Genomic DNA, 288,358 nt, shown 5'->3' with positions numbered 1-288,358 from the left:
ACCAGGCAGGATCCTGATCCACTGTGAAAACCCCATACACACCTGGCAGGATCCTGATACACTGTGAAAACCCCATACACACCTGGCAGGATCCTCATAAACTGTGAAACACCCATACACACCTGGCAGGATCCTGATCCACTGTGAAAACCCCATACACACCTGGCAGGATTCTGATCCAATGTGAAAACCCCATACACACCTGGCAGGATCCTGATACACTGTGAAAACCCCATACACACCTGGCAGGATCCTGATAAACTGTGAAAACCCCATGCACACCTAGCAGGATCCTGATACTCTGTGAAAACTCCCAGACACACCTGGCAGATCCTGATATACTGTGAAAACACCATACACACCTGGCATGATCCTGATACACTGTGAAAAGCCTATACAGACCTGGCAGGATCCTTATCCAGTGTGAAAACCCCATACACACCTGGCAGGATCCTGATCCGCTGTGAAACCCCCAGAAACTCCTGGCAGGTTCCTGATACACTTTGAAAACCCCATACACTCCTGGCAGGATGCTGATACACTGCGAAAACCCCATACACACCTGGCAGGACCCTGAGACACTGTGAAAAACCCCAACACGCTTGGCAGGTTCCTGATACACTGTGAAAACCCCAAACACACCTGGCAGGATCCTGATACACTGTGAAAATCCCATACACACCTGGCAGGATTCTGATAAACTATGAAACCCCCATACACACCTGGCAGGATCCTGATAATCTATGAATCCCCCATACACACCTGGCAGGATCCTGATCCACTGTGAAAACCCCATACACACCTGGCAGGATCCTGACAAACTGTGAAGACCCCAAACACACCTGGCAGGATCCTGATACACCGTGAAACCCCATACACACCTGGCAGGATCCTGATAAACTATGAAACCCCCATACACACCTGGCAGGATCCTGATAAAGTTTGAAACCCCCATACACACCTTGCAGGATCCTGATCCACTGTGAAACCCCATACACACCTGGCAGGATCCTGATAAACTGTGAAAAACCCATGCACACCTGGCAGGATCCTGATAAACTGTGAAACCTTCATGCACACCTGGAAGGAACCTGATAAACAATGAACCCCCATACACACCTGGCAGGACCCTGATACACTGTGAAAACCCCATACACAACTGGCAGGATCCTGATCCACTGTGAAAACCCCATACACACCTGGCAGTATCCTGATACACTGTGAAAACCCCAGACACACCTGGCAGGATCCTGATAAACTGTGAAACCCCCATACACACCTGGCAGGATCCTGATAAACTGTGAAACCCACATACACACCTGGCAGGATCCTGATCCACTGTGAAAACCCCAAACACACCAGGCAGGATCCTGATACACTGTGAAACCCCATACACACCTGGCAGGATCCTGATCCACTGTGAAAACCCCATACACACCTGGCAGGATACTGATCCACTGTGAAAGCTCCATACACACCTGGCAGGATCCTGATACACTGTGAAAACCCCATACACACCTGGCAGGATCCTGATAAACTGTGAAAACCCCATGCACACCAAGCAGGATCCTGATGCTCTGTGAAAACTCCCAGACACACCTGGCAGATCCTGATATACTGTGAAAACACCATACACACCTGGCATGATCCTGATACACTGTGAAAAGCCTATACAGACCTGGCAGGATCCTGATCCAGTTTGAAAACCCCATACACACCTGGCAGGATCCTGATCCGCTGTGAAACCCCTAAGAACTCCTGGCAGGTTCCTGATACACTGTGAAAACCCCATACACACCTGGCAGGATGCTGATACACTGCGAAAACCCCATACACACCTGGCAGGACCCTGAGACACTGTGAAAAACCCATACACGCCTGGCAGGTTCCTGATACACTGTGAAAACCCCAAACACACCTGGCAGGATCCTGATACACTGTGAAAACCCCATACACACCTGGCAGGATCCTGAAAAACTATGAAACCCCCCTACACACCTGGCAGGATCCTGATAAACTATGAAACCCCCATACACACCTGGCAGGATCCTGATCCACTGTGAAAACCCCATACACACCTGGCAGGATCCTGATACACTGTGAAGACCCCAAGCACACCTGGCAGGATCCTGATGCACCTTGAAAACCCCATACACACCTGGTAGGCTCCTGATAAACTATGAAACCCCCATACACACCTGACAGGATCCTGATAAAGTTTGAATCCACCATACACACCTGGCAGGATCCTGATCCCCTGTGAAAACCCCATACACACCTGGCAGGATCCTGATAAACTGTGAAAAACCCATACACACCTGGCAGGATCCTGATAAACAATGAAACCTTCGTACACACCTGGCAGGAACCTGATAAACTATGAAACCGCCAAACACACCTGGCAGGACCCTGATACACTGTGAAAACCCCATACACACCTGGCAGGATACTGATACACTGTGAAAACCCCATACACACCTGGCAGGATCCTGATACACTGTGAAAACCCCATACACACCTGGCAGGATACTGATAAACAGTGAAACCCCCATACACACCTGGCAGGATCCTGATAAACTGTGAAACCCTCATACACACCTGGCAGGATCCTGATCCACTGTGAAAACCCCATACACACCTGGCAGGATCCTGATCCACTGTGAAAACCCCATACACACCTGGCAGGAACCTGATACACTGTCAAAACCCCATACACACCTGGCAGGATCCTGATAAACTATGAAACCCCCATACACACCTGGCAGGATCCTGATATACTATGAAACCCCCATACACACCTGGCAGGATCCTGATAAACTATGAAACCCCCATACACACCTGGCAGGACCCTGATAAACTGTGAAACCCCCAGACACACCTGGCAGGATCCTGATAAAATGTGAAACCCCCATACAAACCTGGCAGAATCCAGATCCACTGTGAAAACCCCATAAACACCTGGCAGGATCCTGATACACTGTGAAACCCCATACACACCTGGCAGGATCCTGATCCACTGTGAAAACCCCATACACACCTGGCAGGATACTGATAAACTGTGAAAACCCCATACACACCTGGCAGCATCCTGATCCACTGTGAAAACCCCATACACATCTGGAAGGATCCTGATGTACTGTGAAAAACCCATACACACCCGGCAGGATCTTGATAAACTGTGAAACCCCCATACACACCTGGCAGGATCCTGATAAACTATGAAACCCCCATACACAACTGGTAGGTTCCTGATAAACTATGTAACCCACATACACACCTGGCAGGATCCTGATAAACTGTGAAGAACCCAAACACACCTGGCAGGATCCTGATCCACTGTGAAAACCCCATACACATCTGGCAAAAGCCTGATAAACTGTGAAACCCCATACACACCTGGCAGGATCCTGATCCACTGTGAAAACCCCATACACACCTGGCAGGATCCTGATAAAATGTGAAAACCCCATACACCCCTGGCAGGATCCTGATGCACTGTGAAAACCCCAAACACACGTGGCAGGATCCTGATAAACTATGAAACCCCCATACGCACCTGACAGGATCCTGTTAAACTATGAAACCCCCATACACAGCTGGCAAGATCCTGAGAAACTGTGAAACCCCCATACACACCTGGCAGGTTCCTGATAATCTTTGAAACCCCCAAACACACCTGGCAGGATGCTGATCCACTGGGAAAACCCCATACGCACCTGGCAGGATCCTGATACACTGTGAAACCCCATATACAGCTGGCAGGATGCTGATACACTGTGAAAACCCCATGCACACCTTGCAGGATCCTGATATACTGTGAATCCCCCATACACACCTGGCAGGATCCTGATACACTGTGAAATCCGCATATACACCTGGCAGCATCCTGATCCACTGTGAGAACCCCATACACACCTGGCAGAATCCCGATAAACTGTGAAAACCCCATGCACACCTGGCAGGATCCTGATACACTGATCCACTGTGAGAACCCCATACACACCTGGCAGAATCCCGATAAAATGTGAAAACCCCATGCACACCTGGCAGGATCCTGATACTCTGTGAAAACCCCATACGCACCTGGCAGCATCCTGATCCACTGTGAAAGCCCCATACACACCTGGCAGGATACTGATAAACTGTGAAAACCCCATGCACACCTGGCAGGATCCTGATTCTCTGTGAAAACCCCCATACACAACTGGCAGATCCTGATCCGCTGTGAAACCCCCAAACACACCTGGCAGGATCCTGATACACTGCGAAAAACCCATACACACCTGGCAGGATCCGGATACACTGTTAAAACCCCATACACGCCTGGCAGGATCCTCATACACTGTGAAAACCCCAAACACACCTGGCAGGATCCTGATACACTCCGAAAACCCCATGCACACCTGGCAGGAGCCTGATAAACTATGAAACCCCCAGACACACCTGGCAGGTTCCTGATAAACTATGAAACCCCCATGCACACCTGGCAGGATCCTGATCCACTGTGAAAACCCCGTACACACCTGGCAGGATCCTGATACACTGTGAAAACCCCAAACACACCTGACAGGATCCTGATACACTGTGAAATCCCCATACACACCAGGCAGGATCCTGATAAACTATGAAAACCCCACACACACCTGGCAGGATCCTGATAAGCTATGAAACCCCCATGCATACCTGGCAGGATACTGATCCACTGTGAAGACCCCATACACACCTGGCAGGATGCTGATACAATGTGAAAAACCCATACACACATGGCAGGATCCTGATAAACTATGAAACCTTCATACACACCTGGCAGGATCCTGATAAACTATGAAAACCCCATACACACCTGGCAGGATCCTGATCCACTGTGAAAACCCCATACACACCTGGCAGTATCCTGATCCACTGTGAAACCCCCATACACACCAGGCAGGATCCTGATAAACTATGAAACCCCCATACACACCTGGCAGGATCCTGATAAACTGTGAAAACCCCATATACACCTGGCAGGATCCTGATAAACCGTGAAACCCCCATACACACCTGGCAGGATCCTGATCCACTGTGAAAATCCCTTACACACCTGGCAGGATCCTGATACACTCTGAAACCCCATACACACCTGGCAGGATCCTGATTCACTGTGAAAACCCCATACACACCTGTCAGGATCCTAATCCACTGTGAATACCCCATGCACACCTGGCAGGATCCTGATACACTGTGAAAACCCCATACACACCTGGCAGGATCCTGATACACTGTGAAAAACCCATATACACCTGGCAGGAAACTGATAAACTATGAAACACCCATACACACCTGGCAGGATCCTGATAAACTATGAAACCCCATACACACCTGGTAGGATCCTCATAAACTATGAAACCCCCATACACACCTGGCAGGATCCTGATAAACTGTGAAACCCCCATACACACCAGGCAGGATGCTGATAAACTATGAAACCCCCATACACACCTGGCAGATCCTGATAAACTGTGAAAACCCCATATACACCTGGCAGGATCCTGATAAACCGTGAAACCCCCATACACACCTGGCAGGATCCTGATCCACTGTGAAAATCCCTTACACACCTGGCAGGATCCTGATACACTGTGAAACCCCATACACACCTGGCAGGATACTGATCCACTATGAGAACCCCATACACACCTGGCAGAATCCCGATAAACTGTGAAAACCCCATGCACACCTGGCAGGATCCTGATACACTGATCCACTGTGAGAACCCCATACACACCTGGCAGAATCCCGATAAAATGTGAAAACCCCATGCACACCTGGCAGGATCCTGATACACTGTGAAAACCCCATACGCACCTGGCAGCATCCTGATCCACTGTGAAAGCCCCATACACACCTGGCAGGATACTGATAAACTGTGAAAACCCCATGCACACCTGGCAGGATCCTGATTCTCTGTGAAAACCCCCATACACAACTGGCAGATCCTGATCCGCTGTGAAACCCCCAAACACACCTGGCAGGATCCTGATACACTGCGAAAAACCCATACACACCTGGCAGGATCCGGATACACTGTTAAAACCCCATACACGCCTGGCAGGATCCTCATACACTGTGAAAACCCCAAACACACCTGGCAGGATCCTGATACACTCCGAAAACCCCATGCACACCTGGCAGGAGCCTGATAAACTATGAAACCCCCAGACACACCTGGCAGGTTCCTGATAAACTATGAAACCCCCATGCACACCTGGCAGGATCCTGATCCACTGTGAAAACCCCGTACACACCTGGCAGGATCCTGATACACTGTGAAAACCCCAAACACACCTGACAGGATCCTGATACACTGTGAAATCCCCATACACACCAGGCAGGATCCTGATAAACTATGAAAACCCCATACACACCTGGCAGGATCCTGATAAGCTATGAAACCCCCATACATACCTGGCAGGATACTGATCCACTGTGAAGACCCCATACACACCTGGCAGGATGCTGATACACTGTGAAAAACCCATACACACATGGCAGGATCCTGATAAACTATGAAACCTTCATACACACCTGGCAGGATCCTGATAAACTATGAAAACCCCATACACACCTGGCAGGATCCTGATCCACTGTGAAAACCCCATACACACCTGGCAGTATCCTGATCCACTGTGAAACCCCCATACACACCAGGCAGGATCCTGATAAACTATGAAACCCCCATGCACACCTGGCAGGATCCTGATAAACTGTGAAAACCCCATATACACCTGGCAGGATCCTGATAAACCGTGAAACCCCCAGACACACCTGGCAGGATCCTGATCCACTGTGAAAATCCCTTACACACCTGGCAGGATCCTGATACACTGTGAAAACCCATACACACCTGGCAGGATCCTGATCCACTGTGAAAACCCCATACACACCTGGCAGGATCCTATTCCACTGTGAATACCCCATACACACCTGGCAGGATCCTGATACACTGTGAAAACCCCATACACACCTGGCAGGATCCTGATACACTGTGAAAAACCCATATACACCTGGCAGGAAACTGATAAACTATGAAACACCCATACACACCTGGCAGGATCCTGATAAACTATGAAACCCCATACACACCTGGTAGGATCCTCATAAACTATGAAACCCCCATACACACCTGGCAGGATCCTGATAAACTGTGAAACCCCCATACACACCAGGCAGGATGCTGATAAACTATGAAACCCCCATACACACCTGGCAGATCCTGATAAACTGTGAAAACCCCATATACACCTGGCAGGATCCTGATAAACCGTGAAACCCCCATACACACCTGGCAGGATCCTGATCCACTGTGAAAATCCCTTACACACCTGGCAGGATCCTGATACACTGTGAAACCCCATACACACCTGGCAGGATCCTGATCCACTGTGAAAACCCCATACACACCTGGCAGGATCCTAATCCACTGTGAAAACCCCATACACACCTGGCAGGATCCTGATACACTATGAAAACCCCATACACACCTGGCAGGAAACTGATAAAATATGACACACCCATACACACATGGCAGGATCCTGATAAATAATGAAACCCCATACACACCTGGTAGGATCCTCATAAACTATGAAACCCCCATACACACCTTGCAGGATCCTGATAAAATGTGAAACCCCCATACACACCAGGCAGGATCCTGATAAACTATGAAACCCCCATACAGACCTGGCAGGATCCTGATAAACTGTGAAAACCCCATATACACCTGGCAGGATCCTGATAAACCGTGAAACCCCCATACACACCTGGCAGGATCCTGATCCACTGTGAAAATCCCTTACACACCTGGCAGGATCCTGATACACTGTGAAACCCCATACACACCTGGCAGGATCCTGATCCACTGTGAAAACCCCACACACACCTGGCTGGATCCTAATCCACTGTGAAAACCCCATACACACCTGGCAGGATCCTGATAAACTGTGAAAACCCCATACACACCTGGCAGGATCCTGATACACTGTGAAAACCCCATACACACCTGGCAGCAAACTGATAAACTATGAAACACCCATACACACCTGGCAGGATCCTGATAAACTACGGAACCCCATACACACCTGGTAGGATCCTCATAAACTATGAAACCCCCATACACACCTGGCAGGATCCTGATAAACTGTGAAAACCCCATACACACCTGGCAGGATCCTGATACACTTTGAAAAACCCCATACACACCTGGCAGGATCCTGATAAACTGTGAAAACCCCAGACACACCTGGCAGGATCCTGATAAACTATGAAACCCCCATACACACCTGGCAGGATCCTGATAAACTATGAAACCCCCATACACACCTGGCAGGATCCGGATAAACTGTGAAATCCCCATACACATCTGGCAGTATCCTGATCCACTGTGAAAACCCCATGCACACCTGGGAGAATCCTGACACGCTGTGAAAACCCCATACACACCTGGCAGGATACTGATAAACTATGAAACCCCCATACACACCTGGCAGGATCCTGATAAACTGTGAAAACCCCATACACACCTGGCAGTATCCTGATACATTGAGAAAACCCCATGCACACCTGGCAGGAGCTTGATACACTGTGAAAACCCCAGACACACCTGGGAGAATCCTGATAAACTGTGAAAACCCCATACACACCTGGCAGGATACTGATAAACTATGAAACCCCCATACACACCTGGCAGGATCCTGATAAACTGTGAAAACCCCATACACACCTGGCAGGATCCTGATAAACTGTGAAAACCCCATACACACCTGGCAGGATCCTGATAAACTATGAGACCCCCATACACACCTGGCAGTCTCCTGATAAACTGTGAAAAACCCTAACACACCTGGCAGGATCCTGATCCACTGTGAAAACTCCATACACAACTGGCAGGATCCTGATACACTGTGAAAACCCCATACACACCTGGCAGGATCCTGATAAACTGTGAAACCCCCATAAACACCTGGCAGGATCTTGATAAAATGTGAAAAACCCATACACACCTGGCAGATTCCTGATAAACTGTGAAACCCCCAAACACACCTGGCAGGGTCCTGATAAACTGTGAAAACCCCATGCACACCTGGCAGGATCTTGATACACTGTGAAAACCCCAGACACACCTGGCAGGATCCTGATAAACTGTGAAAACCCCATACACACCTGGCAGGAGCCTGATAAACTGTGAAACCCCCATACACACCTGGCAGCATCCTGATAAACTTTGAAACCCCATACACACCTGGCAGGTTCCTGATACACTGTGAAACCCCCATACACACCTGGCAGGATTTTGATACAATGTGAAAACCCCATACACACCTGGCAGCATCCTGATCCACTGTGAATACCCAATACACACGTGGCAGGATCCTGAAAATCTGTGAAATACCCATGCACACCTGGCAGGATCCTGATACTCTGTGAAAACCCCCATACACACCTGGCAGATCCTGATATACTGTGAAAACCCCATGCACACCTGGCAGGAACCTGATACACTGTGGAAACCCTAGACACACCGGGCAGGATCCTGATCCACTTGGAAAACCCCATACACACCTGGCAGGATACTGATCCGCTGTGAAAACCCCCATAAACACCTGGCAGGATCCTGATAAAGTGTGAAAACCCCAGACACACCTGGCAGGATCCTGATAAACAATGAAACCCCCATACACACCTGGCAGGTTCCTGATCCACTGTGAAAACCTCATACACACCTGGCAGGATCCTGATGCACTGTGAAAATCCCATACACACCTGGCAGGATCCTGATAAACTATGAAAACTTCATGCACACCTGGCAGGATCCTGATAAACTATGAAACCCCCATACACACCTGGCAGGATCCTGATAATCTGTGAAAACCCCATACACACCTGGCAGGATCCTGATAAACTGTGAAAACCCCATACACACCTGGCAGGATCCTGATAAAATGTGAAACACCCATACACGCCTGGCAGGATCCTGATAAACTGTGAAAACCCATACACACCTGGCAGGATCCTGATAAACTGTGAAATCCCCAAAATAACCTGGCAGGATCCTGATAAACTGTGAAAACCCCATACACACCTGGCAGGTTACTGATAAACTGTGAAACCCCCATACACATCTGGCAGGATCCTGATAAACTGTGAAACCCCATACACACCTGCCAGGATACTAATCCACTGTGAAAATCCCATACACAACTGGCAGGATCCTGAGACACTGTGAAAACCCCATACACACCTGGCAGGGTCCTGATAAACTGTGAAACCCCCAAACACACCTGGCAGGATCCTGATAAACTGTGAAAACCCCATACACACCTGGCAGGATCCTGATAAAATGTGAAACACCCATACACGCCTGGCAGGATCCTGATAAACTGTGAAAACCCATACACACCTGGCAGGATCCTGATAAACTGTGAAATCCCCAAAATAACCTGGCAGGATCCTGATAAACTGTGAAAACCCCATACACGCCTGGCAGGATCCTGATAAAATGTGAAATCCTCATACACACCTGGCAGGATCCTGATCAACTGCGAAACACCCATAAACACCTGGCAGAATCCTGATAAACTGTGAAAACCCCATACTCACCTGGCAGGACACTGATACACTGTGAAAACCCCATACACACCTGGCAGGTTACTGATAAACTGTGAAACCCCCATACACATCTGGCAGGATCCTGATAAACTGTGAAAACCCCATACACACCTGCCAGGATACTAATCCACTGTGAAAATCCCATACACAACTGGCAGGATCCTGAGACACTGTGAAAACCCCATACACACCTGGCAGGGTCCTGATAAACTGTGAAACCCCCAAACACACCTGGCAGGATCCTGATAAACTGTGAAAACCCCATACACACCTGGCAGGATCTTGATGCACTGTGAAAACCCCAGACACACCTGGCAGGATCCTGATAAACTGTGAAACCCCCATACACACCTGGCAGGAGCCTGATAAACTTTGAAACTCCATACACACCTGAGAGGATCCTGATAAACTGTGAAACACCCATACAAACCTGGCAGGATGCTGATAAAATGTAAAATCCCCATACTCACCTGGCAGGATCTTGATACACTGTGAAAACCCCATACACACCTGGCAGCATCCTGATCCACTGTGAAAACCCCATACACACGTGGCAGGATCCTGAAAATATGTGAAATCCCCATGCACACCTGGCAGGATCCTGATACTCTGTGAAAACCCCCATACACACCTGGCAGATCCTGATATACTGTGAAAACCCCATGCACACCTGGCAGGAACCTGATACACTGTGGAAACCCTATACACACCGGGCAGGATCCCGATCCACTGTGAAAACCCCATACACACCTGGCAGGATACTGATCCGCTGTGAAAACCCCCATACACACCTGGCAGGATCCTGATAAAGTGTGAAAACCCCAGACACACCTGGCAGGATCCTGATAAACTATGAAACCCCCATACACACCTGGCAGGTTCCTGATCCACTGTCAAAACCACATACACACCTGGCAGGATCCTGATGCACTGTGAAATCCCCATGCACACCTGTCATGATCCTGATACTCTGTGAAAACCCCCATACACACCTGGCAGATCCTGATATACTGTGAAAACCCCATGCACACCTGGCAGGAACCTGATACACTGTGGAAACCCTAGACACACCGGGCAGGATCCTGATCCACTGTGAAAACACCATACACACCTGGCAGGATACTGATCCGCTGTGAAAACCCCCATACACACCTGGCAGGATCCTGATAAACTGTGAAAACCCCAGACACACCTGGCAGGATCCTGATAAACAATGAAACCCCCATACACACCTGGCAGGTTCCTGATCCACTGTGAAAACATCATACACACCTGGCAGGATCCTGATGCACTGTGAAAATCCCATACACACCTGGCAGGATCCTGATAAACTATGAAAACTTCATGCACACCTGGCAGGATCCTGATAAACTATGAAACCCCCATACACACCTGGCAGGATCCTGATAATCTGTGAAAACCCCATACACACCTGGCAGGATCCTGATAAACTGTGAAAACCCCATACACACCTGGCAATATCCTGATAAACTGTGAAACACCCATACACGCCTGGCAGGATCCTGATAAACTGTGAAAACCCCATACACACCTGGCAGGATCCGGATAAACTGTGAAATCCCCATACACATCTGGCAGTATCCTGATCCACTGTGAAAACCCCATGCACACCTGGGAGAATCCTGACACGCTGTGAAAACCCCATACACACCTGGCAGGATACTGATAAACTATGAAAACCCCATACACACCTGGCAGGATCCTGATAAACTGTGAAAACCCCATACACACCTGGCAGTATCCTGATACATTGAGAAAACCCCATGCACACCTGGCAGGAGCTTGATACACTGTGAAAACCCCAGACACACCTGGGAGAATCCTGATAAGCTGTGAAAACCCCATACACACCTGGCAGGATACTGATAAACTATGAAACCCCCATACACACCTGGCAGGATCCTGATAAACTGTGAAAACCCCATACACACCTGGCAGGATCCTGATAAACTGTGAAAACCCCATACACACCTGGCAGGATCCTGATAAACTATGAGACCCCCATACACACCTGGCAGTCTCCTGATAAACTGTGAAAAACCCTAACACACCTGGCAGGATCCTGATCCACTGTGAAAACTCCATACACAACTGGCAGGATCCTGATACACTGTGAAAACCCCATACACACCTGGCAGGATTCTGATAAACTGTGAAACCCCCATAAACACCTGGCAGGATCTTGATAAAATGTGAAAAACCCATACACACCTGGCAGATTCCTGATAAACTGTGAAACCCCCAAACACACCTGGCAGGATCTTGATACACTGTGAAAACCCCTGACACACCTGGCAGGATCCTGATAAACTGTGAAAACCCCATACACACCTGGCAGGAGCCTGATAAACTGTGAAACCCCCATACACACCTGGCAGCATCCTGATAAACTTTGAAACCCCATACACACCTGGCAGGTTCCTGATACACTGTGAAACCCCCATACACACCTGGCAGGATTTTGATACAATGTGAAAACCCCATACACACCTGGCAGCATCCTGATCCACTGTGAATACCCAATACACACGTGGCAGGATCCTGAAAATCTGTGAAATACCCATGCACACCTGGCAGGATCCTGATACTCTGTGAAAACCCCCATACACACCTGGCAGATCCTGATATACTGTGAAAACCCCATGCACACCTGGCAGGAACCTGATACACTGTGGAAACCCTAGACACACCGGGCAGGATCCTGATCCACTTGGAAAACCCCATACACACCTGGCAGGATACTGATCCGCTGTGAAAACCCCCATAAACACCTGGCAGGATCCTGATAAAGTGTGAAAACCCCAGACACACCTGGCAGTATCCTGATAAACAATGAAACCCCCATACACACCTGGCAGGTTCCTGATCCACTGTCAAAACCTCATACACACCTGGCAGGATCCTGATGCACTGTGAAAATCCCATACACACCTGGCAGGATCCTGATAAAATGTGAAACACCCATACACGCCTGGCAGGATCCTGATAAACTGTGAAAACCCATACACACCTGGCAGGATCCTGATACTCTGTGAAAACCCCCATACACACCTGGCAGATCCTGATATACTGTGAAAACCCCATGCACACCTGGCAGGAACCTGATACACTGTGGAAACCCTAGACACACCGGGCAGGATCCTGATCCACTGTGAAAACACCATACACACCTGGCAGGATACTGATCCGCTGTGAAAACCCCCATACACACCTGGCAGGATCCTGATAAACTGTGAAAACCCCAGACACACCTGGCAGGATCCTGATAAACAATGAAACCCCCATACACACCTGGCAGGTTCCTGATCCACTGTGAAAACCTCATACACACCTGGCAGGATCCTGATGCACTGTGAAAATCCCATACACACCTGGCAGGATCCTGATAAACTATGAAAACTTCATGCACACCTGGCAGGATCCTGATAAACTATGAAACCCCCATACACACCTGGCAGGATCCTGATAATCTGTGAAAACCCCATACACACCTGGCAGGATCCTGATAAACTGTGAAAACCCCATACACACCTGGCAATATCCTGATAAACTGTGAAACACCCATACACGCCTGGCAGGATCCTGATAAACTGTGAAAACCCCATACACACCTGGCAGGATCCGGATAAACTGTGAAATCCCCATACACATCTGGCAGTATCCTGATCCACTGTGAAAACCCCATGCACACCTGGGAGAATCCTGACACGCTGTGAAAACCCCATACACACCTGGCAGGATACTGATAAACTATGAAACCCCCATACACACCTGGCAGGATCCTGATAAACTGTGAAAACCCCATACACACCTGGCAGTATCCTGATACATTGAGAAAACCCCATGCACACCTGGCAGGAGCTTGATACACTGTGAAAACCCCAGACACACCTGGGAGAATCCTGATAAGCTGTGAAAACCCCATACACATCTGGCAGGATACTGATAAACTATGAAACCCCCATACACACCTGGCAGGATCCTGATAAACTGTGAAAACCCCATACACACCTGGCAGGATCCTGATAAACTGTGAAAACCCCATACACACCTGGCAGGATCCTGATAAACTATGAGACCCCCATACACACCTGGCAGTCTCCTGATAAACTGTGAAAAACCCTAACACACCTGGCAGGATCCTGATCCACTGTGAAAACTCCATACACAACTGGCAGGATCCTGATACACTGTGAAAACCCCATACACACCTGGCAGGATCCTGATAAACTGTGAAACCCCCATAAACACCTGGCAGGATCTTGATAAAATGTGAAAAACCCATACACACCTGGCAGATTCCTGATAAACTGTGAAACCCCCAAACACACCTGGCAGGGTCCTGATAAACTGTGAAAACCCCATGCACACCTGGCAGGATCTTGATACACTGTGAAAACCCCAGACACACCTGGCAGGATCCTGATAAACTGTGAAAACCCCATACACACCTGGCAGGAGCCTGATAAACTGTGAAACCCCCATACACACCTGGCAGCATCCTGATAAACTTTGAAACCCCATACACACCTGGCAGGTTCCTGATACACTGTGAAACCCCCATACACACCTGGCAGGATTTTGATACAATGTGAAAACCCCATACACACCTGGCAGCATCCTGATCCACTGTGAATACCCAATACACACGTGGCAGGATCCTGAAAATCTGTGAAATACCCATGCACACCTGGCAGGATCCTGATACTCTGTGAAAACCCCCATACACACCTGGCAGATCCTGATATACTGTGAAAACCCCATGCACACCTGGCAGGAACCTGATACACTGTGGAAACCCTAGACACACCGGGCAGGATCCTGATCCACTTGGAAAACCCCATACACACCTGGCAGGATACTGATCCGCTGTGAAAACCCCCATAAACAGCTGGCAGGATCCTGATAAAGTGTGAAAACCCCAGACACACCTGGCAGTATCCTGATAAACAATGAAACCCCCATACACACCTGGCAGGTTCCTGATCCACTGTCAAAACCTCATACACACCTGGCAGGATCCTGATGCACTGTGAAAATCCCATACACACCTGGCAGGATCCTGATAAAATGTGAAACACCCATACACGCCTGGCAGGATCCTGATAAACTGTGAAAACCCATACACACCTGGCAGGATCCTGATAAACTGTGAAATCCCCAAAATAACCTGGCAGGATCCTGATAAACTGTGAAAACCCCATACACGCCTGGCAGGATCCTGATAAACTGTGAAACCCTCATATACACCTGGCAGGATCCTGATCAACTGCGAAACACCCATAAACACCTGGCAGAATACTGATAAACTGTGAAAACCCCATACTCACCTGGCAGGACACTGATACACTGTGAAAACCCCATACACACCTGGCAGGTTACTGATAAACTGTGAAACCCCCATACACATCTGGCAGGATCCTGATAAACTGTGAAAACCCCATACACACCTGCCAGGATACTAATCCACTGTGAAAATCCCATACACAACTGGCAGGATCCTGAGACACTGTGAAAACCCCATACACACCTGGCAGGGTCCTGATAAACTGTGAAACCCCCAAACACACCTGGCAGGATCCTGATAAACTGTGAAAACCCCATACACACCTGGCAGGATCTTGATGCACTGTGAAAACCCCAGACACACCTGGCAGGATCCTGATAAACTGTGAAACCCCCATACACACCTGGCAGGAGCCTGATAAACTTTGAAACTCCATACACCCCTGAGAGGATCCTGATAAACTGTGAAACACTCATACAAACCTGGCAGGATGCTGATAAAATGTAAAATCCCCATACTCACCTGGCAGGATCTTGATACACTGTGAAAACCCCATACACACCTGGCAGCATCCTGATCCACTGTGAAAACCCCATACACACGTGGCAGGATCCTGAAAATCTGTGAAATCCCCATGCACACCTGGCAGGATCCTGATACTCTGTGAAAACCCCCATACACACCTGGCAGATCCTGATATACTGTGAAAACCCCATGCACACCTGGCAGGAACCTGATACACTGTGGAAACCCTATACACACCGGGCAGGATCCCGATCCACTGTGAAAACCCCATACACACCTGGCAGGATCCTGATCCGCTGTGAAAACCCCCATAGACACCTGGCAGGATCCTGATAAAGTGTGAAAACCCCAGACACACCTGGCAGGATCCTGATAAACTATGAAACCCCCATACACACCTGGCAGGTTCCTGATCCACTGTCAAAACCACATACACACCTGGCAGGATCCTGATGCACTGTGAAATCCCCATGCACACCTGTCATGATCCTGATACTCTGTGAAAACCCCCATACACACCTGGCAGATCCTGATATACTGTGAAAACCCCATGCACACCTGGCAGGAACCTGATACACTGTGGAAACCCTAGACACACCGGGCAGGATCCTGATCCACTGTGAAAACACCATACACACCTGGCAGGATACTGATCCGCTGTGAAAACCCCCATACACACCTGGCAGGATCCTGATAAACTGTGAAAACCCCAGACACACCTGGCAGGATCCTGATAAACAATGAAACCCCCATACACACCTGGCAGGTTCCTGATCCACTGTGAAAACCTCATACACACCTGGCAGGATTCTGATGCACTGTGAAAATCCCATACACACCTGGCAGGATCCTGATAAACTATGAAAACTTCATGCACACCTGGCAGGATCCTGATAAACTATGAAACCCCCATACACACCTGGCAGGATCCTGAAAATCTGTGAAAACCCCATACACACCTGGCAGGATCCTGATAAACTGTGAAAACCCCATACACACCTGGCAATATCCTGATAAACTGTGAAACACCCATACACGCCTGGCAGGATCCTGATAAACTGTGAAAACCCATACACACCTGGCAGGATCCTGATAAACTGTGAAATCCCCAAAAACACCTGGCAGGATCCTGATAAACTGTGAAAACCCCATACACGCCTGGCAGGATCCTGATAAACTGTGAAACCCTCATACACACCTGGCAGGATCCTGATCAACTGCGAAACCCCCATAAACACCTGGCAGGATCCTGATAAACTGTGAAAACCCCATACTCACCTGGCAGGACACTGATGCACTGTGAAAACCCCATACACACCTGCCAGGATCCTGATAAACTGTGAAAACCCCATACACACCTGCCAGGATCCTAATCCACTGTGAAAACCCCATACACAACTGGCAGGATCCTGAGACACTGTGAAAACCCCATACACACCTGGCAGGATCCTGATAAACTGTGAAACCCTCAAACACACCTGGCAGGATACTGATAAACTGTGAAAACCCCATGCACACCTGGCAGGATCTTGAACACTGTGAAAACCCCAGACACACCTGGCAGGATCCTGATAAACTGTGAAACCTCCATTCACACCTGGCAGGAGCCTGATAAACTTTGAAACTCCATAAAAACCTGAGAGGATCCTGATAAACTGTGAAACACCCATACAAACCTGGCAGGATGCTGATAAAATGTAAAATCCCCATACTCACCTGGCAGGATCTTGATACACTGTGAAAACCCCATACACACCTGGCAGCATCCTGATCCACTGTGAAAACCCCATACACACGTGGCAGGATCCTGAAAATCTGTGAAATCCCCATGCACACCTGGCAGGATCCTGATACTCTGTGAAAACCCCCATACACACCTGGCAGATCCTGATATACTGTGAAAACCCCATGCACACCTGGCAGGAACCTGATACACTGTGGAAACCCTATACACACCGGGCAGGATCCCGATCCACTGTGAAAACCCCATACACACCTGGCAGGATACTGATCCGCTGTGAAAACCCCCATACACACCTGGCAGGATCCTGATAAACTGTGAAAACCCCAGACACACCTGGCAGGATCCTGATAAACTATGAAACCCCCATACACACCTGGCAGGTTCCTGATCCACTGTCAAAACCCCATACACACCTGGCAGGATCCTGATGCACTGTGAAAATCCCATACACACCTGGCAGGATCCTGATAAACTATGAAAACTTCATGCACACCTGGCAGGATCCTGATAAACTATGAAACCCCCAAACACACTTGGCAGGATCCTGATAAACTGTGAAACCCCCATACACACCTGGCTGCATCCTGATAAACTGTGAAACCCCATACACACCTGGCAGGATCCTGATACAATGTGAAACCCCCATACACACCTGGAGGGATCTTGATACACTGTGAAAACCCCATACACACCTGGCAGGATCTTGATCCACTGTGAAAACCCCATACACACGTGGCAGGATCCTGAAAATCTGTGAAATCCCCATGCACACCTGGCAGGATCCTGATACTCTGTGAAAACACCCATACACACCTGGCAGATCCTGATATACTGTGAAAACCCCATGCACACCTGGCAGGAACCTGATACACTGTGAAAACCCCATACACACCTGGCAGGATCCTGATAAACTATGAGACCCCCATACACACCTGGCAGTCTCCTGATAAACTGTGAAAAACCCTAACACACCTGGCAGGATCCTGATCCACTGTGAAAACTCCATACACAACTGGCAGGATCCTGATACACTGTGAAAACCCCATACACACCTGGCAGGATCCTGATAAACTGTGAAACCCCCATAAACACCTGGCAGGATCTTGATAAAATGTGAAAAACCCATACACACCTGGCAGATTCCTGATAAACTGTGAAACCCCCAAACACACCTGGCAGGGTCCTGATAAACTGTGAAAACCCCATGCACACCTGGCAGGATCTTGATACACTGTGAAAACCCCAGACACACCTGGCAGGATCCTGATAAACTGTGAAAACCCCATACACACCTGGCAGGAGCCTGATAAACTGTGAAACCCCCATACACACCTGGCAGCATCCTGATAAACTTTGAAACCCCATACACACCTGGCAGGTTCCTGATACACTGTGAAACCCCCATACACACCTGGCAGGATTTTGATACAATGTGAAAACCCCATACACACCTGGCAGCATCCTGATCCACTGTGAATACCCAATACACACGTGGCAGGATCCTGAAAATCTGTGAAATACCCATGCACACCTGGCAGGATCCTGATACTCTGTGAAAACCCCCATACACACCTGGCAGATCCTGATATACTGTGAAAACCCCATGCACACCTGGCAGGAACCTGATACACTGTGGAAACCCTAGACACACCGGGCAGGATCCTGATCCACTTGGAAAACCCCATACACACCTGGCAGGATACTGATCCGCTGTGAAAACCCCCATAAACACCTGGCAGGATCCTGATAAAGTGTGAAAACCCCAGACACACCTGGCAGGATCCTGATAAACAATGAAACCCCCATACACACCTGGCAGGTTCCTGATCCACTGTGAAAACCTCATACACACCTGGCAGGATCCTGATGCACTGTGAAAATCCCATACACACCTGGCAGGATCCTGATAAACTATGAAAACTTCATGCACACCTGGCAGGATCCTGATAAACTATGAAACCCCCATACACACCTGGCAGGATCCTGATAATCTGTGAAAACCCCATACACACCTGGCAGGATCCTGATAAACTGTGAAAACCCCATACACACCTGGCAGGATCCTGATAAAATGTGAAACACCCATACACGCCTGGCAGGATCCTGATAAACTGTGAAAACCCATACACACCTGGCAGGATCCTGATAAACTGTGAAATCCCCAAAATAACCTGGCAGGATCCTGATAAACTGTGAAAACCCCATACACACCTGGCAGGTTACTGATAAACTGTGAAACCCCCATACACATCTGGCAGGATCCTGATAAACTGTGAAACCCCATACACACCTGCCAGGATACTAATCCACTGTGAAAATCCCATACACAACTGGCAGGATCCTGAGACACTGTGAAAACCCCATACACACCTGGCAGGGTCCTGATAAACTGTGAAACCCCCAAACACACCTGGCAGGATCCTGATAAACTGTGAAAACCCCATACACACCTGGCAGGATCCTGATAAAATGTGAAACACCCATACACGCCTGGCAGGATCCTGATAAACTGTGAAAACCCATACACACCTGGCAGGATCCTGATAAACTGTGAAATCCCCAAAATAACCTGGCAGGATCCTGATAAACTGTGAAAACCCCATACGCGCCTGGCAGGATCCTGATAAAATGTGAAACCCTCATACACACCTGGCAGGATCCTGATCAACTGCGAAACACCCATAAACACCTGGCAGAATCCTGATAAACTGTGAAAACCCCATACTCACCTGGCAGGACACTGATACACTGTGAAAACCCCATACACACCTGGCAGGTTACTGATAAACTGTGAAACCCCCATACACATCTGGCAGGATCCTGATAAACTGTGAAAACCCCATACACACCTGCCAGGATACTAATCCACTGTGAAAATCCCATACACAACTGGCAGGATCCTGAGACACTGTGAAAACCCCATACACACCTGGCAGGGTCCTGATAAACTGTGAAACCCCCAAACACACCTGGCAGGATCCTGATAAACTGTGAAAACCCCATACACACCTGGCAGGATCTTGATGCACTGTGAAAACCCCAGACACACCTGGCAGGATCCTGATAAACTGTGAAACCCCCATACACACCTGGCAGGAGCCTGATAAACTTTGAAACTCCATACACACCTGAGAGGATCCTGATAAACTGTGAAACACCCATACAAACCTGGCAGGATGCTGATAAAATGTAAAATCCCCATACTCACCTGGCAGGATCTTGATACACTGTGAAAACCCCATACACAACTGGCAGCATCCTGATCCACTGTGAAAACCCCATACACACGTGGCAGGATCCTGAAAATCTGTGAAATCCCCATGCACACCTGGCAGGATCCTGATACTCTGTGAAAACCCCCATACACACCTGGCAGATCCTGATATACTGTGAAAACCCCATGCACACCTGGCAGGAACCTGATACACTGTGGAAACCCTATACACACCGGGCAGGATCCCGATCCACTGTGAAAACCCCATACACACCTGGCAGGATACTGATCCGCTGTGAAAACCCCCATACACACCTGGCAGGATCCTGATAAAGTGTGAAAACCCCAGACACACCTGGCAGGATCCTGATAAACTATGAAACCCCCATACACACCTGGCAGGTTCCTGATCCACTGTCAAAACCACATACACACCTGGCAGGATCCTGATGCACTGTGAAATCCCCATGCACACCTGTCATGATCCTGATACTCTGTGAAAACCCCCATACACACCTGGCAGATCCTGATATACTGTGAAAACCCCATGCACACCTGGCAGGAACCTGATACACTGTGGAAACCCTAGACACACGGGGCAGGATCCTGATCCATTGTGAAAACACCATACACACCTGGCAGGATACTGATCCGCTGTGAAAACCCCCATACACACCTGGCAGGATCCTGATAAACTGTGAAAACCCCAGACACACCTGGCAGGATCCTGATAAACAATGAAACCCCCATACACACCTGGCAGGTTCCTGATCCACTGTGAAAACATCATACACACCTGGCAGGATCCTGATGCACTGTGAAAATCCCATACACACCTGGCAGGATCCTGATAAACTATGAAAACTTCATGCACACCTGGCAGGATCCTGATAAACTATGAAACCCCCATACACACCTGGCAGGATCCTGATAATCTGTGAAAACCCCATACACACCTGGCAGGATCCTGATAAACAGTGAAAACCCCATACACACCTGGCAATATCCTGATAAACTGTGAAACACCCATACACGCCTGGCAGGATCCTGATAAACTGTGAAAACCCCATACACACCTGGCAGGATCCGGATAAACTGTGAAATCCCCATACACATCTGGCAGTATCCTGATCCACTGTGAAAACCCCATGCACACCTGGGAGAATCCTGACACGCTGTGAAAACCCCATACACACCTGGCAGGATACTGATAAACTATGAAAACCCCATACACACCTGGCAGGATCCTGATAAACTGTGAAAACCCCATACACACCTGGCAGTATCCTGATACATTGAGAAAACCCCATGCACACCTGGCAGGAGCTTGATACACTGTGAAAACCCCAGACACACCTGGGAGAATCCTGATAAGCTGTGAAAACCCCATACACACCTGGCAGGATACTGATAAACTATGAAACCCCCATACACACCTGGCAGGATCCTGATAAACTGTGAAAACCCCATACACACCTGGCAGGATCTTGATAAACTGTGAAAACCCCATACACACCTGGCAGGATCCTGATAAACTATGAGACCCCCATACACACCTGGCAGTCTCCTGATAAACTGTGAAAAACCCTAACACACCTGGCAGGATCCTGATCCACTGTGAAAACTCCATACACAACTGGCAGGATCCTGATACACTGTGAAAACCCCATACACACCTGGCAGGATCCTGATAAACTGTGAAACCCCCATAAACACCTGGCAGGATCTTGATAAAATGTGAAAAACCCATACACACCTGGCAGATTCCTGATAAACTGTGAAACCCCCAAACACACCTGGCAGGATCTTGATACACTGTGAAAACCCCTGACACACCTGGCAGGATCCTGATAAACTGTGAAAACCCCATACACACCTGGCAGGAGCCTGATAAACTGTGAAACCCCCATACACACCTGGCAGCATCCTGATAAACTTTGAAACCCCATACACACCTGGCAGGTTCCTGATACACTGTGAAACCCCCATACACACCTGGCAGGATTTTGATACAATGTGAAAACCCCATACACACCTGGCAGCATCCTGATCCACTGTGAATACCCAATACACACGTGGCAGGATCCTGAAAATCTGTGAAATACCCATGCACACCTGGCAGGATCCTGATACTCTGTGAAAACCCCCATACACACCTGGCAGATCCTGATATACTGTGAAAACCCCATGCACACCTGGCAGGAACCTGATACACTGTGGAAACCCTAGACACACCGGGCAGGATCCTGATCCACTTGGAAAACCCCATACACACCTGGCAGGATACTGATCCGCTGTGAAAACCCCCATAAACACCTGGCAGGATCCTGATAAAGTGTGAAAACCCCAGACACACCTGGCAGTATCCTGATAAACAATGAAACCCCCATACACACCTGGCAGGTTCCTGATCCACTGTCAAAACCTCATACACACCTGGCAGGATCCTGATGCACTGTGAAAATCCCATACACACCTGGCAGGATCCTGATAAAATGTGAAACACCCATACACGCCTGGCAGGATCCTGATAAACTGTGAAAACCCATACACACCTTGCAGGATCCTGATACTCTGTGAAAACCCCCATACACACCTGGCAGATCCTGATATACTGTGAAAACCCCATGCACACCTGGCAGGAACCTGATACACTGTGGAAACCCTAGACACACCGGGCAGGATCCTGATCCACTGTGAAAACACCATACACACCTGGCAGGATACTGATCCGCTGTGAAAACCCCCATACACACCTGGCAGGATCCTGATAAACTGTGAAAACCCCAGACACACCTGGCAGGATCCTGATAAACAATGAAACCCCCATACACACCTGGCAGGTTCCTGATCCACTGTGAAAACCTCATACACACCTGGCAGGATCCTGATGCACTGTGAAAATCCCATACACACCTGGCAGGATCCTGATAAACTATGAAAACTTCATGCACACCTGGCAGGATCCTGATAAACTATGAAACCCCCATACACACCTGGCAGGATCCTGATAATCTGTGAAAACCCCATACACACCTGGCAGGATCCTGATAAACTGTGAAAACCCCATACACACCTGGCAATATCCTGATAAACTGTGAAACACCCATACACGCCTGGCAGGATCCTGATAAACTGTGAAAACCCCAAACACACCTGGCAGGATCCGGATAAACTGTGAAATCCCCATAAACATTTGGCAGTATCCTGATCCACTGTGAAAACCCCATGCACACCTGGGAGAATCCTGACACGCTGTGAAAACCCCATACACACCTGGCAGGATACTGATAAACTATGAAACCCCCATACACACCTGGCAGGATCCTGATAAACTGTGAAAACCCCATACACACCTGGCAGTATCCTGATACATTGAGAAAACCCCATGCACACCTGGCAGGAGCTTGATACACTGTGAAAACCCCAGACACACCTGGGAGAATCCTGATAAGCTGTGAAAACCCCATACACATCTGGCAGGATACTGATAAACTATGAAACCCCCATACACACCTGGCAGGATCCTGATAAACTGTGAAAACCCCATACACACCTGGCAGGATCCTGATAAACTGTGAAAACCCCATACACACCTGGCAGGATCCTGATAAACTATGAGACCCCCATACACACCTGGCAGTCTCCTGATAAACTGTGAAAAACCCTAACACACCTGGCAGGATCCTGATCCACTGTGAAAACTCCATACACAACTGGCAGGATCCTGATACACTGTGAAAACCCCATACACACCTGGCAGGATCCTGATAAACTGTGAAACCCCCATAAACACCTGGCAGGATCTTGATAAAATGTGAAAAACCCATACACACCTGGCAGATTCCTGATAAACTGTGAAACCCCCAAACACACCTGGCAGGGTCCTGATAAACTGTGAAAACCCCATGCACACCTGGCAGGATCTTGATACACTGTGAAAACCCCAGACACACCTGGCAGGATCCTGATAAACTGTGAAAACCCCATACACACCTGGCAGGAGCCTGATAAACTGTGAAACCCCCATACACACCTGGCAGCATCCTGATAAACTTTGAAACCCCATACACACCTGGCAGGTTCCTGATACACTGTGAAACCCCCATACACACCTGGCAGGATTTTGATACAATGTGAAAACCCCATACACACCTGGCAGCATCCTGATCCACTGTGAATACCCAATACACACGTGGCAGGATCCTGAAAATCTGTGAAATACCCATGCACACCTGGCAGGATCCTGATACTCTGTGAAAACCCCCATACACACCTGGCAGATCCTGATATACTGTGAAAACCCCATGCACACCTGGCAGGAACCTGATACACTGTGGAAACCCTAGACACACCGGGCAGGATCCTGATCCACTTGGAAAACCCCATACACACCTGGCAGGATACTGATCCGCTGTGAAAACCCCCATAAACACTTGGCAGGATCCTGATAAAGTGTGAAAACCCCAGACACACCTGGCAGTATCCTGATAAACAATGAAACCCCCATACACACCTGGCAGGTTCCTGATCCACTGTCAAAACCTCATACACACCTGGCAGGATCCTGATGCACTGTGAAAATCCCATACACACCTGGCAGGATCCTGATAAAATGTGAAACACCCATACACGCCTGGCAGGATCCTGATAAACTGTGAAAACCCATACACACCTGGCAGGATCCTGATAAACTGTGAAATCCCCAAAATAACCTGGCAGGATCCTGATAAACTGTGAAAACCCCATACACGCCTGGCAGGATCCTGATAAACTGTGAAACCCTCATATACACCTGGCAGGATCCTGATCAACTGCGAAACACCCATAAACACCTGGCAGAATACTGATAAACTGTGAAAACCCCATACTCACCTGGCAGGAGACTGATACACTGTGAAAACCCCATACACACCTGGCAGGTTACTGATAAACTGTGAAACCCCCATACACATCTGGCAGGATCCTGATAAACTGTGAAAACCCCATACACACCTGCCAGGATACTAATCCACTGTGAAAATCCCATACACAACTGGCAGGATCCTGAGACACTGTGAAAACCCCATACACACCTGGCAGGGTCCTGATAAACTGTGAAACCCCCAAACACACCTGGCAGGATCCTGATAAACTGTGAAAACCCCATACACACCTGGCAGGATCTTGATGCACTGTGAAAACCCCAGACACACCTGGCAGGATCCTGATAAACTGTGAAACCCCCATACACACCTGGCAGGAGCCTGATAAACTTTGAAACTCCATACACACCTGAGAGGATCCTGATAAACTGTGAAACACCCATACAAACCTGGCAGGATGCTGATAAAATGTAAAATCCCCATACTCACCTGGCAGGATCTTGATACACTGTGAAAACCCCATACACACCTGGCAGCATCCTGATCCACTGTGAAAACCCCATACACACGTGGCAGGATCCTGAAAATCTGTGAAATCCCCATGCACACCTGGCAGGATCCTGATACTCTGTGAAAACCCCCATACACACCTGGCAGATCCTGATATACTGTGAAAACCCCATGCACACCTGGCAGGAACCTGATACACTGTGGAAACCCTATACACACCGGGCAGGATCCCGATCCACTGTGAAAACCCCATACACACCTGGCAGGATACTGATCCGCTGTGAAAACCCCCATAGACACCTGGCAGGATCCTGATAAAGTGTGAAAACCCCAGACACACCTGGCAGGATCCTGATAAACTATGAAACCCCCATACACACCTGGCAGGTTCCTGATCCACTGTCAAAACCACATACACACCTGGCAGGATCCTGATGCACTGTGAAATCCCCATGCACACCTGTCATGATCCTGATACTCTGTGAAAACCCCCATACACACCTGGCAGATCCTGATATACTGTGAAAACCCCATGCACACCTGGCAGGAACCTGATACACTGTGGAAACCCTAGACACACCGGGCAGGATCCTGATCCACTGTGAAAACACCATACACACCTGGCAGGATACTGATCCGCTGTGAAAACCCCCATACACACCTGGCAGGATCCTGATAAACTGTGAAAACCCCAGACACACCTGGCAGGATCCTGATAAACAATGAAACCCCCATACACACCTGGCAGGTTCCTGATCCACTGTGAAAACCTCATACACACCTGGCAGGATTCTGATGCACTGTGAAAATCCCATACACACCTGGCAGGATCCTGATAAACTATGAAAACTTCATGCACACCTGGCAGGATCCTGATAAACTATGAAACCCCCATACACACCTGGCAGGATCCTGAAAATCTGTGAAAACCCCATACACACCTGGCAGGATCCTGATAAACTGTGAAAACCCCATACACACCTGGCAATATCCTGATAAACTGTGAAACACCCATACACGCCTGGCAGGATCCTGATAAACTGTGAAAACCCATACACACCTGGCAGGATCCTGATAAACTGTGAAATCCCCAAAAACACCTGGCAGGATCCTGATAAACTGTGAAAACCCCATACACGCCTGGCAGGATCCTGATAAACTGTGAAACCCTCATACACACCTGGCAGGATCCTGATCAACTGCGAAACCCCCATAAACACCTGGCAGGATCCTGATAAACTGTGAAAACCCCATACTCACCTGGCAGGACACTGATGCACTGTGAAAACCCCATACACACCTGGCAGGTTACTGATAAACTGTGAAACCCCCATACACACCTGGCAGGATCCTGATAAACTGTGAAAACCCCATACACACCTGCCAGGATCCTAATCCACTGTGAAAACCCCATACACAACTGGCAGGATCCTGAGACACTGTGAAAACCCCATACACACCTGGCAGGATCCTGATAAACTGTGAAACCCTCAAACACACCTGGCAGGATACTGATAAACTGTGAAAACCCCATGCACACCTGGCAGGATCTTGAACACTGTGAAAACCCCAGACACACCTGGCAGGATCCTGATAAACTGTGAAACCTCCATACACACCTGGCAGGAGCCTGATAAACTTTGAAACTCCATAAAAACCTGAGAGGATCCTGATAAACTGTGAAACACCCATACAAACCTGGCAGGATGCTGATAAAATGTAAAATCCCCATACTCACCTGGCAGGATCTTGATACACTGTGAAAACCCCATACACACCTGGCAGCATCCTGATCCACTGTGAAAACCCCATACACACGTGGCAGGATCCTGAAAATCTGTGAAATCCCCATGCACACCTGGCAGGATCCTGATACTCTGTGAAAACCCCCATACACACCTGGCAGATCCTGATATACTGTGAAAACCCCATGCACACCTGGCAGGAACCTGATACACTGTGGAAACCCTATACACACCGGGCAGGATCCCGATCCACTGTGAAAACCCCATACACACCTGGCAGGATACTGATCCGCTGTGAAAACCCCCATACACACCTGGCAGGATCCTGATAAACTGTGAAAACCCCAGACACACCTGGCAGGATCCTGATAAACTATGAAACCCCCATACACACCTGGCAGGTTCCTGATCCACTGTCAAAACCCCATACACACCTGGCAGGATCCTGATGCACTGTGAAAATCCCATACACACCTGGCAGGATCCTGATAAACTATGAAAACTTCATGCACACCTGGCAGGATCCTGATAAACTATGAAACCCCCAAACACACTTGGCAGGATCCTGATAAACTGTGAAACCCCCATACACACCTGGCTGCATCCTGATAAACTGTGAAACCCCATACACACCTGGCAGGATCCTGATACAATGTGAAACCCCCATACACACCTGGAGGGATCTTGATACACTGTGAAAACCCCATACACACCTGGCAGGATCTTGATCCACTGTGAAAACCCCATACACACGTGGCAGGATCCTGAAAATCTGTGAAATCCCCATGCACACCTGGCAGGATCCTGATACTCTGTGAAAACACCCATACACACCTGGCAGATCCTGATATACTGTGAAAACCCCATGCACACCTGGCAGGAACCTGATACACTGTGGAAACCCTATCCACACCGGGCAGGATCCTGATCCACTGTGAAAACCCCATACACACCCGGCAGGATACTGATCCGCTGTGAAAACCCCCATACACACCTGGCAGGATCCTGATAAACTGTGAAAACCCCAGACACACCTGGCAGGATCCTGATAAACTATGAAACCCCCATAAACACCTGGCAGGTTCCTGATCCACTGTCAAAACCCCATACACACCTGGCAGGATCCTGATGCACTGTGAAAATCCCATACACACCTGGCAGGATCCTGATAAACTATGAAAACTTCATGCACACCTGGCAGGATGCTGATAAACTATGAAACCCCCATACACACCTGGAAGGATCCTGATAAACTGTGAAAACCCCATACACGCCTGGAAGTATCCTGATGCACTGTGAAAACCCCATGCACACCTGGGAGGATCCTGATACGCTGTGAAAACCCAATACACACCTGGCAGGATACTGATAAACTATGAAACCCCCATACACACCTGGCAGGATCCTGATAAACTGTGAAAACCCCATACACACCTGGCAGGATCCTGATAAACTGTGAAAACCCCATACACACCTGGCAGGATCTTGATACAATGTGAAAACCCAATACACACCTGGCAGGATCCTGATAAACTTTGAAACCCCCATACACACCTGGCAGGATCCTGATAAACTGTGAAAACCCATACACACCTAGCAGGATCCTGATAAACTATGAAACCTTCATACACACCGGGCAGTTTTCTGATAAACTATGAAACCAACATACACACCTGGCAGGATCCTGATAAACTGTGAAAACCCCATACACACCTGGCAGGATCCTGATCCAATGTGAAAACCCCATGCACTCCAGGCAGGACACTTATACACTGTGAAATCCCCATACACAACTGTCATGATCTTGATACAATGTGAAAGCCCAATACACACCTGGCAGGATCCTGATAAACTGTGAAACCCCCATACACACCTGGCAGGATCCTGATAAACTGTGAAAACCCATACACACCTGGCAGTATCCTGATAAACTGTGAAATCCCCAGAAACACCTGGCAGGATCCTGATAAACTGTGAAACCCTCATATACACCTGGCAGGATCCTGATGAACTGCGAAACCCCCATAAACACCTGGCAGAATCCTGATAAACTGTGAAAACCCCATACTCACCTGGCAGGATCCTGATACACTGTGAAAAACCCATACTAACCTGGCAGGATCCTGATACATTGTGAAACCCCCATACACACCTGGCAGGACACTGATACACTGTGAAAACCCCATACAGACCTGGCAGGATCCTGATAAACTGTGAAACCCCCATACACACCTGGCAGGATCCTGATAAACTGTGAAAACCCCATACACACCTGCCAGTATCCTGATCCACTGTGAAAACCCCATACACACCTGGCAGGATCCTGGCAGGTGTGTATGGGGTTTTCACAGTTTATCAGGATCCTGCCAGGTGTGTATGGGGGTTTCACAGTTTATCAGGATCCTGCCAGGTGTGTATGGGGTTTTCACAGTGTATCAGTGTCCTGCCAGGTGTGTATGCGGGTTTCACAATGTATCAGGATCCTGCCAGGTGAGTATGGGGTTTTCACAGTGTATCAGGATCCTGCCAGGTGAGTATGGGGTTTTCACAGTTTATCAGGATTCTGCCATCCCCATACACACCTGGCAGGATCCTGATAAACTGTGAAACACCATACACACCTGGCAGGATCCTGATAAACTGTGAAACACCCATACACAGCTGGAAGGCTCCTGATAAAATGTGAAATCCCCATACACACCTGGCAGTATCTTGATGCACTGCGAAATCCCCATACACACCTGGCAGGAACCTGATACACTGTGAAAACCCTATACACACCGGGCAGGATGTTGATCCGCTGTGAAACCCCCATACACACCTGGCAGGATCCTGATACAATGTGAAAAGCCCAGACACACCCGGCAGGATCCTGATAAACTATGAAAACCCCATACACACCTGGCAGGTTCCTGATCCACTGTGAAAACCCCATACACACCTGGCAGGATCCTGATACACTGTGAAAATCCCATACACACCTAGCAGGATCCTGATAAACTATAAAACCTTCATACACACCTGGCAGTTTCCTGATAAACTATGAAACAACCATGCACACCTGGCAGGATCCTGATAAACTGTGAAAACCCCATACACACCTGGCAGGATCCTGATCCAATGTGAAAACCCCATACACAACTGGCAGGACACTTATACACTGTGAAATCCCCATACACAACTGGCAGGATCCTGATAAACTATGAAACCCCCATCCACAACTGGCAGGATCCTGATAAACTGTGAAAACCCCAGACACACCTGGCAGGATACTGATAAACTGTGAAAACACCATACACACCTGGCAGGATCTTGATACACTGTGAAAACCCCATACACACATGGCAGGATCCTGATAAACTGTGAAACCCCCATACACACTTGGCAGGATCCTGATAAACTGTGAAACACCCATACAAACCTGGCAGGATGCTGATAAAATGTAAAATCCCCATACTCACCTGGCAGGATCTTGATACACTGTGAAAACCCCATACACACCTGGCAGGATCCTGATCAACTGTGAAACCCCCATACACACTTGGCAGGATCCTGATAAACTGTGAAACCCCCATACACACCTGGCAGCATCCTGATAAACTGTGAAACCCCATACACACCTGGCAGGATCCTGATACACTGTGAAACCCCCATGCACACCTGGCAGGATCTTGATACACTGTGAAAAACCCATACACACCTGGCAGCATCCTGATCCACTGTGAAAACCCCATACACACGTGGCAGGATCCTGAAAATCTGTGAAATCCCCATGCACACCTGGCAGGATGCTGATATACTGTGAAAACCCCATACACACGTGGCAGGATCCTGATACTCTGTGAAAACCCCCATACACACCTGGCAGATACTGATATACTGTGAAAACCCCATGCACACCTGGCAGGAACCTGATACACTGTGGAAACCCTAGACACACCGGGCAGGATCCTGATCCACTGTGAAAACCCCATACACACCTGGCAGGATACTGATCCGCTGTGAAAACCCCCATACACACCTGGCAGGATCCTGATAAACTGTGAAAACCCCAGACACACCTGGCATGATCCTGATAAACTATGAAACCCCCATAAACACCTGGCAGGTTCCTGATCCACTGTCAAAACCCCATACACACCTGGCAAAAGCCTGATGCACTGTGAAAATCCCATACACACCTGGCAGGATCCTGATAAACTATGAAAACTTCATGCACACCTGGCAGGATCCTGATAAACTATGAAACCCCCATACACACCTGGAAGGATCCTGATAAACTGTGAAAACCCCATACACACCAGGCAGTATCCTGATCCACTGTGAAAACCCCATGCACACCTGGGAGGATCCTGATACGCTGTGAAAACCCCATACACACCTGGCAGGATACTGATAAACTATGAAACCCCCATACACACCTGGCAGGATCCTGATAAACTGTGAAAACCCCATACACACCTGGCAGGATCCTGATAACCTGTGAAAACCCCATACACACCTGGCAGGATCTTGATACAATGTGAAAACCCAATACACACCTGGCAGGATCCTGATAAACTGTGAAACCCCCATACACACCTGGCAGGATCCTGATAAACTGTGAAAACCCATACACACCTGGCAGGATCCTGATAAACTGTGAAATCCCCAGAAACACCTGGCAGGATCCTGATAAACTGTGAAAACCCCATACACACCTGGCAGGATCCTGATAAACTGTGAAACCCTCATATACACCTGGCAGGATCCTGATCAACTGCGAAACCCCCATAAACACCTGGCAGAATCCTGATAAACTGTGAAAACCCCATACTCACCTGGCAGCATCCAGACACACTGTGAAAACCCCATACTCACCTGGCAGGATCCTGATACATTGTGAAACCCCCATACACACCTGGCAGGACACTGATACACTGTGAAAACCCCATACACACCTGGCAGGATCCTGATAAACTGTGAAACCCCCATACACACCTGGCAGGATCCTGATAAACTGTGAAAACCCCATTCACACCTGCCAAATTTCCTGATCCACTGTGAAAACCCCATACACACCTGGCAGGATCCTGAGACACTGTGAAAACCCCATACACACCTGGCAGGATCCTGATAAACTGTGAAACACCATACACACCTGGCAGGATACTGATAAACTGTGAAACACCCATACACACCTGGCAGGCTCCTGATAAAATGTGAAATCCCCATACACACCTGGCAGGATCTTGATACACTGTGAAAACCCCATACACACCTGGCAGGATCCTGATAAACTGTGAAACACCCATACACACCTGGCAAGATCCTGATAAACTGTGAAAGCCCTATACACACCTGGCAGCATCCTGATAAACTGTGAAACCCCATACACACCTGGCAGGATACTGATACTCTGTGAAACCCCCCAAACAGACCTGGAAGAACCTGATATACTGCGAAAACCCCATACACACCTGGCAGGATCCTGATCAACTGTGAAAACACCATACACACCTGGCAGGATGTTGATCCGCTGTGAAACCCCCATACACACCTGGCAGGATCCTGATGCAATGTGAAAACACCAGACACACCTGGCAGGATCCTGATAAACTATGAAAACCCCATAAACACCTGGCAGGTTCCTGATCCACTGTGAAAACCCCATGCACACCTGGGAGAATCCTGATACGCTGTGAAAACCCCATACACACCTGGCAGGATACTGATAAACTGTGAAACCCCCATACACACCTGGCAGGATCCTGATAAACTGTGAAAACCCATACACACCTGGCAGGATCCTGATAAACTGTGAAATCCCCAGAAACACCTGGCAGGATCATGATCAACTGTGAAAACCCCATACACACCTGGCAGGATCCTGATAAACTGTGAAAACCCATACACACCTGGCAGGATCCTGATAAACTGTGAAATCCCCTGGAACACCTGGCAGGATCCTGATAAACTGTGAAAACCCCATAAACAACTGGCAGGATCCTGATAAACTGTGAAACCCTCATATACAACTGGCAGGATCCTGATCAACTGCGAAACCCCCATAAACACCTGGCAGGATCCTGATACACTGTGAAAAAACCATGCTCACCTGGCAGGATCCTGATACATTGTGAAATCCCCATACACAACTGGCAGGACACTGATACACTGTGAAAACCCCATACACACCTGGCAGGATCCTGATAAACTGTGAAACCCCCATACACACCTGGGAGGATCCTGATAAACTGTGAAAACCCCATACACACCTGCCAGGATCCTGATCCACTGTGAAAACCCCATACACACCTGGCAGTATCCTGAGACACTGCGAAAACCCCATACACACCTGGCAGGATCCTGATAAACTGTGAAACACCATACACACCTGGCAGGATCCTGATAAACTGTGAAACACCCATACACACCTGACAGGCTCCTGATAAAATGTGAAATCCCCATACACACCTGGCAGGATCTTGATACACTGTGAAAACCCCATACACACCTGGCAGGATCCTGATAAACTGTGAAACACCCATACACACCTGGCAAGATCCTGATAAAATGTGAAAGCCCTATACACACCTGGCAGCATCCTGATAAACTGTGAAACCCCATACACACCTGGCAGGATACTGATACTCTGTGAAACCCCCCAAACGGACCTGGCAGAACCTGATATACTGCGAAAACCCCATACACACCTGGCAGGATACTGATACACTGTGAAAACCCTATACACACCGGACAGGATCCTGATCCACTGTGAAAACCCCATACACACCTGGCAGGATGTTGATCCGCTGTGAAACACCCATACACACCTGGCAGGATCCTGATGCAATGTGAAAACCCCAGACACACCTGGCAGGATCCTGATAAACTATGAAAACCCCATACAAACCTGGCAGGTTCCTGATCCACTGTGAAAACCCCATGCACACCTGGCAGGATCCTGATACACTATGAAAATCCCATACACACCTAGCAGGATCCTGATAAACTATGAAACCTTCAAACAAACCTGGCAGTTTCCTGATAAACTATGAAACCACCAGACACACCTGGCAGGATCCTGATAAACTGTAAAAACCCCATACACACCTGGCAGGCTCCTGAAAAACTGTGAATACCCATACACACCTGGCAGGATCCTGATAAACTGTTAAATCCCCATAAACACCTGGCAGGATCCTGATAAACTGGGAAACCCCATACACACCTGGCAGGATCCTGATATACTGTGAAACCCCCATACACACCTGGCAGGATCCTGATACACTGTGAAACCCACATACACACCTGGCAGGACCTTGATACACTGTGAAAACCCCATACACACCTGGTAGCACCCTGATCTACTGTGAAAACTCCATACACACCTGGCAGGATCCTGAAAAATTGTGAAAACCCCATGCACACCTGGCAGGATCCTGATACTCTGTGAAAACCCCATACACACCTGGCAGGATCCTGATACACTGTGAAAACCCTAAACACACCTGGCAGGATACTGATCCACTGTGAAAACCCCATACACACCTGGCAGTATGTTGATCCGCTGTGAAACGCCCATACACACCTGGCAGGATCCTGATCCACTGTGAAAACCCCATACACACCTGGCAGGATCCTGAGACACTGTGAAAACCCCATACACACCTGGCAGGATCCTGATAAACTGTGAAACACCATACACACCTGGCAGGATCCTGATAAACTGTGAAACACCCATACACACCTGGCAGGGTCCTGATAAAATGTGAAATCCCCATACACACCTGGCAGGATCTTGATACACTGTGAAAACCCCATACACACCTGGCAGGATCCTGATAAACTGTGAAACACCCATACACACCTGGCAAGATCCTGATAAACTGTGAAAGCCCTATACACACCTGGCAGCATCCTGATAAACTGTGAAACCCCATACACACCTGGCAGGATCCTGATATACTGTGAAACCCCCATACACACCTAGCAGGAACCTGATACACAGTGAAACCCCCATACACACCTGGCAGGACCTTGATACACTGTGAAAACCCGATACACACCTGGCAGCACCCTGATCTACTGTGAAAACTCCATACACACCTGGCAGGATCCTGAAAAATTGTGAAAACCCCATGCACACCTGGCAGGATCCTGATACTCTGTGAAAACCCCATACACACCTGGCAGGATCCTGATACACTGTGAAAACCCTAAACACACCTGGCAGGATACTGATCCACTGTGAAAACCCCATACACACCTGGCAGTATGTTGATCCGCTGTGAAACCCCCATACACACCTGGCAGGATCATGATCCACTGTGAAAACCCCATACACACCTGGCAGGATCCTGAGACACTGTGAAAACCCCATACACACCTGGCAGGATCCTGATAAACTGTGAAACACCATACACACCTGGCAGGATCCTGATAAACTGTGAAACACCCATACACACCTGGCAGGCTCCTGATAAAATGTGAAATCCCCATACACACCTGGCAGGATCTTGATACACTGCGAAAACCCCATACTCACCTGGCAGGATCCTGATAAACTGTGAAACACCCATACACACCTGGCAAGATACTGATAAACTGTGAAAGCCCTATACACACCTGGCAGCATCCTGATAAACTGTGAAACCCCATACACACCTGGCAGGATACTGATACTCTGTGAAACCCCCCAAACAGACCTGGCAGAACCTGATATACAGCGAAAACCCCATACACACCTGGCAGGATCCTGATACACTGTGAAAACCCTATACACACCGGGCAGGATCCTGATCAACTGTGAAAACACCATACACACCTGGCAGGATGATGATCCGCTGTGAAACCCCCATACACACCTGGCAGGATCCTGATAAACTATGAAAACCCCATAAACACCTGGCAGGTTCCTGATCAACTGTGAAAACCCCATGCACACCTGGGAGAATCCTGATACGCTGTGAAAACCCCATACACACCTGGCAGGATACTGATAAACTGTGAAACCCCCATACACACCTGGCAGGATCCTGATAAACTATGAAAACCCATACACACCTGGCAGGATCCTGATAAACTGTGAAATCCCCAGAAACACCTGGCAGGATCCTGATAAACTGTGAAAACCCCATACACACCTGGCAGGATCCTGATAAACTGTGAAAACCCATACACACCTGGCAGGATCCTGATAAACTGTGAAATCCCCAGAAACACCTGGCAGGATCCTGATAAACTGTGAAAACCCCATACACACCTGGCAGGATCCTGATAAACTGTGAAAACCTCATAGACACCTGGCAGGATCCTGATACATTGTGAAACCTCCATACACACCTGGCAGGACACTGATACACTGTGAAAACCCCATACACACCTGGCAGGATCCTGATAAACTGTGAAACCCCCATACAAACCTGGGAGGATCCTGATAAACTGTGAAAACCCCATACACACCTGCCAGGATCCTGATCCACTGTGAAAACCCCATACACACCTGGCAGGATCCTGAGACACTGCGAAAACCCCATACACACCTGGCAGGATCCTGATAAACTGTGAAACACCATACACACCTGGCAGGATCCTGATAAACTGTGAAACACCCATACACACCTGGCAGGCTCCTGATAAAATGTGAAATCCCCATACACACCTGGCAGGATCTTGATACACTGTGAAAACCCCATACACACCTGGCAGGATCCTGATAAACTGTGAAACACCCATACAAACCTGGCAAGATCCTGATAAACTGTGAAAGCCCTATGCACACCTGGCAGCATCCTGATAAACTGTGAAACCCCATACACACCTGGCAGGATACTGATACTCTGTGAAACCCCCCAAACAGACCTGGCAGAACCTGATATACTGCGAAAACCCCATACACACCTGGCAGGATCCTGATACACTGTGAAAACCCTATACACACCGGACAGGATCCGGATCCACTGTGAAAACCCCATACACACCTGGCAGGATGTTGATCCGCTGTGAAACCCCCATACACACCTGGCAGGATCCTGATGCAATGTGAAAACCCCAGACACACCTGGCAGGATCCTGATAAACTATGAAAACCCCATACACACCTGGCAGGTTCCTGATCCACTGTGAAAACCCCATACACACCTGGCAGGATCCTGATACACTGTGAAAATCCCATACACACCTAGCAGGATCCTGATAAACTATGAAACCTTCATACACACCTGGCAGTTTCCTGATAAACTATGAAACCACCATACACACCTGGCAGGATCCTGATAAACTGTAAAAACCCCATACACACCTGGCAGGAACCTGTCCAATGTGAAAACCCCATACACAACTGGCAGGACACTTATACACTGTGAAATTCCCATACACAACTGGCAGGATCCTGATAAACTATGAAACCCCCATACACACCTGGCAGGATCTTGATAAACTGTGAAAACCCCAGACACAACTGGCAGGATCCTGATAAACTGTGAAAACCCCATACACACCTGGCAGGATCTTGATACACTGTGAAAACCCCATACACACCTGGCAGGATCCTGATAAACTGTGAAACCCCCATGCACACCTGGCAGGATCCCGATAAACTGTGAAAACCCATACACACCTGGCAGGATCCTGAAAAACTGTGAAATCCCCATACACACCTGGCAGGAACCTGATAAACTGTGAAACCCCCATACACACCTGGCAGGATCCTGATAAACTGTGAAACCCCCATACACACCTGGCAGGATCCTGATAAACTGTGAAAACCCCATACTCACCAGGCAGGACCCTGATACACTGTGAAAACCCCTTACTCACCTGGCAGGATCCTGATACATTGTGAAACCCCCATACACACCTGGCAGGACACTGATACACTGTGAAAACCCCATACACACCTGGCAGGATCCTGATAAACTGTGAAACCCCCATACACACCTGGGAGGATCCTGATAAACTGTGAAAACCCCATACACACCTGCCAGGATCCTGATACACTGTGAAAACCCCATACACACCTGGCAGGATCCTGAGACACTGCGAAAACCCCATACACACCTGGCAGGATCCTGATAAACTGTGAAACACCATACACACCTGGCAGGATCCTGATAAACTGTGAAACACCCATACACACCTGGCAGGCTCCTGATAAAATGTGAAATCCCCATACACACCTGGCAGGATCTTGATACACTGTGAAAACCCCATACACACCTGGCAGGATCCTGATAAACTGTGAAACACCCATACAAACCTGGCAAGATCCTGATAAACTGTGAAAGCCCTATACACACCTGGCAGAATCCTGATAAATTGTGAACCGCATACACACCTGGCAGGATACTGATACTCTGTGAAACCCCCCAAACAGACCTGGCAGAACCTGATATACTGCTAAAACCCCATACACACCTGGCAGGATCCTGATACACTGTGAAAACCCTATACACACCGGACAGGATCCTGATCCACTGTGAAAACCCCATACACACCTGGCAGGATGTTGATCCGCTGTGAAACCCCCATACACACCTGGCAGGATCCTGATGCAATGTGAAAACCCCAGACACACCTGGCAGGATCCTGATAAACTATGAAAACCCCATACACACCTGGCAGGTTCCTGATCCACTGTGAAAACCCCATACACACCTGGCAGGATCCTGATACACTGTGAAAATCCCATACAAACCTAGCAGGATCCTGATAAACTATGAAACCATCATACACACCTGGCAGTTTCCTGATAAACTATGAAACCACCATACACACCTGGCAGGATCCTGATAAACTGTAAAAACCCCATACACACCTGGCAGGATCCTGTCCAATGTGAAAACCACATACACAACTGGCAGGACACTTATACACTGTGAAATTCCCATACACAACTGGCAGGATCCTGATAAACTATGAAACCCCCATACACACCTGGCAGGATCTTGATAAACTGTGAAAACCCCAGACACAACTGGCAGGATGCTGATAAACTGTGAAAACCCCATACACACCTGGCAGGATCTTGATACACTGTGAAAACCCCATACACACCTGGCAGGATCCTGATAAACTGTGAAACCCCCATGCACACCTGGCAGGATCCCGATAAACTGTGAAAAGCCATACACACCTGGCAGGATCCTGAAAAACTGTGAAATCCCCATACACACCTGGCAGGAACCTGATAAACTGTGAAACCCCCATACACACCTGGCAGGATCCTGATAAACTGTGAAACCCCCATACACACCTGGCAGGATCCTGATAAACTGTGAAAACCCCATACTCACCAGGCAGGACCCTGATACACTGTGAAAACCCCTTACTCACCTGGCAGGATCCTGATACATTGTGAAACCCCCATACACACCTGGCAGGACACTGATACACTGTGAAAACCCCATACACACCTGGCAGGATCCTGATAAACTGTGAAACCCCCATACACACCTGGGAGGATCCTGATAAACTGTGAAAACCCCATACACACCTGCCAGGATCCTGATAAACTGTGAAACACCATACACACCTGGCAGGATCCTGATAAACTGTGAAACACCCATACACACCTGGCAGGCTCCTGATAAAATGTGAAATCCCCATACACACCTGGCAGGATCTTGATACACTGTGAAAACCCCATACACACCTGGCAGGATCCTGATAAACTGTGAAACACCCATACAAACCTGGCAAGATCCTGATAAACTGTGAAAGCCCTATACACACCTGGCAGCATCCTGATAAATTGTGAAACCCCATACACACCTGGCAGGATACTGATACTCTGTGAAACCCCCCAAACAGACCTGGCAGAACCTGATATACTGCTAAAACCCCATACACACCTGGCAGGATCCTGATACACTGTGAAAACCCTATACACACCGGACAGGATCCTGATCCACTGTGAAAACCCCATACACACCTGGCAGGATGTTGATCCGCTGTGAAACCCCCATACACACCTGGCAGGATCCTGATGCAATGTGAAAACCCCAGACACACCTGGCAGGATCCTGATAAACTATGAAAACCCCATACACACCTGGCAGGTTCCTGATCCACTGTGAAAACCCCATACACACCTGGCAGGATCCTGATACACTGTGAAAATCCCATACACACCTAGCAGGATCCTGATAAACTATGAAACATTCATACACACCTGGCAGTTTCCTGATAAACTATGAAACCACCATGCACACCTGGCAGGATCCTGATAAACTGTAAAAACCCCATACACACCTGGCAGGATCCTGTCCAATGTGAAAACCCCATACACACCTGGCAGGACACTTATACACTGTGAAATCCCCATACACAACTGGCAGGACGCTTATACACTGTGAAATTCCCATGCACACCTGGCAGGATCCTGATAAAATATGAAACCCCCATACACACCTGGCAGGATCCTGATAAACTGTGAAAACCCCATACACGCCTGGCAGGATCCTGATACGCTGTGAAAATCCCATACACACCTGGCAGGATACTGATATACTATGAAACCCCCATACACACCTGGCAGGATCCTGATAAACAGTGACAACCCCATACACACCTGGCAGGATCCTGATAAACTGTGAAAACCCCATACACACCTGGCAGGATGTTGATACACTGTGAAAAACCCAAACACACCTGGCAGATTCCTGATAAACTGTGAAACCCCCATACACACCTGGCAGATTCCTGATAAACTGTGAAAACCCCATGCACACCTGGCAGGATCTTGATACACTGTGAAAACCCCAGACACACCTGGCAGGTTCCTGATAATCTGTGAATCCCCCATACACACCTGGCAGGAGCCTGATAAACTGTGAAACGCCATACACACCTGGCAGGATCCTGATAAACTGTGAAATACCCACACAAACCTGGCAGGATCCTGATAAAATGTAAAATCCCCATACACACCTGGCAAGATCTTGATAAACTGTGAAAACCCCATGCAAACCTGGCAGGATCCTGATAAACTGTGAAACCCCCATACACACCTGGCAGCATCCTGATGAACTGTGAAACCCCATACACACCTGGCCGGATCCTGATACACTGTGAAACCCCCAAACACTCCTGGCAGGATCTTGATACACTGTGAAAACCCCATACACACCTGGCAGCATCCTGATCCACTGTGAAAACCCCAAACACACGTGGCAGGATCCTGAAAATCTGTGAAATCCCCATGCACACCTGGCATGATCCTGATACACTGTGAAATGTCCCATACACACCTGGCAGATCCTGATATACTGTGAAAACCCCATACACACCTGGCAGGAACCTGATACACTGTGAAACCCCTATACACACCGGGCAGGATCCTGATCCACTGTGAAAACCCCATACAAACCTGGCAGGATACTGATCCGCTGTGAAACCCCCATACACACCTGGCAGGATCCTGATACACTGTGAAAAACCCATACACACCTGGCAGGATCCTGATACACTTTGAAAACCCCCATACACACCTGGCAGGATCCTGATGAACTGTGAAAACCCCAGACACACCTGGCAGGATCCTGATAAACTATGAAACCCCCATGCACACCTGGCAGGTTCCTGATCCACTGTGAGAACCGCATACACACCTGGCAGGATCCTGATGCACTGTGAAAATCCCATACACACCTGGCAGGATCCTGACAAACTATGAAACCTTCATACACACCTGGCAGGATCCTGATAAACTATGAAAACCCCATACACATCTGGCAGTATACTGATCCACTGTGAAAACCCCATGCACACCTGGGAGAATCCTGATACGCTGTGAAAACCCCATACACACCTGGCAGGATACTAATAAACTATGAAACCCCCTTACACACCTGGCAGGATCCTGATAAACTGTGAAAACCCCATACACACCTGGCAGGATCCTGATAAACTGTGAAAAACCCATGCACACCTGGCAGGAGCTTGATACACTGTGAAAACCCCATACACACCTGGCAGGATCCTGAAAAACTGTGAAACCCCCATACACACCTGGCAGGATCCTGATAAACTGTGAAAACCCATACACACCTGGCAGGATCCTGATAAACTGTGAAATCCCCATAAACACCTGGCAGGATCCTGATACACTGTGAAAATCCCAGACACACCTGGCAGGATCCTGATAAACTGTGAAAACCCCAAACACACCTGGCAGGATCCTGATAAACTGTGAAACCCCCATACACTCCTGGCAGCATCCTGATAAACTGTGAAACCCCATTCACACCTGGCAGGATCCTGATATACTGTGAAACCCCCATACACACCTGGCAGGATCCTGATACACTGTGAAACCCCCATACACACCTGGCAGGATCTTGATACACTGTGAAAACCCCATACACACCTGGCAGCATCCTGATAAACTGTGAAAACCCCATGCGCACCTGGCAGGATCCTGATACTCTGTGAAAACCCCATACACACCTGGCAGGATCCTGATACACTGTGAAAACATTATACACACCTGGCAGGATACTGATCCACTGTGAAAACCCCATACACACCTGGCAGGATATTGATCCGCTGTGAAACCCCCATACACACCTGGCAGGATCCTGATGCACTGTGAAAACCCCATACACACCTGGCAGTATCCTGATACACTGTGAAAACCCCCATACAGACCTGGCAGGATCCTGATAAACTGTGAAAACCCCAGACACACCTGTCAGGATCCTGATAAAATATGAATCCCCCATACACACCTGGCAGGATCCTGATGAACTATGAAAACCCCATACACACCTGGCAGGATCCTGATAAACTGTGAAAACCCCAAACACACCTGGCAGGATCTTGATACACTGTGAAATCCCAATACACTCCTGGCAGGATCCTGAAACACTGTGAAACCGCCATAGACACCTGGCAGGATCCTGATAAAATGTGAAAACCCCATACACACCTGGCAGGATCCTGATAATCTGTGAAACCCCCATACACACCTGGCAGGATCCTGATAAACTGTGAAAACCCCATACACACCTGGCAGGATCTTGATACACTGTGAAAACGCCATACACACCCGGCAGGATCCTGATAAACTATGAAACCCCCATTCACAGCTGGCAGGATTCTGATAAACTATGAAACCCTAATACACACCTGGCAGTATCCTGAAACACTGTGAAAACCCCATACTCACCTGGAAGGTTCCTGATCCAATGTGAAAACCCCATACACATCTGGCAGGATCCTGATACACTGTGAAAATCCCATACACACCTGGCAGGATCCTGATAGACTATGAAATCTTCATACAAACCTGGCAGGATCCTGATAAACTATGAAACCCCATACACACCTGGCAGATTCCTGATAAACTGTGAAACCCCCATACACACCTGGCAGATTCCTGATAAACTGTGAAAACCCCATGCACACCTGGCAGGATCTTGATACACTGTGAAAACCCCAGACACACCTGGCAGTTTCCTGATAATCTGTGAATCCCCCATACACACCTGGCAGTATCCTGAAAATCTGTGAAATCCCCATGCACACCTGGCAGGATCCTGATACACTGTGAAAAGCCCCATACACACCTGGCAGATCATGATATACTGTGAAAACCCCATACACACCTGGCAGGAACCTGATACACTGTGAAACCCCTATACACACCGGGCAGGATCCTGATCCACTGTGAAAACCCCATACAAACCTGGCAGGATACTGATCCGCTGTGAAACCCCCATACACACCTGGCAGGATCCTGATACACTGTGTAAAACCAATACACACCTGGCAGCATCCTGATACACTTTGAAAACCCCCATACACACCTGGCAGGATCCTGATAAACTATGAAACCCCCATGCACACCTGGCAGGTTCCTGATCCACTGTGAGAACCCCATACACACCTGGCAGGATCCTGATAAACTACGAAACCTTCATACACACCTGGCAGGATACTGATAAACTATGAAACCCCCATACACACCTGGCAGGATCCTGATAAACTGTGAAATACCCACACAAACCTGGCAGGATCCTGATAAAATGTAAAATCCCCATACACACCTGGCAAGATCTTGATAAACTGTGAAAACCCCATGCAAACCTGGCAGGATCCTGATAAACTGTGAAACCCCCATACACACCTGGCAGCATCCTGATGAACTGTGAAACCCCATACACACCTGGCCGGATCCTGATACACTGTGAAACCCCCAAACACTCCTGGCAGGATCTTGATACACTGTGAAAACCCCATACACACCTGGCAGCATCCTGATCCACTGTGAAAACCCCAAACACACGTGGCAGGATCCTGAAAATCTGTGAAATCCCCATGCACACCTGGCATGATCCTGATACACTGTGAAATGTCCCATACACACCTGGCAGATCCTGATATACTGTGAAAACCCCATACACACCTGGCAGGAACCTGATACACTGTGAAACCCCTATACACACCGGGTAGGATCCTGATCCACTGTGAAAACCCCATACAAACCTGGCAGGATACTGATCCGCTGTGAAACCCCCATACACACCTGGCAGGATCCTGATACACTGTGAAAAACCCATACACACCTGGCAGGATCCTGATACACTTTGAAAACCCCCATACACACCTGGCAGGATCCTGATGAACTGTGAAAACCCCAGACACACCTGGCAGGATCCTGATAAACTATGAAACCCCCATGCACACCTGGCAGGTTCCTGATCCACTGTGAGAACCGCATACACACCTGGCAGGATCCTGATGCACTGTGAAAATCCCATACACACCTGGCAGGATCCTGACAAACTATGAAACCTTCATACACACCTGGCAGGATCCTGATAAACTATGAAAACCCCATACACATCTGGCAGTATACTGATCCACTGTGAAAACCCCATGCACACCTGGGAGAATCCTGATACGCTGTGAAAACCCCATACACACCTGGCAGGATACTAATAAACTATGAAACCCCCTTACACACCTGGCAGGATCCTGATAAACTGTGAAAACCCCATACACACCTGGCAGGATCCTGATAAACTGTGAAAAACCCATGCACACCTGGCAGGAGCTTGATACACTGTGAAAACCCCATACACACCTGGCAGGATCCTGAAAAACTGTGAAACCCCCATACACACCTGGCAGGATCCTGATAAACTGTGAAAACCCATACACACCTGGCAGGATCCTGATAAACTGTGAAATCCCCATAAACACCTGGCAGGATCCTGATACACTGTGAAAATCCCAGACACACCTGGCAGGATCCTGATAAACTGTGAAAACCCCAAACACACCTGGCAGGATCCTGATAAACTGTGAAACCCCCATACACTCCTGGCAGCATCCTGATAAACTGTGAAACCCCATTCACACCTGGCAGGATCCTGATATACTGTGAAACCCCCATACACACCTGGCAGGATCCTGATACACTGTGAAACCCCCATACACACCTGGCAGGATCTTGATACACTGTGAAATCCCCATACACACCTGGCAGCATCCTGATAAACTGTGAAAACCCCATGCGCACCTGGCAGGATCCTGATACTCTGTGAAAACCCCATACACACCTGGCAGGATCCTGATACACTGTGAAAACATTATACACACCTGGCAGGATACTGATCCACTGTGAAAACCCCATACACACCTGGCAGGATATTGATCCGCTGTGAAACCCCCATACACACCTGGCAGGATCCTGATGCACTGTGAAAACCCCATACACACCTGGCAGTATCCTGATACACTGTGAAAACCCCCATACAGACCTGGCAGGATCCTGATAAACTGTGAAAACCCCAGACACACCTGTCAGGATCCTGATAAAATATGAATCCCCCATACACACGTGGCAGGATCCTGATGAACTATGAAAACCCCATACACACCTGGCAGGATCCTGATAAACTGTGAAAACCCCAAACACACCTGGCAGGATCTTGATACACTGTGAAATCCCAATACACTCCTGGCAGGATCCTGAAACACTGTGAAACCGCCATAGACACCTGGCAGGATCCTGATAAAATGTGAAAACCCCATACACACCTGGCAGGATCCTGATAATCTGTGAAACCCCCATACACACCTGGCAGGATCCTGATAAACTGTGAAAACCCCATACACACCTGGCAGGATCTTGATACACTGTGAAAACGCCATACACACCCGGCAGGATCCTGATAAACTATGAAACCCCCATTCACAGCTGGCAGGATTCTGATAAACTATGAAACCCTAATACACACCTGGCAGTATCCTGAAACACTGTGAAAACCCCATACTCACCTGGAAGGTTCCTGATCCAATGTGAAAACCCCATACACATCTGGCAGGATCCTGATACACTGTGAAAATCCCATACACACCTGGCAGGATCCTGATAGACTATGAAATCTTCATACAAACCTGGCAGGATCCTGATAAACTATGAAACCCCATACACACCTGGCAGATTCCTGATAAACTGTGAAACCCCCATACACACCTGGCAGATTCCTGATAAACTGTGAAAACCCCATGCACACCTGGCAGGATCTTGATACACTGTGAAAACCCCAGACACACCTGGCAGTTTCCTGATAATCTGTGAATCCCCCATACACACCTGGCAGGATCCTGAAAATCTGTGAAATCCCCATGCACACCTGGCAGGATCCTGATACACTGTGAAAAGCCCCATACACACCTGGCAGATCATGATATACTGTGAAAACCCCATACACACCTGGCAGGAACCTGATACACTGTGAAACCCCTATACACACCGGGCAGGATCCTGATCCACTGTGAAAACCCCATACAAACCTGGCAGGATACTGATCCGCTGTGAAACCCCCATACACACCTGGCAGGATCCTGATACACTGTGTAAAACCAATACACACCTGGCAGCATCCTGATACACTTTGAAAACCCCCATACACACCTGGCAGGATCCTGATAAACTATGAAACCCCCATGCACACCTGGCAGGTTCCTGATCCACTGTGAGAACCCCATACACACCTGGCAGGATCCTGATAAACTACGAAACCTTCATACACACCTGGCAGGATACTGATAAACTATGAAACCCCCATACACACCTGGCAGGATCCTGATAAACTGTGAAAACCACATACACATCTGGCAGTATCCTGATCCACTGTGAAAACCCCATGCACACCTGGGAGAATCCTGATACGCTGTGAAAACCCCATACACACCTGGCAGGATACTAATAAACTATGAAACCCCCTTACACAACTGGCAGGATCCTGATAAACAGTGAAAACCCCATACATACCTGGCAGGATCCTGATAAACTGTGAAAAACCCATGCACACCTGGCAGGAGCTTGATACACTGTGAAAACCCCATACACACCTGGCAGGATCCTGAAAAACTGTGAAACCCCCATACACACCTGGCAGGATCCTGATAAACTGTGAAATCCCATACACACCTGGCAGGATCCTGATAAACTGTGAAATCCCCATAAACACCTGGCAGGATCCTGATACACTGTGAAAATCCCAGACACACCCGGCAGGATCCTGATAAACTGTGAAAACCCCAAACACACCTGGCAGGATCCTGATAAACTGTGAAACCCCCATACACTCCTGGCAGCATCCTGATAAACTGTGAAACCCCATTCACATCTGGCAGGATCCTGATATACTGTGAAACCCCCATGCACACCTGGCATTATCCTGATACACTGTGAAACCCCCATACACACCTGGCAGGATCTTGATACACTGTGAAAACCCCATACACACCTGGCAGCATCCTGAAAAACTGTGAAAACCCCATGCACACCTGGCAGGATCCTGATACTCTGTGAAAACCCCATACACACCTGGCAGGATACTGATCCACTGTGAAAACCCCATACACACCTGGCAGGATATTGATCCGCTGTGAAACCCCCATACACACCTGGCAGGATCCTGATGCACTGTGAAAACCCCATACACACCTGGCAGTATCTTGATACACTGTGAAAACCCCCATTCAGAACTGGCAGGATCCTGATAAACTGTGAAAACCCCAGACACACCTGGCAGGATCCTGATAAAATATGAATCCCCCATACACACCTTGCAGGATCCTGATAAACTATGAAAACCCCATACACACCTGGCAGGATCCTGATAAACTGTGAAAACCCCAAACACACCTGGCAGAATCATGATACACTGTGAAAACCCAATACACACCTGGCAGGATCCTGAAACACTGTGAAAACCCCATACTCACCTGGCAGGATCCTGATAAACTGTGAAACCGCCATACACACCTGGCAGGATCCTGATAAAATGTGAAAACCCCATACACACCTGGCAGGATCCTGATAATCTGTGAAACCCCCATACACACCTGGCAGGATCCTGATAAACTGTGAAAACCCCATACACACCTGGCAGGATCTTGATACACTGTGAAAACCCCATACACACACGGCAGGATCCTGATAAACTATGAAACCCCCATACACAGCTGGCAGGATTCTGATAAACTATGAAATCCTAATAAACACCTGGCAGTATCCTGAAACACTGTGAAAACCCCATACTCACCTGGCAGGTTCCTGATCCAATGTGAAAACCCCATACACACCTGGCAGGATCCTGATACACTGTGAAAATCCCATACACACCTGGCAGGATCCTGATAGACTATGAAATCTTCATACAAACCTGGCAGGATCCTGATAAACTATGAAACCCCATACACACCTGGCAGGATCCTGATAAACTGTGAAAACCCCATACACACCTGGCAGGATCCTGATCCACTGTGAAAACACCAGACACACCTGGCAGGATCCTGAGACACAGTGAAAACCCCATACACACCTGGCAGGATCCTGATAAACTATGAAACCCCCATACACACCTGGCAGGATCCTGATGAACTGTGAAAACCCCATACACACCTGGCAGTATCCTGATCCACTGTGAAAACCCCATGCACACCTGGGAGAATCCTGATACGCTGTGAAAACCCCATACACACCTGGCAGGATACTAATAAACTATGAAACCCCCTTACACACCTGGCAGGATCCTGATAAACTGTGAAAACCCCATACACACCTGGCAGGATCCTGATAAACTGTGAAAAACCCATGCACACCTGGCAGGAGCTTGATACACTGTGAAAACCCCATACACACCTGGCAGGATCCTGAAAAACTGTGAAACCCCCATACACACCTGGCAGGATCCTGATAAACTGTGAAAACCCATACACACCTGGCAGGATCCTGATAAACTGTGAAATCCCCATAAACACATGGCAGGATCCTGATACACTGTGAAAATCCCAGACACACCTGGCAGGATCCTGATAAACTGTGAAAACCCCAAACACACCTGGCAGGATCCTGATAAACTGTGAAACCCCCATACACTCCTGGCAGCATCCTGATAAACTGTGAAACCCCATTCACACCTGGCAGGATCCTGATATACTGTGAAACCCCCATACACACCTGGCAGGATCTTGATACACTGTGAAAACGCCATACACACCTGGCAGCATCCTGATAAACTGTGAAAACCCCATGCACACCTGGCAGGATCCTGATACTCTGTGAAAACCCCATACACACCTGGCAGGATCCTGATACACTGTGAAAACCCTATACACACCTGGCAGGATACTGATCCACTGTGAAAACCCCAAACACACCTGGCAGGATCTTGATACACTGTGAAAACCCCATACACACCTGGCAGGATCCTGAAACTCTGTGAAAACACCATACTCACCTGGCAGGATCCTGATAAACTGTGAAACCGCCATACACACCTGGCAGGATCCTGATAAAATGTGAAACCACCATACACACCTGGCAGGATCCTGATAATCTGTGAAACCCCCATACACACCTGGCAGAATCCTGATAAACTGTGAAAACCCCATACACACCTGGCAGGATCTTGATACACTGTGAAAACCCCATGCACACCTGGCAGGATCCTGATACTCTGTGAAAACCCCATACACACCTGGCAGGATCCTGATACACTGTGAAAACCCTATACACACCTGGCAGGATACTGATCCACTGTGAAAACCCCAAACACACCTGGCAGGATCTTGATACACTGTGAAAACCCCATTCACACCTGGCAGGATCCTAAAACACTGTGAAAACCCCATACTCACCTGGCAGGATCCTGATAAACTGTGAAACCGCCATACACACCTGGCAGGATCCTGATAAAATGTGAAACCCCCATACACACCTGGCAGGATCCTGATAATCTGTGAAACCCCCATACACACCTGGCAGGATCCTGATAAACTGTGAAAACCCCATACACACCTGGCAGGATCTTGATACACTGTGAAAACCCCATACACAGCTGGCAGGATTCTGATAAACTATGAAACCACCATACACACCTGGCAGTATCCTGATAAACTGTGAAAAACCCATACACAACTGGCAGGATCCTGATACACTGTGAAAACCCCATACACACCTGGCAGGATCCTGATAAACTGTGAAACCCCCATACACACCTGGCAGGATCCTGATAAAATGTGAATAACCCATACACACCTGGCAGATTCCTGATAAGCTGTGAAACCCCCAAACACACCTGTTAGGATCCTGATCAACTGTGAAAACCTCATGCACACCTGGCAGGATCTTGATACACTGTGAAAACCCCAGATACACCTGGCAGGATCCTGATAAATTGTGAAACCCCCATACACACATGGCAGGAGGCTGATAAACTGTGAAACCCCATGCACACCTGGCAAGATGCTGATAAACTGTGAAACACCCATACTCACCTGGCAGGTTGCTGATAAAATGTAAAATCATTATACTCACCTGGCAGGATCTTGATACACTGTGAAAACCCCATACACAGCTGGCAGGATCCTGATAAACTGTGAAACCCCCATACACACTTGGCAGGATCCTGATAAACTGTGAAACCCCCATACACACCTGGCAGCATCCTGATAAACTGTGAAACCCCATACACACCTGGCAGGATCCTGATACACTGTGAAACCCCCATACACACCTGGCAGGATCTTGATCCACTGTGAAAACCCCATACACACGTTGCAGGATCCTGAAAATCTGTGAAATCCCCATGCACACCTGGCAGGATCCTGATCCACTGTGAAAACCCCATACACACCTTGCAGGATACTGATCCACTGTGAAAACCCCCATACACACCTGGCAGGATCCTGATAAACTATGAAAGCCCCATACACACCTGGCAGGTTCCTGATCCACTGTCAAAACCCCATACACACCTGGCAGGATCCTGATGCACTGTGAAAATCCCATACACACCTGGCAGGATCCTGATAAACTATGAAAAATTCATGCACACCTGGCATGATCCTGATAAACTATGAAACGCCCATACACACCTGGGAGGATCCTGATACGCTGTGAAAACCCCATACACACCTGGGAGGATCCTGATACGCTGTGAAAACCCCATACACACCTGGCAGGATACTGATAAACTATGAAACCCCATACACACCTGGCAGGATCCTGATAAACTGTGAAAACCCCATACACACCTGACAGGATCCTGATAAACTGTGAAAATCCCATACACACCTGGCAGGATCTTGATACAATGCGAAAACCCAATACACACCCGGCAGGATCCTGATAAACCATGAAAACCCCATACACAGCTGGCAGGATTCTGATAAACTATGAAACCCCCATACACACCTGGCAGAATCCTGATAAACTGCGAAAAACCCTATCACACCTGGCAGGATCCTGATCCACTGTGAAAACCCCACACAACTGGCAGGATCCTGATACACTATGAAAACCCCATACACACCTGGCAGGATCCTGAAACACTGTGAAAACCCCATACTCACCTGGCAGGATCCTGATAAACTGTGAAACCGCCATACACACCTGGCAGGATCCTGATAAAATGTGAAACCCCCATACACACCTGGCAGGATCCTGATAATCTGTGAAACCCCCAAACACACTTGGCAGGATCCTGATAAACTATGAAAACCCCATACACACCTGGCAGTTTCTTGATACACTGTGAAAACCCCATACACAGCTGGCAGGATTCTGATAAACTATGAAACCCCCATACACACCTGGCAGTATCCTGATAAACTGTGAATAACCCATACACAACTGGCAGGAACCTGATACACTGTGAAAACCCCATACACACCTGGCAGGATCCTGATAAACTGTGAAACCCCCATACACACCTGGCAGGAACCTGATAAACTGTGAAAACCCTATACACACCTGGCAGAATCCTGATCCACAGTGAAAACCCCATACACACCTGGCAGGATACTGATCCACTGTGAAAACCCCCATACACACCTGGCAGGATCCTGATAAACTATGAAACACCCATACACACCTGGCAGGTTCCTGATCCACTGTCAAAACCCCATACACACCTGGCAGGATTCTGATGCACTGTGAAAATCCCATACACACCTGGCAGGATCCTGATAAACTATGAAAACTTCATGCACACCTGGCAGGATCCTGATAAACTATGAAACGCCCATACACAGCTGGCAGGATCCTGATAAACTGTGAAAACCCCATACACACCTGGCAGTATCCTGATCCACTGTGAAAACCCCTTGCACACCTGGGAGGATCCTGATACTCTGAGAAAACCCCATACACACCTGGCAGGATACTGATAAACTATGAAACCCCCATACACACCTGGCAGGATCCTGATAAACTGTGAAAACCCCATACACAACTGACAGGATCCTGATAAACTGTGAAAATCCCATACACACCTGGCAGGATCTTGATACAATGCGAAAACCCAATACACACCCGGCAGGATCCTGATAAACTATGAAAACCCCATACACAGCTGGCAGGATTCTGATAAACTATGAAACCCCCATACACACCTGGCAGAATCGTGATAAACTGCGAAAAACCCTATCACACCTGGCAGGATCCTGATCCACTGTGAAAACCCCACACAACTGGCAGGATCCTGATACACTGTGAAAACCCCATACACACCTGGCAGGATCCTGATAATCTTTGAAACCCCCATACACACCTGGCAGGATCCTGATAAAATGTGAAAAACCCATACACACCTGGCAGATTCCTGATGAACTGTGAAACCCCCAAACACACCTGGCAGGATCCTGATAAACTGTGAAAACCCCATGCACACCTGGCAGGATCTTGATACACTGTGAAAACCCCAGACACACCTGGCAGGATCCTGATTAACTGTGAAACCCCCATACACACATGGCAGGAGCCTGATAAACTGTGAAACCCCATACACACCTGGCAGGATCCTGATAAACTGTGAAACACCCATACAAACCTGGCAGGATGCTGATAAAATGTAAAATCCCCATACTCACCTGGCAGGATCTTGATACACTGTGAAACACCATACACACCTGGCAGGACCCTGATAAACTGTGAAACCCCCATACACACTTGGCAGGATCCTGATAAACTGTGAAACCCCCATACACACCTGGCAGCATCCTGATAAACTGTGAAACCCCGTACACAACTGGCAGGATCCTGATCCACTGTGAAAACCCCATACACACCTGGCAGGATCTTGATCCACTGTGAAAACCCCATACACACGTGGCAGGATCCTGAAAATCTGTGAAATCCCCATGCACACCTGGCAGGATCCTGATACTCTGTGAAAACCCCCATACACACCTGGCATATCCTGATATACCGTGAAAACCCCATGCACACCTGGCAGGAACCTCATACACTGTGAAAACCCGACACACACCGGGCAGGATCCTGATCCACTGTGAAAACCCCCATACACACCTGGCAGGATCCTGATAAACTGTGAAAACCCCAGACACACCTGGCAGGATCCTGATAAACTATGAAACCCCCATACACACCTGGCAGGTTCCTGATCCACTGCCAAAAGCCCATACACACCTGGCAGGATCCTGATGCACTGTGAAAATCCCATACACACCTGGCAGGATCCTGATAAACTATGAAAACTTCATGCACACCTGGCAGGATCCTGATAAACTATGAAATCCCCATACACACCTGGCAGGATCCTGATACACTGTGAAAACCCCATACACACCTGGCATTATCCTGATCCACTGTGAAAACCCCATGCACACCTGGGAGGATCCTGATACGCTGTGAAAACCCCACACACACCTGGCAGGATGCTGATAAACTATGAAACCCCCGTACACACCTGGCAGGATCCTGATAAACTGTTAAAACCCCATACACACCTGGCAGGATCCTGATAAACTGTGAAAACCCCATACACACCTGGCAGGATCTTGATACAATGTGAAAAACCAATACACACCTGGCAGGATCCTGATAAACTGTGATACCCCCATACACACCTGGCAGGATCCTGATAAACTGTGAAAACCATACACACCTGGCAGGATCCTGATAAACTGTGAAATCCCCATACACACCTGGCAGGATCCTGATTAGCTGTGAAACCCTCATACACACCTGGCAGGATCCTGATAAACTGCCAAACCCCCATAAACACCTGGCAGAATCCTGATAAACTGTGAAAACCCCATACTCACCTGGCAGGATCCTGATACACTGTGAAAACCCCATACACACCTGGCAGGATCCTGATAAACTGTGAAAACCCCATACACACCTGGCAGGATCCTGATCCACTGTGAAAACCCCATACACACCTGGCAGGATCCTGAGACACTGTGAAAACCCCATACACACCTGGCAGGATCCTGATAAACTGTGAAACACCATACACACCTGGCAGGATCCTGATAATCTGTGAAACACCCATACACACCTGGCAGGCTCCTGATAAAATGTGAAATCCCCATGCACACCTGGCAGGATCTTGATACACTATGAAAACCCCATACACACCTGGCAGGATCCTGATAAACTGTGAAACACCCATACACACCTGGCAGGAATCTGATAAACTGTGAAAGCCCTATACACACCTGGCAGCATCCTGATAAACTGTGAAACCCACAAACACACCTGGCAGGATCCTGATCAACTGTGAAAACCCCATGCACACCTGGCAGGATCTTGATCCACTGTGAAAACCCCACACAACTGGCAGGATCCTGATACACTGTGAAAACCCCATACACACCTGGCAGGATCCTGATCATCTGTGAAACCCCCATACACACCTGGCAGGATCCTGATAAAATGTGAAAAACCCATGCACACCTGGCAGATTCCTGATAAACTGTGAAACGCCCAAACACACTTGGCAGGATCCTGAGAAACTGTGAAACCCCCATACACATATGGCAGCATCCTGATAAATTGTGAAACCCCATACACACCTGGCAGGATCCTGATACACTGTGAAACCCTCATACAGACCTGGCAGGATCTTGATTGACTGTGAAAACCCCATACACACGTTGCAGGATCCTGAAAATCTGTGAAATCCCCATGCACACCTGGCAGGATCCTGATACTCTGTGAAAACCCCCATACACACCTGGCAGATCCTGATATACTGTGAAAACCCCATGCACACCTGGCAGGAACCTGATACACTGTGAAAACCCTATACACACCTGGCAGGATCCTGATCCACTGTGAAAACCCCATACACACCTGGCAGGATACTGATCCACTGTGAAACCCCCATACACACCTGGCAGTATCCTGATACACTGTGAAAACCCCATGCATACCTGGCAGGATCCTGATACGCTGTGAAACCCCCATACACACCTGGCAGGATACTGATAAACTATGAAACCCCCATACACACCTGGCAGGATCCTGATAAACTGTGAAAACCCCATACACACCTGGCAGGAACCTGATATACTGTGAAAACCCTATACACACCTGGCAGAATCCTGATCCACAGTGAAAACCCCATACACACCTGGCAGGATACTGATCCACTGTGAAAACCCCCATACACACCTGGCAGGATCCTGATAAACTATGAAACACCCATACACACCTGGCAGGTTCCTGATCCACTGTCAAAACCCCATACACACCTGGCAGGATTCTGATGCACTGTGAAAATCCCATACACACCTGGCAGGATCCTGATAAACTATGAAAACTTCATGCACACCTGGCAGGATCCTGATAAACTATGAAACGCCCATACACACCTGGCAGGATCCTGATAAACTGTGAAAACCCCATACACACCTGGCAGTATCCTGATCCACTGTGAAAACCCCTTGCACACCTGGGAGGATCCTGATACTCTGAGAAAACCCCATACACACCTGGCAGGATACTGATAAACTATGAAACCCCCATACACACCTGGCAGGATCCTGATAAACTGTGAAAACCCCATACACAACTGACAGGATCCTGATAAACTGTGAAAATCCCATACACACCTGGCAGGATCTTGATACAATGCGAAAACCCAATACACACCCGGCAGGATCCTGATAAACTATGAAAACCCCATACACAGCTGGCAGGATTCTGATAAACTATGAAACCCCCATACACACCTGGCAGAATCGTGATAAACTGCGAAAAACCCTATCACACCTGGCAGGATCCTGATCCACTGTGAAAACCCCACACAACTGGCAGGATCCTGATACACTGTGAAAACCCCATACACACCTGGCAGGATCCTGATAATCTTTGAAACCCCCATACACACCTGGCAGGATCCTGATAAAATGTGAAAAACCCATACACACCTGGCAGATTCCTGATGAACTGTGAAACCCCCAAACACACCTGGCAGGATCCTGATAAACTGTGAAAACCCCATGCACACCTGGCAGGATCTTGATACACTGTGAAAACCCCAGACACACCTGGCAGGATCCTGATTAACTGTGAAACCCCCATACACACATGGCAGGAGCCTGATAAACTGTGAAACCCCATACACACCTGGCAGGATCCTGATAAACTGTGAAACACCCATACAAACCTGGCAGGATGCTGATAAAATGTAAAATCCCCATACTCACCTGGCAGGATCTTGATACACTGTGAAACACCATACACACCTGGCAGGACCCTGATAAACTGTGAAACCCCCATACACACTTGGCAGGATCCTGATAAACTGTGAAACCCCCATACACACCTGGCAGCATCCTGATAAACTGTGAAACCCCGTACACAACTGGCAGGATCCTGATCCACTGTGAAACCCCCATACACACCTGGCAGGATCTTGATCCACTGTGAAAACCCCATACACACGTGGCAGGATCCTGAAAATCTGTGAAATCCCCATGCACACCTGGCAGGATCCTGATACTCTGTGAAAACCCCCATACACACCTGGCATATCCTGATATACCGTGAAAACCCCATGCACACCTGGCAGGAACCTCATACACTGTGAAAACCCGACACACACCGGGCAGGATCCTGATCCACTGTGAAAAACCCATACACACATGGCAGGATACTGATCCGCTGTGAAAACCCCCATACACACCTGGCAGGATCCTGATAAACTGTGAAAACCCCAGACACACCTGGCAGGATCCTGATAAACTATGAAACCCCCATACACACCTGGCAGGTTCCTGATCCACTGCCAAAAGCCCATACACACCTGGCAGGATACTGATGCACTGTGAAAATCCCATACACACCTGGCAGGATCCTGATAAACTATGAAAACTTCATGCACACCTGGCAGGATCCTGATAAACTATGAAATCCCCATACACACCTGGCAGGATCCTGATAAACTGTGAAAACCCCATACACACCTGGCAGGATCCTGATTAGCTGTGAAACCCTCATACACACCTGGCAGGATCCTGATAAACTGCCAAACCCCCATAAACACCTGGCAGAATCCTGATAAACTGTGAAAACCCCATACTCACCTGGCAGGATCCTGATACACTGTGAAAACCCCATACACACCTGGCAGGATCCTGATAAACTGTGAAAAACCCATACACACCTGGCAGGATCCTGATCCACTGTGAAAACCCCATACACACCTGGCAGGATCTAGAGACACTGTGAAAATCTCATACACACCTGGCAGGATCCTGATAAACTGTGAAACACCATACACACCTGGCAGGATCCTGATAATCTGTGAAACACCCATACACACCTGGCAGGCTCCTGATAAAATGTGAAATCCCCATGCACACCTGGCAGGATCTTGATACACTATGAAAACCCCATACACACCTGGCAGGATCCTGATAAACTGTGAAACACCCATACACACCTGGCAGGAATCTGATAAACTGTGAAAGCCCTATACACACCTGGCAGCATCCTGATAAACTGTGAAACCCACAAACACACCTGGCAGGATCCTGATCAACTGTGAAAACCCCATGCACACCTGGCAGGATCTTGATCCACTGTGAAAACCCCACACAACTGGCAGGATCCTGATACACTGTGAAAACCCCATACACACCTGGCAGGATCCTGATCATCTGTGAAACCCCCATACACACCTGGCAGGATCCTGATAAAATGTGAAAAACCCATGCACACCTGGCAGATTCCTGATAAACTGTGAAACGCCCAAACACACTTGGCAGGATCCTGAGAAACTGTGAAACCCCCATACACACCTGGCAGCATCCTGATAAATTGTGAAACCCCATACACACCTGGCAGGATCCTGATACACTGTGAAACCCTCATACAGACCTGGCAGGAACTTGATCGACTGTGAAAACCCCATACACACGTTGCAGGATCCTGAAAATCTGTGAAATCCCCATGCACACCTGGCAGGATCCTGATACTCTGTGAAAACCCCCATACACACCTGGCAGATCCTGATATACTGTGAAAACCCCATGCACACCTGGCAGGAACCTGATACACTGTGAAAACCCTATACACACCTGGCAGGATCCTGATCCACTGTGAAAACCCCATACACACCTGGCAGGATACTGATCCACTGTGAAACCCCCATACACACCTGGCAGGATCCTGATAAAATATGAAACCCCCATAAACACCTGGCAGGTTCCTGATCCACTGTCAAACCCCCATACACACCTGGCAGGATCCTGATGCACTGTGAAAATCCCATACACACCTGGCAGGATCCTGATAAACTATGAAAACTTCATGCACACCTGGCAGGATCCTGATAAACTATGAAACGCCCATACACACCTGGCAGGATCCTGATAAACTGTGAAAACCCCATACACACCTGGCAGTACCCTGATACACTGTGAAAACCCCATGCATACCTGGCAGGATCCTGATACGCTGTGAAACCCCCATACACACCTGGCAGGATACTGATAAACTATGAAACCCCCATACACACCTGGCAGGATCCTGATAAACTGTGAAAACCCCATACACACGTGACAGGATCCTAATAAACTGTGAAAATCCCATACACACCTGGCAGGATCCTGATAAACTGTGAAATCCCCATAAACACATGGCAGGATCCTGATACACTGTGAAAATCCCAGACACACCTGGCAGGATCCGGATAAACTGTGAAAACCCCAAACACACCTGGCAGGATCCTGATAAACTGTGAAACCCCCATACACTCCTGGCAGCATCCTGATAAACTGTGAAACCCCATTCACACCTGGCAGGATCCTGATATACTGTGAAACCCCCATACACACCTGGCAGGATCTTGATACACTGTGAAAACGCCATACACACCTGGCAGCATCCTGATAAACTGTGAAAACCCCATGCACACCTGGCAGGATCCTGATACTCTGTGAAAACCCCATACACACCTGGCAGGATCCTGATACACTGTGAAAACCCTATACACATCTGGCAGGATACTGATCCACTGTGAAAACCCCAAACACACCTGGCAGGATCATGATACAATGCGAAAACCCAATACAGACCCGGCAGTATCCTGATAAACTATGAAACCCCCATACACAGCTGGCAGGATTCTGATAAACTATGAAACCCCCATACACACCTGGCAGTATCCTGATAAACTGCGAAAAACCCTATCACACCTGGCAGGATCCTGATCCACTGTGAAAACCCCACACAACTGGCAGGATCCTGATACACTGTGAAAACCCCATACATACCTGGCAGGATCCTGATACGCTGTGAAACCCCCATACACACCTGGCAGGATACTGATAAACTATGAAACCCCCATACACACCTGGCAGGATCCTGATAAACTGTGAAAACCCCATACACACGTGACAGGATCCCGATAAACTGTGAAAATCCCATACACACCTGGCAGGATCCTGATAAACTGTGAAATCCCCATAAACACATGGCAGGATCCTGATACACTGTGAAAATCCCAGACACACCTGGCAGGATCCGGATAAACTGTGAAAACCCCAAACACACCTGGCAGGATCCTGATAAACTGTGAAACCCCCATACACTCCTGGCAGCATCCTGATAAACTGTGAAACCCCATTCACACCTGGCAGGATCCTGATATATTGTGAAACCCCCATATACACATGGCAGGAGGCTGATAAACTGTGAAACCCCCATATACACATGGCAGGAGGCTGATAAACTGTGAAACCCCATGCACACCTGGCAGGATCTTGATACACTGTGAAAACCCCATACACACCTGGCAGGATCCTGATAAACTGTGAAACACCCATACACACCTGGCAGGAATCTGATAAACTGTGAAAGCCCTATACACACCTGGCAGCATCCTGATAAACTGTGAAACCCCCAAACACACCTGGCAGGATCCTGATCAACTGTGAAAACCCCATGCACTCCTGGCAGGATCTTGATACACTGTGAAAACCCCAGACACACCTGGCAGGATCCTGATAAACTGTGAAACCCCCATATACACATGGCAGGAGGCTGATAAACTGTGAAACCCCATGCACACCTGGCAGGACCTGATAAACTGTGAAACACCCATACAAACCTGGCAGGATGCTGATAAAATGTAAAATCCCCATACTCACCTGGCAGGATCTTGAGACACTGTGAAAACCCCATACACACCTGGCAGGATCCTGATAAACTGTGAAACCCCCATACACACTTGGCAGGATCCTGATAAACTGTGAAACCCCCATGCACACCTGGCAGCATCCTGATAAACTGCTAAACCCCATACACACCTGGCAGGATCCTGATACACTGTGAAACCCCCATACACACCTGGCAGGATCTTGATCCACTGTGAAAACCCCATACACACGTTGCAGGATCCTGAAAATCTGTGAAATCCCCATGCACACCTGGCAGGATCCTGATACTCTGTGAAAACCCCCATACACACCTGGCAGATCCTGATATACTGTGAAAACCCCATGCACACCTGGCAGGAACCTGATACACTGTGAAAACCCTATACACACCTGGCAGGATCCTGATCCACTGTGAAAACCCCATACACACCTGGCAGGATACTGATCCACTGTGAAAACCCCCATACACACCTGGCAGGATCCTGATAAACTGTGAAAACCCCAGACACACCTGGCAGGATCCTGATAAACTATGAAACCCCCATACACACCTGGCAGGTTCCTGATCCACTGTCAAAACCCCATACACACCTGGCAGGATACTGATGCACTGTGAAAATCCCATACACACCTGGCAGGATCCTGATAAACTATGAAAACTTCATGCACACCTGGCAGGATCCTGATAAACTATGAAACGCCCATACACACCTGGCAGGATCCTGATAAAATGTGAAAACCCCATGCACACCTGGCAGTATCCTGATCCACTGTGAAAACCCCATGCACACCTGGGAGGATCCTGATACGCTGTGAAAACCCCATACACACCTGGCAGGATACTGATAAACTATGAAACCCCCATACACACCTGGCAGGATCCTGATAAACTGTGAAAACCCCATACACCACTGACAGGATCCTGATAAACTGTGAAAATCCCATACACACCTGGCAGGATCTTGATACAATGTGAAAACCCAATACACACCCGGCAGGATCCTGATAAACTAAGAAATCCCCATACACAGCTGGCAGGATTCTGATAATCTATGAAACCCCCATACACACCTGGCAGTATCCTGATAAACTGTGAAAAACCCTATCACACCTGGCAGGATCCTGATCCACTGTGAAAACCCCACACAACTGGCAGGATCCTGATACACTGTGAAAACCCCATACACACCTGGCAGGATCCTGATAAACTGTGAAACCCCCATACACACCTGGCAGGATCCTGATAAAATGTGAAAAACCCATACACACCTGGCAGATTCCTGATAAACTGTGAAACCCCCAAACACACCTGGCAGGATCCTGATAAACTGTGAAAACCCCATGCACACCTGGCAGGATCTTGATACACTGTGAAAACCCCAGACACACCTGGCAGGATCATGATAAACTGTGAAACCCCCATACACACATGGCAGGAGCCTGATAAACTGTGAAACCCCATACACACCTGGCAGGATCCTGATAAACTGTGAAACACCCATACAAACCTGGCAGGATCCTGATCAACTGTGAAACCCCCATACACACTTGGCAGGATCCTGATAAACTGTGAAACCCCCATACACACCTGGCAGCATCCTGATAAACTGTGAAACCCCATACACAACTGGCAGGATCCTGATACACTGTGAAAACCCCATACACACCTGGCAGGATCCTGATACACTGTGAAAACCCCATACACACCTGCCAGGATCCTGATCCACTGTGAAAACCCCATACACACCTGGCAGGATCCTGAGACACAGTGAAAAACCCCATACACACCTGGCAGGATCCTGATAAACTGTGAAACACCATACACACCTGGCAGGATCCTGATAAACTGTGAAAAACCCATACACACCTGGCAGGCTCATGATAAAATGTGAAATCCCCATGCACACCTGGCAGGATCTTGATACACTGTGAAAACCCCATACACACCTGGCAGGATCCTGATAAACTGTGAAACACCCATACACACCTGGCAGGAATCTGATAAACTGTGAAAGCCCTATACACACCTGGCAGCATCCTGATAAACTGTGAAACCCCCAAACACACCTGGCAGGATCCTGATCAACTGTGAAAACCCCATGCACTCCTGGCAGGATCTTGATACACTGTGAAAACCCCAGACACACCTGGCAGGATCCTGATAAACTGTGAAACCCCCATATACACATGGCAGGAGGCTGATAAACTGTGAAACCCCATGCACACCTAGCAGGACCTGATAAACTGTGAAACACCCATACAAACCTGGCAGGATGCTGATAAAATGTAAAATCCCCATACTCACCTGGCAGGATCTTGAGACACTGTGAAAACCCCATACACACCTGGCAGGATCCTGATAAACTGTGAAACCCCCATACACACTTGGCAGGATCCTGATAAACTGTGAAACCCCCATGCACACCTGGCAGCATCCTGATAAACTGTTAAACCCCATACACACCTGGCAGGATCCTGATACACTGTGAAACCCCCATACACACCTGGCAGGATCTTGATCCACTGTGAAAACCCCATACACACGTTGCAGGATCCTGAAAATCTGTGAAATCCCCATGCACACCTGGCAGGATCCTGATACTCTGTGAAAACCCCCATACACACCTGGCAGATCCTGATATACTGTGTAAACCCCATGCACACCTGGCAGGAACATGATACACTGTGAAAACCATATACACACCTGGCAGGATCCTGATCCACTGTGAAAACCCCATACACACCTGGCAGGATACTGATCCGCTGTGAAAACCCCCATACACACCTGGCAGGATCCTGATAAACTGTGAAAACCCCAGACACACCTGGCAGGATCCTGATAAACTATGAAACCCCCATACACACCTGGCAGGTTCCTGATCCACTGTCAAAACCCCATACACACCTGGCAGGATCCTGATGCACTGTGAAAATCCCATACACACTTGGCAGGATCCTGATAAACTATGAAAACTTCATGCACACCTGGCAGGATCCTGATAAACTATGAAACGCCCATACACACCTGGCAGGATCCTGATAAAATGTGAAAACCCCATGCACACCTGGCAGTATCCTGATCCACTGTGAAAACCCCATGCACACCTGGGAGGATCCTGATACGCTGTGAAAACCCCATACACACCTGGCAGGATACTGATAAACTATGAAACCCCCATACACACCTGGCAGGATCCTGATAAACTGTGAAAACCCCATACACAACTGACAGGATCCTGATAAACTGTGAAAATCCCATACACACCTGGCAGGATCTTGATACAATGTGAAAACCCAATACACACCCGGCAGGATCCTGATAAACTAAGAAATCCCCATACACAGCTGACAGGATTCTGATAATCTATGAAACCCCCATACACACCTGGCAGTATCCTGATAAACTGTGAAAAACCCTATCACACCTGGCAGGATCCTGATCCACTGTGAAAACCCCACACAACTGGCAGGATCCTGATACATTGTGAAAACCCCATACACACCTGGCAGGATCCTGATAAACTGTGAAACCCCCATACACACCTGGCAGGATCCTGATAAAATGTGAAAAACCCATACACACCTGGCAGATTCCTGATAAACTGTGAAACCCCCAAACACACCTGGCAGGATCCTGATAAACTGTGAAAACCCCATGCACACCTGGCAGGATCTTGATACACTGTGAAAACCCCAGACACACCTGGCAGGATCATGATAAACTGTGAAACCCCCATACACACATGGCAGGAGCCTGATAAACTGTGAAACCCCATACACACCTGGCAGGATCCTGATAAACTGTGAAACACCCATACAAACCTGGCAGGATGCTGATAAAATGTAAAATCGCCAAACACACTTGGCAGGATCCTGACAAACTGTGAAAACCCCATACACACCTGGCAGGATCCTGATCAACTGTGAAACCCCCATACACACTTGGCAGGATCCTGATAAACTGTGAAACCCCATACACAACTGGCAGGATCCTGATACACTGTGAAACCCCCATACACACCTGGCAGGATCTTGATCCACTGTGAAAACCCCATGCACACGTGGCAGGATCCTGAAAATCTGTGAAAACCCCCATACACACCTGGCATATCCTGATATACTGTGAAAACCCCATGCACACCAGGCAGGAACCTGATACACTGTGAAAACCCGACACACACCGGGCAGGATCCTGATCCACTGTGAAAAACCCATACACACGTGGCAGGATACTGATCCGCTGTGAAAACCCCCATACACACCTGGCAGGATCCTGATAAACTGTGAAAACCCCAGACACACCTGGCAGGATCCTGATAAACTATGAAACCCCTATACACACCTGGAAGGTTCCTGATCCACTGTCAAAACCCCATACACACCTGGCAGGATCCTGATGCACTGTGAAAATCCCCATACACACCTGGCAGGATCCTGATAAACTGTGAAGACCCCATACACACCTGGCATTATCCTGATCCACTGTGAAAACACCATGCACACCTGGGAGGATCCTGATACGCTGTGAAAACCCCATACACACCTGGCAGGATACTGATAAACTATGAAACCCCCATACACACCTGGCAGGATCCTGATAAACTGTGAAAACCCCATACACACCTGGCAGGATCCTGATAAACTGTGAAAACCCCATACACACCTGGCAGGATCTTGATACAATGTGATACCCCCATACACACCTGGCAGGATCCTGATAAACTGTGAAAACCCATACACACCTGGCAGGATCCTGATAAACTGTGAAATCCCCATACACACCTGGCAGGATCCTGATTAGCTGTGAAACCCTCACACACACCTGGCAGGATCCTGATAAACTGCGAAACCCCCATAAACACCTGGCAGAATCCTGATAAACTGTGAAAACCCCATACTCACCTGGCAGGATCCTGATACACTGTGAAAACCCCATACTCACCTGGCAGGATCCTAATACACTGTGAAACCCCCATACACACCTGGCAGGACACTGATACACTGTGAAAACCCCATACACACCTGGCAGGATCCTGATAAACTGTGAAACCCCCATACACACCTGGCAGGATCCTTATAAACTGTGAAAACCCCATATACACCTGCCAGGATCCTGATCCACTGTGAAAACCCCATACACACCTGGCAGGATCCTGAGACACTGTGAAAACCCCATACACACCTGGCAGGATCCTGATAAACTGTGAAACACCATACACACCTGGCAGGATCCTGATAAACTGTGAAACACCCATACACACCTGGCAGGCTCCTGATAAAATGTGAAATCCCCATGCACACCTGGCAGGATCTTGATACACTGTGAAAACCCCATACACACCTGGCAGGATCCTGATAAACTGTGAAACACCCATACACACCTGGCAGGAATCTGATAAACTGTGAAAGCCCTATACACACCTGGCAGCATCCTGATAAACTGTGAAACCCCATACACACCTGGCAGGATACTGATACTCTGTGAAACCCCCCAAACAGACCTGGCAGAACCTGATGTACTGCGAAAACCCCATACACACCTGGCAGGATCCTGATACACTGTGAAAACCCTATACACACCGGGCAGGATCCTGATCCACTGTGAAAACCCCATGCACACCTGGCAGGATGTTGATCCGCTGTGAAACCCCCATACACACCTGGCAGGATCCTGATACAATGTGAAAAGCCCACACACACCTGGCAGGATCGTGATACACTGTGAAAACCCCCATACACACCTGGCAGTATCCTGATAAACTGTGAAAAAGTCAGACACACCTGGCAGGATCCTGATAAACTATGAAAACCCCATACACACCTTGCAGGTTCCAGTTCCACTGTGAAAACCCCATACACACCTGGCAGGATCCTGATGCACTGTGAAAAACCCATACACACCTGGCAGGATCCTGATAAACTATGAAAACTTCATGCACACCTGGCAGGATCCTGATAAACTATGAAATCCCCATACACACCTGGCAGGATCCTGATAAACTATGAAACCCCCATACACACCTGGCAGGTTCCTGATCCACTGTCAAAACCCCATACACACCTGGCAGGATCCTGATGCACTGTGAAAATCCCATACACACCTGGCAGGATCCTGATAAACTATGAAAACTTCATGCACACCTGGCAGGATCCTGATAAACTATGAAACGCCCATACACACCTGGCAGGATCCTGATAAAATGTGAAAACCCCATGCACACCTGGCAGTATCCTGATCCACTGTGAAAACCCCATGCACACCTGGGAGGATCCTGATACGCTGTGAAAACCCCATACACACCTGGCAGGATACTGATAAACTATGAAACCCCCATACACACCTGGCAGGATCCTGATAAACTGTGAAAACCCCATACACAACTGACAGGATCCTGATAAACTGTGAAAATCCCATACACACCTGGCAGGATCTTGATACAATGTGAAAACCCAATACACACCCGGCAGGATCCTGATAAACTAAGAAATCCCCATACACAGCTGACAGGATTCTGATAATCTATGAAACCCCCATACACACCTGGCAGTATCCTGATAAACTGTGAAAAACCCTATCACACCTGGCAGGATCCTGATCCACTGTGAAAACCCCACACAACTGGCAGGATCCTGATACACTGTGAAAACCCCATACACACCTGGCAGGATCCTGATAAACTGTGAAACCCCCATACACACCTGGCAGGATCCTGATAAAATGTGAAAAACCCATACACACCTGGCAGATTCCTGATAAACTGTGAAACCCCCAAACACACCTGGCAGGATCCTGATAAACTGTGAAAACCCCATGCACACCTGGCAGGATCTTGATACACTGTGAAAACCCCAGACACACCTGGCAGGATCATGATAAACTGTGAAACCCCCATACACACATGGCAGGAGCCTGATAAACTGTGAAACCCCATACACACCTGGCAGGATCCTGATAAACTGTGAAACACCCATACAAACCTGGCAGGATGCTGATAAAATGTAAAATCGCCAAACACACTTGGCAGGATCCTGATAAACTGTGAAAACCCCATACACACCTGGCAGGATCCTGATCAACTGTGAAACCCCCATACACACTTGGCAGGATCCTGATAAACTGTGAAACCCCATACACAACTGGCAGGATCCTGATACACTGTGAAACCCCCATACACACCTGGCAGGATCTTGATCCACTGTGAAAACCCCATGCACACGTGGCAGGATCCTGAAAATCTGTGAAAACCCCCATACACACCTGGCATATCCTGATATACTGTGAAAACCCCATGCACACCAGGCAGGAACCTGATACACTGTGAAAACCCGACACACACCGGGCAGGATCCTGATCCACTGTGAAAAACCCATACACACGTGGCAGGATACTGATCCGCTGTGAAAACCCCCATACACACCTGGCAGGATCCTGATAAACTGTGAAAACCCCAGACACACCTGGCAGGATCCTGATAAACTATGAAACCCCTATACACACCTGGAAGGTTCCTGATCCACTGTCAAAACCCCATACACACCTGGCAGGATCCTGATGCACTGTGAAAATCCCCATACACACCTGGCAGGATCCTGATAAACTGTGAAGACCCCATACACACCTGGCATTATCCTGATCCACTGTGAAAACACCATGCACACCTGGGAGGATCCTGATACGCTGTGAAAACCCCATACACACCTGGCAGGATACTGATAAACTATGAAACCCCCATACACACCTGGCAGGATCCTGATAAACTGTGAAAACCCCATACACACCTGGCAGGATCCTGATAAACTGTGAAAACCCCATACACACCTGGCAGGATCTTGATACAATGTGATACCCCCATACACACCTGGCAGGATCCTGATAAACTGTGAAAACCCATACACACCTGGCAGGATCCTGATAAACTGTGAAATCCCCATACACACCTGGCAGGATCCTGATTAGCTGTGAAACCCTCACACACACCTGGCAGGATCCTGATAAACTGCGAAACCCCCATAAACACCTGGCAGAATCCTGATAAACTGTGAAAACCCCATACTCACCTGGCAGGATCCTGATACACTGTGAAAACCCCATACTCACCTGGCAGGATCCTAATACACTGTGAAACCCCCATACACACCTGGCAGGACACTGATACACTGTGAAAACCCCATACACACCTGGCAGGATCCTGATAAACTGTGAAACCCCCATACACACCTGGCAGGATCCTTATAAACTGTGAAAACCCCATATACACCTGCCAGGATCCTGATCCACTGTGAAAACCCCATACACACCTGGCAGGATCCTGAGACACTGTGAAAACCCCATACACACCTGGCAGGATCCTGATAAACTGTGAAACACCATACACACCTGGCAGGATCCTGATAAACTGTGAAACACCCATACACACCTGGCAGGCTCCTGATAAAATGTGAAATCCCCATGCACACCTGGCAGGATCTTGATACACTGTGAAAACCCCATACACACCTGGCAGGATCCTGATAAACTGTGAAACACCCATACACACCTGGCAGGAATCTGATAAACTGTGAAAGCCCTATACACACCTGGCAGCATCCTGATAAACTGTGAAACCCCATACACACCTGGCAGGATACTGATACTCTGTGAAACCCCCCAAACAGACCTGGCAGAACCTGATATACTGCGAAAACCCCATACACACCTGGCAGGATCCTGATACACTGTGAAAACCCTATACACACCGGGCAGGATCCTGATCCACTGTGAAAACCCCATGCACACCTGGCAGGATGTTGATCCGCTGTGAAACCCCCATACACACCTGGCAGGATCCTGATACAATGTGAAAAGCCCACACACACCTGGCAGGATCGTGATACACTGTGAAAACCCCCATACACACCTGGCAGTATCCTGATAAACTGTGAAAAAGTCAGACACACCTGGCAGGATCCTGATAAACTATGAAAACCCCATACACACCTTGCAGGTTCCAGTTCCACTGTGAAAACCCCATACACACCTGGCAGGATCCTGATGCACTGTGAAAAACCCATACACACCTGGCAGGATCCTGATAAACTATGAAAACTTCATGCACACCTGGCAGGATCCTGATAAACTATGAAATCCCCATACACACCTGGCAGGATCCTGATAAACTGTGAAGACCCCATACACACCTGGCATTATCCTGATCCACTGTGAAAACACCATGCACACCTGGGAGGATCCTGATACGCTGTGAAAACCCCATACAAACCTGGCAGGATACTGATAAACTATGAAACCCCCATACACACCTGGCAGGATCCTGATAAACTGTGAAAACCCCATACACACCTGGCAGGATCCTGATAAACTGTGAAAACCCCATACACACCTGGCAGGATCTTGATACAATGTGATACCCCCATACACACCTGGCAGGATCCTGATAAACTGTGAAAACCCATACACACCTGGCAGGATCCTGATAAACTGTGAAATCCCCATACACACCTGGCAGGATCCTGATTAGCTGTGAAACCCTCACACACACCTGGCAGGATCCTGATAAACTGCGAAACCCCCAGAAACACCTGGCAGAATCCTGATAAACTGTGAAAACCCCATACTCACCTGGCAGGATCCTGATACACTGTGAAAACCCCATACTCACCTGGCAGGATCCTGATACTCTTTGAAACCCCCATACACACCTGGCAGGACACTGATACACTGTGAAAACCCCGTACACACCTGGCAGGATCCTGATAAACTGTGAAACCCCCATACACACCTGGCAGGATCCTTATAAACTGTGAAAACCCCATACACACCTGCCAGGATCCTGATCCACTGTGAAAACCCCATACACACCTGGCAGGATCCTGAGACACTGTGAAAACCCCATACACACCTGGCAGGACACTGATACGCTGTGAAAACCCCGTACACACCTGGCAGGATCCTGATAAACTGTGAAACCCCCATACACACCTGGCAGGACACTGATACACTGTGAAAACCCCGTACACACCTGGCAGGATCCTGATAAACTGTGAAACCCCCATACGCACCTGGCAGGATCCTTATAAACTGTGAAAACCCCATACACACCTGCCAGGATCCTGATCCACTGTGAAAACCCCATACACACCTGGCAGGATCCTGAGACACTGTGAAAACCCCATACACACCTGGCAGGATCCTGATAAACTGTGAAACACCATACACACCTGGCAGGATCCTGATAAACTGTGAAACACCCATACACACCTGGCAGGCTCCTGATAAAATGTGAAATCCCCATGCACACCTGGCAGGATCTTGATACACTGTGAAAACCCCATACACACCTGGCAGGATCCTGATAAACTGTGAAATCCCCATACACACCTGGCAGGATCCTGATTAGCTGTGAAACCCTCACACACACCTGGCAGGATCCTGATAAACTGCGAAACCCCCATAAACACCTGGCAGAATCCTGATAAACTGTGAAAACCCCATACTCACCTGGCAGGAATCTGATAAACTGTGAAAGCCCTATACACACCTGGCAGCATCCTGATAAACTGTGAAACCCCATACACACCTGGCAGGATCCTGATACACTGTGAAAACCCTATACACACAGGGCAGGATCCTGATACACTGTGAAAACGCTATACACACAGGGCAGGATCCTGATCCACTGTGAAAACCCCATGCACACCTGGCAGGATGTTGATCCGCTGTGAAACCCCCATACACACCTGGCAGGATCCTGATACAATGTGAAAAGCCCACACACACCTGGCAGGATCCTGATACACTGTGAAAACCCCCATACACACCTGGCAGTATCCTGATAAACTGTGAAAAAGTCAGACACACCTGGCAGGATCCTGATAAACTATGAAAACCCCATACACACCTGGCAGGTTCTAGATCCACTGTGAAAACCCCATACACACCTGGCAGGATCCTGATACACTATGAAAATCCCATACACACCTAGCAGAATCCTGATAAACTATGAAACCTTCATACACACCTGGCAGTTTCCTGATAAACTATGAAACACCCAGACACACCTGGCAGGATCCTGATAAACTGTGAAAACCCCATACACACCTGGCAGGATCCTGATCCAATGTGAAAACCCCATACACACCTGGCAGGACACTTATACACTCTGAAATCGCCATACACAACTGGCAGTATCCTGATAAAATATGAAACCCCCATACACACCTGGCAGGATCCTGATAGACTGTGAAAACCCCAGACACACCTGGCACTATCCTGATAAATTGTGAAAACCCCATACACACCTGGCAGGATCTTGATACACTGTGAAAACCCCATACACACCTGGCAGGATGCTGATAAACTGTGAAACCCCCATGCATACCTGGCAGGATCCTGATAAACTGTGAAAACCCATACACACCTGGCAGGATCCTGAAAAACAGTGAAAACCCCATACACACCTGGCAGGATCCTGATAAACTGTGAAAACCCCATACACACCTGGCAGGATCCTGATAAACTGTGAAACCCCCATACACACCTGGCAGGATCCTGATAAACTGTGAAAACCCCATACTCACCAGGCAGGACCCTGATACACAGTGAAAACCCCATACTCACCTGGCAGGACCCTGATACGCTGTGAAACCCCCATACACACCTGACAGGACCCTGTAACACTGTGAAAACCCCATACACACCTGGCAGGATCCTGATAAACTGTGAAACGCACATACACACCTGGCAGGATCCTGCTAAACTGTGAAACCCATACACACCTGGCAGGATCTCTGATCCACTGTGAAAACCCCATACACACCTGGCAGGATCCTGATACACTGTGGAAACCCCGTACACACCTGGCAGGATCCTGATACACTGTGAAAACTCCATACACACCTGGCAGGATCCTGATACACTGTGAAAACCCCATACACACCTGGCAGGATCCTGATAAACAATGAAACCCCCATACACACCTGGCAGGATCCTGATAAACTATGAAACCCCCATACACACCTGGCAGGATCCTGATACACTGTGAAAACCCCATGCACACCTGGCAGGATCCTGATAAACTATGAAACCCGTATACACACCTGGCCCGATCCTGATACACTGTGAAAACCCCATACATACCTGGCATATCCTGATCCACTGTGAAAACCCCATAAGCACCTGGCAGGACATTGAGCCACTGTGAAACCCCCATACACAACTGGCAGGATTCTGATACAATGTGAAAACCCCGTACACACCTGGCAGGATCCTTATCAACTGTGGAACCCCCATGCACACCTGGCAGGATCCTGATCCACTGTGAAAACCCCATCGACACCTGGCAGGTTACTGATACACTGCGAAACCCAGATGCACACCTGGCAGGATCCTGATACACTGTGAAAACCCCATACACACCTGGCAGGATCCTGATACAATGTGACACCCCCATACACACCTGGCAGTATCCTGATACACTGTGAAAACCCCATACAAACCTGGCAGGAACCAGATAACATGTGAAAACCCCAAACACACCTGGCAGAATCCTGATAAACGATGAATCCCCCATACACACCTGGCAGGATCCTGATAAACTGTAAAACCCCCATACACACCTGCCAGGATCCTGATAAACTGTGAAAACCCCAGACACACCTGGCAGTATACTGATCCACTGTGAAAACCCCATACACACCTGGCAGGATCCTGATACACTGTGAAATCCCATACAAACCTGGCATGTTCCTGATACACTGTGAGATCCCCATACACACCTGGCAGGATCCTGATACACTGTGAAAACCCCAGACACACCTGGCAGGATCCTGATCTACTGTGAAAACCCCATACACACCTGGCAGGATCCTGAAAAACTGTGAAAACCCCATACACACCTGGCAGGATCCTGATAAACTGTGAAAACCCCATACACACCTGGCAGGATCCTGATAAACTGTGAAACCCCCATACTCACCTGGCAGGACCATGATACACTGTGAAACCCCCATACACACCTGCCAGGACCCTGATACACTGTGAAAACCCCATACACACCTGGCAGGATCCTGATAAACTGTGAAACGCACTTACACACCTGGCAGGATCCTGCTAAACTGTGAAACCCATACACACCTGGCAGGATCCTGATCCACTGTGAAAACCCCATACACACCTGGCAGGATCCTGATACACTGTGAAAACCCCATACTCACCTGGCAGGAATCTGATAAACTGTGAAAGCCCTATACACACCTGGCAGCATCCTGATAAACTGTGAAACCCCATACACACCTGGCAGGATCCTGATACACTGTGAAAACCCTATACACACAGGGCAGGATCCTGATACACTGTGAAAACGCTATACACACAGGGCAGGATCCTGATCCACTGTGAAAACCCCATGCACACCTGGCAGGATGTTGATCCGCTGTGAAACCCCCATACACACCTGGCAGGATCCTGATACAATGTGAAAAGCCCACACACACCTGGCAGGATCCTGATACACTGTGAAAACCCCCATACACACCTGGCAGTATCCTGATAAACTGTGAAAAAGTCAGACACACCTGGCAGGATCCTGATAAACTATGAAAACCCCATACACACCTGGCAGGTTCCAGATCCACTGTGAAAACCCCATACACACCTGGCAGGATCCTGATACACTATGAAAATCCCATACACACCTAGCAGAATCCTGATAAACTATGAAACCTTCATACACACCTGGCAGTTTCCTGATAAACTATGAAACACCCAGACACACCTGGCAGGATCCTGATAAACTGTGAAAACCCCATACACACCTGGCAGGATCCTGATCCAATGTGAAAACCCCATACACACCTGGCAGGACACTTATACACTCTGAAATCGCCATACACAACTGGCAGTATCCTGATAAAATATGAAACCCCCATACACACCTGGCAGGATCCTGATAGACTGTGAAAACCCCAGACACACCTGGCAGGATCCTGATAAATTGTGAAAACCCCATACACACCTGGCAGGATCTTGATACACTGTGAAAACCCCATACACACCTGGCAGGATGCTGATAAACTGTGAAACCCCCATGCATACCTGGCAGGATCCTGATAAACTGTGAAAACCCATACACACCTGGCAGGATCCTGAAAAACAGTGAAAACCCCATACACACCTGGCAGGATCCTGATAAACTGTGAAAACCCCATACACACCTGGCAGGATCCTGATAAACTGTGAAACCCCCATACACACCTGGCAGGATCCTGATAAACTGTGAAAACCCCATACTCACCAGGCAGGACCCTGATACACAGTGAAAACCCCATACTCACCTGGCAGGACCCTGATACGCTGTGAAACCCCCATACACACCTGACAGGACCCTGTAACACTGTGAAAACCCCATACACACCTGGCAGGATCCTGATAAACTGTGAAACGCACATACACACCTGGCAGGATCCTGCTAAACTGTGAAACCCATACACACCTGGCAGGATCTCTGATCCACTGTGAAAACCCCATACACACCTGGCAGGATCCTGATACACTGTGGAAACCCCGTACACACCTGGCAGGATCCTGATACACTGTGAAAACTCCATACACACCTGGCAGGATCCTGATACACTGTGAAAACCCCATACACACCTGGCAGGATCCTGATAAACAATGAAACCCCCATACACACCTGGCAGGATCCTGATAAACTATGAAACCCCCATACACACCTGGCAGGATCCTGATACACTGTGAAAACCCCATGCACACCTGGCAGGATCCTGATAAACTATGAAACCCGTATACACACCTGGCCCGATCCTGATACACTGTGAAAACCCCATACATACCTGGCATATCCTGATCCACTGTGAAAACCCCATAAGCACCTGGCAGGACATTGAGCCACTGTGAAACCCCCATACACAACTGGCAGGATTCTGATACAATGTGAAAACCCCGTACACACCTGGCAGGATCCTTATCAACTGTGGAACCCCCATGCACACCTGGCAGGATCCTGATCCACTGTGAAAACCCCATCGACACCTGGCAGGTTACTGATACACTGCGAAACCCAGATGCACACCTGGCAGGATCCTGATACACTGTGAAAACCCCATACACACCTGGCAGGATCCTGATACAATGTGACACCCCCATACACACCTGGCAGTATCCTGATACACTGTGAAAACCCCATACAAACCTGGCAGGAACCAGATAACATGTGAAAACCCCAAACACACCTGGCAGAATCCTGATAAACGATGAATCCCCCATACACACCTGGCAGGATCCTGATAAACTGTAAAACCCCCATACACACCTGCCAGGATCCTGATAAACTGTGAAAACCCCAGACACACCTGGCAGTATACTGATCCACTGTGAAAACCCCATACACACCTGGCAGGATCCTGATACACTGTGAAATCCCATACAAACCTGGCATGTTCCTGATACACTGTGAGATCCCCATACACACCTGGCAGGATCCTGATACACTGTGAAAACCCCAGACACACCTGGCAGGATCCTGATCTACTGTGAAAACCCCATACACACCTGGCAGGATCCTGAAAAACTGTGAAAACCCCATACACACCTGGCAGGATCCTGATAAACTGTGAAAACCCCATACACACCTGGCAGGATCCTGATAAACTGTGAAACCCCCATACTCACCTGGCAGGACCATGATACACTGTGAAACCCCCATACACACCTGCCAGGACCCTGATACACTGTGAAAACCCCATACACACCTGGCAGGATCCTGATAAACTGTGAAACGCACTTACACACCTGGCAGGATCCTGCTAAACTGTGAAACCCATACACACCTGGCAGGATCCTGATCCACTGTGAAAACCCCATACACACCTGGCAGGATCCTGATACACTGTGAAAACCCCGTACACACCTGGCAGGATCCTGATACACTGTGAAACCCAGATGCACACCTGGCAGGATCCTGATACACTGTGAAAACCCCATACACACCTGGCAGGATCCTGACAAACAATGAAACCCCCATACACACCTGGCAGGATCCTGATAAACTATGAAACCCCCATACACACTTGGCAGGATCCTGATACACTGTGAAAACCCCATGCACACCTGGCAGGATCCTGATCCACTGTGAAAACCCCATAAGCACCTGGCAGGACATTGAGCCACTGTGAAACCCCCATACACAACTGGCAGGATTCTGATACAATGTGAAAACCCCATACACACCTGCCAGGATCCTGATAAACTGTGAAAACCCCAGACACACCTGGCAGTATACTGATCCACTGTGAAAACCCCATACACACCTGGCAGGATCCTGATACACTGTGAAATCCCATACAAACCTGGCATGTTCCTGATACACTGTGAGACCCCCATACACACCTGGCAGGATCCTGATACACTGTGAAAACCCCAGACACACCTGGCAGGATCCTGATCTACTGTGAAAACCCCATACACACCTGGCAGGATCCTGAAAAGCTGTGAAAACCCCATACACACCTGGCAGGATCCTGATAAACTGTGAAAACCCCATACACACCTGGCAGGATCCTGATAAACTGTGAAACCCCCATACACACCTGGCAGGATCCTGATAAACTGTGAAAACCCCATTCTCACCAGGCAGGACCCTGATACACTGTGAAAACCCCATACTCACCTGGCAGGACCCTGATACACTGTGAAACCCCCATACACACCTGCCAGGACCCTGATACACTGTGAAAACCCCATACACACCTGGCAGGATCCTGATAAACTGTGAAACGCACTTACACACCTGGCAGGATCCTGCTAAACTGTGAAACCCATACACACCTGGCAGGATCCTGATCCACTGTGAAAACCCCATACACACCTGGCAGGATCCTGATACACTGTGAAAACCCCGTACACACCTGGCAGGATCCTGATACACTGTGAAAACCCCATACACACCTGGCAGGATCCTGATACACTGTGAAAACCCCATACACACCTGGCAGGATCCTGATAAACAATGAAACCCCCGTACACACCTGGCAGGATCCTGATAAATTATGAAACCCGTATACACACCTGGCCCGATCCTGATACACTGTGAAAACCCCATACATACCTGGCATATCCTGATCCACTGTGAAAACCCCATAAGCACCTGGCAGAACATTGAGCCACTGTGAAACCCCCATACACAACTGGCAGGATTCTGATACAATGTGAAAACCCCATACACACCTGGCAGGATCCTGATCAACTGTGGAACCCCCATGCACACCTGGCAGGAACCTGATCCACTGTGAAAACCCCATCGACACCTGGCAGGATACTGATACACTGCGAAACCCAGATGCACACCTGGCAGGATCCTGATACACTGTGAAAACCCCATACACACCTGGCAGGATCCTGATACAATGTGACACCCCCATACACACCTGGCAGTATCCTGATACACTGTGAAAACCCCATACACACCTGGCAGGAACCAGATAACATGTGAAAACCCCAAACACACCTGGCAGAATCCTGATAAACAATGAATCCCCCATACACACCTGGCAGGATCCTGATAAACTGTGAAACCCCCATACACACCTGGCAGGATCCTGATAAACTGTGAAAACCCCAGACACACCTGGCAGTATACTGATCCACTGTGAAAACCCCATACACACCTGGTAGGATCCTGATACACTGTGAAAACCCATACAAACCTGGCATGTTCCTGATACACTTTGAGACCCCCATACACACCTGGCAGGATCCTGATACACTGTGAAAACCCCAGACACACCTGGCAGGATCCTGATCCACTGTGAAAACCCCATACACACCTGGCAGGATCCTGATATACTGTGAAACCCCTGACACACCTGGCAGGATCCAGATAAACTATGAAACACACATACACACTTGGCAGGATCCTGATAAACTGTGAAAAACCCATACACACCTGGCAGGTTCCAGATAAACTGTGAAAACCCCATACTCACCAGGCAGGACCCTGAAACACTGTGAAAACCGAATACTCACCTGGCAGGACCCTGATGCACTGTGAAACCCCCATACTCACCTGGCAGGACACTGATACTTTGTGAAAACCCCATACACACCTGGCAGGATCCTGATGAACTGTGAAACGCCCATACGCACCTGGCAGGATCCTGCTAAACTGTTAAAACCCCATACACAGCTGGCAGGATCCTGATCCACTGTGAAATCCCCATACACACCTGGCAGGATCCTGATACACTGTGAAAACCCCGTACACACCTGGCAGGATCCTGATCCACTGTGAAAACCCCATACACACCTGGCAGGATCCTGATACACTGTGAAAACCCCATACACACCTGGCAGGATCCTGATAAACAATGAAACCCCCATGCACACCTGGCCGGATCCTGATAATCTATGAAACACCCATACACACCTGGCAGGACACTGATACTTTGTGAAAACCCCATACACACCTGGCAGGATCCTGATGAACTGTGAAACGCCCATGCACACCTGGCCGGATCCTGATAATCTATGAAACACCCATACACACCTGGCAGGACCCTGATGCACTGTGAAACCCCCATACTCACCTGGCAGGACACTGATACTTTGTGAAAACCCCATACACACCTGGCAGGATCCTGATGAACTGTGAAACGCCCATACGCACCTGGCAGGATCCTGCTAAACTGTTAAAACCCCATACACAGCTGGCAGGATCCTGATCCACTGTGAAATCCCCATACACACCTGGCAGGATCCTGATACACTGTGAAAACCCCGTACACACCTGGCAGGATCCTGATCCACTGTGAAAACCCCATACACACCTGGCAGGATCCTGATACACTGTGAAAACCCCATACACACCTGGCAGGATCCTGATAAACAATGAAACCCCCATGCACACCTGGCCGGATCCTGATAATCTATGAAACACCCATACACACCTGGCAGGATCCTGATACACTGTGAAAACCCCATACACACCTGGCAGGATCCTGATAAACTATGAAACCCGTATACACACCTGGCCGGATCCTGATACACTGTGAAAATCCCATGCACACCTGGCATATCCTGATCCACTGTGAATACCCCATAAGCACCTGGCATGACATTGATCCACTGTGAAACCCCCATACACACCTGGCAGGATACTGATACAATGTGAAAACCCCATACACACCTTGCAGGATGCTTATCAACTGTGGATCCCGCATGCACACCTGGCAGTATCTTGATACACTGTGAAAATCCCATAAACACCTGGCAGGATCCTGATAAACTGTGAAACCCCCATACACACCTGGCAGGATCCTGATACAGTGTGAAAACCCCATACATACCTGGCATATCCTGATCCACTGTGAAAACCCCATAAGCACCTGGCAGAACATTGAGCCACTGTGAAACCCCCATACACAACTGGCAGGATTCTGATACAATGTGAAAACCCCATACACACCTGGCAGGATCCTGATCAACTGTGGAACCCCCATGCACACCTGGCAGGAACCTGATCCACTGTGAAAACCCCATCGACACCTGGCAGGATACTGATACACTGCGAAACCCAGATGCACACCTGGCAGGATCCTGATACACTGTGAAAACCCCATACACACCTGGCAGGATCCTGATACAATGTGACACCCCCATACACACCTGGCAGTATCCTGATACACTGTGAAAACCCCATACACACCTGGCAGGAACCAGATAACATGTGAAAACCCCAAACACACCTGGCAGAATCCTGATAAACAATGAATCCCCCATACACACCTGGCAGGATCCTGATAAACTGTGAAACCCCCATACACACCTGGCAGGATCCTGATAAACTGTGAAAACCCCAGACACACCTGGCAGTATACTGATCCACTGTGAAAACCCCATACACACCTGGTAGGATCCTGATACACTGTGAAAACCCATACAAACCTGGCATGTTCCTGATACACTTTGAGACCCCCATACACACCTGGCAGGATCCTGATACACTGTGAAAACCCCAGACACACCTGGCAGGATCCTGATCCACTGTGAAAACCCCATACACACCTGGCAGGATCCTGATATACTGTGAAACCCCTGACACACCTGGCAGGATCCAGATAAACTATGAAACACACATACACACTTGGCAGGATCCTGATAAACTGTGAAAAACCCATACACACCTGGCAGGTTCCAGATAAACTGTGAAAACCCCATACTCACCAGGCAGGACCCTGAAACACTGTGAAAACCGAATACTCACCTGGCAGGACCCTGATGCACTGTGAAACCCCCATACTCACCTGGCAGGACACTGATACTTTGTGAAAACCCCATACACACCTGGCAGGATCCTGATGAACTGTGAAACGCCCATACGCACCTGGCAGGATCCTGCTAAACTGTTAAAACCCCATACACAGCTGGCAGGATCCTGATCCACTGTGAAATCCCCATACACACCTGGCAGGATCCTGATACACTGTGAAAACCCCGTACACACCTGGCAGGATCCTGATCCACTGTGAAAACCCCATACACACCTGGCAGGATCCTGATACACTGTGAAAACCCCATACACACCTGGCAGGATCCTGATAAACAATGAAACCCCCATGCACACCTGGCCGGATCCTGATAATCTATGAAACACCCATACACACCTGGCAGGACACTGATACTTTGTGAAAACCCCATACACACCTGGCAGGATCCTGATGAACTGTGAAACGCCCATGCACACCTGGCCGGATCCTGATAATCTATGAAACACCCATACACACCTGGCAGGACCCTGATGCACTGTGAAACCCCCATACTCACCTGGCAGGACACTGATACTTTGTGAAAACCCCATACACACCTGGCAGGATCCTGATGAACTGTGAAACGCCCATACGCACCTGGCAGGATCCTGCTAAACTGTTAAAACCCCATACACAGCTGGCAGGATCCTGATCCACTGTGAAATCCCCATACACACCTGGCAGGATCCTGATACACTGTGAAAACCCCGTACACACCTGGCAGGATCCTGATCCACTGTGAAAACCCCATACACACCTGGCAGGATCCTGATACACTGTGAAAACCCCATACACACCTGGCAGGATCCTGATAAACAATGAAACCCCCATGCACACCTGGCCGGATCCTGATAATCTATGAAACACCCATACACACCTGGCAGGATCCTGATACACTGTGAAAACCCCATACACACCTGGCAGGATCCTGATAAACTATGAAACCCGTATACACACCTGGCCGGATCCTGATACACTGTGAAAATCCCATGCACACCTGGCATATCCTGATCCACTGTGAATACCCCATAAGCACCTGGCATGACATTGATCCACTGTGAAACCCCCATACACACCTGGCAGGATACTGATACAATGTGAAAACCCCATACACACCTTGCAGGATGCTTATCAACTGTGGATCCCGCATGCACACCTGGCAGTATCTTGATACACTGTGAAAATCCCATAAACACCTGGCAGGATCCTGATAAACTGTGAAACCCCCATACACACCTGGCAGGATCCTGATACAGTGTGAAAACCCCATACAAACCTGGCATATCCTGATCCACTGTGAAATCCCCATAAGAACCTGGCAGGACATTGATTCACTGTGAAACCCCCATACACACCTGGCAGGATCCTGCTAAACTGTGAAAACCCCATGCACACCTGGCAGGATCCTGATCCACTTTGAAGACCCCATGGACACCTGGCAGGATACTGATACACTGCGAAACCCAGATACACACCTGGCAGGATCCTGATACACTGTGAAACCCCCAAACACATCTGGCAGTATCCTGATACACTGTGAAAACCCCATACACACCTGGCAGGATCCTGATAAGCTGTGAAAACCCCAAAAACACATGGCAGAATCCTGATAAACAATGAAACCCCCATACACACCTGGCAGGATCCTGATAAGCTGTTAAACCCCCAAACACACCTGGCAGGATCCTGATAAACTGTGCGAACCCCAGACACACCTGGCAGTATCCTGATCCACTGTGAAAACACCATGCACACCTGGCAGGATCCTGATAAACTGTGAAACCCCATACACACCTGGCATGTTCCTGATACACTGTGAGACCCCCATACACAACTGGCAGGATCCTGATGCACTGTGAAAACCGCAGACACACCTGGCAGGATCCTGATACTCTGTGAAACCCCATACACATCTGGCAGGATCCTGACAAACTTTGAAAACCCCATACACACCTGGCGGTATCCTGATCCACGGTGAAAAACCCCATACACACCTGGCAGGATCCTGATACACAGTGAAAACCCCATACACAAGGGGCAGGATCCTGATTAGCTATGAAACCCCCATACACACCTGGCAGGATCCTGATAAACTATGAAACACACATACACACTTGGCAGGATCCTGATAAACTGTGAAAACCCCATACACACCTGGCAGGATCCTGATCCACTGTGAAAACCCGATACACACCTGGCAGGATCCTGATACACTGTGAACACCCCATACACACCTGGCAGGATCCTGATAAACGGTGAAACCCCCATACACACCTGGCAGGATCCTGATAAAATGTGAAATCCCCATACACACTTGGCAGGATCTTGATACACTGTGAAAACCCCAAACACACCTGGCAGGATCCTGATAAACTGTGAAACCCCCAAACACACCTGGCAGGATTCTGATAAACAGTGAAACCCCCAAACACACCTGACAGGATCCTGATAAAGTGTGAAACCCCATACACTCCTGGGAGCATCCTGATAAACAGTGAAACCCCATACACACCTGGCAGGATCCTGATATACTGTGAAACCCCCATACACACCTGGCAGGATCCTGAGACACTATGAAACCACCATACACACCTGACAGGATCTTGATACACTGTGAAAACCCCATACACACCTGGCAGCATCCTGATCCACTCTGAAAACTCCATACACACCTGGCAGGATCCTGAAAAACAGTGAAAACCCCATACACACCTGGCAGGATCCAGATACACTGTCAAAACCCTATACACACCTGGCAGGATCCTGATCCACTGTGGAAAACCCATACAAACCTGGCAGGATCCTGAGGCGCTGTGAAAACCCCATACACACCTGGCAGGATCCTGATACACTGTGAAAACCCCATACAAACCTGGCAGGATCCTGATACACTGTGAAAACCCCATACAGACCTGGCAGGATCCTGATAAACTGTGAAAATCCCAGACACACCTGGCAGGACCCTGATAAAATATGAATCCCCCATACACTCCATTCAGGTTCCTGAGCCAATGTTGAAGACCCATACACACCTGGCAGGATCCTGATACACTGTGAAAATCCCATACACACCTGGCAGGATCCTGATAGACTATGAAATCTTCATACACACCTGGCAGGGTCCTGATAAACTATGAAACCCCATACACACCTGGCAAGATCCTGATAAACTGTGAAAACCCCATACACACCTGGCAGGATCCTGATCCACTGTGAAAACCCCATACACACCCGGCAGGATTCTGATACACTGTGAAAACCCCATACACACCTGGCAGGATCCTGATAAACTATGAAACCCCCATACACACCTGGCAGGATCCTGATAAACTGTGAAAACCCCATACACACCTGGCAGGATCCTGATAAACTGTGAAAACCGCATACACACCTGGCAGGATCCTGATACACTGTTAAAACCCCATACACACCTGGCAGTATCCTGATAAACTGTGAAACCCCCATACACACCTGGCAGGATCCTTATACACTGTGAAAACCCCATACACACCTGGCAGGATCCTGATAAACTGTGAAACCCCATACACACCTGGCAGGATACTGATAAACTGTGAAAACCCCATACACACCTGGCAGGCTCTTGATACACTGTGAAAAACCCATACACACTCGGCAGGATTCTGATAAACTATGAAACCCCCATACACAGCTGGCAGGATTCTGATAAACTATGAAACCCCCATACACACCCGGCAGTATCCTGATAAACTGTGAAAAACCCAAACACACCTGGCAGGATCCTGATCCACTGTGAAAACGCCATACACACCTGGTAGTATCCTGATACACTGTGAAAACCCCATACACAGCTGGCAGGATCCTGATAAACTGTTAAACCCCCATACACAACTGGCAGGATCCTGATAAACTGTGAAAACCCCATACACACCTGGCAGGATCCTGATAAACTGTGAAACCCCCATACACACCTGGCAGGATCCTTATACACTGTGAAAACCCCATACACACCTGGCAGGATCCTGATAAACTATGAAACCCCCATACACACCTGGCAGGATCCTGATAAACTGTGAAAACCCCATACACACCTGGCAGGATCCTGATAAACTGTGAAAACCGCATACACACCTGGCAGGATCCTGATACACTGTTAAAACCCCATACACACCTGGCAGTATCCTGATAAACTGTGAAACCCCCATACACACCTGGCAGGATCCTTATACACTGTGAAAACCCCATACACACCTGGCAGGATCCTGATAAACTGTGAAACCCCATACACACCTGGCAGGATACTGATAAACTGTGAAAACCCCATACACACCTGGCAGGCTCTTGATACACTGTGAAAAACCCATACACACTCGGCAGGATTCTGATAAACTATGAAACCCCCATACACAGCTGGCAGGATTCTGATAAACTATGAAACCCCCATACACACCCGGCAGTATCCTGATAAACTGTGAAAAACCCAAACACACCTGGCAGGATCCTGATCCACTGTGAAAACGCCATACACACCTGGTAGTATCCTGATACACTGTGAAAACCCCAGACACAGCTGGCAGGATCCTGATAAACTGTTAAACCCCCATACACAACTGGCAGGATCCTGATAAACTGTGAAAACCCCATACACACCTGGCAGGATCCTGATAAACTGTGAAACCCCCATATACACCTGGCAGGATCCTGATAAACTGTGAAAACCCCATGCACACCTGGCAGGATCTTGATACACTGTGAAAACCCCAGACACACCTGGCAGGATCCTGTGAAACTGTGAAACACCCATACACACCTGGCAGGAGTCTGATAAACTGTGAAACCCCATACACACCTGGCAGGATCCTGATAAACTGAGAAACACCCATACAAACCTGGCAGGATCCTGATAAAATGTAAAATCCCCATACACACCTGGCAGGATCTTGATACACTGTGAAAACCCCATACACACCTGGCAGGATCCTGATAAACTGTGAAACCCCCATACACACCTGCCAGGATCCTGATAAACTGCGAAACCCCCATACACACCTGGCAGCACACTAATCCACTGTGAAAACCCCATACACACCTGGCAGCATCCTGAAAATCTGTGACATCCCCATGCACACCTGGCAGGATCATGAATACTCTGTGAAAACCCCCATACACACCTGGCAGGATCCTGATACACTGTGAAAACCCTATGCACACCGGGCAGGATCCTGATCCACTGTGAAAACACCATACACACCTGGCAGGATACTCATCAGCTGTGAAACCCCCATACACACCTGGCAGGATACTGATACACTGTGAAACCCCCATACACACCTGGCAGGATCCTGATACACTGTGAAAACCCCAGACACACCTGGAAGGATCCTGATAATCTATGAAACCCCCATACACACCGGGCAGATTCCTGATCCACTGTGAAAACCCCATACACACCTGGCAGGATCCTGATGCACTGTGAAAATCCCATACAGACCTGGCAGGATCCTGATAAACTATGAAACCTTCATGCACACCTGTCAGGATCCTGATAAACTATGAAAATCTCATACACACCTGGCAGGATCCTGATACACTGTGAAAACCCCAGACATACCTGGCAGTATCCTGATCCACTGTGAAAACCCCATGCACACCTGGGAGGATCCTGATACGCTGTGAAAACCCCATACACAGCTGGCAGGATACTGATAAACTATGAAACCCCCATACACACCTGGCAGGATCCTGATAAACTGTGAAAACCCCATACACACCTGGCAGGATCCTGATAAACTGTGAAAACCCCATACCCACCTGGCAGGATCTTGAAACAGTGTGAAAACCCCATACACACCTGGCAGGATACTGATAAACTGTGAAATCCCCAAACATACCTGGCAGGATCCTGATAAACTGTTAAAACCCATACACACCTGGCAATCTCCTGATAAACTGTGAAACACTCATACACACCTGGCAGGATCCTGATAAACTGCGAAACCCCCATAAACACCTGGTAGAATTCTGATAAACTGTTAAAACCCCATACTCACCTGGCAGGATCCTGATACACTGTGAAAACCCCATACTCACCTGGCAGGACCCTGATACACTGTGAAACCCCCATACACACCTGGCAGGACCCTGATGCACTGTGAAAAACCCATACACACCTGGCAGGATCCTGATAATCTGTGAAACCCCCATACACACCTGGCACGATCCTGATTAACTGTGAAAACCCCATACACACCTGGCAGGATCCTGATACACTGTGAAAACCCCATACACACCTGGCAGGATCCTGAAAAACTGTGATACACCATACACACCTGGCAGGACCCTGATAAACTGTGAAACACCCATACACACCTGGCAGGATCCTGATAAACTGTGAAACCCCCATACACACCTGGCAGGATCCTGATAAACTGTGAAACCCCCATACAAACCTGGCAGCATCCTGATAAACTGTGAAACCCCATACACACATGGCAGGATCCTGATACTCTGCGAAAACCCCCATACACACCTGGCAGAAACTGACATACTGTGAAAACGCCAGACACACCGGGCAGGATCCTGATACACTGTGAAAACCCTATACACACCGGGCAGGATCCTGATCCACTGTGAAAACCCCATACACACCTGGCAGGATCCTGATACACTGTGAAAAGCCCATACACACCTGGCAGGATCCTGATACACTGTCAAAACCCCCATACACACCTGGCAGGACCTGATAAACTGTGAAAACCCCAGACTCACCTGGCAGGATCCTGATAAACTATGAAACCCCCATACACAACTGGCAGGTTCCTGATCCACACTGAAAACCCCAGACACACCTGGCAGGATACTGATACACTGTGAAAATCCCATACACACCTCGCAGGATCCTGATATAATATGAAACCTTCATACACACCTGGCAGTTTCCTGATAAACTATGAAACCCCCATACAGACCTGGCAGGATACTGATAAACTGTGAAAACCCCATACACACCTGGCAGGATCCTGATAAACTGTGAAAACCGCATACACACCTGGCAGGATCCTGATCCACTGTGAAAACCCCATACACACCTGGCAGGATCCTGATAAACTGTGAAACCCCCATACACACGTGGCAGGATCCTGATACACTGTGAAAACCCCATACACACCTGGCAGGATCCTGATAAACTGTGAAACCCCCACACACCTGGCAGAATCCTGATAAACTGTGAAAACCCCATGCACACCTGGCAAGATCCTGATAAACTATGAAACCCCATGCACAGCTGGCAGGATTCTGATAAACTATGAAACCCCCATACACACCTGGCAGTATCCTGATAAACTGTGAAAAACCCAAACACACCTGGCAGGATCCTGATCCACTGTGAAATCCCCATACACACCTGGCAGTATCCTGATACACTGTGAAAACCCCATACACAGCTGGCAGGATCCTGATAAACTGCGAAACCCCAAACACAACTGGCAGGATCCTGATAAACTGTGAAAACCCCATACACACCTGGAAGGATCCTGATAAACTGTGAAACCCCCATATACACCTGGCAGGATCCTGATAAACTGTGAAAACCCCATGCACACCTGGCAGGACATTGATACACTGTGAAACACCCATACAAACCTGGCAGGATCCTGATAAAATGTAAAATCCCCAAACACACCTGGCAGGATCTTGATACTCTGTGAAAACCCCAAACACACCTGGCAGGATCCTGATAAACTGTGAAACCCCCATACACACATGGCAGCATCCTAATCCACTGTGAAAACCCCATACACACGTGGCAGGATCCTGAAAATCTGTGAAATCCCCATGCACACCTGGCAGGATCATGATACTCTGTGAAAACCACCAAATAAACCTGGCAGATCCAGATATACTGTGAAAACCCCATACACACCTGGCAGGATCCTGATACACTGTGAAAACCCTATACACACCGGGCAGGATCCTGATCCACTGTGAAAACCCCATACAGACCTGGCAGGATACTGATCCGCTGTGAAACCCCCATACACACCTGGCAGGATCCTGATACACTGTGAAACCCCCATACACACCTGGCAGGATCCTGATACACTGTGAAAACCCCAGACACACCTGGCAGGATCCTGATAAACTATGAAACCCCCATACACACCGGGCAGCTTCCTGATCCACTGTGAAAACCCCATACACACCTGGCAGGATCATGATGCACTGTGAAAATCCCATACACACCTGGCAGGATCCTGATAAACTATGAAACCTTCATGCACACCTGGCAGGATCCTGATAAACTGTGAAAATCCCATACACACCGAGCAGGATCCTGATAAACTGTGAAATCCCCAGACACACCTGGCAGTATCCTGATCCACTGTGAAACCCCCATGCACACCTGGGAGGATCCTGATACGCTGTGAAAACCCCATACACACCTGGCAGGATACTGATAAACTATGAAACCCCCATACGCACCTGGCAGGATCCTGATAAACTGTGAAAACCCCATACACACCTGGCAGGTTTCTGATAAACTGTGAAAACCCCATACACACCTGGCAGGATCTTGATACAGTGTGAAAACCGCATACACACCTGGCAGGATACTGATAAACTGTGAAACTCCCATACACACCTGGCAGGATCCTGATAAACTGTTAAAACCCATTCACACCAGGCAGGATCCTGATAAACTGTGAAATCCCCATAAACATTTGGCAGGATCCTGATAAACTGTGAAACACTCATACACACCTGGCTGGATCCTGATAAACTGCGAAACCCCCATAAACACCTGGTAGAATTCTGATAAACTGTTAAAACCCCATACTCACCTGGCAGGATCCTGATACACTGTGAAAACCCCATACTCACCTGGCAGGACCCTGATACACTGTGAAACCCCCATACACACCTGGCAGGACCCTGATACACTGTGAAAAACCCATACACACCTGGCAGGATCCTGATAATCTGTGAAACCCCCATACACACCTGGCAGGATCCTGATAAATTGTGAAAACCCCATACACACCTGACAGGATCCTGATCCACTGTGAAAACCCCATACACACCTGGCAGGATCCTGATACACTGTGAAAACCCCATACACACCTGGCAGGATCCTGAAAAACTGTGATACACCATACACACCTGGCAGGATCCTGATAAACTGTGAAACACCCAGACACACCTGGCAGGATCCTGATAAAATGTGAAATCCCCATAAACACCTGGCAGGATCTTGATCCACTGTGAAAACCCCATACACACCTGGCAGGATCCTGATACTCTGGGAAAACCCTATACACACCGGGCAGGATCCTGATCCACTGTGAAAACCCCATACACACCTGGCAGGATCCTGACACACTGTCAAAACCCCAATACACACCTTGCAGGATCCTGATAAACTGTGAAAACCCCAGACACACCTGCCAGGATCCTGATAAACTATGAAACCCCAATACACACCTGGCAGGTTCCTGATCCACTCTGAAAACCTCATACACACCTGGCAGGATACTGATACACTGTGAAAATCCCATACAGACCTAGCAGGATCCTGATATCCTATGAAACCTTCAGACACACCTGGCAGTTTCCTGATAAACTGTGAAAACCGCATACACACCCGGCAGGATCCTGATACACTGTGAAAACCCCATACACACCTGGCAGGATCCTGATAAACTGTGAAACACCCATACACACCTGGCAGGATCCTGATACACTGTGAAAACCCCATACACACCTGGCAGGATCCTGATAAACTGTGAAACCCCCATACACACATGGCAGGATATTGATACACTGTGAAAATCCCATACACACCCGGCTGGATCCTGATAAACTATGAAACCCCCATACACAGCTGGCAGGATTCTGATAAACTATGAAACCCCCATACACACCTGGCAGTATCCTGATAAACTGTGAAAAACCCAAACACACCTGGCAGGATCCTGATCCACTGTGAAAGCCCCATACACACCTGGCAGTATCCTGATACACTGTGAAAACCCCATACACAGCTGGCAGGATCCTGATAAACTGTGAAACCCCCATACACAACTGGCAGGATCCTGATAAACTGTGAAAACCCCATACACACCTGGCAGGATCCTGATAAACTGTGAAACCCCCATATACACCTGGAAGGATCCTGATAAACTGTGAAAACCCCATGCACACCTGGCAGGATCTTGATACACAGTGAAAACCCCAGACACACCTGGCAGGATCCTGAGAAAATGTGAAACACCCATACACAACTGGCAGGAGTCTGATAAACTGTGAAAAACCCAAACACACCTGGCAGGATCCTGATCCACTGTGAAAACCCCATACACACCTGGCAGTATCCTGATACACTGTGAAAACCCCATACACAGCTGGCAGGATCCTGATAAACTGCGAAACCCCAAACACAACTGGCAGGACACTGATAAACTGTGAAAACCCCATACACACCTGGAAGGATCCTGATAAACTGTGAAACCCCCATATACACCTGGCAGGATCCTGATAAACTGTGAAAACCCCATGCACACCTGGCAGGACATTGATACACTGTGAAACACCCATACAAACCTGGCAGGATCCTGATAAAATGTAAAATCCCCAAACACACCTGGCAGGATCTTGATACTCTGTGAAAACCCCAAACACACCTGGCAGGATCCTGATAAACTGTGAAACCCCCATACACACATGGCAGCATCCTAATCCACTGTGAAAACCCCATACACACGTGGCAGGATCCTGAAAATCTGTGAAATCCCCATGCACACCTGGCAGGATCATGATACTCTGTGAAAACCACCAAACAAACCTGGCAGATCCAGATATACTGTGAAAACCCCATACACACCTGGCAGGATCCTGATACACTGTGAAAACCCTATACACACCGGGCAGGATCCTGATCCACTGTGAAAACCCCATACAGACCTGGCAGGATACTGATCCACTGTGAAACCCCCATACACACCTGGCAGGATCCTGATATACTGTGAAACCCCCATTCACACCTGGCAGGATCCTGATACACTGTGAAAACCCCAGACACACCTGGCAGGATCCTGATAAACTATGAAACCCCCCATACACACCGGGCAGCTTCCTGATCCACTGTGAAAACCCCATACACACCTGGCAGGATCATGATGCACTGTGAAAATCCCATACACACCTGGCAGGATCCTGATAAACTATGAAACCTTCATGCACACCTGGCAGGATCCTGATAAACTGTGAAAATCCCATACACACCGAGCAGGATCCTGATAAACTGTGAAAACCCCAGACACACCTGGCAGTATCCTGATCCACTGTGAAAACCTCATGCACACCTGGGAGGATCCTGATACACTGTGAAAAACCCATACACACCTGGCAGGATCCTGATAATCTGTGAAACCCCCATACACAACTGGCAGGATCCTGATAAACTGTGAAAACCCCATACACACCTGGCAGGATCCTGATAAACTGTGAAACCCCCATATACACCTGGCAGGATCCTGATAAAATGTAAAATCCCCATGCACACCTGGCAGGATCTTGATACACAGTGAAAACCCCAGACACACCTGGCAGGATCCTGAGAAACTGTGAAACACCCATACACAACTGGCAGGAGTCTCATAAAATGTGAAACCCCATACACACCTGGCAGGATCCTGATAAACTGTGAAACACCCATACAAACCTGGCAGGATCCTGATAAAATGTAAAATCCCCATACACACCTGGCAGGATCTTGATACACTGTGAAAATCCCATACACACCTGGCAGGAGCCTGATAAACTGTGAAACCCCCATACACACCTGGCAGCATCCTAATCCACTGTGAAAAGCCCCATACATACCTGGCAGAACCTGATATACTGTGAAAACCCCATACACACCTGGCAGGATCCTGATACACTGTGAAAACCCTATACACACCGGGAAGGATCCTGATCCACTGTGAAAACCCCATACACACCTGGCAGGATACTGATCCGCTGTGAAACCCCCATACACACCTGGCAGTATCCTGATACACTGTGAAACCCCCATACACACCTGGCAGGATCCTGATGCACTGTGGAACCGCCAGACATACCTGGCACGATCCTGATAAACTATGAAACCCCCATACACACCGGGCAGCTTCCTGATCCACTGTGAAAACCCCATACACACCTGGCAGGATCCTGATGCACTGTGAAAATCCCATACACACCTGGCAGGATCCTGATAAACTATGAAAACTTCATGCACACCTGGCAGGTTCCTGATAAACTATGAAAATCCCATACACACCTGGCAGGATCCTGATAAACTGTGAAAAGCCCAGACACACCTGGCAGTATCCTGATCCACTGTGAAAACCCCATACACACCTGGCAGGATACTGATAAACTATGAAACTCCCATACAAACCTGGCAAGATCCTGATAAACTGTGAAAACCCGATACACACCTGGCAGGATCCTGATAAACTGTGAAAACCCCATAAACACCTGGCAGGATATTGATACAGTGTGAAAACCCCATACACACCTGGCAGGATACTGATAAACTGTGAAACCCCCATACACACCTGGCAGGGTCCTGATAAACTGTTAAAACCCATACACACCTGGCAGGATCCTGATAAACTGTGAAATCCCCATAAACATTTGGCAGGATCCTGTTAAACTGTGAAAACCCCATACACAACTGGCAATCTCCTGATAAACTGTCAAACACTCATAGACACCTGGCAGGATCCTGATAAACTGTGAAACACCCATAAACACCTGGTAGATTTCTGATAAACTGTTAAAACCCCATACTCACCTGGCAGGATCCTGATACACTGTGAAAACCCCATACTCACCTGGCAGGACCCTGATACACTGTGAAACGCCCATACACACCGGGCAGGACCCTGATACACTGTGAAAAACCCATACACACCTGGCAGGATCCTGATAATCTGTGAAACCCCCATACACACCTGGCAGGATACTGATAAACTGTGAAAACCCCATACACACCTGGCAGGATCCTGATCCACTGTGAAAACCCCATACACACCTGGCATGATCCTGATACACTGTAAAAACCCCATACACACCTGGCAGGATCCTGAAAAACTGTGATACACCATACACACCTGGCAGGATCCTGATAAACTGTGAAACACCCATACACACCAGGCAAGTTCCTGATAAAATGTGAAATCCCCATACACACCTGGCAGGATCTTGATACACTGTGAAAACCCCACACACACCTGGCAGGATCCTGATAAACTGTGAAAACCCCATACACACCTGGCAGCATCCTGATAAACTGTGAAACCCCATACACACATGGCAGGATCCTGATACTCTGTGAAAACCCCCATACACACCTGGCAGAACCTGACATACTGTGAAAACGCCATGCACACCGGGCAGGCTCCTGATACACTGGGAAAACCCTATACACACCGGGCAGGATCCTGATCCTCTGTGGAAAGCCCATACACACCTGGCAGGATACTGATACACTGTGAAAATCCCATAGACACCTAGCAGGATCCTGATATACTATGGAACCTTCATACACACCTGGCAGTTTCCTGATAAACTATGAAACCCCCATACACACCTGGCAGGATCCTGATAAACTGTGAAAACCCCAGACACACCAGGCAGGATCCTGATCCACTGTGAAAACCCCATACACACCTGGCAGCATCCTGATACACTGTGAAACCCCCATACACACCTGGCAGGATCCTGATGCACTGTGGAACCCCCAGACACACCTGGCAGTATCCTGATAAACTATGAAACCCCCATACACACCGGGCAGCTTCCTGATCCACTGTGAAAACCCCATACACACCTGGCAGGATCCTGATGCACTGTGAAAATCCCATACACACCTGGCAGGATCCTGATAAACTATGAAACCTTCATGCACACCTGGTAGGTTCCTGATAAACTATGAAAATCCCATACACACCTGGCAGGATCCTGATAAACTGTGAAAAGCCCAGACACACCTGGCAGTATCCTGATCCACTGTGAAAACACCATGCGCACATGGGAGGATCCTGATACGCTGTGAAAACCCCATACACACCTGGCAGGATACTGATAAACAATGAAACCCCCATACAAACCTGGCAAGATCCTGATAAACTGTGAAAACCCGATACACACCTGGCAGGATCCTGATAAACTGTGAAAACCCCATACACACCTGGCAGGATATTGATACAGTGTGAAAACCCCATACACACCTGGCAGGATACTGATAAACTGTGAAACCCCCATACACACCTGGCAGGGTCCTGATAAACTGTTAAAACCCATACACACCTGGCAGGATCCTGATAAACTGTGAAATCCCCATAAACATTTGGCAGGATCCTGTTAAACTGTGAAAACCCCATACACAACTGGCAATCTCCTGATAAACTGTCAAACACTCATAGACACCTGGCAGGATCCTGATAAACTGTGAAACACCCATAAACACCTGGTAGATTTCTGATAAACTGTTAAAACCCCATACTCACCTGGCAGGATCCTGATACACTGTGAAAACCCCATACTCACCTGGCAGGACCCTGATACACTGTGAAACGCCCATACACACCGGGCAGGACCCTGATACACTGTGAAAAACCCATACACACCTGGCAGGATCCTGATAATCTGTGAAACCCCCATACACACCTGGCAGGATACTGATAAACTGTGAAAACCCCATACACACCTGGCAGGATCCTGATACACTGTAAAAACCCCATACACACCTGGCAGGATCCTGAAAAACTGTGATACCCCATACACACCTGGCAGGATCCTGATAAACTGTGAAACACCCATACACACCTGGCAAGTTCCTGATAAAATGTGAAATCCCCATACACACCTGGCAGGATCTTGATACACTGTGAAAACCCCATACACACCTGGCAGGATCCTGATAAACTGTGAAACCCCCATACACACCTGGCAGCATCCTGATAAACTGTGAAACCCCATACACACATGGCAGGATCCTGATACTCTGTGAAAACCCCCATACACACCTGGCAGAACCTGACATACTGTGAAAACGCCATGCACACCGGGCAGGCTCCTGATACACTGGGAAAACCCTATACACACCGGGCAGGATCCTGATCCACTGTGAAAACCCCATGCACACCTGGCAGGATACTGATACACTGTGAAAACCCCATACACAACTGGCAGGATCCTGATACACTGTCAAAACCCCCATACACACCTGGCAGGATCCTGATAAACTGTGAAAACCCCAGACACACCTGGCAGGATACTGATACACTGTGAAAATCCCATACACACCTAGCAGGATCCTGATAAACTGTGAAACCCCCATACACACCTGGCAGGATCCTGATAAACTATGGAACCTTCATACACACCTGGCAGTTTCCTGATAAACTATGAAACCCCCATACACACCTGGCAGGATCCTGATAAACTGTGAAAACCCCAGACACACCAGGCAGGATCCTGATCCACTGTGAAAACCCCATACACATCTGGCAGGATCCTTATACACTGTGAAAACCCCATACACACCTGGAAGGATCCTGATAAACTATGAAACACCCATACACACCTGGCAGGATCCTGATAAACTGTGCAAACCCCAGACAAACCTGGCAGGATCCTGATAAACTGTGAAAACCCCATACACACCTGGCAGGATCTTGATACACTGTGAAAACCCCATACACACCTGGCAGGATCCTGATAAACTGTGAAACCCCCATGCACACCTGGCTGGATCCTGATATACTGTGAAAACCCATACACACCTGGCAGGATGCTGATAAACAGTGAAATCCCCAGACACACCTGGCAGGATACTGATAAACTGTGAAAACCCCATACACACCTGGCAGGATCCTGATAAACTGTGAAACCCCCATACACACCTGGCAGGATCCTGATAAACTGTGAAAACCCCACACTCACCAGGCAGGACCCTGATACACTGTGAAAACCCCATACTCACCTGGCAGGACCCTGATACACTGTGAAAACCCCATACACACCTGGCAGGACCCTGATACACTGTGAAAACCCCATACACACCTGGCAGGATCCTGATAAACTGTGAAAACCCCATACACCTCTGGCAGGATCCTGAAAAACTGTGATACACCATACACACCTGGCAGGATCCTGATAAACTGTGAAACACCCATACACACCTGGCAGGATCCTGATAAAATGTGAAATCCCCATACACACCTGGCAGGATCTTGATACACTGTGAAAACCCCATACACACCTGGCAGGATCCTGATAAACTGTGAATTCCCCATACACACCTGGCAGGATCCTGATAAACTGTGAAACCCCCATACACCCCTGGCAGCATCCTGATAAATTGTGAAACCCCATACACACATGGCAGGATCCTGATACTCTGTGAAAACCCCCATAAACACCTGGTAGAACCTGACATACTGTGAAAACGCCATGCACACCGGGCAGGATCCTGATACACTGTGAAAACCCTATACACACCGGGCAGGATCCTGATCCACTGTGAAAACCCCATACACACCTGGCAGGATCCTGTTACACTATGAAAAGCCCATCCACACCTGGCAGGATCCTGATACACTGTCAAAACCCCCAAACACACCTGGCAGGATCCTGATAAACTGTGAAAACCCCAGACACACCTGGCAGGATCCTGATAAACTATGAAACCCCCATGCACACCTGGCAAGTTCCTGATCCACTCTGAAAACCCCATACACACCTGGCAGGATACTCATACACTGTGAAAATCCCATACACACCTTGCAGGATACTGATACACTGTGAAAATCCCATACACACCTAGCAGGATCCTGATATACTATGAAACCTTCATACACACCTGGCAGTTTCCTGATAAACTATGAAACCCCCATACACACCTGGCAGGATCCTGATAAACAGTGAAAACCCCAGACACACCAGGCAGGATCCTGATCCACTGTGAAAACCCCATACACATCTGGCAGGATCCTGATAAACTATGAAACCCCCATACACACCTGGCAGGATCCTGATAAACTGTGAAAACCCAAGACAAACCTGGCAGGATCCTGATAAACTGTGAAAACCCCATACACGCCTGGCAGGATCTTGATACACTGTCAAAACCCCATACACACCTGGCAGGATCCTGATAAACTGTGAAACCCCCATGCACACCTGGCAGGAACCTGATATACTGTGAAACCCCCATACACACCTGGCAGGATTCTGATACACTGTGAAACCCCCCATGCACACCTGGCAGGATCTTAATCCACTTTGAAAACCCCATACACAACTGTCGGCATTCTGATCCACTGTGAAAGCCCCATACACACCTGGCAGGATCCTGATACACTGTGAAAATCCCATACACACCTGGCAGGATCCTGATTATCTATGAAACCTTCATACACACCTGGCAGGATCCTGATAAACTATGAAACCCCCATACACACCTGACAGGATCCTGATACACTGTGAAAACGCCATACACACCTGGTAGGATTCTGATAAACTATGAAACCCCCATACACACCTGGCAGGATCCTGATAAACTGTGAAAACCCCATCCACACCTGGCAGGATACTGATAAACTGTGAAATCCCCATACACACCTGGCAGGATCTTGATACACTGTGAAAACCCCATTCACACCTGGCAGGATCCTGATAAACTATGAAACCCCCATACATACCTGGCAGGAACCTGATAAACTGTGAAAACCCCATACACACCTGGCAGGATCCTGATAAACTGTGAAAACCCCATACACACCTGGCAGGATATTGATACACTGTGAAAACCCCAAACACACCTGGCAGGTTCCTGATAAACTGTGAAACACCCATACACACCTGGCAGGATACTGATACACTGTGAAATCCCCATACACACCTGGCAGGATCTTGATACACTGTGAAAACCCCATACACACCTGGCAGAATCCTGATAAACTATGAAACCCCCATACACACCTGGCAGGATCCTGATAAACTATGAAACCCCCATACACACCTGGCAGGAACCTGAAAAACTGTGAAAACCCCATACACACCTGGCAGGATCCTGATAAACTTTGAAAATCCCATAGACACCTGGCAGGAACCTGATACACAGTGAAAACCCCATACACACCTGGCAGGATCCTGATAAACTATGAAACCCCCATACACACCTGGCAGGATCCTGATAAAATATGAAACACACATACACACTTGGCAGGATCCTGATAAACTGTGAAAACCCCATACACACTGGCAGGATCGTGATCCACCGTGAAAATCCCATACACACCTGGCAGGAACCTGATACACTGTGAAAACCCCATACACACCTTGCAGGATCCTGATAAACTGTGAAACCCCCATACACACCTGGCAGGATCTTGATACACTGTGAAAACCCCAGACACACCTGGCAGGATCCAGATAAACTGTGAATCCCCCATATACACCTGGCAGGATCCTGATAAACTGTGAAACCCCATACACACGTGGCAGGATCCTGACAAACTGTGAAACACCCATACGCATCTGGCAGGATCCTGATAAACTGTGAAACCCCCATACACACCTGGCAGGATCCTGATAAACTGTGAAACCACCATGCACACCTGGCAGCATAATGATAAATTGTGAAACCCCAAACACACCTGGCAGGAACCTGATATACTGTGACACCCCCAAACACACCTGGCAGGATCCTGATACACTGTGAAACCCCCCATACACACCTGGCAGGATCTTAATCCACTTGGAAAACCCCATACACAACAGTCAGCATTCTGATCCACTGTGAAAACCCCATACACAGCTGGCAGGATCCTGATACACTGTGAAAATCCCATACACACCTGGCAGGATCCTGATAAACTATGAAACCTTCATACACACCTGGCAGGATCCTGATAGACTATGAAACCCCCATACACACCTGGCAGGATCCTGATCCACTGTGAAAATCCCATCCACACCTGGCAGGATCCTGATACACTGTGAAAACTCCATACACACCTGGTAGGATTCTGATAAACTATGAAACCCCCATACACACCTGGCAGGATCCTGATAAACTGTGAAATCCCCATACACACCTGGCAGGATCCTGATACACTGTGAAAACCCCATACACACCTGGCAGGATCCTGATAAACTATGAAACCCCCATACACACCAGGCAGGAACCTGATAAACTGTGAAAACCCCATACACACCTGGCAGGATCCTGATAAACTATGAAACCCCCATACATACCTGGCAGGATCTTGACACACTGTGAAAGCCCCAAACACACCTGGCAGGTTCCTGATAAACTGTGAAACACCCATACACACCTGGCAGGATCCTGATAAACTATGAAACCCCCATACACACCTGGCAGGATCCTGATAAACTATGAAACCCCCATACACACCTGGCAGGAACCTGATAAACTGTGAAAACCCCATACACACCTGGCAGGATCCTGATAAACTTTGAAAATCCCATAAACACCTGGCAGGAACCTGATACACAGTGAAAACCCCATACACACCTGGCAGGATCCTGATAAACTATGAAACCCCCATACACACCTGGCAGGATCCTGATAAAATATGAAACACACATACACACTTGGCAGGATCCTGATAAACTGTGAAAACCCCATACACACTGGCAGAATCCTGATCCACCGTGAAAATCCCATACACACCTGGCCAGAAACTGATACACTGTGAAAACCCCATACACACCTTGCAGGATCCTGATAAACTGTGAAACCCCCATACACACCTGGCAGGATCTTGATACACTGTGAAAACCCCAGACACACCTGGCAGGATCCAGATAAACTGTGAATCCCCCATGCACACCTGGCAGGATCCTGATAAACTGTGAAACCCCATACACACGTGGCAGGATCCTGACAAACTGTGAAACACCCATACGCATCTGGCAGGAACCTGATAAACTGTGAAACCCCCATACACACCTGGCAGGATCCTGATAAACTGTGAAACCACCATGCACACCTGGCAGCATAATGATAAATTGTGAAACCCCCATACACACTGGCAGGATCCTGATCCACCGTGAAAATCCCATACACACCTGGCAGGAACCTGATACACTGTGAAAACCCCATACACACCTTGCAGGATCCTGATAAACTGTGAAACCCCCATACACACCTGGCAGGATCTTGATACACTGTGAAAACCCCAGACACACCTGGCAGGATCCAGATAAACTGTGAATCCCCCATACACACCTGGCAGGATCCTGATAAACTGTGAAACCCCATACACGCGTGGCAGGATCCTGACAAACTGTGAAAACCCCATACACACCTGGCAGGAACCTGATATACTGTGAAACCCCCATACACACCTGGCAGGATCCTGATACACTGTGAAACCCCCCATACACACCTGGCAGGATCGTAATCCACTTAGAAAACCCCATACACAACAGTCAGCATTCTGATCCACTGTGAAAACCCCATACACAGCTGGCAGGATCCTGATACACTGTGAAAATCCCATACACACCTGGCAGGATCCTGATAAACTATGAAACCTTCATACACACCTGGCCGGATCCTGATAGACTATGAAACCCCCATACACACCTGGCAGGATCCTGATCCACTGTGAAAATCCCATCCACACCTGGCAGGATCCTGATACACTGTGAAAACTCCATACACACCTGGTAGGATTCTGATAAACTATGAAACCCCCATACACACCTGGCAGGATCCTGATAAACTGTGAAAACCCCATCCACACCTGGCAGGAAACTGATAAACTGTGAAATCCCCATGCACACCTGGCAGGATCTTGATACACTGTGAAAACCCCATACACACCTGGCAGGATCCTGATAAACTATGAAACCCCCATACACACCAGGCAGGAACCTGATAAACTGTGAAAACCCCATACACACCTGGCAGGATCCTGATAAACTGTGAAAACCCCATACACACCTGGCAGGATCTTGATACACTGTGAAAATCCCAAACACACCTGGCAGGTTCCTGATAAACTTAGAAACACCCATACACACCTGGCAGGATACTGATACACTGTGAAAACCCCATACTCACCTGGCAGGATCCTGATAATCTGTGAAACCCCCATACACACCTGGCAGGATTTGATACACTGTGAAAACATCATACACACCTGGCAGGATCTAGATACACTGTGAAAACCCCAGACGCACCTGGCAGGATCCTGATAAACTGTGAAACCACATACACACCTGGAAGGATTCTGATATACTGTGAAACCCCCATACACACCTGGCAGGATCTTGATACACTGTGAAAACCCCATACACACCTGGCATTTCCTGATCCACTGTGAAAATTAGATACACACCTGGCAGGATACTGATACACTGTGAAAATGCCATACACACCTGGCAGGTTCCTGATAAGCTATGAAACCTTCATACACACCTGGCAGGATCCTGATAATCTATGAAAACCCCACACACACCTGGCAGGATCCTGACAAACTGTGAAAACCCCATAAACAACTGGCAGGATCCTGATCCACTGTGAAAACCCCATACACACCTGGCAGGATCCTGATACACTGTGAAAACCCCATACACACCTGGCAGGATCCAGATAAACTGTGAAAACCCCATACACACCTGGCAGGATCCTGATAAACTGTGAAAACCCCAAACACACCTGGCAGGATATTGATCCACTGTGAAACCCCATACACACCTGGCAGGATCCTGATAAACTATGAAACCCCCATACACACCTGGCAGGTTCCTGATAAACTGTGAACACCCCATACACAACTTGCAGGATCCTAATAAACTGTGAAAACCCCATACACACCTGGTAGGATCTTGATACACTGTGAAACCCCCATCCACACCTGGCAGGATCCTGATACACTGTGAATACCCCATACTCACCTGGCAGGATCCTGATAAACTGTGATACCCCCATACACACCTGGCAGGATCATGATACACTGCGAAAACCCCATACACACCTGGCAGGATCTTGATATACTGTGAAAACCCCAGACACACCTGGCCGGATCCTAATAAACTGTGAAACCCCCATACACACCTGGAAGGACCCTGATGAACTATGAAAACCCCGTACACACCTGGCAGGATCTTGATAAACTGTGAAACACCCATACACATCTGGAAGGATAATGATAAACTGTGAAAACCCCATACACACCTGGCAGGATACTGATCCACTGTGAAAAGCCCATACACACCTGTCAGGATCCTGATACACTGTGAAACCCCCATACACACCTGCCAGAATCCTGATAAACTGTGAAAACCCCATGCACATCTGGCAGTATCCTGATTAACTGTGAAAACTCCAAACACACCTGGCAGGATCTTGATACACTGTGAAAACCCCATACTCACCTGGGAGGATCCTGATAAACTATGAAACCCCCATACACACCTGGCGGGAACCTGATAAACTGTGAAAACCCCATACACACCTGGCAGGATCCTGATAAACTGTGAAAACCCCATACACACCTGGCAGGATCTTGATACACTGTGAAAACCCCATACAAACCTGGCAGGTTCCTGATAAACTGTGAAACACCCAAACACACCTGGCAGGATACTGATACACGTTGAAAACCCCATACTCACCTGGCAGGATACTGATAAACTGTGAAACCCACATACACACCTGGCAGGATTTGAAACACTGTGAAAACCCCATACACACCTGGCAGGATCTTGATACACTGTGAAAACCCCAGACGCACCTGGCAGGATCCTGATAAACTGTGAAACCCCCATACACACCTGGCAGGACCCTGATAAACTGTGAAAACCCTGTACACACCTGGCAGGATCCTGATAAACTTTGAAACCCCATACACACCTGCTAGAATCCTGATAAACTGTGAAACCCCCATGCACATCTGGCAGGATCCTGATTAACTGTGAAAACTCCAAACAAACCTGGCAGGAACTTGATACACTGTGAAAACCCCATACACACCTGGCAGGATCCTGATAAACTGTGAAACCACCATACACACCTGGCAGGATCATGATATACTGTGAAACCCCCAAACACACCTTGCAGCATCCTGATAAACTGTGAAACCCCATACACACCTGGCAGGATTCTGATATACTATAAAACCCCCATACACACCTGGCAGGATCCTGATACACTGTGAAACCCCCATACACACCTGGCAGGATCTTGATACACTGTGAAAACCCCATACACACCTGGCATTTCCTGATCCACTGTGAAAATCACGTACACACCTGGCAGGATACTGATTCACTGTGAAAATGCCATACACACCTGGCAGGTTCCTGATAAACTATGAAACCTTCATACACACCTGGCAGGATCCTGATAAAATATGAAAACCTCACACACACCTGGCAGGATCCTGAGAAACTGTGAAAACCCCATACACAACTGGCAGGGTCCTGATCCACTGTGAAAACGCCATACACACCTGGCACGATCCTGAGACACTGTGAAAACCCCATACACACCTGGTCGGATCCTGATAAACTATGAAATCCCCATGCACACCTGGCAGGATCCCGATAAACTGTGAAAATCCCATACACACCTGGCAAGATCCTGATAAACTGTGAAAACCCCAAACACACCTGGCAGGATATTGATCCACTGTGAAAATCCCATACACACCTGGCAGGATCCTGATAAACTATGAAACCCCCATACACACCTGGCAGGATTCTTATAAACTGTGAAAACCCCATACACACCTGGTAGGATCTTGATACACTGTGAAACCCCCATACACACCTGGCAGGATCTTGATATAATGTGAAAACCCCATACACACCTGGCAGGTTCCTAAGAAACTGTGAAACCCCTAGACACACCTGGCAGGATCCTGATAAACTGTGAAAACCCCATACACACCTGGCAGGATCCTGATACACAATGAAAACCCCATACACACTTGGCAGGATCCTGATACACTGTGAAAACCCCATACACACCTGGCAGGATCCTGATACACTGTGAAGAACCCATACACACCTAGCAGCATCCTGATAAAATATGAAACCCCATATACACCTGGAAGGATACTGATAAACTGTGAAAACCCCATACACACCTGACAGGATCCTGATCCACTGAGAAAACCCCTTCACACCTGGCAGGATCCTGATCCACTGTGAAAACCCCATGCACACCTGGCAGGATCCTGATACACTGTGAAATCCCCATACACACCTGGCAGGATCCTGATAAACTCTGAAACCCACATACACACCTGGCCGGATCCTGATAAACTATGAAACCTGTATACACACCTGGCAGGATCCTGAATCACTGTGAAAACCCCAAACACACCAGGCATATACTGATCCACTGTGAAAACCCTATACACACCGGGCAGGATCCTGATCCACTGTGAAAACTCCAGGCACACCTGGCAGGATCCTGATACACTGTGAAACCCAGAGACACACCTGGCAGGATCCTGATGCGCTGTGAATCACCCATACACCCCTGGTAGGATCCTGATACACTGTGAAACCCCCATACACACCTGGCAGGATCCTGATAAACTGTGAAACCCCCAGACACACCTGGCAGGATCTTGATCCACTGTGAAACCCCCATGCACATCTAGCAGGATCCTGATTAACTGTGAAAACCCCAAACACACCTGGCAGGATCCTGATACACTGTGAAACCCCCATACACACCTGGCAGGATTTTGATACACTGTGAAAACCCCATACACACCTGGCATTTCCTGTACAACTGTGAAAATCACGTACACACCTGGCAGGATACTGATTCACTGTGAAAATGCCATACACACCTGGCAAGTTCCTGATAAACTATGAGACCCTCATACACACCTGGCAGGATCCTGATAAAATATGAAAACCCCACACACACCTGGCAGGATCCTGAGAAACTGTGAAAACCCCGTACACAACTGGCAGGATCCTGATCCACTGTGAAAACGCCATACACACCTTGCAGGATCCTGATACACTGTGAAAACCCCATACACACCTGGCAGGATATTGATACACTGTGAAAACCCCAGACACACCTGGCAGGTTCCTGATAATCTATGAAACCCCCATACACACCTGGCAGGATCCTGATAAACTGTGAAAACCCCATACACACCTGGTAGGATCTTGATACACTGTGAAACCCCAAAACACACCTGGCAGGATCCTGATACACTGTGAATACCCCATACTCACCTGGCAGGATTCTGATAAACTGTGATACCCCCATACACACCTGGCAGGATCATGATACACTGTGAAAGCCCCATACACACCTGGCAGGATCTTGAAATACAGTGAAAACCCCATCCACACCTGGCAGGATCCTAATAAACTGTGAAACCCCCATACACACCTGGCAGGACCCTGATAAACTGTGAAAACCCCGTACACACCTGGCAGAATCCTGATAAATTGTGAAACACCCATACACATCTGGAAGGATAATGATAAATTGTGAAAACCCCATAGACACCTGGCAGGATACTGATCCACTGTGAAAAGCCCATACACACCTGGCAGGATCCTGATACACTGTGAAAACCCCATACACACCTGGCAGGATCCTGATACACTGTGAAAACCCCATACACACCTGGCAGGATCCTGATCCACTGAGAAAACCCCTTCACACCTGGCAGGATCTTGATCCACTGCGAAAATCCAATGCACACCTGGCAGGATCCTGATACACTGTGAAAACCCCAAACACACCTGGCAGGATCCTGATAAACTCTGAAATCCCCATACACACCTGGCAGGATCCTGATAAACAATGAAACCTGTATACACACCTGGCAGGATCCTGAATCACTGTGAAAACCCCAAACACACCTGGCATATACTGATCCACTGTGAAAACCCCATGCACACCTGGCAGGATCCTGATACACTGTGAAACCCAGAAACACACCTGGCAGGATCCTGATACACTGTGAAACCCCCATACACACCTGGTAGGATCCTGATACACTGTGAAACCCCCATACACACCTGGCAGGATCCTGATCAGCTGTGAAAACCCCAAACACACCTGGCAGGATCCTGATAAGCTGTGAAAACCCCAAACACTACTGGCAGGATCCTGATAAAATATAAAACCCCCATACACACCTGGCAGGATCCTGATAAATTGTGAAACCCCCATACACACCTGGCCCGATCCTGATAAACTGTGAAAACCCCAGGCACACCTTGCAGGAACCTGAAAAACTGCGAAACCCCCATAAACACCTGGCAGAGTCCTGATAAACTGTGAAAACCCCATCCTCACCTGGCAGGATCCTGATACACTGTGAAAACCCCATACTCACCTGGGAGGACCCTGATACACTGCGAAACCACCATACACACCTGGCAGGACACTGAGACACTGTGAAAACCCCATACACACCTGGCAGGAACCTGATAAACTGTGAAACCCCCATACACACCTGGCAGGATCCTGATAAATTGTGAAAACCCCATACACACCTGGCAGGATCCTGATCCACTGTGAAAACACCAGACACACCTCTCAGGATCCTGATAAATTGTGAAAACCCCATACACACCTGGCAGGATCCTGATAAACTGTGAAAACCCCGTACACACCTGGCAGGATCCTGATAAACTGTGAAACCCCATACACACCTGCCAGAATCCTGATAATCTGTGAAACCCCCATGCACATCTGGCAGGATCCTGATTAACTGTGAAAACCCCAAACACACCTGGCAGGAACTTGATACACTGTGAAAACTCCATACACACCTGGCAGGATCCTTATAAACTGTGAAACCCCCAGACACACCTGGCAGGCTCATGATAAACTGTGAAACCCCCAAACACACCTTGCAGCATCCTGATAAACTGTGAAACCCCATACACACCTGGCAGGATTCTGATATACTGTGAAACCCCCATACACACCTGGCAGGATCCTGATAAACTATGAAAACTGTATACACACCTGGCGTTTCCTGATCCACTGTGAAAATCACGTACACACCTGGCAGGATACTGATACACTGTGAAAATGCCATACACACCTGGCACGATCCTGAGACACAGTGAAAACCCCATACACACCTGGTAGGATCCTGATAAACTATGAAATCCCCATACACACCTGGCGTTTCCTGATCCACTGTGAAAATCACGTACACACCTGGCAGGATACTGATTCACTGTGAAAATGCCATACACACCTGGCAAGTTCCTGATAAACTATGAAACCTTCATACACACCTGGCAGGATCCTGATAAAATATGAAAACCCCACACACACCTGGCAGGATCCTGAGAAACTGTGAAAACCCCATACACAACTGGCAGGATCCTGATCCACTGTGAAAATGCCATACACACCTGGCACGATCCTGAGACACAGTGAAAACCCCATACACACCTGGTAGGATCCTGATAAACTATGAAATCCCCATGCACACCTGGCAGGATCCCGATAAACTGTGAAAATCCCATACACACCTGGCAGGATCCTGATAAACTGTGAAAACCCCAAACACACCTGGCAGGATATTGATCCACTGTGAAAATCCCATACACACCTGGCAGGATCCTGATAAACTATGAAACCCCCATACACACCTGCCAGGATCCTTATAAACTGTGAAAACCCCATACACACCTGGTAGGATCTTGATACACTGTGAAACCCCCATACACACCTGGCAGGATCTTGATTTAATGTGAAAACCCCATACACACCTGGCAGGTTCCTAAGAAACTGTGAAACCCCCAGACACACCTGGCAGGACCCTGATAAACTGTGAAAACCCCGTACACACCTGGCAGGATCCTGATAAATTGTGAAACACCCGTACACATCTGGAAGGATAATGATAAACTGTGAAAACCCCATACACACCTGGCAGGCTCCTGATCCACTGTGAAAAGCCCATACACACCTGTCAGGATCCTGATACACTGTGAAACACCCATGCACACCTGGCAGGATCCTGATAAACTGTGAAAACCCCATACACACCTGGCAGGATCCTGATACACAATGAAAACCCCATACACACTTGGCAGGATCCTGATACACTGTGAAAACCCCATACACACCTGGCAGGATCCTGATACACTGTGAAAAACCCATACACACCTGGCAACATCCTGATAAAATATGAAACCCCATATACACCTGGCAGGATACTGATAAACTGTGAAAACCCCATACACACCTGACAGGATCCTGATCCACTGAGAAAACCCCTTCACATCTGGCAGGATCCTGATCCACTGTGAAAACCCCATGCACACCTGGCAGGATCCTGATACACTGTGAAATCCCCATACACACCTGTCAGGATCCTGATAAACTCTGAAACCCCCATACACACCTGGCAGGATCCTGATAAACTATGAAAACTGTATACACACCTGGCAGGATCCTGAATCACTGTGAAAACCCCAAACACACCTGGCATATACTGATCCACTTTGAAAACCCTATACACACCGGGCAGGATCCTGATCCACTGTGAAAACTCCAGGCACACCTGGCAGGATCCTGATACACTGTGAAACCCAGAAACACACCTGGCAGGATCCTGATACGCTGTGAAACACCCATACACCCCTGGTAGGATCCTGATGCACTGTGAAACCCCCATACACACCTGGCAGGATCTTGATCCACTGTGAAACCCCCATGCACATCTAGCAGGATCCTGATTAACTGTGAAAACCCCAAACACACCTGGCAGGATCCTGATACACTGTGAAACCCCCATACACACCTGGCAGGATCTTGATACACTGTGAAAACCCCATACACACCTGGCATTTCCTGTACAACTGTGAAAATCACGTACACACCTGGCAGGATACTGATTCACTGTGAAAATGCCATACACACCTGGCAAGTTCCTGATAAACTATGAAACCTTCATACACACCTGGCAGGATCCTGATAAAATATGAAAACCCCACACACACCTGGCAGGATCCTGAGAAACTGTGAAAACCCCGTACACAACTGGCAGGATCCTGATCCACTGTGAAAACGCCAGACACACCTTGCAGGATCCTGATACACTGTGAAAACCCCATACACACCTGGCAGGATATTGATACACTGTGAAAACCCCATACACACCTGGCAGGATCCTGATAAACTATGAAACCCCCATACACACCTGGCAGGATCCTGATAAACAGTGAAAACCCCATACACACCTGGTAGGATCTTGATACACTGTGAAACCCCAAAACACACCTGGCAGGATCCTGATACACTGTGAATACCCCATACTCACCTGGCAGGATTCTGATAAACTGTGATACCCCCATACACACCTGGCAGGATCATGAAACACTGTCAAAGCCCCATACACACCTGGCAGGATCTTGAAATACTGTGAAAACCCCATACACACCTGGCATGATCCTAATAAACTGTGAAACCCCCATACACACCTGGCAGGACCCTGATAAACTGTGAAAGCCCCGTACACACCTGGCAGGATCCTGATAAATTGTGAAACACCCATACACATCTGGAAGGATAATGATAAATTGTGAAAACCCCATACACACCTGGCAGGATCCTGATCCACTGTGAAAAGCCCATACACACCTGGCAGGATCCTGATAAACTGTGAAAACCCCAAACACACCTGGCAGGATACTGATACACAGTGAAAACCCATACACACCTGGCAGGATCCTGATACACTGTGAAAACCCCATACACACCTGGCAGGATCCTGATACACTGTGAAAACCACATACACACCTGGCAGGATCCTGATCCACTGAGAAAACCCCTTCACACCTGGCAGGATCCTGATAAACTCTGAAATCCCCATACACACCTGGCAGGATCCTGATAAACAATGAAACCTGTATACACACCTGGCAGGATCCTGAATCACTGTGAAAACCCCAAACACACCTGGCATATACTGATCCACTGTGAAAACCCCATGCACACCTGGCAGGATCCTGATACACTGTGAAACCCAGAAACACACCTGGCAGGATCCTGATACACTGTGAAACCCCCATACACACCTGGTAGGATCCTGATACACTGTGAAACCCCCATACACACCTGGCAGGATCCTGATCAGCTGTGAAAACCCCAAACACACCTGGCAGGATCCTGATAAGCTGTGAAAACCCCAAACACAACTGGCAGGATCCTGATAAAATATAAAACCCCCATACACACCTGGCAGGATCCTGATAAATTGTGAAACCCCCATACACACCTGGCCCGATCCTGATAAACTGTGAAAACACCAGGCACACCTGGCAGGAACCTGATAAACTGCGAAACCCCCATAAACACCTGGCAGAGTCCTGATAAACTGTGAAAACCCCATCCTCACCTGGCAGGATCCTGATACACTGTGAAAACCCCATACTCACCTGGGAGGACCCTGATACACTGCGAAACCACCATACACACCTGGCAGGACACTGAGACACTGTGAAAATCCCATACACACCTGGCAGGAACCTGATAAACTGTGAAACCCCCATACACACCTGGCAGGATCCTGATAAATTGTGAAAACCCCATACACACCTGGCAGGATCCTGATCCACTGTGAAAACCCCTGACACACCTCTCAGGATCCTGATACACTGTGAAAACTCCATACACACCTGGCAGGATCCTGATAAACTGTGAAACACCATACACACCTGGCAGGATCCTGATAAACTGTGAAACACCCATACACACCTGGCAGGATCCTGATAAAATGTGAAATACCCATACACACCTGGCAGGATCTTGATACACTGTGAAACCCCCATACACACCTGGCATGATCCTGATAAACTGTGAAACCCCCATACACACCTGGCATGATCCTGAATAACAGTGAAACCCCCATACACACCTGGCAGCATCCTGATAAACTGTGAAACCCATACACACCTGGCACGATCCTGATATACTGTGAAACCCCCATACACACCTGGCAGGATCCTGATACACTGTGAAACCCCGATACACACCTGCCGGGATCTTGATACCCTGCGGAAAACCCCATACATACCTGGCAGCATCCTGATCCACTGTGAAAACCCCATACACACCTGGCAGGATCCTGAAAATCAGTCAAATCCACATGCACACCTGGCAGGATCCTGATACTCTGTGACAACCCCCCTACACACCTGGCAGAACCTGATATACTGTGAAAAGCCCATACACACCTGGCAGGATCCTGATACACTGTGAAAACCCTATGCACACCGGGCAGGATCCTGATCCACTGTGAAAAACCCATACACACCTGGCAGGATCCTGATCCACTGTGAAACCCCCATACACACCTGGCAGTATCCTGATAAACTATGAAACCCCCATACACACCTGGCAGGTTCCTGATCCACTGTGAAAACCCCATACACACCTGGCAGGATCCTGATACACTGTGAAAATCCCACACACACCTAGCCGGATCCTGATAAACTATGAAACCTTCACACACACCTGGCAGTTTCCTGATAAACTATGTAACCCCCATACACACCTGGCGGGATCCTGATAAACTGTGAAAACCCCATACACAATTGGCAGGATCCTGATCCACTGTGAAAACCCAATACACACCTGGCAGGATCCTTATACACTGTGAAAACCCCATACACACCTGGCAGGATCCTGATAAACTATGAAACCCCCATACACACCTTGCAGGATCCTGATAAACTGTGAAATCCCCAGACACACCTGGCAGTATCCTGATAAACTGTGAAAACCCCATACACTCCTGGCAGGATCTTGAAGCACTGTAAAAACCCCATACACACCTGGCAGGATCCTGATAAACTGTGAAACCCCCATGCACTCGTGGCAGGATCCTGATAAACTGTGAAAACCCATAGACAACTGGCAGGATCCTGATAAACTGTGAAATACCCATACGCACCTGGCAGGATGCTGATAAACTGTGAAAACCCCATACACACCTGGCAGGACCCTGATACACTGTGAAACACCCATACACACCTGGCAGGACCCTGATACACTGTGAAAACCCCATACACACCTGGCAGGATCCTGATAAACTGTGAAACCCCCACACACCTGGCAGGATCCTGCTAAACTGTGAAAACCCCATACACACCTGGCAGGATCCTGATACACTGTGAAAACCCCATACACACCTGGCAGGATCCTGATCCACTGTGAAAACCCCATACACACCTGGCAGGATCCTGATACACTATGAAACCCCCATACACACCTGGCAGGATCCTGATAAACTATGAAACCCCCATACACACCTGGCTGGATCCTTATACACTGTGAAAAGCCATACACACCTGGCAGGAACCTGATAAAATATGAAAACCGTGTACACACCTGGCAGGACCCTGATACACTGTGAAAACCCCATACACACTTGGCAGGATCCTGATAAACTGTGAAACCCCCATACACACCTGGCAGGATCCTGCTAAACTGTGAAAACCCCATACACACCTAGCAGGATCCTGATAAACTGTGAAACACCCATGCACACCTGGCAGGATCCTGACAAACTGTGAAAACACATAGACACCTGGCAGGATCCTGATAAACTGTGAAATACCCATACACAGCTGGCAGGATCCTGATAAAATATGAAAACCCCATACCTCCGGGCAGGATCCTGATAAACTGTGAAACCCCCATACAGTCCTGGCAGGATCCTGATAAACTGTGAAAACCGCATACTCAACAGGCAGGAACCTGATACACTGGGAAAACCGCATACTCACCTGGCAGGACCCTGATACACTGTGAGACACCCATAAACACCTGGCAGGACCCTGATACACTGTGAAACCCCCATACACACCTGGCAGGATCCTGATAAACTGTGAAACCCCCATACACACCTGGCAGGATCCCGCTAAACTGTGAAGACCCCATACACACCTGGCAGGATCCTGATCCACTGTGAAAACCCCATACACACCTGGCATGATCCTGATACACTGTGAAAACCCCATACACACCTGGCAGGATCCTGATACACTGTGAAAACCCCATGCACACCTGGCAGGATCCTGATACATTGTGAAAACCCCATACACACCTGGCAGGATCCTGATACACTATGAAACCCCCATACACACCTGGCAGGATCCTGATAAACTATGAAACCCCCATACATACCTGGCAGGATCCTGATACACTGTGAAAACCCCATACACACCTGGCTGGATCCTGATAAACTATGAAACCCGTATACACACCTGGCAGGACCCTGATACACTGTGAAAACCCCATGCACACCTGGCAGGATCCTGATAAACTGTGAAACCCCCATACACACCTGGCAGGATCCTGCTAAACTGTGAAAACCCCATACACACCTGGCAGGATCCTGATCCACCGTGAAAAACCCATACACACCTGGTAGGATCCTGATACACTGTGAAAACCCCATACACACCTGTCAGGATCCTGATCCACTGTGAAAACCCCAGACACACCTGGCAGGATCCTGATAAACTATGAAACCCCCATACACACCTGGCAGAATCCTGATAATCTAGGAAAACCCCATACACACCTGTCAGGATCCTGATACACTGTGAAAACCCCATACACACATGGCAGGATCCTGATAAACTATGAAACCTTCATTCACCTGGCAGTTTCCTGATTAACAATGATACCCCCATACACACCTGGCAGGATCCTGATAAACTGTGAAAACCCCATACACACCTGGCAGGATCCTGATCCACTGTGAAAACCCCATACACACCTGACAGGATCCTTATACACTGTGGAAACCCCATACACACCTGGCAGGATCCTGATAAACTATGAAACCCCCATACACACCTGGCAGGAATCTGATAAAATGTGAAAACCCCAGACACACCTGGCAGGATCCTGATAAACTGTGAGAAACCCATACACACCTGGCAGGATCCTGATAAACTGTGAAACACCCATGCAAACCTGGCAGGATCCTGATAAACTGTGGAAACCCCAAACACACCTGGCAGTACCTGATCCACTGTGAAAACCCCATACACACCTGGCAGGATCCTTATACTCTGTGAAAACCCCATACACTACCTGGCAGGATCCTGATAAACTATGAAACCCCCATACACACCTGGCAGGATCCTGATAAACTGTGAAATCCCCAGACACACCTGGCAAGATCCTGATAAACTGTGAAAACCCCATACACTCCTGGCAGGATCTTGATACACTGTGAAAACCCCATACACACCTGGCAGGATCCTGATAAACTGTGAAACCCCCATGCACACCTGGCAGGATCCTGATAAACTGTGAAAATCCCATACACACCTGGCAGGACTCCGATACACTGTGAAACACCCATACACACCTGGCAGGACCCTGATACACTGTGAAAACCCCATACACACCTGGCAGGATCTTGATAAACTGTGAAAACCCCATACACACCTGGCAGGATCCTGCTAAACTGTGAAAACCCCATACACAACAGGCAGGACCCTGATACACTGTGAAAACCCCATACTCACCTGGCAGGAACCTGATACACTGTGAAACACCCATACACACCTGGCAGGACCCTGATACACTGTGAAACCCACATACACATCTGGCAGGATCCTGAGAAACTGTGAAACCCCCATACACACCTGGCAGGATCCCGCTAAACTGTGAAGACCCCATACACACCTGGCAGAATCCTGATCCACTGTGAAAACCCCATACACACCTGGCATGATACTGATAAAATGTGAAAACCCCATACACACCTGGCAGGATCCTGATCCACTGTCAAAACCCCATACACACCTGGCAGGATACTGATACACCGTGAAAACCCCAGACACACCTGGCAGGATCCTGATAAACTATGAAACCCCCATACACACTTGGCAGAATCCTGATAAACAATGAAACCCCCATACACACCTGTCAGGATCCTGATACACTGTGAAAACCCCATACACACCTGGCAGGATCCTGATAAACTATGAAACCTTCAAACACACCTGGCAGTTTCCTGATTAACTATGATACCCCCATACACACCTGGCAGGATCCTGATAAACTGTGAAAACCCTATACGCACCTGGCAGGATCCTGATCCACTGTGAAAACCCCATACACACCTGGCAGGATCCTTATACACTGTGGAAACCCCATACACACCTGGCAGGATCCTGATAAACTATGAAACCCCCATACACACCTGGCAGGATCCTGATAAAATGTGAAAACCCCAGACACACCTGGCAGGATCCTGATAAACTGTGAGAAACCCATACACACCTGGCAGGATCCTGATAAACTGTGAAACCCCCATGCATACCTGGCAGGATCCTGATACACTGTGAAAACCCCAAACACACCTGGCAGGATCCTGATCCGCTGTGAAAACCCCATACACACCTGGCAGGATCCTTATGCACTGTGAAAAACCCATACACTACCTGGCAGGATCCTGATAAACTATGAAACCCCCATGCACACCTGGCAGGATCCTGATAAACTGTGAAATCCCCAGACACACCTGGCAGGATCCTGATAAACTGTGAAAACCCCATACACTCCTGGCAGGATCTTGATACACTGTGAAAACCCCATACACACCTGGCAGGATCCTGATAAACTGTGAAACCCCCATGCACACCTGGCAGGATCCTGATAAACTGTGAAAATCCCATACACACCTGGCAGGACTCTGATACACTGTGAAACACCAATACACACCTGGCAGGACCCTGATACACTGTGAAAACCCCATACACACCTGGCAGGATCTTGATAAACTGTGAAACCCCCATACACACCTGTCAGGATCCTGCTAAACTGTGAAAACCCCATACACACCTTGCAGGATCCTGATACACTGTGAAAACCCCATACACAACTGGCAGGATTCTGATAAACTGTGAAACCCCCATGCACACCTGGCAGGATTCTGATAAACTGTGAAAATCCCATACACACCTGGCAGGTCTCTGATACACTGTGAAACACCAATACACACCTGGCAGGACCCTGATACACTGTGAAAACCTCATACACACCTGGCAGGATCTTGATAAACTGTGAAACCCCCATACACACCTGTCATGATCCTGCTAAACTGTGAAAACCCCATACACACCTTCCAGGATCCTGATACACTGTGAAAAGCCCATACACACCTGGCAGGATCCTGATAAACTATGAAACCCCCATACACACCTGGCAGGATCCTGATAAACTATGAAAACCCCATACTCACCTGGCAGGATCCTGATACACTGTGAAAACCCCATACACACCGGGCAGGATCCTGATAAAATATGAAACCCGTGTACACACCTGGCAGGACCCTGATGTACTGAGAAAACCCCATACACACTTGGCAGGATCCTGATAAACTGTGAAACCCCCATACACACCTAGCAGGATCCTGCTAAACTGTGAAAACCCCATACACACCTGGCAGGATCCTGATAAACTGTGAAACCCCCATGCACACCTGGCAGGATCCTGACAAACTGTGAAAACCCATAGACACCTGGCAGGATCCTGATAAACTGTGAAATACCCATACAAACCTGGCAGGATCCTGATAAACTGTGAAAACCCCATACACACCTGGCAGTATCCTGATAAACTGTGAAACCCCCATACAGACCTGGCAGGATCCTGATAAACTGTGAAAACCCCATACTCAACAGGCAGGACCCTGATACACTGTGAAAACCCCATACTCACCTGGCAGGACACTGATACACTGTGAAACTCCCATACGCACCTGGCAGGACCCTGATACACTGTGAAAACACCTTACACACCTGGCAGGATCCTAATAAACTGTGAAACCCCCATACACACCTGGCAGGATCCTGTTCCACCGAAAAAAACCCGTACACACCTGGCAGGATCCTGATACACTGTGAAAATCCCATACACATCTGGCAGGATCCTGATCCACTGTGAAAACCCCATACACACCTGGCAGGATCCTGATACACTGTGAAAACCCCATACACACCTGGCAGGATCCTGATAATCTATGAAACCCCCATACACACCTGACAGAATCCTGATAAACTATGAAACCCCCATAGACACCTGGCAGGATCGTGATCCACTGTGAAAACCCCATACACACCTGGCAGGATCCTGAAAAACTATGAAACCTTCATACACACCTGGCAGTTTGCTGATAAACTATGATACCCCCATACACATCTGGCAGGATCCTGATAAACTGTGAAAAACCCATACACACCTGGCAGGATCCAGATCCACTGTGAAAACCCCATACACACCTGGCAGGATCCTTATACACTGTGAAAACCCCATACACACGTGGCAGGATCCTGATAAACTATGAAACACCCATACACACCTGGCAGGATACCTATAAACTGTGAAAACCACAGACACACCTGGCAGGATCCTGATAAACTGTGAGAACCCCATACACACCTGGCAGGATCCTGATAAACTATGAAAGCCCCATACACACCCGGCAGGATCCTGATAAACTGTGAAACACCCAGACCCACCTGGCAGGATCCTGATAAACTGTGAAAACCCCATACACACCTGGCAGGATCCTTATACACTGTGAAAACCCCATACACACCTGGCAGGATCCTGATAAACTATGAAACACCCATACACACCTGGCAGGATACCTATAAACTGTGAAAACCACAGACACACCTGGCAGGATCCTGATAATCTGTGAAAACCCATACACACCTGGCAGGATCCTGATAAACTGTGAAATACCCATACGCACCTGGCAGGATCCTGATAAACTGTGAAAACCCCATGCACACCTGGCAGGACCCTGATACACTGTGAAACACCCATACACACCTGGCAGGACCCTGATACACTGTGAAAACCCCGTACAGATCTTGCAGGATGCAGATAATCTGTGAAAACCCCATACTCAACAGGCAGGAAACTGATACACTGTGAAAACCACATACTCACCTGGCAGGACCCTGATACACTGTGAAACACCCATACACACCTGGCAGGACCCTGATATACTGTGAAAACCCCATACACACCTGGCAGGATCCTGATAAACTGTGAAACCCCCATACACACCTGGCAGGATCCTGCTAAACTGTGAAAACCCCATACACACCTGGCAGGATCCTGATCCACTGTGAAAACCCCATACACACCTGGCAGGATCCTGATACACTGTGAAAACCCCATACACACCTGGCAGGATCCTGATACACTATGAAACCCCCATACATACCTGGCAGGATCCTGATACACTGTGAAAACCCCATACACACCTGGCAGGATCCTGATAAACCATGAAACCCGTATACACACTGGGCAGGACCCTGATACACTGTGAAAACCTCATGCACACCTGGCAGCATCCTGATAAACTGTGAAACCCCCATACACACCTGGCAGGATCCTGCTAAACTGTGAAAAACCCATACACACCTGGAAGGATCCTGATCCACTGTGAAAACCCCATACACACCTGGCAGGATCCTGATACACTGCGAAAACCCCATACACACCTGGCAGGATCCTGATCCACTGTGAAAACCCCATACACACCTGGCAGGATCCTGATACACTGTGAAAACCCCATACACACCTGGCAGGATCCTGATAAACTATGAAACCCCCATACACACCTGGCAGAATCCTGATAAACTAAGAAAACCCCATACACACCTGGCAGGATCCTGATACACTGTGAAAACCCCATACACACCTGGCAGGATCCTGAGAAACTATGAAACCTTCATACACATCTGGCAGTTTCCTGATAAAATATGATACCCCCATACACACCTGGCAGGATCCTGATACACTGTGAAAAACCCATACACACCTGGCAGGATCCTGATAAACTGTGAGAACCCCATACACACCTGGCAGGATCCTGATAAACTATGAAAGCCCCATACACACCCGGCAGGATCCTGATAAACTGTGAAATCCCCAGACCCACCTGGCAGGATCCTGATAAACTGTGAAACCCACATACACACCTGGCAGGATCCTGATAAACTGCGAAAACCCATACACACCTGGCAGGATCCTGATAAACTGTGAAATACCCATACGCACCTGGCAGGATCCTGATAAATTGTGAAAACCCCATGCACACCTGGCAGGACCCTGATACACTGTGAAACACCCATACACACCTGGCAGGACCCTGATACACTGTGAAAACCCCGTACAGACCTTGCAGGATCCAGAAAATCTGTGAAAACCCCATACTCAACAGGCAGGATCCTGCTAAACTGTGAAAACCCCATACACACCTGGCAGGATCCTGATCCACTGTGAAAACCCCATACACACCTGGCAGGATCCTGATACACAGTGAAAACCCCATACACACCTGGCAGGATCCTGATACACTATGAAACCCCCATACATACCTGGCAGGATCCTGATACACTGTGAAAACCCCATACACACCTGGCAGGATCCTGATAAACTATGAAACCCGTATCCACACCGGGCAGGACCCTGATACACTGTGAAAACCCCATGCACACCTGGCAGCATCCTGATAAACTGTGAAACCCCCATACACACCTGGCAGGATCCTGCTAAACTGTGAAAAACCCATACACACCTGGAATGATCCTGATCCACTGTGAAAACCCCATACACACCTGGCAGGATCCTGATACACTGCGAAAACCCCATACACACCTGGCAGGATCCTGATAAACTATGAATCCCCCATACACACCTGGCAGAATCCTGATAAACTAAGAAAACCCCATACACACCTGGCAGGATCCTGATACACTGTGAAAACCCCATACACACCTGGCAGGATCCTGAGAAACTATGAAACCTTCATACACACCTGGCAGTTTCCTGATAAAATATGATACCCCCATACACACCTGGCAGGATCCTGATACACTGTGAAAAACCCATACACACCTGGCAGGATCCTGATCCACTGTGAAAACCCCATACACACCTGGCAGGATCCTGATACACTGTGAAAACCCCATACACACCTGGCATGATCCTGATAAACTATGAAACCCCCATACACACCTGGCAGGATCCTGATAAACTGTGAAAACCCCAGACACACCTGGCAGGATCCTGATAAACTGTGAGAGCCCCATACACACCTGGCAGTATCCTGATAAACTGTGAAACCCCCATGCACACCTGGCAGGATCCTGATAAACTGTGAAAACCCATACACACCTAGCAGGATCCTGATAAACTGTGAAATCCCCATACAATCCTGGCAGGATCCTGAGAAACTGTGAAAACCCCATCCACACCTGGCAGGATCCTGATAAACTGTGAAACCCCCATACTCACCTGGCAGGATCCTGTTAAACTGTGAAACCCCCATACACACCTGGCAGGATGCTGCTAAACAGTGAAAACCCCATACACACCTGGCAGGATCCTGATCCACTGTGAAAAAGCCATACAAACCTGGCAGGATCCTGATACACTGTGAAAACCCCATACACACCTGGCAGGATCCTGATCCACTGTGAAAAACCCATACACACCTTGCAGGATCCTGATACACTATGAAAACCCCATACACACCTGGCAGGATCCTGATAAAATATGAAACCCGTGTACACACCTGGCAGGACCCTGATACACTGTGAAAACCCCATACACACTTGGCAGGATCCTGATAAACTGTGAAACCCCCATACACACCTGGCAGGATCCTGCTTAACTGTGAAAACCCCATACACACCTGGCAGGATCCTGAGAAACTATGAAACCTTCATACACACCTGGCAGTTTCCTGATAAAATATGATACCCCCATACACACCTGGCAGGATCCTGAAACACTGTGAAAAACCCATACACACCTGGCAGGATCCTGATCCACTGTGAAAACCCCATACACACCTGGCAGGATCCTTATACACTGTGAAAACCCCATACACACCTGGCATGATCCTGATAAACTATGAAACCCCCATACACACCTGGCAGGATCCTGATAAACTGTGAAAACCCCAGACACACCTGGCAGGATCCTGATAAACTGTGAGAGCCCCATACACACCTGGCAGGATCCTGATAAACTGTGAAACCCCCATGCACACCTGGCAGGATCCTGATAAACTGTGAAAACCCATACACACCTAGCAGGATCCTGATAAACTGTGAAATCCCCATACAATCCTGGCAGGATCCCGATAAACTGTGAAACCCCCATACTCACCTGGCAGGACCCTGATACACTATGAAACCCCCATACACACCTGTCAGGATCCTGTTAAACTCTGAAACCCCCATACACACCTGGCAGGATGCTGCTAAACAGTGAAAACCCCATACACACCTGGCAGGATCCTGATCCACTGTGAAAAACCCATAAAAATCTGGCAGGATCCTGATACACTGTGAAAACCCCATACACTATTGGCAGGATCCTGATCCACTGTGAAAACCCCATACACACCTTGCAGGATCCTGATACACTATGAAAACCCCATACACACCTGGCAGGATCCTGATAAAATATGAAACCCCTGTACACACCTGGCAGGACCCTGATGCACTGTGAAAACCCCATACACACTTGGCAGGATCCTGATAAACTGTGAAACCCCCATACACACCTGGCAGGATCCTGCTAAACTGTGAAAACCCCATACTCACCTTGCAGGATCCTGATAAACTGTGAAACCCCCATGCACACCTGGCAGGATCCTGACAAACTGTTAAAACCCATAGACACCTGGCAGGATCCTGATAAACTGTGAAATACCCATACACATCTGGCAGGATCCTGATAAATTGTGAAAACCCCATACACACCTGGCAGGATCCTGATAAACTGTGAAACCCCCATACAGACCTTGCAGGATACTGATAATCTGTGAAAACCCCATACTCAACAGGCAGGAACCTGATACACTGTGAAAACCCCATACTCACCTGGCAGGACCCTGATACACTGTGAAACACCCATACACACCTGGCAGGACCCTGATACACTGTGAAAACCCCATACACACCTGGCTGGATCCTGATAAACTGTGAAACCCCCATACACACCTGGCAGGATCCTGATACACTGTGAAAACCCCATACACACCTGGCAGGATCCTGATACACTATGAAACCCCCATACACACCTGGCAGGATCCTGCTAAACTGTGAAAACCCCATACACACCTGGCAGGATCCTGATAAACTGTGAAACCCCCATACACACCTGGCAGGATCATGCTAAACTGTGAAAACCCCATACACACCTGGCAGGATCCTGATCCACTGTGAAAACCCCATACTCACCTGGCAGGACCCTGATACACTGTGAAACACCCATACACACCTGGCAGGAACCTGATACACTGTGAAAACCCCATACACACCTGGCAGGATCCTGATAAACTGTGAAACCCCCAGACACACCTGGCAGGATCCTGATACACTGTGAAAAACCCATACACACCTGGCAGGATCCTGATCCACTGTGAAAACCCCATACACACCTGGCAGGATCCTTATACACTGTGAAAACCCCATACACACCTGGCAGGATCCTGATAAACTATGAAACCCCCATACACACCTGGCAGGATCCTGATAAACTGTGAAAACCCCAGACACACCTGGCAGGATCCAGATAAACTGTGAGAGCCCCATACACACCTGGCAGGATCCTGATAAACTGTGAAACCCCCATGCACACCTGGCAGGATCCTGATAAACTGTGAAAACCCATACACACCTAGCAGGATCCTGATAAACTGTGAAATCCCCATACAAACCTGGCAGGATCCTGATAAACTGTGAAAACCCCATCCACACCTGGCAGGATCCTGATAAACTGTGACACCCCCACACTCACCTGGCAGGACCCTGATACACTATGAAACCCCGATACACACCTGGCAGGATCCTGATAAACTGTGAAACCCCCATACACACCTGGCAGGATGCTGCCAAACAGTGAAAACCCCATACACACCTGGCAGGATCCTGATCCACTGTGAAAAACCCATACAAACCTGGCAGGATCCTGATACACTGTGAAAACCCCATACACACTTGGCAGGATCCTGATCCACTGTGAAAACCCCATACACACCTTGCAGGATCCTGATACACTATGAAAACCCCATACACACCTGGCAGGATCCTGATAAAATATGAAACCCGTGTACACACCTGGCAGGACACTGATACACTGTGAAAACCCCAGACATACTTGGCAGGATCCTGATAAACTGTGAAACCCCCATACACACCTGGCAGGATCCTTCTAAACTGTGAAAACCCCATACTCACCTTGCAGGATCCTTATAAACTGTGAAACCCCCATGCACACCTGGCAGGATCCTGACAAACTGTGAAAACCCAAAGACACATGGCAGGATCCTGATAAACTGTGAAAACCCCATACACACCTGGCAGGATCCTGATAAACTGTGAAACCCCCATACAGACCTTGCAGGATACTGATAATCTGTGAAAACCCCATACTCAACAGGCAGGAACCTGATACACTGTGAAAACCCCATACTCACCTGGCAGGACCCTGACACACTGTGAAACACCCATACACACCTGGCAGGACCCTGATACACTGTGAAAACCCCATACACACCTGGCAGGATCCTGATAAACTGTGAAACCCCCATACACACCTGGCAGGATCCTGCTAAACAGTGAAAACCCCATACACACCTGGCAGGATCCTGATCCACTGTGAAAACCCCATACACACCTGGCAGGATCCTGATACACTGTGAAACCCCCAAACACACCTGGCAGGATCCTGATACACTATGAAACCCCCATACACACCTCGCAGGATCCTGATAAACCATGAAACCCCCATACATACCTGGCAGGATCCTGATACACTGTGAAAACCCCATACACACCTGGCAGGATCCTGATAAACTGTGAAACCCCCATACACACCTGGCAGGATCCTGCTAAACTGCGAAAAACCCATACACACCTGGAAGGATCCTGATCCACTGTGAAAACCCCATACACACCTGGCAGGATCCTGATACACTGCGAAAGCCCCATACACACCTGGCACGATCCTGATACACTGTGAAAACCCCATACACACCTGGCAGGATCCTGATAAACTATGAAACCCCCATACACACCTGGCAGAATCCTGATAAACTAAGAAACCCCCATACACACCTGGCAGGGTCCTGAAACACTGTGAAAACCCCATACACACCTGGCAGGATCCTGATAAACTGTGGAACACCCATACACACCTGGCAGGATCCTGCTAAACTGTGAAAAACCCATACACACCTGGAAGGATCCTGATCCACTGTGAAAACCCCATACACACCTGGCAGGATCCTGATACACTGCGAAAACCCCATACACACCTGGCAGGATCCTGATACACTGTGAAAACCCCATACACACCTGGCAGGATCCTGATAAACTATGAAACCCCCATACACACCTGGCAGAATCCTGATAAACTAAGAAACCCCCATACACACCTGGCTGGATCCTGATACACTGTGAAAACCCCATACACACCTGGCAGGATCCTGATAAACTATGATACCTTCATACACACCTGGCAGTTTCCTGCTAAAATATGATACCCCCATACACACTTGGCAGGATCCTGATACACTGTGAAAAACCCATACACACCTGGCAGGTTCCTGATCCACTGTGAAAACCCCATACACACCTGGCAGGATCCTTATACACTGTGCAAACCCCATACACACCTGGCAGGATCCTGATAAACTATGAAACCCCCATACACACCTGGCAGGATCCTGATAAACTGTGAAAACCCCAGACACACCTGGCAGGATCCTGATAAACTGTGAGAGCCCCATACACACCTGGCAGGATCCTGATAAACTGTGAAACCCCCATGCACACCTGGCAGGATCCTGATAAACTGTGAAAACCCATACACACCGAGCAGGATCCTGATAAACTGTGAAATCCCCAAACAAACCTGGCAGGATCCAGATAAACTGTGAAAACCCCATCCACACCTGGCAGGATCCTGATAAACTGTGAAACCCCCACACTCACCTGGCAGGACCCTGATACACTATGAGACCCCCATACACACCTGGCAGGATCCTGATAAACTGTGAAACCCCCATACACACCTGGCAGGATGCTGCTAAACAGTGAAAACCCCATACACACCTGGCAGGATCCTGATCCACTGTGAAAAACCCATACAAACCTGGCAGGATCCTGATACACTGTGAAAACCCCATACACACTTGGCAGGATCCTGATCCACTGTGAAAATCCCATACACACCTTGCAGGATCCTGATACACTATGAAAACCCCATACACACCTGGCAGGATCCTGATAAAATATGAAACCCGTGCACACACCTGGCAGGACCCTGATACACTGTGAAAACCCCAGACTTACTTGGCAGGATCCTGATAAACTTTGAAACCCCCATACACACCTGGCAGGATCCTTCTAAACTGTGAAAACCCCATACTCACCTTGCAGGATCCTGATAAACTGTGAAACCCCCATGCACACCTGGCAGGATCCTGACAAACTGTGAAAACCCAAAGACACCTGGCAGGATTCTGATAAACTGTGAAATACCCATACACACCTGGCAGGATCCTGATAAACTGTGAAAACCCCATACACACCTGGCAGGATCCTGATAAACTGTGAAACCCCCATACAGACCTTGCAGGATACTGATAATCTGTGAAAACCCCATACTCAACAGGCAGGAACCTGGTACAATGTGAAAACCCCATACTCACCTGGCAGGACCCTGATACACTGTGAAACACCCATACACACCTGGCAGGACCCTGATACACTGTGAAAACCCCATACACACCTGGCAGGATCCTGATAAACTGTGAAACCCCCATACACACCTGGCAGGATCCTGCTAAACAGTGAAAACCCCATACACACCTGGCAGGATCCTGATCCACTGTGAAAACCCCATGCACACCTGGCAGGAACCTGATACACTGTGAAAACCCCATACACACCTGGCAGGATCCTGATACACTATGAAACCCCCATACACACCTGGCAGGATCCTGATAAACTATGAAACCCCCATACATACCTGGCAGGATCCTGATACACTGTGAAAACCCCATACACACCTGGCAGGATCCTGATAAACGATGAAACCTTATACACACCGGGCAGGACCCTGATACACTGTGAAAACCCCATGCACACCTGGCAGGATCCTGATAAACTGTGAAACCCCCATACACACCTGGCAGGATCCTGCTAAACTGTGAAAAACCCATACACACCTGGAAGGATCCTGATCCACTGTGAAAACCCCATACACACCTGGCAGGATCCTGATACACTGCGAAAACCCCATACACACCTGGCAGGATCCTGATCCACTGTGAAAACCCCATACACACCTGGCAGGATCCTGATACACTGTGAAAACCCCATACACACCTGGCAGGATCCTGATAAACTATGAAGCCCCCATACACACCTGGCAGAATCCTGATAAACTAAGAAACCCCCATACACACCTGGCAGGATCCTGATACACTGTGAAAACCCCATACACACCTGGCAGGATCCTGATAAACTATGAAACCTTCATACACACCTGGCAGTTTCCTGATAAAATATGATACCCCCATACACACCTGGCAGGATCCTGATACACTGTGAAAACCCTATACACACCTGGCAGGATCCTGATCCACTGTGAAAACCCCATACACACCTGGCAGGATCCTTATACACTGTGAAAACCCCATACTCACCTGGCAGGACCCTGATACACTGTGAAACACCCATACACACCTGGCAGGACCCTGATACACTGTGAAAAACCCATACACACCTGGCAGGATCCTGATAAACTGTGAAACCCCCATACACATCTGGCAGGATCCTGATAAACTGTGAAAAACCCATACACACCTGGAAGGATCCTGATCCACTGTGAAAACCCCATACACACCTGGCAGGATGCTGATACACTGCGAAAACCCCATACACACCTGGCAGGATCCTGATACACTGTGAAAACCCCATACACACCTGGCAGGATCCTGATTAAACTATGAAACCCCCATACACACCTGGCAGAATCCTGATAAACTAAGAACCCCCATACACACCTGGCAGGATCCTGATACACTGTGAAAACCCCATACACACCTGGCAGGATCCTGATAAACTGTGAAACCCCCATACACACCTGGCAGGATCCTGCTAAACTGTGAAAAACCCATACACACCTGGAAGGATCCTGATCCACTGTGAAAACCCCATACACACCTGGCAGGATCCTGATACACTGCGAAAACCCCATACACACCTGGCAGGATCCTGATACACTGTGAAAACCCCATACACACCTGGCAGGATCCTGATAAACTATGAAACCCCCATACACACCTGGCAGAATCCTGATAAACTAAGAAACCCCCATACACACCTGGCAGGATCCTGATACACTGTGAAAATCCCATACACACCTGGCAGGATCCTGATAAACTATGAAACCTTCATACACACCTGGCAGTTTCCTGCTAAAATATGATACCCCCATACACACTTGGCAGGATCCTGATACACTGTGAAAAACCCATACACACCTGGCAGGATCCTGATCCACTGTGAAAACCCCATACACACCTGGCAGGATCCTTATACACTGTGAAAACCCCATACACACCTGGCAGGATCCTGATAAACTATGAAACCCCCATACACACCTGGCACGATCCTGATAAACTGTGAAAACCCCAGACACACCTGGCAGGATCCTGATAAACTGTGAGAGCCCCATACACACCTGGCAGGATCCTGATAAACTGTGAAACCCCCATGCACACATGGCAGGATCCTGATAAACTGTGAAAACCCATACACACCTGGCAGGATCCTGATCCACTGTGAAAACCCCATACACACCTGGCAGGATCCTTATACACTGTGAAAACCCCATACTCACCTGGCAGGACCCTGATACACTGTGAAACACCCATACACACCTGGCAGGACCCTGATACACTGTGAAAAACCCATACACACCTGGCAGGATCCTGATAAACTGTGAAACCCCCATACACACCTGGCAGGATCCTGCTAAACTGTGAAAAACCCATACACACCTGGAAGGATCCTGATCCACTGTGAAAACCCCATACACACCTGGCAGGATGCTGATACACTGCGAAAACCCCATACACACCTGGCAGGATCCTGATACACTGTGAAAACCCCATACACACCTGGCAGGATCCTGATTAAACTATGAAACCCCCATACACACCTGGCAGAATCCTGATAAACTAAGAAACCCCCATACACACCTGGCAGGATCCTGATACACTGTGAAAACCCCATACACACCTGGCAGGATCCTGATAAACTGTGAAACCCCCATACACACCTGGCAGGATCCTGCTAAACTGTGAAAAACCCATACACACCTGGAAGGATCCTGATCCACTGTGAAAACCCCATACACACCTGGCAGGATCCTGATACACTGCGAAAACCCCATACACACCTGGCAGGATCCTGATACACTGTGAAAACCCCATACACACCTGGCAGGATCCTGATAAACTATGAAACCCCCATACACACCTGGCAGAATCCTGATAAACTAAGAAACCCCCATACACACCTGGCAGGATCCTGATACACTGTGAAAATCCCATACACACCTGGCAGGATCCTGATAAACTATGAAACCTTCATACACACCTGGCAGTTTCCTGCTAAAATATGATACCCCCATACACACTTGGCAGGATCCTGATACACTGTGCAAAAACCCATACACACCTGGCAGGATCCTGATCCACTGTGAAAACCCCATACACACCTGGCAGGATCCTTATACACTGTGAAAACCCCATACACACCTGGCAGGATCCTGATAAACTATGAAACCCCCATACACACCTGGCAGGATCCTGATAAACTGTGAAAACCCCAGACACACCTGGCAGGATCCTGATAAACTGTGAGAGCCCCATACACACCTGGCAGGATCCTGATAAACTGTGAAACCCCCATGCACACCTGGCAGGATCCTGATAAACTGTGAAAACCCATACACACCTGGCAGGATCCTGATACACTGTGAAAACCCCATACACACCTGGCAGGATCCTGATAAACTATGAAACCCCCATACACACCTGGCAGGATGCTGATAAACTGTGAAACCCCCATGCACACCTGGCAGGATCCTGATAAACTGTGAAAACCCATACACACCTGGCAGGATCCTGATACACTCTGAAAACCCCATACACACCTGGCAGGATCCTGATAAACTATGAAAACTTCATACACACCTGGCAGTTTCCTGCTAAAATATGATACCCCCATACACACTTGGCAGGATCCTGATACACTGTGAAAAACCCATACACACCTGGCAGGATCCTGATCCACTGTGAAAACCCCATACACACCTGGCAGGATCCTTATACACTGTGAAAACCCCATACACACCTGGCAGGATCCTGATAAACTGTGAGAGCCCCATACACACCTGGCAGGATCCTGATACACTGTGAAAACCCCATACTCACCTGGCAGGACCCTGATACACTGTGAAAACCCCATACACACCTGGCAGGATCCTGATACACTGTGAAAACCCCATACACACCTGGCAGGATCCTGATAAACTATGAAACCCCCATACACACCTGGCAGAATCCTGATAAACTAAGAAACCCCCATACACACCTGGCAGGATCCTGATACACTGTGAAAACCCCATACACACCTGGCAGGATCCTGATAAACTATGAAACCTTCATACACACCTGGCAGTTTCCTGATAAAATATGATACCCCCATACACACCTGGCAGGATCCTGATACACTGTGAAAACCCTATACACACCTGGCAGGATCCTGATCCACTGTGAAAACCCCATACACACCTGGCAGGATCCTTATACACTGTGAAAACCCCATACTCACCTGGCAGGACCATGATACACTGTGAAACACCCATACACACCTGGCAGGACACTGATACACTGTGAAAAACACATACACACCTGGCAGGATCCTGATAAACTGTGAAACCCCCATACACACCTGGCAGGATCCTGCTAAACTGTGAAAAACCCATACACACCTGGAAGGATCCTGATCCACTGCGAAAACCCCATACACACCTGGCAGGATCCTGATACACTGCGAAAACCCCATACACACCTGGCAGGATCCTGATACACTGTGAAAACCCCATACACACCTGGCAGGATCCTGATAAACTATGAAACCCCCATACACACCTGGCAGAATCCTGATAAACTAAGAAACCCCCATACACACCTGGCAGGATCCTGATACACTGTGAAAACCCCATACACACCTGGCAGGATCCTGATAAACTATGAAACTTTCATACACACCTGGCAGTTTCCTGCTAAAATATGATACCCCCATACACACTTGGCAGGATCCTGATACACTGTGAAAAACCCATACACACCTGGCAGGATCCTGATCCACTGTGAAAACCCCATACACACCTGGCAGGATACTTATACTCTGTGAAAACCCCATACACACCTGGCAGGATCCTGATAAACTATGAAACCCACATACACACCTGGCAGGATCCTGATAAACTGTGAAAACCCCAGACACACCTGGCAGGATCCTGATAAACTGTGAGAGCCCCATACACACCTGGCAGGATCCTGATAAACTGTGAAACCCCCATGCACACCTGGCAGGATCCTGATAAACTGTGAAAACCCATACACACCTAGCAGGATCCTGATAAACTGTGAAATCCCCATACAAACCTGGCAGGATCCTGATAAACTGTGAAAACCCCATCCACACCTGGCAGGATCCTGATAAACTCTGAAACCCCCACACTCACCTGGCAGGACCCTGATACACTATGAAACCCCCATACACACCTGGCAGGATCCTGATAAACTGTGAAACCCCCATACACACCTGGCAGGATGCTGCGAAACAGTGAAAACCCCATACACACCTGGCAGGATCCTGATCCACTGTGAAAAACCCATACAAACCTGGCAGGATCCTGATACACTGTGAAAACCCCATACACACTTGGCAGGATCCTGATCCACTGTGAAAACCCCAATCACACCTTGCAGGATACTGATACACTATGAAAACCCCATACACACCTGGCAGGATCCTGATAAAATATGAAACCCGTGTACACACCTGGCAGGACCCTGATACACTGTGAAAACCCCATACATACTTGGCAGGATCCTGATAAACTGTGAAACCCCCATACACACCTGGCAGGATCCTTCTAAACTGTGAAAAACCCATACTCACCTTGCAGGATCCTGATAAACTGTGAAACCCCCATGCACACCTGGCAGGTTCCTGACAAACTGTGGAAACCCATAGACACCTGGCAGGATCCTGATAAACTGTGAAATACCCATACACACCTGGCAGGATCCTGATAAACTGTGAAAACCCCATACACACCTGGCAGGATCCTGATAAACTGTGAAACCCCCATACAGACCTGTGCAGGATACTGATAATCTGTGAAAACCCCATACTCAAAAGGCAGGAACCTGATACACTGTGAAAACCCCATACTCACCTGGCAGGACCCTGATACACTGTGAAAACCCCATACACACCTGGCAGGATCCTGATACACTGTGAAAACCCCATACACACCTGGCAGGATCCTGATAAACTGTGAAACCCCCATACACACCTGGCAGAATCCTGATAAACTAAGAAACCCCCATACACACCTGGCAGGATCCTGATACACTGTGAAAACCCCATACACACCTGGCAGGATGCTGATAAACTATGAAACCTTCATACACACCTGGCAGTTTCCTGATAAAATATGATACCCCCATACACACCTGGCAGGATCCTGATACACTGTGAAAACCCTATACACACCTGGCAGGATCCTGATCCACTGTGAAAACCCCATACACACCTGGCAGGATCCTTATACACTGTGAAAACCCCATACTCACCTGGCAGGACCCTGATACACTGTGAAACACCCATACACACCTGGCAGGACCCTGATACACTGTGAAAAACCCATACACACCTGGCAGGATCCTGATAAACTGTGAAACCCCCATACACACCTGGCAGGATCCTGCTAAACTGTGAAAAACCCATACACACCTGGAAGGATCCTGATCCACTGTGAAAACCCCATACACACCTGGCAGGATGCTGATACACTGCGAAAACCCCATACACACCTGGCAGGATCCTGATACACTGTGAAAACCCCATACACATCTGGCAGGATCCTGATAAACTATGAAACCCCCATACACATCTGGCAGAATCCTGATAAAATAAGAAACCCCCATACACACCTGGCAGGATCGTGATACACTGTGAAAACCCCATACACACCTGGCAGGATCCTGATAAACTGTGAAACCCCCATACACACCTGGCAGGATCCTGATAAACTGTGAAAACCCCATACACACCTGGCAGGATCCTGATAAACTGTGAAACCCCCATACAGACCTTGCAGGATACTGATAATCTGTGAAAACCCCATACTCAACAGGCAGGAACCTGGTACACTGTGAAAACCCCATACTCACCTGGCAGGGACCTGATACACTGTGAAACACCCATACACACCTGGCAGGACCCTGATAAACTGTGAAACCCCCATACACACCTGGCAGGATCCTGCTAAACAGTGAAAACCCCATACACACCTGGCAGGATCCTGATCCACTGTGAAAACCCCATGCACACCTGGCAGGATCCTGATACACTGTGAAAACCCCATACACACCTGGCAGGATCCTGATACACTATGAAACCCCCATACACACCTGGCAGGATCCTGATAAACTATGAAACCCCCATACATACCTGGCAGGATCCTGATACACTGTGAAAACCCCATACGCACCTGGCAGGATTCTGATAAACGATGAAACCCGTATACACACCGGGCAGGACCCTGATACACTGTGAAAACCCCATGCACACCTGGCAGGATCCTGATAAACTGTGAAACCCCCATACACACCTGGCAGGATCCTGCTAAACTGTGAAAAACCCATACACACCTGGAAGCATCCTGATCCACTGTGAAAACCCCATACACACCTGGCAGGATCCTGATACACTGCGAAAACCCCATACACACCTGGCAGGATCCTGATCCACTGTGAAAACCCCATACACACCTGGCAGGATCCTGATACACTGTGAAAACCCCATACACACCTGGCAGGATCCTGATAAACTATGAAGCCCCCATACACACCTGGCAGAATCCTGATAAACTAAGAAACCCCCATACACACCTGGCAGGATCCTGATACACTGTGAAAACCCCATACACACCTGGCAGGATCCTGATAAACTATGAAACCTTCATACACACCTGGCAGTTTCCTGATAAAATATGATACCCCCATACACACCTGGCAGGATCCTGATACACTGTGAAAACCCTATACACACCTGGCAGGATACTGATCCACTGTGAAAACCCCATACACACCTGGCAGCATCCTTATTCACTGTGAAAACCCCATACTCACCTGGCAGGACCCTGATACACTGTGAAACACCCATACACACCTGGCAGGACCCTGATACACTGTGAAAAACCCATACACACCTGGCAGGATCCTGATAAACTGTGAAACCCCCATACACACCTGGCAGGATCCTGCTAAACTGTGAAAAACCCATACACACCTGGAAGGATCCTGATCCACTGTGAAAACCCCATACACACCTGGCAGGATGCTGATACACTGCGAAAACCCCATACACACCTGGCAGGATCCTGATACACTGTGAAAACCCCATACACACCTGGCAGGATCCTGATTAAACTATGAAACCCCCATACACACCTGGCAGAATCCTGATAAACTAAGAAACCCCCATACACGCCTGGCAGGATCCTGATACACTGTGAAAACCCCATACACACCTGGCAGGATCCTGCTAAACTGTGAAAAACCCATACACACCTGGAAGGATCCTGATCCACTGTGAAAACCCCATACACACCTGGCAGGATCCTGATACACTGCGAAAACCCCATACACACCTGGCAGGATCCTGATACACTGTGAAAACCCCATACACACCTGGCAGGATCCTGATAAACTATGAAACCCCCATACACACCTGGCAGAATCCTGATAAACTAAGAAACCCCCATACACACCTGGCAGGATCCTGATACAATGTGAAAACCCCATACACACCTGGCAGGATCCTGATAAACTATGAAACCTTCATACACACCTGGCAGTTTCCTGCTAAAATATGATACCCCCATACACACTTGGCAGGATCCTGATACACTGTGAAAATCCCATACACACCTGGCAGTATCCTGATCCACTGTGAAAATCCCATACACACCTGGCAGGATCCTTATACACTGTGAAAACCCCATACACACCTGGCAGGATCCTGATAAACTATGAAACCCCCATACACACCTGGCAGGATCCTGATAAACTGTGAAAACCCCAGACACACCTGACAGGATCCTGATAAACTGTGAGAGCCCCATACACACCTGGCAGGATCCTGATAAACTGTGAAAAACCCATACAAACCTGGCAGGATCCTGATACACTGTGAAAACCCCATACACACTTGGCAGGATCCTGATCCACTGTGAAAACCCCAATCACACCTTGCAGGATCCTGATACACTATGAAAACCCCATACACACCTGGCAGGATCCTGATAAAATATGAAACCCGTGTACACACCTGGCAGGACCCTGATACACTGTGAAAACCCCATACATACTTGGCAGGATCCTGATAAACTGTGAAACCCCCATACACACCTGGCAGGATCCTTCTAAACTGTGAAAAACCCATACTCACCTTGCAGGATCCTGATAAACTGTGAAACCCCCATGCACACCTGGCAGGTTCCTGACAAACTGTGAAAACGCATAGACACCTGGCAGGATCCTGATAAACTGTGAAATACCCATACACACCTGGCAGGATCCTGATAAACTGTGAAAACCCCATACACACCTGGCAGGATCCTGATAAACTGTGAAACCCCCATACAGACCTTGCAGGATACTGATAATCTGTGAAAACCCCATACTCAAAAGGCAGGAACCTGATACACTGTGAAAACCCCATACTCACCTGGCAGGACCCTGATACACTGTGAAAACCCCATACACACCTGGCAGGATCCTGATACACTGTGAAAACCCCATACACACCTGGCAGGATCCTGATAAACTGTGAAACCCCCATACACACCTGGCAGAATCCTGATAAACTAAGAAACCCCCATACACACCTGGCAGGATCCTGATACACTGTGAAAACCCCATACACACCTGGCAGGATGCTGATAAACTATGAAACCTTCATACACACCTGGCAGTTTCCTGATAAAATATGATACCCCCATACACACCTGGCAGGATCCTGATACACTGTGAAAACCCTATACACACCTGGCAGGATCCTGATCCACTGTGAAAACCCCATACACACCTGGCAGGATCCTTATACACTGTGAAAACCCCATACTCACCTAGCAGGACCCTGATACACTGTGAAACACCCATACACACCTGGCAGGACCCTGATACACTGTGAAAAACCCATACACACCTGGCAGGATCCTGATAAACTGTGAAAACCCCATACACACCTGGCAGGATCATGCTAAACTGTGAAAAACCCATACACACCTGGAAGGATCCTGATCCACTGTGAAAACCCCATACACACCTGGCAGGATGCTGATACACTGCGAAAACCCCATACACACCTGGCAGGATCCTGATACACTGTGAAAACCCCATACACATCTGGCAGGATCCTGATAAACTATGAAACCCCCATACACACCTGGCAGAATCCTGATAAACTAAGAAACCCCCATACACACCTGGCAGGATCGTGATACACTGTGAAAACCCCATACACATCTGGCAGAATCCTGATAAACTGTGAAACCCCCATACACACCTGGCAGGATCCTGATAAACTGTGAAAACCCCATACACACCTGGCAGGATCCTGATAAACTGTGAAACCCCCATACAGACCTTGCAGGATACTGATAATCTGTGAAAACCCCATACTCAACAGGCAGGAACCTGGTACACTGTGAAAACCCCATACTCACCTGGCAGGACCCTGATACACTGTGAAACACCCATACACACCTGGCAGGACCCTGATACACTGTGAAAACCCCATACAAACCTGGCAGGATCCTGATAAACTGTGAAACCCCCATACACACCTGGCAGGATCCTGCTAAATAGTGAAAACCCCATACACACCTGGCAGGATCCTGATACACTGTGAAAACCCCATACACACCTGGCAGGATCCTGATAAACTATGAAACCTTCATACACACCTGGCAGTTTCCTGCTAAAATATGATACCCCCATACACACTTGGCAGGATCCTGATACACTGTGAAAAACCCATACACACCTGGCAGTATCCTGATCCACTGTGAAAACCCCATACACACCTGGCAGGACCCTTATACACTGTGAAAACCCCATACACACCTGGCAGGATCCTGATAAACTATGAAACCCCCATACACACCTGGCAGGATCCTGATAAACTGTGAAAACCCCAGACACACCTGACAGGATCCTGATAAACTGTGAGAGCCCCATACACACCTGGCAGGATCCTGATAATCTGTGAAAAACCCATACAAACCTGGCAGGATCCTGATACACTGTGAAAACCCCATACACACTTGGCAGGATCCTGATCCACTGTGAAAACCCCAATCACACCTTGCAGGATCCTGATACACTATGAAAACCCCATACACACCTGGCAGGATCCTGATAAAATATGAAACCCGTGTACACACCTGGCAGGACCCTGATACACTATGAAAACCCCATACATACTTGGCAGGATCCTGATAAACTGTGAAACCCTCATACACACCTGGCAGGATCCTTCTAAACTGTGAAAAACCCATACTCACCTTGCAGGATCCTGATAAACTGTGAAACCCCCATGCACACCTGGCAGGTTCCTGACAAACTGTGAAAACCCATAGACACCTGGCAGGATCCTGATAAACTGTGAAATACCCATACACACCTGGCAGGATCCTGATAAACTGTGAAAACCCCATACACACCTGGCAGGATCCTGATAAACTGTGAAACCCCCATACAGACCTTGCAGGATACTGATAATCTGTGAAAACCCCATACTCAAAAGGCAGGAACCTGATACACTGTGAAAACCCCATACTCACCTGGCAGGACCCTGATACACTGTGAAAACCCCATACACACCTGGCAGGATCCTGATACACTGTGAAAACCCCATACACACCTGGCAGTATCCTGATAAACTGTGAAACCCCCATACACACCTGGCAGAATCCTGATAAACTAAGAAACCCCCATACACACCTGGCAGGATCCTGATACACTGTGAAAACCCCATACACACCTGGCAGGATGCTGATAAACTATGAAACCTTCATACACACCTGGCAGTTTCCTGATAAACTATGAAACCCCCATACACACCTGGCAGGATCCTGATACACTGTGAAAACCCTATACACACCTGGCAGGATCCTGATCCACTGTGAAAACCCCATACACACCTGGCAGGATCCTTATACACTGTGAAAACCCCATACTCACCTGGCAGGACCCTGATACACTGTGAAACACCCATACACACCTGGCAGGACACTGATACACTGTGAAAAACCCATACACACCTGGCAGGATCCTGATAAACTGTGAAACCCCCATACACACCTGGCAGGATCCTGCTAAACTGTGAAAAACCCATACACACCTGGAAGGATCCTGATCCACTGTGAAAACCCCATACACACCTGGCAGGATGCTGATACACTGCGAAAACCCCATACACACCTGGCAGGATCCTGATACACTGTGAAAACCCCATACACATCTGGCAGGATCCTGATAAACTATGAAACCCCCATACACACCTGGCAGAATCCTGATAAACTAAGAAACCCCCATACACACCTGGCAGGATCGTGATACACTGTGAAAACCCCATACACACCTGGCAGGATCCTGATAAACTGTGAAACCCCCATACACACCTGGCAGGATCCTGATAAACTGTGAAAACCCCATACACACCTGGCAGGATCCTGATAAACTGTGAAACCCCCATACAGACCTTGCAGGATACTGATAATCTGTGAAAACCCCATACTCAACAGGCAGGAACCTGGTACACTGTGAAAACCCCATACTCACCTGGCAGGACCCTGATACACTGTGAAACACCCATACACACCTGGCAGGACCCTGATACACTGTGAAAACCCCATACACACCTGGCAGGATCCTGATAAACTGTGAAACCCCCATACACACCTGGCAGGATCCTGCTAAACAGTGAAAACCCCATACACACCTGGCAGGATCCTGATCCACTGTGAAAACCCCATGCACACCTGGCAGGATCCTGATACACTGTGAAAACCCCATACACACCTGGCAGGATCCTGATACACTATGAAACCCCCATACACACCTGGCAGGATCTGATAAACTATGAAACCCCCATACATACCTGGCAGCATCCTGATACACTGTGAAAACCCCATACACACCTGGCAGGATCCTGATAAACGATGAAACCCGTATACACACCGGGCAGGACCCTGATACACTGTGAAAACCCCAGGCACACCTGGCAGGATCCTGATAAACTGTGAAACCCCCATACACACCTGGCAGGATCCTGCTAAACTGTGAAAAACCCATACACACCTGGAAGGATGCTGATCCACTGTGAAAACCCCATACACACCTGGCAGGATCCTGATACACTGCGAAAACCCCATACACACCTGGCAGGATCCTGATCCACTGTTAAAACCCCATACACACCTGGCAGGATCCTGATACACTGTGAAAACCCCATACACACCTGGCAGGATCCTGATAAACTATGAAGCCCCCATACACACCTGGCAGAATCCTGATAAACTAAGAAACCCCCATACACACCTGGCAGGATCCTGATACACTGTGAAAACCCCATACACACCTGGCAGGATCCTGATCCACTGTGAAAACCCCATGCACACCTGGCAGGATCCTGATACACTGTGAAAACCCCAGACACACCTGGCAGGATCCTGATAAACTGTGAGAGCCCCATACACACCTGGCAGGATCCTGATAAACTGTGAAACCCCCATGCACACCTGGCAGGATCCTGATAAACTGTGAAAACCCATACACACCTAGCAGGATCCTGATAAACTGTGAAATCCCCATACACACCTTTCAGGATCCTGATACACTATGAAAACCCCATACACACCTGGCAGGATCCTGATAAAATATGAAACCCGTGTACACACCTGGCAGGACACTGATACACTGTGAAAACCCCATACATACTTGGCAGGATCCTGATAAACTGTGAAACCCCCATACACACCTGGCAGGATCCTTCTAAACTGTGAAAACCCCATACTCACCTTGCAGGATCCTGATAAACTGTGAAACCCCCATGCACACCTGGCAGGATCCTGACAAACTCAGAAAACCCATAGACACCTGGCAGGATCCTGATAAACTGTGAAATACCCATACACACCTGGCAGGATCCTGATAAACTGTGAAAACCCCATAAACACCTGGCAGGATCCTGATAAACTGTGAAACCCCCATACAGACCTTGCAGGATACTGATAATCTGTGAAAACCCCATACTCAACAGGCAGGAAGCTGATACACTGTGAAAACCCCATACTCACCTGGCAGGACCCTGATACACTGTGAAAACCCCATACACACCTGGCAGGATCCTGATACACTGTGAAAACCCCATACACACCTGGCAGGATCCTGATAAACTATGAAACCCCCATACACACCTGGCAGAATCCTGATAAACTAAGAAACCCCCATACACACCTGGCAGGATCCTGATACACTGTGAAAACCCCATACACACCTGGCAGGATCCTGATAAACTATGAAACCTTCATACACACCTGGCAGTTTCCTGATAAAATATGATACCCCCATACACACCTGGCAGGATCCTGATACACTGTGAAAACCCTATACACACCTGGCAGGATCCTGATCCACTGTGAAAACCCCATACACACCTGGCAGGATCCTTATACACTGTGAAAACCCCATACTCACCTGGCAGGACCCTGATACACTGTGAAACACCCATACACACCTGGCAGGACCCTGATACACTGTGAAAAACCCATACACACCTGGCAGGATCCTGATAAACTGTGAAACCCCCATACACACCTGGCAGGATCCTGCTAAACTGTGAAAGACCCATACACACCTGGAAGGATCCTGATCCACTGTGAAAACCCCATACACACCTGGCAGGATCCTGATACACTGCGAAAACCCCATACACACCTGGCAGGATCCTGATACACTGTGAAAACCCCATACACACCTGGCAGGATCCTGATAAACTATGAAACCCCCATACACACCTGGCAGAATCCCGATAAACTAAGAAACCCCCATACACACCTGGCAGGTTCGTGATACACTGTGAAAACCCCATACACACCTGGCAGGATCCTGATAAACTATGAAACCTTCATACACACCTGGCAGTTTCTTGCTAAAATATGATACCCCCATACACACTTGGCAGGATCCTGATACACTGTGAAAAGCCCATACACACCTGGCAGGATCCTGATCCACTGTGAAAACCCCATACACACCTGGCAGGATACTTATACTCTGTGAAAACCCCATACACACCTGGCAGGATCCTGATAAACTATGAAACCCCCATACACACCTGGCAGGATCCTGATAAACTGTGAAAACCCCAGACACACCTGGCAGGATCCTGATAAACTGTGAGAGCCCCATACACACCTGGCAGGATCCTGATAAACTGTGAAACCCCCATGCACACCTGGCAGGATCCTGATAAACTGTGAAAACCCATACACACCTAACAGGATCCTGATAAACTGTGAAATCCCCATACAAACCTGGCAGGATCCTGATAAACTGTGAAAACCCCATCCACACCTGGCAGGATCCTGATAAACTCTGAAACCCCCACACTCACCTGGCAGGACCCTGATACACTATGAAACCCCCATACACACCTGGCAGGATCCTGATAAACTGTGAAACCCCCATACACACCTGGCAGGATGCTGCTAAACAGTGAAAACCCCATACACACCTGGCAGGATCCTGATCCACTGTGAAAAACCCATACAAACCTGGCAGGATCCTGATACACTGTGAAAACCCCATACACACTTGGCAGGATCCTGATCCACTGTGAAAACCCCAATCACACCTTGCAGGATCCTGATACACTATGAAAACCCCATACACACCTGGCAGGATCCTGATAAAATATGAAACCCGTGTACACACCTGGCTGGACCCTGATACACTGTGAAAACCCCATACATACTTGGCAGGATCCTGATAAACTGTGAAACCCCCATACACACCTGGCAGGATCCTTCTAAACTGTGAAAAACCCATACTCACCTTGCAGGATCCTGATAAACTGTGAAACCCCCATGCACACCTGGCAGGATCCTGACAAACTGTGAAAACCCATAGACACCTGGCAGGATCCTGATAAACTGTGAAATACCCATACACACCTGGCAGGATCCTGATAAACTGTGAAAACCCCATACACACCTGGCAGGATCCTGATAAACTGTGAAACCACCATACAGACCTTGCAGGATACTGATAATCTGTGAAAACCCCATACTCAAAAGGCAGGAACCTGATACACTGTGAAAACCCGATACTCACCTGGCAGGACCCTGATACACTGTGAAAACCCCATACACACCTGGCAGTATCCTGATAAACTGTGAAACCCCCATACACACCTGGCAGAATCCTGATAAACTAAGAAAACCCCATATACACCTGGCAGGATCCTGATACACTGTGAAAACCCCATACACACCTGGCAGGATGCTGATAAACTATGAAACCTTCATACACACCTGGCAGTTTCCTGATAAAATATGATACCCCCATACACAACTGGCAGGATCCTGATACACTGTGAAAACCCTATACACACCTGGCAGGATCCTGATCCACTGTGAAAACCCCATACACACCTGGCAGGATCCTTATACACTGTGAAAACCCCATACTCACCTGGCAGGACCCTGATACACGGTGAAACACCCATACACACCTGGCAGGACCCTGATACACTGTGAAAAACCCATACACACCTGGCAGGATCCTGATAAACTGTGAAACCCCCATACACACCTGGCAGGATCCTGCTAAACTGTGAAAAACCCATACACACCTGGAAGGATCCTGATCCACTGTGAAAACCCCATACACACCTGGCAGGATGCTGATACACTGCGAAAACCCCATACACACCTGGCAGGATCCTGATACACTGTGAAAACCCCATACACACCTGGCAGGATCCTGATAAACTATGAAACCCCCATACACACCTGGCAGAATCCTGATAAACTAAGAAACCCCCATACACACCTGGCAGGATCGTGATACACTATGAAAACCCCATACACACCTGGCAGGATCCTGATAAACTGTGAAACCCCCATACACACCTGGCAGGATCCTGCTAAACTGTGAAAAACCCATACACACCTGGAAGGATCCTGATCCACTGTGAAAACCCCATACACACCTGGCAGGATCCTGATACACTGCGAAAACCCCATACACACCTGGCAGGCTCCTGATACACTGTGAAAACCCCATACACACCTGGCAGGATCCTGATAAACTATGAAACCCCCATACACACCTGGCAGAATCCTGATAAACTAAGAAACCCCCATACACACCTGGCAGGATCCTGATACACTGTGAAAACCCCATACACACCTGGCAGGATCCTGATAAACTATGAAACCTTCATACACACCTGGCAGTTTCCTGATAAACTATGAAACCCCCATACACACTTGGCAGGATCCTGATAAACTGTGAAAAACACATACACTCCTGGCAGGATCCTGATCCACTGTGAAAACCCCATACACACCTGGCAGGATCCTTATACACTGTGAAAACCCCATACACACCTGGCAGGATCCTGATAAACTATGAAACCCCCAAACACACCTGGCAGGATCCTGATAAACTGTGAAAACCCCATACACACCCGGCAGGATCCTGATAAACTGTGAGAGCCCCATACACACCTGGCAGGATCCTGATAAACTGTGAAAACCCATACAAACCTAGCAGGATCCTGATAAACTGTGAAATCCCCATACAAACCTGGCAGGATCCTGATAAACTGTGAAAACCCCATCCACACCTGGCAGGATCCTGATAAACTGTGAAACCCCCACACTCACCTGGCAGGACCCTGATACACTATGAAACCCCCATACACACCTGGCAGGATCCTGATAAACTGTGAAACCCCCATACACACCTGGCAGGATGCTGCTAAACAGTGAAAACCCCATACACACCTGGCAGGATCCTGATCCACTGTGAAAAACCCATACAAACCTGGCAGGATCCTGATACACTGTGAAAACCCCATACACACTTGGCAGGATCCTGATCCACTTTGAAAACCCCATACACACCTTGCAGGATCCTGATACACTATGAAAACCCCATACACACCTGGCAGGATCCTGATAAAATATGAAACCCGTGTACACACCTGGCAGGACCCTGATACACTGTGAAAACCCCATACATACTTGGCAGGATCCTGATAAACTGTGAAACCCCCATACACACCTGGCAGGATCCTTCTAAACTGTGAAAACCCCATACTCACCTTGCAGGATCCTGATAAACTGTGAAACCCCCATGCACACCTGGCAGGATCCTGACAAACAGTGAAAACCCCATACACACCTGGCAGGATTCTGATCCACTGTGAAAACCCCATACACACCTGGCAGGATCCTGATACACTGTGAAAACCCCATACACACCTGGCAGGATCCTGATACACTATGAAACCCCCATACACACCTGGCAGGATCCTGATAAACTATGAAACCCCCATACATACCTGGCAGGATCCTGATACACTGTGAAAACCCCATACACACCTGGCAGGATCCTGATAAACGATGAAACCCGTATAAACTCCGGGCAGGACCCTGATACACTGTGAAAACCCCATGCACACCTGGCAGGATCCTGATAAACTGTGAAACCCCCATACACACCTGGCAGGATCCTGCTAAACTGTGAAAAACCCATACACACCTGGAAGGATCCTGATCCACTGTGAAAACCCCATACACACCTGGCAGGATCCTGATACACTGCGAAAACCCCATACACACCTGGCAGGATCCTGATCCACTGTGAAAACCCCATACACACCTGGCAGGATCCTGATACACTGTGAAAACCCCAGACACACCTGGCAGGATCCTGATAAACTATGAAATCCCCATACACACCTGGCAGAATTCTGATAAACTAAGAAACCCCCATACACACCTGGCAGGATCCTGATACACTGTGAAAACCCCATACACACCTGGCAGGATCCTGATAAACTATGAAACCTTCATACACACCTGGCAGTTTCCTGATAAAATATGATACCCCCATACACACCTGGCAGGATCCTGATACACTGTGAAAACCCTATACACACCTGGCAGGATCCTGATCCACTGTGAAAACCCCATACACACCTGGCAGGATCCTTATACACTGTGAAAACCCCACACACACCTGGCAGGATCCTGAATCACTATGAAACCCCTATACTCACCTGGCAGGATCCTGATAAACTGTGAAAACCCCAGACACACCTGGCAGGATCCTGATAAACTGTGAGAGCCCCATACACACCTGGCAGGATCCTGATAAACTGTGAAACCCCCATGCACACCTGGCAGGATCCTGATAAACTGTGAAAACCCATACAAACCTAGCAGGATCCTGATAAAAGCGAAATCCCCATACAAACCTGGCAGGATCCTGATAAACTGTGAAAACCCCATCCACACCTGGCAGGATCCTGATAAACTGTGAAACCCCCATACTCACCTGGCAGGACCCTGATACTCTGTGAAACCCCCATACACACCTGGCAGGATCCTGATAAACTGTGAAACCCCCATACACACCTGGCAGGATCCTGCTAAACTGTGAAAACCCCATCCACACCTGGCAGGATCCTGATCCACCGTGAAAACCCCGTACACACCTGGCAGGATCCTGGTACAATGTGAAAACCCCATACACACCTGGCAGGATCCTGATCCACTGTGAAAACCCCATACACACCTGGCAGGATCCTGATACACTGTGAAAACCCCATAAACACCTGGCATATCCTGATACACTGTGAAAACCCCATACACACCTGGCAGGACATTGATCCACTGTGAAACCCCCATACACACCTGGCAGGATCCTGATACACTGTGAAAACCCCATACACACCTGGCAGGATCCTGATCAACTGTGAAACCCCCATGCACACCTGGCAGGATCCTGATCCACTGTGAAAATCCCATAGACACCTGGCAGGATACTGATACACTGTGAAACCCAAATACACACCTGGCAGGATCCTGATACACCGTGGATCCCCCATACACACCTGGCAGGATCCTGACACACTGTGAAAACCCCATACGCACCTGGCAGGATCCTGATACACTGTGAAACCCCCATACATACCTGACAGGATCCTGATACACTGTGAAAACCACATACACACCTGGCAGGATCCTGATAAGCTGTGAAAACCCCAAACACACCTGGCAGGATCCTCAAAAACGATGAAACACCCATACACACCTGGCAGGATCATGATAAACAATGAAAACCCCATACACAACTGGCAGGATCCTGATAAACTGTGAAAACCCCAGACACACCTGGCAGGATCCTGATCCACTGTGAAAACCCCATACACTCCTGGCAGGATCCTGATACACTGTGAAACCCCATACACACCTGGCATGTTCCTGATATACTGTGAGACCCCCATACACACCTGGCAGGATCCTGATAAAATATGAAAACCCCAGACACACCTGGCAGGATCCTGATCCACTGTGAATACCCCATGCACACCTGGCATGATCCTGATACACTGTGAAACCCCATAAACACCTGGCAGGATCCTGATCCACTGTGAAAACCCCATGCACACCTGGCAGGATCCTGACAAAATTTGAAAACCCCATCCAAACCTGGCAGGATCCTGATCCACTGTGAAAGCCCCATACACACCTGGCAGGATCCTGATAAACTGTGAAACCCCCATGCACACCTGGCAGGATCCCGCTAAACTGTGAAAACCCCATACACACCTGGCAGGATCCTGATCCACTGTGAAAACCCCATACACACCTGGCAGGATCCTGATACACTGTGAAAACCCCATACACACCTGGCAGGATCCTGATAAACTATGAAACCCCCATACACACCTGGCAGAATCCTGATACACAGTGAAACCCCCATACACACCTGGCAGGATCCTGATACACAGTGAAAACCCCATACACACCTGGCAGGATCCTGATGAACTATGAAACCCCCATACACACCTGGCAGGATCCTGATAAACTATGAAACACCCATACACACATGGCAGGATCCTGTTAAACTGTGAAAACCCCATACACACCTGGCAGGATCCTGATCCAATGTGAATACCCCATACACACCTGGCAGGATCCTGATACACTGTGAAAACCCCATACACACCTGGCAGGATCCTGATAAACTGTGAAACCCCCATACACACCTGGGAGCATCCTGAAAATCTGTGAAATCCCATACACACCTGGCAGAATCCTGATATACTGTGAAACCCCCATACACACCTGGCAGGATCGTGATACACTGAGAAAACCCCTTCACACCTGGCAGGATCCTGATCCACTGTGAAAACCCCTAACCCTAACCCTAACCCTAACCCTAACCCTAACGTGTGCCATACTGTTGGATGGTCATTACTGAGGGAGTGCCAAGCTGTCGGAGGGTCAGAACTGAGTGAGTGAAGCACTGTCGGAGGTTCAATACTGAAGGAGTGCCATAATGTCGGAGCGCCAAAACTGAGGGAGTGCCATACTGTCGGAGGGTCAGTAGTGAGGGAGTGCCGCACTGTCGGTGGCTGAGTAATGAGGGAGTGCCATACTTTCGGAGGGTCATTACTGAGGCAATGCCATACTGTCGGAGGGTAAGTACTGAGGGAGTGGCGCTCCGTCGGAAGATAAGTACTGAGAGCTTGCTGTACTGTCGGAGGATCAGTACTGAGGGAGTGCCGTACTGTCGGAGGGTAAGTACTGAGTTAGTGCCATAGTGGCAGAGGGTTAGGACTGAGGGAGAGCAGCACTTTCGGATGGCCGGTACAGAGTGAGTCTCAAAATGTCGGAAGGTCAGTGGTGAGAGAGTGCCAAAATATTGGAGGGTAGGTAATGAGAGACTGCCATACTGTCGGAGTGTCAGTACTGAGGGTGTACCGCACTGTCGGAGGGTCATTACTGATGGAGTGCCATACTGTCAGAGCGCCAGTACTGTGGGAGTGCTGAACTTTCAGAAAGTTGGTGATGAGGGAGTGACGCACAGTCAGAGGTTCCGCACTGAGGAAATGCTGCAACTTTGGAGCGTTACTACTGATGGAGGGCTGCACTGTCAGATGTTCAGTACTGAGGGAGCGCCTCATTTTTGTTCAGTCAGTACCGAGGGAGCGTTGCCCTCTCAGAGTGCCAGCACTGAGGGAGTGCTGCACTGTCAGAGGTTCAGTACTGAGGCAGTGCCCCAATGACGGAGATTCAGTACTGAGGGAGTGCCGCAGTGTAGGAGGTTCAGTGCTGAGAGATTGCCATACTGTAACAGTATTAGTACTGAGGGTGTGTCATACTGTCGGGCGGTCAGTACTGAGGGAGTGCCGCACTGTTGGAGCATCAATAATGAGGGAGAGCCATGCTGTCGCAGGGTCAGTACTGAGGGATTGCCATACTGTCAGAGTGTCAGTACTGAGGGTGTGCCGCACTGTCGGAGGGTCAGTACTGAGTGAGTGCCATACTGTCAGAGAGTCAGTAATGAGGGAATGACATACTTTCGGAGGGTCAGTCCTGAGGGACTGCTGCACTGTCAGAGGTTGAGTAATGAGGGAGTGTTGCACTGTCAGAAAGGTGGTACAGAGGGTGTGCTGGACTGTCGGATGGTCAGTACAGAGGAAATGCCATGCTGTCGGAGGGTCAGTCCTGAGGGAGTGCCAACCTTCAGAAGGTCAGTACTAAGGTAGTGCTGCACTGTCAGAAAGTTGGTGATGAGGGAGTGCCGCACTTTCGGAACATTCGTACTGAGGAAGTGCCATACTGTCGGAGGGTCAGTACTGAGGGAGTGCCATACCGTCGGTTGGTCAGTACTAAGGGAGCGCTGCATTGTTGTTGAGTCAGTACAGAGGGAGCGCTGCACTGTCCGAGGATCAGTACTGATGGAGTGCTTCACTTTTGAAGGTTCACTGCTGAAGGCGTGCTGCAGTGTCTGATAGTCAGTACTGAGGGAGTGCCAGACTGTCGGAGGGTCAGTACTGCGGGAGTACCATACTGTCGGAGGGTCAGTACTGAGGGGGCAATATATTGTTGTTGAGTCAGTACTGAGGGAGCGCTGCACTGTCAGATGGTCAGAACTGAGGGGGCGCTGCGTTGTTGTTTTGCCAGTACTGAGAAAATGCTGCACTCTCAGATTGTTCGTACTGAGGGAATTAGATTATATTAGATTCGAGTTACAGCACTGAAACAGGCCTTTTGGCACCAAGTCGGTGCGGACCAACAACCACCCATTCATACTAATCCTACTCTAATTCCATATTTCAAACACATCCCCACCTGTCCCTATCTTCCCCTACCACCTACCTATACTAGGGGCAATTGCTAATGGCCAATTTACCTATCAACCTGCAAGACTTTGGCATGTGGGAGGAAACTGGAGCACCCGGAGGAAACCCACGCAGACACAGGGAGATTTTTCATCCTCCACATGGGTAGTGCACAGAATTGAACCCGGGTCGCAGGAGATATGAGGCTGCGGTGCTAACCACTGCGCCACTGTGCCGCCCTGTGGTGCACTGTCAGACGTCCATTAGTGAGGGAGTGCTCCGTGGTCAGAGGGTCAGTACTGAGGGAGCTCTGCACTCCCAGAGTGTCAGTACTGAGGGAGTGCTGCTCTGTCAGATATTCAGTACAGAGGGAGTGCTGCACTGTTCTTGAGTCAGTACTGAGGGAATGTTGCACCCTCAGAGTGTCTGTATTGTGTAGTGCTGCACTCACAGAGAGTCAGTACTGAGGGAGTGCTGCACTGTTCTTGAGTCAGTACTGAGGGAATGTTGCACCCTCAGAGTGTCTGTATTGAGGGAGTGCTGCACTCACAGAGAGTCAGTACTGAGGGAGTGCTGCACTGTCAGTGGTTCACTTCTGAAGGAGCACTGCATTGTTGTTGAGCCATTACTGAGCGAGCGCTTCACTCTCAGAGTGTCAGTATTGAGGTATGCGGCACTCAGAGGATCAGTACTGAGGGAGCGCTGCATTGATGTTGAGTCAGTACAGAGGGAGCGCTGCACTGTCCGAGGGTCTGTACTGAGGGAGTGCTGCACTACCAGAGGATAAGTACTGTGGGAGTGCTCATCTGTCAGATGATCAGTACTGATGGAGTGTTTCACTTTTGAAGGGTCACTACTGAAGGCTGCAATGTCGGATGGTCAGTGCTGAGGGAGTGCTATACTGTCGGAGGGTCAGTACTGAGGGAGTGCTATACTGTCGGAGGGTCAGTACTGAGGGAGTGCTATACTGTCGGAGGGTCAGTACTGAGGGAGTGCTATACTGTCGGATGGTCAGTGCTGAGGGACTGCCATCCTGTCGGATGGTCAGTGCTGAGGGAGTGCTATACTGTCGGATGGTCAGTGCTGAGGGACTGCCATCCTGTCGGATGGTCAGTGCTGAGGGAGTGCTATACTGTCGGAGGGTCAGTACTGAGGGGGCAATGCATTGTTGTTGAGTCAGTACAGAAGGAATGCGGCACTGTCAGACAGTGGGTAATGAGGGAGTGCATCACTTTAGGGCGATCAGTAATGAGGGACTGCCATATTGTCGGCGGGTCAGCACTGAGGGAGTTCTGCACTCTCCAAGGGTCAGTACAGAGGGTGCGCCATACTGTCAGAGGGTCAGTACTGAGGGAGCACTGTACTGTCGGAATGTCAGTACTGAGGGAGTGCCATACTGTCGGGGGGTCAGTACTGATGGAGTGCTGCACTGTCAGATGCTCAGAAATGAGGGAGTGCCATAACGTCGGAGTGTCAGTACTGAGGGAAAACCATACTGGTGGAGGGTCAGTACAGAGGTAGAGATGCACTGTCAGATAAACAGTACTGAGGGAGTGCTGCACTGTCGGACGATCAGTACTGAGGAGGGCCATAATGTCGGAGATTCAGTACTGAAGCTGTGCCATCCTGTCGGAGGGTCAGTCCTGAGGGAGTACTGAATTTCTGGCGCACCAGTACTGAGGGATGCTGCACTGTCAGATGATCAGTACTGAGAGAATGCTGCATTGTTGTTGAGTCAGGACTGAGGGAGTACTGCACTCTCAGAGTTTCATACTGAGGGAGTGCTGCACCCTCAGAGAGTTTGTACTGTGTGAGTGCTGCACTGTCAGAGCGTCAATACTGAGGGAGTGCTGCACTGACAGTGGGTCAGTTCTGAAGGAGCACTGCATTGTTGTTGAGTCATTACTGAGGGAGCGCTTCGCTCTCAGAGTGTAAGTATTGAGGTAAGTTGCACTGTTTGAGGGTCAATGCTGAGGGAGCGCTGCAATGTTGTGGTATCAGGACAGAGGGAGAGCTGCACTGTCAGAGTGTCAGTACTGAGGGAATGCTACACAGTCAGAGCGTCAGTACTGAGACAGTGCCGCACAGTCGGAAGGTCTGGACAGAGGGAGTGTCATACTGTTGGAGTGTCAGTACTGAGGAAGTGCCAGACTGTCGGAGGGTCAGTACTGAGGGAGTGCCATACTGTCAGAAGGTCAGTGCTGAGGGAGTGCAATATTGTCGGATGGGCAGTACTGAGGGAGTGCTGCACTAATGGCAGTTCAGTACTTAGGGAGTGCCATACTGTTGGAGAGTCAGTAATGAGGGAGTGCTGCAATGTTGGGGGTTGAGTACTGAGGGAGTGCCATACTGTTGGAGGATCAGTAATGATTGATTGCCATACTATTGGAGGCTCAGTACTGAGGGAGTGCCGAACTATTTGCGTTTCGGTACTGAGGGAGGGCTATACTGGTGGAAGGTCAGTACTGAGGGAGTGCTGCAATGTCGTAGGATCAGTACTGAGTGAGAGCTGCACTGTTTGAGGGACAGTACTGAGGGAGTGCCATGCTGGCGGAGGCTCGATACTGAAGGAATGCCATACTGTTGGAGGGTCAGTGCTGAGTGAGTACCATACTGGTGGAGTGTCAGTGCGGAGGTAGAGCTGCACTGTCGGAGGATCAGTACTGAGGGAGTGCTGCCCTGTCGGAGGGTCAGTACTGAGGGAGAGCTCCACTGTCGGACGATCAATACTGAGGGAGGGCTGTGCTGTCGGAGGGTCAGTATTGAGGGTATGCCTTACAGTCGGAGGGTAAGTACAGAGGGAGTGCTTCACTTTTGGTGCGCTCGTACTGAGGGACTGCTGCACTGTCAGATGGTCAGTACAGAGTGAGTGCTGCATTGTTGTTGAGTCAGCACTGAAGGAGCGCTGCACTCTCAGAGAGTCAGTACTGAGGGAGTGCAGCACTGTCATAGGGTCAGTTCTGAAGGAGCACTGCATTGTAGTTGAGTCATTACTGAGGGAGCGCTTCTCTTTCAGAGTGCCAGTATTGTGGTATGCTGCACTGTCAAAGGGTCGGTTTGGAGGGAGCGCTGCATTGTTGTTGAGTTCGTACAGAGGGAGCGCTGCATTGTCAGAGGGTCAATACTGAGGGGCTGCTGCACTCTCATAGTGTCAGCACTGAGGGAATGCTGCACTGCCAGAGGATCAGTACTGAGGGAGTGCTCCACTTTTGAAGGATCACTACTGAGGGCGTGCTGCAATGTCGGATGGTCAGTACTGAGGGAGTGTCAAACTGTCAGAACGGTGGTGGTGAGGGAGTGCCACAGTTTCGGAGGATCAGGACTGAGGAACTGCCATACTGGCGGAGGGTACGTACGGCAGGAGGGCCATACTGTCGGAGGGTAGGTACTGAGGGAGTGTTGCACGTTTGGAGCGCCAGCACTGAGGGACTGCTGCACTGTCAGATGGTCAGTCCTGAGAGAGTGCTGCATTGTTGTTGTGTCAGTACTGAGAGAGTGCCGCACTGTTGGAGGGTCAGTACTGAGGGAGTGCTGCACTTTTGGAGCGCCAGTACTGAGGGACTGCTGCACTGTCAGATGGTCAGTCCTGAGAGATTGCTGCATTGTTCTTGTGTCAGTACTGAGAGAGTGCCGCACTGTTGGAGGGTCAGTACTGAGGGAGTGCCATCATGTCGGACCGTCACTCCTGAGGGAGTGCCGCAATGTCGGAGGGTCAGTACTGAGCGAGTGCTGCACTGTTAAATGTTCAGTACTGAGGGAGTGCTGCACTCTCAGTTGGTCAGTACTGAGGGAGAGCCATACTGTTGGAAGTTCTGTATTGAGGGAGTGCCACACTGTCGGACGGTCTGCACTGATGGAGTGCCGTACTGTCGGACGGTCAGTACTGAGGAAGTGCTGCACAGTCGGAGGGTCTGTACTACGGGAGTGCCACATTGTTGTTAATTCTGTCCTGAGATAATGCTGCACCCTCAGATTGTCACGACTGAGAGAGTGCTGCACTGTCGGAGGTTCATTAGTGAGTGACTGCTGCACTGTTAGAGGGTCAGTACTGAGCGAGTGTTGCACTGTCAGAAGGTCGGTACTGATTGAGTGTTGCACTGTCGGAGAGTCAGTACGAAGGGAGTGCCGCACTGTCGGAGGGTCAGAACTGAGGGAGTGCCATACTGTCGGAGGCTCAGTACTGAGGGAGTGCTGCACTGTCAGATGGTCAGTTCTGAAGGAGTGCTGCAATACCAGAGTGTCAGTACTGAGGGAATGCTGCCCTGCCAGAGCATCAGTACTGTGGGAGCGCCGCACTGTCAGAGGACCAGTACTGAGGGACTGCTGCACTGTTGAATGGTAACTGCTGAGGGAGTGCTGTTGTGTCGGAGGGTCAGTACTGAGAGAGTGCCATACTGTCAGAGGGTCGGTACTGAGGGGTGCAATGCTGTCGGAGTCACAGTACTGGGGAGTGCTGCACTGTTGAGGGTTTAGTACAGAGGGAGTGCCTGAATGTCGGAGGGTCAGTACAGAGGTAGTACTGAGATTGGCTGCACTCTCAGAGTGTCAGTACTGATGGAATGCTGCACTGCCAGAGGATCAGTACTGAGGGAGTGCCATACTCTTGGAGTGTTAGAACTGAGGGAGTGCAATACTGTCGGAGGGTCAGTACTGAGGGAGTGCCGCAATGTCGGAATGTCAGTACTGAGTGAGTGCCATACTGTCGTAGGGTAGGTACTGAGAGACAGCCGCACTGTTGGAGGATCAGTACTGAGGCTGTGCTGCACGTCCAGAGGCTCTGTTCTCAGGGAGTGCAAAACTGTCGGAGGGTCAGTAAAGAGGGAATGCCATACTGTCGGAGGGTCAGGACTGAGGAATTGCTGCACTGTCAGATTCTCAGTGTTGAGGGAGTGCCATAATTTCAGAGGGTCAGTGCTGAGTAGCCGCTGCATTGTTATTGAGTCAGTACTGAGGGATTGCGGCATTCTCAGAGTCCAAGGGTCAGTACCGAGGGAGGTCCATACTGTCACAGGGTCATAACTGAGGGAGTGCCATACTGTCGGAGGGTCAGCTCTGCGGGAGTGCTGCACTGTCAGAGGGTCAATACTAAGGAAGTGCTGGACTGTCGGAGGGCTGGATCTGAGGGAGTGCTGCATTTTTGGATCGTCAGTACTGAGGGAGTTCTGAACTTTCAGAAGGTCAGTACTGAGGGAGAGCTGCATTGTTGTTGAGTCTGCACTGAGGGAATGCAGCACTGTCAAAGCGTCGGTAATGAGGGAGTGCTGCATTGTATTTGAGTCAGGACTGAGGGTGTGATGCACTGTCACAGGATCAGTATTGAGGGAGTGCTTAATTGTTGTCCAGTCAGCACTGAAGGAGCGCTGCACTTTCAGATGGTCAGTTCTGAAAAAGCGCTGCATTGTTGCTGAGTCAGTACTGAGGGAGCGCTGCACTCTCAGATTGTCAGTATTGAGGGATGCTGTTCTGTCAGATGGTAGGTACTGAGGGACTGCTGCATTGTTGTTGAGTCAATAATGAGGGAGCGCTGCAATGTCAGAGGGTCAGTACTGTGATGGGCTGCACTCTCAGAGTGTCAGTACTTTGGAATGCTGCACTGCCAGAGGATCAGTACTGACGGAGTGCCATACTCTCGGCCTTTCAGAACTGAGGGAGTGCAATACTGTCGGAGGGTCAGTACTGAGGGAGTGCCGCACTGTCGGAGGGTAGGTGCTGAGGGACAGCCGCACTGTTGGAGGATCAGTACTGAGGCTGTGCCGCACTTACAGAGGCTCTGCACTCAGGGAGTGCCAAACTGTCGGAGGGTCTGGAAAGAGGGAATGACATGCTGTCGGAGGCTCAGTACTGAGGGACTGCCACACTGTTTGATGGTCAGTACTGAGGGAGTGCCGTACATGTGGAGGGTCTGCACTGAGAAAGTGCTGCCATTTTAGAAAAAAAAACAAAGAACAAAGAAAATTACAGCACAGGAACAGGCCCTTCGGCCCTCCAAGCCTGCGCCGATCCAGATCCTCTACCTAAACATGTCGCCTATTTTCTGAGCGTCTGTATCTCTTTGCTTCCTGCCCATTCATGTCTCTGTCTAGATACATCTTAAAAGACGCTATCGTGTTCGCATCTACCACCTCTGCTGGCAAAGTGTTCCATGCACCCACCACCCTCTGTGTAAAGAACTTTCCACGCATATCCCCCCTAAACTTTACCCCTTTCACTTTGAATTCGTGACCCCGTGTATTTGAATCCCCCACTCTGGGAAAAAGCTTCTTGCTATCCACCCTGTCTATACCTCATGATTTTGTACACCTCAATCAGGTCCCCCCGCAACCTCCGCCTTTCCAATGAAAATAATCCTAATGTACTCAACCTCTCTTCATAGCGAGCGCCCTCCATACCAGGCAACATCCTGGTGAACCTCCTCTGCACCCTCTCTAAAGCATCCACATCCCTTTGGTAATGTGGCGACCAGAACTGCACGCAGTATTCCAAATGTGGCCGAACCAAAGTCCTATACAACTGTAACATGACCTTCCAAATCTTGTACTCAATATCCCGTTCGATGAAGGAAAGCATGCCGTATGCCTTCTTGACCACTCTATTGACCTGCGTTGCCACCTTCAGGGAACAATGGACCTGAACACCCAAATCTCTCTGTACATCAATTTTCCCCAGGACTTTTCCATTTACTGTACAGTTCACTCTTGAATTGGATCTTCCAAAATGCATCACCTCGCATTTACCCTGATTGAACTCAATCTGCCATTTCTCTGCCCAACTCTCCAATCTATCTATATTCTGCTGTATTCTCTGACAGTCCCCTTCACTATCTGCTACATCACCAATCATAGTGTAGTCTGCAAACTTGCTGATCAGACCACCTATACTTTCCTCCAAATCATTTATGTATATCAAAAACAACAGTGGTCCCAGCACAGATCCCTGTGGAACACCACTGGTCACACGTCTCCATTTTGAGAAACTCCCTTCCACTGCTACTCTCTGTCTCCTGTTGCCCAGCCAGTTCTTTATCCATCTAGCCAGGACACCCTGGATCCCATGCGACTTCACTTTCTCCATCAGCCTACCATGGGGACCCTTATCAAACGCCTTACTGAAGTCCATGTATATGACATCTACAGCCCTTCCCTCATCAATCAACATTGTCACTTCCTCAAAGAATTCTATTAAGTTAGTAAGACATGACCTTCCCTGCACAAAACCATGTTGCCTATCACTGATAAGCCCATTTTCTTCCAAATGGGAATAGATCCTATCCCTCAGTATCTTCTCCAGCAGCTTCCCTACCACTGACGTCAGGCTCACCGGTCTATAATTACCTGGATTATCCCTGCTACCCTTCTTAAACAAGGGGACAACATTAACAATTCTCCTGTCTTCCGGGACCTCACCCGTGTTTAAGGATGCTGCAAAGATATCTGTTAAGGCCCCAGCTATTTCCTCTCTCGTTCTCTCAGTAACCTGGGATAGATCCCATCCGGACCTGGGGACTTGTCCACCTTAATTCCTTTAAGAATACCCAAAACTTGCTCCCTCCTTATGCCGACTTGACCTAGAGTAATCAAACATCTGTCCCTAACCTCAACATCCGTCATGTCCCTCTCCTCGATGAATACCGATGCAAAGTACTCGTTTAGAATCTCACCCATTTTCTCTGACTCCACGCATAACTTTATTCCTTTGTCCTTGAGTGGGCCAATCCTTTCTCTAGTTACCTTCTTGCTCCTTATATATGAATAAAAGGCTTTGGGGTTTTCCTTAACCCTGTTTGCTCAAGATATTTCATGACCACATTTAGCCCTCTTAATACCTCGTTTCAGATTGGTCCAACATTCCCGATATACTTCCACAGCTTCGTCTTTCTTTAGCCACCTAGACCTTATGTTTGTTTCCTTTTCCCTCTTAGCTAGTCTCACAATTTCACCTGTCATCCATGGTTCCCTAATCTTGCCATTTCTATCCCTCATTTACACAGGAACATGTCTCTCCTGCACGCTGATCAACCTCTCTTTGAAAGCCTCCCACAAATCAAATGTGGATTTACCTTCAAACAGCTGCTCCCGATCTGCATTCCCCAGCTCCTGCCGAATTTTGGTATAGTTGGCCTTGACCCAATTTAGCACTCTTCCTTTAGGACCAATCTTGTCTTTGTCCATGAGTATTCTAAAACTTACGAAATTGTGATCACTATTCCCAAAGTAGTCCCCTACTGAAACTTCAACCACCTGGCCGGGCTCATTCCCCAACACCAGGTCCAGTATGGCCCCTTCCCGAGTTGGACTATTTACATACTGCTCTAGAAAACCCTCCTGGATGCTCCTTACAAATTCTGCTCCATCTAGACCTCTAACACTCAGTGAATCCCAGTCAATGTTGGGAAAATTAAAATCTCCTATCACCACCACCCTGTTGCTCCTACATCTTTCCATAATCTGTTTACATATTTGCACCTCTATCTCACGCTCGCTGTTGGGAGGCCTGTAGTACAGCCCCAACATTGTTCCCGCACCCTTCCTATTTCTGAGTTCTGCCTATATTGCCTCACAGCTCGGATCCTCCATAGTGCCTTTCTGCAGCACTGCTGTGATATCCTCTTTGACCAGTAATGCAACTCCTCCATCCCTTTTACCTCCCTCTCTATCTCGCCTGAAGCATCGATATCCTGGAATATTTAGTTGCCGATCATGCCCTTCCCTTAACCAATTCTCAGTAATAGCAATAACATCATACTCCAAGTTACTAATCCAAGCCCTAACTTCATCTGCCTTACCTACTACACTTCTTGTATTAAAACCAATGCACCTCAGACCACCAGTCCCTTTGCTTTCATCATCTGCTCCCTGCCGACTCTTTACCTTAGTCACGCTGACTTCATTATCTAGTTCCTTACAGGCTTTAGTTACTACCTCCTTACTGTCCACTGACCTCCTCATTTGGTTCTCAACCCCCTACCACATTAGTTTAAACCCTCCCCAACGTCGTTAGCAAAAGCACCCCCAAGGACATTGGTTCCAGTCCGGCCCAGGTGTAGACCGTCCAATTTGTAATCGTCCCACCTCCCACAGAACAGGTCCCAATGTCCCAAAAATCTGAACCCCTCCCTCCTGCACCATCTCTGAAGCCATGCATTCATCCTGACTATTCTTTCATTTCCACTCTGACTATCAAGTGGCACTGGTAGCAATCCTGAGATTACTACCTCTGAGGACCTACTTTTTAACTTGGCTCCTGACTCCCGAAATTCTGCTTGTAGGACCTCATCCCGTTTTTTACCTATATCATTGGCGCCTATGTGCACAACAACAACTGGCTGTTCACCCTCCCCCTTCAGAATGTTCTGCAGCCGATCTGAGACATCCCTGACCCGTGCACCTGGGAGGCAACATCCCATTCGGGAGTGTCGTTTTCGACCACAGAACCGCCTATCTACTCCCCTTACAATCGAATCCCCTATGACGATAGCCCTTCCACTATTTTTGCCGCCCTTCTGAACAGCAGAGCCAGCCACGGTGCCATGAACCTGGCTACTGCTGCTTCCCCTGGTGAGCCATCTCCCTCAACAATATCCAAAACGGTATACCTGTTGTGGAGGGAGATGACCACAGGGGACGCCTGCGCTGCCTTCCTGCTCTTTCTCTGCCTTTTGGTCACCCATTCCCTTTCTCCCACAGCAATCCTAATCTGTGGTGTGACCAATTCGCTAAACGTGCTATCCACGACCTCCTCACCATCGCGGATGCTCCAAAGTGAGTCGATCCGCAGCTCCAGAGCCGTCATGCGGTCTAACAAGAGCTGCAGCTGGACACACTTCCTGCACGTGAAGGAGTCAGGGACATCAGCCGTGTCCCTGAGCTCCCACATTGAGCAAGAGGAGCATAACACGGGTCTGAGTTCTCCTGCCATTTTTAATCTTAAGCTTAACTTAGTCTGAAACTTAGAAAAAATTAAAACAGAACGAAAAGTTTTTACCAATCGCACGATAAAACAAAAGTAGAAAAGGCCTTACCTTATCTACACACCACCGAGTCCTTTTTTTTTGGTTTGAGGAGGAGGGCGGGTGGGAGACACTAGCCGCGCAGTTTCTCGGGTTCAGAAAAGGCCCAAATATATAGGGTTTTACTTACCCAGCAGCCCCTTGGTCCGCCGAAAGCAAAATGGAATGAAATTTAAGCTGAAACTGATCTTCCCAGCTGCTCACTCGCTCGCACACTCTGCTCCCGAATAAGCTGCTGCAATGAAAGGTAAGTTATTTTAAACGGCCCAAATATATAGAGTTTTACTTACCCAGCAGCTCCTTGGTCCGCCGAAAACAAAAGAAAATTAAGTTTAAGCTGAAACTGACCTTCCCAGCAGCTCACTCGCTTGTACTCTCTGCTCCCGAATAAGCTGAAGCAATGAAAGGTAAGTTATTTAAAACGGCCCAAATATACAGGGTTTTACTTAACAAGCAACCTCTTGGTCCGCCGCAAACAAAAGGGAATTAAGTTTAAGCTGAAACTGACCTTCCCAGCTGCTCACTCGCTCACACTCTCTGTTCCCGAATAAGCTGCTGCTATTTTGGAGGGTCAGTACTGAGGGGGTGTTGAACTGTTTGAAAGTCGGTACTAAGGGAGTGCTGCACTACCGGAGGGTCGGTACTGAGGGACAGCCGCACTGTTGGAGGATCAGTACTGAGGCTGTGCCGCACTGACAGAGGCTCTGTATTGAGGCAGTGCCATGCAGTTGGAGGATCATTACTGAGGCAGTGCCTCACTGTCGGAGGTTCAGTGCAGTGGAAGGACAAAACTGTCGGAGGATCAGTACTGAGAGAGTGCCAAAATGCAGAAGGGTAAAAACTGAGGGAGTTGCGCACTGTCGGAGAGTCAGTACTGCAGGAGCCATACAGTCAGAGGCACCGTACTGAGGGAGTGCTTCACTCTTGGTGCGTTAGTACGAAGGGAGTGCCACACTGTTAGAAGGACAGTCCAGAGAGAGTGCTGTAGTCAGGGGGTCAGTGCTGAGAGAGTGCCACACTGTTAGAAAGTCAGTACTGATGGAGTGCTGCACTGTCATGAAGTTGGAGAAGAGGGAGTGCCGCACTGTCGGCGGGTCAGTACTGTGGAGCCATACTGTTGGAGGGTCAGTACTGAGGGAGTGCTGCACTGTCAGAAAGTTGGTAATGAGGGAGTGCTGCACTGCCGGAGGATCAGTACTGAGGGAAAGCCATACTGTCGGAGGGTCAGAACTGAGGGAGTGCTGCGCTTTTGGCGGGTCTTTACTGAAGGAATGCCGCACTATCAGAAGGTCAGAACTGAAGGAGTGACGCACTGTCGGAGGGTCAGTACTGAGTGACTGCTACAATGTCGGAGGGTCAGTACTGAGGGAGTGCAATACTGTCGGAGGCGCAGTACTGAGGGAGTGCTGCACTCTTGGAGAGTTAGTAAGGGAGTGCCACACTGTTAGAGTACAGAGAGAGTGCTGCACTGTCAGGGGATCAGTTCAGAGAGGGAGTGCTGCACTCTCGGATGGTCAGTTCTGAAGGAGCGATGCATTGTTGTTGAGTCAGTGCTGAGGGAGTGCTGCGCTGTCAGAGGAACAGTAAAGAGGGAGTGCTGCACTGTCAGAAACTTGATGATGAGGGATTGCCTACCGTCGGAGGAATAGTACTGAGGGGGCGCTGCATTGTTGTTGAGTCAGTCATGAGGGTGCGCTGCACTCTCAGAGTGTCAGTATGGACGAATGCTGCACTGTCAGATGGTCGGCACTGAGGGAGTGCCACACTGACGGAGGGCCAGTACTGAGGGAGTGCCATACTGTTGGAGAGTCCGTAGTGAGGGAGAGCTGCACTGTTGGTTGGTCAGTACATGGGGAGTGCCATGCTGTTGGAGTGTCAGTATTGAGGGAGTGCGAGACTGATGGAGGCTCCGTAAAATTGGTTGGCCATGCCGGTGGAGGGTCAGTACTGAGGGACTGCTGTCCAGTGAAGGAACAGTACTGAGGGAGTGCCATACGTTCGGAGAGTCTGTACTGAGGGAGTGCCATACTGTCGGAAGAAAAGTTGAGGAAGTGCCACAATGATGAAAGGTCAGCACTGAGGGAGTGCTGCACAGTCGGAGGTTCAGTACTGAGGGAGTGCCATACTGTCAGAGAGTCAGTTACTGTGGTAGTGCCATACTGATGGAGGGTCATTACTGAGGCAGTATCACACTAGTGGACTGTAAGCACTGAGGGAGTGCCATTCTGCTGTAGTGTCATTACTGAGGGAGTGCTGCACTTTTGGAGGGTCAGTACTGAGGGAGCGCTGCACTGTCAGAAACTTGGTGATGCGGGATTGCCTTCCGTCAGAGGATCAGTACTGAGATGGCGCTGCATTGTTGTGGAGTCAGTACTGAGGGAGCGCTGCACTCAGTATTGATGGATGCTGCACCGTCAGACGGTCAGCACTGAGGGAGTGCCATACCATCGGAGGGTCAGCACTGAGGGAGTGCCATACTGTTGGAGGGTCAGTACTATTGGTTGGCCATACAGGTGGAGGGTCAACACTGAGGGACTGCTGGACAGTGGCAGGAACAGTACTGAGGGTGTGCCGCACTGTCGGAGGTTCAGGTCTGAGGCAGTGCTGCACTGTCGGAGGATACGTATTGTGGGAGTGCTGCGTATTTGGAGAGTCAGTACTGAGGGAGTGCTACCCTGTTCGAGTGTCAGTAGTGAGGGTGTGCCGCACTGTCGGAGGGTTAGTACTGAGGGGCAGACATTCTGTCGGAGGGTCAGTACTGAGGGAGTGCCATACTGTCGGATGGCCAGTACTGAGGTGGTGTTGTATTGTCGGAGGGTCCGTTCTGAGGCAGTGCGATATTTGGGTGGTCAGTACTGAGGGAGAGCTGCACTGTTGAAGGGTCAGTACTGAGGGTGTTCCATGCTATTGGAGGGTCAATACTGAGGGAGTGCCATACTGGTGGAGGGTCAGTACTGAGGGATTGCTGCAAAGTCGGAGGATCATTACTGAGGGAGTGCTGCACTGTTAGATGTTCAGTGTTGAGGGAATATCATACTATTGGCGGGTCAGTACTGAGGGTGTGCCATATTTGTGGAGGGTCAGTACTGAGAGTGTGCTGCACTGTCAGAGGATCCGTACTGAGGGAGTGCTGCACTTTCTGAGGATCAGTAGTGAGGGAGAGCTGCACTGTCAGAAAGTGGGTGATGAGGGAGAGCTGCACTGCTGGAGAATCAGTAGTGAGGGAATGCTGTACTCTCAGAGTGCCAGTACTATGTGAATGCTGCGGTGTCAGATGGTCAGTACTGAGGAAATGCTGCACTTCAGCTGGTCAGTACTGAGGGAATGCTGCACTCTCAGAATGTCAGTACTGACGGAGTGCTGCATTGTTGTTGAGTAAATACTGAGGGAACGCTGCACTCTCAGAGTGTCAGTTCTGTGGGAGCGCTGCACTGCAAGATGGTAAGTACTGAGGGAACGGCTAATTGTTGTTGAGTCAGTACTGAGGGAAAGCTGCAATCTCAGAGGGTCTGTACTGAGTGAGTGCTGCACTGTCGGGTGGTCAGATCTGAAGGATCGCTGCATTGTTGTTGAGTCAAAACTGAGGGAGAGCTGCACTCTCTCAGTTTCAGTACTGAGAGGTTCGAATTAGAATTAGAACCTTACAGCGCAGTACAGGCCCTTCGGCACTCGATGTTGTGCCGACCTGTGAAACCATCTGACCTACACTATTCCATTTTCATCCATATGTCTATCCAATGACCACTTAAATGCCCTTAAAGTTGTCGAATCTACTCATGCTGCAGGCAGGGCGTTCCACGCCCTTACTACTCTCTGAGTAAAGAAACTACCTCTCACATCTGTCCTATATCTATCACCCCTCAACTTGAAGCTATGTCCCCTCGTGTTTTCCATCACCATCCGAGGAAAAAGACGCTCACTGTCCACCCTATCTAACCCTCTGATTATCTTATATGTCTCTATTAAGTCACCTCTCCTCCTCCTTCTCTCCAACGAAAACAACCTCAAGTCCCTCAGCCTTTCCTCGTTAGACCTTCCCTCCAAACCAGGCAACATCCTAGTAAATCTCCTCTGCACCCTTTCCATAGCTTCCACATCCTTCCTATAATGCGGTGACCAGAACTGCACGCAATACTCCAGGTGCGGTCTCACCATAGATTTGTGCAGCTGCAGCATGACCTCGTGGCTCCGAAACTCGATCCCCTTACGAATAAAAGCAAACACACCATATGCCTTCTTCACAGCCCTATTAACCTAGGTAGCAACCTTCCGGGATTTATGTACCTGGACACCAAGATATCTCTGTTCATCTACACTACCGAGAATCTTCCCATTAGCCCAGTATTCTGCATTCCTGTTACTCCTTCCAAAGTCAATCACCTCGCACTTTTCCGCATTAAACTCCATTTGCTATCTCTCAGCCCAGCTCTGCAGCCTATCTAAGTCCCTCTGTTTCCGACAACATCCTTCGACACTATCCACAACTCCACCGACATTAGTGTCACCTGCAAATTAACTAACCCACCCTTCTACACCCTCTTCCAGGTCATTTATAAAAATCACAAACAGCAGTGGCCCCAAAACAGATCCTTGCGGTACACCACTAGTAACTAAACTCCAGGATGAACATTTGCCATCAACCACCACCCTCTGTCTTCTTTCAGCTCGCCAATTTCTGATCCAAAGCTCTAAATCACCTTCAACCCCATACTTCCGTATTTTCTGCAACAGCCTACCGTGGGGAACCTTATCAAACGCCTTACTGAAATCCATATGCACCACATCCACTGCTTTACCCTCATCCACCTGTTTGGTCACCTTCTCGAAAAACTCAATAAGGTTTGTGAGGCACAACCTACCCTTCACAAAACCGTGCTGACTATCGCAAATGAACTTATTCTTTTCAAGATGATTATAAATCCTGTCTCTTATAACCTTTTCCAACATTTTACCCACAACCGAAGTAAGGCTCACAAGTCTATAATTACCAGGACTGTCTCTACTCCTCTTCTTGAACAAGGGGACAACATTTGCTATCCTCCAGTCTTCCCGCACTTTTTCTGTCGACAATGACGTCATAAAACTCAAGGACAAAGGCTCTGCAATATCCTCCCCAGCTTCCCAGAGAATCCTAGGATAAATCCCATCTGGCCCAGGGGACTTATCTATTTTCACACTTTCCAAAATTGCTAACACCTCCTCCTTGTGAACCTCAATCCCATCTAGCCTAGTAGCCTGAATCTCAGTATTCTCCTCAACAACATTTTCTTTCTCTACTGTAAATACTGACGCAAAATATTCATTTAACACTTCCCCTATCTCCTCTGATTCCACACACAACTTCCCACTACTGTCCTTGATTGGCCCTAATCTAACTCCAGTCATTCTTTTATTCCTGATGTACCGATAGAAAGCCTTAGGGTTTTCCCTGATCCTATCCGCCAATGACTTCTCCTGTCCTCCCCTTGCTCTTCTTATCTCTCCCTTTAGATTCTTCCTGGCAGGTTTGTAGCTCTAAAGCGGCCTAACTGAGCCTTCACGTCTCATCCTAACATAAGCCTTCTTCTTCCTCTTGAAAAGCGCTTCAACTTCCTTAGTAAACCACGGCTCCCTCGCTCGACAACTTCCTCCCTGCCTCACAGGTACATACCTATCGAGGACACGCAGTAGCTGCTCCTTGAATAACCTCCACATTTCGATTGTTCCCATCCCCTGCAGTTTCATTCCCCATCCTACGCATCCTAAATCTTGCCTGATCGCATCATAATTTCCTTTCCCCCAACGATAATTCTTGCCCTGCGGTATCCCTGCCCATCGCTAAGGTAAACCTAACCGAATTGTGATCATGATCACCAAAGTGCTCACCTACATCTAAATCTAACACCTGGCCGGGTTCATTTCCCAGTACCAAATCCAATGTGGCATCGCCCCTGGATGGCCTGTCTACATACTGTGTCAGAAAACCCTACTGCACACACTGGACAAAAACTGACCCATCTAAAGTATTCGAACTATAGTATTTCCAGTCAATATTTGGAAAGTTAAAGTCCCCCATAACAACTACCCTGTTACTCTCGCCCCTGTCGAGAATCATCATCGCTATCCTTTCCTCTCCATCTTCTGGAACAGTTTGGAGGTCTGTAAAAGACTCCCAACAGGGTAACCTCACCTCTCCTGTTTCTAACCTCGGCCCATATTACCTCAGTAGACGAGTCCTCAAACGTCCTTTCTGTCGCTGTAATACTCTCGTTGATTAACAATGCCACACCTCCCCCTCTTTTACCATCTTCTCTGTTCTTACTGAAACATCTAAATCCCGGAACCTGCAACATCCATTCCTGCCCCTGCTCTACCCATGTCTCCGAAATAGCCACAACATCGAGATCCCAGGTACCAACCCATGCTGCAAGCTCACCCACCTTATTCCGGATGCTCCTGGTGTTGAAGCAGACACACTTTAAACCAGGTTCTTGCTTGCCAGTGCCGACTTGCGTCCTTTTAAGCATATCCCTGACCTCACTACTCTCAACATCCTGTACACTGGCACTACAATTTCGGTTCCCATTCCCCTGCTGAATTAGTTTAAACCCCCCCCGAAGAGCACTCGCAAATCTCCCCCCCAGGATATTGGTCCCCCTCTGGTTCAGGTGAAGACCATCCTGTTTGTAGAGGTCCCACTTACCCCAGAAAGAGCCCCAATTATCCAGGAAACCAAAACCCTCCCTCCTGCAGCATCCCTGCAGCCACGTGTTCAACTTCTCTCTCTCCCTCGCTCTCGCTTCGCTATCACGTGGCACGGGCAACAACCCAGAGATAACAACTCTGTTTGTTCTCGCTCTAAGCTTCCACCCTAACTCCCTGAATTTCTGTCTTAAATCCTCTTCTCTCTTCCTACCCATGTCGTTGGTGCCTATGTGGACCAGGACTTGGTGCTGCTCCCCCTCCCCCTTAAGGATCCCAAAAACACGATCCGAGACATCACGAACCCTGGCACCTGGGAGGCAACATACCAACCGTGAGTCTCTCTCGTTCCCACAGAACCTCCTATCTGTTCCCCTAACTATGGAGTCCCCAATGACTAATGCTCTGCTCCTCTTCCCCCTTCCCTTCTGAGCAACAGGGACAGACTCTGTGCCAGATATCTGTACCCCATTGCTTACCCCTGGTAAGTCGTCCCCCGCAACAGTATCCAAAACGGTATACCTGTTGTTGAGGGAAACGGCCACAGGGGATCCCTGCACTGCCTGCTGGTTCCCTCTCCTTCCCCTGACGGTAACCCATCTACCTACTTATTTTACCTGAGGTGTGACTACCTCCCCATAACTCCTCTCAATAACCTCCTCCATCTCCCGAATGATCCGAAGTTCATCCAGCTCCAGCTCCAGTTCCCAAACGCGGTTCTCGAGGAGCTGGAGTTGGGTGCACTTCCCGCAGATGCAGTCAGCAGGGACACTCTTGTCGACACTTACCTCCCACATTCTGCAGGAGGAACATACAACTGCCTTAACCTCCATTCCCACTATTCTAAATTCCCAACATATCTGCTGAAAAACCAAAAAAAAAAGGCAAAACTTGTTAGGTTAGCAATCCAACGGACAGAACTTCTTAAATAAAACGCTTACCTTATCAACACACAAGAGTCCTTTTTTTTGGTTAGAGGAGAAGGGTGGGTGGGAGACACGACACATGTAGTGTCTCGGGTACAGCCACAACCCAAATATATAGTTTTTACTTACCCCACAGTACCCTGGTCTTCCGAAAACAAAAGGGAATTAACTTTTAAACTTACACTGAAATTGACTTCGCAGCTGTAAGCCCGCTCCCGCACCTCCGTTACTATCAAAGCTGCAGTCATCGAAACTAAAAGAAAGCATTTTTAAACCACCCAAATATATAGTTTTTACTTACCCAGCAGTCCCCTGGTCCTCCGAAAACAAAAGGGAATTCACTTTTAAACTTCCACTGAAATTGACTTCGCAGCAGTCAGCCCGCTCCCGCACATCCGTTGCTATCAAAGCTGCAGTCACCGAAAACCTAATTGATGGTTCGTATTGAGGGAGTGCTATACTGTCAGAGGGTCAGTACTGAGGGAGTGACATACTGTCGGATGGTCAGTACTGGTGGAGTGCCAGACTGATGGAGGGTCAGTACTGAGCGAGCGCTGCCCTGTCTGAAGATGAGTACTGAGGGAATGCAGCACTCTGAGACGGTCAGTACTGAGGGAGTGCTGCACTGTTGTTGAGTCAGTAATGAGGGAGTGCTGCACCATCAGAAGGTCAGTACAGAGGGATTGTTGCATTATTGTTGATTCAGTACTGAGGGAGCGCTGCCTCAGTTGGAGGGGTTGACTTAGTTTGAGCTTCTGCCTTAGTTTGAGCTGCTGCCTAAGTCTGAGGGGTTGCCTTCGTCTGAGGGGTTGCCTTAGTTTGAGGGGTTGCCTTAGTTTGATCTTCTGCCTTAGTTTGAGGGGTTCTCTTAGTTTGAGGGTTGCCTTAGTTTGAGCTGCTGCCTTATTTTGAGAGTCTGCCTTAGTTTGAGGGGTTGCCTTAGTTTGAGGGGTTGCCTTAGTTTGAGAGTCTGCCTTAGTTTGATGGGTTGCCTTAGTTTGAGGGAAGGCCTTAGTTTGAGGGAAGGCCTTAGTTTGAGGGATGGCCTTAGTTTGAGGGATTGCCTTAGTTTGAGTGATTGCCTTAGTTTGAGGGATTGCCTTAGTTTGAGAGTTGCCTTCGTTTGAAGGGTTGCCTTAATTTGAGGTGCTGCATTAGTTTGAGCCCGTGCGTTAGTTTGAGGGCCGGCATTATTTTAATGGGTTGCCTTAGTTTGAGGGGTTGCCTTAGTTTGGTGGTCCCCTTAGTTTGAGGGTTGTCTTAGTTTGAGGGCCTGCCTTAGTTTGAGGCACTGCCTTAGATTGAGGGTTGCCTTAGTATGAGGGATTGCCTTAGTATGAGGGATTGCCTTAGATTGAGGGATTGCCTCAGATTGAGGGGATACCTTATTTTGAGGGGATACCTTATTTTGAGGGGATGCCTTATTTTGAGGGGATGCCATATTTTGAGGGTTGCCTTCGTTTGGGGACCTGCCTTAGTTTGGGGGGTTGCCTTAGTTTTGGGGGGTTGCCTTAGTTTGGGGGGTTGCCTTTGTTGGGGGGTTGCCTTTGTTTGGGGGGTTGCCTTAGTTTGGGGGATGCCTTAGTTTGAGGTGTTGCCTTATTTTGAGGTGTTGCCTTATTTTGAGGTGTTGCCTTAGTTTGTGGTGTTGCATTAGTTTGAGGGTCTGCATTAGTTTGAGGGGATGCCTTAGTTTGAGGGGTTGCCTGAGATCGAGGGGTGGCCTTAGATCGAGGGGTTGACTTAGTTTGAGCTGCTGCCTTAGTTTGAGGGGTTGCCTTTGTTTGAGATGCTGCCTTAGTGTGAGAGGTTGCCTTAATTTGAGGGTCTGCATTAGTTTGAGGGGTTGCCTCAGTTTGAGCTGCTGCCTTAGTTTGAGGGTTTGCCTCAGATTGAGCGCTGCCTTAGTTTAAGCTTCTGCCTTATTTTGAGGGGTTGCATAAGTTGGAGAGTCTGCCTTTGTTTGAGGGGTTGCCTCAGTTTGAGCGATTGCCTTCGTTTGAGGGGGTGCCTTAGTTTAAGGGGTTGCCTCAGTTAGAGGGGGTGCCTTACTTTGAGCTTCTGCCTTTGTTTGAAGGGTTGCCTTAGTTTGAGGAGTTGCCTCAGTTTGAGACTCTGCCTCAGTTTGAGGCAACCCTCCCAAAACTAAGGCAACCCTCCCAAAACTAAGACAACCCCCCCAAAACTAAGGCAACCCCGCCAAAATGAAGGCAACCCTCAAACTAAGGCAACGTTCAAACTAAGGCAACCACTCAAACTAATGCAATCCTCAAACTAATGCAACCCCACAAACTAAGGCAGGCTCACAAACGAAGTCACCACTCAAACGAAGGCAACCCCTCAAACTAAGGTAACCCTCAAACTCAGGCAGTGCCTCAAACTAATGCAACACCTCAAGCTAAGGCAGGCCCTCAAACTAACGCAACCATCAAACACAGGCAACCATCAAACTAAGGCACCCCCTTAAACTCAGGCAACCCTCAAAGTAAGGCAACTCCTTAAACTGAGGCAGGCCCTCAAACTGAGGCAACCCCTCAAACTAAGGCAACCCCTCAAACTAAGGCATCCACTCAAATTAAGGCAGCCCCTCAAACTCAGGCAACTCCTGAAACTAAGTCAGGCCCACAAACTAAGGCAGCCCCTCAAACTAAGGCAGCCCCACAAACTAAGGCAGCCCCTCAAACTAATGCAAACCTCAAACTAAGGCAACACCTCAAACTTATGCAACACCTCAAACTAAGGCAGTCCCTCATACTAAGGCAACACTCAAACAAAGGCAGTGCCTCAACTAAGGCAGTGCCTCAAACTAAGGCAGTGCCTCAAACTAAGGCAATGCCTCAAACTAAGGCAACACCTCAAACTATTGCAACACCTCAAACTAATGCAACACCTCAAAATAAGGCAACACCTCAAAATAAGGCAACACCTCAAACTAAGGCATCCCCCAAACTAAGGCAACCCCCCAAACAAAGGCAACCCCCCCAAACTAAGGCAACCCCCCAAACTAAGGCAACCCTCCAAAACTAAGGCAAGCCCCCAAACTAAGGCAGGCCCCCAAACGAAGGCAACCCTCAAAATATGGCATCCCCTCAAAATAAGGCATCCCCTCAAAATAAGGTATCCCCTCAAAATAAGGTATCCCCTCAATCTAAGGCAATCCCTCAGTCTCAGGCAAACCCTCATACTAAGGCAACCCTCAATCTAAGGCAGTGCCTCAAACTAAGGCAGCACCTCAAACTAAGGCTACACCTCAAACGAAGGCAACCCTCAAATTAGGGCAACACTCACACGAAGGCAACCCTCAAACTAGTGCAACCCTCAAACTAGGGCAACCATCAAACTAGGGCAACCCTCAAACTCGGGCAACCCTCAAACTAAGGCGGCCCCTCAAACTAAGGCAGGCCCTCAAACTAAGGCAGCCCCTCAAACTAATGCACTCCCTCAAACTAATGCACTCCCTCAAACTCAGGAAGCACCTCAAACTAAGGCAGCCCTTCAAACTAAGGCACTCCCTCAAACTAAGGCACTCCCTCAAACTAAGGCACTCCCTCAAACTCAGGCAGCCCCTCAAACTAAGGCAACGCCTCAAAATAAGGCAACACCTCAAAATAAGGCAACACCTCAAACTAAGGCATCCCCCAAACTAAGACAACCCCCAAACAAAGGCAACCCCCCAAACTAAGGCAACCCCCCAAACTAAGGCAACCCCCCCAAAGCTAAGGCTACCCTCAAACTAGGACAACCCTCAAACTAAGGCAACCATCAAACTAGGGCAACCCTCAAACTAAGGCGGCCCCTCAAACTAAGGCAGCCCCTCAAACTAAGGCAGCCCCTCAAACTAATGCACTCCCTCAAACTAATGCACTCCCTCAAACTCAGGATGCACCTCAAACGAAGGCAACCCCTCAAACGAAGGTAACCCTCAAACTCAGGCAGTGCCTCAAACTAATGCAACACCTCAAGCTAAGGCAACTCCTTAAACTGAGGCAGGCCCTCAAACTGAGGCAACCCCTCAAACTAAGGCAACCCCTGAAACTAAGGCATCCACTCAAATTAAGGCAGCCCCTCAAACTCTGGCAACTCCTTAAACTAAGGCAGGCCCACAAACTTAGGCAACCCTCAAAGTAAGGCAACTCCTCAAACTAAGGCAGCCCCTCAAAATAAGGTATCCCCTCAATCTAAGGCAATCCCTCAGTCTCAGGCAATCCCTCATACTCAGGCAATCCCTCATACTAAGGCAATCCCTCATACTAAGGCAACCCTCAATCTAAGGCAGTGCCTCAAACTAAGGCAGCACCTCAAACTAAGGCAACACCTCAAACTAAGGCAACCCTCAAATTAGGGCCACCCTCACACGAAGGCAACCCTCAAACTAGGGCAACCCTCAAACTAGGGTAACCATCAAACTAGGGCCACCCTCAAACTAGGGCAACCCTCAAAGTAAGCCTGCCCCTCAAACTAAGGCAGCCCCTCAAACTAAGGCTGCCCCTCAAACTAATGCACTCCCTCAAACTAATGCACTCCCTCAAACTCAGGAAGCACCTCAAACTAAGGCAGCCCCTCAATCTAAGGCACTCCCTCAAACTAAGGCACTCCCTCAAACTAAGGCACTCCCTCAAACTCAGGCAGCCCCTCAAACTAAGGCAATGCCTCAAACTAATGCAACGCCTCAAACTAATGCAACGCCTCAAACTAATGCAACGCCTCAAACTAAGGCCACACTCAAACTAAGGCAACAGTCAAACTAAGGCAACGCTCAAACTAAGGCAATCACTCAAACTAATGCAATCCTCAAACTAATGCAACCCCGCAAACTAAGGCAGGCTCACAAACTAAGTCAACACTCAAACGAAGGCAAATCCTCAAACTAAGGTAACCCTCAAACTCAGGCAGTGCCTCAAACCAATTCAACACCTCAAGCTAAGGCAGACCCTCAAACTAAGGCAACTCCTTAAACTGAGGCAGGCCCTCAAACTGAGGCAACCCCTCAAACTAAGGCAACCCCTCAAACGAAGGCAGCCCCTCAAACTAAGGCAGCCCCTCAAACTAAGGCAAACCTCAAACTAAGTCAAACCTCAAACTGATGCAACACCTCAAACAAAGGCAGCCCCTCAAACTAAGGCAGCCCCTCAAACTAAGGCAGCCCCTCAAACTAAGGCAAACCTCAAACTAAGTCAAACCTCAAACTGATGCAACACCTCAAACAAAGGCAGCCCCTTAAACGAAGGCAGCCCCTCAAACGGAGGCAGCCCCTCAAACTGAGGCAGCCCCTCAAAGTAATGCAGCCCCTCAAAGTAATGCAGCCCCTCAGACGAATGCAGCCCCTCAGACCAATGCAGCCGCTCAGACGAATGCAGCCCCTCAGACGAAGGCTGCCCCTCAGACGAATGCAGCCCCTCAGACGAATGCATCCCCTCAGAAGAATGCAGCCCCTCAGACGAATGCAGCACCTCAAACTAAGGATTCCTCACAAACTAAGCCATTCTGTCAAACAAAGGCAACCCCTCAAACTAATGCAACCCCTCAAACTAAGGCAACCCCTCTACTAAGGCACCCCTCTACTGAGGCAACACCTCAAACTAAGTCAGCGCCTCAAAATAAGGCATCCCCACAAACTAAGGCATCCCCTCAAACTAAGGTCAGCCCCTCAAACGAAGGCAGCCCCTCAAACGAAGGCAGCCCCTCAAACGAAGGCAGCCCCTCAAACGAAGGCAACACCTCAAACTCAGGCAACACCTCAAACTAAGGCAACACCTCAAACACAGGCAGCCCCTCAAACTAAGGCTGCCCCTCAAACTAAGGCTGCCCCTCAAACTAAGGCAGCCCCTCAAACTAAGGCAATCCCTCAAACAAAGGCAACAGCCCAAACTAATGGAGCACATCAATCGAAGTCAACCCACAATCTAATGCAGCCCCTCAAACTAAGACAGCCCCTCAAACTAATGCAGCACCTCAAACTAATGCAGCCCCTCAACGAAGGCACCCTCAAACGAGGGCAATACTCAAACTCGGGCAAAACCTCAAACTCATGCAGCCCCGAGAGCAAATGCAACGCCTCAAACCAATGCAACGCCTCAAACTAATGCAACGCCTCAAATTCATGCAACGCCTCAAACTAAGGCAACATCTCAAACTAAGGCAGCCCTCAAACTGAGGCTACCCTCAAACTAAGGCAACCCCTCAAAATAAGGCAACCCCTCAAACAAGGCAACCCCACAAACTAAGGCAGTCCCTCATACTCGGGCAACCCTCATACTCGGGCAACCCTCAAACTAAGGCAGCCCCTCAAACTAAGGCAGCCCCTCAAACTGATGCATTCCCTCAAACTGATGCACTCCCTCAAACTGATGCACTCCCTCAAACTTAGGCAGCCCCTCAAACTCTGGCAGCCCCTCAAACTCAGGCAGCCCCTCAAACTAAGGCAGCCCCTCAAACTGATGCAACGCCTCAAACTGATGCAACGCCTCAAACTGAGGCAACCCCTCAAACTAAGGCAACCCCTCAAACTAAGGCAAAACCTCAAACTAAGGCAAAACCTCAAACTAAGGCTGCCACTCAAACTTGGGCAGACCCTCAAACTAGGGCAACCCTCACACTAGGGCAACCCTCAAACTAAGGCAGCCCCTCAAACTAAGGCACTCCCTCAAACTAAGGCACACTCTCAAACTCAGGCACTCCCTCAAACTCAGGCAGCCCCTCAAACTGAGGCAGCCCCTCAAACTAAGGCAACGCCTCAAACTAATGCAACGCCTCAAACTGATGCAACGCCTCAAACTGATGCAACGCCTCAAACTGAGGCAACCCCTCAAACTAAGGCAACCCCTCAAACTAGGGCAAAACCTCAAACTAAGGCAAAACCTCAAACTAAAGCAAATCCTCAAACTAAGGCAGCCCCTCAAACTTGGGCAGACCCTCAAACTAGGGCAACCCTCACACGAGGGCAACCCTCAAACTAAGGCAGCCCCTCAAACTAAGGCACTCCCTCAAACTAAGGCACACTCTCAAACTCAGGCACTCCCTCAAACTCAGGCAGCCCCTCAAACTGAGGCAGCCCCTCAAACTAAGGCAACGCCTCAAACTAATGCAACGCCTCAAACTAATGCAACGCCTCAAACTAAGGCAACACTCAAACTAAGGCAACACTCAAACTAAGGCATCCCTCAACATAAGGCATCCCTCAAACTAAGGCATCCCTCAAACTAAACAAACCCTCAAACTAAACAAACACTCAAACTAATGCAGCCCCTCAAAGTAATGCAGACCCTCATACTAATGCAGCCCCTCAGACTAATGCAGCTCCTCAGACGAATGCATCCCCTCAGACTAAGGCTGCCCCTCAGACAAAGGCTGCCCCTCAAACGAAGGCAGCCCCTCAAACGAAGGCAGCCTCTCAAAAGAAGGCAACAAATCAAACGAAGGCAACACCTCAAACGAAGGCAACACCTCAAACGAAATCAACACCTCAAACGAAGGCAACACCTCAAACGAAGGCAACACATCAATCTAAGGCAACGCCTCATTCTAAGGCAACACCTCAAACTAAGGCAACACCTCAAACGAAGGCAACACCTCAATCTAAGGCAACACCTCAAACTGAGGCAACACCTCAAACTAAGGCAACACCTCAAACTAAGGCTGCCCCTCAAACTAAGGCTGCCCCTCAAACTAAGGCAGCCGCTCAAACAAAGGCAGCCCCTCAAACTAAGGCAGCCCCTCAAACTAAGGCAGCCCCTCAAACTAAGGCAGCCCCTCAAACAAAGGCAACACCCCAAATTAATGTGGCACATCAATCTAAGGCAACGCTCAATCTAATGCAGCCCCTCAAACTAAGACAGCCCCTCAAAGTAAGACAGCCCCTCCTACTAATGCAGCCCCTCATACTAATGCAGCCCCTCATACTAATGCAGCCCCTCAAACTAAGGCTGCCCCACAAACTAAGGCATCCCCTCAAACTAAGGCAACCCGGCAAACTAATTCAGCCCCTCAAACGAAGGCTTCCCCACAAACTAAGCCATTCCGTCAAACTAAGGCAACCCCTCAAACCAAGGCAACCCCTCTACGAAGGCAGCCCCTCAAACTAAGGCAACCCCACAAACTAAGGCAACACCTCAAACGAAGGCAGCCCCTAAAACTAAGGCAGCCCCTCAAACTAAGGCAGCCGCTCAAACAAAGGCAGCCCCTCAAACTAGGCAACCCTCAAACTAAGGCAGACCTCAAACTAAGGCAGACCTCAAACTAAGAGGACGGTGGGAAGCAGACTGGTAAGCTCGAGGAAGTGCTCGTTAGGAGGGAAGATGTGTTGGGGTTTTTGAATAACTTGAAGATAGACAAGTCTCCCGGGCCTGACGGGGTATATCCAAGGATGTTATGGGAAGCAAGGGATGAAATTGCAGAGCCGCTGGCAATGATCTTTTCATCTTCTCTGCTGACGGGGGTGGTACCAGGTGATTGGAGGGTGGCAAATGTTGTGCCCCTGTTCAAGAAAGGGAATAGGAACAACCCTGGGAATTACAGGCCAGTTAGTCTTACTTCGGTGGTAGGCAAGTTGATGGAAAAGGTGCTGAGGGATAGGATTTCTGAGCATCTGGAAAGACACTGCTTGATTCGGGACAGTCAGCACGGTTTTGTGAGGGGTAGGTCTTGCCTCACAAGCCTGATTGAATTCTTTGAGCAGGTGACCAAGCAAGTGGATGAGGGTAAACCAGTGGATGTGGTGTACATGGATTTTAGTAAGGCATTTGATAAGGTCCCCCATGGTAGACTTATGGAGAAAGTCAGGAGGCATGGGATAGTGGGGAATGTGGCCAGTTGGATTAAGAATTGGCTAACTGATAGAAGGCAGAGAGTGGTCTTAGATGGTAAATACTCAGCCTGGAGCCCAGTTACCAGTGGCGTGCCGCAGGGATCAGTTCTGGGTCCTCTCCTGTTTGTGATTTTTATTAACGACTTGGATGAGGAAGTCGAAGGGTGGGTCAGTAAATTTGCAGATGATACAAAGGTTGGTGGAGTTGTGGATACCGAGGAGGGCTATTGTCGTCTGCAAAGGGACTTGGATAGGTTGCAGTGCTGGGCTGAAAAGTGGCAGATGGAGTTTAACCCTGAAAAGTGTGAGGTCGTCCATTTTGGAAGGACAAACATGAATGCAAAATACTGGGTTAACGGTAGGGTTCTTGGGCATGTGGAGGAGCAGAGAGACCTTGGGGTCTATGTGCATAGATCATTGAAAGTTGCAACTCAAGTGGATAGGGCTGTGAAGAAGGCATATGGGGTGTTAGCGTTCATTAGCAGAGGGATTGAATTTAAGAGCCGTGAGGTGATGATGCAGCTGTACAGGACCTTGGTAAGGCCTCATTTGGAGTACTGTGTGCAGTTCTGGTCGCCTCATTTTAGGAAGGATGTGGAAGCCTTGGAGAGGGTGCAGAGGAGATTTACCAGGATGTTGCCTGGAATGGAGAATAAGTCTTACGAGGAAAGGCTGAACATTCTAGGCCTCTTCTCATTAGAAAGGAGAAGGATGAGGGGTGACATGATAGAGGTTTATAAGATGATCAGGGGAATAGATAGGGTAGACAGTCAGAAACTTTTTCCCCGGGTGGAGCAAAGCGTTACAAGGGGTCATAAATTTAAGGTGAAGGGTGGGAGATATAAGGGGGATGTCAGGGGAAGGTTCTTTACCCAGAGAGTGGTCGAGGCATGGAATGCCTTGCCCGGGGAAGTTGTTGAGTCAGAAACTTTAGGGACTTTCAAAAGGCTTTTGGATAGGTATATGGATAAAGGAGAATGATGGGGTATAGATTAAATTGTCCTTGACAGAGGACAAAGGATCGGCACAACATTGTGGGCCGAAGGGCCTGTTCTGTGCTGTATGTTCTATGTTCTATGTTAAGGCAATTCTCAAACTCAGGCAGGCCCTCAAACTGGGGCAACCCTGAAAATAAGGCAGCCGCTCAAAGTGAGGCAACCCTCAAAGTGAGGCAACCCTCAAACTAAAGCAGCCCCTCAAACTAAGGCAGGCCCTCAAACTAAGGCAATTCTCAAACTAATGCATCGCTTCTAACTAAGGAGGCGCCTCAAACTAAGGCAGCCCCTCTCACTAAGACAGCCCCTCTGACTAAGGCAGCCCCTTTCACTAAGGCAGCCCCTGACACTCAAGCAGGCCCTGAAACTCAAGCAGGCCCTGAAACTAAAGCAGGCCCTGAAACTCAAGCAGGCCCTTAAATTAATGCAGCACCACAAACTAAGGCTGCCCCTCATACTAAGGCAGCCCCTCATACGAAGGCAGCCCCTCATATAAAGGTATCACTTCAAACTAAGGCAACCCCTCAAACGAAGGCACCCCCTTAAACTCAGGCAACCCTCAAAGTAAGGCAACTCCTTAAACTGAGGCAGGCCCTCAAACTGAGGCAACCCCTCAAACTAAGGCAACCCCTCAAACTAAGGCATCCACTCAAATTAAGGCAGCCCCTCAAACTCAGGCAACTCCTGAAACTAAGGCAGGCCCACAAACTAAGGCAGCCCCTCAAACTAAGGCAGCCCCACAAACTAAGGCAGCCCCTCAAACTAATGCAAACCTCAAACTAAGGCAACACCTCAAACCTATGCAACACCTCAAACTAAGGCAGTCCCTCATACTAAGGCAACACTCAAACAAAGGCAGTGCCTCAACTAAGGCAGTGCCTCAAACTAAGGCAGTGCCTCAAACTAAGGCAATGCCTCAAACTAAGGCAACACCTCAAACTAATGCAACACCTCAAAATAAGGCAACACCTCAAAAGAAGGCAACACCTCAAACTAAGGCATCCCCCAAACTAAGGCAACCCCCCAAACAAAGGCAACCCCCCCAAACTAAGGCAACCCCCCAAACTAAGGCAACCCTCCAAAACTAAGGCAAACCCCCAAACTAAGGCAGGCCCCCAAACGAAGGCAACCCTCAAAATATGGCATCCCCTCAAAATAAGGCATCCCCTCAAAATAAGGTATCCCCTCAAAATAAGGTATCCCCTCAATCTAAGGCAATCCCTCAGTCTCAGGCAAACCCTCATACTAAGGCAACCCTCAATCTAAGGCAGTGCCTCAAACTAAGGCAGCACCTCAAACTAAGGCTACACCTCAAACGAAGGCAACCCTCAATTTAGGGCAACACTCACACGAAGGCAACCCTCAAACTAGTGCAACCCTCAAACTAGGGCAACCATCAAACTAGGGCAACCCTCAAACTAGGGCAACCCTCAAACTAAGGCGGCCCCTCAAGCTAAGGCAGGCCCTCAAACTAAGGCAGCCCCTCAAACTAATGCACTCCCTCAAACTAATGCACTCCCTCAAACTCAGGAAGCACCTCAAACTAAGGCACTCCCTCAAACTAAGGCACTCCCTCAAACTAAGGCACTCCTTCAAGCTAATGCACTCCCTCAAACTCAGGATGCACCTCAAACGAAGGCAACCCCTCAAACGAAGGTAACCCTCAAACTCAGGCAGTGCCTCAAACTCAGGCAACCATCAAACTAAGGCACCCCCTCAAACCAAGGCAACCCTCAAACTAAGGCAACTCCTTAAACTGAGGCAGGCCCTCAAACTGAGGCAACCCCTCAAACTAAGGCAACCCCTGAAACTAAGGCATCCACTCAAATTAAGGCAGCCCCTCAAACTCAGGCAACTCCTTAAACTAAGGCAGGCCCACAAACTTAGGCAACCCTCAAAGTAAGGCAACTCCTCAAAATAAGGCATCCACTCAAACTAAGGCAGCCCCTCAAACTAAGGCAGCCCCTCAAAATAAGGTATCCCCTCAATCTAAGGCAATCCCTCAGTCTCAGGCAATCCCTCATACTCAGGCAATCCCTCATACTAAGGCAATCCCTCATACTAAGGCAACCCTCAATCTAAGGCAGTGCCTCAAACTAAGGCAGCACCTCAAACTAAGGCTACACCTCAAACTAAGGCAACCCTCAAATTAGGGCCACCCTCACACGAAGGCAACCCTCAAACTAGGGCAACCCTCAAACTCGGGTAACCATCAAACTAGGGCCACCCTCAAACTAGGGCAACCCTCAAAGTAAGCCTGCCCCTCAAACTAAGGCAGCCCCTCAAACTAATGCACTCCCTCAAACTAATGCACTCCCTCAAACTCAGGAAGCACCTCAAACTAAGGCAGCCCCTCAAACTAAGGCACTCCCTCAAACTAAGGCACTCCCTCAAACTAAGGCACTCCCTCAAACTCAGGCAGCCCCTCAAACTAAGGCAATGCCTCAAACTAATGCAACGCCTCAAACTAATGCAACGCCTCAAACTAATGCAACGCCTCAAACTAAGGCCACACTCAAACTAAGGCAACAGTCAAACTAAGGCAACGTTCAAACTAAGGCAACCACTCAAACTAATGCAATCCTCAAACTAATGCAACCCCGCAAACTAAGGCAGGCTCACAAACTAAGTCAACACTCAAACGAAGGCAAACCCTCAAACTAAGGTAACCCTCAAACTCAGGCAGTGCCTCAAACCAATTCAACACCTCAAGCTAAGGCAGACCCTCAAACTAAGGCAACTCCGTAAACTGAGGCAGGCCCTCAAACTGAGGCAACCCCTCAAACTAAGGCAACCCCTCAAACTAAGGCATCCACTCAAATTAAGGCAGCCCCTAAAACTCAGGCAACTCCTTAAACTAAGGCAGGCCCACAAACTTAGGCAACCCTCAAACTAAGGCAGCCCCTCAAACTAAGGCAGCCCCTCAAACTAAGGCAGCCCCTCAAACTAAGGCAAACCTCAAACTAAGTCAAACCTCAAACTGATGCAACACCTCAAACTAAGGCAGCCCCTCAAACGAAGGCAGCCCCTCAAACGGAGGCAGCCCCTCAAACTGAGGCAGCCCCTCAAAGTAATGCAGCCCCTCAAAGTAATGCAGCCCCTCAGACGAATGCAGCCCCTCAGACCAATGCAGCCGCTCAGACGAATGCAGCCCCTCAGACTAAGGCTGCCCCTCAGACGAATGCAGCCCCTCAGACGAATGCATCCCCTCAGAAGAATGCAGCCCCTCAGACGAATGCAGCACCTCAAACTAAGGCTTCCTCACAAACTAAGCCATTCTGTCAAACAAAGGCAACCCCTCAAACTAATGCAACCCCTCAAACTAAGGCAACCCCTCTACTAAGGCACCCCTCTACTGAGGCAACACCTCAAACTAAGTCAGCGCCTCAAAATAAGGCATCCCCACAAACTAAGGCATCCCCTCAAACTAAGGTCAGCCCCTCAAACGAAGGCAGCCCCTCAAACGAAGGCAGCCCCTCAAACGAAGGCAACACCTCAAACTCAGGCAACACCTCAAACTAAGGCAGCCCCTCAAACTGATGCATTCCCTCAAACTGATGCACTCCCTCAAACTGATGCACTCCCTCAAACTTAGGCAGCCCCTCAAACTCAGGCAGCCCCTCAAACTCAGGCAGCCCCTCAAACTAAGGCAGCCCCTCAAACTGATGCAACGCCTCAAACTGATGCAACGCCTCAAACTGAGGCAACCCCTCAAACTAAGGCAACCCCTCAAACTAAGGCAAAACCTCAAACTAAGGCAAAACCTCAAACTAAGGCAAAACCTCAAACTAAGGCAACCACTCAAACTTGGGCAGACCCTCAAACTAGGGCAACCCTCACACTAGGGCAACCCTCAAACTAAGGCAGCCCCTCAAACTAAGGCACTCCCTCAAACTAAGACACACTCTCAAACTCAGGCACTCCCTCAAACTCAGGCAGCCCCTCAAACTGAGGCAGCCCCTCAAACTAAGGCAACGCCTCAAACTAATGCAACGCCTCAAACTAATGCAACGCCTCAAATTGATGCAACGCCTCAAACTGATGCAACGCCTCAAACTGAGGCAACCCCTCAAACTAAGGCAACCCCTCAAACTAAGGCAAAACCTCAAACTAAGGCAAAACCTCAAACTAAGGCAAATCCTCAAACTAAGGCAGCCCCTCAAACTTGGGCAGACCCTCAAACTAGGGCAACCCTCACACGAGGGCAACCCTCAAACTAAGGCAGCCCCTCAAACTAAGGCACTCCCTCAAACTAAGACACACTCTCAAACTCAGGCACTCCCTCAAACTCAGGCAGCCCCTCAAACTGAGGCAGCCCCTCAAACTAAGGCAACGCCTCAAACTAATGCTACGCCTCAAACTAATGCAACGCCTCAAACTAAGGCAACACTCAAACTAAGGCAACACTCAAACTAAGGCATCCCTCAACATAAGGCATCCCTCAAACTAAGGCATCCCTCAAACTAAACAAACCCTCAAACTAAACAAACACTCAAACTAATGCAGCCCCTCAAAGTAATGCAGACCCTCATACTAATGCAGCCCCTCAGACTAATGCAGCCCCTCAGACTAATGCAGCTCCTCAGACGAATGCATCCCCTCAGACTAAGGCTGCCCCTCAGTCTAAGGCTGCCCCTCAAACGAAGGCAGCCCCTCAAACGAAGGCAGCCTCTCAAAAGAAGGCAGCAAATCAAACGAAGGCAACACCTCAAACGAAGGCAACACCTCAAACGAAATCAACACCTCAAACGAAGGCAACACCTCAAACGAAGGCAACACATCAATCTAAGGCAACGCCTCATTCTAAGGCAACACCTCAAACTAAGGCAGCCCCGCAAAATAAGGCAGCCCCGCAAACTAAGGCAGCCCCGCAAACTCAGGAAGCCCCTCACACTCACAAAGCCCCTAAAACTCAGGCAGCCCCTCACACGAAGGCAGCCCCTCACACTAAGGCAGCCCACAAACGAAGGCAACATCTCAAACTAAGGCAATACCTCAAACTAAGGCAACGCCTCAAACTAAGGCAACATATCAAACTAAGGCAACCCTCAATCAAAGGCAACACCTCAAACTTAGGCAACACCTCAAACTGAGAAACCCCTCAAACTAAGGCAACACCTCAAACTAAGGCAGACCCTCCATCTAAGGCAACCCCTCAAACTAATGCAGCGCCTCAGACAAAGGCAACCTTCAAAATAAAGCTACACCTAAAACGAAGGCAGACCCTTAAAATAAGGCAAGACCTCAAACTATTGCAACATCTAAAACGAAGTAAACCCTCTAACTAAGACAACCCCTCAACATAAGGCAACATCTCAAAATAACGCAGTTCATCAAACTAAGGCAGCCCCTCAAACTAAGGCAGCACCTCAAACTAAGATAGCCCCTCAAACTAAGGTAGCCCCTCAAACTAATGCAACAACTCAAACTAAGGCAACACCTCAAACTAAGGCTACACCTCAAACTAAGGCTACACCTCAAACTAATGAAACCCTCAAACAAAGGCAACAACTAAAACGAAGGCAACACCTCAAACTAAGGCAACACCTCAAACTAAGGCAACACCTCAAACTAAGGCAACACCTCAAACTAAGGCATCACCTCAAACTAATGCAACACCTCAAACCAAGGCAACACCTCAAACTAAGGCATCACCTCAAACTAATGCAACACCTCAAACCAAGGCAACACCTCAAACTAAGGCAACAGCTCAAACTAAGACAGCCCACTTAAAATAAGGCAACACCTCAAATTAAGAAAACCCTCAAACTAAGGCAACACCTCAAACTAATGCAACACCTCAAACTGAGGCAACACCTCAAACTAAGGCAACACCTCAAACTGAGACAGCCCACTTAAAATAAGGCAAGACCTCAAATTAAGAAAACCCTCAAACTAAGGCAACACCTCAAACTAAGGCGAAACGTCAAACTAATGAAACCCTCAAACTAAGGCAACACCTCAAGCTAAGGCAACCGTCAAACGAATACAACCCTCAAACTAATGCAACACTCAAACTAATGCAACCCTCAAACTAAGGCAACACCTCAAACTAAGGCAAAACCTCAAACTAATGAAACCCTCAAACTAAGGCAACACCTCAAACTAAGGCAACACCTCAAACTAAGGCAACACCTCAAACTAAGGCAACACCTCAAACTAATGCAACAGCTCAAACTAAGGCAACACCTCAAACTAAGGCAACATATCAAACTAAGACAACCCTCAATCAAAGGCAACACCTCAAACTAAGGCAACACCTCAAACTAAGGCAACACCTCAAACTAAGGCAACCCTCAATCAAAGGCAACAACTCAAACTAAGGCAACAACTCAAACTAAGGCAACACCTCAAACTAAGGCAACACCTCAAACTAAGGCAACACCTCAATCTAAGGCAACACCTCAAACTGAGGCAACACCTCAAACTAAGGCAACACCTCAAACGAAGGCAACACCTCAAACTAAGACAGCCAATGAAAACTAAGGCAACACCACAAACGAAGGGAACCCTCAAACTAAGGCAACCCTCAAACTAAGCAACCCTCAAACTAAGGCAACCCTCAAACAAACTAAGGCAACACCTCAAACTAATGCAACACCTCAAACTAATGCAACACCTCAGACTAAAGCAACACCTCAGACTAAAGCAACACCTCAAACAAAAGCAACTGCTCAAACTAAAGCAACTGCTCAAACTAAAGCAACTCCTCAGACTAAAGCAACTCCTCAAACTAATGCAACTCCTCAAACTAATGCAACTCCTCAAACTAATGCAACTCCTCAAACTAATGCCACACCTCAAACTAAGGAAACTGTCAATCAAAGGCAACACCTCAAACTCAGGCAGCACCTCAAACGAAGGCCGCCCCTCAAACTAAGGCAGCCCCTCAAACTAAGGCAACACCTCAAACAAAGGCAACACCTCAAACTAAGGCAACACCTCAAACTAAGGCAACACCTCAAACTAAGGCAACACCTCAAACTAAGGCAACACCTCAAACTAATGCAACACCTCAAACTAAGGCAACACATCAAAATAATGCAACACATCAAACTAAGGCAACACCTCTAACTAAGGCAACACCTCAAACTATGGCAACATTTCAAACTAAGGCAACCGTCAAACTAATGGAACCCTCAAACCAATGGAACCCTCAAACTAATGCAACAACTCAAACTAAAGCAACACCTCAAACTAAGGCAACACCTCAAACCAAGGCAACACCTCAATCTAAGGCAACACCTCAAACTAAGGCAACCTTCAAACTAAGGCAACCTTCAAACTAAGGCAACACCTCAAACAAAGGCAACACCTCAATCTAAGGCAACACCTCAAACTTATGCAACACCTCAAACTGATTCAACAACTCAAACTAATGCAACACCTCAATCTAATGCAACACCTCAAACTAAGGTAACAACTCAAACTGAGGCAACAACTCAAACTGAGGCCTCACCTCAAACGAAGGCAACACCTCAAACTAATGCAACACCTCAAACTAAGGTAACACCTCAAACTAAGGCAACACCTCAAACTAAGGCAACACTTCAAACAGATGCAGCCCCTTAAACGAAGGCAAAACCTCAAACTAAGGCAACAACTCAAACTGAGGCAACGACTCAAACTGAGGCCTCACCTCAAACGAAGGCAACACCTCAAACTAATGCAACACCTCAAACTAAGGTAACACCTCAAACTAAGGCAACACCTCAAACTAAGGCAACACCTCAAACTAATGCAACAGCTCAAACTAAGGCAACACCTCAAACTAAGGCAACATATCAAACTAAGACAACCCTCAATAAAAGGCAACACCTCAAACTAAGGCAACACCTCAAACTAAGGCAACACCTCAAACTAAGGCAACCCTCAATCAAAGGCAACAACTCAAACTAAGGCAACAACTCAAACTAAGGCAACACCTCAAACTAAGGCAACACCTCAAACTAAGGCAACACCTCAATCTAAGGCAACACCTCAAACTGAGGCAACACCTCAAACTAAGGCAACACCTCAAACGAAGGCAACACCTCAAACTAAGACAGCCAATGAAAACTAAGGCAACATCTCAAATTATGTAAACCCTCAAAATAAGGCACCACCACAAACGAAGGGAACCCTCAAACTAAGGCAACCCTCAAACTAAGCAACCCTCAAACTAAGGCAACCCTCAAACAAACTAAGGCAACACCTCAAACTAATGCAACACCTCAAACTAATGCAACACCTCAGACTAAAGCAACACCTCAAACAAAAGCAACTGCTCAAACTAAAGCAACTGCTCAAACTAAAGCAACTCCTCAGACTAAAGCAACTCCTCAAACTAATGCAACTCCTCAAACTAATGCAACTCCTCAAACTAATGCAACTCCTCAAACTAATGCCACACCTCAAACTAAGGAAACTGTCAATCAAAGGCAACACCTCAAACTCAGGCAGCACCTCAAACGAAGGCCGCCCCTCAAACTAAGGCAGCCCCTCAAACTAAGGCAACACCTCAAACAAAGGCAACACCTCAAACTAAGGTAACACCTCAAACTAAGGCAACACCTCAAACTAAGGCAACACCTCAAACTAATGCAACAGCTCAAACTAAGGCAACACCTCAAACTAAGGCAACATATCAAACTAAGACAACCCTCAATAAAAGGCAACACCTCAAACTAAGGCAACACCTCAAACTAAGGCAACACCTCAAACTAAGGCAACCCGCAATCAAAGGCAACAACTCAAACTAAGGCAACAACTCAAACTAAGGCAACACCTCAAACTAAGGCAACACCTCAAACTAAGGCAACACCTCAATCTAAGGCAACACCTCAAACTGAGGCAACACCTCAAACTAAGGCAACACCTCAAACGAAGGCAACACCTCAAACTAAGACAGCCAATGAAAACTAAGGCAACATCTCAAATTATGTAAACCCTCAAAATAAGGCACCACCACAAACGAAGGGAACCCTCAAACTAAGGCAACCCTCAAACTAAGCAACCCTCAAACTAAGGCAACCCTCAAACAAACTAAGGCAACACCTCAAACTAATGCAACACCTCAAACTAATGCAACACCTCAGACTAAAGCAACACCTCAAACAAAAGCAACTGCTCAAACTAAAGCAACTGCTCAAACTAAAGCAACTCCTCAGACTAAAGCAACTCCTCAAACTAATGCAACTCCTCAAACTAATGCAACTCCTCAAACTAATGCAACTCCTCAAACTAATGCCACACCTCAAACTAAGGAAACTGTCAATCAAAGGCAACACCTCAAACTCAGGCAGCACCTCAAACGAAGGCCGCCCCTCAAACTAAGGCAGCCCCTCAAACTAAGGCAACACCTCAAACAAAGGCAACACCTCAAACTAAGGCAACACCTCAAACTAAGGCAACACCTCAAACTAATGCAACACCTCAAACTAATGCAACACCTCAAACTAATGCAACACCTCAAACTAAGGCAACACATCAAAATAATGCAACACATCAAACTAAGGCAACACCTCTAACTAAGGCAACACCTCAAACTATGGCAACATTTCAAACTAAGGCAACCGTCAAACTAATGGAACCCTCAAACCAATGGAACCCTCAAACTAATGCAACAACTCAAACTAAAGCAACACCTCAAACTAAGGCAACACCTCAAACCAAGGCAACACCTCAATCTAAGGCAACACCTCAAACTAAGGCAACCTTCAAACTAAGGCAACACCTCAAACAAAGGCAACACCTCAAACTAAGGCAACACCTCAAACTTATGCAACACCTCAAACTGATTCAACAACTCAAACTAATGCAACACCTCAATCTAATGCAACACCTCAAACTAAGGTAACAACTCAAACTGAGGCAACAACTCAAACTGAGGCCTCACCTCAAACGAAGGCAACACCTCAAACTAATGCAACACCTCAAACTAAGGTAACACCTCAAACTAAGGCAACACCTCAAACTAAGGCAACACTTCAAACAGATGCAGCCCCTTAAACGAAGGCAAAACCTCAAACTAAGGCAACAAATCAAACTGAGGCAACGACTCAAACTGAGGCCTCACCTCAAACGAAGGCAACACCTCAAACTAATGCAACACCTCAAACTAAGGTAACACCTCAAACTAAGGCAACACCTCAAACTAAGGCAACACTTCAAACAGATGCAGCCCCTTAAACTAAGGCAACACCTCAAACTAAGGGAACCCTCAAACTAAGGGAACCCTCAAACAAAGGCAACCCACCAACGAAGGCTGCAACTCAAACTAAAGCAACACCTCAAACAAATGCAACACCTCAATCTAATGCAACACCTCAAACTAATGCAACACCTCAAACTAAGGCAACACCTCAAACTAAGGCAACACCTCAAACTAAGAAAGCCCTCAAACTAATGCAACACCTCAAACTGAGGCAACACCTCAAACTGAGACAGCCCACTTAAAATAAGGCAAGACCTTAAATTAAGAAAACCCTCAAACTAAGGCAACACCTCAAACTAAGGCTAAACCTCAAACTAATGAAACCCTCAAACTAAGGCAACACCTCAAACTAAGGCAACCGTCAAACGAATACAACCCTCAAACTAATGCAACACTCAAACTAATGCAACCCTCAAACTAATTCAACCCACAAACTAATGCAACCCTCAAACTAAGGCAACACCTCAAACTGAGGCAACACCTCAAACTAAGGCTAAACCTCAAAGTAATGAAACCCTCAAACTAAGGCAACACCTCAAACTAAGGCAACACCTCAAACTGAGGCAACAGCTCAAACTAAGGCAACACCTCAAACTAAGGCAACACCTCAAACTAATGCAACAGCTCAAACTAAGGCAACACCTCAAACTAAGGCAACATCTCAAACTGAGGCAACCCTCAATCAAAGGCAACACCTCAAACTAAGGCAACACCTCAAACTAAGGCAACACCTCAAACTAAGGCAACCCTCAATCAAAGGCAACACCTCAAACTAAGGCAACCCTCAAACAAAGGCAACACCTCAAACTAAGGCAACACCTCAAACAAAGGCAACACCTCAAACTAAGGCAACACCTCAAACTAAGGCAACACCTCAAACTAATGCAACACCTCAAACTAAGGCAACACCTCAAACTAATGCAACAGCTCAAACTAAGGCAACACCTCAAACTAAGGCAACATATCAAACTAAGGCAACCCTCAATCAAAGGCAACACCTCAAACTAAGGCAACACCTCAAACTAAGGCAACACCTCAAACTAAGGCAACCCTCAATCAAAGGCAACAACTCAAACTAAGGCAACAACTCAAACTAAGGCAACACCTCAAACTAAGGCAACACCTCAAACTAAGGCAACACCTCAATCTAAGGCAACACCTCAAACTGAGGCAACACCTCAAACTAAGGCAACACCTCAAACGAAGGCAACACCTCAAACTAAGACAGCCAATGAAAACTAAGGCAACATCTCAAATTATGTAAACCCTCAAAATAAGGCACCACCACAAACGAAGGGAACCCTCAAACTAAGGCAACCCTCAAACTAAGCAACCCTCAAACTAAGGCAACCCTCAAACAAACTAAGGCAACACCTCAAACTAATGCAACACCTCAAACTAATGCAACACCTCAGACTAAAGCAACACCTCAAACAAAAGCAACACCTCGAACGAAAGCAACTCCTCAAACTAAAGCAACTGCTCAAACTAAAGCAACTGCTCAAACTAAAGCAACTCCTCAGACTAAAGCAACTCCTCAAACTAATGCAACTCCTCAAACTAATGCAACTCCTCAAACTAATGCAACTCCTCAAACTAATGCCACACCTCAAACTAAGGAAACTGTCAATCAAAGGCAACACCTCAAACTCAGGCAGCACCTCAAACGAAGGCCGCCCCTCAAACTAAGGCAGCCCCTCAAACTAAGGCAACACCTCAAACAAAGGCAACACCTCAAACTAAGGCAACACCTCAAACTAAGGCAACACCTCAAACTAATGCAACACCTCAAACTAATGCAACACATCAAACTAAGGCAACACCTCTAACTAAGGCAACACCTCAAACTATGGCAACATTTCAAACTAAGGCAACCGTCAAACTAATGGAACCCTCAAACCAATGAAACCCTCAAACTAATGCAACAACTCAAACTAAAGCAACACCTCAAACTAAGGCAACACCTCAAACCAAGGCAACACCTCAATCTAAGGCAACACCTCAAACTAAGGCAACCCTCAAACTAAGGCAACACCTCAAACAAAGGCAACACCTCAAACTAAGGCAACCCTCAAACTTATGCAACACCTCAAACTGATTCAACAACTCAAACTAATGCAACACCTCAATCTAATGCAACACCTCAAACTAAGGCAACAACTCAAACTGAGGCAACAACTCAAACTGAGGCCTCACCTCAAACTAAGGCAACACCTCAAACTTATGCAACACCTCAAACTGATTCAACAACTCAAACTAATGCAACACCTCAAACTAATGCAACACCTCAAACTAAGGTAACACCTCAAACTAAGGCAACACCTCAAATTAAGGCAATATCTCAAATAAAGGCTCCCATCAAACTAAGCAATATCTCAAACTAAGGCAAACCTCAAACGAAGGCAACACCTCAAACTAAGGCAACCGTCAAACGAATACAACCCTCAAACTAATGCAACACTCAAACTAATGCAACCCTCAGACTAATTCAACCCACAAACTAATGCAACCCTGAAACTAAGGCAACACCTCAAACTGCGGCAACACCTCAAACTAAGGCTAAACCTCAAAGTAATGAAACCCTCAAACTAAGGCAACACCTCAAACTAAGGCAACACCTCAAACTGAGGCAACAGCTCAAACAAAGGCAACACCTCAAACTGAGGCAACACCTCAAACTAATGCAACAGCTCAAACTAAGGCAACACCTGAAACTAAGGCAACATCTCAAACTGAGGCAAACCTCAATCAAAGGCAGCACCTCAAACTAAGGCAACACCTCATACTAAGGCAACACCTCAAACTAAGGCAACCCTCAATCAAAGGCAACAACTCAAACTAAGGCAACACCTCAAACTAAGGCAACACCTCAAAATAAGGCAACTCCTCAAACTAAGGCAGCACCTCAATCTAAGGCAACACCTCAAACTAAGGCAACACCTCAAACTAAGGCAACACCTCAAACTAAGGCAACACCTCAAACTGAGACAGCCCACGAAAACTAAGGCAACAACTCAAATTATGTAAACATTCAAAATAAGGCACCATCACAAACGAAGGGAACCCTCAAACTAAGGCAACCCTCAAACGCAGAAACCCTCAAACTAAGGCAACCCTCAAACAAACTAAGGCAACCCTCAATCAAAGGCAACAACTCAAACTAAGGCAACACCTCAAACTGAGACAGCCCACTTAAAATAAGGCAAGACCTCAAATTAAGAAAACCCTCAAACTAAGGCAACACCTCAAACTAAGGCTAAACCTCAAACTAATGAAACCCTCAAACTAAGGCAACACCTCAAACTAAGGCAACCGTCAAACGAATACAACCCTCAAACTAATGCAACACTCAAACTAATGCAACCCTCAGACTAATTCAACCCACAAACTAATGCAACCCTCAAACTAAGGCAACACCTCAAACTGAGGCAACACCTCAAACTAAGGCTAAACCTCAAAGTAATGAAACCCTCAAACTAAGGCAACACCTCAAACTAAGGCAACACCTCAAACTGAGGCAACAGCTCAAACAAAGGCAACACCTCAAACTGAGGCAACACCTCAAACTAATGCAACAGCTCAAACTAAGGCAACACCTCAAACTAAGGCAACATCTCAAACTGAGGCAACCCTCAATCAAAGGCAACACCTCAAACTAAGGCAACACCTCAAACTAAGGCAACACCTCAAACTAAGGCAACCCTCAATCAAAGGCAACAACTCAAACTAAGGCAACACCTCAAACTAAGGCAACACCTCAAAATAAGGCAACTCCTCAAACTAAGGCAACACCTCAATCTAAGGCAACACCTCAAACTAAGGCAACACCTCAAACTAAGGCAACACCTCAAACTAAGACAGCCCACGAAAACTAAGGCAACACCTCAAATTATGTAAACACTCAAAATAAGGCACCACCACAAACGAAGGGAACCCTCAAACTAAGGCAACCCTCAAACGCAGTAACCCTCAAACTAAGGCAACCCTCAAACAAACTAAGGCAACACCTCAAAATAATGCAACGCCTCAAACTAATGCAACACCTCAGACTAAAGCAACACCTCAAACAAAAGCAACTGCTAAAACTAAAGCAACTGCTCAAACTAAAGCAACTCCTCAGACTAAAGCAACTCCTCAAACTAATGCAACTCCTCAAACTAATGCAACTCCTCAAACTAATGCAACTCCTCAAACTAATGCCACACCTCAAACTAAGGAAACTGTCAATCAAAGGCAACACCTCAAACTCAGGCAGCACCTCAAACGAAGGCCGCCCCTCAAACTAAGGCAGCCCCTCAAACTAAGGCAACACCTCAAACAAAGGCAACACCTCAAACTAAGGCAACACCTCAAACTAATGCAACACCTCAAACTAATGCAACACCTCAAACTAATGCAACACCTCAAACTAAGGCAACACATCAAAATAATGCAACACATCAAACTAAGGCAACACCTCTAACTAAGGCAACACCTCAAACTATGGCAACATTTCAAACTAAGGCAACCGTCAAACTAATGGAACCCTCAAACCAATGGAACCCTCAAACTAATGCAACAACTCAAACTAAAGCAACACCTCAAACTAAGGCAACACCTCAAACCAAGGCAACACCTCAATCTAAGGCAACACCTCAAACTAAGGCAACCTTCAAACTAAGGCAACACCTCAAACAAAGGCAACACCTCAAACTAAGGCAACACCTCAAACTTATGCAACACCTCAAACTGATTCAACAACTCAAACTAATGCAACACCTCAATCTAATGCAACACCTCAAACTAAGGTAACAACTCAAACTGAGGCAACAACTCAAACTGAGGCCTCACCTCAAACGAAGGCAACACCTCAAACTAATGCAACACCTCAAACTAAGGTAACACCTCAAACTAAGGCAACACCTCAAACTAAGGCAACACTTCAAACAGATGCAGCCCCTTAAACGAAGGCAAAACCTCAAACTAAGGCAACAACTCAAACTGAGGCAACGACTCAAACTGAGGCCTCACCTCAAACGAAGGCAACACCTCAAACTAATGCAACACCTCAAACTAAGGTAACACCTCAAACTAAGGCAACACCTCAAACTAAGGCAACACTTCAAACAGATGCAGCCCCTTAAACTAAGGCAACACCTCAAACTAAGGGAACCCTCAAACTAAGGGAACCCTCAAACAAAGGCAACCCACCAACGAAGGCTGCAACTCAAACTAAAGCAACACCTCAAACAAATGCAACACCTCAATCTAATGCAACACCTCAAACTAATGCAACACCTCAAACTAAGGCAACACCTCAAACTAAGGCAACACCTCAAACTAAGAAAGCCCTCAAACTAATGCAACACCTCAAACTGAGGCAACACCTCAAACTGAGACAGCCCACTTAAAATAAGGCAAGACCTTAAATTAAGAAAACCCTCAAACTAAGGCAACACCTCAAACTAAGGCTAAACCTCAAACTAATGAAACCCTCAAACTAAGGCAACACCTCAAACTAAGGCAACCGTCAAACGAATACAACCCTCAAACTAATGCAACACTCAAACTAATGCAACCCTCAAACTAATGCAACCCACAAACTAATGCAACCCTCAAACTAAGGCAACACCTCAAACTGAGGCAACACCTCAAACTGAGGCAACACCTCAAACTAAGGCTAAACCTCAAAGTAATGAAACCCTCAAACTAAGGCAACACCTCAAACTAAGGCAACACCTCAAACTGAGGCAACAGCTCAAACTAAGGCAACACCTCAAACTAAGGCAACACCTCAAACTAATGCAACAGCTCAAACTAAGGCAACACCTCAAACTAAGGCAACATCTCAAACTGAGGCAACCCTCAATCAAAGGCAACACCTCAAACTAAGGCAACACCTCAAACTAAGGCAACACCTCAAACTAAGGCAACCCTCAATCAAAGGCAACAACTCAAACTAAGGCAACACCTCAAACTGAGACAGCCCACTTAAAATAAGGCAAGACCTCAAATTAAGAAAACCCTCAAACTAAGGCAACACCTCAAACTAAGGCTAAACCTCAAACTAATGAAACCCTCAAACTAAGGCAACACCTCAAACTAAGGCAACCGTCAAACGAATACAACCCTCAAACTAATGCAACACTCAAACTAATGCAACCCTCAGACTAATTCAACCCACAAACTAATGCAACCCTCAAACTAAGGCAACACCTCAAACTGAGGCAACACCTCAAACTAAGGCTAAACCTCAAAGTAATGAAACCCTCAAACTAAGGCAACACCTCAAACTAAGGCAACACCTCAAACTGAGGCAACGCCTCAAACTGATGCAACGCCTCAAACTGATGCAACGCCTCAAACTGAGGCAACCCCTCAAACTAAGGCAACCCCTCAAACTAAGGCAAAACCTCAAACTAAGGCAAAACCTCAAACTAAGGCAAATCCTCAAACTAAGGCAACCCCTCAAACTTGGGCAGACCCTCAAACTAGGGCAACCCTCACACTAGGGCAACCCTCAAACTAAGGCAGCCCCTCAAACTAAGGCACTCCCTCAAACTAAGGCACACTCTCAAACTCAGGCACTCCCTCAAACTCAGGCAGCCCCTCAAACTGAGGCAGCCCCTCAAACTAAGGCAACGCCTCAAACTAATGCAACGCCTCAAACTAATGCAACGCCTCAAACTAAGGCAACACTCAAACTAAGGCAACACTCAAACTAAGGCATCACTCAACATAAGGCATCCCTCAAACTAAGGCATCCCTCAAACTAAACAAACACTCAAACTAATGCAGCCCCTCAAAGTAATGCAGACCCTCATACTAATGCAGCCCCTCAGACTAATGCAGCCCCTCAGACTAATGCAGCTCCTCAGACGAATGCATCCCCTCAGACTAAGGCTGCCCCTCAGACTAAGGCTGCCCCTCAAACGAAGGCAGCCCCTCAAACGAAGGCAGCCTCTCAAAAGAAGGCAACAAATCAAACGAAGGCAACACCTCAAACGAAGGCAACACCTCAAACGAAATCAACACCTCAAACGAAGGCAACACTTCAAACGAAGGCAACACATCAATCTAAGGCAACGCCTCATTCTTAGGCAACACCTCAAACTAAGGCAACACCTCAAACGAAGGCAACACCTCAATCTAAGGCAACACCTCAAACTGAGGCAACACCTCAAACTAAGGCAACACCTCAAACTAAGGCTGCCCCTCAAACTAAGGCTGCCCCTCAAACTAAGGCAGCCGCTCAAACAAAGGCAGCCCCTCAAACTAAGGCAGCCCCTCAAACTAAAGCAGCCCCTCAAACTAAGGCAGCCCCTCAAACAAAGGCAACACCCCAAATTAATGTGACACATCAATCTAAGGCAACCCTCAATCTAATGCAGCCCCTCAAACTAAGACAGCCCCTCAAAGTAAGACAGCCCCTCCTACTAATGCAGCCCCTCATACTAATGCAGCCCCTCATACTAATGCAGCCCCTCAAACTAAGGCTGCCCCACAAACTAAGGCATCCCCTCAAACTAAGGCAACCCGGCAAACTAATTCAGCCCCTCAAACGAAGGCTTCCCCACAAACTAAGCCATTCCGTCAAACTAAGGCAACCCCTCAAACCAAGGCAACCCCTCTACGAAGGCAGCCCCTCAAACTAAGGCAACCCCACAAACTAAGGCAACACCTCAAACGAAGGCAGCCCCTCAAACTAAGGCAGCCCCTCAAACTAAGGCAGCCGCTCAAACAAAGGCAGCCCCTCAAACTAGGCAACCCTCAAACTAAGGCAGACCTCAAACTAAGGCAGACCTCAAACTAAGGCAATTCTCAAACTCAGGCAGGCCCTCAAACTGGGGCAACCCTGAAAATAAGGCAGCCGCTCAAAGTGAGGCAACCCTCAAAGTGAGGCAACCCTCAAACTAAAGCAGCCCCTCAACCTAAGGCAGGCCCTCAAACTAAGGCAATTCTCAAACTAATGCAGCGCTTCTAACTAAGGAGGCGCCTCAAACTAAGGCAGCCCCTCTCACTAAGACAGCCCCTCTGACTAAGGCAGGCCCTTTCACTAAGGCAGCCCCTGACACTCAAGCAGGCCCTGAAACTCAAGCAGGCCCTGAAACTAAAGCAGGCCCTGAAACTCAAGCAGGCCCTTAAATTAATGCAGCACCACAAACTAAGGCTGCCCCTCATACTAAGGCAGCCCCTCATACGAAGGCAGCCCCTCATATAAAGGCATCACATCAAACTAAGGCAACCCCTCAAACGAAGGCAACCCCTCAAACGAAGGCAACTCCTCCAACTGAGGCAGCCGCTCAAACTAAGGCTGCACCTCAAACTAAGGCAGCCCCTCAAACTAAGGCAGCCCCTCAAACTAAGGCAGCCCCGCAAAATAAGGCAGCCCCGCAAACTAAGGCAGCCCCGCAAACTCAGGAAGCCCCTCACACTCACAAAGCCACTAAAACTCAGGCAGCCCCTCACACGAAGGCAGCCCCTCACACGAAGGCAGCCCACAAACGAAGGCAACACCTCCAACTAAGGCAACACCTCAAACTAAGGCAACACCTCAAACTAAGGCAACATATCAAACTAAGGCAACCCTCAAGCAAAGGCAACACCTCAAACTTAGGCAACACCTCAAACTGAGAAACCCCTCAAACTAAGGCAACACCTCAAACTAAGGCAGACCCTCCATCTAAGGCAACCCCTCAAACTAATGCAGCGCCTCAGACAAAGGCAACCTTCAAAATAAAGCTACACCTAAAACGAAGGCAGACCCTTAAAATAAGGCAACACCTCAAACTATTGCAACATCTAAAACGAAGTAAACCCTCTAACGAAGACAACCCCTCAAAATAAGGCAACATCTCAAAATAACGCAGTTCATCAAACTAAGGCAGCCCCTCAAACTAAGGCAGCACCTCAAACTAAGATAGCCCCTCAAACTAAGGTAGCCCCTCAAACTAATGCAACACCTCAAACTAAGGCAACACCTCAAACTAAGGCGACACCTCAAACTAAGGCTACACCTCAAACGAATGAAACCCTCAAACAAAGGCAACAACTAAAACGAAGGCAACACCTCAAACTAAGGCAACACCTCAAACTAAGGCAACACCTCAAACTAAGGCATCACCTCAAATTAATGCAACACCTCAAACCAAGGCAACACTTCAAACTAAGGCAACACCTCAAACTAAGACAGCCCACTTAAAATAAGGCAACACCTCAAATTAAGAAAACCCTCAAACTAAGGCAACACCTCAAACTAATGCAACACCTCAAACTGAGGCAACACCTCAAACTAAGGCAACACCTCAAACTGAGACAGCCCACTTAAAATAAGGCAAGACCTCAAATTAAGAAAACCCTCAAACTAAGGCAACACCTCAAACTAAGGCGAAACGTCAAACTAATGAAACCCTCAAACTAAGGCAACACCTCAAGCTAAGGCAACCGTCAAACGAATACAACCCTCAAACTAATGCAACACTCAAACTAATGCAACCCTCAAACTAATGCAACCATCAAACTAATGCAACCCTCAAACTAAGGCAACACCTCAAACTAAGGCAAAACCTCAAACTAATGAAACCCTCAAACTAAGGCAACACCTCAAACTAAGGCAACACCTCAAACTAAGGCAACACCTCAAACTAAGGCAACACCTCAAACTAATGCAACAGCTCAAACTAAGGCAACACCTCAAACTAAGGCAGCATATCAAACTAAGGCAACCCTCAATCAAAGGCAACACCTCAAACTAAGGCAACACCTCAAACTAAGGCAACACCTCAAACTAAGGCAACCCTCAATCAAAGGCAACAACTCAAACTAAGGCAACAACTCAAACTAAGGCAACACCTCAAACTAAGGCAACACCTCAAACTAAGGCAACACCTCAATCTAAGGCAACACCTCAAACTGAGGCAACACCTCAAACTAAGGCAACACCTCAAACGAAGGCAACACCTCAAACTAAGACAGCCAATGAAAACTAAGGCAACATCTCAAATTATGTGAACCCTCAAAATAAGGCACCACCACAAACGAAGGGAATCCTCAAACTAAGGCAACCCTCAAACTAAGCAACCCTCAAACTAATGCAACCCTCAAACAAACTAAGGCAACACCTCAAACTAATGCAACACCTCAAACTAATGCAACACCTCAGACTAAAGCAACACCTCAAACAAAAGCAACACCTCGAACGAAAGCAACTCCTCAGACTAAAGCAACTGCTCAAACTAAAGCAACTGCTCAAACTAAAGCAACTCCTCAGACTAAAGCAACTCCTCAAACTAATGCAACTCCTCAAACTAATGCAACTCCTCAAACTAATGCAACTCCTCAAACTAATGCCACACCTCAAACTAAGGAAACTGTCAATCAAAGGCAACACCTCAAACTCAGGCAGCACCTCAAACGAAGGCAACACCTCAAACTAAGGCAACACCTCAAACTAAGGCAACACCTCAAACTAATGCAACACCTCAAACTAATGCAACACATCAAACTAAGGCAACACCTCTAACTAAGGCAACACCTCAAACTATGGCAACATTTCAAACTAAGGCAACCGTCAAACTAATGGAACCCTCAAACCAATGAAACCCTCAAACTAATGCAACAACTCAAACTAAAGCAACACCTCAAACTAAGGCAACACCTCAAACCAAGGCAACACCTCAATCTAAGGCAACACCTCAAACTAAGGCAACCCTCAAACTAAGGCAACACCTCAAACAAAGGCAACACCTCAAACTAAGGCAACACCTCAAACTTATGCAACACCTCAAACTGATTCAACAACTCAAACTAATGCAACACCTCAATCTAATGCAACACCTCAAACTAAGGCAAAAACTCAAACTGAGGCAACAACTCAAACTGATGCCTCACCTCAAACTAAGGCAACACCTCAAACTTATGCAACACCTCAAACTGATTCAACAACTCAAACTAATGCAACACCTCAAACTGATGCAACACCTCAAACTAAGGTAACACCTCAAACTAAGGCAACACCTCAAATTAAGGCAATATCTCAAATAAAGGCTCCCATCAAACTAAGCAATATCTCAAACTAAGGCAAACCTCAAACGAAGGCAACACCTCAAACTAAGGCAACACTTCAAACGAAGGCAAAACCTGAAACTAAGGCAACCCCTCAAACAGATGCAGCCCCTTAAACGAAGGCAACACCTCAAACTAAGGCAACACCTCAAACTAAGGGAACCCTCAAACTAAGGGAACCCTCAAACAAAGGCAACCCTCTAACGAAGGCTGCAACTCAAACTAAAGCAACACCTCAAACAAATGCAACACCTCAAACTAATGCAACACCTCAAACTAAGGCAACACCTCAAACTAAGGCAACACCTCAAACTAAGAAAGCCCTCAAACTAATGCAACACCTCAAACTGAGGCAACACCTCAAACTAAGGCAACACCTCAAACTGAGACAGCCCACTTAAAATAAGGCAAGACCTCAAATTAAGAAAACCCTCAAACTAAGGCAACACCTCAAACTAAGGCTAAACCTCAAACTAATGAAACCCTCAAACTAAGGCAACACCTCAAACTAAGGCAACCGTCAAACGAATACAACCCTCAAACTAATGCAACACTCAAACTAATGCAACCCTCAAACTAATTCAACCCACAAACTAATGCAACCCTCAAACTAAGGCAACACCTCAAACTAAGGCAACACTTCAAACTGAGGCTAAAACTCAAAGTAATGAAACCCTCAAACTAAGGCAACACCTCAAACTAAGGCAACACCTCAAACTGAGGCAACAGCTCAAACTAAGGCAACACCTCAAACTAAGGCAACACCTCAAACTAATGCAACAGCTCAAACTAAGGCAACACCTCAAACTAAGGCAACATCTCAAACTGAGGCAACCCTCAATCAAAGGCAACACCTCAAACTAAGGCAACACCTCAAACTAAGGCAACACCTCAAACTAAGGCAACCCTCAATCAAAGGCAACAACTCAAACTAAGGCAACACCTCAAACTGAGACAGCCCACTTAAAATAAGGCAAGACCTCAAATTAAGAAAACCCTCAAACTAAGGCAACACCTCAAACTAAGGCTAAACCTCAAACTAATGAAACCCTCAAACTAAGGCAACACCTCAAACTAAGGCAACCGTCAAACGAATACAACCCTCAAACTAATGCAACACTCAAACTAATGCAACCCTCAGACTAATTCAACCCACAAACTAATGCAACCCTGAAACTAAGGCAACACCTCAAACTGAGGCAACACCTCAAACTAAGGCTAAACCTCAAAGTAATGAAACCCTCAAACTAAGGCAACACCTCAAACTAAGGCAACACCTCAAACTGAGGCAACAGCTCAAACAAAGGCAACACCTCAAACTGAGGCAACACCTCAAACTAATGCAACAGCTCAAACTAAGGCAACACCTCAAACTAAGGCAACATCTCAAACTGAGGCAAACCTCAATCAAAGGCAGCACCTCAAACTAAGGCAACACCTCAAACTAAGGCAACACCTCAAACTAAGGCAACCCTCAATCAAAGGCAACAACTCAAACTAAGGCAACACCTCAAACTAAGGCAACACCTCAAAATAAGGCAACTCCTCAAACTAAGGCAACACCTCAAACTAAGGCAACACCTCAAACTAAGGCAACACCTCAAACTAAGGCAACACCTCAAACTGAGACAGCCCACGAAAACTAAGGCAACACCTCAAATTATGTAAACATTCAAAATAAGGCACCATCACAAACGAAGGGAACCCTCAAACTAAGGCAACCCTCAAACGCAGTAACCCTCAAACTAAGGCAACCCTCAAACAAACTAAGGCAACCCTCAATCAAAGGCAACAACTCAAACTAAGGCAACACCTCAAACTGAGACAGCCCACTTAAAATAAGGCAAGACCTCAAATTAAGAAAACCCTCAAACTAAGGCAACACCTCAAACTAAGGCTAAACCTCAAACTAATGAAACCCTCAAACTAAGGCAACACCTCAAACTAAGGCAACCGTCAAACGAATACAACCCTCAAACTAATGCAACACTCAAACTAATGCAACCCTCAGACTAATTCAACCCACAAACTAATGCAACCCTCAAACTAAGGCAACACCTCAAACTGAGGCAACACCTCAAACTAAGGCTAAACCTCAAAGTAATGAAACCCTCAAACCAGGGCAACACCTCAAACTAAGGCAACACCTCAAACTGAGGCAACAGCTCAAACAAAGGCAACACCTCAAACTGAGGCAACACCTCAAACTAATGCAACAGCTCAAACTAAGGCAACACCTCAAACTAAGGCAACATCTCAAACTGAGGCAACCCTCAATCAAAGGCATCACCTCAAACTAAGGCAACACCTCAAACTAAGGCAACACCTCAAACTAAGGCAACCCTCAATCAAAGGCAACAACTCAAACTAAGGCAACACCTCAAACTAAGGCAACACCTCAAAATAAGGCAACTCCTCAAACGAAGGCAACACCTCAATCTAAGGCAACACCTCAAACTAAGGCAACACCTCAAACTAAGGCAACACCTCAAACTAAGACAGCCCACGAAAACTAAGGCAACACCTCAAATTATGTAAACACTCAAAATAAGGCACCACCACAAACGAAGGGAACCCTCAAACTAAGGCAACCCTCAAACGCAGTAACTCTCAAACTAAGGCAACCCTCAAACAAACTAAGGCAACACCTCAAAATAATGCAACACCTCAAACTAATGCAACACCTCAGACTAAAGCAACACCTCAAACTAAAGCAACACCTCAAACTAAAGCAACTCCTCAAACGAAAGCAAATGCTCAACCTAAAGCAACTGCTCAAACTAAAGCAACTCTTCAAACTAATGCAACTCCTCAAACTAATGCAACACCTCAAACTAAGGAAACCGTCAATCAAAGGCAACACCTCAAACTAAGGCAACCCCTCAAACTAAGGCAGCCCCTCAATCAAAGGCAACACCTCAAACTAAGGCAACACCTCAAACTAATGCAACAGCTCAAACTAAGGCAACACCTCAAACTAAGGCAACATATCAAACGAAGGCAACCCTCAATCAAAGGCAACACCTCAAACTAAGGCAACACCTCAAACTAAGGCAACCCTCAATCAAAGGCAACAACTCAAACTAAGGCAACACCTCAAACTAAGGCAACACCTCAAACTAAGGCAACACCTCAATCTAAGGCAACACCTCAAACTGAGGCAACACCTCAAACTAAGGCAACACCTCAAACTAAGGCAACACCTCAAACTAAGACAGCCCACGAAAACTAAGGCAACACCTCAAATTATGTAAACCCTCAAAATAAGGCACCACCACAAACGAAGGGAACCCTCAAACTAAGGCAACCCTCAAACAAAGCAACCCTCAAACTAAGGCAACCCTCAAACAAACTAAGGCAACACCTCAAACTAATGCAACACCTCAAACTAATGCAACACCTCAGACTAAAGCAACACCTCAAACAAAAGCAACACCTCAAACTGAGAAAGCCCTCAAGCTAATGCAACACCTCAAACTGAGGCAACACCTCAAACTAAGGCAACACCTCAAACTGAGACAGCCCACTTAAAATAAGGCAAGACCTCAAATTAAGAAAACCCTCAAACTAAGGCAACACATCAAACTGAGGCTAAACCTCAAACTAATGAAACCCTCAAACTAAGGCAACACCTCAAACTAAGGCAACCGTCAAACGAATACAACCCTCAAACTAATGCAACACTCAAACTAATGCAACCCTCAAACTAATTCAACCCACAAACTAATGCAACCCTCAAACTAAGGCAACACCTCAAACTAAGGCAACACCTCAAACTAAGGCTAAACCTCAAAGTAATGAAACCCTCAAACTAAGGCAACACCTTAAACTAAGGCAACACCTCAAACTGAGGCAACAGCTCAAACTAAGGCAACACCTCAAACTAAGGCAACACCTAAAACTAATGCAACAGCTCAAACTAAGGCAACACCTCAAACTAAGGCAACATCTCAAACTGAGGCAACCCTCAATCAAAGGCAACACCTCAAACTAAGGCAACACCTCAAACTAAGGCAACACCTCAAACTAAGGCAACCCTCAATCAAAGGCAACAACTCAAACTAAGGCAACACCTCAAACTGAGACAGCCCACTTAAAATAAGGCAAGACCTCAAATTAAGAAAACCCTCAAACTAATGCAACTCTTCAAACTAATGCAACTCCTCAAACTAATGCAACACCTCAAACTAAGGAAACCGTCAATCAAAGGCAACACCTCAAACTCAGGCAGCACCTCAAACGAAGGCCGCCCCTCAAACTAAGGCAGCCCCTCCAACTAAGGCAGCCCCTCAATCAAAGGCAACACCTCAAACTAAGGCAACACCTCAAACTAAGGCAACAGCTCAAACTAAGGCAACACCTCAAACTAAGGCAACATCTCAAACTGAGGCAACCCTCAATCAAAGGCAACACCTCAAACTAATGCAACAGCTCAAACTAAGGCAACACCTCAAACTAAGGCAACATATCAAACTAAGGCAACCCTCAATCAAAGGCAACACCTCAAACTAAGGCAACACCTCAAACTAAGGCAACACCTCAAACTAAGGCAACCCTCAATCAAAGGCAACAACTCAAACCAAGGCAACACCTCAAACTAAGGCAACACCTCAAACTAAGGCAACACCTCAATCTACGGCAACACCTCAAACTGAGGCAACACCTCAAACTAAGGCAACACCTCAAACTAAGGCAACACCTCAAACTAAGACAGCCCACGAAAACTAAGGCAACACCTCAAATTATGTAAACCCTCAAAATAAGGCACCACCTCAAACGAAGGGAACCCTCAAACTAAGGCAACCCTCAAACAAAGCAACCCTCAAACTAAGGCAACCCTCAAACAAACTAAGGCAACACCTCAAACTAATGCAACACCTCAAACTAATGCAACACCTCAGACTAAAGCAACACCTCAAAGAAAAGCAACACCTCAAACGAAAGCAACTCCTCAAACTAAAGCAACTGCTCAAACTAAAGCAACTGCTCAAACTAAAGCAACTCCTCAAACTAAAGCAACTCCTCAAACTAATGCAACTCCTCAAACTAATGCAACTCCTCAAACTAATGCAACTCCTCAAACTAATGCAACACCTCAAACTAAGGAAACCGTCAATCAAAGGCAACACCTCAAACTCAGGCAGCACCTCAAACGACGGCCGCCCCTCAAGCTAAGGCAGCCCCTCAAACTAAGGCAACACCTGAAACAAAGGCAACACCTCAAACTAAGGCAACACCTCAAACTAAGGCAACACCTCAAACTAATGCAACACCTCAAACTAATGCAACACCTCAAACTAAGGCAACACATCAAAATAATGCAACACATCAAACTAAGGCAACACCTCTAACTAAGGTAACACCTCAAACTATGGCAACATTTCAAACTAAGGCAACACCTCTAACTCAGGTAACACCTCAAACTATGGCAACATTTCAAACTAAGGCTACCGTCAAACTTTTGGAACCCTCAAACCAATCGAACCCTCAAACTAATGCAACACCTCAAACTAAAGCAGCACCTCAAACTCAGGCAACACCTCAAACTGAGGCAACACCTCAAACTAAGGCAACACCTCAAACTAAGGCAACCCTCAAACTAAGGCAACACCTCAAACAAAGGCAACACCTCAAACTAAGGCAACACCTCAAACTTATGCAACACCTCAAACTGATTCAACAACTCAAACTAATGCAACACCTCAATCTAATGCAACACCTCAAACTAAGCAACAACTCAAACGAAGGCAACACCTCAAACTGAGGCAACACATCAAACTAAGGCATCACCTCAAACTAATGCAACACCTCAAACTAAGGTAACACCTCAAACTAAGGCAACACCTCAAACTGAGGCTCCCATCAAACTAAGCAATATCTCAAACTCAGCAACCCCCAAACTAATGCAACACCTCAAATTAAGGCAAAATCTCAAATAAAGGCTCCCATCAAACTAAGCAATATCTCAAACTAAGGCAAACCTCAAACGAAGGCAACACCTCAAACTAAGGCAACACCTCAAACTAAGGGAACCCTCAAACTAAGGGAACCCTCAAACAAAGCAAACCACTAACGAAGGCTGCAACTCAAACTAAAGCAACACCTCAAACAAATGCAACACCTCAAACTAATGCAACACCTCAAACTAATGCAACACCTCAAACTAAGGCAACACCTCAAACTAAGGCAACACCTCAAACTAAGAAAGCCCTCAAACTAATGCAACACCTCAAACTGAGGCAACACCTCAAACTAAGGCAACACCTCAAACTGAGACAGCCCACTTAAAATAAGGCAAGACCTCAAATTAAGAAAACCCTCAAACTAAGGCAACACCTCAAAATAAGGCTAAACCTCAAACTAATGGAACCCTCAAACTAATGCAACACTCAAACTAATGCAACCCTAAAACTAATGCAACCCACAAACTAATGCAAGCCTCAAACTAAGGCAACACCTCAAACTAAGGAAACACCTCAAACTAAGGCTAAACCTCAAAGTAATGAAACCCTCAAACTAAGGCAACACCTCAAACTAAGGCAACACCTCAAACTGAGGCAACACCTCAAACTAATGCAACACCTCAAACTCATGCAACACCTCAAACTAATGCAACACCTCAAACTAAGGCAACACCTCAAACTAAGGCAACACCTCAAACTAAGACAGCCCACGAAAACTAAGGCAACACCTCAAATTATGTAAACCCTCAAAATAAGGCACCACCACAAACGAAGGGAACCCTCAAACTAAGGCAACCCTCAAACGCAGCAACCCTCAAACTAAGGCAACCCTCAAACAAACTAAGGCAACACCTCAAACTAATGCAACACCTCAAACTAATGCAACACCTCAGACTAAAGCAACACCTCAAACTAAAGCAACACCTCAAACTAAAGCAACTCCTCAAACGAAAGCAACTGCTCAACCTAAAGCAACTGCTCAAACTAAAGCAACTCCTCAAACTAAAGCAACTCCTCAAACTAATGCAACTCCTCAAACTAATGCAACTCTTCAAACTAATGCAACTCCTCAAACTAATGCAACACCTCAAACTAAGGAAACCGTCAATCAAAGGCAACACCTCAAACTCAGGCAGCACCTCAAACGAAGGCCGCCCCTCAAACTAAGGCAGCCCCTCAAACTAAGGCAGCCCCTCATACTGAGGCAGACCCTCAAACTAAGGCAGCTCCTCAAACTAAGGCAGCTCCTCAGACTAAGGCAACACATCAAACTAAGGCAACACATCAAACTGAGGCAACACATCAAACTAAGGCAACACCTCAATATAAGGCAACCCTCAAACTAAGGCAACACCTCAAACTAAGGCAACACCTCAAACTAAGGCACCAGCTCAAATAAAGGCAACACCTCAAACAAAGACAGCACCTCAAACAAAGGGAGCACCTCAAACAAAGGCAGCACCTCAAGCAAAGGCAACCCTAAAACTAATGCAAAACCTCAAACTAAGGCAAAACCTCAAACTGAGGCAATTCCTCAAACTAAGGCAAAACCTCAAACTAAGGCAACACCTCAAACAAAGGCAACACCTCAAACTAAGGCAACACCTCAAACTAAGGCAACACCTCAAACTAATGCAACACCTCAAACTAATGCAACACACCAAACTAATGCAACACCTCAAACAAAGGCAACACATCAAAATAATGCAACACATCAAACTAAGACAACACCTCTCACAAAGGCAACACCGCAAACTATGGCAACATTTCAAACTAAGGCAACCGTCAAACTAATAGAACCCTCAAACTAATGTAACACCTCAAACTAAAGCAACACCTCAAACTAAGGCAACACCTCAAACGAAGGCAACACCTCAAACTAAGGCAACACCTCAAACTAAGGCAACCCTCAAACTAAGGCAACACCTCAAACAAAGGCAACACCTCAACCTAAGGCAACACCTCAAACTTATGCAACACCTCAAAATGATTCAACAACTCAAACTAATGCAAAACCTCAAACTAATGCAAGACCTCAAACTAAGGCAACACCTCAAACTGAGGCAACACCTCAAACTAAGGCAACACCTCAAACTAAGGCAACACCTCAAACTAATGCAACAGCGCAAACTAAGGCAACACCTCAAACTAAGGCAACATCTCAAACTAAGGCAACCCTCAATCAAAGGCAACACCTCAAACTAAGGCAACACCTCAAACTAAGGCAACCCTCAATCAAAGGCAACAACTCAAACTAAGGCAACACCTCAAACTAAGGCAACACCTCAAACTAAGGCAACACCTCAAACTAAGGCAACACCTCAATCTAAGGCAACGCCTCAATCTAAGGCAACACCTCAAACTAAGGCAACACCTCAAACTAAGGCAACACCTCAAACTAAGACAGCCCACGAAAACTAAGGCAACACCTCAAATTATGTAAACCCTCAAAATAAGGCACCACCACAAACGAAGGGAACCCTCAAACTAAGGCAACCCTCAAACGCAGCAACCCTCAAATTAAGGCAACCCTCAAACAAACTAAGGCAACACCTCAAACCAATGCAACACCTCAAACTAATGCAACACCTCAGACTAAAGCAACACCTCAAACTAAAGCAACACCTCAAACTAAAGCAACTCCTCAAACGAAAGCAACTGCTCAACCTAAAGCAACTGCTCAAACTAAAGCAACTCCTCAAACTAAAGCAACTCCTCAAACTAATGCAACTCCTCAAACTAATGCAACTCTTCAAACTAATGCAACTCCTCAAACTAATGCAACACCTCAAACTAAGGAAACCGTCAATCAAAGGCAACACCTCAAACTCAGGAAGCACCTCAAACGAAGGCCGCCCCTCAAACTAAGGCAGCCCCTCAAACTAAGGCAGCCCCTCAAACTGAGGCAGCCCCTCAAACTAAGGCAGCTCCTCAAACTAAGGCAGCTCCTCAGACTAAGGCAACACATCAAACTAAGGCAACACATCAAACTGAGGCAACACATCAAACTAAGGCAACACCTCAATATAAGGCAACCCTCAAACTAAGGCAACACCTCAAACTAAGGCAACACCTCAAACTAAGGCACCACCTCAAATAAAGGCAACACCTCAAACAAAGACAGCACCTCAAACAAAGGCAGCACCTCAAACAAAGGCAGCACCTCAAACAAAGGCAACCCTAAAATTAATGCAAAACCTCAAACTAAGGCAAAACCTCAAACTGAGGCAAATCCTCAAACTAAGGCAAAACCTCAAACTAAGGCAACACCTCAAACAAAGGCAACACCTCAAACTAAGGCAACACCTCAAACTAAGGCAACACCTCAAACTAATGCAACACCCCAAACTAATGCAACACCTCAAACTAATGCAACACCTCAAACAAAGGCAACACATCAAAATAAGGCAACACCTCAAACTAAGGCAACACCTCAAACTAATGCAACAGCGCAAACTAAGGCAACACCTCAAACTAAGGCAACATCTCAAACTAAGGCAACCCTCAATCAAAGGCAACACCTCAAACTAAGGCAACACCTCAAACTAAGGCAACCCTCAATCAAAGGCAACAACTCAAACTAAGGCAACACCTCAAACTAAGGCAACACCTCAAACTAAGGCAACACCTCAATCTAAGGCAACGCCTCAATCTAAGGCAACACCTCAAACTAAGGCAACACCTCAAACTAAGGCAACACCTCAAACTAAGACAGCCCACGAAAACTAAGGCAACACCTCAAATTATGTAAACCCTCAAAATAAGGCACCATCACAAACGAAGGGAACCCTCAAACTAAGGCAACCCTCAAACGCAGCAACCCTCAAACTAAGGCAACCCTCAAACAAACTAAGGCAATACCTCAAACCAATGCAACACCTCAAACTAATGCAACACCTCAGACTAAAGCAACACCTCAAACTAAAGCAACACCTCAAACTAAAGCAACTCCTCAAACGAAAGCAACTGCTCAACCTAAAGCAACTGCTCAAAATAAAGCAACTCCTCAAACTAAAGCAACTCCTCAAACTAATGCAACTCCTCAAACTAATGCAACTCTTCAAACTAATGCAACTCCTCAAACTAATGCAACACCTCAAACTAAGGAAACCGTCAATCAAAGGCAACACCTCAAACTCAGGCAGCACCTCAAACGAAGGCCGCCCCTCAAACTAAGGCAGCCCCTCAAACTAAGGCAGCCCCTCAAACTGAGGCAGCCCCTCAAACTAAGGCAGCTCCTCAAACTAAGGCAGCTCCTCAGACTAAGGCAACACATCAAACTAAGGCAACACATCAAACTGAGGCAACACATCAAACTAAAGCAACACCTCAATATAAGGCAACCCTCAAACTAAGGCAACACCTCAAACTAAGGCAACACCTCAAACTAAGGCACCACCTCAAATAAAGGCATCACCTCAAACAAAGACAGCACCTCAAACAAAGGCAGCACCTCAAACAAAGGCAGCACCTCAAACAAAGGCAACCCTAAAACTAATGCAAAACCTCAAACTAAGGCAAAACCTCAAACTGAGGCAAATCCTCAAACTAAGGCAAAACCTCAAACTAAGGCAACACCTCAAACAAAGGCAACAACTCAAACTAAGGCAACACCTCAAACTAAGGCAACACCTCAAACTAATGCAACACCCCAAACTAATGCAACACCTCAAACTAATGCAACACCTCAAACAAAGGCAACACATCAAAATAATGCAACACATCAAACTAAGACAACACCTCTAACGAAGGCTGCAACTCAAACTAAGGCAACACCTCAAACTAAGGCAACACCTCAAACTAAGGCAACACCTCAAACTAAGGCAACACCTCAATCTAAGGCAACGCCTCAATCTAAGGCAACACCTCAAACTAAGGCAACACCTCAAACTAATGCAACACCCCAAACTAATGCAACACCTCAAACTAATGCAACACCTCAAACAAAGGCAACACATCAAAATAATGCAACACATCAAACTAAGACAACACCTCTAACGAAGGCAACAACTCAAACTAAGGCAACACCTCAAACTAAGGCAACACCTCAAACTAAGGCAACACCTCAAACTAAGGCAACACCTCAATCTAAGGCAACGCCTCAATCTAAGGCAACACCTCAAACTAAGGCAACGCCTCAAACTAAGGCAACACCTCAAACTAAGACAGCCCACGAAAACTAAGGCAACACCTCAAATTATGTAAACCCTCAAAATAAGGCACCACCACAAACGAAGGGAACCCTCAAACTAAGGCAACCCTCAAACGCAGCAACCCTCAAACTAAGGCAACCCTCAAACAAACTAAGGCAACACCTCAAACCAATGCAACACCTCAAACTAATGCAACACCTCAGACTAAAGCAACACCTCAAACTAAAGCAACACCTCAAACTAAAGCAACTCCTCAAACGAAAGCAACTGCTCAACCTGAAGCAACTGCTCAAACTAAAGCAACTCCTCAAACTAAAGCAACTCCTCAAACTAATGCAACTCCTCAAACTAATGCAACTCTTCAAACTAATGCAACTCCTCAAACTAATGCAACACCTCAAACTAAGGAAACCGTCAATCAAAGGCAACACCTCAAACTCAGGCAGCACCTCAAACGAAGGCCGCCCCTCAAACTAAGGCAGCCCCTCAAAATAAGGCAGCCCCTCAAACTGAGGCAGCCCCTCAAACTAAGGCAGCTCCTCAAACTAAGGCAGCTCCTCAGACTAAGGCAACACATCAAACTAAGGCAACACATCAAACTGAGGCAACACATCAAACTAAGGCAACACCTCAATATAAGGCAACCCTCAAACTAAGGCAACACCTCAAACTAAGGCAACACCTCAAACTAAGGCACCACCTCAAATAAAGGCAACACCTCAAACAAAGACAGCACCTCAAACAAAGGCAGCACCTCAAACAAAGGCAGCACCTCAAACAAAGGCAACCCTAAAACTAATGCAAAACCTCAAACTAAGGCAAAACCTCAAACTGAGGCAAATCCTCAAACTAAGGCAAAACCTCAAACTAAGGCAACACCTCAAACAAAGGCAACACCTCAAACAAAGGCAACACCTCAAACTAAGGCAACACCTCAAACTAATGCAACACCCCAAACAAATGCAACACCTCAAACTAATGCAACACCGCAAACAAAGGCAACACATCAAAATAATGCAACACATCAAACTAAGGCAACACCTCAAACTAATGCAACACCCCAAACTAATGCAACACCTCAAACTAATGCAACACCTCAATCAAAGGCAACACATCAAAATAATGCAACACATCAAACTAAGACAACACCTCTAACTAAGGCAACACCTCAAACTATGGCAACATTTCAAACTAAGGCAACCGTCAAACTAATGGAACCCTCAAACTAATGCAACACCTCAAACTAATGCAACACCTCAAACAAAGGCAACACATCAAAATAATGCAACACATCAAACTATGACAACACCTCTAACGAAGGCTGCAACTCAAACTAAAGCAACACCTCAAACTAAGGCAACACCTCAAACGAAGGCAACACCTCAAACTAAGGCAACACCTCAAACTAAGGCAACCCTCAAACTAAGGCAACACCTCAAACAAAGGCAACACCTCAACCTAAGGCAACACCTCAAACTTATGCAACACCTCAAACTGATTCAACAACTCAAACTAATGCAACACCTCAAACTAATGCAAGACCTCAAACTAAGGCAACACCTCAAACTAAGACAACACCTCTAACGAAGGTTGCAACTCAAACTAAAGCAACACCTCAAGCTAATGCAGCACCTCAAACTAATGCAACACCTCAAACTAATGCAACACCTCAAACTCATGCAAAACCTCAAACTAATGCAACACCTCAAACTAATGCAACACCTCAAACTAATGCAACACCTCAAACGAATGCAACACCTCAAACTAATGCATCACCTTATACTAAGGAAACCGTGAATCAAAGGCAACACCTCATACTCAGGCAACACCTCAAACTAAGGCGGCCCCACAAACTAAGGCGGCCCCTGAAACTAAGGCAACACCTCAAACTAAGGCAACAGCTCAAACTAAGGCAACACCTCAAACTAATGCAACACCTGAAACGAAGGCAACCCCTCAAACAGATGCAGCCCCTTAAACTAAGGCAACACCTCAAACTAAGGCAACACCTCAAACTAAGGGAAACAACAAACTAAGGGAACCCTCAAACTAAGGGAACCCTCAAACAAAGGCAACCCACTAACGAAGGCTGCAACTCAAACTAATGCAACACCTCAAACTAATGCAACACCTCAAACTAAGGAAACAGTCAATCAAAGGCAACACCTCATTCTCAGGCAACACCTCAACAAAGGCAGCCCCTCAAACTAAGGCGGCCCCTCAAACTAAGGCAACACCTCAAACTAAGGCAACACCTCAAACAAAGGCAACACCTCAAACTAATGCAACACCTGAAACTAAAGCAACCCCTCAAACAGATGCAGCCCCTTAATCTAAGGCAACACCTCAAACTAAGGCAGCACCTCAAACGAAGGGAACCCTCAAACTAAGGCAACCCACTAATGAAGGCTGCAACTCAAACTAAAGCAACACCTCAAGCTAATGCAGCACCTCAAACTAATGCAACAGCTCAAACTAATGCAACACCTCAAACTCATGCAACACCTCAAACTAATGCAACACCTCAAACTCATGCAACACCTTAAACTAAGGAAACCGTCAATCAAAGGCAACACCTCATACTCAGGCAACACCTCAAACAAAGGCAGCACCTCAAACAAAGGCAGCATCTCAAACAAAGGCAGCACCTCAAACAAAGGCAACCCTAAAACTAATGCAAAACCTCAAACTAAGGCAAATCCTCAAACTAAGGCAAAACCTCAAACTAAGGCAACACCTCAAACTGAGGCAACACCTCAAACTAAGGCAACACCTCAAACTAATGCAACACCTCAATCTAATGCAACACCTCAAACTAATGCAACACCTCAAACTAAGGCAACACCTCAAAATAAAGCAACAGATCAAACTGAGGCAACACCTCAAACTAAGGCAACACATCAAACTAAGGCAACATTTCAAACTAAGGTAACCGTCAAACTAATGGAACCCACAAACTAATGGAACCTTCAAACTAATGCAACACCTCAAACTAAATCAACACCTCAAACTAAGGCAATACCTCAAACTAAGGCTACACCTCAAACTAATGCAACACCTCAAACTTAATCAACACCTCAAACTAAGGCAACACCTCAAACTAAGGCAACACCTCAAACTAAGGCAACACCTCAAACTAAGGCAATACCTCAAACTAATGCAACACCTCAAACTTAATCAACACCTCAAACTAAGGCAACACCTCAAACTAAGGCAACACCTCAAACTAAGGCAACCCTAAAACTAAGGCAACAATTCAAACTAAGGCAACACCTCAAACTAAGGCAACACATCAAACTTATGCAACACCTCAAACTGAATCAACAACTCAAACTAATGCAACACCTCAAACTAATGCAACACCTCAAACTAAGGCAACACCTCAAACTAAGGCAACACCTCAAACTAAGGCAAAACCACAAACTAATGCAACACCTCAAACTAAGGCAACTCCTCAAACTAATGCCACACCTCAAACTAAGGAAACTGTCAATCAAAGGCAACACCTCATACTCAGGCAACACCTCAAACTAAGGCGGCTCCTCAAACTAAGGCGGCCCCTCAAACAAAGGCAACCCGAAAACTAATGCAAAACCTCAAACTAAGGGAAATCCTCAAACTAAGGCAAAACCTCAGACTAAAGCAACACCTCAAACTAAAGCAACACCTCAAACTAAAGCAACTCCTCAAACGAAAGCAACTGCTCAACCTAAAGCAACTGCTCAAAATAAAGCAACTCCTCAAACTAAAGCAACTCCTCAAACTAATGCAACTCCTCAAACTAATGCAACTCTTCAAACTAATGCAACTCCTCAAACTAATGCAACACCTCAAACTAAGGAAACCGTCAATCAAAGGCAACACCTCAAACTCAGGCAGCACCTCAAACGAAGGCCGCCCCTCAAACTAAGGCAGCCCCTCAAACTAAGGCAGCCCCTCAAACTGAGGCAGCCCCTCAAACTAAGGCAGCTCCTCAAACTAAGGCAGCTCCTCAGACTAAGGCAACACATCAAACTAAGGCAACACATCAAACTGAGGCAACACATCAAACTAAAGCAACACCTCAATATAAGGCAACCCTCAAACTAAGGCAACACCTCAAACTAAGGCAACACCTCAAACTAAGGCACCACCTCAAATAAAGGCATCACCTCAAACAAAGACAGCACCTCAAACAAAGGCAGCACCTCAAACAAAGGCAGCACCTCAAACAAAGGCAACCCTAAAACTAATGCAAAACCTCAAACTAAGGCAAAACCTCAAACTGAGGCAAATCCTCAAACTAAGGCAAAACCTCAAACTAAGGCAACACCTCAAACAAAGGCAACAACTCAAACTAAGGCAACACCTCAAACTAAGGCAACACCTCAAACTAATGCAACACCCCAAACTAATGCAACACCTCAAACTAATGCAACACCTCAAACAAAGGCAACACATCAAAATAATGCAACACATCAAACTAAGACAACACCTCTAACGAAGGCTGCAACTCAAAGTAAGGCAACACCTCAAACTAAGGCAACACCTCAAACTAAGGCAACACCTCAAACTAAGGCAACACCTCAATCTAAGGCAACGCCTCAATCTAAGGCAACACCTCAAACTAAGGCAACACCTCAAACTAATGCAACACCCCAAACTAATGCAACACCTCAAACTAATGCAACACCTCAAACAAAGGCAACACATCAAAATAATGCAACACATCAAACTAAGACAACACCTCTAACGAAGGCAACAACTCAAACTAAGGCAACACCTCAAACTAAGGCAACACCTCAAACTAAGGCAACACCTCAAACTAAGGCAACACCTCAATCTAAGGCAACGCCTCAATCTAAGGCAACACCTCAAACTAAGGCAACGCCTCAAACTAAGGCAACACCTCAAACTAAGACAGCCCACGAAAACTAAGGCAACACCTCAAATTATGTAAACCCTCAAAATAAGGCACCACCACAAACGAAGGGAACCCTCAAACTAAGGCAACCCTCAAACGCAGCAACCCTCAAACTAAGGCAACCCTCAAACAAACTAAGGCAACACCTCAAACCAATGCAACACCTCAAACTAATGCAACACCTCAGACTAAAGCAACACCTCAAACTAAAGCAACACCTCAAACTAAAGCAACTCCTCAAACGAAAGCAACTGCTCAACCTGAAGCAACTGCTCAAACTAAAGCAACTCCTCAAACTAAAGCAACTCCTCAAACTAATGCAACTCCTCAAACTAATGCAACTCTTCAAACTAATGCAACTCCTCAAACTAATGCAACACCTCAAACTAAGGAAACCGTCAATCAAAGGCAACACCTCAAACTCAGGCAGCACCTCAAACGAAGGCCGCCCCTCAAACTAAGGCAGCCCCTCAAAATAAGGCAGCCCCTCAAACTGAGGCAGCCCCTCAAACTAAGGCAGCTCCTCAAACTAAGGCAGCTCCTCAGACTAAGGCAACACATCAAACTAAGGCAACACATCAAACTGAGGCAACACATCAAACTAAGGCAACACCTCAATATAAGGCAACCCTCAAACTAAGGCAACACCTCAAACTAAGGCAACACCTCAAACTAAGGCACCACCTCAAATAAAGGCAACACCTCAAACAAAGACAGCACCTCAAACAAAGGCAGCACCTCAAACAAAGGCAGCACCTCAAACAAAGGCAACCCTAAAACTAATGCAAAACCTCAAACTAAGGCAAAACCTCAAACTGAGGCAAATCCTCAAACTAAGGCAAAACCTCAAACTAAGGCAACACCTCAAACAAAGGCAACACCTCAAACAAAGGCAACACCTCAAACTAAGGCAACACCTCAAACTAATGCAACACCCCAAACAAATGCAACACCTCAAACTAATGCAACACCGCAAACAAAGGCAACACATCAAAATAATGCAACACATCAAACTAAGGCAACACCTCAAACTAATGCAACACCCCAAACTAATGCAACACCTCAAACTAATGCAACACCTCAATCAAAGGCAACACATCAAAATAATGCAACACATCAAACTAAGACAACACCTCTAACTAAGGCAACACCTCAAACTATGGCAACATTTCAAACTAAGGCAACCGTCAAACTAATGGAACCCTCAAACTAATGCAACACCTCAAACTAATGCAACACCTCAAACAAAGGCAACACATCAAAATAATGCAACACATCAAACTATGACAACACCTCTAACGAAGGCTGCAACTCAAACTAAAGCAACACCTCAAACTAAGGCAACACCTCAAACGAAGGCAACACCTCAAACTAAGGCAACACCTCAAACTAAGGCAACCCTCAAACTAAGGCAACACCTCAAACAAAGGCAACACCTCAACCTAAGGCAACACCTCAAACTTATGCAACACCTCAAACTGATTCAACAACTCAAACTAATGCAACACCTCAAACTAATGCAAGACCTCAAACTAAGGCAACACCTCAAACTAAGACAACACCTCTAACGAAGGTTGCAACTCAAACTAAAGCAACACCTCAAGCTAATGCAGCACCTCAAACTAATGCAACACCTCAAACTAATGCAACACCTCAAACTCATGCAAAACCTCAAACTAATGCAACACCTCAAACTAATGCAACACCTCAAACTAATGCAACACCTCAAACGAATGCAACACCTCAAACTAATGCATCACCTTATACTAAGGAAACCGTGAATCAAAGGCAACACCTCATACTCAGGCAACACCTCAAACTAAGGCGGCCCCACAAACTAAGGCGGCCCCTGAAACTAAGGCAACACCTCAAACTAAGGCAACAGCTCAAACTAAGGCAACACCTCAAACTAATGCAACACCTGAAACGAAGGCAACCCCTCAAACAGATGCAGCCCCTTAAACTAAGGCAACACCTCAAACTAAGGCAACACCTCAAACTAAGGGAAACAACAAACTAAGGGAACCCTCAAACTAAGGGAACCCTCAAACAAAGGCAACCCACTAACGAAGGCTGCAACTCAAACTAATGCAACACCTCAAACTAATGCAACACCTCAAACTAAGGAAACAGTCAATCAAAGGCAACACCTCATTCTCAGGCAACACCTCAACAAAGGCAGCCCCTCAAACTAAGGCGGCCCCTCAAACTAAGGCAACACCTCAAACTAAGGCAACACCTCAAACAAAGGCAACACCTCAAACTAATGCAACACCTGAAACTAAAGCAACCCCTCAAACAGATGCAGCCCCTTAATCTAAGGCAACACCTCAAACTAAGGCAGCACCTCAAACGAAGGGAACCCTCAAACTAAGGCAACCCACTAATGAAGGCTGCAACTCAAACTAAAGCAACACCTCAAGCTAATGCAGCACCTCAAACTAATGCAACAGCTCAAACTAATGCAACACCTCAAACTCATGCAACACCTCAAACTAATGCAACACCTCAAACTCATGCAACACCTTAAACTAAGGAAACCGTCAATCAAAGGCAACACCTCATACTCAGGCAACACCTCAAACAAAGGCAGCACCTCAAACAAAGGCAGCATCTCAAACAAAGGCAGCACCTCAAACAAAGGCAACCCTAAAACTAATGCAAAACCTCAAACTAAGGCAAATCCTCAAACTAAGGCAAAACCTCAAACTAAGGCAACACCTCAAACTGAGGCAACACCTCAAACTAAGGCAACACCTCAAACTAATGCAACACCTCAATCTAATGCAACACCTCAAACTAATGCAACACCTCAAACTAAGGCAACACCTCAAAATAAAGCAACAGATCAAACTGAGGCAACACCTCAAACTAAGGCAACACATCAAACTAAGGCAACATTTCAAACTAAGGTAACCGTCAAACTAATGGAACCCACAAACTAATGGAACCTTCAAACTAATGCAACACCTCAAACTAAATCAACACCTCAAACTAAGGCAATACCTCAAACTAAGGCTACACCTCAAACTAATGCAACACCTCAAACTTAATCAACACCTCAAACTAAGGCAACACCTCAAACTAAGGCAACACCTCAAACTAAGGCAACACCTCAAACTAAGGCAATACCTCAAACTAATGCAACACCTCAAACTTAATCAACACCTCAAACTAAGGCAACACCTCAAACTAAGGCAACACCTCAAACTAAGGCAACCCTAAAACTAAGGCAACAATTCAAACTAAGGCAACACCTCAAACTAAGGCAACACATCAAACTTATGCAACACCTCAAACTGAATCAACAACTCAAACTAATGCAACACCTCAAACTAATGCAACACCTCAAACTAAGGCAACACCTCAAACTAAGGCAACACCTCAAACTAAGGCAAAACCACAAACTAATGCAACACCTCAAACTAAGGCAACTCCTCAAACTAATGCCACACCTCAAACTAAGGAAACTGTCAATCAAAGGCAACACCTCATACTCAGGCAACACCTCAAACTAAGGCGGCTCCTCAAACTAAGGCGGCCCCTCAAACAAAGGCAACCCGAAAACTAATGCAAAACCTCAAACTAAGGGAAATCCTCAAACTAAGGCAAAACCTCAAACTAAGGCAACACCTCAAACTAAGGCAACACCTCAAACTAAGGCAACACCTCAAACTAATGCAACACCTCAATCTAATGCAACACCTCAAACTAATGCAACACCTCAAACTAAGGCAACACCTCAAAATAATGCAACACATCAAACTAAGGCAACACCTCAAACTGAGGCAACATTTCAAACTAAGGTAACCGTCAAACTAATGGAACCCACAAACTGATGGAACCCTCAACTAATGCAACACCTCAAACAAAATCAACACCTCAAACTAAGGCAACACCTCAAACTAAGGCAACCCTAAAACTAAGGCAACAACTCAAACCAAGGCAACACCTCAAACTAAGGCAACACTTCAAACTTATGCAACACCTCAAACTGAATCAAGAACTCAAACTAATGCAACACCTCAAACTAATGCAACACCTCAAACTAAGGCAACACTTCAAACTTATGCAACACCTCAAACTGAATCAAGAACTCAAACTAATGCAACACCTCAAACTAATGCAACACATCAAACTAAGGCAACACCTCAAACTGAGGCAACATTTCAAACTAAGGTAACCGTCAAACTAAGGGAACCCACAAACTGATGGAACCCTCAACTAATGCAACACCTCAAACAAAATCAACACCTCAAACTAAGGCAACACCTCAAACTAAGGCAACACCTCAAACTAAGGCAACCCTAAAACTAAGGCAACAACTCAAAACAAGGCAACACCTCAAACTAAGGCAACACTTCAAACTTATGCAACACCTCAAACTGAATCAAGAACTCAAACTAATGCAACACCTCAAACTAAGGCAACACCTCAAACTAAGGCAACACCTCAAACTAAGGCAACACATCAAACTAATGCAACTCCTCAAACTAGTGCAACACCTGAAACTAATGCAACACCTCAAACTAATGCAACTCCTCAAACTAATCCAAAACCTCAAATAAAGGCTCCCATCAAACTAAGCAATATCTAAAACTAAGGCAACCCTCAAACTAAGGCAACACCTCAAACTAAGGCAACACCTCAAACTCAGGCAACACCTCAAACTAAGGCAACACCTCAAACTAATTCAGCCCCTTAAACTGAGGCAACACCTCAAACTAAGGCAACACCTCAAACTAAGGGAACCCTCAAACTAAGGGAACCCTCAAACTAAGGGAACCCTCAACCAAAGGCAACCCACTAACTAAGGCTGCAACTCAAACTAAAGCAACACCTCAAGCTAATGCAACACCTCAAACTAATGCAACACCTCAAATAATGCAACATCTCAAATTAATGCAACTCCTCAAACTAAGGAAACCGTCAATCAAAGGCAACACCTCATACTCAGGCAACACCTCAGACTAAGGTGGCCCCTCAAACTAAGGCGGCCCCTCAAACTAAGGCTGCACCTCAAACTAAGGCAACACCTCAAACTAAGGCAACACCTAAAACTAAGGCAACCCTCAAACAGATGCAGCCCTTTAAACTGAGGCAACACCTCAAACTAATGCAACACCTCAAACTAAGGCAACACCTCAAACTAAGGCAACCCTAAAACTAAGGCAACAACTCAAACCAAGGCAACACCTCAAACTAAGGCAACACTTCAAACTTATGCAACACCTCAAACTGAATCAACAACTCAAACTAATGCAACACCTCAAACTAATGCAACACCTCAAACTAAGGCAACACCTCAAACTAAGGCAACACATCAAACTAATGCAACACCTCAAACTAATGCAACACCTCAAACTAATGCAACACCTCAAACTAATGCAACTCCTCAAACTAATGCAAAACCTCAAATAAAGGCTCCCATCAAACTAAGCAATATCTAAAACTAAGGCAACCCTCAAACTAAGGCAACACCTCAAACGAAGGCAACACCTCAAACTAAGGCAAAACCTCAAACTAAGGCAACACCTCAAACTAATTCAACACCTGAAACTAAGGCAACCCCTCAAACAGATGCAGCCCCTTAAACTAAGGCAACACCTCAAACTAAGGGAACCCTCAAACTAAGGGAACCCTCAACCAAAGGCAACCCACTAACGAAGGCTGCAACTCAAACTATTGCAACACCTTATACTAAGGAAACCGTCAATCAAAGGCAACACCTCATACTCAGGCAACACCTCAAACAAAGGCAGCACCTCAAACAAAGGCAGCATCTCAAACAAAGGTAGCACCTCAAACAAAGGCAACCCTAAAACTAATGCAAAACCTCAAACTAAGGCAAAACCTCAAACTAAGGCAAAACCTTAAACGAAGGCAACACCTCAAACTAAGGCAACACCTCAAAGTAAGGCAACAGCTCAAACTAAGGCAACACCTCAAACTAAGGCAACACCTCAAACTAAGGCAACACCTCAAACTAATTCAACACCTGAAACTAAGGCAATCCCTCAAACAGATGCAGCCCCTTAAACTGAGGCAACACCTCAAACTAAGGCAACACCACAAACTAAGGGAACCCTCAAACTAAGGGAACCCTCAAACTAAGGGAACCCTCAACCAAAGGCAACCCACTAACGAAGGCTGCAACTCAAACTAAAGAAACACCTCAAGCTAATGCAACACCTCAAACTAATGCAACACCTCAAACTAATGCAACTCCTCAAACTAAGGAAACCGTCAATCAAAGGCAACACCTCATTCTCAGGCAACACCTCAAACTAAGGTGGCACCTCAAACTAAGGCGGCCCCTCAAACTAAGGCTACACCTCAAACTAAGGCAACACCTCAAACTAATGCAACACCTAAAACTAAGGCAACCCTCAAACAGATGCAGCCCCTTAAACTAAGGCAACACCTCAAACTAATGCAACACCTCAAACTAAGGCAACACCTCAAACTAAGGCAACCCTAAAACTAAGGCAACAACTCAAACCAAGGCAACACCTCAAACTAATGCAACACCTCAAACTAATGCAACACCTCAAACTAAGGCAACACCTCAAACTAAGGCAACACATCAAACTAATGCAACACCTCAAACTAATGCAACACCTCAAACTAATGCAACACCTCAAACTAATGCAACTCCTCAAACTAATGCAAAACCTCAAATAAAGGCTCCCATCAAACTAAGCAATATCTAAAACTAAGGCAACCCTCAAACTAAGGCAACACCTCAAACTAAGGCAACACCTCAAACTAAGGCAACATCTCAAACTAAGGCAACACCTTAAACTAATTCAACACCTGAAACTAAGGCAACCCCTCAAACAGATGCAGCCCCTTAAACTAAGGCAACACCTCAAACTAAGGCAACACCTCAAACTAAGGGAACCCTCAAACTAAGGGAACCCTCAACCAAAGGCAACCCACTAACGAAGGCTGCAACTCAAACTATTGCAACACCTTATACTAAGGAAACCGTCAATCAAAGGCAACACCTCATACTCAGGCAACACCTCAAACAAAGGCAGCACCTCAAACAAAGGCAGCATCTCAAACAAAGGCAGCACCTCAAACAAAGGAGACCCTAAAGCTAATGCAAAACCTCAAACTAAGGCAAAACCTCAAACAAAGGCAAAACCTCAAACGAAGGCAACACCTCAAACTAAGGCAACACCTCAAAGTAAGGCAACAGCTCAAACTAATGCAACACCTCAAACTAATGCAACACCTCAAACTAATGCAACACCTCAAACTTTGGCAACACCTCAAAATAATGCAACACATCAAACTAAGGCAACACCTCAAACTGAGGCAACACCTCAAACTGAGGCAACATTTCAAACGAAGGCAACCGTCAAACTAATGGAACCCTCAATCTAATGGAACCCTCAAACTAATGCAACACCTCAAACTAAGGCAACACCTCAAACTAAGGCAACACCTCAAACCAAGGCAACCCTCAAACTAAGGCAACACCTCAAACTAAGGCAACACCTTAAACTAAGGCAACACATCAAACTAAGGCAACACCTCAAACTAAGGGAAACAACAAACTAAGGGAACCCTCAAACTAAGGGAACCCTCAAACAAAGGCAACCCACTAACGAAGGCTGCAACTCAAACTAATGCAACACCTCAAACTAATGCAACACCTCAAACTCAGGAAACCGTCAATCAAAGGCAACACCTCATACTCAGGCAACACCTCAAACAAAGGCGGCCCCTCAAACTAAGGCGGCCCCTCAAACTAAGGCAACACCTCAAACTAAGGCAACACCTCAAACAAAGGCAACACCTCAAACTAATGCTAAACCTGAAACTAAGGCAACCCCTCAAACAGATGCAGCCCCTTAATCTAAGGCAACACCTCAAACTAAGGCAGCACCTCAAACGAAGGGAACCCTCAAACTAAGGGAACCCTCAAACAAAGACAACCCACTAATGAATGCAGCACCTCAAACTAATGCAACAGCTCAAACTAATGCAACACCTCAAACTCATGCAACACCTCAAACTAATGCAACACCTCAAACTAATGCAACACCTCAAACTAATGCAACACTTCAAACTAATGCGACACCTCAAACTAATGCAACACCTCAAACTCATGCAACACCTCAAACTAATGCAACACCTCAAACGAATGCTACACCTCAAACTAATGCAACACCTCAATCTAAGGAAACCGTCAATGAAAGGCAACACCTCATACTCAGGCAACACCTCAAACAAAGGCAGCAACTCAAACAAAGGCAGCATCTCAAACAAAGGCAGCACTTCAAACAAAGGCAACCCTAAAACTAATGCAAAACCACAAACTAAGGGAAATCCTCAAACTAAGGCAAAACCTCAAACTAAGGCAACACCTCAATCTAAATCAACACCTCAAACTAAGGCAACACCTCAAACTAAGGCAACACCTCAAACTAATGCAACACCTCAAACTAATGCAACTCCTCAAACTAAGGAAACCGTCATTCAAAGGCAACACCTCATACTCAGGCAACACCTCAAACTAAGGTGGCCCCTCAAACTAAGGCGGGCCCTCAAACTAAGGCTACCCCTCAAACTAAGGCAACACCTCAAACTAAGGCAACACCTCAAACTAATGCAACACCTAAAACTAAGGCAACATTCAAACAGATGCAGCCCCTTAAACTAAGGCAACACCTCAAACTAATGCAACACCTCAAACTAAGGGAACCCTCAACCTAAGGGAACCCTCAAACAAAGGCAACCCACTAACGAAGGCTGCAACTCAAATTAATGCAACACCTCAAACGAAGGCAACACCTCAAACTAAGGAAACACCTCAAACTAATGCAACACCTGAAACTAAGGCAAAACCTCAAACTAAGGCAGCAACTCAAACTAAGGGAACCCTCAAACTAAGGGAACCCTCAAACAAAGGCAAACCGCAAACGAAGTCAACACCTCAAACTAAGGCAACACCTCAAACTAAGGAAACACCTCAAACTAATGCAACACCTCAAACTAAGGCAACACCTCAAACTGAGGCAACACCTCAAACTAAGGCAACACCTCAAACTAATGCAACACCTCAAACTAATGCAACACCTCAAACTAATGCAACACCTCAAACTAATGCAACTCCTCAAACTAATGCAAAACCTCAAATAAAGGCTCCCATCAAACTAAGCAATATCTAAATCTAAGGCAACCCTCAAACTAAGGCAACACCTCAATCTAAGGCAACACCTCAAACTAAGGCAACACCTCAAACTAAGGCAACACCTCAAACTAATTCAACACCTGAAACTAAGGCAACCCCTCAAACAGATGCAGCCCCTTAAACTAAGGCAACACCTCAAACTAAGGCAACACCTCAAACTAAGGGAACCCTCAAACTAAGGGAACCCTCAAACTAAGGGAACCCTCAACCAAAGGCAACCAACTAACGAAGGCTGCAACTCAAACTAAAGCAACACCTCAAGCTAATGCAACACCTCAAACTAATGCAACACCTCAAGCTAATGCAACACCTCAAACTAATGCAACAACTCAAATAATGCAACACCTCAAACTAATGCAACTCCTCAAACTAAGGAAACCGTCAATCAAAGGCAACACCTCATACTCAGGCAACACCTCAAACTAAGGTGCCCCCACAAACTAAGGCGGCCCCTCAAACTAAGGCTACACCTCAAACTAAGGCAACACCTCAAACTAATGCAACACCTCAAAGTAAGGCAACACCTCAAACTAAGGCAACCCTAAAACTAAGGCAACAACTCAAACCAAGGCAACACCTCAAACTAAGGCAACACTTCAAACTTATGCAACACCTCAAACTGAATCAACAACTCAAACTAATGCAACACTTCAAAATAATGCAACACCTCATACTAAGGCAACACCTCAAACTAAGGCAACACCTCAAACTAAAGCAACACATCAAACTAATGCAACACCTCAAACTAATGCAACACCTCAAACTAATGCAACACCTCAAACTAATGCAACTCCTCAAACTAATGCAAAACCTCAAATAAAGGCTCCCATCAAACTAAGCAATATCTAAAACTAAGGCAACCCTCAAACTAAGGCAACACCTCAAACTAAGGCAACACCTCAAACTAAGGCAACACCTCAAACTAATTCAACACCTGAAATTAAGGCAACCCCTCAAACAGATGCAGCCCCTTAAACTAAGGCAACACCTCAAACTAAGGCAACACCTCAAACTAAGGGAACCCTAAAACTAAGGGAACCCTCAAACTAAGGGAACCCTCAACCAAAGGCAACCCACTGACGAAGGCTGCAACTCAAACTAAAGCAACACCTCAAGCTAATGCAACACCTCAAACGAATGCAACACCTCAAAGTAATGCAACACCTCAAACTAATGCAACTCCTCAAACTAAGGAAACCGTCAATCAAAGGCAACACCTCATACTCAGGCAACACCTCAAACTAAGGTGGCCCCTCAAACTAAGGCGGCCCCTCAAACTAAGGCTACACCTCAAACTAAGGCAACACCTCAAACTAATGCAACACCTAAAACTAAGGCAACCCTCAAACAGATGCAGCCCCTTAAACTAAGGCAACACCTCAAACTAATGCAACACCTCAAACTAAGGGAACCCTCAAACTAAGGGAACCCTCAAACTAAGGGAACCCTCAAACAAAGGCAACCCACAAACGAAGGCTGCAACTCAAACTAATGCAACACCTCAAACGAATGCAACACCTCAAACTAAGGAAACCGTCAATCAAAGGCAACACCTCATACTCAAGCAACACCTCAAACTAAGGCGGCCCCTCAAACTAAGGCGGCCCCTCAAACTAAGGCAACACCTCAAACGAAGGCAACACCTCAAACTAAGGCAACACCTCAAACTAAGGAAACACCTCAAACTAATGCAACACCAGAAACTAAGGCAACACCTCAAACTAAGGCAGCACCTCAAACTAAGGGAACCCTCAAACTAAGGGAACCCTCAAATCAAGGCAAACCACTAGCGAAGGCTGCATCGCAAACTAAAGCAACACCTCAAGCTAATGCAGCACCTCAAACTAATGCAACACCTCAAACTAATGCAACACCTCAAACTAATGCAACATCTCAAACTAATGCAACACCTCAAACTAATGCAACACCTCAAACTCATGCAACACCTCAAACTAATGCAACACCTCAAACTAATGCAACACCTCAAACGAATGCAACACCTCAAACTAATGCAACACCTTATACTAAGGAAACCGTCAATCAAAGGCAACACCTCATACTCAGGCAACACCTCAAACAAAGGCAGCACCTCAAACAAAGGCAGCATCTCAAACAAAGGCAGCACCTCAAACAAAGGCAACCCTAAAACTAATGCAAAACCTCAAACTAAGGCAAATCCTCAAATTAAGGCAAAACCTCAAACGAAGGCAACACCTCAAACTAAGGCAACACCTCAAACTAAGGCAACAGCTCAAACGAATGCAACAGCTCAAACTAATGCAACACCTCAAACTCATGCAACACCTCAAACTAATGCAACACCTCAAACTAATGCAACACCTCAAACTAATGCAACACTTCAAATTAATGCAACACCTCAAACTAATGCAACACCTCAAACTCATGCAACACCTCAAACTAATGCAACACCTCAAACGAATGCTGCACCTCAAACTAATGCAACACCTTAAACTAAGGAAACCGTCAATGAAAGGCAACACCTCATACTCAGGCAACACCTCAAACAAAGGCAGCACCTCAAACAAAGGCAGCATCTCAAACAAAGGCAGCACCTCAAACAAAGGCAACCCTAAAACTAATGCAAAACCACAAACTAAGGGAAATCCTCAAACTAAGGCAAAACCTCAAACTAAGGCAACACCTCAAACTAAGGTAACACCTCAAACTAAGGCAAAACCTCAAACTAATGCAACACGTCAATCTAATGCAACACCTCAAACTAATGCAACACCTCAAACTAATGCAACACCTCAAAATAATGCAACACATCAAACTAAGGCAACACCTCAAACTGAGGCAACATTTCAAACTAAGGTAACCGTCAAACTAATGGAACCCACAAACTAATGGAATCCTCAAACTAATGCAACACCTCAAACTAAATCAACACCTCAAACTAAGGCAACACCTCAAACTAAGGCAACACCTCAAACTAATGCAACACCTCAAACTAATGCAACTCCTCAAACTAAGGAAACCGTCAATCAAAGGCAACACCTCATACTCAGGAAACACCTCAAACTAAGGTTGCCCCTCAAACTAAGGCGGACCCTCTAACTAAGGCTACACCTCAAACTAAGGCAACACCTCAAACTAATGCAACACCTCAAACTAATGCAACACCTAAAACTAAGGCAACCCTCAAACAGATGCAGCCCCTTAAACTAAGGCAACACCTCAAACTAATGCAACACCTCAAACTAAGGGAACCCTCAAACTAAGGGAACCCTCAAACTAAGGGAACCCTCAAACAAAGGCAACCCACTAACGAAGGCTGCAACTCAAACTAATGCAACACCTCAAACTAATGCAACACCTCAAACTAAGGAAACCGTCAATCAAAGGCAACACCTCATACTCAGGCAACACCTCAAACTAAGGCGGCCCCTCAAACTAAGGCGGCCCCTCAAACTAAGGCAACACCTCAAACGAATGCAACACCTCAAACTAAGGCAACACCTCAAACTATGGAAACACCTCAAACTAATGCAACACCTGAAACTAAAGCAACACCTCAAACTAAGGCAGCACCTCAAACTAAGGGAACCCTCAAACTAAGGGAACCCTCAAACAAAGGCAAACCACTAACGAAGGCTGCAACTCAAACTAAAGCAACACCTCAAGCTAATGCAGCACCTCAAACTAATGCAACACCTCAAACTAATGCAACACCTCAATCTCATGCAACACCTCAAACGAATGCAACACCTCAAACTAATGCAACACCTCAAACTAATGCAACACCTCAAACGAATGCAACACCTCAAACTAATGCATCACCTTATACTAAGGAAACCGTCAATCAAAGGCAACACCTCATACTCAGGCAACACCTCAAGCAAAGGCAGCACCTCAAACAAAGGCAGCATCTCAAACAAAGGCAGCACCTCAAGCAAAGGCAACCCTAAAACTAATGCAAAACCTCAAACTAAGGCAAATCCTCAAACTAAGGCAAAACCTCAAACTAAGGCAACACCTCAAACTAAGGCAACACCTCAAACTAATGCAACAGCTCAAACTAATGCAACACCTCAAACTAAAGCAACACCTCAAACTAATGCAACACCTCAAACTAATGCAACACCTCAAAATAATGCAACACAACAAACAAAGGCAACACCTCAAACTGAGGCAACACCTCAAACTAAGGCAACATTTCAAACTAAGGCAACCGTCAAACTAATGGAACCCTCAATCTAATGGAACCATCAAACTAATGCAACACCTCAAACTAAAGCAACACCTCAGACTAAGGCAACACCTCAAACTAAGGCAACACCTCAAACTAAGGCAACCCTCAAACTAAGGCAACACCTGAAACTGAGGCAACACCTCAAACTAAGGCAACCCCTCAAACCGATGCAGCCCCTTAAACTAAGGCAACACATCAAACTAAGGCAACACCTCAAACTGAGGAAACAACAAACTAAGGGAACCCTCAAACTGAGGGAACCCTCAAACAAAGGCAACCCACTAACGAAGGCTGCAACTCAAACTAATGCAACACCTCAAACTAATGCAACACCACAAACTAAGGAACCGTCAATCAAAGGCAACACCTCATACTCAGGCAACACCTCAAACAAAGGCGGCCCCTCAAACTAAGGCGGCCCCTCAAACTAAGGCAACACCTCAAACTAAGGCAACACCTCAAACAAAGGCAACACCTCAAACTAATGCAACACCTGAAACTAAGGCAACCCCTCAAACAGATGCAGCCCCTTAATCTAAGGCAACACCTCAAACTAAGGCAGCACCTCAAACGAAGGGAACCCTCAAACTAAGGGAACCCTCAAACAAAGGCAACCCACAAGTGAAGGCTGCAACTCAAACTAAAGCAACACCTCAAGCTAATGCAGCACCTCAAACTAATGCAACAGCTCAAACTAATGCAACACCTCAAACTCATGCAACACCTCAAACTAATGCAACACCTCAAACTAATGCAACACCTCAAACTAATGCAACACTTCAAACTAATGCAACACCTCAAACTAATGCAACACCTCAAACTCATGCAACACCTCAAAGTAATGCAACACCTCAAACGAATGCAACACCTCAAACTAATGCAACACCTTAAACTGAGGAAACCGTCAATCAAAGGCAACACCTCATACTCAGGCAACACCTCAAACAAAGGCAGCACCTCAAACAAAGGCAGCATCTCTAACAAAGGCAGCACCTCAAACAAAGGCAACCCTAAAACTAATGCAAAACCTCAAACTAAGGCAAATCCTCAAACTAAGGCAAAACCTCAAACTAAGGCAACACCTCAAACTAAGGCAACACCTCAAACTAAGGCGGCCCCTCAAACTAAGGCAACACCTCAAACTAAGGCAACACCTCAAACAAAGGCAACACCTCAAACTAATGCAACACCTGACATTAAGGCAACCCCTCAAACAGATGCAGCCCCTTAATCTAAGGCAACACCTCAAATTAAGGCAGCAACTCAAACGAAGGGAACCCTCAAACTAAGGGAACCCTCAAACAAAGGCAACCCACTAATGAAGGCTGCAACTTAAACTAAAGCAACACCTCAAGCTAATGCAGCACCTCAAACTCATGCAACACCTCAAACTAATGCAACCCCTCAAACTAATGCAACACCTCAAACTAATGCACCACTTCAAACTAATGCAACACCTCAAAGTAAGGCAACACCTCAAACTAAGGCAACCCTAAAACTAAGGCAACAACTCAAACCAAGGCAACACCTCAAACTAAGGCAACACTTCAAACTTATGCAACACCTCAAACTGAATCAACAACTCAAACTAATGCAACACCTCAAAATAATGCAACACCTCATACTAAGGCAACACCTCAAACTAAGGCAACACCTCAAACTAAGGCAACACATCAAACTAATGCAACACCTCAAACTAATGCAACACCTCAAACTAATGCAACACCTCAAACTAATGCAACTCCTCAAACTAATGCAAAACCTCAAATAAAGGCTCCCATCAAACTAAGCAATATCTAAAACTAAGGCAACCCTCAAACTAAGTCAACACCTCAAACTAAGGCAACACCTCAAACTAAGGCAACACCTCAAACTAATTCAACACCTGAAATTAAGGCAACCCCTCAAACAGATGCAGCCCCTTAAACTAAGGCAACACCTCAAACTATGGCAACACCTCAAACTAAGGGAACCCTAAAACTAAGGGAACCCTCAAACTAAGGGAACCCTCAACCAAAGGCAACCCACTGACGAAGGCTGCAACTCAAACTAAAGCAACACCTCAAGCTAATGCAACACCTCAAAGTAATGCAACACCTCAAACTAATGCAACTCCTCAAACTAAGGAAACCGTCAATCAAAGGCAACACCTCATACTCAGGCAACACCTCAAACTAAGGTGGCCCCTCAAACTAAGGCGGCCCCTCAAACTAAGGCTACACCTCAAACTAAGGCAACACCTCAAACTAATGCAACACCTAAAACTAAGGCAACCCTCAAACAGATGCAGCCCCTTAAACTAAGGCAACACCTCAAACTAATGCAACACCTCAAACTAAGGGAACCCTCAAACTAAGGGAACCCTCAAACTAAGGGAACCCTCAAACAAAGGCAACCCACAAACGAAGGCTGCAACTCAAACTAATGCAACACCTCAAACGAATGCAACACCTCAAACTAAGGAAACCGTCAATCAAAGGCAACACCTCATACTCAAGCAACACCTCAAACTAAGGCGGCCCCTCAAACTAAGGCGGCCCCTCAAACTAAGGCAACACCTCAAACGAAGGCAACACCTCAAACTAAGGCAACACCTCAAACTAAGGAAACACCTCAAACTAATGCAACACCAGAAACTAAGGCAACACCTCAAACTAAGGCAGCACCTCAAACTAAGGGAACCCTCAAACTAAGGGAACCCTCAAATCAAGGCAAACCACTAGCGAAGGCTGCAACTCAAACTAAAGCAACACCTCAAGCTAATGCAGCACCTCAAACTAATGCAACACCTCAAACTAATGCAACACCTCAAACTAATGCAACATCTCAAACTAATGCAACACCTCAAACTAATGCAACACCTCAAACTCATGCAACACCTCAAACTAATGCAATACCTCAAACTAATGCAACACCTCAAACGAATGCAACACCTCAAACTAATGCAACACCTTATACTAAGGAAACCGTCAATCAAAGGCAACACCTCATACTCAGGCAACACCTCAAACAAAGGCAGCACCTCAAACAAAGGCAGCATCTCAAACAAAGGCAGCACCTCAAACAAAGGCAACCCTAAAACTAATGCAAAACCTCAAACTAAGGCAAATCCTCAAATTAAGGCAAAACCTCAAACGAAGGCAACACCTCAAACTAAGGCAACACCTCAAACTAAGGCAACAGCTCAAACGAATGCAACAGCTCAAACTAATGCAACACCTCAAACTCATGCAACTCCTCAAACTAATGCAACACCTCAAACTAATGCAACACCTCAAACTAATGCAACACTTCAAACTAATGCAACACCTCAAACTAATGCAACACCTCAAACTCATGCAACACCTCAAACTAATGCAACACCTCAAACGAATGCTGCACCTCAAACTAATGCAACACCTTAAACTAAGGAAACCGTCAATGAAAGGCAACACCTCATACTCAGGCAACACCTCAAACAAAGGCAGCACCTCAAACAAAGGCAGCATCTCAAACAAAGGCAGCACCTCAAACAAAGGCAACCCTAAAACTAATGCAAAACCACAAACTAAGGGAAATCCTCAAACTAAGGCAAAACCTCAAACTAAGGCAACACCTCAAACTAAGGTAACACCTCAAACTAAGGCAAAACCTCAAACTAATGCAACACGTCAATCTAATGCAACACCTCAAACTAATGCAACACCTCAAACTAATGCAACACCTCAAAATAATGCAACACATCAAACTAAGGCAACACCTCAAACTGAGGCAACATTTCAAACTAAGGTAACCGTCAAACTAATGGAACCCACAAACTAATGGAATCCTCAAACTAATGCAACACCTCAAACTAAATCAACACCTCAAACTAAGGCAACACCTCAAACTAAGGCAACACCTCAAACTAATGCAACACCTCAAACTAATGCAACTCCACAAACTAAGGAAACCGTCAATCAAAGGCAACACCTCATACTCAGGCAACACCTCAAACTAAGGTTGCCCCTCAAACTAAGGCGGACCCTCAAACTAAGGCTACACCTCAAACTAAGGCAACACCTCAAACTAATGCAACACCTCAAACTAATGCAACACCTAAAACTAAGGCAACCCTCAAACAGATGCAGCCCCTTAAACTAAGGCAACACCTCAAACTAAGGGAACCCTCAAACTAAGGGAACCCTCAAACTAAGGGAACCCTCAAACAAAGGCAACCCACTAACGAAGGCTGCAACTCAAACTAATGCAACACCTCAAACTAATGCAACACCTCAAACTAAGGAAACCGTCAATCAAAGGCAACACCTCATACTCAGGCAACACCTCAAACTAAGGCGGCCCCTCAAACTAAGGCGGCCCCTCAAACTAAGGCAACACCTCAAACGAAGGCAACACCTCAAACTAAGGCAACACCTCAAACTATGGAAACACCTCAAACTAATGCAACACCTGAAACTAAAGCAACACCTCAAACTAAGGCAGCACCTCAAACTAAGGGAACCCTCAAACTAAGGGAACCCTCAAACAAAGGCAAACCACTAACGAAGGCTGCAACTCAAACTAAAGCAACACCTCAAGCTAATGCAGCACCTCAAACTAATGCAACACCTCAAACTAATGCAACACCTCAATCTCATGCAACACCTCAAACGAATGCAACACCTCAAACTAATGCAACACCTCAAACTAATGCAACACCTCAAACGAATGCAACACCTCAAACTAATGCATCACCTTATACTAAGGAAACCGTCAATCAAAGGCAACACCTCATACTCAGGCAACACCTCAAACAAAGGCAGCACCTCAAACAAAGGCAGCATCTCAAACAAAGGCAGCACATCAAACAAAGGCAACCCTAAAACTAATGCAAAACCTCAAACTAAGGCAAATCCTCAAACTAAGGCAAAACCTCAAACTAAGGCAACACCTCAAACTAAGGCAACACCTCAAACTAATGCAACAGCTCAAACTAATGCAACACCTCAAACTAAAGCAACACCTCAAACTAATGCAACACCTCAAACTAATGCAACACCTCAAAATAATGCAACACAACAAACAAAGGCAACACCTCAAACTGAGGCAACACCTCAAACTAAGGCAACATTTCAAACTAAGGCAACCGTCAAACTAATGGAACCCTCAATCTAATGGAACCATCAAACTAATGCAACACCTCAAACTAAAGCAACACCTCAGACTAAGGCAACACCTCAAACTAAGGCAACACCTCAAACTAAGGCAACCCTCAAACTAAGGCAACACCTGAAACTGAGGCAACACCTCAAACTAAGGCAACCCCTCAAACCGATGCAGCCCCTTAAACTAAGGCAACACATCAAACTAAGGCAACACCTCAAACTGAGGAAACAACAAACTAAGGGAACCCTCAAACTGAGGGAACCCTCAAATAAAGGCAACCCACTAACGAAGGCTGCAACTCAAACTAATGCAACACCTCAAACTAATGCAACACCTCAAACTAAGGAACCGTCAATCAAAGGCAACACCTCATACTCAGGCAACACCTCAAACAAAGGCGGCCCCTCAAACTAAGGCGGCCCCTCAAACTAAGGCAACACCTCAAACTAAGGCAACACCTCAAACAAAGGCAACACCTCAAACTAATGCAACACCTGAAACTAAGGCAACCCCTCAAACAGATGCAGCCCCTTAATCTAAGGCAACACCTCAAACTAAGGCAGCACCTCAAACGAAGGGAACCCTCAAACTAAGGGAACCCTCAAACAAAGGCAACCCACAAATGAAGGCTGCAACTCTAACTAAAGCAACACCTCAAGCTAATGCAGCACCTCAAACTAATGCAACACCTCAAACTAATGCAACACCTCAAACTCATGCAACACCTCAAACTAATGCAATACCTCAAACTAATGCAACACCTCAAACGAATGCAACACCTCAAACTAATGCAACACCTTATACTAAGGAAACCGTCAATCAAAGGCAACACCTCATACTCAGGCAACACCTCAAACAAAGGCAGCACCTCAAACAAAGGCAGCATCTCAAACAAAGGCAGCACCTCAAACAAAGGCAACCCTAAAACTAATGCAAAACCTCAAACTAAGGCAAATCCTCAAACTAAGGCAAAACCTCAAACGAAGGCAACACCTCAAACTAAGGCAACACCTCAAACTAAGGCAACAGCTCAAACGAATGCAACAGCTCAAACTAATGCAACACCTCAAACTCATGCAACTCCTCAAACTAATGCAACACCTCAAACTAATGCAACACCTCAAACTAATGCAACACTTCAAACTAATGCAACACCTCAAACTAATGCAACACCTCAAACTCATGCAACACCTCAAACTAATGCAACACCTCAAACGAATGCTGCACCTCAAACTAATGCAACACCTTAAACTAAGGAAACCGTCAATGAAAGGCAACACCTCATACTCAGGCAACACCTCAAACAAAGGCAGCACCTCAAACAAAGGCAGCATCTCAAACAAAGGCAGCACCTCAAACAAAGGCAACCCTAAAACTAATGCAAAACCACAAACTAAGGGAAATCCTCAAACTAAGGCAAAACCTCAAACTAAGGCAACACCTCAAACTAAGGTAACACCTCAAACTAAGGCAACACCTCAAACTAATGCAACACGTCAATCTAATGCAACACCTCAAACTAATGCAACACCTCAAACTAATGCAACACCTCAAAATAATGCAACACATCAAACTAAGGCAACACCTCAAACTGAGGCAACATTTCAAACTAAGGTAACCGTCAAACTAATGGAACCCACAAACTAATGGAATCCTCAAACTAATGCAACACCTCAAACTAAATCAACACCTCAAACTAAGGCAACACCTCAAACTAAGGCAACACCTCAAACTAATGCAACACCTCAAACTAATGCAACTCCACAAACTAAGGAAACCGTCAATCAAAGGCAACACCTCATACTCAGGCAACACCTCAAACTAAGGTTGCCCCTCAAACTAAGGCGGACCCTCAAACTAAGGCTACACCTCAAACTAAGGCAACACCTCAAACTAATGCAACACCTCAAACTAATGCAACACCTAAAACTAAGGCAACCCTCAAACAGATGCAGCCCCTTAAACTAAGGCAACACCTCAAACTAAGGGAACCCTCAAACTAAGGGAACCCTCAAACTAAGGGAACCCTCAAACAAAGGCAACCCACTAACGAAGGCTGCAACTCAAACTAATGCAACACCTCAAACTAATGCAACACCTCAAACTAAGGAAACCGTCAATCAAAGGCAACACCTCATACTCAGGCAACACCTCAAACTAAGGCGGCCCCTCAAACTAAGGCGGCCCCTCAAACTAAGGCAACACCTCAAACGAAGGCAACACCTCAAACTAAGGCAACACCTCAAACTATGGAAACACCTCAAACTAATGCAACACCTGAAACTAAAGCAACACCTCAAACTAAGGCAGCACCTCAAACTAAGGGAACCCTCAAACTAAGGGAACCCTCAAACAAAGGCAAACCACTAACGAAGGCTGCAACTCAAACTAAAGCAACACCTCAAGCTAATGCAGCACCTCAAACTAATGCAACACCTCAAACTAATGCAACACCTCAATCTCATGCAACACCTCAAACGAATGCAACACCTCAAACTAATGCAACACCTCAAACTAATGCAACACCTCAAACGAATGCAACACCTCAAACTAATGCATCACCTTATACTAAGGAAACCGTCAATCAAAGGCAACACCTCATACTCAGGCAACACCTCAAACAAAGGCAGCACCTCAAACAAAGGCAGCATCTCAAACAAAGGCAGCACATCAAACAAAGGCAACCCTAAAACTAATGCAAAACCTCAAACTAAGGCAAATCCTCAAACTAAGGCAAAACCTCAAACTAAGGCAACACCTCAAACTAAGGCAACACCTCAAACTAATGCAACAGCTCAAACTAATGCAACACCTCAAACTAAAGCAACACCTCAAACTAATGCAATACCTCAAACTAATGCAACACCTCAAAATAATGCAACACAACAAACAAAGGCAACACCTCAAACTGAGGCAACACCTCAAACTAAGGCAACATTTCAAACTAAGGCAACCGTCAAACTAATGGAACCCTCAATCTAATGGAACCATCAAACTAATGCAACACCTCAAACTAAAGCAACACCTCAGACTAAGGCAACACCTCAAACTAAGGCAACACCTCAAACTAAGGCAACCCTCAAACTAAGGCAACACCTGAAACTGAGGCAACACCTCAAACTAAGGCAACCCCTCAAACCGATGCAGCCCCTTAAACTAAGGCAACACATCAAACTAAGGCAACACCTCAAACTGAGGAAACAACAAACTAAGGGAACCCTCAAACTGAGGGAACCCTCAAATAAAGGCAACCCACTAACGAAGGCTGCAACTCAAACTAATGCAACACCTCAAACTAATGCAACACCTCAAACTAAGGAACCGTCAATCAAAGGCAACACCTCATACTCAGGCAACACCTCAAACAAAGGCGGCCCCTCAAACTAAGGCGGCCCCTCAAACTAAGGCAACACCTCAAACTAAGGCAACACCTCAAACAAAGGCAACACCTCAAACTAATGCAACACCTGAAACTAAGGCAACCCCTCAAACAGATGCAGCCCCTTAATCTAAGGCAACACCTCAAACTAAGGCAGCACCTCAAACGAAGGGAACCCTCAAACTAAGGGAACCCTCAAACAAAGGCAACCCACAAATGAAGGCTGCAACTCTAACTAAAGCAACACCTCAAGCTAATGCAGCACCTCAAACTAATGCAACAGCTCAAACTAATGCAACACCTCAAACTCATGCAACACCTCAAACTAATGCAACACCTCAAACTAATGCAACACCTCAAACTAATGCAACACTTCAAACTAATGCAACACCTCAAACTAATGCAACACCTCAAACTCATGCAACACCTCAAAGTAATGCAACACCTCAAACGAATGCAACACCTCAAACTAATGCAACACCTTAAACTGAGGAAACCGTCAATCAAAGGCAACACCTCATACTCAGGCAACACCTCAAACAAAGGCAGCACCTCAAACAAAGGCAGCATCTCTAACAAAGGCAGCACCTCAAACAAAGGCAACCCTAAAACTAATGCAAAACCTCAAACTAAGGCAAATCCTCAAACTAAGGCAAAACCTCAAACGAAGGCAACACCTCAAACTAAGGCAACACCTCAAACTAAGGCGGCCCCTCAAACTAAGGCAACACCTCAAACTAAGGCAACACCTCAAACAAAGGCAACACCTCAAACTAATGCAACACCTGACATTAAGGCAACCCCTCAAACAGATGCAGCCCCTTAATCTAAGGCAACACCTCAAACTAAGGCAGCAACTCAAACGAAGGGAACCCTCAAACTAAGGGAACCCTCAAACAAAGGCAACCCACTAATGAAGGCTGCAACTCAAACTAAAGCAACACCTCAAGCTAATGCAGCACCTCAAACTCATGCAACACCTCAAACTAATGCAACCCCTCAAACTAATGCAACACCTCAAACTAATGCACCACTTCAAACGAATGCAACACCTCAAACTAAGGCAACATCTCAAACTAAGGCAAAACCTCAAATGAAGGCAAAACCTCAAACTAAGGCAACCCTCAATCAAAGGAAACCCTCAATCAAAGGAAACCCTCAATCAAAGGCAACCCTCAAACAAAGGCAACACCTCAAACTAAGGCAACACCTCAAACTAAGGCAACACCTCAAACTAAGGCAGCCGTCAAATAAAGGCAACACCTCAAATTAAGGCAACACCTCAAACTAAGGGAACCCTCAAACTAAGGGAACCCTCAAACAAAGGCAAACCACTAACGAAGGCTGCAACTCAAACTAAAGCAACACCTCAAGCTAATGCAGCACCTCAAACTAATGCAACACCTCAAACTAATGCAACACCTCAATCTCATGCAACACCTCAAACGAATGCAACACCTCAAACTAATGCAACACCTCAAACTAATGCAACACCTCAAACGAATGCAACATCTCAAACTAATGCATCACCTTATACTAAGGAAACCGTCAATCAAAGGCAACACCTCATACTCAGGCAACACCTCAAACAAAGGCAGCACCTCAAACAAAGGCAGCATCTCAAACAAAGGCAGCACCTCAAACAAAGGCAACCCTAAAACTAATGCAAAACCTCAAACTAAGGCAAATCCTCAAACTAAGGCAAAACCTCAAACTAAGGCAACACCTCAAACTAAGGCAACACCTCAAACTAATGCAACAGCTCAAACTAATGCAACACCTCAAACTAAAGCAACACCTCAAACTAATGCAACACCTCAAACTTTGGCAACACCTCAAAATAACGCACACAACAAACAAAGGCAACACCTCAAACTAAGGCAACATTTCAAACTTAGGCAACCGTCAAACTAATGGAACCCTCAAACTAAAGCAACACCTCAGACTAAGGCAACACCTCAAACTAATGCAACACCTCAAACTAAGGCAACCCTCAAACTAAGGCAACACCTGAAACTGAGGCAACACCTCAAACTAAGGCAACCCCTCAAACCGATGCAGCCCCTTAAACTAAGGCAACACATCAAACTAAGGCAACACCTCAAACTGAGGAAACAACAAACTAAGGGAACCCTCAAACTAAGGGAACCCTCAAACAAAGGCAACCCACTAACGAAGGCTGTAACTCAAACTAATGCAACACCTCAAACTAATGCAACACCTCAAACTAAGGAAACCGTCAATCAAAGGCAACACCTCATACTCAGGCAACACCTCAAACAAAGGCGGCCCCTCAAACTAAGGCGGCCCCTCAAACTAAGGCAACACCTCAAACTAAGGCAACACCTCAAACAAAGGCAACACCTCAAACTAATGCAACACCTGAAACTAAGGCAACCCCTCAAACAGAAGCAGCCCCTTAATCTAAGGCAACACCTCAAACTAAGGCAGCACCTCAAACGAAGGGAACCCTCAAACTAAGGGAACCCTCAAACAAAGGCAACCCACAAATGAAGGCTGCAACTCAAACTAAAGCAACACCTCAAGCTAATGCAGCACCTCAAACTAATGCAACAGCTCAAACTAATGCAACACCTCAAACTCATGCAACACCTCAAACTAATGCAACACCTCAAACTAATGCAACACCTTAAACTAATGCAACACTTCAAACTAATGCAACACCTCAAACTAATGCAACACCTCAAACTCATGCAACACCTCAAAGTAATGCAACACCTCAAACGAATGCAACACCTCAAACTAATGCAACACCTTAAACTAAGGAAACCGTCAATCAAAGGCAACACCTCATACTCAGGCAACACCTCAAACAAAGGCAGCACCTCAAACAAAGGCAGCATCTCTAACAAAGGCAGCACCTCAAACAAAGGCAACCCTAAAACTAATGCAAAACCTCAAACTAAGGCAAATCCTCAAACTAAGGCAAAACCTCAAACTAAGGCAACACCTCAAACTGAGGCAACACCTCAAACTAAGGCGGCCCCTCAAACTAAGGCAACACCTCAAACTAAGGCAACACCTCAAACAAAGGCAACACCTCAAACTAATGCAACACCTGAAACTAAGGCAACCCCTCAAACAGATGCAGCCCCTTAATCTAAGGCAACACCTCAAACTAAGGCAGCACCTCAAACGAAGGGAACCCTCAAACTAAGGGAACCCTCAAACAAAGGCAACCCACTAATGAAGGCTGCAACTCAAACTAAAGCAACACCTCAAGCTAATGCAGCACCTCAAACTAATGCAACAGCTCAAACTAATGCAACACCTCAAACTCATGCAACACCTCAAACTAATGCAACCCCTCAAACTAATGCAACACCTCAAACTAATGCACCACTTCAAACTAATGCAACACCTCAAACTAAGGTAACATCTCAAACTAAGGCAAAACCTCAAACGAAGGCAAAACCTCAAACTAAGGCAACCCTCAATCAAAGGAAACCCTCAATCAAAGGAAACCCTCAATTAAAGGCAACCCTCAAACAAAGGCAACACCTCAAACTAAGGCAACACCTCAAACTAAGGCAACACCTCAAACTAAGGCAGCCGTCAAATAAAGGCAACACCTCAAATTAAGGCAACACATCAAACTAAGGCAACACATCAAACTAAGGCAACACATCAAACTAAGGCAACCCTCCAGCTAATGCCATACCTCAAACTAATGCAATACCTCAAACTAATGCAACACCTCAAACTAAGTCAACACCTCAAACTAAGGCAACACCTCAAATTGAGGCAACACCGCAAACTAAGGCAACACCTCAAAATAGGCCAACACCTCAAACAAAGGCTCCCATCAAACTAAGCAATATCTAAAACTGAGGCAACACCTAAAACTAATGCAACACCTCAAACAAAGGCTACCATCAAACTAAGCAATATCTCAAACTAAGGCAATCCTCATTCTAAGGCAAACCTCAGACTGAGGCAGCAGTCAATGCAAGGCAACTCTCAATTTAAGACAACCCTCAAACTAATGCAACATCTGAAACTAAGGCAACCCATAAACGAAGACAATTCCTCAAACTAAGGCAATTCCTCAAACTAAGGCCACCCTGAAACTAAGGCAACCCTCAAACGAACGCAACCCTCAAACTAACGCAACCCTCAAACTAAGGCAACGCTCAAACTAAGGCAACGTTCAAACGAAGGCAACCCTCAACAAAGGCAACACCTCAAACGAAGGCAACACCTCAAAGGAAGGCAACACCTCAAACTGAGACAACACCTCAAACTAAGGCAACACCTCAAACTGAGGCAATACCTTAAACTTAGGCAACACCTCAAACTTAGGCAAGACCTCAAACTTCGGCAACACCTCAAACTGAGGCAACAGTCAAACTAAGGCAACACCTCAAACTAAGGCAACACCTCAAACGAAGGCAACACCTCAAACGAAGGCAACACCTCAAACTAAGGCAACACCTCAAACTAAGGCAACACATAAAACTAAGGCAACACCTCAAACTAAGGCAACCGTCAATCAAATGCAACACCTCAAACGAAGGCAACACCTCAAACGAAGCCAACACCTCAAGCTAAGGCAACACCTCAAACTAAGGCAACACCTCAAACTAAGGAAACACCTCAAACTTAGGCAACAGTCAAACTAAGGCAACACCTCAAACTAATGCAACACCTCAAAATAAGGCAAAACCTCAAACTAAGGCAAGACCTCAAACTAAGGGAAAACCTCAAACTAAGGCAAAACCTCAAACTAAGGCATAACATCAAATTAAGACAACCCTCAATCAAAGTAAACCCTCAAACTAAGGCAACCCTCAATCAAAGGAAACCCTCAATCAAAGGAAGCCCTCAATCAAAGGCAACCCTCAAACAAAAGCAACACCTCAAACTAAGGCAACACCTCAAACTGAGGCAACACCTCATACTGAGGCAACACCTCAAACTAAGGCAGCCGTCAAATAAAGGCAACACCTCAAATTAAGGCAACACATCAAACTAAGGCAACACATCAAACTAAGGCAACACATCAAACGAAGGCAACACATCAAACTAAGGCAACCCTCCAACTAATGCCATACCTCAAACTAATGCAATACCTCAAACTAATGCAACACCTCAAACTAAGGCAACACCTCAAACTAAGCAACACCTCAAACTAAGGCAACACCTCAAAATAGGCCAACACCTCAAACAAAGGCTCCCATCAAACTAAGCAATATCTCAAACTAAGGCAATCCTCAATCTAAGGCAAACCTCAGACTGAGGCCGCAGTCAATACAAGGCAACTCTCAATTTAAGGCAACCCTCAAACTAATGCAACACCTGAAACTAAGGCAACCCATAAACGAAGGCAATTCCTCAAACTAAGGCAACCCTCAAACTAAGGCAACCCTCAAACTAAAGCAACCCTCAAACTAACGCAACCCTCAAACTAAGGCAACCCTCAAACTAAGGCAACGCTCAAACTAAGGCAACGCTCAAACTAAGGCAACCCTCAACAAAGGCAACCCCTCAAACAAAGGCAACCCCTCAAACAAAGGCAACCCCTCAAACAAAGGCAACCCTCAAACTAAGGGAACCCTCAAACTAAGGAAACCCTCAAACTAAGGCAACACCTCAAACTAAGGCAACACCTCAAACTAAGGCAGCCCAAAGACTAAGGCAACGCCTCAAACTTAGGCAACGCCTCAAACTGAGGTAACGCCTCAAACTGAGGCAGCGCCTCAATCTAAGGCAACGCCTCAATCTAAGGCAACCCTTAAAATATGGCAATGCTCAAACTAATGCAGACCCTCAAACCAATGCAGCCCCTCAAACTAAGGCAACCATCAAACTTAGGCACCCCTCTAAATAATGCAACACCTCAATCTCAGGCAACCCTTAAAATGTGGCATCGCTCAAACTAATGCAGACACTCAAACTAATGCAGACCCTGAAACTAAGGCAACCCTCAAGCTGAGGCAACCCTTAAGGCTTTTAGTTTTGGTGACTGCAGCTTTGACAGTCGCGAAGGTGCGAGAGCGAGCTTGCAGCTGGGAAGTCAATTTCAGTGGAAGTTTAAAAGTTAATTCCCTTTTGTTTTCGGAGGACCAGGGGACTGCTGGGTAAGTAAAAACTATATATTTGGGTGGTTTAAAATCTCTTTCTTTTAGTTTTGGTGACTGCAGCTTTGACAGTAGCGAAGGTGCAAGAGCGAGCTTGCAGCTGGGAAGTCAATTTCAGTGGAAGTTTAAAAGTTAATTCCCTTTTGTTTTCGGAGGACCAGGGGACTGCTGGGTAAGTAAAAACTATGTATTTCGGTGGTGGCTGTACCCGAGACAGTACACATGTGGTGTCTCCCACCCTCCCTCCTCCTGGAACCAAAAAAAAGGACTCTTGTTTTGATAAAGTTAGCTTTTTATTTAAGAAGTTCTGTCCGTTGGATTGCTATCCTAACAAGTTTTGACATTTTTTTTTGCTTTTTCACTAGATTTGTTGGGAATTTAGAATAGAGGGACAGGAAATTAAGGCAGTTGTATGTTCCTCCTGCAGAATGTGGGAGGTAAGGGTCGCCAAGAGTGTCCCTGCTGACTGCATCTGCGGGAAGTGCACCCAACTCCAGCTCCTCGAGAACCGCGTTTGGGAACTGGAGCTGGAGCTGGATGAACTTCGGATCATTCGGGAGGCAGAGGGGGTTATTGAGAGGAGTTATGGGGGGGGAGTCACACCTCAGGTAAAAGAATTAGGTAGATGGGTTACCGTCAGGGGAAGGAGTGGGAAACAGCAGACAGTGCAGGGATCCCCTGTGGCCGTTTCCCTCAACAACAGGTATACCGTTTTGGATACTGTTGCGGGGGACGACTTACCAGGAGTAAGCAATGGGGTACAGGTCTCTTTCACAGAGTCTGTCCCTGTTGCTCAGAAGGGAAGGGGGAAGAGGAGCAGAGCATTAGTCATTGGGGACTCCATAGTTAGGGGAACAGATAGGAGGTTCTGTGGGAACGAGAGAGACTCACGGTTGGTATGTTGCATCCCAGGTGCCAGGGTTCGTGATGTTTTGGATCGTGTTTTTGGGATCCTCAGGGGGGAGGGGTGCAGCCCCAAGAAGTGGTCCACATTGGCACCAACGACATAGGTAGGAAGAGAGATGGGGATTGAAGACAGAAATTCTGGGAGCTGGGGTGGAAGCTTATAGTGAGAACAAACAGAGTTGTTATCTCTGGGTTGTTGCCCGTGCCACGTGATAGCGAAGCAAGGAATAGGGAGAGAGAGGAGTTGAACACGTGGCTGCAGGGATGGTGCAGGAGGGAGGGTTTTGGTTTCCTGGATAATTGGGGCTCTTTCTGGGGTAGGTGGGACCTCTACAAACAGGATGGTCTTCACCTGAACCAGAGGGGTACCAATATCCTGGGGGGGAGATTTGGTAGTGCTCTTCGGATGGGTTTAAACTAAATCAGCAGGGGAATGGGAACCGAAAATGTAATGCCAGTGCACAGGATGTTGAAAGTATTGAGGTCAGGGATAAGGTTACAAGGACGCAAGAGGGCACTGGCAAGCAAGAAACTGGTTTAAAGTGTGTCTATGTCAATGCCAGGAGCATCCGGAATAAGGTGGGTGAGCTTGCAGCATGGGTTGGTACCTGGGATCTCGATGTAGAGGCCATTTCGGAGACATGGGTAGAGCAGGGGAAGGAATGGATGTTGCAGGTTCCGGGATTTAGATGTTTCAGTAAGAACAGAGAAGATGGTAAAAGAGGGGTGGGGTTGGAGGGGGGGGGGGTGGCATTGTTAATCAAGGAGAGTATTACAGCGACAGAAAGGACGTTTGAGGACTCGTCTACTGAGGTAGTATGGGCCGAGGTTAGAAATAGGAGAGGTGAGGTCACCCTGTTGGGAGTCTTTTATAGACCTCCAAATAGTTCCAGAGATGTAGAGGAAAGGACAACGAAGATGATTCTCGACAGGGGCGAGAGTAACAGGGTAGTTGTTATGGGGAACTTTAACTTTCCAAATATTGACTGGAAATACTATAGTTCGAGTACTTTAGATGGGTCAGTTTTTGTCCAGTGTGTGCAGGAGGGTTTTCTGACACAGTATGTAGACAGGCCAACCAGGGGCGATGCCACATTGGATTTGGTACTGGGTAATGAACCCGGCCAGGTGTAAGATTTAGATGTTGGTGAGCACTTTGGTGATCGTGATTACAATTCGGTTAGGTTTACCTTAGCGATGGGCAGGGACAGGTATATACCGCAGGGCAAAAATTATAACTGGGGGAAAGGAAATTATGATGCGATCAGGCAAGATTTAGAATGTGTAGGATGGGGAAGGAAACTGCAGGGGATGGGAACAATCGAAATGTGGAGCTTATTCAAGGAGCAGCGACTGCGTGTCCTTGATAAGTATGTAAATGTGAGGCAGGGAGGAAGTTGTCGAGCGAGGGAGCCATGGTTTACTAAAGAAGTTGAAACGCTTGTCAAGAAGAAGAAGGCTTATGTCAGGATGAGACGTGAAGGCTCAGTTAGGGCGCTTGAGAGTTACAAGCCAGCCAGGAAGGATCTAAAGGGAGAGCTGAGAAGAGCAAGGAGAGGACACGAAAAGTCATTGGCGGATAGGATCAGGGAAAACCCTAAGGCTTTCTATCGGTACATCAGGAATAAAAGAATGACTGGAGTTAGATTAGGGCCAATCAAGGATAGTAGTGGGACGTTGTGTGTGGAATCAGAGGAGGTAGGGGAAGCGTTAAATGAATATTTTGCGTCAGTATTTACAGTAGAGAAAGGAAATGTTGTCGAGGAGAATACTGAGATTCAGGCTACTAGGCTAGATGGGATTGAGGTTCACAAGGAGGAGGTGTTATCAATTTTGGAAAGTGTGAAAATAGATAAGTCCCCTGGGCCAGATGGGACTTATCCTCGGATCCTCTGGGAAGCCAGGGAGGAGATTGCAGAGCCTTTGTCCTCTTTCTTTATGTCGTCATTGTCGACAGGAATAGTGCCGGAAGACTGGAGGATAGCAAATGTTGTCCCCTTGTTCAAGAAGGGGAGCAGAGACAGCCCTGGTAATTATAGACCTGTGAGCCTTACTTCGGTTGTGGGTAAAATGTTGGAAAAGGTTATAAGAGACAGAATTTATAATCATCTTGAAAAGAATAAGTTCATTAGCGATAGTCAGCACGGTTTTGTGACGGGTACGTCGTGCCTCACAAACCTTATTGAGTTTTTCGAGAAGGTGACCAAACAGGTGGACGAGGGTAAAGCAGTGGATGTGGTGTATATGGATTTCAGTAAGGCGTTTGATAAGGTTCCCCACGATAGGCTATTGCAGAAAATACGGAAGTATGGGGTTGAAGGTGATTTAGAGCTTTGGATCAGAAATTGGCTAGCTGAAAGAAGACAGAGGGTGGTGGTTGATGGCAAATGTTCATCCTGGAGTTTAGTTACTAGTGGTGTACCGCAAGGATCTGTTTTGGGCCACTGCTGTTTGTCATTTTTAGAAATGACCTGGAAGAGGGTGTAGAAGGGTGGGTTAGTAAATTTGCGGATGACACTAAAGTCGGTGGACTTGTGGATAGTGCCGAAGGGTGTTGTAGGGTACAGAGAGACATAGATAGGCTGCAGAGCTGGGCTGAGAGATGGTAAATTGAGCTAAATGCGGAAAAGTGCGAGGTGATTCACTTTGGAAGGAGTAACAGGAATGCAGAGTACTGGGCTAATGGGAAGATTCTTGGTAGTGTAGATGAACAGAGAGATCTTGGTGTCCAGGTGCTTAAATCCCTGAAGGTTGCTACCCAGGTTAATAGGGCTGTTAAGAAGGCATACGGTGTGTTAGATTTTATTGGTTTGGGGATCGAGTTTCGGAGCCACGAGGTCATGCTGCAGCTGTCCAAAACTCTGGTGAGACCGCACCTGGAGTATTGCGTGCAGTTCTGGTCACCGCATTATAGGAAGGATGTGGAAGCTTTGGAAAGGGTGCAGAGGAGATTTACTAGGATGTTTCCTGGTATGGAGGGAGGGTCTAACGAGGAAAGGCTGAGGGAATTGAGGTTGTTTTCGTTAGAGAGAAGGAGGAGGAGATACAGAGAGAGAGAGAGACACAGAGAGAGAGAAATCTCTTTGCACTGTTTGTGAACTTCCCTGTTCGATCCTTTTTATGTGCAAAGTAGCAGATCTCCCATTTGTCACAGTTTTCTCCATTCACTTCATCTACAAATATCTCATCGTAATTTTATGCTTCAATCTAATGGCTCTGTACTAAAGAGTGCGCAGGAACACAGGGACCTGGAGGTACATGTGCATCGATTATTGAAGGTGGCAGGACATATTGAGAGAGTGGTTAGTAAAACAGGTGTGATTGGGATCTTGGGTTTCATAATTAGAGGCATTGAGTGCAAAAGCAGGGAAATTATGCTGAACCTTTATACAACTCTGGTTAGGCCCTAACTGGAGGATTATGTCCAGTTCTGGTCACCACACTTTAGGAAGGAAGTGAGGGTCCTTGAGAGGGTGCAGAGGAGATTTACCAGAATGGTTCCAGTGATGAGGGATTTTAGTTACAAGGTCAGGTTGCCAAAGGCAACACTCCAAACCCAAAGGCAACACTCCAAACCCAAAGGCAACACTCCAGAGCCAAAGGCAACACTCCAATCCCAAAGGCAACACTCCAAACACAAAGGCAACACTACAAACCCAACGGCAACACTCCAGAGCCAAAGGCAACACTCCAAACACAAAGGCAACACTCCAAACCCAAAGACAACACTCCAAAGCCAAAGGCAACACTCCAAAGCCAAAGGCAACACTCCAAACCAAAGGCAACACTCCATACACTGTGAAACCCGCATACACACCTGGCAGGATCCCGATCCACAGTGAAACCCCCCTCACACCTGGCAGGATCCTGATACACTGTGAAACCCCCATACACACCTGGCAGGACCCTGATAAACTGTGAGAACCCCCTCACACCTGGCAGGATCCTGATACACTGTGAAACCCCCATACACACCTGGCAGGAACCTGATACACAGTGAAACCCCCCTCACACCTGGCAGGATCCTGATACACAGTGAAACCCCCCTCACATCTGGCAGGATCCTGATACACAGTGAAACCCTCCTCACACCTGGCAGGATCTTGATACACAATGAAACCCCCCTCAAACCTGGCAGGATCCAGATCCACTGTGAACACCCCATACACACCTGGCAGGATCCTGATACACTGTGAAACCCCCATATACACCTGGCAGGATCCTGATACACAGTGAAACCCCCCTCACACCTGGCAGGATCCTGATACACTGTGAAACCCCCATATACACCTGGCAGGAACCTGATACACAGTGAAAACCCCCCTCACACCTGGCAGGTTCCTGATACACAGTGAAACCCCCCTCACATCTGGCAGGATCCTGATACACAGTGAAACCCTCCTCACACCTGGCAGGATCTTGATACACAGTGAAACCCCCCTCAAACCTGGCAGGATCCAGATCCACTGTGAACACCCCATACACACCTGGCAGGATCCTGATCCACTGTGAACACCCAATACACACCTGGCAGGATCCTGATACACTGTGAAACCCCCATACACACCTGGCAGGACCCTGATAAACTGTGAAAACCCAATTCACACCTGGCAGGATTCTGACACACTGTGAAACCCCCATACACACCTGGCAGGATCCTGATACACTGTGAAAACCCAATTCACACCTGGCAGGATCCTGATACACTGTGAAACCCCCAAACACACCTGGCAGGATCCTGATACACTGTGAAACCCCACTCACACCTGGCAGGATTCTGATACACTGTGAAACGCCCACACACACCTGGCAGGATCCTGAAACACTGTGAAACCCCACTCACACCTGGCAGGATTCTGATACACTGTGAAACCCCCTTACACACCTGGCAGGATTCTGATGCACTGTGAAACCCCCATAGACATCAGGCAGGATCCTGATACACTGTGAAACTCCACTCACACCTGGCAGGATTCTGATACACTGTGAAACGTCCATACACACCTGGCAGGATCCTGATACACTGTGAAACCCCACTCACACCTGGGAGGATTCTGATACACTGTGAAATCCCAGACACACCTGGCAGGATCCTGATACACTGTGAAACCCCATACACACCTGGCAGGATCCTGACACACAGTGAAAACCCATACACAACTGGCAGGAACCTGATCCACTGAGAAAACCCCGTACACACCTGGCAGGATCCTGATACACTGTGAAAACCCATACACAACTGGCAGGAACCTGATCCACTGAGAAAACCCCGTACACACCTGGCAGGATCCAGATCCACTGTGAACACCCCATACACACCTGGCAGGATCCTGATACACTGTGAAACCCCCATATACACCTGGCAGGATCCTGATACACAGTGAAACCCCCCTCACACCTGGCAGGATCCTGATACACTGTGAAACCCCCATATACACCTGGCAGGAACCTGATACACAGTGAAACCCCCCCTCACACCTGGCAGGTTCCTGATACACAGTGAAACCCCCCTCACATCTGGCAGGATCCTGATACACAGTGAAACCCTCCTCACACCTGGCTGGATCTTGATACACAGTGAAACCCCCCTCAAACCTGGCAGGATCCAGATCCACTGTGAACACCCCATACACACCTGGCAGGATCCTGATCCACTGTGAACACCCAATACACACCTGGCAGGATCCTGATACACTGTGAAACCCCACTCACACCTGGCAGGATCCTGATACACTGTGAAACCCCCATGCACACCTGGCAGGACCCTGATAAACTGTGAAAACCCAATTCACACCTGGCAGGATTCTGACACACTGTGAAACCCCCATACACACCTGGCAGGATCCTGATACACTGTGAAAACCCAATTCACACCTGGCAGGATCCTGATACACTGTGAAACCCCACTCACACCTGGCAGGATTCTGATACACTGTGAAACGCCCACACACACCTGGCAGGATCCTGAAACACTGTGAAATCCCACTCACACCTGGCAGGATTCTGATACACTGTGAAACCCCCTTACACACCTGGCAGGATTCTGATGCACTGTGAAACCCCCATAGACATCAGGCAGGATCCTGATACACTGTGAAACTCCACTCACTCCTGGCAGGATTCTGATACACTGTGAAACGTCCATACACACCTGGCAGGATCCTGATACACTGTGAAACCCCACTCACACCTGGGAGGATTCTGATACACTGTGAAATCCCAGACACACCTGGCAGGATCCTGATACACTGTGAAACCCCATACACACCTGGCAGGATCCTGACACACAGTGAAAACCCATACACAACTGGCAGGAACCTGATCCACTGAGAAAACCCCGTACACACCTGGCAGGATCCTGATACACTGTGAAAACCCCATACACACCTGGCAGGATCCTGATAAACTGTGAAACCGCCATACACACCTGGCAGGATCCTGATCCACTGCGAAACCCCACTCACACCTGGCAGGTTCCTGATACACTGTGAAACCCCCATACACCTCTGGCAGGATCCTGATACACTGTGAAACCCCAGACACATCTGGCAGGATCCTGATGCACTGTGAAATCCCCAAACGCACCTGGCAGGATCCTGATAAACTGTGAAACCCCATACACACGTGGCAGGATCCGGATAAACTGTGAAAACCCCATACACAGCTGGCAGGATCCTGATCCACAGTGAAAACCCCATACACACCTGGAAGGATCCTGATAAACTGTGAAACCCCCACACACCTGGCAGGATCCTGATAAACTGTGAAACCCCCATACACTCTTGGCAGAATCCTGATAAACTGTGAAACCCCCATACACACCTGGCAGGATCCTGATAAAATGTGAAACCCCCAAACACACTTGGCAGGATCCTGATAAACTGTGAAAACCCCATGCACACCTGGCAGGATCCTGATCTAGTGTGAAAACCCCATACACACCTGGCAGGATCCTGATACTCTGTGAAACCCCCTGACACACCTGGCAGTATCCTGATATATTGTGAAAACACCGTACATACCTGGCAGGAACCTGATTCTCTGTGAAACCCCGTACACGTCTGGCAGGATCCTGATATATTGTGAAAACCCCGTACACACCTGACAGGATCCTGAGCCTCTGTGAAACCCCGTACACATCTGGCAGGATCCTGATATATTGTGAAAACCCCGTACACACCTGGCAGGATCCTGATCCTCTGTGAAACCCCGTACACATCTGGCAGGATCCTGATATATTGTGAAAAACCCATACACACCTGGCAGGATCCTGATCCTCTGTGAAACCCCGCACACATCTGGCAGGATCCTGATCCCACTGTGAAAACCGCATACACACCTGGCAGGAACCTGATACTCTGTGACACCCCTGACACACCTGGCAGGATCCTGATACACTGTGAAACCCCACTCACACCTGGCAGGATTCTGATACACTGTGAAACGCCCACACACACCCGGCAGGATCCTGAAACACTGTGAAACCCCACTCACACCTGGCAGGATTCTGATACACTGTGAAACGTCCATACACACCTGGCAGAATGCTGATACACTGTGAAACCCCACTCACACCTGGGAGGATTCTGATACACTGTGAAATCCCAGACACACCTGGCAGGATCCTGATACACTGTGAAACCCCATACACACCTGGCAGGATCCTGACACACAGTGAAAACCCATACACAACTGGCAGGAACCTGATCCACTGAGAAAACCCCGTACACACCTGGCAGGATCCTGATGCACTGTGAAAACCCCATACACACCTGGCAGGATTCTGATAAACTGTGAAAACGCCATACACACCTGGCAGGATCCTGATCCACTGCGAAACCCCACTCACACCTGGCAGGTTCCTGATACACTGTGAAACCCCCATACACTCCTGGCAGGATCCTGATACACTGTGAAACCCCAGACACATCTGGCAGGATCCTGATGCACTGTGAAATCCCCAAACGCACCTGGCAGGATCCTGATAAACTGTGAAACCCCATACACACGTGGCAGGATCCGGATAAACTGTGAAAACCCCACACACAGCTGGCAGGATCCTGATCCACAGTGAAAACCCCATACACACCTGGAAGGATCCTGATAAACTGTGAAACCCCCACACACCTGGCAGGATCCTGATAAACTGTGAAACCCCCACACACCTGGCAGGATCCTGATAAACTGTGAAACCCCCATACACTCTTGGCAGAATCCTGATAAACTGTGAAACCCCCATACACACTTGGCAGGATCCTGATAAAATGTGAAAACCCCGTACACACCTGGCAGGATCCTGAGCCTCTGTGAAACCCCGTACACATCTGGCAGGATCCTGATATATTGTGAAAACCCCGTACACAACTGGCAGGATCCTGATCCTCTGTGAAACCCCGTACAGATCTGGCAGGATCCTGATATATTGTGAAAAACCCATACACACCTGGCAGGATCCTGATCCTCTGTGAAACCCCGCACACATCTGGCAGGATCCTGATCCCACTGTGAAAACCGCATAAACACCTGGCAGGAACCTGATACTCAGTGAAACCCCTGACACACCTGGCAGGATCCTGATATATTGTGAAAACCCCGTACATACCTGGCATGATCCTGATCCTCTGTGAAACGGCGTACACATCTGGCAGGATCCTGATATATTGTGAAAACCCCGTACACACCAGGCCGGATCCTGATCCTCTGTGAATCCCCGTACACACCTGGCAGGATCCTGATCCACTGTGAAAACCCCATACACACCTGGCAGGATCCTGATAAACTGTGAAACACCCATCCATACACACCTGGCAGGATCCTGCTGAACTGTGAAAACCCCATACACACCTGGCAGGATCCTGATAAACTGTGAAACACCCATCCATACACACCTGGCAGGATCCTGATAAACTGTGAAACCCCCATACACACCTGGCAGTTTCCTGATGCACAGTGAAACCCCATTCACATCAGGCAGTCTCATGATACACTGTGAAAACCACATACACATCTGGCAGGATCCTGACACACTGTGAAACCACATTCACATCTGGAAGCATCCTGATACACTGTGAAACCCCATGCACACCTGGCAGGATCCTGATACACAGTGAAACCCCATTCACACCTGGCAGGAATCCTGATACACAGTGAAACCCCATTCACATCTGGCAGGATGCTGATACGCTGTGAAATACCCCATCCACACCTGGCAGGGTCACGATACACTGTGAAACCCCATGCACACTTGAAGGAACCTGATACACTGTGAAAACCCCATTCACATCCGGCAGGATACTGACACACAGTGAAACCCCATACACACCTGGCAGGATCCTGATCCTCTGTGAAACCCCCAGACACACCTAGAAGGATCCTGAAACACTGTGATACCCCATGCAGACCAGGCAGGATCCTGATAAACTGTGAAACGCACATACACACCTGGCAGGATCCTGATGCACTGTGAAACACAGATACTCACCTGGCAGGATGCTGATACAATGTGAAAACCCCATGCACACCAGGCAGGATCCTGATAAACTGTGAAACCCACATACACACCTGGCAGGATCCTGATACACTGTGAAAACCCCACACACACCAGGCAGGATCATGATCAACTGTGAAACCCCATACACACGTGGCAGGATCCTGATACACTGTGAAAACCCCATACACATCTGGCAGGATCCTGATCCAATGTGAAAACCCCATACACACCTGGCAGGATGCTGATACACTGTGAAAACCCCATACACACCTGGCAGGATCCTGATGCACTGTGAAAACCCCATACACACCGGGCTGGATCCTGATCCACTGCGAAAACCCCATACACACCTGGTAGGATGCTGATAAACTGTGACACCCCTGACACACCTGGCAGGATCCTGATATATTGTGAAAACCCCGTACATACCTGGCATGATCCTGATCCTCTGTGAAACGGCGTACACATCTGGCAGGATCCTGATATATTGTGAAAACCCCGTACACACCTGGCCGGATCCTGATCCTCTGTGAATCCCCGTACACACCTGGCAGGATCCTGATCCACTGTGAAAACCCCATACACACCTGGCAGGATCCTGATAAACTGTGAAACACCCATCCATACACACCTGGCAGGATCCTGATAAACTGTGAAACCCCCATACACACCTGGCAGGTTCCTGATGCACAGTGAAACCCCATTCACATCAGGCAGTCTCATGATACACTGTGAAAACCACATACACATCTGGCAGGATCCTGACACACTGTGAAACCACATTCACATCTGGCAGCATCCTGATACACTGTGAAACCCCATGCACACCGGGCAGGATCCTGATACACAGTGAAACCCCATTCACACCTGGCAGGAATCCTTATACACAGTGAAACCCCATTCACATCTGGCAGGATGCTGATACGCTGTGAAATCCCCCATCCACACCTGGCAGGGTCACGATACACTGTGAAACCCCATGCACACCTGGCAGGAACCTGATACACTGTGAAAACCCCATTCACATCCGGCAGGATACTGACACACAGTGAAACCCCATACACACCTGGCAGGATCCTGATCCTCTGTGAAACCCCCATACACACCTAGAAGGATCCTGAAACACTGTGATACCCCATGCAGACCAGGCAGGATCCTGATAAACTGCGAAACCCACATACACACCTGGCAGGATCCTGATGCACTGTGAAAACCCCTTACACACCTGGCAGGATCCTGATCCACTGTGAAAACCTATTCCACACTTGGCAGGATCCTGATAAACTGTGAAACCCCCATGCACACCTGGCAGTATCCTGATAAACTGTGAAAATCCCATACACACCTGGCAGGATCCTGATAAACTATGAAAGCCCCATACACACCTGGCAGGATCCTGAGAAACTGTGAAAATCGCATACACACCTGGCAGGATCCTGATACACTTTGAAAACCCCATACACACCTAGCAGGATCCTGATAAACTGTGAAACCCCCATACACAACTGGCAGAATCCTGATAAACTGTTAAACCCCATACACAACTGGGAGGATCCTGATAGACTGTGACACCCTACTCACACCAGGCAGGATCCTGATAAACTGTGAAACCCCCAAGCACACCTGGCAGGATTCTGATTAACTGTGAAACCCACATACACACCAGGCAGGATCCTGATAATCTGTCAAACCCCCATAGACACCTGGCAGGATCCTGATAAACATTGAAACCCCATACACATCTGGCAGGATCCTGATACACTGTTAAAACCCCATACACACCTGGCAGGATCCTGATCCACCGTGAAAACCCCATACACACCTGGCAGGATCCTGATAAACTATGAAACCCCCACAGACACCTGGCAGATCCTGATACACTGTGAAAACCCCATACACACCTGGCAGGATCCTGATCCACTGTGAAACCCCATACACACCTGTCAGGATCCTGATACACTGTGAAACCCCCATACACACCTGGCAGGATCCTGATCCACTGTGAAAACCAATACACACCTGGCAGGATCCTGATGAACTATGAAAACCCCATACACACCTGGCAGGATACTGATGCACTGTGAAAATCCCATACACACCTGGCAGGACCCTGATAAACTGTGAAACCTCCATACACACCTGGCAGGATCCTGATAAACGATGAAAACCCCATGCACACCTGGCAGGATGCTGATAAACTATGAAACTCCCATACACACCTGGCAGGATCCTGATACACTGTGAAAACCCCATAAACACCTGGCAGGATCCTGATAAACAGTGAAACCCCCATGCACATCTGGCAGGATGCTGATCCACTGTGAAAACCCCATACACACCTGGCAGTATCCTGATAAACTGTGAAACCCCCATACACACCTGGCAGGATCCTGATAAACTATGAAACCCCCATACACACCTGGCAGGATCCTGATAAATTGTGAAAATCCTGCACACACCTGGCAGGATCCTGATAAACTGTCAAAACCCCATAGACACCTGGCAGGATCCTGATAAACTGTGAAATGCCATACACATCTGGCGGGATCCTGATAGACTGTGAAACCCCATTCACACCTGGCAGGATCCTGATAAACTGTGAAACACCCATACACACCTGGCAGGATCCTGATAAACTGTGAAACCCACATACACACCAGGCAGGATCCTGATAAACAGTGAAACCCCCATAGGCACCTGACAGGATCCTGATACACTGTAAAAAATCCATACACACCTGGCAGGATCCTGATAAACTCTGAAACCCCCACACACACCTGGCTGGATCCTGATAAACTGTGAAACCCCATACACATCTGGCAGGATCCTGATACACTGTGAAAACCCCAAACACACCTGGCAGGATCCTGATCCACTGTGAAAACCCCATACACACCTGGCAGGATCCTGATAAACTATGAAACCCCCAGAAACACCTGGCAGGATGCTGATAAACAGTGAAACCCCCAGAGACACCTGACAGGATCCTGATGCACTATGAAAACCCCAGACATACCTGGCAGGATCCTGATACATAGTGAAACACCATTCACTCCTGGCAGGATCCTGATCCACTGTGAAACCCCCATACACACATGGAAGGATCCTGATACACTGTGAAACCACATACACACTTGGCAGAATCCTGATCCACTGTGAACCCCATACACACCTGGCAGGATCCTGATACACTGTGAAACCACATACACACTTGGCAGAATCCTGATCCACTGTGAACCCCATACACACCTGGCAGGATCCTGATCCACTGGGAAAACCCCATAAACACCTGGAAGAATCCTGATACACTGTGAAAGCCCGTTCACATTTGGCAGGACCCTGATACACTGTGCAAACCCGATACACATCTGTCAGGATCCTGATAACAGTGAAACCCCCAAACACATCTAGCAGGATCCTGATGCACTGTGAAACCCCGTTCACATTTGGCAGGATCCTGATACACTGTGAATCCCCATACTCACCTGGCAGGATCCTGATAAATTATGAAACCCCCATACACACCTGGCAGGATCCTGATAAACTGTGAAACCCCATACACAACTGGCAGGATTCTGATAAACTGTGAATCCCCATACAATCTGGCAGGATCCTGATAAACTGTGAAACCCTCATACACACCTGGCAGGATCCTGATAAACTGTGAAACCCCCATACACACCAGGCAGGATCCTGATAAACTGAGAAACCCCGATAGACACCTGACAGGATCCTGATACACTGTGAAAACCCCTTACACAGCTGGCATGATCCTGATAAACTATGAAACCCCCATACACACCTGGCAGGATCCTGATAAACTTTGAAACCCCATACACATCTGGCAGGATCCTGATACACTGTGAAAACCCCATGCACATCTGGCAGGATCCTGATCCACCGTGAAAACACCATACACACCTGGCAGGATCCTGATAAACTATGAAACCGCCATACACACCTGGCAGATCCTGATACACTGTGAAAACCCCATTCACACCTGGCAGGATCCTGATGCACTGTGAAACCCCGTTCACATTTGGCAGGATCCTGATACGCTGTGAAACCCCATATTCACCTGGCAGGATCCTGTTACACTGTGTAAACCCCATATTCACCTGGCATGGTCCTGATACAATGTGAACAACCCATACACACCTGGCAGGATCCTGATACACTGTGAAAACCCCGTACACACCTGGCAGGATCCTGATTCACTGTGAAACGCCCATACACACCTGGCAGGATCCTGATTAGTTATGAAACCCCCATACACACCTGGCAGATCCTGATAAACTGTGAAAATCCCATCCACACCTGGCAGGATCCTGATAATCTGTGACACCCCCATGCACACCTGGCAGGATCCTGATAAACTGTGAAAATCCCATACACACCTGGCAGGATCCTGATAAACTATGAAACCCCCATACACACCTGGCAGGATCCTGAGAAACTGTGAAAATCCCATACACACCTGGCAGGATCCTAATACACTTTGAAAACCCCATACACAACTGGGAGGATCCTGATAAACAGTGAAACCCCCATACACAACTGGCAGGATCCTGATAAACTGTGAAACCCCATACACAACTGGCAGGATCGTGATAGACTGTGACACACTACTCACACCAGGCAGGATCCTGATAAACTGTGAAACCCCCAAGCACACATGGAAGGATCCTGATACACTGTGAAACCCCATACACACTTGGCAGGATCTTGATCCACTGTGAAACCCCCATATTCACACCTGGAAGGATCTTGATACACTGTGAATCCCCAAACACACCTGGCAGGATCCTGACATATTTTGAAAACCCCATACACACCTGGCAGGATCCTGATACACTGTGAAAACCCCATACACACCTGGCAGGAACCTGATGCACTGTGAAAACCCCATACACACCTGGCAGGATCCTGATCCACTTTGAAAACCCCATACACAACTGGCAGGATCCTGATAAACTGTGAAACCCCATACACAACTGGCAGGATCCTGATAGACTGTGACACACTACTCACACCAGGCAGGATCCTGATAAACTGTGAAACCCCCAAGCACACATGGAAGGATCCTGATACACTGTGAAACCCCATACACACTTGGCAGGATCCTGATCCACTGTGAAACCCGCATAAGCACACCTGGAAGGATCCTGATACACTGTGAAACCCCAAACACACCTGGCAGGATAATGATAATCTATTAAACCCCCATGCACACCTGGCAGGATCCTGATAAACTGTGAAACCCCCATACACACCAGGCAGGATCCTGATACACTGTGAAAACCCCATACACACCTGGCAGGATCCTGATGCACTGTGAAAACCCCATACACACCTGGCAGGTTCCTGACACACTGTGAAAACCCCATACACACCTGACAGGATTCTGATGCACTGTGAAAACCCCATACAATCTTGGCAGGATCCTGATCCACTGTGAAAACCCCGTAGACACCTGGCAGGATCCTGATAATATATGAAACCCCAATACACACCTGGCAGGATCCTGATAAACTGTGAATCCCCCATACATACCAGGCAGGATCCTGATATACTGTGAAAACCCCATAGACACCTGACACAATCCTGATACACTGTGAATCCCCATTCACATCTGGCATCATCCTGATACACTGTGAAACCCCATACACACCTGGCAGGATCCTGATGAACAGTGAAACCCCCATCCACACCTGGCAGGATCCTGATAAACTATGAAACCCCCATACACACCTGGCAGGATCCTGATAAACTGTGAAAATCCCATACACACCTGGCAGGTTCCTGATACACTGTGAAAACCCCATACACACCTGGCAGGAACATGATAAACTGTGAAACCCCCATACACATCTGGCAGGATCCTGATATACTGTGAAAACCCCATACACACCTGGCAGGATCCTGATAATCTGTGAAACCCCCATACACACCTGGCAGGATCCTGATAAACTATGAAACCCCCATACACACTTGGCAGGATCCTGATAAATTGTGAAAATCCTGTACACACCTGGCAGGATCCTGATACACTGTGAAACCCCCATACACAACTGGCAGGATCCTGATAAACTGTGAAACCCCCAGACACACCTGGCAGGAGCCTGATAAACTGTGAAACCCTATACACATCTGGCGGGATCCTGATAGACTGTGAAACCTCATTCACACCTGGCAGGATCCTGATAAAATGTGAAACCCCCATAAACACCTGGCAGGATCCTGATAAACTGTGAAACCCACATACAGACCTGGCAGGATCCTGATAAACTGTGAAACCCCCATAGACACCTGACAGGATCCTGATACACTTTAAAAAGTCCATACAGACCTGGCAGGATCCTGATAAACTATGAAACCCCCAGACACACCTGGCAGGATCCTGATAAACTCTGAAACCCCATACACATCTGGCAGGATCCTGATACACTGTGAAAACCCCAAACACACCTGGCAGGATCCTGATCCACTGTGAAACCCCCATACACACCTTTTAGGATCCTGATCAACTATGAAACCCCCATGCACACCTGGCCGGATGCTGATAAACAGTGAAATCCCCATTGACACCTGACAGGATCCTGATGCACTGTAAATACCCCTGACACACCTGGCAGGAGCCTGATAAACTGTGAAACCCTATACACATCTGGCGGGATCCTGATAGACTGTGAAACCTCATTCACACCTGGCAGGATCCTGATAAAATGTGAAACCCCCATATACACCTGGCAGGATCCTGATAAACTATGAAACCCACATACAGACCTGGCAGGATCCTGATAAACTGTGAAACCCCCATAGACACCTGACAGGATCCTGATACACTTTAAAAAGTCCATACAGACCTGGCAGGATCCTGATAAACTATGAAACCCCCAGACACACCTGGCAGGATCCTGATAAACTCTGAAACCCCATACACATCTGGCAGGATCCTGATACACTGTGAAAACCCCAAACACACCTGGCAGGATCCTGATCCACTGTGAAACCCCCATATGCACCTTTTAGGATCCTGATCAACTATGAAACCCCCATGCACACCTGGCCGGATGCTGATAAACAGTGAAATCCCCATTGACACCTGACAGGATCCTGATGCACTGTAAATACCCCTGACACACCTGGCAGAAGCCTGATAAACTGTGAAACCCCATACACATCTGGCGGGATCCTGATAGACTGTGAAACCTCATTCACACCTGGCAGGATCCTGATAAATATATTTGGGCGGTTTAAAATAACTTTCCTTTCAGTGCAGCAGCTTTTTCGGGAGCAGCGTGTGAGCGAGTGAGCAGCTGGGAAAGTCAGTTTGACAGTAAATTTAATTTGCTTTTGTTTTTCGGCGGAGGCCAGGGGGCTGCTGGGTAAGTAAAACACTATATATTTGGGCGGTTTAAAATAACTTTCCTTTCAGTGCAGCAGCTTTTTCGGGAGCAGCGTGTGAGCGAGTGAGCAGCTGGGAAAGTCAGTTTGAAAGTAAATTTAATTTGCTTTTGTTTTTCGGAGGAGGCCAGGGGGCTGCTGGGTAAGTAAAACACTATATATTTGGACGGTTTAAAATAACTTTCCTTTCAGTGCAGCAGCTTTTTCGGGAGCAGCGTGTGAGCGAGTGAGCAGCTGGGAAAGTCAGTTTGAAAGTAAATTTAATTTGCTTTTGTTTTTCGGCGGAGGCCAGGGGGCTGCTGGGTAAGTAAAACACTATATATTTGGGCGGTTTAAAATAACTTTCCTTTCAGTGCAGCAGCTTTTTCGGGAGCAGCGTGTGAGCGAGTGAGCAGCTGGGAAAGTCAGTTTGAAAGTAAATTTAATTTGCTTTTGTTTTTCGGAGGAGGCCAGGGGGCTGCTGGGTAAGTAAAACACTATATATTTGGGCGGTTTAAAATAACTTTCCAATCAGTGCAGCAGCTTTTTCGGGAGCAGCGTGTGAGCGAGTGAGCAGCTGGGAAAGTCATTTTGAAAGTAAATTTAATTTGCTTTTGTTTTTCGGAGGAGGCCAGGGGGCTGCTGGGTAAGTAAAACACTATATATTTGGGCGGTTTAAAATAACTTTCCTTTCAGTGCAGCAGCTTTTTCGGGAGCAGCGTGTGAGCGAGTGAGCAGCTGGGAAAGTCAGTTTGAAAGTAAATTTAATTTGCTTTTGTTTTTCGGCGGAGGCCAGGGGGCTGCTGGGTAAGAAAAACACTATATATATGGGCTGTTTCTGAACCCGAGACACCACACTTGTAGTGTCTCCCACCCGCCCTCCTCCTCTAACCAAAACAAAAAAGGACTCGGTGGGGTGTTGAGAAGGTAAGGCTTTTTCGATTTCTCTGGTTTTATTGTGATTGGTAAAAACTTTTCGTTCCTTTTTCATTTAACTAAGTTTAAACTTAAGATTAAAAATGGCAGGAGATCTCAGACCCGTATCATGCTCCTCTTGCTCAATGTGGGAGCTCAGGGACATGGCTGATGACCCTGACTCCTTCACGTGCAGGAAGTGTGTCCAGCTGCAGCTCTTGTTAGACCGCATGACGGCTCTCGAGCTGCGGATGGACTCACTTTGGAGCATGCGCGATGCTGAGGAGGTCGTGGATAGCACGTTTAGTGAATTGGTCACACCGCAGATTAGGATTGCTGAGGGAGAAAGGGAATGGGTGACCAAAAGAGCAGGAAGGCAGCGCAGGAGTCCCCTGCGGTCATCTCCCTCCAAATCAAGTATACCGTTTTGGATACTGTTGAGGGAGATGGCTCACCTGGGGAAGGCAGCAGCAGCCAGGTCCATGGCACCGTGGCTGGCTCTGCTGCTCAGAAGGGCGGGAAAAAGAGTGGAAGGGCTATAGTCGCAGGGGATTCGATTGTAAGGGGAGTAGACAGGCGGTTCTGTGGTCGAAAACGAGGCTCCCGAATGGTATGTTGCCTCCCAGGTGCACGGGTCAGGGATGTCTCAGATCGGCTGCAGAACATTCTAAAGGGGGAGGGTGAACAGCCAGTTATCATTGTGCACATAGGCACTAATGATATAGGTAAAAAACGGGATGAGGTCCTACAAGCAGAGTTTAGGGAGTTAGGAGCCAAGTTAAAAAGTAGGACCTCAGAGGTAGTAATCTCAGGATTACTACCAGTGCCACGTGATAGTCAGAGTAAAAATGAAAGAATAGTCAGGATGAATGCGTGGCTTGAGAGATGGTGCAGGAAGGAGGGGTTCAGATTTTTGGGACATTGGGACCGGTTCTGGGGGAGGTGGGACTATTACAAATTGGACGGTCTACACCTGGGCCGGACTGGAACCAATGTCCTTGGAGGTGCTTTTGCTAACGCTGTTGGGGAGAGTTTAAACTAATGTGGCAGGGGGATGGGAACCAATTGAGGTCAGTTGACAGTGAGGAGGTAGTAACAAAAGCCTGTAAGAAACTCGATAATGAAGTCAGTGTGACTAAGGGGAAGAGCAGGCAGGGAGCAGATGATGAATATAAAGGGACTGGTGGTCTGAGGTGCATTTGTTTTAATGCAAGAAGTGTAGTTGGTAAGGCAGATGAACTTAGGACTTGGATTAGTACCTGGGAGTATGATGTTATTGCTATTACTGAGACTTGGTTGAGGGAAGGGCATGATTGGCAACTAAATATCCCAGGATATCGATGCTTCAGGCGGGATAGAGAGGGAGGTAAAAGGGGTGGAGGAGTTGCATTACTGGTCAAAGAGGATATCACAGCTGTGCTGAAGGAGGGCACTATGGAGGACTCGAGCAGTGAGGCAATATGGACAGAACTCAGAAATAGGAAGGGTGCGGTAACAATGTTGGGGCTGTACTACAGGCCTCCCAGCAGCGAGCGTGAGATAGAGGTACAAATATGTAAACAGATTATGGAAAGATGTAGGAGCAACAGGGTGGTGGTGATAGGAGATTTTAATTTTCCCAACATTGACTGGGATTCGCTTAATGTTAGAGGTCCAGATGGAGCAGAATTTGTAAGGAGCATCCAGGAGGGTTTTCTAGAGCAGCATGTAAATAGTCCAACTCGGGAAGGGGCCATACTGGACCTGGTGTTGGGGAATGAGCCCGGCCAGTTTGTTGAAGTTTCAGTAGGGGACTACTTTGGGAATAGTGATCACAATTCCGTAAGCTTTAAAATACTCATGGCCAAAGACGAGAGTGGTCCTAAAGGAAGAGTGCTAAATTGGGGGAAGGCCAACTATACCAAAATTCGGCAGGAGCTGGGAAATGTAGATTGGGAGCAGCTGTTTGAAGGTAAATCCACATGTGATATGTGGGAGGCTTTTAAAGAGAGGTTGATTAGCGTGCAGGAGAGACATGTTCCTGTGAAAATGAGGGATAGAAATGGCAAGATTAGGGAACCATGGATGACAGGTGAAATTGTGAGACTAGCTAAGAGGAAAAAGGAAGCATACATAAGGTCTAGGCGGCTGATGAAAGACGAAGCTTTGAAAGAATATCGGGAATGTAGGACCAATCTGAAACGAGGAATTAAGAGGGCTAAAAGGGGTCATGAAATATCTTTAGCAAACAGGGTTAAGGAAAATCCCAAAGCCTTTTATTCATATATAAGGAGAAAGAGGGTAACCAGAGAAAGGATTGGCCCACTAAAGGACAAAGGAGGAATGTTATGCTTGGACTCAGAGAAAATGGGTGAGATTCTAAACGAGTACTTTGCATCGGTATTCACCGAGGAGAGGGACATGACGGATGTTGAGGTTAGGAACAGATGTTTGATTACTCTAGGTCAAGTCGGCATAAGGAGGGAGGAAGTGTTGGGTATTCTAAAGGGTATTAAGGTGGACAAGTCCCCAGGTCCGGATGGGATCTATCCCAGGTTACTGAGGGAAGCGAGAGAGGAAATAGCTGGGGCCTTAACAGATATCTTTGCAGCATCCTTAAACACGGGTGAGGTCCCGGAGGACTGGAGAATTGCTAATGTTGTCCCCTTGTTTAAGAAGGGTAGCAGGGATAATCCAGGTAATTATAGACCGATGAGCCTGACATCAGTGGTAGGGAAGCTGCTGGAGAAGATACTGAGGGATAGGATCTATTCCCATTTGGAAGAAAATGGGCTCATCAGTGATAGGCAACATGGTTTTGTGCAGGGAAGGTCATGTCTTACCAACTTAATAGAATTCTTTGAGGAAGTGACAAAGTTGATTGATGACGGAAGGGCTGTCGATGTCATATACATGGACTTCAGTAAGGCGTTTGATAAGGTTCCCCATGGCAGACTGATGGAGAAAGTGAAGGCGCTTGGGGTCCAAGGTGTACTAGCTAGATGGATAAAGAACTGGCTGGGCAACAGGAGACAGAGAGTAGCAGTAGAAGGGAGTTTCTCAAAATGGAGACGTGTGACCAGTGGTGTTCCACAGGGATCCGTGCTGGGACCACTGTTGTTTGTGATATACATAAATGATTTGGAGGAAAGTATAGGTGGACTGATTAGCAAATTTGCAGACGACACTAAGATTGGTGGAGCAGCAGATAGTGAAGGGGACTGTCAGAGAATACAGCAGAATATAGATAGATTGGAGAGTTGGGCAGAGAAATGGCAGATGGAGTTCAATCAGGGCAAATGCGAGGTGATGCATTTTGGAAGATCCAATTCAAGAGTGAACTATACAGTAAATGGAAAAGTCCTGGGGAAAATTGATGTCCAGAGAGATTTGGGTGTTCAGGTCCACTGTTCCCTGAAGGTGGCAACGCAGGTAAATAGAGTGGTCAAGAAGGCATACGGCATGCTTTCCTTCATCGGACGGGGCATTGAGTACAAGAGTTGGCAGGTCATGTTACAGTTGTATAGGACTTTGGTTCGGCCACATTTGGAATACTGCGTACAGTTCTGGTCGCCACATTATCAAAAGGATGTGGATGCTTTGGAAAGGGTGCAGAGGAGGTTCACCAGGATGTTGCCTGGTATGGAGGGCGCTAGCTATGAAGAGAGGTTGAGTAGATTAGGATTATTTTCATTAGAAAGACGGAGGTTGAGGGGGGACCTGATTGAGGTGTACAAAATCATGAGAGGTATAGACAGGGTGGATAGCAAGAAGCTTTTTCCCAGAGTGGGGGTTTCAATTACTAGAGGACACGAGTTCAAAGTGAAAGGGGAAAAGTTTAGGGGGGATATGCGTGGAAAGTTCTTTACGCAGAGGGTGGTGGGCACCTGGAACGCATTGCCAGCGGAGGTGGTAGATGCGGGCACGATGGAGTCTTTTAAGATGTATCTAGACAGATACATGAATGGGCAGGAAGAAAAGAGATGCAGAAGCTTAGAAAATAGGCGACATGTTTAGAGAGAGGATCTGGATCGGCGCAGGCTTGGAGGGCCGAAGGGCCTGTTCCTGTGCTGTAATTATCTTTGTTCTTTGTTTGTTCTTTGACATACCTGGCAGAATCCTGATACACTGTGAAACCCCATACACACTTGGCAGGATCCTGATACACTGTGAAACCTCCATACACACCTGGAAGGATCCTGATAAACTGTGAAACCCCAAACACACCTGGCAGGATCCTGATATAATTTGAAAACCCCAGACACACCTGGCAGGATCCTGATACACTGTGAAAACCCCATGCACACCTGGCAGGATCCTGATGCACTGTGAAAACCCCATACACACCTGGCAGGATCCTGATCCACTTTGAAAACCCCATACACACCTGGCAGAATCCTGATAAACTGTGAAACCCCCATAAACACCTGGCAGGATCCTGATAAACTATGAAACCCCCATACACACCTGGCAGGATCCTGATAAATTGTGAAAATCCTGTACACACCTGGCAGGATCCTGATACACTGTGAAAACCCCACACACACCTGGCAGGGTCCTGATAAACTGTGAAATCCCATACATATCTGGCGGGATCCTGATAGACTGTGAAACCCCATTCACACCTGGCAGGATCCTGATAAACTGTGAAACACCCATACACACCTGGCAGGATCCTGATAAACTGTGAAACCCACATACACACCAGGCAGGATCCTGATAAACTGTGAAACCCCCATAGACAGCTGACAGGATAATGATACACTGTAAAAAATCCATACACACCTGGCAGGATCCTGATAAACTATGAAACCCCCATACACATCTGGCAGGATCCTGATACACTGTGAAAACCCCAAACACACCTGGCAGGATCCTGATCCACTGTGAAACCCCCATACACACCTGGCAGGATCCTGATGAACTATGAAACCCCCATACACACCTGGCAGGATGCTGATAAACAGTGAAACCCCCATAGACACCTGACAGGATCCTGATGCACTGTGAAAACCTCAGACATACCTGGCAGGATCCTGATACACAGTGAAACCCCAATCACACCTGGCAGGATCCTGGTCCACTGTGAAACCCCCGTACACACACGGACGGATCCTGATACACTGTGAAACCCCATACACACTTGGCAGGATCCTGATCCACTGTGAAACCCCCATACACACCTGGAAGGATCCTGATACACTGTGAAACCCCAAACACACCTGGCAGGATCCTGATATATTTTGAAATCCCCATACGCACCTGGCAGGATCCTGATACACTGTGAAAACCCCACACACACCTGGAAGGAACCTGATGCACTGTGAAAACCCCATACACACCTGGCAGGATCCTGATCCACTTTGAAAACCCCATACACACCTGGCAGGATAATGATAATCTATTAAACCCCCATGCACACCTGGCAGGATCCTGATAAACTGTGAAACCCCCATACACACCAGGCAGGATACTGATAAACTGTGCAAACCCCATACACACCTGGCAGGATCCTGATGCACTGTGAAAACCCCATACACACCTGGCAGGATCCTGATACACTGTGAAAACCCCATACACACCTGGCAGGATTCTGATGCACTGTGAAAACCCCATACAAACTTGGCAGGATCCTGATCCACTGTGAAAACCCCATACACACCTGGCAGGATCCTGATATACTGTGAATCCCCCATACATACCACTCAGGATCCTGATATACTGTGAAAACCCCATAGACACCTGACACAATCCTGATACACTGTGAAACCCCATTCACATCTGGCGGGATCCTGATACACTGTGAAACCCCATACACACCTGGCAGGATCCTGATGAACAGTGAAACCCCCATCCACACCTGGCAGGATCCTGATAAACTATGAAACCCCCATACACACCTGGCAGGATCCTGATAAACTGTGAAAATCCCATACACACCAGGCAGGTTCCTGATACACTGTGAAAACCCCATACACACCTGGCAGGAACCAGATAAACTGTGAAACCCCCATACACATCTGGCAGGATCCTGATATTCTGTGAAAACCCCATACACACCTGGCAGGATCCTGATAATCTGTGAAACCCCCATACACACCTGGCAGGTTCCTGATGAACTATGAAACCCCCATACACACCTGGCAGGATGCTGATAAACAGTGAAACCCCCATAGACACCTGACAGGATCCTGATGCACTGTGAAAACCCCAGACATACCTGGCAGGATCCTGATACACAGTGGAACCCCATTCACACCTGGCAGGATCCTGATCCACTGTGAAACCCCCATACACACATGGAAGGATCCTGATACACTGTGAAACCCCATACACACTTGGCAGGATCCTGATCCACTGTGAAACTCCAATACACACCTGGAAGGATCCTGATACACTGTGAAACCCCAAACACACCTGGCAGGATCCGGATAAATTTTGAAAACCCCATACACACCTGGCAGGATCCTGATACACTGTGAAAACCCCATACACACCTGACAGGAACCTGATGCACTGTGAAAACCCCATACACACCTGGCAGGATCCTGATCCACTTTGAAAACCCCATACTCACCTGGCAGGATAATGATAATCTATTAAACACCCATGCACACCTGGCAGGATCCTGATAAACTGTGAAACCCCCATACACACCAGGCAGGATCCTGATACACTGTGAAAAACCCATACACACCTGGCAGGATCCTGATGCACTGTGAAAACCCCATACACACCTGGCAGGATCCTGATACACTGTGAAAACCCCATACACACCTGGCAGGATTCTGATGCACTGTGAATACCCCATACAAACTTGGCAGGATCCTGATCCACTGTGAAAACCCCATACACACCTGGCAGGATCCTGATAAACTGTGAATCCCCCATACATACCAGGCAGGATCCTGATAAACTGTGAAACCCCCATAAACACCTGGCAGGATCCTGATAAACTATGAAACCCCCATACACACCTGGCAGGATCCTGATAAATTGTGAAAATCCTGTACACACCTGGCAGGATCCTGATACACTGTGAAAACCCCATACACACCTGGCAGGGTCCTGATAAACTGTGAAATCCCATACATATCTGGCGGGATCCTGATAGACTGTGAAACCCCATTCACACCTGGCAGGATCCTGATAAACTGTGAAACACCCATACACACCTGGCAGGATCCTGATAAACTGTGAAACCCACATACACACCAGGCAGGATCCTGATAAACTGTGAAACCCCCATAGACAGCTGACAGGATAATGATACACTGTAAAAAATCCATACACACCTGGCAGGATCCTGATAAACTATGAAACCCCCATACACATCTGGCAGGATCCTGATACACTGTGAAAACCCCAAACACACCTGGCAGGATCCTGATCCACTGTGAAACCCCCATACACACCTGGCAGGATCCTGATGAACTATGAAACCCCCATACACACCTGGCAGGATGCTGATAAACAGTGAAACCCCCACAGACACGTGACAGGATCCTGATACACAGTGAAACCCCAATCACACCTGGCAGGATCCTGGTCCACTGTGAAACCCCCATACACACCTGGCAGGTTCCTGATGAACTATGAAACCCCCATACACACCTGGCAGGATGCTGATAAACAGTGAAACCCCCATAGACACCTGACAGGATCCTGATGCACTGTGAAAACCCCAGACATACCTGGCAGGATCCTGATACACAGTGGAACCCCATTCACACCTGGCAGGATCCTGATCCACTGTGAAACCCCCATACACACATGGAAGGATCCTGATACACTGTGAAACCCCATACACACTTGGCAGGATCCTGATCCACTGTGAAACTCCAATACACACCTGGAAGGATCCTGATACACTGTGAAACCCCAAACACACCTGGCAGGATCCGGATAAATTTTGAAAACCCCATACACACCTGGCAGGATCCTGATACACTGTGAAAACCCCATACACACCTGACAGGAACCTGATGCACTGTGAAAACCCCATACACACCTGGCAGGATCCTGATCCACTTTGAAAACCCCATACTCACCTGGCAGGATAATGATAATCTATTAAACACCCATGCACACCTGGCAGGATCCTGATAAACTGTGAAACCCCCATACACACCAGGCAGGATCCTGATACACTGTGAAAAACCCATACACACCTGGCAGGATCCTGATGCACTGTGAAAACCCCATACACACCTGGCAGGATCCTGATACACTGTGAAAACCCCATACACACCTGGCAGGATTCTGATGCACTGTGAATACCCCATACAAACTTGGCAGGATCCTGATCCACTGTGAAAACCCCATACACACCTGGCAGGATCCTGATAAACTGTGAATCCCCCATACATACCAGGCAGGATCCTGATAAACTGTGAAACCCCCATAAACACCTGGCAGGATCCTGATAAACTATGAAACCCCCATACACACCTGGCAGGATCCTGATAAATTGTGAAAATCCTGTACACACCTGGCAGGATCCTGATACACTGTGAAAACCCCATACACACCTGGCAGGGTCCTGATAAACTGTGAAATCCCATACATATCTGGCGGGATCCTGATAGACTGTGAAACCCCATTCACACCTGGCAGGATCCTGATAAACTGTGAAACACCCATACACACCTGGCAGGATCCTGATAAACTGTGAAACCCACATACACACCAGGCAGGATCCTGATAAACTGTGAAACCCCCATAGACAGCTGACAGGATAATGATACACTGTAAAAAATCCATACACACCTGGCAGGATCCTGATAAACTATGAAACCCCCATACACATCTGGCAGGATCCTGATACACTGTGAAAACCCCAAACACACCTGGCAGGATCCTGATCCACTGTGAAACCCCCATACACACCTGGCAGGATCCTGATGAACTATGAAACCCCCATACACACCTGGCAGGATGCTGATAAACAGTGAAACCCCCACAGACACGTGACAGGATCCTGATACACAGTGAAACCCCAATCACACCTGGCAGGATCCTGGTCCACTGTGAAACCCCCATACACACCTGGAAGGATCCTGATACACTGTGAAACCCCAAACACACCTGGCAGGATCCTGATATATTTTGAAATCCCCATACGCACCTGGCAGGATCCTGATACACTGTGAAAACCCCACACACACCTGGAAGGAACCTGATGCACTGTGAAAACCCCATACACACCTGGCAGGATCCTGATCCACTTTGAAAACCCCAAACACACCTGGCAGGATCCTGATCCACTGTGAAACACCCATACACACCTGGCAGGATCCTGATGAGCTATGAAACCCCCATACACACCTGGCAGGATGCTGATAAACAGTGAAACCCCCATAGACACCTGACAGGATCCTGATGCACTGTGAAAACCTCAGACATACCTGGCAGGATCCTGATACACAGTGAAACCCCAATCACACCTGGCAGGATCCTGGTCCACTGTGAAACCCCCATACACACATGGACGGATCCTGATACACTGTGAAACCCCATACACACTTGGCAGGATCCTGATCCACTGTGAAACCCCCATACACACCTGGAAGGATCCTGATACACTGTGAAACCCAAACACACCTGGCAGGATCCTGATATATTTTGAAATCCCCATACGCACCTGGCAGGATCCTGATACACTGTGAAAACCCCACACACACCTGGAAGGAACCTGATGCACTGTGAAAACCCCATACGCACCTGGCAGGATCCTGATCCACTTTGAAAACCCCAGACACACCTGGCAGGATAATGATAATCTATTAAACCCCCATGCACACCTGGCAGGATCCTGATAAACTGTGAAACCCCCATACACACCAGGCAGGATACTGATAAACTGTGCAAACCCCATACACACCTGGCAGGATCCTGATGAACAGTGAAACCCCCATCCACACCTGGCAGGATCCTGATAAACTATGAAACCCCCATACACACCTGGCAGGATCCTGATAAACTGTGAAAATCCCATACACACCAGGCAGGTTCCTGATACACTGTGAAAACCCCATACACACCTGGCAGGAACCAGATAAACTGTGAAACCCCCATACACATCTGGCAGGATCCTGATATTCTGTGAAAACCCCATACACACCTGGCAGGATCCTGATAATCTTTGAAACCCCCATACACACCTGGCAGGTTCCTGATGAACTATGAAACCCCCATACACACCTGGCAGGATGCTGATAAACAGTGAAACCCCCATAGACACCTGACAGGATCCTGATGCACTGTGAAAACCCCAGACATACCTGGCAGGATCCTGATACACAGTGGAACCCCATTCACACCTGGCAGGATCCTGATCCACTGTGAAACCCCCATACACACATGGAAGGATCCTGATACACTGTGAAACCCCATACACACTTGGCAGGATCCTGATCCACTGTGAAACTCCAATACACACCTGGAAGGATCCTGATACACTGTGAAACCCCAAACACACCTGGCAGGATCCGGATAAATTTTGAAAACCCCATACACACCTGGCAGGATCCTGATACACTGTGAAAACCCCATACACACCTGACAGGAACCTGATGCACTGTGAAAACCCCATACACACCTGGCAGGATCCTGATCCACTTTGAAAACCCCATACTCACCTGGCAGGATAATGATAATCTATTAAACACCCATGCACACCTGGCAGGATCCTGATAAACTGTGAAACCCCCATACACACCAGGCAGGATCCTGATACACTGTGAAAAACCCATACACACCTGGCAGGATCCTGATGCACTGTGAAAACCCCATACACACCTGGCAGGATCCTGATACACTGTGAAAACCCCATACACACCTGGCAGGATTCTGATGCACTGTGAATACCCCATACAAACTTGGCAGGATCCTGATCCACTGTGAAAACCCCATACACACCTGGCAGGATCCTGATAAACTGTGAATCCCCCATACATACCAGGCAGGATCCTGATAAACTGTGAAACCCCCATAAACACCTGGCAGGATCCTGATAAACTATGAAACCCCCATACACACCTGGCAGGATCCTGATAAATTGTGAAAATCCTGTACACACCTGGCAGGATCCTGATACACTGTGAAAACCCCATACACACCTGGCAGGGTCCTGATAAACTGTGAAATCCCATACATATCTGGCGGGATCCTGATAGACTGTGAAACCCCATTCACACCTGGCAGGATCCTGATAAACTGTGAAACACCCATACACACCTGGCAGGATCCTGATAAACTGCGAAACCCACATACACACCAGGCAGGATCCTGATAAACTGTGAAACCCCCATAGACAGCTGACAGGATAATGATACACTGTAAAAAATCCATACACACCTGGCAGGATCCTGATAAACTATGAAACCCCCATACACATCTGGCAGGATCCTGATACACTGTGAAAACCCCAAACACACCTGGCAGGATCCTGATCCACTGTGAAACCCCCATACACACCTGGCAGGATCCTGATGAACTATGAAACCCCCATACACACCTGGCAGGATGCTGATAAACAGTGAAACCCCCATAGACACCTGACAGGATCCTGATACACAGTGAAACCCCAATCACACCTGGCAGGATCCTGGTCCACTGTGAAACCCCCATACACACCTGGAAGGATCCTGATACACTGTGAAACCCCAAACACACCTGGCAGGATCCTGATATATTTTGAAATCCCCATACGCACCTGGCAGGATCCTGATACACTGTGAAAACCCCACACACACCTGGAAGGAACCTGATGCACTGTGAAAACCCCATACACACCTGGCAGGATCCTGATCCACTTTGAAAACCCCAAACACACCTGGCAGGATCCTGATCCACTGTGAAACCCCCATACACACCTGGCAGGATCCTGATGAGCTATGAAACCCCCATACACACCTGGCAGGATGCTGATAAACAGTGAAACCCCCATAGACACCTGACAGGATCCTGATGCACTGTGAAAACCTCAGACATACCTGGCAGGATCCTGATACACAGTGAAACCCCAATCACACCTGGCAGGATCCTGGTCCACTGTGAAACCCCCATACACACATGGACGGATCCTGATACACTGTGAAACCCCATACACACTTGGCAGGATCCTGATCCACTGTGAAACCCCCATACACACCTGGAAGGATCCTGATACACTGTGAAACCCAAACACACCTGGCAGGATCCTGATATATTTTGAAATCCCCATACTCACCTGGCAGGATCCTGATACACTGTGAAAACCCCACACACACCTGGAAGGAACCTGATGCACTGTGAAAACCCCATACGCACCTGGCAGGATCCTGATCCACTTTGAAAACCCCATACACACCTGGCAGGATAATGATAATCTATTAAACCCCCATGCACACCTGGCAGGATCCTGATAAACTGTGAAACCCCCATACACACCAGGCAGGATACTGATAAACTGTGCAAACCCCATACACACCTGGCAGGATCCTGATGCACTGTGAAAACCCCATACACACCTGGCAGGATCCTGGTCCACTGTGAAACCCCCATACACACATGGACGGATCCTGATACACTGTGAAACCCCATACACACTTGGCAGGATCCTGATCCACTGTGAAACCCCCATACACACCTGGAAGGATCCTGATACACTGTGAAACCCCAAACACACCTGGCAGGATCCTGATATATTTTGAAATCCCCATACGCACCTGGCAGGATCCTGATACACTGGGAAAACCCAACACACACCTGGAAGGAACCTGATGCACTGTGAAAACCCCATACACACCTGGCAGGATCCTGATCCAATGTGAAAACCCCATACACACCTGGCAGGATCCTGATAAACTGTGAATCCCCCATACATACCAGGCAGGAACCTGATAAACTGTGAAACCCCCATAAACACCTGGCAGGATCCTGATAAACTATGAAACCCCCATACACACCTGGCAGAATCCTGATAAATTGTGAAAATCCTGTACACACCTGGCAGGATCCTGATACACTGTGAAAACCCCATACACACCTGGCAGGGTCCTGATAAACTGTGAAATCCCATACATATCTGGCGGGATCCTGATAGACTGTGAAACCCCATTCACACCTGGCAGGATCCTGATAAACTGTGAAACACCCATACACACCTGGCAGGATCCTGATAAACTGTGAAACCCACATACACACCAGGAAGGATCCTGATAAACTGTGAAACCCCCATAGACAGCTGACAGGATAATGATACACTGTAAAAAATCCATACACACCTGGCAGGATCCTGATATATTTTGAAATCCCCATACGCACCTGGCAGGATCCTGATACACTGTGAAAACCCCACACACACCTGGAAGGAACCTGATACACTGTGAAAACCCCATACACACCTGGCAGGATCCTGATCCACTTTGAAAACCCCAAACACACCTGGCAGGATCCTGATCCACTGTGAAACCCCCATACACACCTGGCAGGATCCTGATGAACTATGAAACCCCCATACACACCTGGCAGGATGCTGATAAACAGTGAAACCCCCATAGACACCTGACAGGATCCTGATGCACTGTGAAAACCCCAGACATACCTGGCAGGATCCTGATACACAGTGGAACCCCATTCACACCTGGCAGGATCCTGATCCACTGTGAAACCCCCATACACACATGGAAGGATCCTGATACACTGTGAAACCCCATACACACTTGGCAGGATCCTGATCCACTGTGAAACTCCAATACACACCTGGAAGGATCCTGATACACTGTGAAACCCCAAACACACCTGGCAGGATCCGGATAAATTTTGAAAACCCCATACACACCTGGCAGGATCCTGATACACTGTGAAAACCCCATACACACCTGACAGGAACCTGATGCACTGTGAAAACCCCATACACACCTGGCAGGATCCTGATCCACTTTGAAAACCCCATACTCACCTGGCAGGATAATGATAATCTATTAAACACCCATGCACACCTGGCAGGATCCTGATAAACTGTGAAACCCCCATACACACCAGGCAGGATCCTGATACACTGTGAAAAACCCATACACACCTGGCAGGATCCTGATGCACTGTGAAAACCCCATACACACCTGGCAGGATCCTGATACACTGTGAAAACCCCATACACACCTGGCAGGATTCTGATGCACTGTGAATACCCCATACAAACTTGGCAGGATCCTGATCCACTGTGAAAACCCCATACACACCTGGCAGGATCCTGATAAACTGTGAATCCCCCATACATACCAGGCAGGATCCTGATAAACTGTGAAACCCCCATAAACACCTGGCAGGATCCTGATAAACTATGAAACCCCCATACACACCTGGCAGGATCCTGATAAATTGTGAAAATCCTGTACACACCTGGCAGGATCCTGATACACTGTGAAAACCCCATACACACCTGGCAGGGTCCTGATAAACTGTGAAATCCCATACATATCTGGCGGGATCCTGATAGACTGTGAAACCCCATTCACACCTGGCAGGATCCTGATAAACTGTGAAACACCCATACACACCTGGCAGGATCCTGATAAACTGTGAAACCCACATACACACCAGGCAGGATCCTGATAAACTGTGAAACCCCCATAGACAGCTGACAGGATAATGATACACTGTAAAAAATCCATACACACCTGGCAGGATCCTGATAAACTATGAAACCCCCATACACATCTGGCAGGATCCTGATACACTGTGAAAACCCCAAACACACCTGGCAGGATCCTGATCCACTGTGAAACCCCCATACACACCTGGCAGGATCCTGATGAACTATGAAACCCCCATACACACCTGGCAGGATGCTGATAAACAGTGAAACCCCCATAGACACCTGACAGGATCCTGATACACAGTGAAACCCCAATCACACCTGGCAGGATCCTGGTCCACTGTGAAACCCCCATACACACCTGGAAGGATCCTGATACACTGTGAAACCCCAAACACACCTGGCAGGATCCTGATATATTTTGAAATCCCCATATGCACCTGGCAGGATCCTGATACACTGTGAAAACCCCACACACACCTGGAAGGAACCTGATGCACTGTGAAAACCCCATACACACCTGGCAGGATCCTGATCCACTTTGAAAACCCCAAACACACCTGGCAGGATCCTGATCCACTGTGAAACCCCCATACACACCTGGCAGGATCCTGATGAGCTATGAAACCCCCATACACACCTGGCAGTATGCTGATAAACAGTGAAACCCCCATAGACACCTGACAGGATCCTGATGCACTGTGAAAACCTCAGACATACCTGGCAGGATCCTGATACACAGTGAAACCCCAATCACACCTGGCAGGATCCTGGTCCACTGTGAAACCCCCATACACACATGGACGGATCCTGATACACTGTGAAACCCCATACACACTTGGCAGGATCCTGATCCACTGTGAAACCCCCATACACACCTGGAAGGATCCTGATACACTGTGAAACCCAAACACACCTGGCAGGATCCTGATATATTTTGAAATCCCCATACGCACCTGGCAGGATCCTGATACACTGTGAAAACGCCACACACACCTGGAAGGAACCTGATGCACTGTGAAAACCCCATACGCACCTGGCAGGATCCTGATCCACTTTGAAAACCCCATACACACCTGGCAGGATAATGATAATCTATTAAACCCCCATGCACACCTGGCAGGATCCTGATAAACTGTGAAACCCCCATACACACCAGGCAGGATACTGATAAACTGTGCAAACCCCATACACACCTGGCAGGATCCTGATGCACTGTGAAAACCCCATACATACCTGGCAGGATCCTGGTCCACTGTGAAACCCCCATACACACATGGACGGATCCTGATACACTGTGAAACCCCATACACACTTGGCAGGATCCTGATCCACTGTGAAACCCCCATACACACCTGGAAGGATCCTGATACACTGTGAAACCCCAAACACACCTGGCAGGATCCTGATATATTTTGAAATCCCCATACGCACCTGGCAGGATCCTGATACACTGGGAAAACCCAACACACACCTGGAAGGAACCTGATGCACTGTGAAAACCCCATACACACCTGGCAGGATCCTGATCCAATGTGAAAACCCCATACACACCTGGCAGGATCCTGATAAACTGTGAATCCCCCATACATACCAGGCAGGAACCTGATAAACTGTGAAACCCCCATAAACACCTGGCAGGATCCTGATAAACTATGAAACCCCCATACACACCTGGCAGAATCCTGATAAATTGTGAAAATCCTGTACACACCTGGCAGGATCCTGATACACTGTGAAAACCCCATACACACCTGGCAGGGTCCTGATAAACTGTGAAATCCCATACATATCTGGCGGGATCCTGATAGACTGTGAAACCCCATTCACACCTGGCAGGATCCTGATAAACTGTGAAACACCCATACACACCTGGCAGGATCCTGATAAACTGTGAAACCCACATACACACCAGGAAGGATCCTGATAAACTGTGAAACCCCCATAGACAGCTGACAGGATAATGATACACTGTAAAAAATCCATACACACCTGGCAGGATCCTGATATATTTTGAAATCCCCATACGCACCTGGCAGGATCCTGATACACTGTGAAAACCCCACACACACCTGGAAGGAACCTGATACACTGTGAAAACCCCATACACACCTGGCAGGATCCTGATCCACTTTGAAAACCCCAAACACACCTGGCAGGATCCTGATCCACTGTGAAACCCCCATACACACCTGGCAGGATCCTGATGAGCTATGAAACCCCCATACACACCTGGCAGGATGCTGATAAACAGTGAAACCCCCATAGACACCTGACAGGATCCTGATGCACTGTGAAAACCCCAGACATACCTGGCAGGATCCTGATACACAGTGAAACCCCATTTACACCTGGCAGGATCCTGATCCACTGTGAAACCCCCATACACACATGGAAGGATCCTGATACACTGTGAAACCCCATACACACTTGGCAGGATCCTGATCCACTGTGAAACTCCAATACACACCTGGAAGGATCCTGATACACTGTGAAACCCCAAACACACCTGGCAGGATCCGGAAAAATTTTGAAAACCCCATACACACCTGGCAGGATCCTGATACATTGTGAAAACCCCATACACACCTGACAGGAACCTGATGCACTGTGAAAACCCCATACACACCTGGCAGGATCCTGATCCACTTTGAAAACCCCATACTCACCTGGCAACACCTCAAACTAATGCAACACCTCAAACTAATGCAACACCTCAAACGAATGCAACATCTCAAACTAATGCATCACCTTATACTAAGGAAACCGTCAATCAAAGGCAACACCTCATACTCAGGCAACACCTCAAACAAAGGCAGCACCTCAAACAAAGGCAGCATCTCAAACAAAGGCAGCACCTCAAACAAAGGCAACCCTAAAACTAATGCAAAACCTCAAACTAAGGCAAATCCTCAAACTAAGGCAAAACCTCAAACTAAGGCAACACCTCAAACTAAGGCAACACCTCAAACTAATGCAACAGCTCAAACTAATGCAACACCTCAAACTAAAGCAACACCTCAAACTAATGCAACACCTCAAACTTTGGCAACACCTCAAAATAACGCACACAACAAACAAAGGCAACACCTCAAACTAAGGCAACATTTCAAACTTAGGCAACCGTCAAACTAATGGAACCCTCAAACTAAAGCAACACCTCAGACTAAGGCAACACCTCAAACTAAGGCAACACCTCAAACTAAGGCAACCCTCAAACTAAGGCAACACCTGAAACTGAGGCAACACCTCAAACTAAGGCAACCCCTCAAACCGATGCAGCCCCTTAAACTAAGGCAACACATCAAACTAAGGCAACACCTCAAACTGAGGAAACAACAAACTAAGGGAACCCTCAAACTAAGGGAACCCTCAAACAAAGGCAACCCACTAACGAAGGCTGTAACTCAAACTAATGCAACACCTCAAACTAATGCAACACCTCAAACTAAGGAAACCGTCAATCAAAGGCAACACCTCATACTCAGGCAACACCTCAAACAAAGGCGGCCCCTCAAACTAAGGCGGCCCCTCAAACTAAGGCAACACCTCAAACTAAGGCAACACCTCAAACAAAGGCAACACCTCAAACTAATGCAACACCTGAAACTAAGGCAACCCCTCAAACAGAAGCAGCCCCTTAATCTAAGGCAACACCTCAAACTAAGGCAGCACCTCAAACGAAGGGAACCCTCAAACTAAGGGAACCCTCAAACAAAGGCAACCCACAAATGAAGGCTGCAACTCAAACTAAAGCAACACCTCAAGCTAATGCAGCACCTCAAACTAATGCAACAGCTCAAACTAATGCAACACCTCAAACTCATGCAACACCTCAAACTAATGCAGCACCTCAAACTAATGCAACACCTTAAACTAATGCAACACTTCAAACTAATGCAACACCTCAAACTAATGCAACACCTCAAACTCATGCAACACCTCAAAGTAATGCAACACCTCAAACGAATGCAACACCTCAAACTAATGCAACACCTTAAACTAAGGAAACCGTCAATCAAAGGCAACACCTCATACTCAGGCAACACCTCAAACAAAGGCAGCACCTCAAACAAAGGCAGCATCTCTAACAAAGGCAGCACCTCAAACAAAGGCAACCCTAAAACTAATGCAAAACCTCAAACTAAGGCAAATCCTCAAACTAAGGCAAAACCTCAAACTAAGGCAACACCTCAAACTGAGGCAACACCTCAAACTAAGGCGGCCCCTCAAACTAAGGCAACACCTCAAACTAAGGCAACACCTCAAACAAAGGCAACACCTCAAACTAATGCAACACCTGAAACTAAGGCAACCCCTCAAACAGATGCAGCCCCTTAATCTAAGGCAACACCTCAAACTAAGGCAGCACCTCAAACGAAGGGAACCCTCAAACTAAGGGAACCCTCAAACAAAGGCAACCCACTAATGAAGGCTGCAACTCAAACTAAAGCAACACCTCAAGCTAATGCAGCACCTCAAACTAATGCAACAGCTCAAACTAATGCAACACCTCAAACTCATGCAACACCTCAAACTAATGCAACCCCTCAAACTAATGCAACACCTCAAACTAATGCACCACTTCAAACTAATGCAACACCTCAAACTAAGGTAACATCTCAAACTAAGGCAAAACCTCAAACGAAGGCAAAACCTCAAACTAAGGCAACCCTCAATCAAAGGAAACCCTCAATCAAAGGAAACCCTCAATTAAAGGCAACCCTCAAACAAAGGCAACACCTCAAACTAAGGCAACACCTCAAACTAAGGCAACACCTCAAACTAAGGCAACAGTCAAATAAAGGCAACACATCAAACTAAGGCAACACATCAAACTAAGGCAACACATCAAACTAAGGCAACACATCAAACTAAGGCAACCCTCCAGCTAATGCCATACCTCAAACTAATGCAATACCTCAAACTAATGCAACACCTCAAACTAAGTCAACACCTCAAACTAAGGCAACACCTCAAATTGAGGCAACACCGCAAACTAAGGCAACACCTCAAAATAGGCCAACACCTCAAACAAAGGCTCCCATCAAACTAAGCAATATCTAAAACTGAGGCAACACCTAAAACTAATGCAACACCTCAAACAAAGGCTACCATCAAACTAAGCAATATCTCAAACTAAGGCAATCCTCATTCTAAGGCAAACCTCAGACTGAGGCAGCAGTCAATGCAAGGCAACTCTCAATTTAAGACAACCCTCAAACTAATGCAACATCTGAAACTAAGGCAACCCATAAACGAAGACAATTCCTCAAACTAAGGCAATTCCTCAAACTAAGGCCACCCTCAAACTAAGGCAACCCTCAAACGAACGCAACCCTCAAACTAACGCAACCCTCAAACTAAGGAAACGCTCAAACTAAGGCAACGTTCAAACGAAGGCAACCCTCAACAAAGGCAACACCTCAAACGAAGGCAACACCTCAAAGGAAGGCAACACCTCAAACTGAGACAACACCTCAAACTAAGGCAACACCTCAAACTGAGGCAATACCTTAAACTTAGGCAACACCTCAAACTTAGGCAAGACCTCAAACTTCGGCAACACCTCAAACTGAGGCAACAGTCAAACTAAGGCAACACCTCAAACTAAGGCAACACCTCAAACGAAGGCAACACCTCAAACGAAGGTAACACCTCAAACTAAGGCAACACCTCAAACTAAGGCAACACATAAAACTAAGGCAACACCTCAAACTAAGGCAACCGTCAATCAAATGCAACACCTCAAACGAAGGCAACACCTCAAACGAAGCCAACACCTCAAGCTAAGGCAACACCTCAAACTAAGGCAACACCTCAAACTGAGGAAACACCTCAAACTTAGGCAACAGTCAAACTAAGGCAACACCTCAAACTAATGCAACACCTCAAAATAAGGCAAAACCTCAAACTAAGGCAAGACCTCAAACTAAGGGAAAACCTCAAACTAAGGCAAAACCTCAAACTAAGGCATAACATCAAATTAAGACAACCCTCAATCAAAGGAAACCCTCAAACTAAGGCAACCCTCAATCAAAGGAAACCCTCAATCAAAGGAAGCCCTCAATCAAAGGCAACCCTCAAACAAAAGCAACACCTCAAACTAAGGCAACACCTCAAACTGAGGCAACACCTCATACTGAGGCAACACCTCAAACTAAGGCAGCCGTCAAATAAAGGCAACACCTCAAATTAAGGCAACACATGAAACTAAGGCAACACATCAAACTAAGGCAACACATCAAACGAAGGCAACACATCAAACTAAGGCAACCCTCCAACTAATGCCATACCTCAAACTAATGCAATACCTCAAACTAATGCAACACCTCAAACTAAGGCAACACCTCAAACTAAGCAACACCTCAAACTAAGGCAACACCTCAAAATAGGCCAACACCTCAAACAAAGGCTCCCATCAAACTAAGCAATATCTCAAACTAAGGCAATCCTCAATCTAAGGCAAACCTCAGACTGAGGCCGCAGTCAATACAAGGCAACTCTCAATTTAAGGCAACCCTCAAACTAATGCAACACCTGAAACTAAGGCAACCCATAAACGAAGGCAATTCCTCAAACTAAGGCAACCCTCAAACTAAGGCAACCCTCAAACTAAAGCAACCCTCAAACTAACGCAACCCTCAAACTAAGGCAACCCTCAAACTAAGGCAACGCTCAAACTAAGGCAACGCTCAAACTAAGGCAACCCTCAACAAAGGCAACCCCTCAAACAAAGGCAACCCCTCAAACAAAGGCAACCCTCAAACTAAGGGAACCCTCAAACTAAGGAAACCCTCAAACTAAGGCAACACCTCAAACTAAGGCAACACCTCAAACTAAGGCAGCCCAAAGACTAAGGCAACGCCTCAAACTTAGGCAACGCCTCAAACTGAGGTATCGCCTCAAACTGAGGCAGCGCCTCAATCTAAGGCAACGCCTCAATCTAAGGCAACCCTTAAAATATGGCAATGCTCAAACTAATGCAGACCCGCAAACCAATGCAGCCCCTCAAACTAAGGCAACCATCAAACTTAGGCACCCCTCTAAATAATGCAACACCTCAATCTCAGGCAACCCTTAAAATGTGGCATCGCTCAAACTAATGCAGACACTCAAACTAATGCAGACCCTGAAACTAAGGCAACCCTCAAGCTGAGGCAACCCTTAAGGCTTTTAGTTTTGGTGACTGCAGCTTTGACAGTCGCGAAGGTGCGAGAGCGAGCTTGCAGCTGGGAAGTCAATTTCAGTGGAAGTTTAAAAGTTAATTCCCTTTTGTTTTCGGAGGACCAGGGGACTGCTGGGTAAGTAAAAACTATATATTTGGGTGGTTTAAAATCTCTTTCTTTTAGTTTTGGTGACTGCAGCTTTGACAGTAGCGAAGGTGCAAGAGCGAGCTTGCAGCTGGGAAGTCAATTTCAGTGGAAGTTTAAAAGTTAATTCCCTTTTGTTTTCGGAGGACCAGGGGACTGCTGGGTAAGTAAAAACTATGTATTTCGGTGGTGGCTGTACCCGAGACAGTACACATGTGGTGTCTCCCACCCTCCCTCCTCCTGGAACCAAAAAAAAGGACTCTTGTTTTGATAAAGTTAGCTTTTTATTTAAGAAGTTCTGTCCGTTGGATTGCTATCCTAACAAGTTTTGACATTTTTTTTTGCTTTTTCACTAGATTTGTTGGGAATTTAGAATAGAGGGACAGGAAATTAAGGCAGTTGTATGTTCCTCCTGCAGAATGTGGGAGGTAAGGGTCGCCAAGAGTGTCCCTGCTGACTGCATCTGCGGGAAGTGCACCCAACTCCAGCTCCTCGAGAACCGCGTTTGGGAACTGGAGCTGGAGCTGGATGAACTTCGGATCATTCGGGAGGCAGAGGGGGTTATTGAGAGGAGTTATGGGGGGGGAGTCACACCTCAGGTAAAAGAATTAGGTAGATGGGTTACCGTCAGGGGAAGAAGTGGGAAACAGCAGACAGTGCAGGGATCCCCTGTGGCCGTTTCCCTCAACAACAGGTATACCGTTTTGGATACTGTTGCGGGGGACGACTTACCAGGAGTAAGCAATGGGGTACAGGTCTCTTTCACAGAGTCTGTCCCTGTTGCTCAGAAGGGAAGGGGGAAGAGGAGCAGAGCATTAGTCATTGGGGACTCCATAGTTAGGGGAACAGATAGGAGGTTCTGTGGGAACGAGAGAGACTCACGGTTGGTATGTTGCATCCCAGGTGCCAGGGTTCGTGATGTTTTGGATCGTGTTTTTGGGATCCTCAGGGGGGAGGGGTGCAGCCCCAAGAAGTGGTCCACATTGGCACCAACGACATAGGTAGGAAGAGAGATGGGGATTGAAGACAGAAATTCTGGGAGCTGGGGTGGAAGCTTATAGTGAGAACAAACAGAGTTGTTATCTCTGGGTTGTTGCCCGTGCCACGTGATAGCGAAGCAAGGAATAGGGAGAGAGAGGAGTTGAACACGTGGCTGCAGGGATGGTGCAGGAGGGAGGGTTTTGGTTTCCTGGATAATTGGGGCTCTTTCTGGGGTAGGTGGGACCTCTACAAACAGGATGGTCTTCACCTGAACCAGAGGGGTACCAATATCCTGGGGGGGAGATTTGGTAGTGCTCTTCGGATGGGTTTAAACTAAATCAGCAGGGGAATGGGAACCGAAAATGTAATGCCAGTGCACAGGATGTTGAGAGTATTGAGGTCAGGGATAAGGTTACAAGGACGCAAGAGGGCACTGGCAAGCAAGAAACTGGTTTAAAGTGTGTCTATGTCAATGCCAGGAGCATCCGGAATAAGGTGGGTGAGCTTGCAGCATGGGTTGGTACCTGGGATCTCGATGTAGAGGCCATTTCGGAGACATGGGTAGAGCAGGGGAAGGAATGGATGTTGCAGGTTCCGGGATTTAGATGTTTCAGTAAGAACAGAGAAGATGGTAAAAGAGGGGTGGGGTTGGAGGGGGGGGGGGTGGCATTGTTAATCAAGGAGAGTATTACAGCGACAGAAAGGACGTTTGAGGACTCGTCTACTGAGGTAGTATGGGCCGAGGTTAGAAATAGGAGAGGTGAGGTCACCCTGTTGGGAGTCTTTTATAGACCTCCAAATAGTTCCAGAGATGTAGAGGAAAGGACAACGAAGATGATTCTCGACAGGGGCGAGAGTAACAGGGTAGTTGTTATGGGGAACTTTAACTTTCCAAATATTGACTGGAAATACTATAGTTCGAGTACTTTAGATGGGTCAGTTTTTGTCCAGTGTGTGCAGGAGGGTTTTCTGACACAGTATGTAGACAGGCCAACCAGGGGCGATGCCACATTGGATTTGGTACTGGGTAATGAACCCGGCCAGGTGTAAGATTTAGATGTTGGTGAGCACTTTGGTGATCGTGATTACAATTCGGTTAGGTTTACCTTAGCGATGGGCAGGGACAGGTATATACCGCAGGGCAAAAATTATAACTGGGGGAAAGGAAATTATGATGCGATCAGGCAAGATTTAGAATGTGTAGGATGGGGAAGGAAACTGCAGGGGATGGGAACAATCGAAATGTGGAGCTTATTCAAGGAGCAGCGACTGCGTGTCCTTGATAAGTATGTAAATGTGAGGCAGGGAGGAAGTTGTCGAGCGAGGGAGCCATGGTTTACTAAAGAAGTTGAAACGCTTGTCAAGAAGAAGAAGGCTTATGTCAGGATGAGACGTGAAGGCTCAGTTAGGGCGCTTGAGAGTTACAAGCCAGCCAGGAAGGATCTAAAGGGAGAGCTGAGAAGAGCAAGGAGAGGACACGAAAAGTCATTGGCGGATAGGATCAGGGAGAACCCTAAGGCTTTCTATCGGTACATCAGGAATAAAAGAATGACTGGAGTTAGATTAGGGCCAATCAAGGATAGTAGTGGGACGTTGTGTGTGGAATCAGAGGAGGTAGGGGAAGCGTTAAATGAATATTTTGCGTCAGTATTTACAGTAGAGAAAGGAAATGTTGTCGAGGAGAATACTGAGATTCAGGCTACTAGGCTAGATGGGATTGAGGTTCACAAGGAGGAGGTGTTATCAATTTTGGAAAGTGTGAAAATAGATAAGTCCCCTGGGCCAGATGGGACTTATCCTCGGATCCTCTGGGAAGCCAGGGAGGAGATTGCAGAGCCTTTGTCCTCTTTCTTTATGTCGTCATTGTCGACAGGAATAGTGCCGGAAGACTGGAGGATAGCAAATGTTGTCCCCTTGTTCAAGAAGGGGAGCAGAGACAGCCCTGGTAATTATAGACCTGTGAGCCTTACTTCGGTTGTGGGTAAAATGTTGGAAAAGGTTATAAGAGACAGAATTTATAATCATCTTGAAAAGAATAAGTTCATTAGCGATAGTCAGCACGGTTTTGTGACGGGTACGTCGTGCCTCACAAACCTTATTGAGTTTTTCGAGAAGGTGACCAAACAGGTGGACGAGGGTAAAGCAGTGGATGTGGTGTATATGGATTTCAGTAAGGCGTTTGATAAGGTTCCCCACGATAGGCTATTGCAGAAAATACGGAAGTATGGGGTTGAAGGTGATTTAGAGCTTTGGATCAGAAATTGGCTAGCTGAAAGAAGACAGAGGGTGGTGGTTGATGGCAAATGTTCATCCTGGAGTTTAGTTACTAGTGGTGTACCGCAAGGATCTGTTTTGGGCCACTGCTGTTTGTCATTTTTAGAAATGACCTGGAAG

Source organism: Heterodontus francisci, unplaced genomic scaffold, assembly GCF_036365525.1.
Source record: "Heterodontus francisci isolate sHetFra1 unplaced genomic scaffold, sHetFra1.hap1 HAP1_SCAFFOLD_50, whole genome shotgun sequence".
NCBI lineage: Eukaryota > Metazoa > Chordata > Chondrichthyes > Heterodontiformes > Heterodontidae > Heterodontus > Heterodontus francisci.
This window is presented reverse-complemented; position numbering follows the sequence as displayed.